Below are 272,173 nucleotides of genomic sequence, written 5' to 3' on the forward strand. Positions count from 1 at the left end.
ACTGTCTTTTCTGTATTCACACTGTGGGTCATAACTCAAGCAGCCCATGATGTGCTTCCCATTCTTGTGAAGGAGAGGCATTTGTGATGATGAACGGACACACAGGGGAGTGTTTGTTTTGTTTAAGAGGGGAAACTCTTAGCCGGGTGGAGCTGTACGAGCAGACGTAAGCACTTCTCGTCCAACCTGGCTGTGCTGACAAAACAATTTCGGCTGGTTTGGAGAACAAACCGACCGTTTCATAGGATTATACACCTTCAATACAAATGTAGCACATGAATTATTTAGTTTTATCTGTGTGTGTGGAGCTGCAAGGGGAAATGTGAGGCTCTGACGATGAAAGAAATACTTTATAAGTCCCCTCTTTGCAATGGAAAATGTGGTATTCATATAAACCTTTTAACAAACCTGTATGGAAGAACAGGTATAGAAACGTCCAGCCTACATGCTGCAAAAGACAAACAAGGGTGCTTTTAAACTTTGGTACTGACTGTGCTCACTAAACAATAACCGTTCTGTTCAATGATGCCATCCAAGCTACTGTGATTTGCAATAATAGTCCACAGCAGTAACATTCGAGCAGAATTGAACAATATTTATTCATTTAGACCCGAAAGTGCCTTGTAAATATGAAACACTCTGCTAAAAGCCTGGAAATCAAAGTAATATCATGGCCATTTGGCAAACAGACTCATACTCAGAGGAACATTTCTTGGCTTCTTATCATCAGGCTCGAGACATTAATTGTCTATACTGCATTTAGTAAGGGTCATAAAGAGACAGAGGAGAAAAAGGGACAAAGAAAAAAAAGGGAGTGGCACAGGGAGAATAAGTGACTCCACACAGTGTCCCTGGCAGCTTGTACCTTTCTACCATATTGCAAGAAACTGCAACTTTGCAGCTACTGTGCAAAATTAATTCTGGAGGAGTCAAAGAGGAGAGCAGCACTACACATGTTTCCTTGACCTTCCCTACGATGTAATGTAATGCACAGCTAATAGGGGACAAGATGACTCTGAGATTTCATTTCAGGAGCAGCAGCGGTAATGGCAGAGATGATCATCATGGCTGCATTATATGCAATTGGATTTCAAATTTTAGATATTTTGTTTACTTCACAGATGCAAATAAATAAAGCTTCCCTCCTCCAGGAAGCTTTATCTGTAAATTAAATCTATGCAGACGTGTTTGACACTGGCTTTTGGTCTTATACAGTCTTGTGTTACTTTTGAAAGTCTTCCAACTTAACATGACACTACAGCACTGCTTTCGATAGGATTATATTCATCTAGCACACTGGATTACGGGTCGACAGGGCTGGAGCTGCTCGTGGGGTGATGTGTGACCTTTGACTGAGGAATGTTTTTCATAGTCGGCTCATCCATCTTCATTTTCTCCTTGTGGTTATTCTGCTGTACAGCATTAATTCAGCTCGAGGTGTTTGGAGAGCTCGCTCCATTCAAACTAAACACACCCAAGTTGTCTGAAATGACATCCATCAGTCAAACTTTGTTTCAACAAGGGATCGGGTTAACTCATGCTATCACTTACTGAGTTTGAACTTTCAGGGACTGCATTCTTTAGTTTCCTGAAATATGTAGGCCTGCTTTTTAGAAGTGACTCCAGGAATACAAAGAAACTATGGAAAGCAATCAGGTTCTCCATGTTTTGTTTCATAAAGTCAGTCAGGCAAATACACTTCAGCAAAAACATAATTTCTTTCTTGATTTCTGTATTTTTCATCTTCAACTTTAGATTTATCTATTTTATTTTTGGACTTGTTGCCTTTCCACTTCCATTTTCATTTATGTCCAACTTTCCATTCAATTTAACTGTATACTATTTTATACAGAGGCTGGCAAACACCCGGTGTTTTCAAAGTCCTTTAATGAAACAGTAAGATTGCAAAGAAAAAAGGAGACAGAGACACACAGAAGGTCAGAATTATGTGATTTGCTGCCTCAAAGTTTAACATACTGGCCCCTTTTTCTCAGAGCAACACACTGTTTGGACAGTGGCACGTTTTTATTATTTGACTTTATGGATCAGAGTTGTAATCAGAGGTTAAATTGAATTCTCCAAGATTTTATTTGAATGGTTATGTCCACATCCAATGAAATTGATACAACTGGAGGAAAACATTCTGTCATCCATCCTTTACAGTGAACAAAGTTGTAGAAGAAGTCTACAACCATCATAGATGTTGGCATTTGTGTCTTCCCTGCTGGTGATGCTCTACCAGGCCTTCACATCCTTACTTTTGCCTTCAGTTTGATATTCAGCAGGTAAAAAAATGCAGGAATAAAGGTCATACGATGGACTTCAGCCTGTCAAGGATATTCTGTTTGAGGGAACATTAATAAAGAGAAAATACAATATATTGGCAAATGTATAAAAAGGAAATATTAGAAGAAGTAACTTAAATGATGATAGTTATTGTGCCTCTTGAGGAAGTTGTTCCAAATCTGTTTACTGAATGGAGTGAGCTCTAAAGCACCTGTAAGTCCTTCAGCCAAAACATTAGCAAGAATCTAAAGGTGACTTTGTCCTCCTCTGACTCTCCAATCAGATCGTGGGTATGACATCTATTCCCAGCCATGTTTTATTAATCCATCTGCATCCCCCAAAACTAGGCCAGTCACACAGAGCCCAGACTATCCACTTGTCCTTTGTACAGATGGCATTATGGCTCAGAACAGTACTTATTTCATTTTTGTAATGAGAACTGTCTATCTGGGGGACAAGTGGCAGCAAAGAATGAGCTGCAGATGGACAGAGAGTGCCACTGAATGTCTCTGCAGTATGAATACACATTCTATCAATGTGACGATGCAGTTTTGGACATAGAATTGCACAAATATCATTGCGGTGAGTTTGAGGCTCTTGTGTCCAAACAACAGTGAAAAGCTGCATTAATTCTTCTGACTCTTCGTTGCACTCTCCCCAGCCTTCCCCTTTCTAAATGCCACAGGGCACGCACTTCGTCTAGACCTGCGCCACTCAACCCGTGGCCCGTGGGCCACATGCGGCCCGCACGCTGTAATGGTGCGGCCCACGGCTTACTGTAAGCAGTAAATATATTTTTTTCTACTTTTAATAAGGACAAAAAGTTTCTGATATGCTGACACCAGAGGGCAATATGTTTGACCTACTGACAACACAGGTAAGTGTTGCAATTTTGGGACTGTACCAGTTGGTGGCGGTAATGCAGCAAAAGGTTGTTTGCTAACTGCCAAAAAAAGACTCAAAAGAAGACTAATCGAAGTGGAGTTCATGGTTGCCGCCTGTGTTGCAGTTTAACTGGTGATCAGGTTAACTGCCGAAATAAAAAACACGTATTTTTCAAGTAGGTGAGAGGATGCGAACCCACGTAATCCAGCGATATAATTACGAGACCACCGTTTTACTCATCGTGCTACCGATCAGCTCTACAAGCATTCTGCTTCATCTACATAGATCACTGCCATCCTGTCAGGTGTTTAACACCTGGTGATTGTTCAGGAAACACGTCCATGTCAACTGGGGATAATCACAACTTAACACAGGCTGCCTGGTTAAGAACGAGTCAGACAACTATTTATTGTCTCATCAAGAAAACCCACAACATGAAAGCACGTCCGCTGCTGTGTTGTGTGTTAGTTTGTGTGTTCAGTGGAACAGATCCAGAGCAGAACTTCGAGCTGAACTCGGGTTTGTTCTCAGAAACATTCAGACCCTCAGCAGCCTCCCATCAGAACAACACGCAGCAAATCATCAGCTGGATTTGCTAAAATGCATCGGAACAAACTGAGACCACGTTGTTTAAACTAGTCACTCAGAAAACAGTAAAAACTCGTTCAGTCATCCACGTCCTAACCGTCATTCAGAGCACTTTAACCGCTGACAATATTGTTTTTAAAAGGAAGTAAAGGGATTCGATCTGGTCAAAACAAACAATGGTTTACTCGCTCTACACAGTGAGCCATAGGCACCTATTGGAGGTATTGAAGTGACTACAGTCACATATGAACGTTACAGCTACAGATATTCCTGTTGGACACTGAAGATATTGTGCTGCCATAGTTGTATCTTTAGCCTACATGTACTCTAAGGTGAATTATGAACATGTCATTAAATCAGATACTGTCAATCACCACAATTCACTCTAGTCTTCCTCTGCGACATCTTTAAAAGTATCTTCTGCCATTTCTAAACCAGCCAGGGTGTTTGGGAAGACACAAATCACACAAATATGTTGTTTGTTTTGACCAGGTCGGATCCCTTTACTTCCTTTTTAAAAAACAATATTATCAGTGGTTAAAGTGCTCTGAATGACGGTTAGGACGTGAATGACTGAACGAGTTTTTATTGTTTTCTGAGTGACTAGTTTAAACAACGTGGTCTCAGTTTGTTCCGATGTATTTTAGCAAATAAAGCTGATGTGCTGCGTGTTGTTCTGATGGGAGGCTGCTGAGGGTCTGAATGTTTCTGAGAACAAACCCGAGTTAAGCTCGAAGTTCTGCTCTGGATCTGTTCCACTGAACACACAAACTAACACACAACACAGCAGTGGACGTGCTTTCATGTTGTGGGTTTTCTTGGTGAGACAATAAATAGTTGTCTGACTCGTTCTTAACCAGGAAGCCTGTGTTAAGTTGTGATTATCCCCAGCTGACATGGGCGTGTTTCCTGAACAATCACCAGGTGTTAAACACCTGGCAGGATGGCAGTGATCTATGTAGATGAAGCAGAATGCTTGTAGCGCTGATCGGTAGTACAATGAGTAAGACGGTGGTCTCGTAGTTTTATCGCTGGATTACGTGGTTTCGAATCCTCTCACCGTACTTGAAAAATACGTGTTTTTTATTTCGGCCCGCACATTTCTTTTTACTGTCTGTAGATGATATTTACATGGATATAGACTTTGTTAAGTAGTGATGCCGGCGTTTTTCGGCGAGGTCTTCTTTATCTGGTATCTTTATTTCACGTAAATCCAGGTCTGATCGTGACGAATCTGCGGACGGAACATCTGGTGACGAAAACTATCGCCAGTTAACCTGATCACCAGTTAAAGTGGAACACCGGCGCAACTTATGATATGGGCTCGGTTTTTTAATGGTGACACATTCGTGGAGGAAATGTTTGCTCTTTTGCCACTGACTGGCCAAACAAGAGGAGAGGACATTTGTTTGGCATTCACTGACTTTTCCCGGGGACCAGGGAGAGAGATTGATTTGGGGAAATTGGTGTCAGTTACCACCGATGGTGCACCGTCGATGGTTGGAAAAGAAAGAGGACTTGTTGCATTAATGAGAAAAGAAGACGCATTTCCAGACTTTTTTGCCTACCATTGTTTTCTTCACCAAGAACAGCTCTGCTGCAAACTCACAGGTGGTGAAGTGAAAACAAGGATGGGTAAGGTGGTGAAAGTTGTTAACTACATTAGAGGCCACAGACAGTTCCGCACCTTAGTAGAAGAATATGACACAATATGAAGACCTGACGCTGCACGCCGCAGTGCGATGGATGAGCAGAAGCATTGTACTGGAGAAGTTTGTGGATTTACTGCTGGTGATTGGAGCCTTCATTGTGCAGAGAAAGCATACCGATCTGTATTATGTCAACGATGAGAAGTTTGCACTGGAAGTGGCTTTTCTGGTTGACACAACCAAGCACCTGAACTCCCTAAATTTGAAGCTCCAGGGAAACAACAAATTGCTGCCTGCCTTGGTGAATGATGTTTCTGCTTTCATGGAGAAGCTCTCTCTTTATCAAGACCATGGTGACAATGACTTCACACACTTCCCAAACCTACGTTCACAGGTCAGTCAGTTGCACAGTGTCTCATTTAAACCTGCTATCTGTGTTCAGTATTTGGGTGAACTTGCCAGTGGCAACATCTACACTGCCACTATTTTGTTACTGAGACACTTCACAAAGTTTTTTTTTCTTATTTTAAATCCTGCGTGAATTTGACTTTGCTTCTCCATTCTAAGAAATGTGATACAATGTCCTGATTTCAACTGAGTGTAATTGTTTTAGCTTTGACCTCTTCTGTCAGGGCTGCCCATTGATGCACAGTTTCTGTGAATAATGCACACCTATATGTTTTTTTATTTCATTTGGTAATACCTCATTGCTCAAAAAAGTAGGTCACCTAAAGAGCTATGTTCGTATGTTTTACAATGGTTGGTTTTTGGCCACAGATGAACTTTTTTGTGATGTGCAAGACTTTATTTTTTGGAGTAGTAGGCCAATTAATTTTTATAAGCAATCTCTTAATTTATTTACTTTTTTGGAATAAAGCCTACTTAGTTTTTTGATGTAATTTAGTTAATTTCTCAAAAAAGCATTGCTTGAAAAATATTTTAAAAACTTTGAAACAGTACTTTTGTTTGTTACAAAAAAGTGCTAATATGCAGTAAGTATGTATTTTGTTCATATTTTGTGAATAAAGCCCCATTTTGTAATTTGATATATATGACAATTTTTTTATGTCATGACATTTGGCCTTCTTGCTTTTACTGGAAATGCAGAAAACAGCCACAAATAGATCTATAAGGCCAAGTATAATATATTTTCAACAAAATCTTATTTTACTTTTACAGAAGCCTAATGAAATTGTCTTTCTATTGTAGTGCATTTAAAATATTTTGTTATTGAATATTACCTTGATTATTTAAATGTCTTTTACATAATTCAGTCATATTAAATTAGTGCTTTTAGGTTGCGGCCCACACAAACAGAGATATTTTTCTATGTGGCCCATGAGCAGTGGTAAGTTGAGTAGCCCTGGTCTAGACGTTCGACCACACAAGGCGACGCCGGTTGCCCCCAGTCTTAGACACAACCATCTGCGTGTGTCTACACTGCCGAGGCTGTGTATACCGAGCGACTTACACAAAAGGAAAAAGAGATTCATGCGGCACACGTGCACCACGTGGCTGTGACAGAAAGAGAGTGAGTGTGAGACACCCCTCTCTCTCCCCCACCCCACCCATGGGTACAAGGAATCTGTGGCAGACGTGTCACCCACCCTGGCTACTGCTTTAATTAAAGCCCTAATGATAGGCTTTCAACTCAGAAGCAACTTATCATCACACATAATCGCTCGGCGCTAGTTAGCGCTGGCAGAATTGCAACCATCTGCTCTGCTAAGAACACATTCTGAACATTCCTTATATAACAGTAGAAGCGCATGTACAGTATTTATATTCAGAGATCCCCATTATGTTAAATAGCCAAAAATAGATGAATCTTTTTTTTTTTTTTTTTTTAAAAAGGAATCTATTGGGGTTTTCAGTACAACTGTCATTGAAGTTTTTAATGTGGCACCAGCTACTGGTTGTGTATTTCTTTTTTATGTGAAATTTTCACCACTTTTTAAAATTTACTTAGACTCATCCATCTGCACAGCATCATTCTGTCTAACAATAAGAGGGAAGTGAAATGATGAACTTTAAGGCGAAGGCAGCACAGATGTCTTGGCATATTGTGCGGAAAAGTCCTATTTATTTGAGTGGAGAGCAGAAGAGCGTACATACAGATGCTGGTTTGTGTGTATTGTGTTGTTCACCCTTTTGTGCTCCACTTGTGTCCTAAAACAGCCCTACTTCACCAGGGCATGGACACAGGACCTCTGGGCTTTTACTGAGGAGATAGTAGACATTTGGATACTCTGGTTTGGATTTGGCTTGTTCTGGCACATCCCAGAGATGTTTGATCGGTTTGAGATCTGGTGAATTTGGAGGCGCTTTGGACTCTTTGTTGTGTTCCTCGAGCTGTTTCTTGTGGTTTGGTGGGTTGCTGTTGGCACGTGCTGTTGCCATGCTTGTTCTGCAACATTATTTAGGTGGATATATGTGTGAAAGAAACATCCACATGAGGAGCTGAGGTTTCCCAGCAGAATATTACATTTGACATTTGAGGTACACATATTAAGTTATACACAATGTCTTTGTTTATGCACAATAACTATGAATCAATAAATGGACGTATAGCTGTTCAAGACTTACTTAGAAAAATCAATAAAAGATAAAACACTTTGGTCAAAGAGGGAAAGTATTTTTCCCAAGAAGAGAAACTGTCGTGTTTACAAAGATAGTTCACAAGTTCTGTAGAAAATATCTGCAAAACTGGATCTTTGATCCATTTTCAAAGCGAATAAGATCCTAAAATGGTAAAGAAATTAAAGAGACTTTAAATTACACCCACATAACATGTTGTACAAACAGAACGACAGCTTGATCAAGAGCATGAGAGAAATCTTCATACATCATACATCACAGGCAGATTGCATACATTTCCCTTAAAGCGCATTTACATAGCATGTTTTAGTAATTTATTGTTTTAATGTTTGATTTATGTTTATGATGTTTATTGTTGTTTTTGTGTTTGATTTGTTGGTATAAACTAGCTTACCAGGCTAGCAGAGACTGTTTTCACACTTTCATTATGGTGTTTCGCTCTTGGTGCACACAGCAATGAGATTTATTTCCAACGAATCAATCTGAGGTCAAATAAGGAGCACTTAGGGATTATTTACTAGCTCTGAGACACAGTCATAGTCTAGCTGACAGAAAAGCTGCACCCTAAGAGCTGATGTAATTCTCTTCCATGCTGGGTGCCTCAAATGCTCTGCTGATAGAAAAGCTTTGGCACAGCAAAGTGATGAGAGCAGCTTCCCGCCCCTGATGTAAATCCTGCTCCTGTTTACTAAGGTTTCCTGATCAAAGGACAGTTGAAGGGTTGCACAGGGAGACATGAAATAAAGGGGGAAGTTGCAGATTCGCAAAGTTGAGTCATTGTAGGTGTGTGTTTGAGGTGCTGTTAGGTTAATAGTGTAAGTGTGTGGGAGTTTAATGTGGGGGTCTAATGGCCTGCATTAGGCTGAGAAGATAATAATGTTTTGTTTTTTCATGCCGGTCTGAATTCATATTAGAACAGGTCACTTGCTAAGGCCATTTAAATAATCCGGTACAATTAATAAGGCCTTATTTGTTCTGCAAACCTCCTACTTCATAATTAGATAAACCTTTCCATTTCTGCTGCCTCTTAGTCTTTTTGTTTATCTTATTTTTGCATTTTTTGCTTGTCTCCTTCAAGTTCACTCTGTGACACAACACCTCCTCCTCTTTCTGTTTTTGTCTTTGTGGTTCTCCTGCCGCCAGCTGAAAGTGAACCGAGGATGACTTAAATAAAAAAAAGGTTTACTGTCTGCACTGTTTGACAGCCTCTCCCTGTGGGGCTCTTTAATCATTCATGCTTCATTAACTGGCTATCTGTTATCATTTTGCATCTCTCTTTTGAAGGGGATGAGAGAGGTGGAGGGCGACGTGGCAATAATCAATGTCCCTGTAACATAACAGTAGCATTTTTATCAAGCTGAGCAGAATAAGATTCAATAAAGCAAACTTCTGGATCTGAAAAGAGGTCAGCGGGTCCCAGTACTTTGAAAGGAGACTGTCAGCCACACATATACATTCTTTACCACAGCGCAATAAAATAAAATGTTTTACAACACATGGTGTAAAGACCCATTTCATAGGTTTTCTTTTTCTTCCCAAGTAGTGCCACTGAAGTTGTAACTATATGGTAAAGCTACAAGAAAACAATCAAAGTGCTAACTACCAAGTCTCACATTGACACACTTTCACAGTGACAGATGTCCACAAAATGCCCTACTGCTGTTCCAAGACATGGTACACTGACTGGATAACTAACAAAAAAAAAAAAGAGAGACAAGACAACTGGCCTATGACTGCATCAAACATTACAATATACATTTCACTGACATTGTTATTTACTGAGACAGGAATTTGAAACTGGCATCAGAATCACAAGTTGCAGTGGAATAAGAAATAATGTCTGATTAGAATCACAATCATGCAAAGTAACCTCCTCCATCCGTGTGCTTCCCTTCTACTTGTCCGGGTAAGAATAAACATATATTTTTTGTATTTAACAAAGCATGTGCATGTCTCGGCCCTTTCTGACAGTCCAGACTGCAGCCTACAGTTACTGTTTTTACTTTGGATTGCAGTGTCACCTTATACTGGCTCTGTGTCTACCTCACTATGGCTCTTCTGCAAGTGCTAGAGATAGTCACTACACTTTAAGACATACATCTTTATCTTTTTTGGGGCCGTCTCCGAGCATTGGGAAGCTGCGCTCTACATTTTTTGTTGACAATAAGCTTCTCAAATGTGAAATGCATGCCATATTAAAAGTGTTTCCAATCAATTTGTGTCAGCTTTACAAGAGAAAAAAATTCAAGGATGAGGGTTTGTTTAGACAAATGTAGTCATATTAAACTCATCCACCTGAAAAAAGAGCAGAACATAGCAGCTCTGTAAACTTTGTGTCATCCAGAGACAGTTCCAAACAGAGCTGAAGGTGTTTGTCAGACACTGAAGCTCAGCACAGTAGACAGTCGGTAGGTTCTGGTTTCATATATTTTTTAGCTTTAATCATTTTCTGATTGCTCTTTTTTAGCTCAGCTGTGGGAAAACAAGTTCTTTCTGTGCTGCAACAGCTTCTTCAAAACCTGTCCGATTATTGACTCACTTATCAAGTAGCTGGCTTTAATTTATTGACTGAATATGTTAAAACATTTGATCATATCAGTGAAACCTGGTCATCTACTCATGATACGCATCATAAACATGCACAGGCTGTTTCCATTTTGTTTTCATTCATGCTCTCAAGTGACTTTAAAGCATGTTTATGCCCCACTTGCTCACTGCTTTGATCTCCTCTGACCATTTACCACTGTGAGGCTCGCATTCAAATGTGTGCCGCTTATGAGCCATGACATACATTACAAGCATCCGTCTTCACGGCTGTTTCTTAACCAATGTATCATGACAGGCAATTGACTCTATGTGATCTCTCCTGTTCCTGCTGCTGAACTGTGAAGATATGATCAGAGCTGGGGTGCAGATGTGAGGCTGGGAAATGGTGGCACTTCACTGGAGTTGAATTGTGCCCTGGAGAGAAGGAAGTGTAGTTTTGCTATCAGATGGAAAGATCAGAGGAGACGGATAATTCAGTTATCACATCTGCAGTGATTAGGGGGACAGGACACAGCTAGTCGATAAGGATCTGCCGACTTCTTGTTCTGTTATTAAGAAACTGAAAAGAGTCCTTCTTAACAGTGTCTTCGTTTTGCTGCCTCTGCCTTTTTGTTTCACCTCAGTTTATCGCGTTTCATTTTTTCCTGTTATCTCACTTATTAATGTATCAGTGAACTTTCAGGTAGACTGTATCTACTCTTTTGCTGTTTCATCTGCTCTCATTTTATCTCCATCTGACTTTTCTTGAGTTGCCGCCTCTCATCTATTCTAATTTTGTCTTGGCTTCGCTGCTTTCTTTTGACTCCTCACCTCCTCACATGTGATTTGAGAGTTATCAGAGAACTTGTGGAAACACACCACCAGGGCTGCATCTTCCAAGTTTAATTGCATCTCATTTTTTTCTCGTCCAGCATTGATTTGAATGAGTTGTGTTCAGAGTCTGCACCTATAGAAAGCAAAAACTGTACCTGATCTAAATTTGGCTGCCATCTAGTCACCTTGTGCTTCTGCTCTCAGCACTCCTGGTACTTGGAATACTCCCCTGAAGTCCTGCTCTGTAAGCGCTCTAAGCACCGTTTATGACATGCTGGATCTACACGGTGTCAAAATGGCAACTATTTAATTTGAATTTTACTTTTAGGAGGAGGAAGAAATTTAAGGGAGCCAAATGTAGTGAGTAGGGTGGGTGAGGAGTGACTACTAGGGCTGGCCCAAATAATAATTTCTGGGCCGAATATTCGGATCGGTGCGTAACGCCTGGAGGGGGGTTGGAGGAAGGGATGAGTCGAATACCGAACGTGTGGCATCGTGTGGCATCGTCTGATGTGGGGAAGACGAAGGGACGAGTCGCTGATATATTCTTAATTTCTCATAAATTAATTAATTTCTCATAAGTAAAGGCTGTTAAATGCTTGTCGACAGGCAAGTAAAGATGTTGTGAAATTAACAATGACTCAATATGTCTCCTGTTTCTGTTTAACTCTCTGCCATATGTTATGATGAAAGACGTGTGCTTCATTGCATCGGTCGTGCTTTTCATTTATGTTGCATTGCTAAAGTTGTGCTAACCTAGTGTAAGTTACTTTCTGTCTGTCTATGTCAGCAATAACATCGCTGTAGTTATGCCAACCTAGCATAGCGTTAGCTAACAGCATACAAGCCGATAAGTAACTGCAGAAATAATGTTAAATGGCGTCAGAGGGCTGCACAAATGATATTTTGCCAGTAACTTCAATCATTATGTTGCTTATATACAGCATGTATATATATAACCTACCCCTAACTTGCAGCAACAAGAAGTACAAGACAAGATGTATGTCATAACTCATTTATAGATTGACTTTTTTAAGGATATATAATTTCCCAGAGGTTTAATTCTTTGTTGCATGTTTTTGTACTTGAAAATCCCTCTGTTGTAAAGTTAAACAATTACTAAAGGACAAAGAATTGTAAAACAGTAAAATGCTCTGCCTTTAATTCATATCATTGGTGTTATAAGCGTTAAGGGACCCAAAAAGAAGTTATTTTATCCAATATGTTTTTTAAATTAATTGACCTATTAATCGGTCATTGGTATTTTGTTCTGCCAAAAATCTGCATTGGCCTCAAAAAATCCATATCGGTCGGGCCATGGTCAGAACGGTACAGTAGAACTCTGTACACAACCTGACTTTGGCATGCACAACCCCATGACTGAGCCTGCTCTTGTACCGCTCCTGACCCAACATGCCTCCTCAGGTGTTGAAGATTGCAGCATCTTCCACTGTGAAGGTTGTTTGGTCTATGGGTTGTAGTTTTAGGCCCAACTCTCATCAAGAAGGTCCGAGAGCTGTTAATGGAGATGTTCACAGACCTCAACACAAAAGCTGCTTCTGCAAAAGGTCACAGAAATCCACACGTCCCAACATTCATTGCGTGATATCAAATGCAATCCAGACTCACAGGATGAGTACAGCTTGCACTTAGTACATGCGAATAACTGTGTTTTGATCGCACCTCATACATAGTAAGAGACAGAAGAGGTGCCAAAGAGAGAAATAAACATACACCTAGAACACCCAGTAGGCGCTTCAGCCGAACAAGTAAACTGGATTTTACATATAATTAAATCATTTTTAATTTAATCTCATTATTTATTTAAATCTTTGTGTGTCACATTTTAATTACATTTTCGTTCTCCCTATTACGTAAATCTTATTTTGCCCATTCATTTCTAATTTAATGTCTTATCTCAATTCCTGTTGCCTTATCTCATCGCGTCTCACACTTTTATCACTCTTATTTATTGTTTTCTTATCTTCATTTATGTTACCTCATCTTATCTCCTATAGTCCTGTCTCTCTGTGTCTCACACATTTTGTGTTTTGTCAAGTTTCATGTCTTCGTGTCTTGATTGTACCTTGAATCATATTCAAATTCTTAAACTTTCTTTTGTTTAAAATGAATCCCATCTCACACACTTTGCTCGTCTTGTTTTCTCGCTGTCTCGTCTCTTCTCAAGCTGTTGATCATGTCAACATGTCTCACGCATTTTTGTCTTGTCTCGAGCTTTGCCTCAGATTGCCTGATTTTAATTCTTGTTTCCTCATCTCAACTCGTGCCATCTCTTTTCAAACCTCACTTATTTCTTGTCCACGTTATTTTCTGTTACTCCTGTTCCTTCTCTGTATAATTGTTTCATGTTTTTTATTGATAAATGCAACCAGTTTTAGTCTGTTTTTCATAATGACAATGTTCACGGAAGCTGTGACACTGTGACAAAGACAGGTTAACATCACATTGAATAAGGAACACACACACACACTTTTCAAGGCATAATCACCTGATGAGTATTCAATATCCTGCCATCATATCCTTCATGCAAATCACTTTCTTTTGTCAGTGCCACCTTGGGGCTAATGTGAGAAGCTTTCTCGCTCTCCATCCAGTAATCAACAGCCTCCTTTGTCCATCTGAGCACGTGCGCGCACACACGCACGCACACACACACACACACAAACAGGATAAAAAGAAACAAAATTGTCCTTCTCTTGTTTTTTGATGTCTTTGTTCTTATTTTCCATCTCTGGGTTTTATTTTGCTCGTACTTGTCATTATCCTGTCATGTTGGTGCTGCCACATCTCATCACAGGCTGCTAAATTACTGCTGAGGGAAGATGACATAATGTGTGTGTCTATTCATACGTCCCTCCGTGTGCATGTGCTGTTATACACAGGGCTTAGATTATTATGGTAGGATATTGTGCAGTCGTCTGCTGTCAATACATTCACCGACTGAATTTGTAACTTGTTTTTTAACCTCAAGTCCTGTTGAGTCTAATAGCTGTATTATGTAAATGCTGATGAATCGTAATACATGCATATTAATCAGAGAAGATGTTTATCAAGTGTGTCCCATTAATATATATTCTTTTGTGTTCAGTTTGCAAATAAAGAAAATAGCTTTTAGAGCCACAGTATCACAGACAGGATCACAATCTTTATTTTCTCTCATTTTACATTTTAAATAGAAACACTACAAGAACACCAAGTCTTTTTTACATTGGATGGCTATGAAACAAGCACTCAGAAATTTCAGTCCCTTCAGTGATGTGTGAATGGATGTCTGTCTTCACTGAGGGATTGCTTGAAAGACTTGTCCTTAAACCATACAACCCAGTTGAAAGCCCACGTTTGTTTCCCAGCTTTTAGCCCACCACACTCTGCAATCCTCAAGTGGTTTGAAGCACGTAGCTTGACTTTGAAAGGCACAAGAGAGAAAGAGAGAGGTCCAGGGAGATATGTAAATTTATCATCATTGTTATATGCAACACAAACCTAATGATGTCACACCATGAGTCACTGAATGCATTCTCATCCTCACCATAACAAGCGTCTAAAAGCACCACAGCCGCATGCTCCAAAATGATTCCCACAAAACAATGAGCTCACATGGGTAGTGAATGGTAAAAATCTGGCACCCACAGACAATAGCTTATCTGAGATTTGGCATCTTTTACTGGCACAATATACCAGCAGACCATCAGTCAGTTATGTGACAGAGAGATGTTCTCAGTGGACACAGATGAGGAAAAAAGGGTCGGAGCAATGAAGGAACATATGGTTCTGGGTTAGCTGAGCACTACATGTGGGGCCAGTAGGCACAGATGGCACACCTACTGTCAGGCAGGCAAAGGTTGACAGTCAGGGTGTGTTTGAATACAATCATGGTGGCAAATGCCATGGAGACAAAAAATTGTGCTCACCATGACTATTTCATGGTCTCAAAGTAATATGCACACAAATAGAAGATAGAGTTAAAATTATTGCTGATATTTTACATGTTCAAGATGGCAAAGTCTGATCTCGATCAATGTATTTCTGTCCAAAATCAGAAAAACATTTTAATTGACATTGTAAAAAAAAAAAGTTATTTTTACGATAGAATTCCAGCAGCTGTGGCTGCCAGAAGGCTACTGTAAAATCATGGTAAAGCATTTTCTTCATTTACGGTAATGAAATTTATCGATTCTGTTGATTTTATGGTTAAAAATGTGCTCCAGTCCATATTTACTGTAAAAAAAAAAAAAAAAAGAAAAAAAAGTGTCAACCTTTTACAAAGTTTTAGTTTTACTTTAAAAGCCAAAAGCATTTCAAACACTGAATGTAGTGAGTCAATAGAAAATAAAATCCAAATTCCACTTAAATAGGTGGGTTAATATATAATTGAGGGACTTTTGAAGTCCATGGGATATATCTTGCATACATTTTTATTAAAAGCAAAAAAAAAATAAAAATTTTTTTATGTTCATTATGATCCTGTCTTTACAAATTCCATAATTATTTATGGAAACAATCACTTAATAATAAAAAATGACAGGATATCACTAAAATGTTAACTAAATAATTGAATTTAAAAACGACCACCTTCTAATTAGCTAAACAATAATAAAATGAGCTGTCAACTATGTTACAAAAAGTCCTGCAATTATATATTGACCCAGTGCAATTTTCTTGTTTTTTCACATTGTGCACATATGCCATACTTTGTATCTTTACTGCAAGTTAACGCTATGAAGTCTTGCTGTTTTGTGTCTGACATTTGCTGAACTCATTCACAGCTTCAATGTAACATCATATTTTTTGCATTAACCCAAGTGTAACTGTACACGATTTACTTTTGTACAGTTGCTGGTTTTGGATTATTGCACGTCAAACTTATTTTTTTTTCTCTCGGTTCAGCAGAATGTGTCAAAAAGCAAACTGGGAAACCATCTGAGCAAATCAAAGCAATGTTATTTACCAACTCCCTGCTTAGTTTTTAGTGTAGCGGTTAAATCTTCTCACCACAGAATCAACCAGTCCAGATCTGTGTTGAATTAAAAGCAAATGTATTTCTGAAAGTTGGTAATGTGTGATTATTTGCGCATTACACATTCTAAATGTCTAAATAAAGCTGTGTCATGAAAACTGCCTTCTCAATTATGCTTTAAGAGAAAAGTATTTCCTCCCTAGGTAGTAAGAAACGATTCCGCTTTGAAAGAACCATCAAGTCCAGGCAGGGTTTAATTTTCACGCTATTTACTTTTGTTTTGGCTTGCTGTTTGGTCAGGTTAAGGCACCAATTCTACTTAGATTTAGGAAAATATCACAGTTTGGGTTCGAATTTGAGTCTTTCACAACAAAGTTGCAGCTTCTTCCCCATTTCTGGGTTACTAGGGTAATAAGTTCTGCCCCATTTCATATATGATTGGTTGGCTTGAGAGGAGTGATAGTAAAACAGTAAAATAAATGGCAAAGATATGCTAATCAGAAGCAAATTTATCATACCTGAAAATATGTCTCCCTCAAAATGTATTTATGAATGCAGTTTGGTCGTATAGAAACATCATTTATAGAATACAGAGCTGTCTAATTCAGGGCAGAGTTCCAGAGCAGAGCGATGGCTGTTGCAGTTGGCACTAGACACTGGTTCTTATTAAGACACCTCGAGGCTGTACACAGCAACAACCTGACAACTCCTGCAATGACTGTGGAAACAAATGTATCAGCTTCTTTGTTTCTATTCTACCATTCCAGCAGTGTGGACACAGGGAAGCTGCTGTATAGGTAACAGCCTGTCCTCCACATTTACCTATTAAGACTCTCCACACACAGGAGAGGACACTGCAGCTTCTCTAATGAGTATCGACATAAAGTGGAAAGCACAAGTCTACTGGCAATTCCTCCTGATCAGACAAACCAGCTTCAGACTTCATCTGTGCTCAGTGTGGGAGGGACTGTCATTTCAGGATTGGTCTGTCCATCCACAGCCTATGCTGTACCAGAATCACCATCCAGAGCACAGTTCCACAGTTTCCGGATACTTGCACATGCCTAATAAGAGTCGTTGGTTTTTCTAGACTTGCAAAATTTGAAAGAAGTTGCTGTGATCAACCGGCAATTTTACACATTTACTTCCTTATTTAATTTACATCATTTGTTTGTGATGGTCAGTATGTTTGCAGAATTGGTAAAGTACAGTGAGGGTTATAAAGTATGTGAATTCACTGCATATCACAAAGCTATCCATTATATTTGTGGTTAATTATCTTGACCAAAAGACTGTTTGGTTTTTACAGACTTTTTTAGTATGTTGGGTAAGGTGGATGTAGGCCATGTAGACATCTGACAGCAACCACCTGTCAATCAATGCAGTCATACCCTTATTTATGTGTAACTTTAAACAGTTATACAGTTCAATTTGATGAATAATATAAAAATTCACTCCCCTGCAGTTGTCATTAGCTGTAGAGACCCAAACCTTTTTTAAAACAAATTTGTGCTGTAAAATTGGTCAGTTCAGTTGCTTTTGGAGGCAGCCTGAAGTTGACATTTGAAGAACTGGACTCCATTTTTGTGCCTCGAATGTTGCCTCTTGGTTTCACCTCCGACCCTGGAGCTTCACTGATAGTTTTGGTCAGAAGTTGAACGTGTCATCGAGTACATCATTATAGTGAGGTCAGAGGTCAGCTTTTTGTTGGGGAGTGTTGAGCTAGTTTTCTAAAAAATAGGTCACGATCCTGTCGATTGACCACCGTGTTCAAAACATAAAGCTTCATTAATCTCAAAGCTGTGTTGACTGCAGTTATCATGAAGGCAGTTTACCACACTGGACACAATCGGCAGGTCAGCCCCATGGTCATGAACCTTCATGGATGCTGTGGCCTTTTGACTGACCCTGTTACACTGTGCTTTGGTTTATACTAGTACAGAGCATATGCACGTTTACTGTCTCATAATTAGTTAAAAGTTAGAGAAATATCGGTGTGAAATGGTGGGTCAAGCGGTGTTCAAACTGTCCGCTCTCAGTACATGCTGGCAAGACAAGCCCCGTTCCATCTGAAGCATAGAAGAGTTGCCACAAACAATTAAGTATGAAAGAACTATTGAAAAACTTTGGCAGCGTAAATTTAGCAGTGTCTGATAGACAGATAAAGAGCGCGTTATATTTCCCCCCAAAATGCATTTTGCTCATGCAAATCAGCTGCACATGAGCGTAATTTAAAAGAGATAAAGGTTGGCCTGCAGCTCAGTCAGAGCTGCCAGTTCTCCTTGGCTGTTCCCGTCTCTCTCTCTCTCTCTCTCTCTTCCTGCTCTCCTCAGTCTCTCTCTCTCCTGTATGTTTGGGTGTTCTGGCGTTTCTGTGATTGCTACCAGTTCCCAGCAGCCAAAACATGAATTTGTCATTTCCCTCACTGCGCTCGTAAAAACTAATGGAAAGAAAGTAAAGTGTGCCCACTCAAGGGGCTGACTGTGACAGTTGGCGAGTTGGTGGGGCGTTGGTGAGGTGGGGTGTGGGGTGTCGGGGTGGCGACTGTAGGGTTGTTGGGCCTGTGGTGTAATTAGCTGGAGCTGCAGTGCCGCTAACCTGCACGTCGGCTGCGCAGATTTGGGCCGTGCTGGCTCGCTAAGTAAGTATTTGCACGCAAACTGGTGTTACTGGATCCACCTCAGTGTCAAGCGCTTCCATAACTTTAAAAATTGAAGAGGAGGAGGTTCTCTCGCGGCTCTCAGCTGGCAGTTTGATTCAGATTTTATTATCTGTGCTTGGTTCTATAATAAGCAGGAACTGTCCTGTCCGATTAGGCATGCTTGGCGGCGCTCTCCGCCACCCCCTGACTTGCTCCACCCCCACCGCCCCCATTCGACTCCTTACTTAGCGAGAGGAGGAGGATGGAGCTCCAACAATCTCCACTCTCTTTCTCCCTCGTTCTGTCTGCTCGGGTAGGGAGCAGGAGGGGAGTTGCCCCTCAGACTTAACCCATTATTTGCCATAGTCTCTTTCTCACCCTCCTCTTTTTTTCTGTCTTTGGCCTCTGCCTGGGCCTTCCTCATTCTGGAGAGTTAATATGGAAACCAATATATGGCTCAGGAATCTTTTCTACATATTAGTTATATTATTAGAGTGTATCATGATACTTAAAATGTTAAATGGTCACGAAGAGAAAAGAAAAAAAATAGTGATATAGAAGCACTAACTGGCACTTTTTAATACAAAAAACCCCAACTTAAATGATCTGAGCTCTATTTTTCCTCAGTTAGCCAGCCATGTGATTGGTTGTGTGTATCTACCGGCACATTTCATGCTAAATCATGTGTGAGCAATGTGGTGACAGAAAGACCAGAAACACTGGAGATGAAAATCAAGGCTTTACAATAACAATCACAGACATCTTTAGGAAGATTTCTTGGAAAGGATGCACAATTACGTATAAACATTTTGACAATACAGACAACTGAAACAACTGAAAATGAGAGAGTTTAATGCATTTGAGAGAGCAATACAAATGTTACTGTTGTCATGGTAAAACTCTTCTACTCACATTTCAGGTTTTTTTTTTACTTCTACTAAATGTATTATAGATTGGAAAACTACATATCCATGTTTTTTTTTTAAAAGAAATCAAAACGCTTTGATTGCACACAAATTGAACTGCATAATCTTCTGTCTTAAGACAAAAAATAAAAACAGCAGCTTTGCAAATCTCCTGCTGTTTTGCACTGAAATAGTAACAGATAATGTAAAAAATGGATTTTAGAATTGTTTCACATTTATCATTCTGTCTGTGACCCAGTGATGAGAGGAGTATTTGTTGTTTTTCAGCACAGCTGGACTGCTGATGTGTTTCCACAGCTAATACTCAGTCCAGTCAGCAGCTGAGCTGTTGGCCTCTGGGTTATGATCAAATCCTCAGGTCTCCACACCAGTATGAGTGTCTGTGTGATTGTGCACAAGGATAGAAAAGTATATTTGCAGTGTGTCACCTCTGGAGTCAATATCTTCTTCTGTCAAGTGGGAGGAGTGTAATTATGAAGCAAAAATACAGAGAAAAACTTCACAAAAACAAGGCCAACCTTGTAAACATCCATTTAAGACTAAATTATTGTTTGTTGACAAAAACTGTAAAATGAAAGTTTCATCTCATTGTTTTCAAAATACACATGCAGTATCCATCAACTGGTGTCCTTTTTGGGAATATCTCAGGTGACATTTTGTTGTGTTCAACTTTTCATTTAATTCAATACTTTTAATAATTGTGATTTGAAAGTATTGCGGAACTAATTAAACACTGATCGCTTTCTTTTTCAGACTGTAATCCTTCTTTTAAAAATGAAACTTAATTTTTATCTGGAGCATCAGATACTTTTCTTGCACACTTTCAAGGTTTTTCCACCATCAGATCCACCGTGTTCCTAGTTATTGCAGCCTACTCTCTCTCTGTTGCTACAGTTGTTCCCCTTTTCATCTCTGACAGACCAGTCATTACCGGTTAACGTAAAATGCATTACTACTGGTGCACTGGTGCAGGAATGTCACCACAAAAACCAGATTAAAAACTCTGGTGTACTGCAAAATACAGAGAGATTTACCCAGTAGGCTTAATCAGTATTGTGTGAACTTGTTTGTCAGGAACGTTCATTTATATAGAGAAGTTACACATATCTACCTTTAAACTCTTTTAGAAGGATTTCAGTTTTTTTGCAACAACTGGAAATTTTTAGGGAGCTCGTCTTTATTTCAAATGTGCTTGTTCAGTATTTATTTTGAGTATTCATAAATCTGATTTCTCTAAATGCTGCTTAAATAAAATGTTAGAGTTGCGCCTGTCAGTGTCTGCTAAAAAGTGGCGTATATAAAGCAGCCTGATGAAATATCTGTAAGCCTCTTCCGTCTGCAGTGTACGGCTGTATCGCCTGAGGCAGCAGGCAGGCTGTTGCTGATGTGAGGGATACACACCACGATCCACATCTTCATATCTGTAGGCTACACACAAACTCCTGGACCGTTGCTCACAGGACCAAACCTAATCTAACAGTATGCAAAATGTGTCTTATAAAAAATGAACAACAAGAAAGAGGAAGCTACCTTCTCCACAGTTTGTTTACGTAATTTTTTTTTCTTCTTCACGGCACCAGAAAATTGACCCAACACTCATTTCCAGTAAATAGGACAAGCGTTGCATATGCTGCCTGCACATTTTGTCGTTTTCGGAGAGGGTGTGTTATGCAAGCCCCCTTTCACTGCTAATTCCATCAAAGCTTTGGGAACAGTTCTAATTGGGCGTCTCTATTTTTGGTTGTCTTCCAGCCCTGTTTTGCTGCCTTTGAGAAAAGACAGCGCAGCGAATGTAAAGCTGTGTGATAACAGGGCCATTCGCCACAGTACTGAGTTTGACCCTGCAACCAGCCTCCATGACGGATGTGAGATGATTCCTAGCCCTCCAGCTCAGCACGACACACTCAGCACAACTCATATACACTCTCCCAATCTCTCATTTTCTTGTGTTCCCTGCCTTATATTCTCTCTCTCTCTCTCTCTGTCAGTCTCTGTTACTCTACTGATTGACTCTGTGCTGTATGCCGTCTATTTAAAGCTGCTGCCATAACCACCCACTGCTGCTTTAAGAAGTGGTGACTCACCTAAACAGATCAGCCCAGTAGACTGTGTGTGTGTGTGTGTGCGTGTGTGTGTGTGTGTGTGTGAGGGGATGTTATATCATCTCAGCTTTAGTTCTACTTTTCCAGGGCCCTTTCTGTCTGGTGAGAAGTACAGCTGTTTTCTAACGATAGCACTTGTCGTCAAACTGATATCTGCAGGATCCTCAGATGAATGCAAACACACACGTGCACGCACACACACTTAAATGCAGTCTGCGCACTTACTGCTACTGAGTTATGTGTTATTCCGGGTGCATCCAGGGGACGTCCAGTTTATGGGAAAAGCAAATGAGCAAATTTGCATTTTCTCTACTTTAGTCGGTAATGGGACGTATGTAAGAGACTATATAAGTGCAAAATGAAGTGTGGATGAAGGTTGTGTGTCTGGGAAGACTAGGTATGGCTGCCAATTAGAAACAAACAGGGCAATACTGTATCTGTGGCAAGGGCTTGCAGGCAGCCAGGCTGAGCAGTTTTCACTGCCATGGTTTTGAGTCTCCCCCTCACTTCTCTGCATTATTAAATAAACCTTGAATAATTCACCACCTTTCGTATCAAACAAATATTTTTGCAACTTGCACCTACAAATAGGTGAGGGGAGGACTGCTGAACAGTATTTAGTCCTATGGAAGATGAACTTGTTAGCAACTGTTTGTTTGTAATCTGAATACTGTGTCAGCATGGAAACTTTACTGTAAGTAAACTGATCAGTGATGAGCTGATGGGGAACTTCCATTCACTCCTCATATACATAGACTGTAACCTAAGTATAATTTGAGTATATACTGTGTACTGCATGTGTGTGAATGTGTGCGTATTCTCTATTATTGCAATAGTATGTAATGTCTATATAATATATTTATAACTTGACAGCACACAGACATTTCTTTGTGTTCTTAATGGAGGTTTGCACTACTTTCTTACACTCAATCTGTCACAGACTGTTATGAAAGAATGTTCATTATTTTGACATGAAACAAATAGAGTTGGACCTGAAATGAAAAATCTCATCACCCCTAGTAAAAACTGCCGTGCGTATTTCTCCGGTATGTTACCATGCAAAACTCTTTGTGCTGCAGATTTTCAGTCCCTGCCTGAGCGATGATAGGCGACATCTAAATCCCAGCGATGACGCCACACTGTCATGGCGGGCAAGGACTGACTCATGTGCTGACTTGTTAGTCATGCTTTGGTGCACAGTTTAAAGAGGACTCCAGGAAGCCGACCCAACGCGCATGCGCACGTCACGCACACATGGAAAACCCACCCACACTTTTTGCGCATTTGCACAAAAGCACACACCGGCCCCTGAGTGCATAAAAGGAAAGCGGCTGCATCATTTGGTAGTCTGACATGAAACAGTGGTGCTGTGTTTCTATAAGGTTACTTTAGAACAGTGTCCTTGTACTGTTACAGAAATCATAAACACGATCAAATTACAGCATTAAGGAAAAAGCACATCACACTCGAGGCAGCCTCGGCTAAAAATGAAAAGCGATCGACTCCGTATTAAAGTTAAATAGCACGTGTTGTATTTTATCATACTATATTCCACTGTTTTATTTATGAGATGGCTTTTAAAATGTGTGTCACACTGTAAGCTAAAACGTGATGGCTGACACAGTTGCTGTTTTGATCTTAAAAAGTTTATGGAAATTATTCACTTTTTAAGTTAAGTCCCATTTCAGCTTAACAGAAAATTAGTTTTATTTGTGATTTAAAAATGAGGCATTTGTAGTCTCTTCACGACTTCAGTATGACTGTGTTTTACGACTTTATGGCGTCATATACAAGTAGAAAGCCTTGTAAGAACACGTGTAACTTTTTCAGTGCATGTAGTACAAAAACTTTATAATAATACTGCTGCTGTAACAGTAACAGCAGTAAGCCAGTAACAGTGACTAACAGGCGAATGATTTTAGCCTCAAACCTTTAAAAGGGAGAAGAATAAATTCTTTTCATTGATTTAACAGCATTATAAATTGTATTTTGGTGAAAATATATATAAACCCATTTACTGGACAAACCTACCCCTCATCCCTCTTTTCAACCCCCAACCAATATTAAACAAAAAAAATCCTACATAATCAAATAGACAGCAAACATAGTAAACAGAGATCATTTTTCTTTTATTATTATTATTATTATTATTATTATTATTATTATTATTATTATTGTAATATTGTCAAATAGATATTATTATCTACTCCACTGTTCATTAGTAATGGTGGAAAAAATAACTGCATTGATTGCATAGTCTTAAATCATTTTTCAAGACCAAATTTTCTTTGTAATCACAGGCCTTTGTTCAGATATAACATGTTTTACTGATGCTGACGTTTCTTTGGAAAAGAAAATAGGTTTTAATTAAATGAATAGGGCAGTAAATTGCCATCAAAATAATTAGAAAAACTGGTACAGTTCATTAGAAATTTAAGCCTCTTCATTATGAGTACAACATAAAAATACAAATAAAAAATAATAAAAAATAAAATGAACCTTTTTTCCCCTTAAATAATGTCCCTCTATATATACTTACTACACTTTGATGTTGTGTGTGATATGTGTGTATCATGGTTTTATTTTGGGATTTTATTTTGCCTTTATGATTTAAATGCATTTGCATATTATTTTTTATCAGATTATTGGACTTTATGGTGCCGTATGACTTCCTGTCCCAAGCATAAAACAATGCATGAAAGATCATGAAGAAACATCTCTAAGCATGACTGACATAATATTTGAAAATCAATAAAGATGAAGTGAGAATATCTTTTATCTTTACAACTTTTTTTTTTTTTTTACAGGCCGCTGCGTATTTGAACCATATTGGCCTAATGCCAAAAATTTGCCAGCGGAGTTCTACACGGTCCATTTATTAGAAAGGTGCTGGCTCATTATTTAGCAAGACGGCGTGAAGGAACTCCAGCAAGCACTCAGCAGCTGCTGCTGCTCTGTCTGCACATGCAATAAAGTTTGTTGCCTCATGTGGGGGATCTCTCCCTCTTTTTGAAGCAGACTTTTTTGGTCCATAATTTATACATTTACCTTACTTGCTTCTGCGTGCGTTGGCCTCCTGCATTTTTTAAAGGCCGGGTATTGAGGGATTTTCTGTCATGCTCTCTTGCTTTGTTCTGATCACGCAAGCTGCTGCCATCCCACATACGGGAACACTGGCAAACGCAGAGGCCTAACTCCTGCCACCAAGCTGAAACAGAAACACACGTGCAAACACACACACACACACACAGGTGCAGTGTCATGCTAACGAACAGTTACATACACAGAGAGTAGGAGGCCCACTGCTTTCTGCAAACACTCCGGGACAAACCGTCCCATTCCATTGCGTGAGTGTTTTTCACACAAACGCACACCAAACCGAGCCGTCCATGTGTGTCTCGGCAAGTGAAGGGGTGTTGAATCTTCCTCTCACACCCATGCATGCAGAAGAAGTCTACCTCCTTTGCTCCCTGTGGAGAACACATGGCAGACAAAAATAGAGAAAGAGGGAGAGCCCGAGATGAACAGATTAAGCAGAGAGATAGTTCCTGGATAAAGTTCTACATCTGAATCACTCTATTTCTTTGTACAACAACAGTATGTCACACACAGTAGCTCACACTGAAGAAAACAGAAACAACAATGTACATATATTTATAATAACTCAAGCATAAACGTGTTAATATTAGGGACTTTATGTGGTAAATATGAGGAATGACTGAAAGTTATTTCAGGTATTGGTATAGTAGTCTGTAATATTTAATAAAATTGCATTAAGTTTATTAATTCATCTGTCAGTCAGAACTGAATTTATGTGCGCTATTATACACACAATAACGAATATGAATTAATTGCAAATATGTAAAGACTTTTTTATTGGATAAGTTTGCTAGAGGTTGTATATTTTTAATTACTCAAACTAATTCACAGAATGGCAATATGAGATTAAATCAACTAATATTTAATGGATTACTGACATATTATTCTAAATATCTAATAGTGCTTTCCATCTATAATCGGTTCAACACACGAAAAAAAATGCAATATTTTTACAGCATAAATTTCTCACAAATGTTTTGAAAACATTTAGTAAATCTTTTTATTTAATTTTTTCAAAGCTATTTTGATCGAGAATGGCATTGTTTCATAATACACTATCATAAAATTAATTGTTATATTGAAATGATATATTGTAGAGAAAGCATTTTTGTGTGTTACTGATACTGAACTCAAAATGTATAATAGTTCTTAGTTAACGGTGTTGATGTATGAAAACAGCTGATTCAATAATAAACTGAAAAAATACATTTCTTTGAGGGAAAAAAGTGTGTGTGTGTGTGTATATATATATATATATATATATATATATATATATATATATATATACATATATACATGGGGGTAAACAACAAGACAACAAAGAATATTAGAGTCAGGCGTAAACTGAAGGTAACATAAAATAAAATTAGCTAAAATTAAAGAAAATAGAATAAAATAAAAACAAGACAAGAATGTGGAAAATATAATATAGAAAGAAAAAATTAAGAGAATATACAAGTGATACAGAAATGTGCAAATGAGTGTGCTTAGATGTGCAAATGACATAAATAGGTGCAGATATGTTTATATATATATATATATATATATATATATATATATATATATATATATATATATATATATAAAGCATAGATAGATAGATATAAACACACGGTATTAGGCTGTGTATTTAAAAAAAGAATCACAATATCTTATCTGTTCTAATAGTGTTATATAGAGTTGATTGTCCTGCAAAACTCCTTCTCTTAAGTACCTTCCTCAGCCGTATATTGTAAAATATGCTTTTATATTTTTCAAATGTGTTTTTCTTACTTCAAAGTTCACTATATTCCTGTTAAAGATGAGTGGAAAAAATCTAACATACAATAAGATGCCACACAATTCTCCAGCTTCTCAAAACAGCTATTTCATGTAAACTGTTCAACCAATAAAATATGAGAATATATTTTAAATATATTTCTTTAATTTCTTGGTGTTTAGTTTACCTCCTTATTTATAATGATTCTTGTCTTCCTCAAACTTAATGAAATTGGTTTAATTTTTCTGTCCTTAGTACCAAATTAATTTCTCTGCACATTTAATTACAGTATTAAAAAGTCAATAATATGAATATGACTAATATCACAACATGATATTTGAAATTTAATATATCAGTATTTTCAAACAAAGCTAAATAATATTATTCTTTTTTCTTAATTAATCATTCTTTAATCATATTGTTTTCCATCTACATTGTCAGACTCAAATGAAATCTATGCAGTAGTTCAGTCTTTAGTCTTAAAATAAAACGAATTACACAAATTACTTCCAATCATGATTTTCACTGTTGAGGTTATCCATCTCATCAAAAACGTTAATTAAACTTTTCTTACTGTCCAGAGAAAATCCCTGATGGACAGACGCCCACTCCTCATCTCTCGCTTTTTCTCTCTCTCCCTCTTCCATGTGCTGTCATCTAGATTCCCTCCCTAACATGTAAATTTAGGTCAGGCCACAGTCTCCTCTCCGGGCTTCACAGGAAAATGTGGAAATGGATCGTTTCACACCAGTTAATCTTATTGGGAGAGAGGGAGGGAGAAGCGAAAACAACAGGGGCTAATGTGGAAAATGAGGAAGAGGAGAGGGGGGAAAGCACTGAGGAGTGGGTGTTAGTCAAAAAAACAAGATAAGGGAAGAGTATAAGATGAGAGTAAATGGAAGAAGAAGAGCTAAAAAGGGAGGGGGCAGACAAAAGACGCAAGAAAGTACTTTTGAGGTGATGAGACGAAAGGAGGAAAATAGACAAGATGAGGACAGAGGGATGGGCAGGAGACAACGGAGGGAGAGAGGAGGAGCAGAGTTGCAACGAAAACAAAGTAGAGAGGAGAAGAAGAAAGGAGGGGAGGGGTGAAGAAAGGAGAGAAAAGAGGAGAAGACAGGAGTATGCCACTCACGTCTCATCTCAGTGCTTTCTGCCAGCGTCAGAGCTCCCAGTGCTGGCAGCTCGCATACTAACAGACAGGCCATATGGCTTCATTATGAGGCGCACACATAAACACCACACACCATGCATGAGGCACACCGCTCTCAACACACTCGTAACCACACATACACTCCAACGCTCGTGCACGCACACAAACACGGCGTACACACAGGTGCAAACACTTGCAAGGAGGAGAGGAGGTGTGTGACGAATTGAATGAAGGGAGCGAGGAGGAGGATGTAATGGCACGTTGGGTTTTTCTACCTCCGGGGGTTCCCGGGGAGAGCAGAGCTGGCCCAATTACTGAGGCTTACATGGACACACACTCACACATACGCATGTTACACACTCAGTCACGCACACCTATTCTCAATCTGGGAAAAACTGGGAGAACATAATGATTATTATCAAATTCGGGGAGTGCAAATATTTGAGATAAAGAAGTGCAAATCACAGTCTTTATGCAGATGTAGCAACTCCTGCAGCTAACACACACACACACACCGAGAGCACACACACGCATATACAGACACACACGCTTCAAGGGGATACTGGGGAGGAAAAGCCTTACAGCTGTGGAGGTGTTTGGGAGCAGGGAACTCCCTGGATAGGTTGCAGTCTCCTCTGTGTCAGCCACTTGACACACATTACAGTCATAAGTATCATGATGCAGAGAATGGATGTTCCTGGTCATGACTCCCCCGAGGACAGGGCCTGGCACTTGGTTGGGCCCCCACCCCCGAGGGGCTCCTGGAGGTGTTCTCCAAGTGCTCTCTATGGACCGTATGTGATGGAGAAGGGATAACTGTACTTTCTGGAAAGAAATGTATTAATTTACACTTGACATGCTTGCATGCTGACAGGTAGTCACACAGTGCTTCAGAGTTGTTGCTGCACTGCTGAAATTTAATTTAAAGAAGAAAAAAAATGGGATGAGATCAATTCACATTAAAGCAAAGCAAAAAACTCCAAACAAACAAAAAAAATGGGGGGTGAATACACATTTCTGCCAAGTTTACAGCCAGCTTTGCTGTGGGCCTGTAGATGCTTGTTGCTATGGAGACCATAAGCACTACAAGTACAGTATCATATGTTTATATATTGTATCAATATGTGTCAATTATAATTATATGTAAACATTCAGCAGTGCAGCTGTCGCTGCTGGGCAATTATCCAACAATAAATGAAATGTTAATGATTCTTTTTTCCCAAAAAAATATTCTATGCTTTACTCTATGCATATACGGACGAAAAAGGTGAAATTATGTTTGTGGTTTTAAGAAATCCAGCATTTTGTGAAAAATGCTGTCCGTCTAGCTTGTAGTTAGTTAGTAGTTAATTTTGATCAAGCTGCAGTTGTTAATAAACTGGAACTTTTTAAAAAATGATGGTATTTCCTGATTTTGCAAAGGAAAGTACAGAATGAACAGTGTTGTAAAATTGAAATATGTCTCTAAAATATACTAAATATATATGTATATATGTATATGTATATATATATATATATATATATATATATATATATATATATATATATATATATATATATAAAATAACAGCAAAGGTGACTATATTAGGCCAATAAAAACTATATTTGCTTGTAGTAAAAGTGACAGTTTTGTGACATTCATTATAGACCAGTGGACTGTTCAAATAAAGAGCTTTTTTCACATTTTATCATTTGTTTTAAGCCAGAATATATACAAATAATCAAATCATTCACAAAAATAGCTAAGATTGGATGGGTGTCTTAAAAATAGAAATACAGTTTTGTGTTAATTATTGTCCCCTCTGGGGTTTTGCCATCCAGATTGAAAACTATTATATCTGTACATGCTTTACTTCTATTTTATTTACAGAATTAAAGCATACAATGCCTGGAATGACCATTACTTATTTTTACTTAATTATCCTGTAAAGCTAATTGTGACATAATTGCATTTATTATCATCAGTTTGATCATAGGTAGAGAGCACCACACAGCAGGATTTTTTTCTTTCCACAGCTCCCTTTTAAACCAGAGAACACTGACAAAGGTTTTATTCCAAATGTGTGACATTGTGAACATTTTTACTTGAAGCCTTGAGATGTTTCTCCCCCTCTGACTTTAACAGCCTTCTGTGAGGAAAGATCATCAAAACAAATGCATTTGCTCCTCAGTCTGTTCCTCATATTTTTGTCCCGACAGACACACACTGTTAATGATCTGTACTTAATGGTGTTTTTAATAACTATTTAATTAGTGCAAGATGATTTAGTACTGTTGTCTGCTTGTGCTGTTTTGCAATCAGCACATTATTTTGGAATTAGCAGGAAAACCAAGGTATTTAATAGATTTAACAGAGTCCTGTGGAGCAGCAAGCAGACATTTTTATCAGATGATGTGCTAAGTATGGATTTTTCTGTGGTTTCCTATTACAGTATACTCTGGCTTATTGAATTCAACTGAGCATGTAATCCTGGAATTGCTGACTCCTCTTCATTTCAAATCACTTTGTAATTCACTTGACATTATTAGATACCAAGACATATGTTATTCTAATATAATGACTTATTTGAGTAGCTTGAAAACACATCAGTGGGACATTTTGATGGCATTGCATTGGATTTGCTTAGTGATCCTGTCTGTGAATGCACTGGTCCATGAGGCACTGAGGTTGTATTAAGTTCACTGACAGTTGAGTTATAAATTACCGAGCAGATACACACGCGAAGACAAGAAGTTTATTCTAGGTCAGGTTATGGATATGAGATGGACAGATATGTAGCAAGAAAGAATTAATAACTTCAGACATTATTCTAGGTTTTTGGGTTTGGTTTGGTTGGGGTATTTGCTATGTTGTGTATTTTTTTCTCTTTTTTGCCTTTATGATACTGTGGTATGTCTGAAAGAAACAAAAAGAAAAAGGTTTGTATTATATTTGTCATAAAGAAAAGGTAATATGATTGTCCTTTACATATATATGATGTTTTAATTCTGTGCATGATTTAACTGAAAACGAATGACATATTTTGTTTTCTTGATCTGCACAGTACAGCTCCAAAAACAGTAGGCATTAAAGTTGTTTTCCCCCAAAAACAGTACAAACTGAACATTCAGTTTAATTGCTCCCTGTGACAATGGCCAGCGCTTTACTGACCCTCTGTTTCTATTGTTCGGGTTAATTCATCTGGGCCAAGTTATAGGAACAGATGAAGTGAAGCTGATGGAAAGAGAATGGAGCCCTGCAGTCTCAATCACCGCGGGACGGGTGCTCTCATGGTTCGGAGGGGTGGGGGTCTGTTGCCAGGATACTGGCCGGATCCAGTCTGGAGGTCCCGCTGTTATATTGGACAACACGCTTGACCCTCTGGCGACCCCAAATTGGCCCCTGACCTGAGTAGTCACACCTAATCAATGCAGCCATGCACACGCTGACTCAGGGAAAGGTTGGTGCTGCCTACCTGCTGCTAGAGACACAGAGCGCGGAACGGCGCTGTGGATCAATATCATAAAAAGTGACATCTGCAACCATTTAAAATCACATTTAGTATAATCGCTCTTTGATATGTTGTCATGAACATGACATGTGGCATCTCAAAAATTTTAAGTGGTTCCCCACTCAGTTCAGGTTTTTGGAACCAGCAAAATAAATCAAGAGAAAAAGTATCCTATGAGTTTAGTGTATAAATTCTAGTGCACCCTACTCTATTTACAGTCCTACTGAGATACTTTGAGTAGTTTGAAAGATCTAAATATTACTTAACTATATAAGGTGACAAAATAACAAGTAAAACTAGAAAGAAAAAGACAAAAAAAATCAAAATATTGTCCTTTTTCCCAGAGATGGTCTGCTGTCCCAATGGTTTAAAAGTATCCTAATAACTAGTTTGACTATCAAACTAGGCAGTAAAATAACATTTAAAAATTCTTGAGGAAAGGGCCAAAATAAATTAGTGGACAGAAGCAGATTATTTCTTGTTTTTGTCTTTGATGGATGATTTGCTAGTCGTAACAGTATTTACATGCACAACATGCAAGGCTTTCGACGCATCTGGTTGAATAACTGACAGTAACTGAGAGTTATTGAGGTTTTTGATCACTTTGGCCAAGTGTAGTCCTTGAATATGCAGCTGTTCATGCTTTGAAAGCCCAAATGTAGAGCAAGTAGGGTGTGGTGGACTGAATATGAGACGTGGCGTTTCGATCTGGCCCGTCACCATTCTGTCAGCAAATACAAACCATGCTCTAATCCCGCGGATTTCTTCATTCTGCGGCCTGACATGAAGAGAAATACAACGATATGCCCAATGATCTCTCAGATCGCTTTGGAGTGGCCAGCTGTCTCAGACTGTTCAGTCTAGTGGGACAAGCTGGGCTTTGCAACCAGACACGCATTTCAAGAAAAACAACCGAGAGACGGTTACACCTGCAAACAGAACTTTTGAGAGGAATTAAAATGTAGGTAAACTTCTTTTAAGAGATCATCACAGGCAAACCACCAGGAAAACCTAAAATCAAATCTGCTTACATGAAGGTGAATGAATGAGTCCAAACATTCCTACCTTTACAATGGAGTTAAATACCACATTTAAATAGAGGTTAAAAGGAGATTCACTAAAAATCAACTGGACTTCTTTTTTTGGTTCTTGAAGAAATTCCACCTCTAATCAAAGAGACTTTAGTGCAGTTCAGTTGAGTTTCTGTGGAGAATATTCAGTTTTCAAGATACAGAAAAATAATGTTCATTAGCAGTGTCCCTGTTCCTACCAAAATTTCCATACATACAAACATACATGTTAATTTCCACTCTTTTTTTATTTGAGTAAAGATGAACCCACATCACTCACATCAACGATCCATCCTTTATTTCTACGGTTTGGAAGTTGGTGTTTTTGCCTTCTATCTATGCAATGTTGGGCAACGTCAGCAATGCCAACATCATTTGGCTCTAATCAGTTCACTGTTAGATCCTGCACTGCACTGTCACCTATGTTCTGGTTTCTGCAAATTCACCTTTTATATATTTTATTTTAAATGTTTTTTAGAATCTTTACTTCCATTTTTAATTAATCAGAGGGTTGTTCAGTCATCGTTAATGCATATCACCACAACAACTGTAGAAGCATTAAAGCTTAAGAATTACAAATATAAGTATTGAAATGTAGTGGAAAATAGATGTAGCTTATAATGCAGTTAATAATCAAAAACGATCCAAACACGTGTCCACAGGGATTCACTCTTCACTTCTTATGGTGTGACTCTGCACCAATAGCAGAAACTTTCCTGGGTGGGGACTCTATAGTTTACTACAAAAAGTAATTTTCAACAAAAAAATGGAAAAAAGTAGAGAGAGGAGACGAACTGGCAGAGAACCTCTGGAAGAAATTAAATCTTTTTGGATAAAGGCAGCATGCATCCAGTATAGAAAACATCAAATGCTCCTCCATACTGACTTCAGACAAATCAACTGATTTCTAAGGGCCTGTTCATCATCCAGCTTGTTTGCACTCATCTTAAACATTCAGTAAGAGCTGAATACAAATTTAGGGTTATATTTTTCTTTTTACATCAAATAAGTAGCAAAAAGGACAAAGAAATGCTCAATTAATTTTTCAAAATGAGTAAGTCCTTCTGTTTGTTGTTTGAGCATTAAATATTTTTAAATATAAGAAACTTTTACACATATTTTCTTCCTACTTTTCAGGTGTTAATACTGTATATTGCGGTCCAGATTTAATATGTACCGGTACTAATGAACTAATTGTTTGTACCCACTGGTGCTTAAATGTAGTGGAAGAAAAGAAGACCACGCAGAAGAAGGGAGTTGCTATACTAGTAACTATACACTGCAGAAGAAAAGGAGAAATAGATCATATTTGGTTCTTGGAAGTACTGGGTGTCTATGGGAAAATTATTTGTAACAAAACTTTGAAAAAATGGTGTTAACAACGCTGTTCGTACTGTGTAATTCAAGAGTAAAAACTGGATAACAATCAGCTCTTGACTTGACGGCCTGTAAACCTGATACCCGATTATCTGCTCCTGCATGTGAGCCCAGTCTGATAGAGCCACACAAATTCAATGGAGAGCATAAGTGTACAATTCAGACATTCTTCCCTGTTTTTATCATTATCTCCTTGACATTAATATTTCATTTAGCACACACGTGAAGATAAAAATTGATCGGAGAACTAACTAAAGTCAACTGAGGCTGAGAAGACAGGTGCTTGTGATTTTTCTCTGACATCAAATCTTTTTGTGGCCTTCTCATTTGCCTTTTTACTGTAAGAAGATTTGAAATCTTACTGCACAAATTTCCTGGTTGGTCAGAACTGTTATTGTGGCTGGATTTTTTTCCTCAGGATATAATTTATCAGCATAAATCAGCCAGCCTATTGATGATTAGAAGGTTTGTCTTGGCCGCCGAGGCTACAGAACCCACCCACCTTGCCAGCTACCAAATCTATTCACCTGACCACAGCACCTCTCCTCACATAAATCTGTTGGACTGCTCTGCCTCTGCCTGCACGCTCTTTTTTACTACGTGTGCGTCTCTTTGTGTAGTTTTCTGCTCATGTATATTTGCATGCATGCAACTCTAAGTGTGTGTTGTGTGCCCGCCATGTCCGTATTTAAACATTTCCTCTTAGAGACGAATAGGAGGGTTCCTGATCCGGGGCGTGCCGTGAACATCCATCACAGTGGTGGTCTGGTTTTCCAGTGATTAAGGACTTACCGAAGCGGTCCTGCTGGCCGCTGCACTCTGGCCACGGCCGTTCCATCACCCACCTACTCCTGGTCCTAATATCACTTCACAGACAGCCGGGAGCTCAGCTCATTTCTCCGTATCTCTTGGTCGTTTCCTGTGTTATCAGTAATGCTGTTAAATGCTGATAAAGTCATAATACAGTGAGATATAGAATGAGAAAAATTCAAATGAGAATTGTATTGCATAACCAGTAGTTACCATTGTGCCCTCTGTATAACACACAAAGACAGGATAGGAAACATTTTTAATGTTCTAATTATTAAGTTTGACATGTACAATTATTGTATACACTAGTAAGAAATAATAGCTGTTTTAAACTTAATAAAATCTCTAATGACAGCAAGAAATTATATCAGCAAAAGTGTTGCAGGTTGTGATATAGTTCAGTATAGTTCCCAAGTTTTTGTTTTTTTTTTAAGTTCTCACACATCCTCTCTAGAAGTGTTTCTGTTTTAAGTAATATCAGCGCATTGAGAGTACAGTCGAATCGTCCTCGGCTCTGGGCTTGGATTTTTTTGGAGTGCCGGCTGTCCATTTGCACAAAGCGGATTTTGCATCAGCCAGCTTAGAAGTGAGCATTGCTTTGAAGTGCTCTAATCCTTCCTCTACCTTCAGACAACCTTTCCTGATCCACAGCAGAGTCACAGTGCCAGCTAACTGCTCCAGCAGGATGGTCCTTACCACTTAGCCTCAGATACACATGCAGCGCACAAAAGTAAGCATATACTTAAGCCATATATACACACGTATATCTACACTGTAATACTTAAAAGCACATGTAACACAGTCACTCAGAGACACAGCGCAGTCTGAACAAACGGGGTTTCACTGTGCACAGTATGACAGAATAGATCTTGGGCATTAATCAGTTGTGATGCTATGAACGATCTTTACACTTCATCTGGAAAAACAATTTCACATCTGACCCTTCAAATGAAGCCATGTAGGTATTCGTATATTTTCTAAATTGCTTGATTTTAATATTTTTGAGGCCTGAATTAAGATAAAACTACAACATTTTAGGATTAATATTTTTCCTTTCTGTTATAGATTTACATACACCTCCAGATTTATCTCGTGATGATTTGATGGGTGTTAATTTAGATTTTTGGGAGCGTTATTTTAAGGTGTGATGTTGAAATGGTTCTAGGTAGGGCTTCATGTGCTGCAGAAACAATGTATGGACTATTCTAAATGAGTCGTATCAGCTTACTAAGCATGACCCCAGTTAATCTGTGTTGATTCTGCTTTCATTTGAATTTATTTTACAAGCCTCTCTCCTAAACAGAGAACTACTGAAGGGGATGAACTTACATTAGCATATATTTTCATATGCATACGAATGTAAACAAACACATACAGTACATTTCCAACTTCCTCGCAAACACACACACGTGTATACACACTCAAACAGTCGGAAATCTTACATCAGATCCAGCCGAAGGCCCCAAACTCGGTCTCAGTGAAAGTCCTGCGCTCCACTGAAGAGGCAGAGCTGTCAGAGTGGGTGGCATAACCGAGCTGACAGCCTGCTGTAGACTGCTGCTCTTTATTTGCCAGACAGAGATCAGCAATTTTCAATTTCCTCCTTGCCGCACGCTTAAGCCCACACACACTACCAAGACACCCTTGAACAACAAAGGCCAACTTCTTTGACTGAGGAAGATGACTAACAATTGGACCGAGCGGTGGATTATCCAATTGGAACTGTTGTTGTTGGTGGGTGGTCTGTCTCGTTTCATACTCCTCTCTCTTTGGCCCAGAGTTTTAACCAATCCTCTGCCAGATGGGGTCACTAAAGTCTCACCAACAGCACCCCTATTGGCCGGGGTTGTCCACGAAGGAGCGGGGCTGAGGGGAAGGACGACAAATGACATCAATAATGCAGCAGGCCGACGCTGCATGTGTGCTTGTGTGAGTTCTGGTCAATATATGTCAGTCCAGCTGTTCAGTAATATTGCAGACTCGTGAATCACCCACATTCCTCTTTTGTTTTGCCTGTCTGACCGTTTTCATGTGTGTGGATTATACAGTGTGTGCGCTCATCGCCTTCCCGGTGCTGGAACCAGACGGTGTATGTTGGCCGCTTCCCTCTCCGTTCTCTGTGAGCCAGTTCTCCTTCTGAAAGGAATCTCAGGCTTTCAAGACTCTTTTTGTGAACCGCTCATCAAAGCCTCCTCAAATGCTATACTGCCAGTTTTGAAGTCAATATCCCATTTTACTTTGGATGCGATCTTCTGGTTCAGGTTCTGTGGTTCTGTCCTCATTTTTTAAAAATCATATGTACTGGCTTCAATGCAAATTAGGTCATTGTTCTTCTGAAGGATATGGACTTAATTTGACCATTATAACCGGACTTCATTTTCATACTTTTTTTTCTTTTTCCCATGCTTTTAAGTCCTCTGCATTGCCTTTGAGTTATACCGGAACCTTGAAGAAAAACCAGAGTGACATTCATGGAGACCCTTAAAGGATGGATGAAACATTTGCTGTAAGGAATTTGACTCACAAGATCCTAAATACTGCCAAAGTTGCTGCATTTTATTTTTCACTTTGAAAATACTTCAGAGTAAAATAAAATACAAAATAACGCAAAATTCTTCAGATATAATGAGACATAACTTTTGACTGTGCTGTACTTTGATTATTTAACAAGAGGCGTCATATCATTAGACCGTATAAAATTTAGGACAAATTATTTCTTGACATGATGCAATATATTTTTAATGGTTTTCTTGACAAATGCTCCCAATAATAATAATAAATCTGAAAGCTAAGCATTGCCTTGCTATTGTAAACAGAATTCCATGCCCACTCCCAGGCCTTTCTGCAGCCTCCTTTGGATCACAATCCCTGCATTCCTCTCCAGCAGAGGAATTGTCAATATGGTGGAGTTTTTCATTCCTTGCTGGGCTCTCTGAAGATTTGGCCAGACAGCCAGTGGGAAATTGGAAAGTGAAATTTTGGGAGGGGGTTGGGGTATAAAGGAAAACACTGGCAGAATGATAAGGAACAATGGGACTAGCTTCTCCCCATAAACACACAGGAGGTAAGATGACACTTCTCCTCCCGCTGAAATGATGAAGACCGCTTTGTCATTCCCCTAATTGGATGTGATTACATTATAACTGGGAGGGAATGATTCCACTCGCTGGCAGGGGTGAATCTGGGTGCTTGTTCTACCACAAATTACCTCTTATTGAATTAATTTTCTTTGAATAAAAATTGGCACAGACTTCATGTATCATCAAATAGCATCAAGGCATTGTTTGGACACAATCGTGACAGTGGGTGGGATAATTCTCGGCTCGTAAACAGAGAATACAACAAAGAACATAGCGGATGCTTACCTTAAATGAAGCACCGTCCCCAGGTACTCATTAATTGGGTGCCTGAGCTTATAGGCAGACCTGCTGTTTCTTAGTGTTGGCAAATGCACAAAACTTTGTTGTCCTGTCTGATCCAGAATGGAACATACTGTAGCTACAATGATTAACGGTCGAAAATGTAAAAATTCCAAAATGACTGAGAAGGTTGGCAAAATTACAAAGGCAGCTTTTGTTTATCTTTACACTATCTACTACTTTTCAAACCATTTATATATATACTGGCTTGTAAACCAACAAAAATGATCAAAAACCCCCCAAAAATATTGGAGGAAAATCTAACACGAATGCAAACATGGGCTTGTAATCCCTGATGATCCCTATGGCATGTAAAGATCGAATCAGTAAATCAGGTTGTAAGCTTTGGTGGAGGCTTACAACAGACTCTAGTTGTTGATTAAACCTCTATAAACTCATCTCTGTGCACTAAAGTTAGATATTAAAAGTGCTTTTTTTCACACAAAAAATAAAAAATTACTTAGATGTAACTCTGCACTGTTACTTCCTGCAAAATGTGTATATTTGGGCAGCCAGATAGTTCAACTGGTTGACCGGGTGACCCATAAACGAGCTATAGTCCCCGACGCAGAGGCTTGGGTTCAATTCCAGCTCAGCCCATTTTTGTCTCCTACTTTCCTGTCTACCTCTCAACTTAACCTGCCAAATAAAACCAGAAATGGCCAAAAAATTGCTTTAAAAATGTGTATAATTCAGAAATCTATGCCTCCCTCTTCCTTCACATCTACCTGCTGACTGCAGTTGGAGCACAACTCTGCTCAAACACTGTACAAGTACCATATGCTACACAATGAGAATGTGTAATTTTGGATTGATTCAGACATACGTGTTGAACCTGGAAGCCGATTGTGAAGAAGAAGAATGATACGGAAAGTGTTGGTTCCCTAAGTTAGTTATGGTCTAAGTTTTTGAGACCGTCATCAGGATGTTGCATTTTCCAGGTGGAAATGCACAGTAGCAGCACTAACTGCTTATTTCACTCATGGTGTGTGTATCAGCAACAACAACAATAATAATGAAAATAGGCTATATTAACACATAAACAATGTAATAACTTTCCACCAGGTCAAGACACTTTCATTTTCATTTTAAAATAAATTTGGCTGGTGTTGGCTTTGTTCACAACCCATATCGACTGGATCCTATTTGTTGCCCCAGTTTCCGAGTTTATGCTTTGTTCTGAGACTTCAGCTGTTACTTTGAAGGCTAAAGAATAAAATGAAATAAACAGCAGATTTCTTTAAACTTAGAGCTAGAATAATTTGAAAAAGTCCACAAAAAAGACGACAGAATTTGACTTTATGATTGTGCAGTTTTTCTCCAAAAACAACAATTTCTTCAAACACTGAACTGAGGATCCCATCCTCCTTAATTGTATTTTATATTTCCAGCTTCAGTGTGTGTGTCCTCCTCAAGATGCATTTCAAATACAGGAAAAATATATTTGTTTGTCAGTGGCAGATAATCTTCCACTGCCACGTAATTAACATCACAAACAGAGCCATGATATAACGCTGAGCCCCTCAGAACAGCGCAGAACAGTATATTCTGCTATCATGATGAAGCTTTGAGTAAACACTATGCTGGGCTCCTATGCTGACTTGAAAGGCTAAACGAAATTAATTTTACTTGTGACAATGTTATTGCAAGCTCATGTTCAAGGTATTAAATGTCAGTAAAACAAGCCGGCTCCATTAAGTCGATCCTACATCAGTACACAAAGCTCTTAAATGTCTAAATAGTGGAAGTAGGCACCGTCAGTTACCATCCCAGTTAAACTGTCATCGTAAACCTTCAACTCCATCCTGGGGAAGGGGGGGCGGGGGGGAAGTGTCGCCTGCATCTTGTAGAGGCAATTTTTGCATCTGTTGCAATAGATGAGAAGAGGATGATAAGGAGGAAGTGAAAGTATCAGGTAAGCAATTAAACTGAAGCGCCCTCTTGTCATCCTTTTCTCATCTTCTTCACTTCCTCCTCCTCCTCCTCCTCCTCCTCCTCCTTTGTGCTGCTCAGCATTCATTAGGCCCGACTTCCCCAAACACTGTTTTATCTGCAGGAAACTTTACTGTGTTGAACTCCTGATCACCCTGATAAACCGCCAGGCTAATTAAACAGACTCATACAATGTGTTCCTGCATGTGTATATGCATATTTATGTGTGTATGTGTGTGTAATCCATGGAGTGTGTCTCTTTATCTCCTTTCCGGTGCCCCCTCCCTCCTCTCTCTCCTTGTCTGTCGGGCTCAGGGAAATGATGCTGAATGCTGAATGCTGAAAATATGGCACACGCTGAAAGCAGCATTTAAATCTTGACAGTGGCTGGGATTAGCTAGGTAACGAGGAGGACAGCTTGGGAAAAACAAGCCAGCGAGGTGAACTCGAGGACAGGGAGGCGGAGGAGAAAGATTCTGGATCTCGGGCGCGTGGAAAAATGGGACAAATTTCAGCTCTAAGTTTCATAATTATCCCCAAAACTATCTGCAGCTTTTTTTTTAAACTTTCACTTTGAAGTTTTCACACTTTTAATGATTGTCAAGGTTTCTTTTTTTCCCAACGTCCTCCCACCATAAACTTCATCTCTCATGGCCTGAAGTTTTAAATTCCTCTCATGGCCTTTTTGTGTGCCATCATTATCTACGGAAAAGACCAAAGTGACTTACATAAAAACACTTGAAGGAAACTGTGCCTGCCTTTAATGTTCTACTTTTTTCCCCCCACATTTTTAATCAGCTCACATGTGCTGGGCTAAAAGCAAACATGATCCTGGATGCGTCTTCGCCCCCCTTTGCTATCGCCTTCGGACTGCAGCCTACTAAATCCTAATCCTCCTCCCTTATGAGTCCTCCACAAACCTCAGCTTGATGAACATGTGCTGAACTGACTCAATGGGCTTCCTCTTCAGTCTGGAGAGAGGATGAGGTGGAGGGAGAAAACGTGAGTGGGAGAAAGATTGAGAAAGAGAGTGTGGGGAGAGAGAAAACTTTCCAATTAAGCAGCTCTCCAAGAAGGGTGCATTGTCTGACATGAACATGTGCACATAAGGGCAAGAATACACATACAGTACATACACTCAGCTCCATGATGGACTTGTGGTTCCTTGGCTGGACAAAAAAAGGAAATAGGAGGTTACACCATATGCCCGCCTGCCTGTGTGTGCATTGCATATGCAAAGCTTCATGTTTTATGCATAGGGTGTTATGCAATCTCTATGTCAAGGCCTTACAGTTGGGCTACATTTCTATTCAGACAGCATAGGCATTTTTTTCCCATTTCATATTTCAGGCTTTGCATTGACATTCACCGATATATATTCCATCATGTCACTCACAGCAGAGACGTGAGCGTAAGTGGTGTGAAAGAAGGGCGATCCAACCTCAACTCAGCTGACACACACTCATCTTACAAAATTGTTTTCCATCCTCTCAGGCAGAAATAAATACTCCATACAGGCTATATTCATAGCATACCACTGTATATAAAGGTATTGTAAAAGCCATTCAGAGGCTTCATCATTCAGAGAAATGATGAATGCGTGATAGCACACATCTACTAATGCGGCCAAATTTCCATTTGTAAAAGAATACACCAGTGCTGATTGTTATTTTGCTGATTTTTCAAAGCCTTTTACATTCCACTATGTGATCCTATATACAACAGCTTGGACTGTATTCCTCTGGAACCTCTCTGCACATTTCTAACATAAATCCTCACTATTTCAGCTGCAGTTGTATGTCTCCAATCAGGCCATTTGATTTATCAGTGTTGCAAGTAGAGGTGAAGGCAACAGTTGGAGAACAAACTTCATGCTGGCATAAAAAGGAAAATAGGAGGCTGTTTATTCGCAGCTTTTAAGCAAACAGCAAATCTAAAAAATTAAGAAAAAGAAACACAAAACTTCCTCAAGATGCATTCAACAGTTAGCAGTGCTGCACTGTAATGTATTTTCTGATCTTTCACACATGTCCTGTCATATGCGGTCAACACCTCAGTATTCTGATTTACAAAATACTCTGTAAGCAATCAGTTTTGGCTAAATTTCTTGTCATATTTACTAATCACACATGTTTTCAGAATGTTTGGAATCCTGTATTTTTCCATGTGAAATTGTTCTATTTTTTCAGCTTTATTGTTGCATTGCTTTGCTGGTGCTTCATGAATTACTGTTACCAGTGCTGTAATCTGCAGTTGTAGAGTACAATTGTGTCCCATTTGGGTGCAAAAAACAGTACCTGCTCTAGCTACACACTGTAGCTTTAAATTCTATTTTCAAAAATATACTGTCACTCACACAGATGCAAAAAACTGAGATGCTTAACAGTAGATCAGATTATGCAAAAAAAAAAAAAAAACGGCTTCCTAAGACATTGTCAAGACTGATCCAAATGGGCACACTTGATGATCTGTTGAAAAACTATGGATTTGAAATATGTGATTGCTGATTAAACACCAAAGAACATCTGTGAGTGAGTTACACATTTTAAGGTTGTTTTTTTTTTCTTGACTGACTTCCTGCCTTAAAATGGCTTCAATTCAGTTGTAAGCCTGCCTACTTTATACACCAGCTCAAGACACCTGGCCAATAACTGCATGAAGTGGGTGTGAATGTCAATGCAGAGTTGGAATAGGAAGCTACTAAACTTGTCAGATATAGTCTTCCTAACTCTGACGTTGCAAAGGTGTGGGGACTGGCGATTTCTGAAGCTATTCACCCATCAATCAAGCAGTTCTGATATATTGGTGCCCTCAGATCAAGTGTTTGGTGGTATTAGATGTGGTTGGTGGAGCAACTACTGATCTCTCTTCTTTAGGACTCTATGGGGATGGACGGAAGGAAGATTTGATCCGTCTGTGATGCCCAGAGTTCAGCTCGCTCATTGATGTCCTGAAGCCTGGGGTTTAATACCAAGATTTCTGGACTGAAGTTGGTGATAGCTGACATTCTGAAATATAAAAATCGAACATTCTTTAAGCCAAAAATGCTTCCAAATATCCAGTGCTTACTATATAATCAAACATAGTTACCTATACTAATGACACATGCTAAAGGCTTCCCGAGACCTGGTGCCATATTGATAAAACCTCTAGCACAGTGTTAATTAATTAAACCACATAACATTTATCATATAATTGGCAGATGGCAGTGACAGGTAAATCCAATTTTCGCGCAAAAGACAGCTTTCGCTCCCATTTATCAGTCTAACCTTAAATGTCAGCGATGTGTCCGCGCTTTGCTGCTGTCACTTTCCTGTCTTGTCAGAGAGAAGCCCACGGAGAGAGGACAGACAAGCCCTCTGAACTCTACCACTCACTGGTTCAAACCCTGACACATCAAGCACACACACACACACACACACACACACACACACACACACACACAAGGACGGAAAAACACACTCTTGACTGACAGAGTTGGCTGCTAGAATACTGACCAGTAGATGACCATGGAAAATGATACACAAGGTCACTTACTTTTTTATTACTCTCAGTACACTCTGTGACATTGAAAACTACAATCACGCCTTTTGTTTTGCAGACCTTAATGGAACTATTTTGTTTTTTTTCCATTCCAGCTGCTGAATTTGCTTTGGTTCAACACATAATTATCAGCAATGTTCCCTCTAATTTTTCATGAGTCTGAGCAAACACACAAACTCCCTGAGCGTCCCTTGGACCACTGTGAGCAACATCAGACGTGTGCACTGTGGTCACACCAGCATCACATCCATTCAAGTTACATGGTTCATTAAAAGAATCAAATTACAGCATTTACATTTCTGTTAAAACACTTTGTCAACAGGAGCCAGTTGAAGGCTGCAGTGATTTTAGTGACACTACAATGTATAAGAGTGAAGTTATTGAATATTTGTCTCTCTTTACTGTTGCAGCGGTTTTGCAAATTGCAGACGGACCCTGTTCACTCCATAGACACCAATGTTATTCCTGTAGCTTGAAAGACAGCTACTTTTGATAAAACTGGGCTTGTAGCACATTGTCTGCCTTGCAACGATGGGAAAGAGGCACCGTTTATGTTTCGACAACCTATATCTAACGAGTTATTGATGCTGGAAGTGTGAATCTGTGAATATCTTTCCAACTTTACTGAACTTGGGGCCACTACCACCTAATGAGTGATATATTTAATTTTGAAAAAAGCATTGAGCCATACTTAAAGCTTTAAGTGCTTTATTAACACGGAACTAAAATTTTTGTATTGTTTTATTATCACAGGTTCTGTCTGAAAAGAGGTGGCATCATTTTAAACAGTGAAATCAAACTAACAAAATGTAATGACCAACCAGTGAGCAATACTGGATTCTGCAAAAACATAAACAACTTTTTAAAAAAAAAATCTAAATCTTATCTTAACACAGTTAATGTATTAACTTATTTTTGTGTGTATGCATGTATTTATTGATTTATTTAGTACTGTTAACATATCAGAGTTCTGAGTGAATTTTTCTTAAGATAGGCAAAGGCCACTTATTGATCACATATAGGCTATTAAATGTTTATCAAAAACTAAAAAGCATTTAAAAAAAAAACAACTTAGGCATTTATTGAGTCACTAAAATACTGTAGAGTACAGACCACATCAGCATGATTATAAGCATCCTCTGGTAAATTAACAACCAGATACTGATGTCTCTCACCATATGGACTTCAGGAGATGACTGGGGGATGATAAACTGTGACCTACTGGTTGGGTTCTCTCTGTTCTCATGTTTCTTACATGTTTGTCCCTGACAGCCGGGTCCTAATGTTTTTTGAGCAACACACCATACTATGACATTTTTACAATGATGGTTCTACTATGGAACCAGTTTGACATGTTCAGGTGTTCTTTGTGTGAAAACTCAGAGATTTCAGGGATCAGAAGGTGGTTTTCAACTTTCTTTGTTAACTTTCTGCTTCAACTTTAAATTTCCTTCACTAAGCCAGCCCTCTGGACTTCCAGTAAGCTGTGTTCCTATTGGCTGTCCAGGTGGCTGCTTGGTGTTATCAGGAACACCTGAGCAGCTCAGTGTCTTCCTGCTTTATTTAGCTGCAGACAAACATTTCCTTTGTTTCTCTTCACCACTGAACTGGGTTTGGCTCCATTGCTTTCGTTTGTTCTTTAGGTGTTGGCTTGCAGCTTCCAGCAGTAAAATAGACTTTAATGTATCTCTTGGTGTGTTTTAGGGCTTTGTACTGGATAGTTGTCTTGGTAAATGAGGTTCTTTAACCACAGTTAGTACATGGTGCTAATGTGTGCAGTGATTAGTGGATTTGGTACAGCTGAGTTGTGTCTTTATCTTGGCTGTAGTGAGTCTTTAGAGGTTTTTGGTCAGACACATTCTGTATTCTTGTTTCAGAACCAACGTTGGTTGTCCAGAAGGTAAGAGTTCCTGTCCTGATTCTCTGTTCTCAGAGGTTCTCTGGTAGGCTGCAGGAGACTTTAGCATTTGGGTTGTGCTAGTTTGGTTTTTGTACGGTTTCATTTGGACGACTATCTTGAGGCCCCTCCATGTGGTTTAGTGAGGTTTTCTGGAACAGTTCTACAAAGCAACCTGCAGCAGAAGACACTTTGAGAGTTTTTAGGAAGTTCTGGAGACCAGACTTTAGAGCAGCAGAAAGATTTGTCAGCAGTTTGAGCAGGAGAAGGTGAGCTTCAGAGTAGAAATGAGATGGAAACCTTCTTGACCCGTGTGGTGAGGTCCTGTACCAAGAGTTTGAGCAGGTTGTGAAGAGTCTGTAGTTCTTTGGTCTGAAAGCACAAGAAGAGTCGACTCATTAAAGGAGAAAACAAGAGATATTGTTGGTTCTTCTGTCACTCTGCAGTTTCCTTAGACTGAATATCGAGTTTATATTTTTAATGATTTCCCATGTGAGCCCAAGAAGACTTCAATAAACTCCCTCCATCCCCTGGACACATATTTTATTACCATGTTAAATCTTTTTTTATTTTTTTTTTATTTGTTTTAATCATAGTTTCAGCATAGTTTTTTCTCTTTGCTTGTTTAGTTTTGTAATGTGTGAAAGGTGCTAAACAAATAAAGTTGAATTGATAAACTGAATAATTGACTAACTCATGATTGTGAAAACAGAAGAATTTTCATTGTGATTTAAGGGTTTATTTCATTTGTAAGGTTGGGGTTAAAATCTTGACAGAAAAAGATGATTAAAGAAATAAACTACATAACAAAAAGCAATTAAATCAAATGAAATAAAAAACTTTTAAAAATAACTTTTAATATTTGTATTTTAAAAATTGTGTTTAATTTCATAATGACATGTATCTTGTTGAATTATCTAATTCAATATTTGGTCTGTTTAATATAATTTAATTGTATTTAATGTTTAACTCTATTAAACAGACCAAATATTGAATTAGATAATTCAACAAGATACAATACATGTCATTATGAAATTAAACACAATTTTTAAAATACAAATATTAAAAATTACAGATAAAATATTTTCCATAATTAAACATTTAAAAAAATACAATTCAACAAGAAGAATATTAAACATTTTAAAAAATGCAAAACATTTAATTAGATTATTAAACCTTCAAAAAGACAAAACATTTAATTAAAAAATTAAATGTTTAATTAGAAAATTACATCTTAAAGACAATAAAACATCAAATAGGAATTAAACAGAAAATACAATGAAGCATTTAAAAAGAAAATTAAACATTAAAAGGTGGTAAAACATTTAAAAAGAAAAACCTTAAAGATTTAATTGAAACATTAAATATTGGGAAAGGAAAAAAAACTCAAGCCGATAAAACATTTGAAAAAACAATTAAACATTAAAAAGACAAAACATTTGGAAATCAAATCAGACATTAGAAAAGAATAAAAGGTGAGAAAAGAGCAAAACTAAACGTTTAAGAAGAATCAAAGTAAAGACAAAACATTTGAAAAGACACCAGTTAGACTTTAGAAGATCAAATTAAAACAGAAGAGGCAATAAAAGATCAAAAAGAGCAAAAACAGATAAAGGGCTTAAAGTGTTTTCTAGTCTGAAACGAAAACATCAAGTTGTTTCTTCAAACATTTCCTCTTTCTATGTTCTTGGTTTGATTGTAGACAGATTTACTAAGTGCTCATTTCAGAAAACTGCTTTCCAGATAAAGTCTACCAGTAGTTGAAGGCATTTATCAAACTAATGTTACCTTCTGATATCCACAAACCTTACTGTTCAGTGAAGAGAATCAAAGTTTGTTGAGAATTTCTAAAAACCCACAGGTGAAGGTCTGAGAAGAACTCAGATGGATGGTCTAAATGTGAAATCAAGACTCATGGTCACAAGTTTTAAGGCTTCTGTTAACCAGAAAGTTCAAACTAACAGAGAAGTACTGAGAAACTTTTAAAATTTCAGTCCTCAGACTGTGTGAAGGTTCAAACTAACAGAGAACTACTCATGAACTTTTAAGATTTCAGTCCTCAGACTGTGGAAAGGTTCAAACTAACAGAGAACTACTCAGGAACTTAGAAGATATCAGTCCCTGGACTGTCTGAAAGTTAAATCTAACAGAGAACTACTGTGGGACTTAGAAAATTTCAGCCCTCAGACTGTCTGAAAGCTCAGGTCCTGAGGACTCGGGAGGTCTGGAGGCTTGGAAAGTCTTGGAACTGAAGGTTCAACCCACCAGCACAAAGGCTGAAGTCCAACCTCCTGAGAAAAACGGTCGAGTCGAGACTCAAGTTAAAAAAAAACTCGAAAACGACAAAAAATAGATGATAAATGCGCAAAAAAAAGAAGAATTAGTATCTGAGCGAATAGCTCAGGAGGATAAGAGACAGACTACCAACTGGAAGGTAGCCGGTTCAAGACCCGCCATGGGCCCTTTTCTTTCTTTGTCTTTGTCAGAATTTTGAGAAAATTTAAGAAGTGTCTGGTCTTGAACCAGCGACCTGCAGCTCCACAGGCAAATCCTTAACTCACTGAGCTACAGATCAGATGAAAATAAAATGATTTCGTCGTCCCTTTGTCATCGTAGTTTCCAAGTGACCACATGGGTGGAGCCAAGGCGGAGTCTGGGTGGAGTCAGGGCGGAGAGTAGGCGGGGAGGTGGGTGGCGGCCTCCCCCCTCTACTTCCCCCACCTCCCCCCACACCTTCCCCCGCCCGACGAGTTCTTCGAGTCTCCACGAGTTCTTCGAGTCTCCGTGGGTTTTCCCGAGTTTCTGGAGTTTCCACGAGGTCGGAGGCAGAACAAGTTGTCATGAAGAGGTGTTGAAGTCAGCCAGGATGGACTGACTTTTTACAGCGACTAGAAGGAAGATGACTAGAAGAGCAGGTCTTTAACCACCATCCATAAAATCCATGGAGTCGACTCCAGAGAAATGAAGGGAGGTCAACTTTTATCAACCGCCATCCAGATGTTCAACTTGATATCTTTACTTTGACATTTTTAGCACCGCAAACCTTTAGTATCACACTTTATTATCATTTATTAGGACTTTAATGGAATCCACCAGCAGATTTAGTTTTTGTTGACAAACTTTATTCTTGTCATCGTGGGACTGCAGTATTTAAAACTGTTCCTTCTATTTGACCTCATGTTTATTAGTTTTAGTGGAGAAAGTTATTTTAGTTTTCGATTAGTCTCTTAAAAACCAAGTAATATTCAAGAGGTTTAAATTTCTTACTTTGTCATATTTTAAATATGACAAAAAATATAAAAATAAAGTGTCTTGAGACAACTTGACCTGTAATTGGCGTTATATAAATAAAATTGAATTAAAATTGTATGTATCTTGTAATGTTGGAGTAATTCAGCCATATATGTTGGAAAACACATTTTCTTTGTCCATTAATCTGTCGTTTTCTCCAGTAATTCATTTCTTGTTTTGGTTTATAAAATGTCAAACCCAAATATATTCAGTTTACTGTCATAAAAACCAAAAAGATTTACATTCATGATGCAGAAATCAGGCAGTTTTTTTCACTTTTTATCTTAGTTTAGTCAGAAAGATAGTTGATAATGTGTCAATTGTTGCAGCTTGTGAGCCGTAGAAGGTTTTAATCTTTGGGGCCGAGTGTCAAAAAACATTTAGAAACCAACATCAACAAAGTACTCAACAAATATTTGAACATCATTAAAGGGAAATCCAACTTTTGCATGACAATCTCTAATTAAAGGACATTTATTTCCAACGTAAATGTGTGATATTCATCCTCTGGAGCTTTCTCTTCACATCGTCTTCCACCTGGACTGGTTTGGTCGGGAGCATGTGCAACAAATATTTGAAAAACTGCACTTTAACATCAATGAATGACACTGCAGTTTAATCTCTACATAAATGAGACTGAGTCTGGATGTGCTGCTCTGTCATTAACTCCTAAGTTTAGGGAAAGTTCAAACAAAAGAGTTCAGATAAGACTTGAGAATGAGCTTATTTTGAACAAACATCTCGGACTTTCTGAGCTTCAGCACCTCTAGCAAGATATTTTAACAACAAGCAACTCAAGAGATCCAGAAGTTGGAGAGAGTTAGCTTTAGCTGAGCCAAAGAACATGTGGGACGCTAACCTAGCAAACATTTCAGACTTTTCTCTGTGAATTCTGAGAAATAATTTCCTATTTAATGACAGAGCTACACATCTTAACTCAGTCTCATTAAAATAGACTCTAATTCAGTGTCATCCATCCATATTAAAGTGCAGTTACCCAAAATGTTTGTTGCATGAGCTCCAACTAAACCTGTCCAGGTAGAAGGCCACTTTGACAAACAGGAAGTGGAAGATTCCAAGCAGATTTATAGAAGGGGGAACCAGACTGTACTAAGTGTGGTCGAGTATAGAGGGGTGTTTTGTGGGTTTTTAAGGCTGATAATGATTATTAGTGAGACATTTGGAGTCGATATTCATTTGCAGTAAATGAAAGTATTTAAAATCTTGGGAGTTAAACTTTGAAGAACACAAACTCTAACAGAAAACTTTGTTGATATGTTTTTGTTTTGTTTACAGATGTTAAGTTAAAGGAGTTTTATTCGTTATGTATAACCAATCAAATCACTCCAGAAGACAGAGCGACCACAGGTAGATAAAGGTTCAGAGCCAAAGTAGCGCCATTTTTAAATGTATTTATTACCGTAAATCAGTAAAAAATAAAATACTGATAATCAGTAAATCAGTCAGCCCACAATTACTACAATTCTACAATGTATGTCTCTTTCCTTTGACTTGTTATTTGTACAATATACGATGTATATGATGGCGTTTTTTCATCCCAAAGGCTATACTATGATGTTTTCTAAGAGACATAATGTGCTACTCTGCACTCCTCCTCTGTTGTTTTCTGGATTGTACTCAGCTGCATGCCTTCGTCCACCCGGCCTCCGTTGACTCGTCCCGCCTGCCGTCTCTGGAGCTGAAGCTGGATTGGAACAGACCAAAGTACAGTCCAATCACGATGCCAGCTGCCTCTCAAAAGGCTCCTTCATCTGGTGGAACTTCTTCTGAAGGGAAGCTGAGCTGGTCCAGCAGAATTTTGGAGATGTGTTCCAGTGGTTGGTGGATGTGTGGGGAGATAGAGAGGGACCTTTGAATTGTTCAGAAAGGAAAACAGGAAACCCATTGGCAGTTTTAGTTTAGGGTGCTACTGTGGTGTGTTTTTGGGTTTTAAGAGGTGAACAGGAAGAGTTTTTTTTCGTATTGATTATCTTTTACTTTGTTCCTGGTTGGAATGTCCATCAAAGTCAACATGAAGTTCACTTTTAGTTCTGTTGATTTATTTTTATTTTACTAACACTCATTTGCTTTTAACCCCCTCACATGTTGTGTTGTTGTAAACTTACTCTTTCAAATAAATTCTCGTCTAACCCTCTGGAAACCAGCGTTTGGACTGTTTTTGTGTTGCTCCTCACCTACTGACAGCTGTGGACTAAAGGCTATACTGTGACGTTTTTAGAGCGACATGCTATACTATGATGTTTGTTGGGCGACACGCTATACTATAGGCTTTTTTAATTGACATATTACTGTGACTTTTTTTGTTTTAGTTTTTTTGTTTTTTTAGCAACATATAAGAATTCGAACAGTTTTAAAAGTTACTATGCTTTTACTTGTGCAATGACATTATTATTCTATGGCATTTTTTAGACAACATATTATACTCTGATGTTTTCTTGAATAACACACTATTTTGACAATATACTGCACTATGACATTTTTTGAACCACATATCATACATGACAATTTTAGGCAACATCCTATCATTTTGCGCTTTTTGAACCACATAATAATCTATGTTTTGTGCTTTTTTCTTGCCAACATGCTGTACTATGAACTACAGGCCATACTATGTTATTCTTGAGTAAAGCATACTATACTTTGACATTTTCTGAACTACATCCTATACTATGGCATTATACACAGAGTGCTTTGGTTACATCTTGATTTATAATCTAAATTTTTTTTGTTTTGTTTTTTGACGGGATTACCACAGACCTGACTGTGAACACCGTCAACATCCACCTCAGGGAGACGCTGCCTAAGATCTCAAGGCTGCTTGGTCGTGGTCTTTCTGGCACATACTCTTCAAAGATGAACCGGGAAGTTTAACACTGATGGAATGACACCAGGTCTAAGCCGACAAACTTCCAATTCCTCCTCAACCCATAGTCTCTGGGAAACCTACATGGAGTAAGAAAAGTAGACAGAGAAATAATTAAGTCTTTACACAACGTATTAAAAAAGAAATCATGCTAAATAATTAAGTACAAAGAACCGAATTCGCCAATATACTGGAGACCAGAGCTATTTAATTTGATAAGTATAACCTCGTTTAGTAACATTTCTATTATTTGAGAGCAGTCCTAAAGAACTGCCTGTAATCCCAATAGGGCTGGGCGATAAATCGATTTTATTTTATTAGTGATTATCAGTAAGTATAAGTAAAGAAAGTTTTGTAGTGCCTTATAAACTCAGTAGTTTACAGTGTTTTTCTTATTCACCCATTCACTCACACACCAATGCTGGTGGAGCTGCCACGTAAAGCACTCAGCTGCCATCAGCAACTTCATGTTCAGCATCTTGTTCAAGGACACTTTGGCATGTGGGGGTCGAACTGCACAGCCTGTAATTAGTGGACAACAGGCAATCTTAGTCACACCTGCCTCACATGAACATCATATGGTCAACAGTTAATATGTATCTTCAATACTGGATAGACATAAAACAACATTTTCTCTGACAATAAGTCCTACAATAGGTGGGTCAATATAAAATTGTGGGACTTTTTGTAACATAGTTGACAGATATCATAGTTGACATTTTTTGCTGTTTTCAGGCCTAAAATCAACATGGCCACCTATAACCAAACCCCACATGACATTTTTACAGAAAGATTCTTCTAAAATATTATATATACAATTGAGTAAAATTGAAAGTTATTTATAAAGGTATTGTAGTAAACCTGTTGACATGCGATAAATCCACACTTAACTCACACACTACTTTATATTAAATAAGAAAGCCTTGGAGTCTTGCCAGTCTTTTCTTCAGGAGGAAATGACATCATGTAGAGCAGATCATGTGATCTGGAACACACTTCCTTGAGAGGTGTTTTTGTAATGGGTAACTTAGTTGAAAATGATTTCTTGGACACAGATACAGTTTATTTTTCATATAAAATTTGATATGTTGCCAAAAAAGAAACATCTGTCACAACTATCTCAACTTAATAAAAAGAACACAATCAAAACTACTTTTGAAAAAGCTCATTTTATTATTGTTTACCTAATTAGAAAGTGATTGTAATTAAATTTGGACAGTTATCTAGTAATATCCATTTTTTATTAATAAGTGATTGTTTCCATAATAAATACTTATGGAATTTGTAAAGACATGATCATAATGAACAAAGAAAACAGTTTGTTTACTTTTAATAAAAAATATATGCAAGATATATCCCATGGACTTCAAAAGTCCCTCAATTATATATTGACCCAGCTGTAATTTCAAATAAATAAGTTTTTTCTTCAGTTCAGGAGCAGGTCTTGCAACATGATCATTGTTTATTGATTTTCTTTGCTCAGTTGTGCTTTTTTATATGTCCACATAAGACTTATGATGTATTGCCTTTCCTTTGGTAAACATCACTAAATAGACATTTAAACATTACAGTAAAAGCTGAAACTGACAAAACACCAATAGATAAAGATAAGCAGCAACATGAAGCTACCAGCTTGGAGGGCAAGGTGATCTCTGTATGCATCCTGATATGTTTTCTTTGGACTGACCCAAACCCTTTCACAAATTAAAAAAAAAAAAAAAAAAAAAAAGATTAACTTGATAATAAATCTCCCTGTTGGCATGAAAAAAAATATTATCTGAACTGAAGAATAAAACAGAGCAAGAGTCACACGTTTCCAACAACAGTGGCGGTGCTGCAGAAGGGAGCGGAAAATGCGATAATGACTGAGAAGACGTGAGAATGAGGAAAGTGTTGGCTTGCAAGAGGTACATTAGAGGACAGGACAGATGTAGGGAGGCGTTGCTGTGCGGTAACAACAACATAATCGACTCAGGAACACTGAACGCTCCCCTGTTACCGTGTCCTCTTATCCTTGTGGCTCAGCAGCAGCCTTTGTTATTTCTACAATAGTGGCGTTGCGCTGGCATGTCATCCTTTCACGGTCATTGTTTCTCACCTTAGCTCAGCGACGAGGGAGCATCTCTCTGCGGAACAAACTGTGACCTCTCGTCACATTCGTTTGTTACTGAATTGTTCTCTTTTCTTTCTTTGTGTTTGAACCGTTTTTTTCTGTACAAATTACAAAAGTGCTATTATGTAATTGAGTGCTTTGGACAGAGCAGTTTTTTGAAGTGGATGAAAAATATCTACCAGCAACAAACCACTTATTCAAACAACTAAAATGAGAATATGAAATGTAAAACAATCAACAGACACCCATGTTCCGGACTGTTGATCTTTCAATTATGTGTTGAGTTCCATATATATGTGTGTCGGTTTATTTTGTTTCTATTTTTCTCTGGCCAACCTTTAGCATCTCTTTCTTGCCCATTTCCTCTCAGCCACATCACCCATGTGGTATTAGTGATATCTCTGAGTCAGGGGACCAGACACATTCAGTCGCACACATACACACTCATGCTCACACTCATTACAGAGCAGCAGCTGGAGTCTGAGGCAGTATTAATCCTATTTCTGCTTGTTAATGGGATTATGTCTTTTAATTAAAGGCAAGTGGAGAGCAATTATGAGCAGTGAGAGGATGTGACACAGTTCACTGTCGTGTCATCATGTCAGTTTTCAAGGTGCTCTCAGGCAGGTGGACTTGGGTTTAACGCTGCTTCAGTGTTCTACATATCGCAAACAAAGATTTCCTTTTTGTTATCCAGAATTTATCTTTATTTTTTGTTTCTTTCCGTTTCCTATTGCCGTTAATTCAAAGTTTGCTATGTTAGCCTACTTCTGTATTGCTTTGATAGCTCAAGTGTATAAAACTGTAAGTGCAGGCATGAGAGTTTGCAGTCATATCCATTCCTGTGCCCCACATGAGGAATGCCAGTCACCAAATCGAGTGGGTGTGCGAGGAAATTCAGTTACCTCACAGGGGAAGCTCCATCACACGTTTTTATCATTTGCAGATTCGTGTTGCAAAACCCTGGTAGGGAGGTATTTAAACGGAGGCCTACTGGGGGCTGAGGAGCAGCTGCGAAGACAGGTGAGTGGCTCAGGTGATGGGCTGGGGTGAATACTCTGCGGATGCAAACTGTGAACAGGTCTGGGTGGGTGGGCACATCTGGAAGAACAGGAGAAGGATAAAGGATAACAGAAATTAAACAGCGTAGTTAGATGCAGCTGAGGAGGGATGAAAGGATGGAGCAGCTGTTGTCCTGTCTGCCTAAGTGTAGTTGTTTAGCCCTTGTTAGGTTTTGTTCTCTTAAAAGCTCAGATGCAGGGAAGAGATGGAGTCAGACAATACAGCAAGTGTCATTTATTCAAAAACAAGGGATACAAACTACAGTTCCCAGAGAAACTCAAAATACCGGAACAACAGGATAACGACTTTAACTAGAACTGATTATTGCCTCTAGTGGCTGGCAGACCCACAACAGGTAATTCCTGGGCAGGAGAACTACAGCTTACACTAGCTCAAATTACTTCATCAAGTTCAGAAAACAAAAGGCCGATTAAGGAAGCCACCCAAACTAAAGTGTCAAACTAGACACGCAAACTAGAAACTCGAATGTTTTAAGTGGAATAACCAACAACTAGGAAGCTAAGCTTTAAGGCTATTGGAACTCTAATTCAGAGCAGGGGTCCTGTAAACAAAAAAACTACTATAGCACTTTTATCCTTTAAGAACTATAAACACTAACGGAGTCTGCTCGGACGGGTACTCAGCTGGCAACTAGGAGGAATGGCTGGCTGTGGCTCGACGATAGAATGGAGGCATGGATGTGCAGCTGCAGCGGCGATGGCTGGTGAGGACAGGAGCTGGTAGTCGACGGAGGAATGGTTGGAGAATGAACCGGGTGACTAATCCAGACGGTGAGGGAAGGCCGGCACGCAGGTGGGTCCGAGGAGTCCAAATCTGGGAGCAGTCTAGGTTGAGAGTAGAATAGACACAAGTTACTAAGGTTCTTAAAAAATAAACAGCAAGACTAACTGTGTAAACACTAACTAGTTGCTTTTTACAATCTGACGAAGACTGAAGAGAAGAGTCAGGTTATAAAGTGATGTAGGGGTGAACTGATTGGCTCTGCACATCTGCTCCCACTTCTGCTGATTGCTCAGATGAGAACTGTCTACACCTGCCGCTGCTGTCTGCTGTCACTCCTTCCTAAAAAGGAAACACACACAAGGGGAAGGAGGGGCCTAACCAGGACCTGCAGAGGCAGACCTAACAGCCCTATTTCATTTTAACTGCTTTCTACCAAAAACATTGTAAACTATAAATTAATGTGACTATTCCCTTGGTTTTAGGATATTCACTTACTGAATATACACATCTAAGGAACTGTATCTTGATTCTGTATCTCTCATCTGTTTAGCACAGAGTGTGCTCCTTTGTCAAATTAATTACGAGACATGATCAATACATGTTATATTTTGCTCTTAAATTGTTACTCTGCAAATTATATTGTTAAGTAAACCTTTTTTTTTTTTTAACATGCTCCAGGATATTGGAGTTTCAATTATGGACAAGGCTGTACATCTTGCATGAATATATCTTGCAATGTGGGGTCAGTGGGATGCAAAAGTTGGATGTATTTTGATACCATCCTGCAAATAATCAGCAATTAGCATTTGGCAATACTTAAAAATACAAGACATCCTAACATCTAAAATGACAAACTATTTCGAACTCTGCAGTGTTTCTAGTTTAGGAAATTGATGGGAATTTGTGGCTTTGGAAATGTTAACTTCTCTGCACAAAAATGTAGATTTCCTTGAGCTGTGTCCTTCCATTGAAGCCATGTTCAAATCACCCTCAGCTGGATTTGACAGACTCATCATGTTTGTTCAACTAAACCACGCTGCAGCCATTATTCACCTGTTCTAAATACGGCTGTCTCAAGTTTCTAGCAGAACTGAGGTCACAGATGGCAGGACTGTGATAGTTGGAAACATGACGTCAGAACTAAGTGAAGGTGTCAGAAGTCAAATAGTTGTAAAGTAAAGGGAGGCTTTATCAGCATCAAATCAAGGTTAGATTGGTGGTTTCTAAGGGGACAATGCATAGCACTCTCATACACTTTACAGAAACTAGATCAGTTGCATCCAAACCACGATCATGCAGAACAAAAGTGAGCAAACCACCATAAGATCAATACTTACAGCTTTGCTGACTGAGAGACAGAAAAATAACTTCTTCACAGAGATAGAACTTATGAAATAAAAACCGCAAGACTTTTATCAGCAGAAGTCCTGCCGATAGAAGGCTGTGTAGTAGCGGCCTCAGAGAACGAGTAGTGTCTCTAGTCTTATCAGGAGGGGAAACAAGACCAAAATGCATGGGGTGGGCTAAAGCATATCAGTATTTCACAGTGGGATGACTGGAAAAAGAACACTTGTTATCAGGTTTTGCACAAACTTATAGAGTCCATGATAACTCAAGTGCATATTGTCATTAAAGAAAAAGGAAGGCAAACCAGACAGTAAAGATTAAACCTTTCATTCAAATTGTTTAAGATATTGTGGCATCGTGCTAACTTTGTACTCTGGTCCTCCATTGTGGAGATTTTGGGAAACAAGGAGCCATTGAAAACTGCAAAGGATATTCATTGGGCCGTTAACATGAGTTGCTTGCAGCTTTCTGTTTTTAAATCTGACAGAATGTGAAGACAGAATTTCCCTTCCTAAAACAAGCATTTTGTAATGTTAGGGATCCCCATCCGGGATATTAGCCAGCTGACCTAATCACTGACACATTCCTCATAACGTCCCGGCACGCTGGTTTATTCACGTGTGTGAGGCTGACATCTCAGCAGTTAAATGATGGATTACCTTATGGATCATTATGACGATGATAGTAGGTAATTTCAGTTTGATGGTCAGCCATAATTATTAGAACCAGAGTGAACAGATGAGGAGTTCAATCAAGCAGAAGACAAGACTCAGAGGATGGAGGCAGAGGTAGAAAGACAGCATACCTCAGGAAACAGGTGGTGATGCTGCACTCACTGCTCTGCTGCCGACTGGGGAGTGAAACCTTCGGTGCAACGACTGGGATCTGTTGATATCAGACATGTAAAGTCTTCATGTGTATGAGAGTAATTCCGTCTCTGGAGCTATAACTAAATAATTGTAGCTTTGATAAACATTTCTGGAAATGGTGTTTCACCTCCCTCAAAATCAACTGAAAGAACAGACCAATCCGACATGATGTTAGTAAAACTGCATCGTGCATAGCTTGACATTTTAGATGTGCAAGCCATATACTTACAGACACAAACCATTTCATCTGGTTTGCAACAACTATTCCAGTCTGAACATACAAAAAACAGAAAAGTAAACAAATCAGCATGCATGCAAGAATATGTTGGTGATTAGGTCAGCTAGCAATATTCTAGATGGAGGTCACTAATGCACTTACCAAAATGGACATTCTAGGTAGCATATTTCTGTGTGAGCAAAAGCAAGGGATAAAAATCATTCATCTAAAAGTAAAGTTGTTTTGGAAATGTCCAGGTAGCTCATGCTAGTTCCCCTAAAAAAATGCAATACATGCACTTGTGCAACTTCTCAGTTTCTCTCCAACAGAAGTGCAGAGTGCAGAGTTAGCATATCTTGTACCGCTACAATTGTCAAATTAATGGATTAGATTTATATAGCGCTTTTCTAGACACTCAAAGTGCATACAATTAATGGGAAATATGACAAATTTTTAAAGAATGGAATTCTACTTTACAGTGATATTATCATTTTTGTAAAACTTTGTATTAAATTAGCAACATATGCAAAAATAGAAGTATTTTTGATAGTGGTCTCAGAATATTCCTCCTCAGTGTCTAGTGTATATATAATATATTTCAAATGTGTTGAAATGAGTAGCTTTATTTCTAAACTCATGTCTCTGTGTCCTTGTACTTGTGTTCATTGAAACTCTCTTATTTATGTTTGTATTCAGAAGCATATTCTTGCCATATATTCATTCTGGCACCTTTCCACAGTTTGACCGACATCAGCCTCATCACACATGCAGTCTAAAGGTTTGGTTTTAATGCCTTTGATTGGGATCAATCTAAGGCATTAGGCTAATTTTTAATTAGATTTCTACATAGACCATGACCCTGACATAAGAGAGATGAGCAGTCATCACACAGCAACTTAATTAAATATCTCATTATGTGACTACAGCTCCTCAGTTGCTTTTCGTGACAGGATGAACTTAAAACGTTGCCATTAATATGTCTATGGGGCTGGGATGATTTGCCCTTCACTGTGTTCCACAACATACTGATTGCATTAGCAAGGTGAGAACTGGCCCCCATGTTCTGTTTCAATGCATCAAAATCCACTTAGAGGCATCTTAAAGGGGAAAGTGACACTGGAGTGGAATCGCAAGCTGCAGCTGTAACCGTGGGATGGACAGAGTTGGAGAGAGAGGAGAGAATTACTCTCCTTCAATCATATCTACTGGCTAAAAGCTCACAAATGTGTTAATGCAGGATGTGCATTGCTGCACTCAAAGCACATATACATGCAGATGGACACATAAAAACACACGTAATGCACATATAGAAAGACTCTTTTTAAAATCACATTCATATATGGTACACTAACATGCATGTATGTAAAATCACGCAGAGATTCACCCATAACTCTTTCAGGTCTCCTCTTAGCACGCTGCTCTAATTACCCATAGTTTCAGACATGATTCTGTCTTTATCCTCCTTCTCTCTTTTTCTTTGAGAACAAGGGAGGATTTTGTACCAATTAGTCCCAGCAGACAAGCAGCCAGCAGCCACCCAGCCAGCCCTCAGGATGATTAAAGCCAACACACCTTGCACTCCTCCTCCATCCGATTAACATACAACCATGCTGCAGGCAGCGAGAGACAGAAGATGCTAGGAAGAGAAAGGGTGTGCAAAATGAGGGGAGCAGGATGAGAAGGAAGGAAGGAGAGAAACAGAGAGCAGGTAGAACATTCACAGAGGTGAAGGTGGTGAGATGGAAAGTGATCTGTTGAGTCTTCAGCATGTAGTGATGTTTGTTTCTGCTTCATTTCTTGCAATCCTCCATCAGGAAAGAAGGATCTCGATTACTTACATAGGAAAATGAAAAAACTTGGAACATGTAGATATGTGTGGGACGGGGCCACATCTTGCTATAACTTTAATGTCAATATAGAAACTTTATCAGCCTTGAGGGCTCATGTGAAGGGAAGGTCTTGGAGTTTCTGTGTAGAAATAAGGTGGATTAAAACTGCTACTTCAGACAGTCTTTCCATGGCAACAGATCTTAATATAAAGTCAAAACATAATACATGAAAAACACCTTGTCCGTTGTTATTTTCATCCTTCAGCTTGACAAGGTGTCGCTTAACGTGACACACAATTCATTTAAACTTGGCACGACGCAATGCAGCTATTAAAGTATTGCGTTTTTACAGGGAGAGCTGTTTGTGTTGATCACGCTTCACTGTAAATGTTTTCATATAATACTCTATAAACTTTTCATTACCACCACAGGGTGGATGTTCTGTAGAAGACAAACTAAATTACATAGATGGAAGGTCTGCCTCATTTTCACAACGTCAATACCAAATAAAGGGCAAGCAGATATTACCTGGACAATTAGAGGATCACAGTCCTTGAGCCGGCTCCTGTTCCATTACTCTTCACCTGAACTAATTTCTCTTAGTGTTCCAGAAAAGGTTAAATGCTACTGGAGTTTCCAGTACATTGGTTAGGTTTTATTTAGCTTCTGTGAACCGTAATTTGCTTATCAGCACTGCATAAAGTAAGCAAACAAGTATTGAGTTTCTGCTATTTCATGTTACTTTAAAATTTGCATCCAAGTTTTTCACCCTCAAATTTAGCTTTTCTAAATAATATGACTTAATGCAATCAGGTTCCACAATGAATGTACCACAAAGACCACTGATGTTCCAACTGTGCTTTTCCTGCTAAAGCCAAGATGCCTGCAGAGCAATGATTTAAGTATGAAGAGAAAATTAAGCAGAATGAAGCTACAGGGAGCGACAGGAAGGATTTATCCAAAATATGACCTTTATTTCCCTGATCCTTTCAAAATCATCCTATATTATTTATCTCTGCATTTCAAGATTAACCTCCTAGTTGAGGCAAACTCATCCCCCTCCTCCAATTCGCTTTATCTTTCCCACCCGCTCCTCCACATCTGTCTTAATCTCATTACAAAAGTCAATGGCCAACCTGCTTGGTCTACCACGATAAACAACACTATTACCCCACACTGACCCCCAGCACTGTTTACCTTGTTAACAACATGGGGGACCCCAAACACGCTCTAATTTCCTATGCTATAGGCTCCATTTGTGTGTATGTTGTATGTGTGTGTGGTCACGCTGGGGCTGCCAATGACAGTGTTTATCCAGTTGTCCTGCATTACTGTCAGAAATGTCTGAGTTTGAAGTAAACAAGGTGAAAGTCGTTCTGCTGATCGACTGGATGTGGAGGTAGAGTGTGGGAACAAGAAAAAAAACAGTTCCTGTTTCAGGTCTTGTCCCTTAAGAAAGGTTGAAATGGATACGTTAAACACAATTAAAGTTTTAAAGAGATTATAATGTGTAAAACAATCATTATAACTCCTGAGGGAAATTTTGGTTCTTGAGCTGAGAAACACTGCACTATGTTCACCAGATAGTTACTAACTTTATTTGTCTGCATTTACACACTGGTTTGAAAAACGCTTTTGATCTCTATAACTAATTTCTTCTTTCAAGACAACTGTACAGAGGGTGAATTTTATATAACTCATCCTTTTGCGTGTTATTAATACTTAAAATTATGGCTACTGTGAGTGAAAGATGACTGCCATCATGGGAAAGTAAATGACCTGAAGATGCTTACCTGACCCTCCTAAGCTCCACTGCCACCCCACCTCTTCACTCAATTTTGAATTATCCGGGCATTAGGAGGAATCTGACACGGCCAAGATGGCTGGAGCTTCAAAACTGCTGCACAAAAACCTATGAGAGACTTCATGGAGATGTAACCCAGCTGGAAAAACAGGGTTGAAATAGATATTATTTGTTAATAATTAAATTATTGAGCTCTAAATTAATTATTTAACTTCACTTAATGTCATTGTTAAATACTAAAACAGTGTTATCCTGAGAATATTTGTTTTATTCATTTTTCCCTTACTAAATTTAACGGCATTTTTTACAGTGTTAAGAAAAAGACGCGTTTGACATTTTTTACAGTGTCGCCGCAAGTGCGGAGCGAGTTCTCGCGATGCTTCCCGTGAGCGGCAGACGCTGCTTATCCTCGTGGAGTTGAGCTGTCAAAGTTGCAGAAGGTAACAGTTTGACTGAAAACAGACGCAGTAGCCAAACTGTTAAGAAATAACAGCGATATGAGAGTCATGTAAAAGCTACCAAAATCGCCAGAAGTTCCGGTTTCGTTCGTCGTTAATGATGCTTCACGCGTATTGGTAAGCTAATTCACCAGCTTGTTTTCTTGTGTTAGCAGTGAAGGTGTTTAGCTGTATAGCATTTATGCCGTTTTTTAACTTTTGTTTATGGATGTTAAGTTTCAATGAGGTGATGTATTTGATGCTTATAGTGTTCATTTCATATTGATATTTACCATGTTACTCAGGTAAATAATTTTTTTAAAATGTGCATTAATCATAAAATTTTTAGTGGTTAATTGAGTAGTTGTTATGGTGTTCATGTTGAATTTATCTGTCTTCACATGGATAAATGTAGCAGCTTTCATAAAAGATAAGGTTTGCAGTTTAATATGTGAGATGGGGATATATATTAATTTTTACAAGCTGAAACGGTATTACTTTATTTTGTCTAATAATTGTTTACATATGCGGAGCATATTTGGTTAGAATGAATTAATTCTAACGTAATTTAATATTTTGATAGTTCAACTGAATAGTACCATATATTTTTCACTGTGCTAAGTATTTGTAAGCAGTAAGTACTTAAATGTTGATGCTGTGATTTATAATGTTGTACAACAAGGTGACAAATGATTAACTTAAGAGTAATGTGAAACAGAAATGAGATGAAGGAGGACAAAGACTCTAAGTCTGTTTGTTAATGCAGGTCAGGTGTTTCTGTCGAGTGAGAAGATCCATGAAGAACTTCCACTGATTCCAGTAGATGGCAAGCCTACCAGTGTGATCTCCAGAATCTGCAGAGCCTCTTAAACAGCCGATGATCTATCTGCCTGGTGGTAAGATTTTGCCATTCTCCTAGACCGGTTGCAACTTGAACAAACATACTTACAGAGTGTACTCGTGATAACTCTTGGCAATTCACTTGTGAATAACATTATCCTACTAACTCTGACATAATGAACAGATCATTTATACATCTTATCTACCTTAACTTACACTACAAGTAAAAAATTTAAACACACCTTCTCAATTAAATATTTTTCTTTATTTTCATGACTATTTACATTGTAGATTCTCACTGAAGGCATCAAAGCTATGAATGAACACATATGGAATTATTTATTCAATAAAATAGTGTGAAATAAATCAAAACATGTTTTATATTTTAGATTAGATTGAGGTCCATCTCATCCCAAACCATCTGGATTGAGTTTAGGCCAGGTCATCTGACGCAGCACTCCATCACTACTTCTTCATCAAATAGCCCAATGGGGTCATTGTCCTGTTAGAAAATAAATGATGGTCCGACTACATGCAAACCGGATGGGATGGCATGTCGCCGCAGGATGCTGTGGTAGCCATGCTGGTTCAGTGTGTCTTCAATTTTGAATAAATCCCCAACAGTGTCACCAGCAAAGCACCCCACACCTCCATGCTTCACGGTGGGAACCATGCATGTAGACACCATCCATTCACCTTTTCTGCGACGCACAAAGACACAACGGGTGGAATCAAAGATCTCAAATTTGGACTCATCAGACCAAAGCACAGATTTCCACTGGTCTAATGTCCATTCCTTGTGTTTCTTGGCCCAAACAAATCTCTTCAGCTTGTTGCTTTTCCTTAGTAGTGGTTTACTAGCAGCAATTTGACCATAAAGGCCTGATGAGCGCTGTCTCCACTGAACAGTTGATGTAGAGATGTGTTTTCTACTAGAACTCTGTGTGGTATTTATCTGGGCTCTAATCTGTTAACTGTCATCTGTGGTGCTGTTAGCTTATGATTTCTGAGGCTGGTGACTCAGATGAACTTATCCTCAGCAGCAGAGGTGACTCTTGGTCTTCCTTTCCGGGGTGGTTCTCATGAGAGCCAGTTTCATCGTAGCGCTTGATGGTTTTTGCAACTGCACTTGGGGATACATGCAAAGTTTTTGCAATTTTCCGGACTGACTGACCTTCAGTTCTTAAAGTAATGATAGACTGTTGTTTCTCGTTACTTCGCTGATTGGTTCTTGCCATAATATGGATTCTAACAGTTGTCAAATAGGGCTATCAACTGTGTACCACCCTGACTTCTGCACAACACAACTGATGGTCCCGACCCCATTAAGAAGGCAAAAAACTCCACAAATTAACCTTGGCAAGGCACACCTGTGAAGTGAAAACCATTTCAGTGTCACCATTTCATGAAGCTCATTGAGAGAAGGCCAACGGTTTTGCAAAGCTGTCATCAAAGCAGAGGTTAGCTATTTTGAAGAATCTAAAATCTAAACCATATTTAGAGTTATTTCACCATTGTTTGTTTGCTACATAATTCCATATATCTTGCTTCATAGTTTTGATGTCTTCAGTATGTATCTACAATGTACAAAGTAGTGAAAATAAAGAAAAAAATATCAAATGAGAAGGTGTGTCCAAACTTTTGCCTGGTAGTGTACTTGACACTTTGTACTTAACTCAAAACTGAGGCACAACTAGAGGAAAGGGTCAGTTGAAACAAATGCCTTTGAAAGGACAAATTCAGAAAAAGGACAGCTTTTCTTGTGGGCCCAGTTGTTGTGTTTTTGTATGTGAATGTTTAATGTTTTATGCAACTAAACTTGCAGCTATAACACAAACTTCCATTTGTTTTTTGTCATTAGCACTTTATTTATACTTAGCTCTTCCTGAACCTAGAGTGATGTGTACTTATCCAGGAGTGGGTTACAGAGAGTTCATTTATCTGTATATCCCATCAATCGTTTCTACACAACTTCATTGTTTTCTCTGTCACATTTAAGTGCAACAGAGGTCATTCTTTTACATTTACAGTAGAAACTCCATTGGAATCAATGTGAGGTTAGGGTGGATACAAAGTGCATGACTTTCACACTTCAGAGTCCTATCTGTGATTAGATTGTAACAACAAACACTTTGCTTAGCAATAGCAAAATATTGTTTGTAGTTAAATAACACATTATGTCTTAAACGCGGTACTTTTTTCTGTATCAATGTAAACATTCTTCAACAAGATCAAATATTTTAATTGAAAGAATACAAAAACATCACTGATACTTCATTCATCCATTGTCTATACACCGCTTAATCCTCATTAGAGTCATAGGGAGGCTGGAGTCTGTCCCAGCTGACTTAGAGTGAAGGCAGGGGACACCCTGGACAGGTCACCAGTCTATCACAGGGCTACACATAGAGACAAACAAGCATTCTCACATTCACACCCACAGACAATTTAAAATCACCAATTAACTTCAGCATGTTTTTGAACTATGGGAGGAAGCCGGAGTCACTGGAGAAAACCCACGCATGCACAGGGAGAACATGCAAACTCTATGCAAAAAGTTCACGGGAAAGCGGGGATGAGAACTGGGGCTCTTCTAGCTGCAAGGCAAAGGTGCTAACCATCAAGTCAGTGTGCACCCCTATCACTGATACTTTCAGTGTTAAAATGTTTTTCATGTTACCAAATTAATTCACAAGATCGTCATTTGTTTACTGCTGTAATTTATTTGAATAGAAACCTAATATCTACGAGGCAGTATTGGTTCAAAGATAAAAAATATTTAGAAATTGTATTCATTTTCGAAAATATCTTCAGCCGCATTTAGGATATTTCCAGCCTCACTGATGAGAAGTCGAAAGCAGTTCTGTCCTAAGTTGTAATATTACCCCGATGCTGGAGCTTTTCAGCATGACGACATATTGTCTTGCATTTTTTTGAGGTCAGCTATAGCTGTTATATGAATTTAAAACAATCTGAGCCAACTTTACAAGCATAGCCCATTTTTAAATTTAAAGGTAGACTGCTGGTGATGTATTTGATTAGTGCTCAATGTAAAAACAAACTTTGATGCTTTTAACCAAGGGAATATCACTAGTCAACACCAAAGTTGAAAGTATTTGATAGAACCACCATCTGTGAAGCCTTGGCATTATTCCTCTGTGCCCACACAAGTAGGACCAGTGAGGGTGAAGGGATACGAAATACATGAAAATAAAGTCCTCACTAGATTTATAAAACAAATTCTTTATGTGTGTTCACGTGTGATGACTCACTTTTCAGCTGCGAGGATTACATGTGCTACCCAGAGCTCTATAGGGATCTATAGGGATAAGAGCACCACATGCCATAATGGAAATATGAGCTAATTAACTCACTTCTTTCCCTTCTAACCCATCCACACATTCCATGATCTTTTACACAACCTGCTGACCTGCACCAGTACCGGCACCGGTCCTGAAAGCATGGGATCAATGTTAAAAGTGCCGGTCTGTGTTCATTTCTCTACCACTGTATCTACCTGGAGGCATAGCTGAAGGCAGCAGCCGCTAGGAGCACCAGTGAAATCATGTATTTCATGGAAAATCCCTTCACAGTCTCCCCTTAGACTTGTTTTCCCCCTAACCTTACTTTGGTTTCTGCTTTCACCTTACAACTATGGTTCTGTTAAATTCGTAACCTACATTTGGGCAGTTTTTAAACAAGGCCTCACCTCCACTACTTTAACAGGGGCCCTCTCGTTAAGCACATTTGAATAAAACATGACAAGAGCAAGATTATAACACTGTGTGAAAATCCTTTCTAGTACATAGTTGTGGCATTTAGCTAAAATGTTCCATTAGGCAATGATATAAACGGTTTCTCACCTTGCTGTGGGAGGAGTCAAGGGTCATGCAGGCAGTGAGGAGAGCATAGTACACTCTGTAAGTCTAAACAGTGGCAAGATTTATAATGATGACTGCTGCATTTGCTGTCTTCTCTGTGATGAGATGTTCAGGCTTGAAACACCTCGCTGATTTCATGAATAGCATTTTAGTGAATCTGGTGTGTGCATGTGTGTTTCAGTGTGTAACCATTTCAACTCCAATGAGTGATACATTTTATTGACAATATTGTGGCTTTCACTTTTTAAATTCCTCGTTTCCTGCTATCTTGAATTAATGTGATAGTACGGCCACCCAAGTGGGCATCGTATTGCCACACATACATATATAACCACACCTGTCCCACTTTAGAAAGACGGCTGATCAATGTGTGAAGTCACTGAGGAGTCATGCAAAGATTTTATTGCACAGATGTTCAGTTATGACTAAGGGCCATGTGGGTGTTGATATCCTCGCAAGAATGTATGACAAATATTCTTCAACGGAGAGGGCATTTTTGCTTGAAACAGCTGCTTTTTGATTTTAGTACAAGTTTTCAGGTGATACACTTGAATCGGAGTTAACAAAGAATGGAAATCTAATTGCAACACGTAAAAGAGAATGTTTTTATTATAGCCAGAGCAGTAGTTCCCAAACATTCCTCAGTATTTTGACTGGTGACTCCTTATGGCCAAGAAATGCATAGAAGTAAGACCATGTCACGGGACGGAAACTGTATGCCTGTGCGGTGTGTATGAATATGTGAACATTTTAATGTGAGACAAACATAGACACTCATACGTGCACAAAACCCTGAGGTTTATCTTTGACCCCTTGTGAAGAACCAACCCCTGCACTGACAGTACTGTGTCCCGAAAATGATGTTCCCATACAACTTAAATGCGTTCTTAATACTTGTCGGGGGGGACACATTTTCTGTCAGATTATATTTGTTTTTGTCATATCACAAATATATTTTCAAAAACATAAATATTCCATTGCTTCACTGTTACTTATTTTCAGCCAACCAATCATATGTTAGGTGGGAGCAGCATCAACGTGCTGGTAAAGATGCGAGCTGTCCAGGGTGTCTCCTTCCTTCACCCTAAGTCAGATAGGATAGACTCCAGCCCCCTGCGACCCTACAGAGGATCAAGCGGTGTATAGGTGATGATGGATTATAACAAATAGAACAGAGTTGTACAATAGGGACTGAAGAAAAGCAAATAATTCAGTACGACATTAAATAACAATATAAAGTTATGAACATATTCAAACTGACTTAGCTGGAAAACAACAAAGAGATTTACACTCTAAGGCCAGTGGTTGCCTTTTAGATCCCCATAATGACTTTTATCTCATGTTTAATCACTACAGAGACATCAATGACAGCAGCAGTTTAAACAGCAGTTTGAAGTTTAAACTGCTACATTTATGCAAAAAAAAAAAATCTTTAAACTACATTCCATGATACAATAGCAGTAGTGTATCAAAAATAGTTACTGCAGTGAGTTTTCTCCTCGGTCATTGCTGCTAGCTGACGTGAAAGTCATGATGACTCGGCTTCTACAAGTCCACACATGTCCTCCCCGATGCATCCTTAATAAACTAGGTGGAGCAAGAACACATCCGGCCATATCCTTTGTACTTGGCTAGATGTGGACAGAAAATTGGAACATTATATGGGCTGTGGCTGAAGATATTTCTAAAGTTCACAAGAACGCAAGTATGGACAAGTATGCACGTTGAGAAACAGCCAGTGAAAGGTTTCATTTTAGCACAAGTCAATATATTTTCCTGAACCTGATCAAGTCATTTTGTTGCCTAAAATTAACCAAATTTCTAATATGTTATTTTTATGACGGTGTCAACCAAACCGTGATATACTCCTAAAACTAAGCAGTTAGTTTTCAGAGTGCCTAAAACAAACTACAGAGTAAGTGAAAACGCAAAATATACAAGTAAAAACCAAACCTAAGTCTAAGAATAATAATCCCACATAATACATGACCCATAGTCTCCTGCTGCCTCCCCTCTGGCCTCCTTACATGGACTGGAATCCTTTCCTACAACGTCATAGGTGAGAAAATATGTTTGTTTAAAAAAATGCAATTGCATGTCTTTCAAAACCTAGATGAGAATGCAGGTTAGTTGTATAGGGACTTCATTTTGTGGAGGCAAGGCTGTACTGAGAACCACCAAGTATGGAAATCGGTGTGCATTTTAATGTTTGTATCTCTGGAAACAAATTTGTTGCCTAAAACAACATTCTTTAAGTAAGCATGGTATTAGTGGGTGGCACGAAGACCGTGAATATGTATGTGTGTGAATTATGCTATTCTTAGCTTCAAATCTTTGCAGACATTAAACATAAATCCAAACTTATATGCAGTGTTGCAATTAAATTCCCGGTGCTACGCCAGTTCTGTCAACTAATGTCACAGACTCCATAACAGACTATTAGTACAGTGATGCTCCTTTGCTTATCTTTGCTGTTACTACAGACGTGAGACATGCAAGTGCAGCTTCCTCCCTGACGTCTTCATTTGGGAGAAATCATCTTCCACGCAGCTCCCGACTAGGCTTTCATGTCTTTTCTTGCATTTTTGTATCAGCCCTCCTTGGTTGTCATGCGTGGTTTACTGTCAACTCGGGCACTTTTTTCATTGTGAAGAGTACACAAATGGCTGGTAGACGTCAAACACAGCCATACACACATGGTCTCAATTGTGAAGTGCACACCTTCCATAGGTATGTAGTTTAAAATGATGGTGGGACTCAGGACGTTAAGAGCACTCTGTCATATTAATGGATGTGTGTAGGCTTTGGGATTTAATAAATGTCTAAAATAAAAAATGTCTTCCTCGCGAAATTGGACAGTACACCAAGAGATGTATAATCCATAATTGTGCACTAATAAACAAAACACTGAATCGGCAGCAAGTTTAAATTCTGTCCATGTGTGACGATGATCAACTACTACTTTATCAATAACAAAATAAAGTCTTGACCGCTGTAGTGGACCTCAGGACCTCAGCTAATATGTCACTATCTAAAAGGTGATATAACTGTAGCTGATAAGCTGTCACTGTGTAACAGCACACCAGTCTGATGTGAAGAAAAGCACACAGTTTGAGTTACCATTAGAGCCTGACTCGGACTGATCCTGTCTCCATGTCAGGGGTGATTTGTTATTAGAATAATTTGATAAAGTTACCAGCGCCGTTATTTCATGTGCACAAATGCATACAACTCTCTCTGGCTTGTATAGGTTTTTCTGCTGTCTGATGATGCAGGTATTTAAAAACAAAATGAATCAGGAAAAACTCCTACAAACACCTGGAAGCAACAAACTTAACTTTGGCTTCTGTTGATGCCATGGGAAAAGTAACCTAAGCTGTAAGTCAGTTTTTAATTGCAGCCAAGTTTTATTTTTGTGGACGTTTCAGTTTAATAGATCGGTCTAATAGATTTGCAGTTGCAGAGAAAAGTGAATGAGACAGTGATGAGTGATGAGTGCTGTGATCGTGGAACATCAGCTGTGTCTTTCCTGTTATCTGTGATGTTGTTGTACTGATATTGGTACTGAAGTGTGGAAAAAGCCTTCCCTAAATCTCTTCACCAACTTCAAAGTGCTGTTACCCGAGCGTGCCTTGGTGCACTTCTGACTTTTGTAGTGTTAAAAAAAATAAATGCTACAAGTCTGAGCTAGTAAGACTGCTGTTGCAACTTTTATGGAAAAACGAAACACATTCAGTTGCCATCAGATTAACAGAAGGGAGTGCATGTCTGAAAGGGCTTTAGGAAACACTGCATCTGGATTGACGTCATGGTCTGATAAATATCTGGTTGTTAAGTGACTATAATTTCTCAAAGCTGCTGGCCTAAACTTTGGTAGAGATGAGGAAGTGTGACAAACATGGCAGTCACTTTGAGAACTCTCATGTATTTATGCAGGCAGGCAGACCCCAAACTCTTAACATATTTGCACTCCTTTACACATACAGGCATGCACACATTGTGAAACACATGCTGTGCTGCCTGGGAGGACCACTCTATCAACAACCACGAGAAGTCTGGGCTCTCGTTCTGCTTACTGCCCAATCTGGCAGCACACTCACCATCAGCCCTGCCATCTGCTGGGTTCTCAGCAGCTTGTTTAGAGGTTAATAGCTTCATGATCCCTCTATCAGTCCTGCCCATCGTCAAATGGCTAATTTTTCCTATCTGGCAATGACTAGCAAACGGCCTGTGGCGCAGCCTCCTCTGTCCCCTTACAGCATCATAGGAACAGCAATCACGGCTTGTTACCGGACATGCGATATCAGACCTGAATAGATTCTACAAAGTGCGCAGCCACAACAAAATGACACATCTGGAGCCGTTGGAGATGGATCGATATCCCATTCTCAGAGGTATCACATTTGTAAGGGCTGTATCTCTCTTAACAGCCTACAGATCACACTTGGAAAGCTGCTAAATAATGGCCTTTCTCTCAGCTGACAGCTTGATAATGAATGAAATGAGACAAGTATAAATGCATACATGTGAATTTCATTTAGTTGCATGGATGTGTGTTTTTATGAAACAGTGGTGTTGATGATGGCTGCATGTTGAGTTCTGTGGATGTCCTTGTGGATGCACAAACTAGCGGAGAGATATAAAGTCCCTAGATAACTTCAAATATATGGATACTGTAATCTGTCCTTGTACGAAGTGCCTGTGTGTTTCCTTTCCACAGGCCTCACAGGCTCCACAGTCTCATTTGTAGGACAAGCTGTCCACTGCTGTACTAGATTCCTATGTGGAAACTGATGGAGATGCTCGGTGTTAATGTGGTAGCTGTTGGGGGTTAAAAGAGTCCAGGCACTGTAAGTCTGAAGAGATCAACTTGTGTCAGGCAGCAGGGACCTCTCCGCTCCCTGGAGGAGTCTGTCAGTTTGACTTCTTCTGAACCCTATCCATAACTGACTGATTTTCTTAGAAAAATCTCCCTACTGCCTCTCAAATTAAGTTTAAGGGATTTTTTTTTTCAATTTGACTTCTGAATGACCCCCATGAATTTGCATATTACATAGCTGAGAACTGAATATTAAGCGCTTGAGCGAATTACTGTCTCTCAGTTGATATTCCCTATGCAGCTTGAGGTAGCGAGAAAACGGGCGGGCGGGCATTTAAAACCCCTTTTGAAGATAATGTGATTTTTTTCATTTGGCTGATAAGGACATGTCATGGAATGTTTCATTATTTTGGACACTAAGCATTTTTTTTCTTCTCCTTCGTAGCTTACCGAGAGGAACAAAAATTAATCCAGCATCATATTATTGCTGGTTCAGATGAGGAAAGAGGGTGGGGGAGTTATTCACTGTGATTGCTGTCGGATTGTCTTCGGGGATCTGCTCTGATTCTGACGATGCTGGCAGACGTCAAAGCTCTTAGGCTTGGGGCCGTGAGATGACATGCTTTCACACCACTGGTACAGTATTTGCTCGTCTTTTGGAAGATGAAGCACAGTTGTGTGAATTAGCCTTATCCCATAATGCATTCTGCCATGACTTGATTTCCTGTGATCTAGCTCTCAGTGTTTTGTGGGAAATCATTCATAAGATGCATTGTTCATGTTTTATAGATATCGCGTGTCTCAAACCTAAGATGCCGACCACATGTTTGTTTCAGACCTCAGCTTTTACCTTTCAGTGTAAAGTCTCAGGTCCAAAAATGTACTGCTCAGTGAAACGTTTTTCAGTTGCATGATGTGGAATTGGGTGTCTGGTTTCATATGATTGCTCCAGCCCATGCATATGCATTATATAAACATGAAAAGGCCCGATCGCTCTAAGGGAAACTATGATCTCTCAACACATTCTAATTAAAGATTCCTCTCTCCACTCTGGCCAAAACGACTGCATTCCACTTTCTGACAATCTTATTCTCAATTTGCTCTCTAGCCGCCTGTCTGTTTTGGTATTTTTCCATCCTGCCACATAAACACTGATGTCACAGTGTCTGTTGCAGGCGAAGATATTCCAGTTTTTTTCATGTGTTCGTTTGCGTGATGATTTTCTCTTTGGTAAAAATCAATGAACAGTTCAGGGTCTTTCTTCAGGCTGAGGATGGTGGATGCTGCTGGGCAGAGATGAATGGCTGAATAAGGACACTCGGAGGGTTCCCAATCCCCTTGCACACCCCCACTTTTTTGTCAGTGGATGGAAACACTGAAATAGATTCATGAGCTTTCCCTTCCAGTAGCTTGGCTGACACTGTGCCAGCACCTGGCACCAAGCGAGGGCTGTGATTGGACGAGAGGAAAGCAGACGATGAGCAATGTGAGAAACAGACGGTGCAAACTAGCTGCGAGCACAAGTGTTATGGTATAGTGGAGAGATTATTAGGGCCAGTGTTTGTCTGCAAGTTTGGCTGGAGAACTGTAGCCTCAAGCTCAGGAGTTCATGACCTCTGAAATGCTCTACATCTTCCCCTTAAGGTTACTGAAGGTTAATATATACTTAAAAATATCCCTAAAATTACACTGAAGCTAACGGCAAAACATTTTTACTTTGGAATTTTTTGAACCGAGAACCTAAGTAACTTCTCTTTCAAAAGGAATAATAGTCTGTGTTTCTTCCAGAATTTTCCATTTCACAGAAAAGAATATGCTTGAAATCTGCATAAAGTGTTTACAGTGGACTCAGTTTCGTGTAATGTAAATATAATAGCCATAAATTACAACAAATTGTTATAATTGTCCTCTAAATATTTAGTCAACATCTCACCAAATTGCAGTTATTAGAATGCTAATATTTGTATTACAATTTTATGTCAGGTCAAAGACTAATAGACTTGAATGAATAGCCAATTGAGGTCTTGCTTTTCATCTTGCTTTAAGCTTGAATAAGCCAGAAAAATAGCCATAAACCAGGGTCTTTCTTGTTAATTTTCCTCATCAGAGTGTAATAACGTCTGTCTGTCCGAGTCCTGAAGATTCCGTCAGCGTTAGCCTCTCCCTGATCTTGGGTCAATACTTTCTAAACAAAATACACACTCTCAAACTCATCCAATATGTTTCTTGAGATCACCAGTTGTCTTAAAGCTCTCGTAAATATTTAGACAGCATGGGGTCGGGAATCGCTGCATGGGATGTTAATACCTAACAAATGTGGGTTGTAGGTTTGCCATGCAGGGCACTTGTTTAAATGCCTCAGTGAGCTGAGATCAATGTGATTGTTAGAGTCCTGTCCAAACAGTGGGATAAGAGGCAAACAGTGACCTCTCACAGGCTGATCATTCCTACCACATGGAGCGTGTTTGTACAGACCTACCATGGCTTCAACCCAGGAATGCATGTCCGATTTCTTTGCATCTCCACATCCTTTTCCACATCTTTACAGCACCCAGTGATGTGAAACAGATCCTAAAGGAAGAATGAGATTCTGAGGATAACATCTGGTTTGTTAGGAGACCAAAACAAGGCCATTATGGCATACTGATAAATGATAGGGTATCACAACCAGTAAATGATGATGAATGTCCTCATTAAGATCAGGTGATCTGCATGCTGATTTTGTGGGGGGGTGCTGAACTATGAGACAAGGTCAAGATATCCCTCTAGTGGGTTAAAAAGACATCTCCAGGCTAAAACAAATGAGAGGGCGAGACCAAGTGGTAACAGCAGCTAATTTCATTGTTGGGCTTTACATTAGAACTACCTTTGTTCAGAAATACATATTTCTGATCTGCAAAGCAATGAGAGCCAGTGTAGGATGCCACAGTACCAGGATTTAGGATATAGTGCCTGCTCTTCATTGGATTTGGGTTTAACAATTTGCTATATTATTCTGTTGCCCTTATTCAAGGGTTTTCTTTGTTCCCATTGTTTTTCTCAGCCTGTCCTCCCTGGAAAAAAATGCAATGCTAGATGTCTAGGTATTCGATTTCTTGTGGTTGTCTGAATAAATGCATGCAAAATCTGAGCTGTCACTGTCTGGAGCAGGACTTCTTACCTTAGCAAACAAAAGACAAAAAAAAAAAAAAAGGAAATGCAGATGTGATGTATACTTTAACTCAGTAGTCTTTTCCTAAAACTAACCAAGTAGTTTAAGTGCCTAAACATAAGAAGACTACAGCTAACACAAATAATAAAACAACCACAAAAAAAAGAATAATATGTCATCTATAACAGGCCAACATGGGAGACAAATTCACAAGAGTGAAAATAATGTAATCCTGTAATTGACTTTTAGTACCACCACACCCACCTTCTCTAAGTGCAGACAGTAATTTTTTGCAGTACCTCATTTGCAAACAATTGTGTACTTTCCGCAAATACATATGTTTTTTTTGTTTGTTTTGGGAGTCAGTGGCAATGGATGTATTCTGTCCTTCAGGTGTTAGAATGTGTTGATTTTTTTCTAACATGTGCAGCCAAATTAGGTTATATTTTGAAGAAACAACTGACTCTTAGGTAATGCACAACTGACTTACATTACTCTGCTGTAATAGGACATGGACACACTCATTTATTTCCATGTCTTTCATATCAGTCACCATCAGATGACTGGTGGGTTTTGCCTTGGTTTATATCTTAAGGCTATTCTGTGTTGTTATGATGCTGAGTTAGCATGATACTCTGTATCTAATCTCCACATGAACTATTAGTACCCTTTTGAAAAGACAGCTAGAAAGATTAAAAAATCAGCTTGTGTTTCATATGATTAGTTATTAAGCTAAAGTTGAAAAAAAAAATTGCCACCAGCGGTTGATATTTCAGTCACACATGGATTACCCTGGTCTATTTTTGTCTCAGAGACACATAGGTCTGAAAATTAATACTAAATTATTTCTGTTATTCTAGTTCTTATACACTATACACAAGAAGAGAAAAGCACTCAGAGAGAGAGAGTACTCCACCAAGGCTCTGCATTCCCCCATGGCATTGTTAGAAATGCAGCATATTCTTTTTTTTTTTTTTTTAAAGAAATGCAGCATTTTTAAAAATTAGTTTCTTAACTTATTAGTCATAGGATCGCAATCATGTGATCATCAGCAGGCAGCTGACGTAGTGTTCACTTGTAGTCATAGTTACAGTGACATCTTGCAGCTATCTTGCAATGATACAGAGATCTTTAACAAATCCGTGGATCCAGACTTTAAGCTGCATCACTGCCAAAGTCTAATGAGGTGGTCCTTGTGTCATTTCTGACCTTCTCTGAAAATTTCATCCAAATCCCTTAATCCATTTTTGAATAATGTTGCGCACAGATGCAATAACAGACGGACAGACAAACGTACACCTATCATCACATAACTCCACCGTGTTCCTTGGCAGAGTAATGAAGGAAGGACATAAGGTCGTGGCAGTCAAGAAGCTGTTTGGCCCTTTCATGGGAAAGCAGCCAAGGTCAGAAGCACTAACTTACCTTGAAATGTCCAAATGGAGACCTCCTGTTTCTAGGGTATCTGCGTCTCACTGCTCACCTCTATCCTTGTGGAATGTCTCAGTTTATTATGAATAAGATGCACTCCAATGTGAATGCTAATGCTGGTGTCTGAAGGATTGAGAAGCACTAAGTACCCCTTTGTTTCTGTTTATGTTAATGCAGCACATTTTGCATGTGTATTATTTTTTCTTCTATTATGTTGCCGCAAAGACCAACTTTGCTCTCAAGTATAAGTGCAGTTTCATCTTGTGTTTCCCAGAACCTCGTTGAGTAATCTTTCTCAATTGGTTATGGATCACAGAGGTTAGTCTGCAGGTCTCAGCGGTAGCTGGTGGTGAAGAATCTGTGTCTGCTTCTGGTCTCTATGTTTGTGTACATGTGTGTTACATGATATGGCTGAACACTCCTCATAACCCGATAGCCTCAGGGCACACTATGCAGGAGGCATGGTTTCTTTAAGGTTGTATGTTACATTTCATCAGTATTAATACCCATTCTTTGATCAGAAGGTAGCTGCTTTAATATTACCAATAAATTATGAAAAAAAATAATATTCTGAACTATATAACTGAAACTAAAGTTGTGCAGATAAGCTTCAGAAAAAAAATATATTTGTGAAGTCACCATTATATATCGTATTTAAAGCAAAATACATTGACCTAAAATTCTAGATATTAATACGGATATTGCAATACAAAGAAATCACCCCCAAAATATTGTAGTTTACTTTTTTTTTTTTTTGGCTAAAAATCAAGTAATCAGTCAAAACTGGGATGTTTCAAAATGTTTGATGTGTTTTGTTTCAAGAATTCATTACATTAAAATGCTTGGTAATCTGGTTATCCATTCATTTAGGGATTAAGGGTTAGGAATATATTATTTTGCAAGTAGAAATAATTCGATAGTAAGATAATCCACTCATTTATTATGGATAGAAACTTGCAACTAAACCGGCAGAAAAATGTAGTTGGTTTAAAAAAAAGCAGACTTTCCTTCTAAAATATAGTGGAGTAGTGGTATAATATATTAGAAAATACAAATACTGAAATATACATTTTAAAAATGTATACTTTTCACAACAGTATGACATCAAGCTGTAAGTGTGTGTGAGTTCTGTGTTTTTTGTTTAACAGTCAATGAGGTGAGGGTTGATTTGATCATTCCTGAATTAAGGTCACCTATTGTTTTCCTGTTAGCAGTGACTATCACCAGACAAGTCCCTCTATAAAGAGACCTCTGCTGTCCTTTGAGATCCGTCTGTCTCAATGCAATCAATAATCCAATCTCGGTCTCCTTGTGGGGGGAAAGTGCCTAAGTGCTTGTGTGTGTGTGAGTGTGTGAGAGAGTGTGTAACTGTACACCCCTGATAGAGGCCACCAATAGGGGAAATGCTCCTGTCTGACCTCCAACAGGCATCATTTTCTCCCTCCTGCCTCCTCCCTGCACTGCTGGCTTTGTCAGTCCAACATACATGTCTCCATTTTGCTCCTCTGATCTTTTTTTTTTTGGTTCTTCCCCCAACTAGCCTTTCATCTCTTCACCTGTCTTCATGCATCAGTGTGTCTATCTGTCGATCACTCAGCCACAGTCACTAATAAATTGGTGTGCTCTCCAGAAAGTCTTTCTTCACATTCAGAGCTGATTACTGTCAGTGTATCTGTCATCTTCAGTGTATGTCACACTGATCGATGGAGTGTGTGTTTTTCTGTGTCTCTCTGTGTGTGTGTGACATTAGTGGAGCCACGTTGCTGATTTTTGGTTGCTGGATAGAAGAAGGTCAGGTCTGCTTGGCCCCAATCAATGACTATAGAGTCTAACCGTCTACCTCTTTATTACCACAAGACACGAGCACACATAAACACACACCTTCTAACAGTGGCAGAAAAATCAAAGCTCAATGAACAGAGACTAAACAAGGGGAGAAGAACTGGAGATGACAGGTCACCTCTGTCAAATCTGCAAACCCTAGGGACTAGATTGTGTGCAAGGGTGGATGGACCCTGGTTTTCACACAGAGATCAAAGATCTAATAAGGCTCATGGGCAGAGCAGCATTATAATATATTTGGGGGTGCTGCTGTTCAATTCCATTCCTCACTGGGATGGTGTGGACACCTGCCTCTATTGTGCATGTGTGTGCTACTTATCCTCACATAGAATATTACAGTTTAATTCATGCACCTCATCTGAACTTAAGGTCACCAGTCACATGCTAAATGGCAAGAGGAGGACAAGGATAGACTGGTCACCTTTGCTGCCTCTGCAAAACTTTGGACATTGTGTTTTTTATGTGTGGGCGCATGTGTGTGTGTGTGTGTGGCTGTGACTGCAGCTGGTTTTGAAAAACCTTTTAATTAATAGACTCATTACCTTCCAATCTCCCGGTGCCCTTTCCTCTCTGTTGTCGGAGCCTCCAGAGAGAAGCTTAGTGATTCTCATCTGTAGTGAAGAATCACATCCCTGGAAACAAGACCCTGCAATGACCCTGCCATTGCCAGCTGGGCTGCCGACATGCAGCAGAAAGCAGACGCATTGTGGATAAAACAAATGTTGGGTTTTGATAAAGAGGAGACAGTATATACTTAAATAAAAAGGTCGCTCAACTATTGCCTTAATCTAAAGCTAATGACCTGAGAAGGAAACGAAAGTAAACAAAAAACAAATAGAAATCATCATGCTTCATAAGATACTAATACATACATTTTAATTCACTCGCAACTTAATTTAAAAAAAATGTTCCAAATTTCAATAGTACATAAAGACTGAATGTTCAGTTGTCCAAAGCATGAACTTTAATCTATTACTACCCATGAATCACAAAGCTGAAGATAGAATTTTGCAGAAAGAGACAAAATGGATGGAAAGAAAACCAGAAGAAGCATGAGAAAATGAGAATTATGTAAATTCTGAGAAGTTCTACTAAGCTTTTTTCAGATACCTGAATACCTTGTCCACTGCTTAAGGGTATGCTTAGATACCCAACATTGTCAATTTGATTCTTCATTTTACTGTTGTCCATAGACAGTAGGGGATATTTCCACTAAACAGTAACGCAACATAGTGTTGCGTTTCTGACACTTGTCTCAACCTGTTCACAATGAGATAAACCTGCATCATCTGCAAAATTTAGTGAACTCTTTGGAATCGCCGGCGCTACGATTTACATATTCATTACTGATTGGCGATAGGTTTGAAACCAAATAAGATAGATCGATCATTCTTTTTGCATAAAAAAATCTGAGGAGTTACACTAACATTTTACACATTTACCATGTCTCAGAGCGCTTTTTCATTGCAATGATGAGTTTGTAATAATACACAATAAAGCACACATAACAAAAATCTTTAAAAACGAGACTACGGGTATTTGCAGCACTTCTTACATTGACATACACGTGATCATGTTGTGGGCATGACCTGTCACAGGATTCTTATGTGCCCTTAGCTAAGAGGCTCCCGCCCCCAACAACAGGAAGTGATATATTTTGCTGAGTGTTGTAGTTTTCCGCCGAATTCACCAGAGAACTTAGCCTGCACAGATACTCGCTCTTGTTTTACCCCTATTTTTTACAAAAACACTCAGACACACAACCCACACACTTCCATCACACACACCGTTGACACACTTCCACACATAGTTATGGAGCCCCAAAAACCTGGTTGCGCCAAACGAATTTACACCTTTCGCGAAGCTTTCAAGGAAATTAAAGCATCTGATGAAGAATCCAACCATTCATCTGGCCTGGATTCTACCACCAGCGGGGATGAAGCCAATCTTATGGAAGGAATTGATAATTCCAATGACATGTAAGTATATATTCATGAAAAATTGTTTGTTTTGAGTTGGAGAAAAGTAAAGAAAAGATCTATGCAACGCTACCGAAAGCATTCCGCACCCAAATACGCATCATTCTTTCAAGTCATGTGCTGCACACATCTAACATACCATGTAACTTTTTCTGTGTGCAGGGTTGACAATGTTGAGAAGGAGGAGGAGGAAGAGGAGAGAATGGAGGTCTCCTGCTCTCCTCGTACCCCAGAGAGAGGCAGAAGGAGAGGCAGAGACAGAGGGAGAGGAAGGGCCGGGATCCAGCCAGGAGAGGGTGCATCAGCCGCTCCACCAGCGAGCGCTCCAGGCCAGAGGCACTCCCAGCAGCTGGCTGCAAAACTGAGCAGGAGCCTGACAGCTTGCCTTCCCTGCCACATTTCCTGCCAGGTCAGGTGTCCAGCCACCTCTATCAGAATATTTGGACAGCCCTTCTCCATCAGACCTGTTCAAGATGTACTTGTACCAAGCGGCCATTAAAATTCTGTTTCTGATACAACTCAGTAAAAACAATTTTATTTTCAAATGCACTTTTTATGGTCGACCATGGTTTGTACAGAAAATATGTGTGTTCATAAGTATCTGGGACACTTAGAAATTTGATTGCACTGTTGGAAACAGTTTGTTTTGATGTTAATGTTGTCTGCAAGTTTTGCATTGTTATTTTTATTTATTTTTTTTTTACAGGCTACAAAATTGACAATATCTCAAAAAGCAAGTTATGTACAAACTCCAAATAAATTTCCTGTGGTTCCAAAGGACATTATGCAACTTTTTTACACTTATAAATATGAGGGATACAGCTGTGTAACTTCTGTATTTTGATTTATATGTGGAAAAAAAAACAAAATTATTTTAATTTTTTTAGGTTTATTGCACTTTTAAGCAATTTATTGTAGTAGTTAAGACATACGTCAATACATATAACTAAAACTAGGGATATAAAGGTTATTTTGATGTAAAGCAAATAGAAAATACTCCAAAAATGGCACAACAGCATGTAAAAATGTAAGAATATGTCCTGGCGGACTTGCACAATGATAGGTCTTAAAGGGTTAAACACTGTCGAATTTTAAAAAAAAAATTACCATGGAGGTTTTTTGTCTTGATTTATTATTACATCTGTGGAGTTTTCGACTAGGTAAGTAGACTGAGGAACACACACAAACAGGAGAGATGAACTGAACAAAACTCAACACTTACCAAACAAGGTAAATGACAGCAACCAAACAGCTCTACTGGAGAATGTGTACACATGTAGATTTGTGCAAATTTGTGCGGCAATTTTTAAATGCTAAATTATGCATTATGCATACATCCTGCAGTCCTCAGCCGTTCTTTATCCTAATGACCATGACCACAGAGAGTTTCATTAGCGCTTGGTTAGTTGACCATCTCTTGCTGTTTGTTTTGCTCACTCCATCACCCAGGGCCATTTAGCTTTCATCTTGTGCTTCTTCTTTATTGCCTGGTTTTAATCAGACTATTGTGACCTCAAGTACCGATTTCTCTTATCTCTCATATGAAAGGAGTGGAGTGGTTGGAATTAAGGTGGAGCGATATATCATCTCAGGCCAATAATGTCTATGTAAAAAAAAAAAACCAGATGACTCCCAGTCAATTGGATATCTGTATTGGCTGCCACAGGCTCATCTGTTTCCAGTGCATGCAAGACAGATTTTGGAAATCTTCATAAGCTTTCCAATAAATAAATTTTGGCAATTATGATTTGGATCTTATTTTCATAGAATATTCTTATCTGTCAAACTGTTAAATTACTGTGAACGTCCACTGTCCACACTTGGTCCAGCTTCTTTGCTCATTCATTCTTAAAATCCCTCTGTAGTCATTGATTGACCTCTAAAAACTCAACTGTATGTATCAAAGATACATATTTTGAAATTCTTTTTCTCTGAAAAAGTTGACTTAAAATAGCTTAGATATGACTCTGCACCGTTGTGTCTTCCAGCAAAGAAAAAAGCAACACCATATGGACATTTCCACAAGGTTGAAAAAGTTTTTACTATGGGTTTTTTTGCATGATGCAACCAAGCCTGTTTCGTCTTCTTGCACTCTTTTTTTTAATTTAAACATTTTTTTTGTTAAGCTTGGAGGTTGAGCACTCACAAGTGAAAAGTTTTACCAGGATTGTCAAACATTGTAATCTAAACATACTTAGAAATCACAGCAGGATGATCCTCAGTGAAAATGTCAACCAGACTCATTATGTACCTATTGATTGCAAACATCGCAGGTGCCATCAGTTTGAGTCACTGAGTGCTCTATGAGGGGTGCATTTAATGAGTGATGATTTAAAAAGCACACATTTACACAGGTAAAATAGTAAAAAATTAGTGCAGTGATCCATTTTATACCATTTCATTTTCTTTATGCTGTAGCACCTCAGCATTAGAGTGGGAACTTTTTACAGCTTATCATCATCAGCTCTAAATATATTGATCCATGATTTATCTTCTTTGTCTGCAGTATTTTATTGTATAATTGTAATATTTGCAAAAAATGAAAAATAAAAATCCTAGCTTTTCCTTTTATTATTTATCTCACATTTACAGTGTTTCTTTTATTACTTTAGTAATACTATAAACAAGCTAACTCATCATCCTGTGACCTAGGTTTTAGATCTATAATTTTACATACAATTTGAGCAGATGCTGGCACTTATGTAGTACCTTTACTGCTGGATTTGTGCATATTTGTAGTCCTTCCCACCAATGAGTGGGACTAATTGTGCTGGTTGTTTAGCCCACCCACACTTCAGCAGTGCTGTGAACTGGGTGGCTACAAATCCCACTAACCGGAGCCCTAATAGGGTGATGGATAGTTCCCACCTGTCAATGTGACATTTGTAATGGTCCCATCCTTTGTGAGAATTACGGAAGGGGAGGAATAAATGGAGGGTGAGAAATAGAGAAAGAGAAATGTTTTCTTTGGTTCTTTGTGTCTCCATCTCTATATATGGTGTAGGGAGCATGGCAAGGACACAGCAGACATGTTTCACTTTGAAGCATGAACAATAAATGCAAATTGCAACCAACATTTGCGTTCCCTGCATAAGTCTTTTTTTTCCTTTACTCTCTCTGTCTTCTTTAGATTCAACTAAATTCCATTCTCATTCCTGAACACAGGCAGCATTCAGTCAGACAGTCTCACACAAACGTTACCAAAACAGGCATAAACTTTGCTCTTAACAAAAATCTAATTTCACCAGCTTAAGTGAACAAGTGTATGCCTTGTACTGTTAAACAAGACTTTGTTGTGGCAGAGGTTTTCAATGTGACTTCTATAACTTTTTAAAATTTGTTTAAAGTCCAACGGCAACAAAATAGCTGGTTACAGTTTATTTACTTTGTATCTCCATGAAAGTACCATGGCTCAACTTGTCAGCTTCACGGTCAATCAAACACACTGACACACCCATGGAGAAGTTTGAGAGAAAAGAGCCTTTCCTTGTATATCCACAAAGTAGTCAAAGTAGCATTGTGGTTCTTTGGATGGCAATGTTGGCTTGTCATCCACTCAGCTGCTTTGTCCACCACTTTAAGGCTGAAATGTGTCAACAACCACTGAATGGATTGCCATGAAATTTGACACAAACATCCACAGTCCCCAGAGAATGACCCCTTCTGACTTTGGTGATCCCCTAACTTTTCACTCAACGCCATCATCAGGTTTTCACTTAACCAGTGAAATATGTCAACACCTACTACAAGTCCTGCAACAAAATTTTGACAAACGCACACACATGCAGACTTTGGTGATCCCTTGACTTTCCCTCTATGCACGGGTTTCCAGTGACTGGTAAATGGACAGAACACAGTCAAAAAATCTGTTTAAACACAGATGCAGTAGTAATCAGGAGTTATAGAATGAATCATAGTAACATTAATCAGAGACAACAGTAACTGTCTTTCTAAGATGACATCACAGACGGTGTGATTATTTCACATTGTGCCTCCAAAAAACAGACAAGGAAGTGCGTCAGACTTGGCACCGAAGTTATCAGTGGAGATGTGATTGCTCAGATAGTGTCAGGGACAATTCTTGATATTAACTGCTGTGAAAGTGTCAAACAAAATAAACTTTGCTAGCTCTTCAGGACAAAACTGCAAGAGTAAACCACAGTGAATGCATAGTCTTACCACTGGATCACAGAGGTGGTAGTGTGACAATATGGGGCTCCATAAGTACCCAAGGTGTTGAGGAGATGACATTTATGGATGCACCATAAAAGCTAGTGGATATACCAAAACACTGGCTGACATAGTAAGTCCTGGTCTCCAGGAGCTTGGCAGAAGAGGAAATATTTCATCTTAATGACCCAAAGCAGACTGCCAAAATCACACAAGAGTTTCTACAGAAGAAAAAAGTGAAAATATATGATCTGGCCAAGTGTACATGTCCAATAAAAACCTTTGGTGTGTTTTAAAAATAATGGAACACAAACACAGCCCCTCTAGCAAAGAGCAGCTGACAAAAACTAGTATCTGAAGAATGACCGAACATCTCTCCAGCAGTTTGTGCAATACATCTTTCATGCCAAGGAGGATTGAGTCTGACATCAAGAATAAATGAGGCCATAGAGAGTATTGGAAAAATAAAGGACCTGATTCTCAGTAATTATAGGTGTGCTATATATATATATATATATATATATATATATATATATATATATATATATATATATATATATATATATATATATATATACATATTATATTATATTTTTTACATTAAATTCCCACTACGGGGGCATTATTTTTTATATATTAATTATAAAGTGGGAGTTTTTAATTTTACATAAGGACAAAGACCCTACTGTTCAACTTGAAAGTAATGCAATTAATGTAACATTTGTAGGATACTATGTAAGTTCTAATGTCTGCAATAAGAAGCATTTCTGATCATTTCAGTTTTAGCTTCCCAATAGTTTCATTATGGCTAAATACTATTATTAAACTCAGCTTTTAATACCTGGTTCGCAAAAAAACTGTTGAACCTGTTAAGGTAAATACACTATATTGCCAAAAGTATTCGCTCACCCATCCAAATAATCAGAATCAGGTGTTCCAATCACTTCCATGGCCACAGGTGTATAAAATCAAGCACCGAGGCATGCAGACTGCTTTTACAATCATTTGTGAAAGAATGGGTCGCTCTCAGGAGATCAGTGAATTCCAGCATGGAACTGTGATAGGATGCCACCTGTGCAACAAATCCAGTCGTGACATTTCCTCGCTCCTAAATATTCCACAGTCAACTGTCAGCTGTATTATAAGAAAGTGGAAGTGTGTGGGAATGACAGCAACTCAGCCACCAAGTGGTAGGCCACGTAAACTGATGGAGCGGGGTCAGCGGATGCTGAGGCTCATAGTGCCAAGAGGTGGCCAACTTTCTGCAGAGTCAATCACTACAGACCTTCAAACTTCATGTGGCCTTCAGATTAGCTCAAGAACAGTGCTTCAGCAGAGAGCTTCATGGAATGGGTTTCCATGGCCGAGCAGCTGCATCCAAGCCATACATCACCAAGTGCAATGCAAAGCGTCGGATGCAGTGGTGTAAAGCACGCCACCACTGAACTCTGAATGCTTCAGCATAACAAGACATTTTGGACAATTCCATGCTCCCAACTTAGTGGGAACAGTTTGGAGCTGGCCCCTTCCTCTTCCAACATGACTGTGCACCAGTGCACAAAGCAAGGTCCATAAAGACATGGATGAACTTGACTGGCCTGCACAGAGTCCTGACCTCAACCCGATAGAACACCTTTGGGATGAATTAGAGAGGAGACTGAGAGCCAGGCCTTCTGGTCCAACATCAGTGTGTGACCTCACAAATGCGCTTCTGGAAGAATGGTCAAAAATTCCCATAAACACACTCCTAAACCTTGTGGACAGCCTTCCCAGAAGAGTTGAAGCTGTTATAGCTGCAAAGGGTGGACCAACGTCATATTGAACTCTATGGATTAGGAATGGGATGTCACTTATGTTCCTATGCGAGTCAAGGCAGGTGAGCGAATACTTTTGGCAATATAGTGTAGCTAGTAATTGTTTTTTAGGCAATTTAGTTGTACATATTCTTAGGTGTTACTTTAATTGCATGCCTGGATATATGCAAAGCAATAAGGATATTAGCAAGACTCAGAGATATTGTTACAGTTTGCAACATGGGAAGAAACTGTAGTGAATTGATGTAGGCAGCTGCACCAGAAGCAGCATCAGACAAGACAAAGGGAGCTGGCTGCCGGATAGTGACAGAGATCTGAAGGTGTTTACTTAAATAACAGAAGTTGTAAGAAGAGAACGACACAGCTTTGGATACATACATACTGTATTAAACATAACAGTGAAGAAAACAGTACTATGAAAATGTGAGTTAAAAAAATCCTCTATATGGGATGAAGTAGACTGTAGCAATTTATCATGGGCCAAAGACTTTTACTGTTAAATGACATCTAGTGTGTGAGACATTGGATTTCAACAAATGCACCAAAAATGATATATAATTACATTCAAAATCTAAACCAATCTGTCTTGCTTTTCAGATCACGTTGTGAGGTTTTGTTGTTCGTTGCCTCAAAAAACTGCAGTCAGTCACAATGAAGTAATCAGGTTATTGATACCATGAGGTCACTGATGTTTTTATCAGTAGTTCCAAAACATTTTTAAAGGAAGGTACCCACTGAAATGAAAATTCAGTCATACTACATGAGCCAGCCAACCTGCAATATAACAAGTAGATGGTATATATAAGCAGATGCTTTGGTTTTAATTATAATAAATTAGAGTCATATTAAGCTAAATATTGTAGACACATTTTCAGCCTCCCAGAATATAAAACAACAGATGTTCTGCAGGTTTAAAGGTATATATTTAACTTGAAATAATTAACGGTTGCATATAAATATGCTAATGTGTTAAATGTATTTCTTTCATTTCAACCTTTATTATAAACTTAGAGCCTGGTTATACTCCCTTGGACTGTAGGTTTGTGGCTTAGTATTCTGCGTATGTATACTATGAAACTTATAAAAATGGAAAAATTTGGTTGTCCAGCACAAGCACACTTCGTACCCTTATAGCATAGTGGCCCTTGACAATATTTATGTCACTTGGACCCTTGTGGGGCATCGAACTGGGCAACAAAGGGGTTAACAAACACCATTAGCCCTGGATAATCCTGGGAAAAGCACCATAACTTGACAGGACTGTCTTCATAACAAGCGCTCGGACTTCACAGGTGCAAGAAAAATAATCAGTATGATTCGTGTGACCTGCATATGTCATGTTTACACAACATTCCATGTCTTTGGTTTTACTCTTATTGAGTTAATGCACATGCTTTTCTCTTTGTCATGCTGCCCAGCCAAACAGAACACACAAACAGCTCTTCCTCTTGTTAGGAAGTCACCATCATGTTCTCTAGCAGGCATGTATGGACATATACCCCTGATTGCAGTATGTACAGAAGTGTATGCAAGTCCACTTTTTTTCCACATCGAGTCCACAGATGTGAAAACCATGAATCAGCTTTAAGGATTCTGGCATTACTACTGGGAACTTCAAAAACGTATCACCAGAATGAAGCCAGTTTATGATATTAAACATTCACACTGAATTATTTTAGCTTTCTTTCATAGGAACTTCAGTTTTGTGTGTGTGTGTGTGTATGTGTGTGTGCGTGTTCATTTAACTGTTAAAGATTTCCATTTTGTAGAGAAAGTGTTGCCTTTTTGTATTATAATACAGAAAGGAATCTCCAGGAACATTTTTTTCACTCAGACTGATAAAAGAAATGCTAAAATGGAACAGAGACTAGTCTGCATAGTATGAGTCTTTATGGAGCTTAAATTACAATGAATCCATGCCTATATGATTGCACTGAAGAGACATTAAAGCTTTCTGAAAACCTCTTTCAGTTTATTAGAGATTAACTGAATTGAGGTATATTGAACAGTTACAGAGGGAATATTTTTTACTGTCATCACCACACCAATTTACACCTTAAGAATTTTTAATTATTTTACAATACAGCAAGAAGAAAGTTCCCCACACTAATAGATGCTTGCAAACAGTCAGCCAATCAATCAGTTAATTATCATTTTTGCTAGATGGCTGGACAGACCATCTGACACAACACAACACCGGATGTAAAGACAGTGGTGGAGCTACTTGGAGCGTAGAGTACGAGGAGGGGGCTGAAAGAAAAGGTTGCATGTCAAAGCAGTCTCTATAAATATACCCCTCTCCTTTCATGTGTTCCTCAAATACGGCTTGACGTGAGAGAATATTAATTTTTTTGCTGCTGACTAGAGCAGGAAAGGGTGGAAAACAACTACTTTGTCCTTGTGGGGAGGTGTGTTTTGTGCTTGCGTTGGCCAAAACCCTAAGAGTGTGTGTGTGTGTGTGTGTGTGAGAGAGAGATAGAGAGATAGCTGACTGAAAGGCGAGACAGCAAGCTAAAAGAAAGGAAGACTCAAGTGGTAATTGATGACTGTTGGTTTGAGCTGCTCTTATAAATACGGCTTATATTTTGTAAAAGAAATAGAGGAGTAGAGACGGAGAGTGTTTCAATTCAAGTGTGTCAATTCAAGCAGGAAACTTTGAGTGGATTCTTGAATGGCTTTTGTGTGTTTCTGTCAGCTTCAGCATCTTAACTCATCCATTAAAACAAACATGAAATACCAATTAGGAACTTATTTATTGTGGGCACAGTGTTTATTACTTTCTAGCCAGATATTGGGCAATTTTATTAAAACTTCAAAAGACATTCAGCTTTTCTTCACTGTATTATGTCAGATAAGTGTTAAGTGATAAGTGAAACAGGAACAGTAAGTATTATCTAATGTGAAGTAATGTAAAGTAGGACTTTACATTAGATAATACTTAGTTTAACGTAGTTTATATGTGCATATGTGTGCAGGATGTGTCAATGACAGAACATGAAGGCCATGGCTTAGTGTTTTTAGCAGTGCATTTGTGTGGGTCTAGGATACCATGTCAAGGCACAAAGCAAATAGGATTTTCAAGCATCTTTCTTTCACTGTTTTTTTCCTTGTGTGTGTGTGTGTGTGTGTGTGTGTGTGTGTGTGTGTGTGTGTGTGTGTCTGTGTGTCTGTGTGTGTCTGTGTGTGTGTGTGTGTGTCTGTGTGTCTGTGTGTGTCTGTGTGTGTCTGTGTGTGTGCGTACAGAGGGAGCCTACTCGATATTGTGAGGTTTAGTTTCCCACTGTGGTCATCCAGATTGCCAGTTACCACAGCCTTTTGTGCGACATGCTAGATAAATCCTGTTTGCACGCACACACGCACTCCCACGTGCACGCACACACACATCCAAAGCAGCTCTCCGTGAGCCAAGAGATGTGGGCTAGCGGGTTCAGCTTAACCATGGTGAACTCCGGTTCGTCCAAAACAAATGAAGGCCGTGCAAGGATGAAGCTTTTTAACTGGCTTGATCAGACTTACATATTCCATTGGTGTAACAGCAAGGATTATCTTTTACCCCTCTTTAACTGCTAAAAGGTTCCATTTTTTTTCTTTTTTCTCAGCAGCAGAAGACTAAATAATATTACAACCTGAACACATTAACACCAGGCAGACCAAATAGAACACACTCGGCTTCTTTCTCGAGCTGAACATCAACAATCAATTTACTTCCCTACGTGGGTGCAAATTCACAGAGTGTCTTCAAAATCAGTGTCTCGCAGCTCCCTTGGCTTATTTAAAAAGTTGGATTGATTTATTTTGGAGTCCAAAGCTCCTCATATCAAAAAGGCAATTAGCAGGCTCCTCTGTTGTTGCAGCAAACAAAGATCCTCGTCATTTTAATTTAATGAGCTAGGTCTGGCTCCGAATGAGGATCTCTGTTGGAATTTAATAATGGTTTCCACTCTGTCTCGCTCTGTAGAAAAATCTAAGGCTCCACACTAGTGTTGTCATAGTGTTAGGTAGCATCCAAGGATATTATGGGAAAACAGGCCCAGACAGACTCATTAGGAGATGTCCACACAGGCTGAGATATTAGATTCATGACAATGCTAATACGCAAGCCGTGTGGGTAAAATTTCACTTGAATAATGGATGTTCTGTATTGAAGGGAGCAGATCATTGTTTCTTTTTTTCCTTTTTTTTTTAAGGAGCTCTAAGATACTGAAGTGTTTTGACTGATTCATTCGTTCCAGGAAAGAGTGAGAAACTATCCACTCTCCCCTGAAGCTACAATGAATAGACAGAGAGGCACGGTGCCCATAATGCAGAACAGATCACTCTATTCTCACCAGAATCACAGACCAATACACTCACACAATCAAACACACAAGTACATACACAAACAACAGACAGAGGTATTTTTACTGTTTTTTTAATGGTTTTCTGAACAAACACTTGTATCCCAAATCACATACAGAACTATGCAAATGTTTTAGATTGCCATTTGTTACAAGACTTAGTTTTCGTCTTTGTGTTGAAGAAAGTTCTTTATGTTGAGGTTGTTGTAATGCAACAGAATGAACTTGGGACTGATCACTTACCTCAGTGATAGTATTACATGCTAGAAAAGAAGAAATCTAAATATCTAATGCCCCTAAACAACTAGCACTGTGTGAGAAAAATAAAGCCCGCATTTAACGTCTCCATCCAGATTAGATTAGTATGTTTAGAGTGTCTTCATTTGCATAGAATATGAATGGTTACCGAACCATTGTTCATTCTGGTTGCATGGAAACCCATTCAAGCAAACACATGTTGGGACTTAAAGGGTGGATTACTAGCAGACTTCTGTGTGTACTCCTGGCCTGTCTTCACAAAAAAGCAGCTAGCTAGCATTCAAACTGAGAGGTATAGTATTGTGGCACTAATGGAGCATTAGATTGGGGTTAAGCGCCTGAATGGGGAGTGGTCCACTTGCTCTGGCCTGGGGCTGTGCATACTGGATCACCGCTTAGCATTAGCATAATTGCTGGACACCGGAGCACAGCAGAAGGTACTGAGCATTCCCCCTTCCAGCTCACCTAATTCACTCTGATTGAGCTGGGAGGACTGGTGCTGAACTCCATGAATGTCCCTGGGATGGGGGAAGAGGATGGATGGATATCTTGATAAAGTGATTAGAGAGGATGCAGAATTGCAAGGATGAAGTACGGCAGCCCTCGTTAGATTGTAATGCAGTGAATGAACACGGCTATGATTCAGTACTGGATAAAAATGAATTAAGAGAGCAAATTAATGGGGCAACTAGAGCATTGCTCCTCTGTTTACCCATAAAGAACTTTACAAAAAGTCTGATCTACCCAGTATCACCATGCTCAATACACATAGACAAAGAGATCTCAACTTTGGAAACAACTTTTCTCTTTTCGCTCCCTCTCTCAGCCCCCTCTTTTCCCCCTGGAATGGGTCCTATTTTGAATTTAATGAAAGAGGAGAGAACTCTACATTGCGTAGGTCTCAAATGTGACCCCAGACAATGGCGAAAACAAAACCAGAGAGTGTGTCCAGCAATGATTGAATGCAGACAGATGGAAGAATAAAAGTGTTTGTGGGAGACAGGGCTGGAAACCGAAAAACAAGCTATATCCAGGGGAAAGCTCCTTCACACTATACAATAGTTTGATTTGTTTTTAAAAAATAGTGGTGATGGTTTTTGGTTGGTTTTCTGTTATACTTGGTTTGCACCATTAACACAGGCAAGCCATATGACAGAAAAATGAAAGAGTGTAAAGGTGTTCGTATTCGATATGGAGGCTGTTCCTAACTTAGCAAAGTTAGCTCCGAGGCTTTTACGATCATGAGCCTGCTTTGATGATGAACAAATGGGAGGTTAGCTGTGAAGTGGGATTGGTTTAACACCTTGCCACAGAGCCCCGTTTTTGCAGAGCACCAGCCTCAATTATGCCTATAGTTAAGGCCAGTGCCCTCTACACAGCTCCTGTGAAGGTTCCCTGAACCCAGACAAGTGTTTCCCCTCCCACCTAGCGCTATTGCTCTGCTCCCCTTGCCTTGGATTCCTATTCAGCCTGTTTACCATGCCACCAGGCCTATTCAAACCCCAGTCGGCAGGTCTTCCAGAGCCTTACAGAGCCACTGAACTCTCCCTAACCTACTAATCAGACCTCTCCTCCCTTTCAGCCCTTAAACATAAAGCCCCATCTTGACCACCATTTTGTAGGTCAGCCACTGTGGGCTTTGTGCAGGCCTCAGCAGCACCAAAGAAAGATCCTCCTCCTATTGATGCGTCTTGAGCAGCTCCCCGAGCCGCCCAGACACCTCCCCCTACAGACGGAGGCATCCAAAGACATTCAGTTTATTAAGCTGTCACTGCACATCTAAATCTGTTCCCTATTGCAGTGGTACAGGCCTTTCTAGAGAGAGTGAGGGAGAAAGCCTTTGTGTGCCACCAAGGTATTCAGAGAGCTATAAAAAAAAGAGAAAAAATCACACACTAAAACTAATGCACACACACCGGTGAAATGAGATGCAAATCCGACGATTCACTTGGCAGTAAGAGTGCGCTTTTCTTTTTGTGTGTATATGTGCGCATCTCATGCGTGTGTGTGTGTGTGCGCGCATGCGGCACTTGTTGTTGTGTGTTTGTGTGCGCCTAATTCCTGTAGCATGGTCTCAATCTGTGCTGGCATAGTAGCGCCTGTACAGTTGAGCAGGCGTAACACAGTTGTTGGTAGGAGGGCATTGTGTGACGGTGGCAGGGAGAGAAATTACTTAAGGATCCAGGACAATGTGTTGGGATAAACCAGGCTATAGTGAGGGGTGACGTGCACAAAGACACCAGCAATGTAGGAGATGAGCGGTACAGGGTGACGGAGAGGTGGAGAGAAAAAAAAGAAGAGGGGTAAAGAAAGGGTAAAGGCTGAACTAGATCCTGGTTAAAACTTCCAGCTTCTTTCTCTCAATTAGACAATCAACACTCACAGATTGGATTTGCATGGCTAATGGGAGTTTAGGGCTGTTGTTGTGTGAAGGGGGTTCAGATGGACCTGACCCCTGGATTCCAGGACCCCAGCCTTAGTGCAGCATAGCAAGTATGGTACAGTATTCTAATCCCTCTGTCAGGAAGACTTTAAAGACAGAGAAGGCTCTTTTCTCCCAGGGTGCACATACTCTTCAGTATGTGTAGTGTTACCTGTGAATCCCTTGTGTATGTGCTTGTCATGTGAATCCACTGTGGGCATGGTAAAGTGCTACTGACAACACAAACTACCACACAGATAGGTAATATATGAATGTAAATACTTCCAATGGCTATGACAGAATAAATGCAAACCATGAATAATTATTTATTATTACAGGTTAGCTGTGATAATGAATATTAAGCTGAATAACTGCAATCTTAACTTTGCAATTTCCAGGTGGCACAGTGGCTCCCTGGTTAATAATTGCATGCCTGGTTGATTTGCTTACTTTCAATTACTCATGTTCTCACATCCACTAAACCCTTAATCAGCACCTTCCTTCTTAACAAGCCAGTGAACTGTATTTTAGCCATTGTGGAATTTTTAAAAGTGTGAGAAAAATCAGGAATTTATATTCTTCGTACTACTTACAGCATGCACTTTGTTGAATTTACTATATGAGTGCATTGGCCTTCTGTGTGCATGTGTGTCAGTGAGAGTATATTTGGCTAAGGAGTGGAAATTAAAGGCTCAAGTGGTGAACGCTGGTATTAGGAAGGGAAATGACCACTGAGCCGCTCTATAACGCCCTTCGTTGTTAATGATCACGACTCAGGTTCAGACCGAGTCGCAGTCTGACACACATTCACCTGAAAGAAACAGGAAGAGGAAATGAGCAAGTGATCCACTCCACCTTCTACTGTACATTCCCACAAAGATGTAAAGACTGCTCCAACATCTCCATGGTCTGGATTTAGGCTTGTGAAAAGCTTTAGCAGGTTGTTTTGGACCCAAGACAATCTTTTTTTACCCCCAAGCTTCTTTTTTCATGCACATGGGGAAGTTCCTATCTTGGCTAGGTATAAGAAAAACATTTCACTCTTGTGTGTTTTAGTGTCATTAATGGACGGGTTTGTGTAAGTGTTGAAACATGACCCAATTAACAAGTTCTGCACTTTTGTTATTATTTCTCCCTGAATTAATCTTATGGAAACCGGAGCTGAGAGTAAGGTATTTGTTTCCCATGGTGTGGCTCTGTCAAATGGGTTACACATGTACACCCTAAACCCACCGGTGCCCTCTCACGTCGGCAGCCTCTTTCTCCATCAGGTCCCACTCAGCTCTGCTGTCATGTGGCTGTTTGCTCGGTGCACATACAGTTGGCCACGGCTGGTCACCGGCTAAACAAACAGTATTGGTTTTCTTCCTTGAATTAGCCGATTTGGACCGGTAATAATTTAAGGTGAGAAGACTGAGACTAAACAGTGAGCCTATATGAGTGTTACACATGGTATTATCACATGAAAATAGGTATAATTGCAGCATGCTTATAGTGCTGGTTAAGTAAACCTACAGTAGAGATCAGGTTGCATTGTGCTGGTCTCCCTTGTGCATCATTAAGTAGTTAGATGCTGTTTTAATAGAAATATGGGACACTGTATAAATACCTGGGATGGAATTTGTCATACTTCAGTTTGACACAATCACTGAGTGCTTCACAATACGGGCAGTAATTAGCTATAAGGAGCTTGAGGTTAAAATGTAGCATTCTGTGAGTGGACAGTATGTTTTAATTGAAATAATGCTAACAGATTGAGTATGCAGTCACAGTACCTGCTCCTACTCGTTGAAGAAGAAGAATTAACTAAAAAGAAACTGTTAGGTCTCATGTAGGAAACAAGTATTTGCAATAAAAGCCATTAATCTGTCACTTCCAGACCACGCATGAGAGAAAAAGCAGTTTTTCCACTTTTTAGTCATTAAGTTTACATCGCATGCACACAGCATTCAGGGAAACAATAACTGTAATGGCCAATTGTTCGGCCTTTTGAAAGATCTATTGCTGCTATGAATCACAACATGATGGCTAATGTATTAGAAGTGCAAAAGAAATAGGCAAACAGCCTTGAGCTGCAACTTCCAGACACATTAAAGCCTGGAGGACTTCCAGGGAAATCTTTCAATTACACAGAGTGAATACCACTGCGCTTCAAGGGAGAGATGGATAACTTAGAGAATGGGCTGTCAAAGAAGTAAACTACACTATGGATTTAATTAGAGTAACACATCTGGGAGCTTATAGTTGCTTGAAGAAAGCTGCATTGTAACAGACAGTTGGACGGCAAATCAATGTTTTGTCCAGGAGATTCGTATAAAAGCTCTGAGAGACAAAGTAAGATGGAGGGACGAGGAAAAAGTCAGAGGCAGGGTTATCGCTTTATTTAAAGGGCAGGTCTTCAAAATAGTGGCATCACCTTTAAATGTCTACCTTTGTATCTGACAAACATTACATAGTAGGTTATGGAAGCTTCTTTAACATGATTACAAGAATTGACTTAGGTTAGAAATTACTTAGGTCAATATGGATAGAAACAAATGGTGAGAAGTTGGTTGGAAATTGGAAATCAGTTTTATTTTGGCTTTGTTAGTTGAACGTCAACTTTTATCTTTCTTGGGCATGTGCTGATGCCGTTGATGCTCTCATTTTCTATTTTTCTTTGGGTTGGCGGTCTGAAAACGAGGATGCCCACTGTTCAAACTTAAGGTCACGGTAACATTTTGCAAGGCGCAGCTCATTTACTTTACAACTACTGCCTTGGCTTGAACTTTAAGAGAATGCATCTCAGTGAGGCGGCCGCACTTATAAGAGTGACAGCAAGCAAGTCCATTCAATAGTTGACCTAAAGCTCATGACATCAAGGTGTAAGTGTGTAGCTGTGGATTCAATAAAATCCAATGAGGGAAAGTCGGAGGGAGAGACTGTGACTGAGTGTCTCTGACAGTGAGCAGGTACCAGGGAGAAAGAGGTAGCACTCTGTGAGTTCTCAGGTTTGTTATAATCTCTACATCGCTGGTGTCCCTCTTAATCAAGATTACCTGAAGTCAAGTTTATTAAATAACTTTATCTAATCTTTCACGATCTTGTAGGATCTTTTCAGGATTGTATCTCGCTGCCTTTCAGTCAGTTGGCTAGCGTCCCTGCCAGGTCCTTCAGCATCCACTCTGTGAAAGACCAGTCTGTCATTGCACTCTGAAACGCTTTCTGCCAGACATGTGGTTCTTATTTTACAGCGAGAGGAGCAGATTAACATAAAAGAGGGTGTGTAACAGTTCTCGCATTTAAAACCCTGCCTGGGGCAAGAGGAGGAGAGGCCGCAGCTGGATTACCTCATTTAGGGATCCTTTAGAACACTGTTTACCTTGCAAAGTGTGCATCTGAATGAGGTATTGCAGTGGCAGCAAGCATAACAGGGTCAGTGGTATTAACGAAATCTTCTTCTTGAGCAGATAATTTCACTTGGTGTAAGGAGACACATATTTAGGGCTATGAGTCATTGGGTAGCTCATGATATGATACTATGACAATATTTAGTCCACTGTACAGGTGCTTCTGAAGCATACCATATATTTCAAGACAATCATCACAAATCACAATATCTTTGACTGGCCAGATTTATTATTTAGCAAGATCAAGGAGGAAATCTAGAAAATGATATACTTGATATTGGCTAATTCTTAACCCTAAAATAGTAGCTGACAAAACACAGACCATTTATTAGCACTTTTAAAATTCTGATTATATCATAATATCTTCACCAGCAATAGAAATTTGTGTAATTGTAACAAGTATCTTTCTGTATTAGTGTAATGTGAAAGAGAGAACAATGAAATCCCCCCAAAACACATGTATCTGTGACGAAGAGCTTTAGCAGCTGTAGGAATTACTTTTCAAAGTTTTCTCCATCGAGACGGCAGGCGATGGAGCTACTCCAGACAAGATGTTGGAACTGAGGGATGGGATAATGAAACAAGGGATTTTTGAGGCCACAAATGATGTTCTCCTGTTGACAGCAGTGTAAGATTAAAAAAAATCATTCTTTGTGTTGTATAAAGTATGTGAAAAATTAACAAATTTTAAATCATCATTTCATTTGAAAGATTTCTGGTACTACTTGTCATTGACTAAGAGAAATAGAAGCTCTTACTGTTGACATTTTAATTATTAATTAGGAAAACAAGATGTCACTGAACATGAACACAGTGTCAGGCTGAATTATTAAACTAAGCAAAATGTCAATTTAGTGTAATTAATCATCCATTTCTGCTCGACTTCTTGTATATATCCACAAACTCCACTGCCAAATGTGAACTGCACTCACAGGTGAGATCCATTTTGCTGCTATTTCCCTTTGTGCGCCCCGCTGACCTGTGCAGGGAGCTACTGGCGAGCTGGGTTCATGTTCATGTCCATACATATCTAATGTACGTCTGTGTAAATGATTTAAAGCAAAGCAGACATTGCTCACACTGTGGTTCCTGAGAAACAGCAGATCTTTGACCAATACTGGATTTTGAATTCACTAGCAATTCCAGAAGATGGAATGATGTTTTTTTTTCTTCACATAGTTGCAGGGAATCAGATCAAAATGGAGGTAAAAGACTTTCTATACACCACCTATTTCTTTGGCAGTACGTGGTATGTGCCCCAACTGTTAGACCTCATTTACTCAATAATTAAATACTGTAGATTAAATTTTGTAAAGCTGCAAGTTAATGTATTAAATTATTGATGTTGGATTTCTAACAAAAATCTGACACAACTCGAGCAGCACTTTCCAAAAATCCAATCCTCTTTTTCTCACTGCTCCATCCATTAAACGATTCTTCTCACTGCAGACCTTTAGCCAAAGGCGCAAGATCTTCTCAGTAATGCCACCGACCTCATGCTTGCAAAAAGAGGAAAAGGCCACATATGAAGGAGCCCTTTGTCTGAGAAAAATTAATATAATTCCATGCAGTTTGATTAAATCATAATGCGGCAGGTAATGAATCTCCGACTTTGCTATTTCATTACTCAGTGCAGTCATGTTATCAAGCCCTAAATATAGCCTCATTATATATTCCATTTCTACCAGCTAGATTCAGAAAGAAAGAAATGCTCCTTTCTGAACGTCAGGTGTATATTTCACTTTACTGTTCATACAAGAGCCAGGCCCCCTCTCCTTTCCTCTTCTTCTCCCTCTCACTCCATCTCCTTGAGTTATAGCCACCACTCACATCTACCAACCAGATAAAGGAGGCCTTTGCAACTGGAATTGGAAATAGATGAGAGAACCAGGGTGAAGCACTTGGATGAAAGGTTCAATTATTTTGATGATTGGTCTCAGGAAATGTTTCACAATGACACTCATTTAGTCCCAGTAGTGCTTTGTGGAGACTTACTTATTGCGAGCTGTAATGTTAGCCTCACCCTCCCAGCACAATATCTCTCTGCAGAGCTATACTGGCCCGAGCTATCTTTTTCAGAAATGTACCATAATTTGGTAAGATTTGGTTGGTCTTTTTTTTTAGCTGTTAGTTCCTCCTCAGATGACCCTTTTTACCTCAACCAACCACATCCAATTAAGCAAGGTAAATGTGTAATTAGGGCGGTGCATAATGAACTTGACCCTTGAGGTGGGGCAGATGATGTCCTAATCAGAGTCGATGAGCTAATCTATCTCGACAGAAGAGTCAAAGGTCACAGATGAAGCTGCGATACCAGACAGGCCTAATGAATAACAATAGGTGGATTAACTGGAAGCCAATCCCTGATAGGGAAGAGATTTGGCCAATAATGTCCCACAGATTTGCACGGTGAATATGGAAGAAATTGTGCCAGACGGTCTGAAGGGAAGTCTTATTTTGGAGTTTTTGTCGCTAAATATTGTCAAACCTCGACGATCCACTTACAAACTGAATCTTGTAGTTAATCTTTATTTTGGAGGAAAATGACTGAAATCAGTGTTTAAGTTATATTATAAATAGTTATTCTACAAATATTGAAAGTACCAAAAAATCTATAATGCACTTATACTGCTGGGGCACTATGCTGCACAGTTGACGGCTATTAAACAGTGCTTTTATTTATTTTGTATATGAACATATGCACGCATCTGTGTGTGGCTATGGCCAAAATCACTTCCTTTTGCAAGCAAATGTCTATGGAATTTTCACAAATTTTTGTTTTAAGCAATGATGCACCTTTAGTAGATGAGTAAATCACATTTATGCAACACTGAAGCTGTCATAATGATGTCTCGCAATGAAATCTATTAATTATGTAGTCAGAAGTAAATAAGCCAGTTAGGGGGCTTTCCTGTGCAATGGTTATAGGCAGCCATTGAGACAGTGACACACTTGAGGTCTTCACTTCAAAACCAGTCTTACATAGTCATACTTTATTTGTTGTAGCTAGCATGGCAAAACCTAAGATCCCAATCAAGAGTAATGAGTATCACTATGGTGGTTCTATTAGTGCAACAGGTGCAAGAGAGGAATTGCTAATCGTGTATGTTGATATATTTATTTTACCACCCAGTGCCCTCTCAATACCCGATGCTTTCTTCTAACATAAAAAACTGGACAATAGAGCTCTGAAACTTCATGCATTTAAACATGATACTCAAGAATGGCAGCTAAGTCTCACATTGTCCCACATTTTTCTTTGTGGCCAAATCAAAGTGGCATTATTGTTATTGACTGAATATTCTCTGTGATAAGTACCAATAGATGAAGCAGTTTTCTAGTGTGTGCTCTATTAGTTGCAATACCAGCAGTCCAAGACAGAATTGGCAGCAAATTAGGAGCGAACATAAAAACATATTTTTGCATTTTCTGCATCACCAACTGACTGAATGCAGATTCCCATGACAATTTGACACATGCAATTTTATGCAACTGTAAACGCACAGCTTAATGTAGTAGTATTGCTGACATATGGCTGAACAGGTTTGCTGATATAACGTATTTCTAAGCATCAATATCAGCAGGTTAGCTGTGCAGCATAAGTCACCATTGTCATCTAGCAGGTTAAAAGATGTCTCAATTTCAGTGTCCTTTGTGACACTGATAGTATGTTGGCTTGAAGCTCAACATACCTCACTACCCCATTAATTGTGTTTCTCTCAAGACATAATCTGAGAACGAACATCTGTAGGGGAGTAATATGTTTTAATAATGTTTAGCTGTTAGGGGAGACAGGTAGAGGTACAGAGGAGTTAAGTATCTCGACATGACAAAAACTATTTGGCTTAATCTAGTCAGATAGTCCAATCCATTACAACAAATGACAGTAACATACACTACCATTCAAAAATTTTGGATCACTTAGAAATGTCCTTATTTTTGAAAGAAAAGCATTTTTTTTCAATGAAGATAACATTAAATTAATCAGAAATACAGTGTAGACATTGTTAATGTGGTAAAATACTATCCCAGCTGGAAACGACTGATTTTTAAAGGAATATCTACATGGTAGTGGAACATTTCCAGCAACCATCACTCCTGTGTTCTAATGCTACATTGTGTTAGCTAATCATGTTTAAAGGCTAACTAATGACTAGAAAACCCTTGTGCAGTTATGTTAGCACATGAATAAAAGTGTGAGTTTTAATTGAAAACATGAAATTGTCTGAGTGACCCCAATCTTTTGAATGGTAGTGTTGCTAAAAATTATAACCAGTCTGTTGTATGGCCCTTTATAATGATTGTTGTCTCTAAAAATCATCATAAACAGTTAGAAGTACAGGTTCTGTAGGTGTGTGTATGTGAGGAGTGAATATTTGTGTTTTTATGTCACTTATTTACAACAACGGTTAATGTATTTGCTGTGGACATGTATTTCAGATTTAATGGTAGTATATATTTGTGTGTCCGTGTGTCCTTGCTGGAGATCCTCCCTGGGGGTCTCCTCAAGAAACCTCAACGAAGGTCATTGTGGGGGAGGACACACAACCTGCTCTGACCCCTCAGGTCACAGGAGGCCTGTATGATGGAGATACCCAGAAAGGGTAGATAATAGAATACCAATATATGTGTTCTGTGTTATGTGGATGTGTGGCCAGCCTGCATACATGCATGAATCCCCCCATTCAACATATTTGCACACTTACTAGAAGAGCATGCATGAAAGCCATTTGTAAGTGTATGCTGGTGTGTTTACTTTGTCTGTTGGCCTGTATGTGCAGCATGGTCAGTCCAGCATTGACAGCTGAGCAGTTTGCCTGTGGCCTGCTGGATGTACAGCAGATAATTGTGTTTGCATCTCTGTCTCCCCACATACGATAGGAAATCCTTTTGTCCACAACACAAATATTACTTTATATTTATCCTATGGATTATATACTTCAGATAATTGGAGATAACTGGCTTGCTTATTTAGTCTGTCAGTGTTGCTTCCACCACCTGGCCACGGCACAATAATCTATTTCATTTCAAATGTCAACATTTGTTCTTTGTCTTACACACGCACACACATGCACACAAACACAAAGCACGCCACAAAAACTCAGCAAATTTGAAAATATCCAACAGAACTGTAATTATTTCATAGATTTTTCACATAAGTTGCAATGTTTGTACCGAGGTCTGTAATGTACTGTAAATATATTCGATTAAAGGAAACAGCTTCACTCATCTTCATATTCCTCGCTGGTTTGGCAGACTGCCTTATAATTATTTTATAGTAAATGTATCAGCAGTGTTTATTGTGGCAAACGGTCAAGACAGACACACACATACAACTTCTGCTAAAGAAGTGTATTCATAGGCATGAAATAACGGAAAAAAACAAATAACACAAAGAAAAAATCAGCACCAAGTTTAAGCAAATGCACCAAACTCCTATTACTGACATCAAGTCTGAGATAGAGTAATTTTTAATACTAATTTAGAGTAAACACTCAGAATCCTGTTTTATCTTGTCAGCTTGATAGGATTCATTATACTGTATTACACTCAGTCTTTGCTTTCTGTGTAAGCGCAGCAAAGAACATACTTTGCTGTTTTGTAGATAAAAAGTTTGGGATATTCCTGACGATGAAAGGCGGTTATTTTATTTCAGCTAAACGTTCTCCATCACAAATTGTTTAAATAAGCCCATTGTAAAGTTATTGTCACTTTTAAATGTCCTTTTTTATCCCTAGAATTAAGTTTGAGCCACCTCATTCTCTGTGTAGAGCATTTCATAAGATTGAAACTGTATAGATGTAAATTATTTTGCGATAGCCAGTCTATGGCACTGAATTCGTCAGTTCCCACCTAAAATGTACCATTATAATCCAGAATTTTCTTAAATGTCCAAACTGCATGTTTTCCTGTTCTGTTCAGATCAGCTCTGGATGACTGTTTGCTTCAGTAACTGCAGAAGTAGGCCAAACTCTAAGACTCTCATTGCCTGAGAATTCCTCAGGTTGATTATGAAACACAGAGGGAAGACCCAGGCTCATACTCAATCCTCTCAGGTCTGCAGAGTTCATTGTGGGCCTCATGACCTAAAACTTACTTTGTCTCTATTGTACTGTTGTCAGAGAGCAGTGAAGCCCATTGATTTGGCACATTAGTTGTCCATGTCTGCAGAACATAATACATCTAACTGTGTAATACAGTGCAGGATGTTTGCACACAACAATGTATAATGAAATCCTCAGCTACCATTTCCTTTAACCAAAATCCCTCTGGCAAGCATGTGTTATGGCTCAAGGACTGATTAAACTCAGGCAAACTAGTCCACATAAAATAGTATTTTGAACACGGTAAGCTCAAAAGTGAAAGAAAACCGCCGAAGCTAAATGTCTTCTATACACAAGGACGAATGCCTGTTGTACATGATGGTTTCGATGAGCATTTTGATGAGCATTTCTCACGATGTATCAATGGAGACATATCCTGGGTGTTTCATATGTTTGTTTATTATTTATATACATTCAACAGGACATTGAATCAATATTCTCTGAGACTATTTGTGAGACTGCTTGGATGCTATTTGATCTTTTGTTTATTCAAGTGACATCTTCAAGTCTCCTCATCCTTGGGACACAAAACCCAGAGCTGTTTGTACAACTGTCTTGAATTGTGTCGTTTTCTTCTTCACTGCGCAGTAATTTTCCATACTTCCTTATGCTTTCTCTATACTCGTGTCATAGTTATGGAGCAGGTAAACCTTGGACAAAGCTGCCAGTTTATACACATATAAAAAGACAGTTTATATTGTCCTTCATACATACATTCATACCTATAGAAGTGTATTGTTTCCTATTCCCCTTATATGCAAGGTTTTAGACTAGAGAGAAAATTGAAATACCTGAATAGAAACATTCACACTGGTTTTTCATAATATGGTGGGATATTAAGGGATGTATTTTTTCAAATCAAAACATAACTCATTTCTTTTCTCCATACATATATCTCACTGTGTGACAGTATTTGTCACAATCTTTAACTTGACAGTTCCACAATTATTCCTTTGTCTTGGAAATGGATGAAATACTGCTTTAGGGTTCAGCTGATTCAAAACAGGACACTGACAATTTTGAATTTCTCAGTCATGATCAATGAGTGCTTCAACCTCCAACTTCTTCTGAAAAAAAAATGTCACTCTGAATATGCCAGTGAAAGTAATGGATTTAACAGTATTTCTTCACTGTGAAGAGATCTTTAAAAGAGCTATAGGCAAATATTTTAGATGAAAACATACATAAATAGAAATGTTTTACAGAGGGGTGATAAATTAGGGAAAAACCAGAACAAACATGTCAACAAACAGAGAGGCATCTACTCAGGTGCTCTGCATTGTACAATTACAGAGTTAACATCCTGTGATGTTCTGTAGCTTATTTAAACATGCTGAGCAGACCCAGTTATGTGTGATTTTGTGTCAAGGTGGCATAAGGAAAATATCTTAAGTTTAAAGAGGTTTCATTGTTTGGGCACAGATGGCAGGAGCTTCAGTCACAAAGACAGCTCACCTGGCTGGTGGTTCAGCAAGAACAATGATTGATATAATATGTGCATTTAGATCTATGGGAAAGCAATGCAATCACATAGAGAGGGATATATAGAAAGGTCGCATTGCATGAAAAGCTCATTAGAAAGGTGAATGCACATTTGAGAATTAAGTGGTGCAAAAATAATAGGCACTTGTCTACAGAAATGTGAAAATGGGATTTGGTCAGATGAATCATCATTCACCATATTCTTCATAGGTGCATGTGTGGTGTTCACCAAGTGAACAGTGCAGACAACAATGCCAGTGAAGGGTCTGGTGGCTCTGTTATGTTGTGTTGGGCAATTTGCTGCATTGTTTGGGTCCAATTGTCACCTTAGAGGGAAGGATCACTACAAATCAATGCAGACTTGTTCTGAGTAATCCTTAAACCTATAATGGAACATTTCTATGGTGATAGGAGTGATCCATTCCAGGATGATAATAGCCCAATTCAAAGGGCATAAAGGATCACTGAATGATTTGATGAGTATGGCAATGATGCCCTTATATCCCATGGCCTTCACAGTCACCAGATCTCATTTTCAATTGTCCAAACAAGGTCAGTTTTTTTGCTACATTAAATTCCATTAGTTTGGTAGATGGCTAGATGACAAGTTCATTGAGCTTTTCACATACAGCTAGTCTAACTGGTGTGAACCATGTATCAACAAACAGCTCACTTGGCAAATATACTAACACTGTCAGTAACGCTGGTTACCTTCATAAGCTAATGCTACAAAGCCGACTTAGGTTCCAGTCTAGAAGAAAGTATGTTCAGCATCAAATTTTATTATTTTATTTTGAAAGCTTTCTGCAATAGTGTAAAGCAACACTAGTGTTGGCTCTTGTTTTGCTTGTGTACCATCTTTCCTTTCCTCTTTTGGGTAGCTGTTTCTTCTTCCTCTCATATTGGTCTTAGTACAAACTGAAATGCTGCAAAGACTCACTACCACCTCCTGAGGTACAAAATGGTACTGCAAGCTGGGACATGCTGGGGCTAGCTGGCTAGCATGCTAACTTCTGCAGATGTCTGTGCAACACAAGACATTAATGTCGAGGCTGTTATTTCTTTGTATTCTATTAATTATTTTAGTTCACGTTCAACTTTTCAACAAAAAAATTAACATTCTGCTCCTTTAACAAAAGCAGAAGGAGCTAAAAGATAAATTAGTGATAATTAATTGTAATAATTATGAATTCTTTGCTTCACCTTTGCTGCTGCGTCGGTCAGAAGACTTTTTTGTCCTTTAGTGTTTTTCTCTCGTTCTTCCCACTTGCCGCCCAGCCACAAATACACATTCAGGCACAAACGCTGGACTAATATTGGTCTAATTGCAGCACTGGAGTCCTGAATCATCTCTTAGAATGTTTTTCAGAAAACTTAATCGTGTGGACAGGCAGAGTGAACTAATTATCTGCATGCTGCTTTCTCAGCCAAAGCTGGTAATTTAGCAGCAATTGACCTCCCGCAGTTTGCCAGCAAATGAAAACATGCAGGCCAGCCTGCTAACGAAGGGCCTGAAAACCCCGGGGTTTGTCCAGGCCCTCCTCTGCACAGTGGACACAGAACCCCTCACTTCACTTCCAATTTACTTCTTTCCCACCTCCAGGGGAGACATCATTGTTGTCGCACTGTGTAATCACTTAACATGACTGCAGCAGAGGAAAGGCCTGTTGGGAGAACAACTCAATACTGTGATTGTCTGGAAAACAGGATGTGCTCCTTTCCAAGATGGTTCACCGATGGCATGTGGCCTTAATGACTTCAGCTGGACTGTTTCTTTGAAATTAAGGGCTAGCTGAATCACTCATTGTATTTATACAAGTTATTCAAATATAGATTATAAAAACATCTACTGCTGTCTTTGACAATTTTACTCTTTGCAGGCTGAAAAAGTCTCTGACAGCCTCTAATTTTCAACATCTTGGGACACAACCTTTCCAGAGAAACCCAGCCTGATGAGTTTCTTCTTCTGTATGTCAGCAAGTATTTGATTGCATGACACTGTTTACAGCCGTGAAACAGCCGGATTAGCCATCATACGATTTTCGTAGAAAAAAACACACATGCCTCAATCATCTCTTTTATATTCTTTGAATGCATTGCTTTAGTGCATATTTGCCCATGTGACATGTAATTGTTAATGGGAGATCCAGATCCTTCTTCTTGCTATAACTGCAAAAGTAGTAACCTCTAAAATAGAGCATTAATATCGCTGGGCAGTGATTGCTTCACAGAGAAATACAGTTACAAAGTGGAGCAACTTGTACCATCACATTGATATGGAAGTAGACAGTTTCTATTGTGTTGTCACATTGTTTCAGTCTTTTCACCATGTTTTTGCCATTTTGTTGCCTTCCCATCCCAATGTAAATTGTCTTGGCTAAGCGGGTGGGGTGAATGACATTCATGTTTGGGGCAAAACAACACTGAAGCAAACCTTTAAACTAGAAAACGTGTCTTGGCTTATACGAGCACCCTCAGTCATCTTTAATAGGAAATCAGTGGAAAGGTTAGAATTTAAAAAAGCGACAGGATATTTTTCTTTTATTAAATTACGAACATCCACATCAGGCTGTATACTGTAATTCTATGAGTTGTACAGTAGCTAACCTGAATCTGCCAATACAGTAATTGCAGCAACAAAATGAATTTCACTCCTCCACACAATTGGACTGAGATTGAGTGATTTATTCAACCTGGTTCCACCTTTTCAGTCTGAAAAGCTATTTGGTGACACCAGAGGAATGTTAAAGGATGTATGTTGCTGACTTTCTAAATAATAAAAGGCCGACCCATGAGTTTTTAAGCATTTGGCTGTGTTTGAGCACACAGAATGTCTCTGTGCATCTCTGCATTTATCCAGTTGCTTTTGTCAGCAAAGAAACCATCCGTAAATGCTAGTGTGCTAGCTCCATTGTCAGCCATAAATGCTGAGGCCGTAACAGAAGCGACACCATGTCCGACAAATGAGGGGATGTTTTGGCTCATGAGCTGTTTTTCCCTCCTTTTTCCTCCACACTCCATCTACCTCCATTATTTTAACAAAGGTTGATCTTTATTGTTCACTCCTTAGAGCTTTGTTCTGCAACATGGTTTCTTTTTGCATTTTTTTGTGAACTGCGACCTGGTCTTTCCTGGTTTTAAGGCTTTGCCAGAGGTTTGCATCTGGTAGTAAATCCTGTGTGGTTATGATTGTAAAATCTTCTCTTTACCACTGACAAGGGTTCTTATATGACTAGGTTCTGTTTAGCATTCTTGACTTGTTTTACAGTCAGAACATGTTTTTCTTCATGAATGGTTGATCTTGGCTATCAAACTACCTGATACCCTTGATATCTCGAAAATACGTTTGCTTTATTGAGCCTCATTATTATTTTGTTCACATGCGCAGTCATCTCTAACTTTATTTAAAGCTACACTGTTGTCACAAGTCAATGGAAACTCTCAACTTGGAGCCGTGAGTGAGCTTTTGTGTTTGTGATTTAACATTGACGTGGCACACAGCTTCCCAGGAAACATTTAGTAACCAAGTGTCCAGTTAGTTTTGAACCCTTGCAATTAGGGCAGCATATTTATTAACTATTACTATATGTATTTACTACTGACAGAAATAAATGAATCATAATTAAAGGTGAAGCTCTGAACTGTAATGTAAAATTCATTATTTTAAAATATATGTGCCACAGGACAGCCTGGGGACAAAACATGTCTAACTCCACAAACACTTATGGTCTCTAGACTATAAAATGCAGAATTAAAGTGACGCTCTGCTGGTAACTCAGCTATGTGAGTCAGTTGTTGGACTACTGCTCTTTTGAACCTGCTGACATTGATGATGTTGTCTTCCAAATCTTGTTTCATTGTGTGTTTCTTGTAACTTTCAAGAAACAAAATAAGAAACCTTTATAAAACATATGTTCATATTTTCACCCTGAAGTGTTGTTTGTGTTTGTATTTGTACACTGTCGGTGTGTATGTGTGTGAGAGGGAGACACAATGAATTTTTTAATTTTCTCCTTGCGGTTGCTTAAGTAAACATTGCTGCTTTATTAGGAGTGAGTAACTGCACCACCATGATGTGTTAATGCACTGTATTCCTGGGTGTGTGTGTATAAGTTCACCACAGAGGTATGGTTAATGGTACAGTTGCTGGGACTATTTTATTAGCAGCAGTTTGTGATGCCAGTAACTGGCTGAGACACAAGACATCTGTCGTCAATATGTTTGAAGCACACTGAAAATGAAACCGGCTTAACGAATAACCTTCAGATTGGAGAAAGTCATTCAAAGTCAAAGTCAATCATTCTGCTGCAATTCCTCGTTTCTGCATGCAATCATCTGTTTCCACTGTAATTCTGGCAACATTTAATTACTATATTGTGCTAATTTCTTTAAGCCATTAAATAGCTCCCATCCTGTATTATTTCTGATTTCTTTCTTCTCAATTCTTTCTTAGTTCATAACCATCTGAGCTTAGAAACCAATATACAGTCACTCAAAAGACCCTTTCATACAGTAGTAAAGTGGTTAAAACTCTTTTCTGAAAAGGAGGCTCAGTTGCCCATCATTTTTTAATTCTAAGAAATTAATCATTTCTGCTTTTTGCAAATGAGTACAGATAAATAAAGAATAAATTCAAATAGTATGTTAGCATACTCATATGCTCAATATTTTTTCATTTATTTCTATTAATCTGCACATCATAGATCGTGTGTAAATAATTTTTCTCAACCTTGTGTTAACTTTATACTGAATGTCCGTTATGTCACTGTTAGATTGAGGTTGCTGCTATTCAGCTTCCCCAGTTTTGTCTGCATTGCCATATTTTTGTCATTGTTTTGACACATGAAACAGTTTCACTTCCTCTTTAGAAGTAATTTGTAAAACCCATCTAAACATTTTATGAGTGTAAGGTGAGTCTTTCTGCAGGGAAATGCTTCTCGTCAATGCTCTCGCCTTTAGTGTTACTTTGTCAGCCCGGGTACATTTATAGCCAACAGCTCAATAAAACTACTGTTTTCTGGGAGGCCTGCTTTTGTAGTCTACTGCAACAGGGTCTGTGTATTTTGAAAGCCTTTGTGTTTTCTTGAGAAATGTTTTGCTAGCAACACATGAAGCTCAAAATCTACTGAGTAGAAAGGGACCAGGAAATCGTAGGATCAATAAATACACCCATGGTCTATGGTATATTATACCACCTATGGTTATATGTGCAAAATAAAGGCTTAGTAATACTTGTCGTAGTACTGTTTGTTTGTTTTTGCACATACATATAAGACAGTATCTCTGACCGGATCTTTATCCTCAAATATCCCCTAATGTGTGGCTTTATTATCAAGTCATTAAAGACTTTAAAATGCTACAGATTTTAATGTTCTTTCATTTTGTGACTCAATTACTAATCCATGCTTTCACAATATAGAGTACTTGAATACACTCTGTAAAGATATAATCTACTTTCATTTAGAAGACCTGTTTTGCTGACAAAGTGCATATAATGTTTCTAAACTGATTCCACACAGAATGTATGTCCATATGGGCTCCTTTGTGGCTCTTACTGAGCGATGTTTGCATAATTTATTTTCTTGTTTCCCTTTTTATTTTAATTTTCCATAGTCCAACACAATCTCGCATGCATCAAGAGTGATTACTCTAAAAGTGAGAACTGATGTTTTTTGGCCACTTGGGGGCAACAGGTGTAAGTTATGATGTTGATATACTGAAATTGTTTGCAAACATCTGTTTACACATCCAGCGGTTATGGAGCCACATTAGCATTCATTTGGAGCTGTGTTTTTCACCACCTGGCAATTTAAGTCAATACCCACTCGCTTTTAGTTATGTTTCTGGTCTCCACTGACTCCCGAGGGACATATCTGGCTGTGTAGTGGCTAAATGCTCCTGCAGCAGGTAGAGCACAGGGGGGTATTGAGCTTTTTTTCTTTTTTTTTGAACACATCCTTTCTGTGGCTAGAAATGCTATTATAAGAGCAATAAAAGTGAACCAAAAGAGTACAATAGGAGGCTAGAGAGCAAAACAATGAGGTGAAAGCTCTTTAAAGCTGAGATTCAGGTCGTAATTCTCTGCAGGTACATCACGATAAGCAGCTATTTTTCATTGTCGTGCTGTTTTTCATTCAGTACGTTAAATTATTATCGGGCTACTGATCATAGCGCTTTACAAAAGGACCTTTGAGGTAGTTATGAGTATATAAAGCTTAGTGTAAAAGCTTTAGCTCCCTTGAGAGTGCTTTAGCTCCACCACTAACACATAAACTCCTGATTAATTACTTCCTCTCAGACATTGCTAAATTATAACACATTCTTCTATTTTTTTTAAACAAATTTGAATGTCAAATACATGCTACTGTTGTATCCAAAAACATCAAATGTTAATATCTGCACTGTGCAGATTTAACATGGCTGGCCAGCTTTGTACTGTGAGGGCAAAATGAAGATCAGTCTGTGTGCTTCCAAGTGAATGTTTCCAAGTGAATGTTTTCAACATCAGTAAAACACTGTTCCATCCATTTCCCATGAAAGTCATTGTTCATCATCCGCTGCTCTAGGTAAACATTTGTACACTGAACTGAAACTAACAGTGAAGCAGATTGTATACAGTATGGCATGCTGCTATTGTAATCAGAGGATGTAGCCGCATCCTTGTCAACCCGCGGACATATTCCTTATGTTTGCTCAGCCTCCGTTGTATTGAGCTGCCATTCCTGATTAGTTTTGATTGGTTTCATTTGTTCCTCTGTGTTTAGACATCAATCATAGCACTTCCTGTACTGGATCTCTGCTGTCTCCCAGCTGGTTGTGTTTTGTGTGTGTGAATGTGTGTGTGTCTGTGTGTGCTCGGTTTGTGAGCCTCGCAGGTGGTCCACTGTAAATCTATAGGTGATCAAAGAGAAACAACGAGTGTGTGAATGGCCATGAAGTGTGAAGGTGGGAGTTCTTGTGGAAACATTTCCTAATGTTTGGCAGTCTTCCCAAATGTGTCTGCATCACTGGATTATGCCAGCAGAGCAGTTTTAATACCTTTTAATAAAAAAAAAAAAAAACATCAGCCAGGCACGTCTGAGTTTGTGACTCATCGACAATTGCCTGAATTGACTATAAACAAGTGCATACATAAAATCATCAGACAATCATTGCTGTCATTATTACAGATAGTCACAATATACAGAATGGTAATGCAAAGAGTTTCAAATGGAGTTTTACATTAATTTCTTTTCTAACATCATCAGGACCTCAGTATCACCCCAGAAAAGGACCCATGTTGATCAAACTGGCATGCAAAAGGATGTTTGTGCAGAGAACCACAAGAGAGGGTGTATTTATTTTGATTGACTGATCCAGTATCCGTGTGAGGCCAGTAGGGGATGTCAGAGTAATTCAGTGTATCCTTGGAAAGGCATCCTAGCTGTCCAACTGTCCTGATTGCTGTTATTTCGACGCAGGACCCAACTGTACTGTCTTTCCCTGGATAGTCCATGATATGATTTATTACTTTACTAAGAAGTAAAATAATCCATCTTGAAGACCTCGGCAACCTCCCTTTGTGAGAAAGAGGGATAGAGGAGTTGTTAGGATGCAACTTCTGGCACGACGGAAGAAGGCAACTTTCCGTGAAAGCCTACCGGATGATGAGGTGGAGGGTTGGCAGAGGAAAAAGAAAGGGAGGGATAATGTGTTAAAGTGAGATGCCTGACATGTGGCTGAGTTCTTCAACCTGGCAAGACTTGAAGGCCGAGGAATGGCCTTGGCTCTGAAGCATAGACAGCAGTGAGGGAGGGATGGAAAGGGAGACGGAGGAGATCATGTGTGGGAAAAAGGACAGTATTGCCCTTCTTCATTGAAGCAGACAGGTCAAATGAGGACTTTTTTTCTGTTGGTGCAATTACAATGCTGTTGTCTCTGGGATTGCCAGTGTGGTTCTACCCCTGGCACACGAACGACTGTCGATGGACGGGAGGGGAGACGAGATGGGAGGACAGCGGAAGTTTAAGCCTGGGTGGGTTGGCAAATTGAGCAGAATCTAAGTAGTGCCTGAGTACTCTGGCAGACAGCATGGCACCTCTAATCGCATTCAATCAATCCTTTGTAGAGGGCCCGAGCCAACTCCACCAGTCTCTCACCTGCTCGTGTGTATTTCCCCAGTCATTTTAAATATTCTGCTTTCTGAAATTAATTCATCTGCTCATTTACACACCAAGTCGGAGTAGTGACACACCACTAGTCTGTTCATAAATTCAAACTTTGCTTATTTATAACATACACTACACCGTTCAAAAGTTTGAGGTCACCCAGTCAAGTTCATGTGTTCCATGGCAACTCACTCTTTTATTCATTTGCTAACATAATTGAACAAGGTTTTCTAATCATCAGTTAGCCTTTCACCACAGTTAGCTAACATAATGTAGCATTAGAACACAGGAGTAATGGTTGCTGGAAATGTTCCTCTGTACCCATATGTAGATATTCCATTAAAAATCAGCCGTTTCCAGCTAGAATAGTCATTTACCACATTAACAATGTCTAAACTGTGTTTCTGATTAATTTAATGTTACCTTCTTTGAAAAATCTGCTTTTCTTTTAAAAAAAGAAAAGAAAAGGACATTTCCAAGTGGCCCCAAATTGTTCGAACAGTAGTCTAAGTGAACTTCTATATATAGTAGGGTTTTTTTTACAGTAAGTATTACACATTTATACCTATAAACTTTAATATGTAACTGTCATGTGATTACTATTTAAATGACTTCTACGGATAGCTTCCTAATATGTGACTCATTTCAAATAGAGGTTATTGTGAAAGTATGGTTGCCCTATAAAGGCATGATTGCATGAAATAGGCATCATCAAAATAAATAACTGATGAGAAAAATGTATTACTCACGACTGAAAAGGGATGGCATGTCCATCACAACCTCAGTCCTCACTCAAAACAGGCTTGAGATATTTTAATACTTTGACACGCTTTAAATCTCTTTACTTTGGTAGAAAATGCACATTTTACTATATGTGCAACTCTATTTTCAGGTGTCATAAACTCATAGTGTCCAACCAAAGCTTGTTCATATTAGTTTGCTCCTTGAGAACATGTAGTGAAGACTGCGTTGCTGAGCCTACTCTGTTGTTTTTCATTATGCATTAATATGAGTGGTAAACAAGTCTTGGTAAGCATGTCTCAGAAATGGCAGTTCCATGAAAGAATGTATTTCATGCACTGTTGGTCTGTCAAGGATCCTGTGAAAAAGAAGGGGGAAAAATCTATCTTAAATTAAAAAACTTCTTTTCGTACTTGCAACTTTGTCCCACAACTTCTTCTTCCGGAGTGTCAAATCTGCTGAAATGAGTAAAGCTGGAAGTGTTTTTAAGTGTGAATGCCATCACTGGTTAAAAACTCCACTGACCTGAAATAATCACTGAAGAAAGGCACCATCAGTTATGTGCATTGTTGTACAGATTGAGAGAGAGAGAGAGAAAAAAAGAGCATGTTTGGCTCAAGGCCAGCCTGAGTTGATGACAGCAGGACTTAGAATAAATGTCTTTTAAGCATTTCACTCGACTGAGCGATACGCGGTATCTCAACTGCATGGGGTAAATGAAGGTTTGCATTAAAGTTAAGGGAAATTTGGGATGTAAGGTGAGAGATGCTATGATGCTAAGCATGTGTGTCAGTGAATCTGTGCCACTGGGCCCGTGTCACAACGTTTTAGATTGTCGAACAAGCATGCGTGTGTACACTGGCTGGATTCTACACGCAAGCCAGGGACCCCCAGGCCACTTCAGTATATCGTGTGCTTGCACATGCATAATAATTAAACAGTATTGTGCGTTATTGTGTTTGTGCTCGCCCCTCGCTGTTGTTGCCCTCTGTGTCAACACGATGCAATAGTTGCACTTTGAGATTACAGTAGGTTTCATACTGTATGTTGAGTAATAGAAACCATGCACATTATATGCAAGGAAGAGTCTTAATCATCTCCCATTGTGGGTTTCCTATGCATGCTCATCTTTAAACAATAATGAGACAGCTGGACAAGAGAAAACATGGTATTAGCTACAAATAGGAAGGACCTATGTGGATAGGACAATGTACTAGTGCACATGCAAAGAGTGACTAGACAGTTGAATATAATCAATACTTAAAAGTTGCATGGTTATTGTGTTACAACTCACAAATTTCCAGTTAACACAGTATAATTTGGCGCTTCACCCCTGACTAGAAATCTGTGAACTTTAAATGTACTCAGTGTTGACTTCTTACCTGAACAGGCAACTAATCATCCATAGAACCATAGAAACCAATGCAAAAATATCCTCTAATTGGGCACAGTTGCTGTAATTTTCATGTTTGTTTGTGCCTTGCAATTAGGAGCATTTCAGCTGCCAGTTGGACTGTATAGGGTGTTTTTGAGGATGAGCACACGCTTCATAATTTGAATCACAGTGTATTGCAATCATCCATATATTAGAATGGATCAAACAACCTCTCCTCCCCAGTAGTTGAGATCTGCAAGGATAATTCATTTCTGCATTTATCCGAATGAAATGAAAAACTCAAAAATACCCCTCATGAGCAGCTAGCTCTCGAAGGCGCGGATGGGAAAGTTTTGTCATGATTCTTTTCATGGAAATATTCGTAGCACCATAGGAGGCTGGTGCCAGAATTATGCTTGTTGATAAATTCCTATGATGAGATTCGGAAACAGCTGGCTGCTCAGGGTAATTTTCTGGGCTGTTGTCTTCTTGATGCTCTCTGCACTCTCTTGCATACAGTGAGCACACACACAGATACGAGATGGAAGAGAGGAGCATGAGAGTCAAGGTGAAGTTCATCTCTGAAATCCCTCCATTACTGAAACAAGTGCACACATAGATTCCTTCGGTGGTTTAGTCTACAGCTATCTTAGCAATTACAGCAGTTTCCCACGGGCTCCGGAGAGAGGCCTGTTAGCTAATATGCTAATGAAGACAAATGGAGGTAATCTCTCTGTTCTCAAGATGTCTTTGTAGCAGAAAAAAAAAGTGAGCTGGAGAGATGTAGAAAGAGAGACGATGTCAGCTTAAGACTGTCAGAAGCTAATATAAGTTTATCCAAATGTCTGTACTTCGTAGCCCCACCTTAACCCCACCTTCTTATGGATTAAAATGTGACACAAAAGCGCAGGGACTTGGAGTCCTCATGCAGTGCCTGATTGTTGGTAAAAGCATGTAAAGCTCTCTCCAGAGTGCATTTAAAATGTCTTAAACAAGACAGGAAAAGCATCAGACACTGCTCAAATGAAAGACAGCCGCCGTGACGACTGAAGAGGGTTTTACCGCTCAGAGTTTCGGTTGGATGTGGTACAAACACACACTCGTCACTGCGCTGTTTGTGTGGACTGTGTGTATGTGTGCGTGTGTCATAAAGCGAAGCAGCATAATGACACAAGGCCCATTACACACGGTATTTAGAGATTAGACTAACACTGTGGTTTTGTGGTTGGAGTTGTGCTGATGGTAACCATGTGTTGCAGAGGATATACATACTTAGACTGCACTGACAAATAATGGGCTAATGAATGCCAACATACCTGCTCCATGATGAAGGGCCATGTGGGTTTTATGGGAATGGGAATGGTTGTGATGAGCAATGATAGGAGTCACGGCCTATTTTAGACCTGCACTGTTGCCTTCATTAATTCATAAGTGTGTTGAAATGTCAAGGCTTCGGACAGATTGTTTACTTTATGAAAACACCCAACTCACAAATTCCTAGACAGGAAAAAAGAAATCGCAATTAAGTGAGCTACAATGTACCATAGGCATTTTAACAGATTCTGCTTGCACATAGCTGTATATTTGCACGGCTAGAAAGTAGCGAGCTCACTCAAGAGACTTGCTGTGAGAAACTGATACAATATCTTGTTTTTCATACAGGGTGGTTTTCCTCTGCGAGCGAGCAATTTGAGCATCGTCAGCAATGTATAATCGCTAATGTGACAACCTCTTATTACGAGCTGATGTGATTATTTTCAACTGAACAAACATAATCACTCCCAGTCCAAGAAGCACACAATTGTTCATTTGCTCACATCAGCAGCTAAGCACCAATTCCTCAAAAACAAAGAATTTGGTTTGCTTGTCCATGAGCGACTACAGTTTCTGTAAAGTTTTTAATAATACTTAAGCTCCTTATAAATGCATGTTTATTACGGCACTCAAACCAGCACCCAATGTGTTAAAAAGTACCAATGATGTAGTTAAAGGCAATAACAAATCTAAAGTGACTTTGGTTGGAGTTGTTTAAATAACAGAAAAGTTTCTTTGCTTCCGTGGAACCATTTAAATCCATTACACATCAAGGAAAACACTGCTTGACACTATTTTATAGTTTAAAGTAGTTAATTGGCCTTGTGGTTGAAAGTTTTGTTTCTTGATGTGCCTAATGAATGAGTATATTGAAAGAAATGTTTAGCTGTGATTCCAGTAGCCTTGTAATTTGCATATTGTGCAGAGTATCACTCGAGAGTGTTGCAACAAACAAAACATTCCAGCGAAACTTCCAATATGGATTTAACCTAGACACTCAGGGTGTTTCAACACAAGGCCCTTCTAACGCAGTTGGGATTAAATTTGTAGCTGCACACCACACCCATGGCCTTGGTTTTCACCATGCTTGCCAGACTTTTCATAACTCCACAGGCGAGACTAGAAGCAGATGACAGAAACACAGAAATCCACATAAGGGTAGTTTACAATGTTAGACAAAGACATTATTATTAAGAATTTCGCATTACATCCTGTTCTGTTTCAGCTTTAGCTTAAAACCGGTCAGCCTCAAAGCAGTGTTTGTTATATGTCATCCACCTTAGAGCACATGAATCCACATGTTGGACTGTATCTACAGTGTCTGTGTCAAAGCGCTACACATTTTTCCTTCACAAATAAATCAACCATATACCCTTAATGAAAATGCTCTGTCTGAGAGAGTGTAATTTAATGAGTAGGTGTTGAAATAATCGTATTAATTAGTACGTATACTGGACTGTTCAGTGTCACTCAGTGCTCCGGCTGCTTTTTTTTCCTGCTCAGCAGCTTCACTGTCGCTCAGGTAACCTTAACATCTGCTGTGATTAATGACAGAGGAACACCTCATTTTGTAGCTTTGGCAGGGAGCAGGCAACAAGTGTGTGTGTGTCTGTGTGTGTCTCCGTGTGTGCGCTTGTCCTTCCTGCCTCCACGGTGTCTTCCATTTTGTCTCGTCTTCCTCTCCCGCGGCACGAGAAGTAAACACAAAAGTCTGTCACAATACACCATGCTTTGTTTTCATGTATGCGAATAGTGACTCAATGTTTGCGCTCACTGCCTATGTGTCTGTGTTGCGTATCTGTGCAGTATGTTTTGCAAACATACATGCATGCGTGTGTGCACATCTGTGCATAAGAATGTGTATCCGCAGGAAAGTGCAGCAACAGTCTAGACATCACAGATGCATCCAATGAGAGTGAGAGATCTGCAGAGCCATTGGCCAATTAGCTGCTATTATGGAAGCTGTGCGATGCAGACACACACTCACACAAGAACACACACAACTTCGGGGCCTGTACTCCATCATCTGTATAATTAAGGTGCTTTTCTCCTGAATATTTTAGTTAAATGTCTCTGCAACAGTGCAGCAACAGACCTGACTGTCGTCCCAATGAAGATTGCTGGTCTCACAGTGAAGCCATTAGAAAGCGTACAGACGTGTACACAGACAGGATGACAGTGGCTGATATCCCTTTAATGCCATTAGATTAATTAGTGCTTAGCAATACAACTTTTTAGACCAACTGACATACTATCATAATGTAATGAAAAAAAACCCAAACATATATTACCTCTATATTTCTTCACAGTTTTTTTTTTTAACTAAAGGGTTGATATGCCACGTGTTGCCTCATTCTCCTATGAAAGTTGATTTTATGAATAAAAACACAAAAACACTGCTTTGGTTTGGGAGTCAAGTGCATTGCAGCCAGGGTCGTATTTGGCAGTCATTGCTCTAAAATCTGTTTGTGCTCGTGTGTGTGTGTGGTGGTGGGGGGTTATGTGCCGACTTTAATCCTATAGCAGATGGAGGAGGAACAGCATCCAAGACAATACTGGCAGAAGGAGCAGAGGGAGTGAGAAGGGAGTTAAGACGCTGTCCTTCAAAGATTGATGAGAGCTGATTCTATGGCGGACATCTTCTTTTATTAACAGAACTCCCTCCTGGAAAACACAATGCTTCCATTGACTTTAACTAATTATCTCAGGCGGTACTTGGCCATGACTGTTACGTTTCAACACCGTGAAATGAGGTTATTATTACAGTAAAACTGGTGTTCAAGTTTTGGGCTTCCAACAGTAGTTTTTTTCTCGGTTAAAATGGCTCATTTTTCAGATTTCACCATCCAAAATTATTGCTGATTTCAGTTTTTGTTTAGTCTCAGCTAACACGCAGTTTTGATTATTAACAGTAAGGAATGCAGTATTAAATGGAAACAGATTAGCTGTGGATTCATATTCATAAAAGTTTAAGTGCATGGATCATCAGGGCGGTTTTAAAGATTTACAGGCAACAAACTAAATGTCTCCAAATTTACCCGCCAAAAATCGAGAAAGCTCGTGTGTGTGTGTGTGTGCGTGCGTGCGTGTGTGCGTGCGTGCGTGTGAAAGAGGAAAGAAAAGAAAGAGTGACCGTCATCTTGTTTGCATTTTTGTGCGTCTCCCTGTGACAAAACCTCAATGCCATCAAGGAGACCAAATGTTGTTTCCTCCCTCTCTAATTACCAGCTCTTATGGTTTAGCCTTGTTTAGTTGTCCTACAGTAAATGAGCCCTTATGTCAGAATGTTTTGTTTCAAGCAATTTTCAGTTTAGGGCTTTATTGTCTAAATGTGTTCCCAGGTAGGACACTGTTCTGTGCGCATTATTTCAGAGAACAAAAAAATCCCATAAATGTCTTTTCTGTTCCCCATCACTGACTTATACAGTAGTCATAAGGGAACAGTGGTGTGGTGGTGCTAATTCATGACCGGCCTGCTCTGTTGGTTAGTCTTTCCTGGGAAAGAATCCTTAGGGATGTGGGAATTAAAATGTTTGTCATTTTACTGGTTAATTAGTTTGAACTGGCATGTCTGAAAGAGCAACACAAGCCTGTCACCTATAAATTATGTTTATATTCAACTTAATTACAACAGCAAATACATATTGAAGAAATCACAACTGCAACCACATTACATTTTCAATCATTGTAGTAGGAAAAGACTGACGGAAATGTCCAACCTTACAGTTCAATATTCACTTTTACTGACTACAGATTTAGGGAACTTTTTGTCACTCACAATATTTCATTAGATTGAGAGAAAGATTGTGTTCTGCTTTATTATGAAAAGTTCCAGTGTTGGAAAAGCCTTGGGTAGTGAGCCAAGCTAGTAGTTCCTCTACTGTACATTAAATGAAGCTTTACTACACTGAAGCTATTTCCAGAGAAATGTAGCAAGTTAAGCTACACCAACATGGAAAACAACAGACTATATGTAGTACAGATGGATGTAGCCAATGTGACGTCACCCAGTAGTTAGTGTACGACTGTTTTGGAACCTAGAATTTGGAATTTTGACATCTTGTTTTTTGAAAGCAGACGGGATGAGCGAACAATAGGAAACCCGGGGACATTATGCACTCCCATACCGTAGTGGCTTGTCAATCACAAGGTTGCCACACACTAAAGCATACCCTGTTTTATTGTCTGTTTTACCTTAAATGAAAGAATATTTTTCAAAGTAAACAGTTTGTTGCATTAAAGAAAAAGTGGAACTGACAGGTGAATCCATAAAATAATTTAAAAGATATCTACTTAGCCAATAAATCAAGTTAAAAGTATGATCATTTTCTCATAGACTTCTAATAAATCTGACTTCTCTTTGCAACTACAGGGGTTGCCCCCTGCTGGCCATTACAAAGAAGGCATGTTTGAGGCACTTGCACATCGGCTTTTCAAACTCAGATGCGATGTCCATCTTTCATTTACAGTCTATGGACAAAAGCAGTTTACTACATCAGAAATAACCTTTTTACAAAATAAATAATTAAATAAAAAAGATTTATTTACCTGGGTCTGCTGAGGCCTTTGCAGTTTGAATGTTCACCCTGTGTCTGCATTGGTTTTCTGCCAGGTTAGCTGCTGACTCTGCAAATATGAGCATGAATTTGAAGAAACAAACAAAAAATAAAACCATAACCAGCTGGGAATTCTGTAATTGTGTTATGAAAACAATTTAATGAAAAATGAAAGTAATTTGTAGGAGACATAGCTGAACAACAATACCCACCCTGGCTGACCAGACACAGAAGACAGCATGCCAGAAATTTACTAAAAAGAAAAATGGAAAGAAATAAATCAATTCTTTCTTTCTTTCTTTTTTCTCTCTTCTGTTGTTTTTGGGCTTTCTAACCTATAAACAATCTGAAATCAGGAAAGTCCCTTAAATTGAATATATTTAACAAAGTATCAAATTGCCACAAATCTATGTTTTGCTATGGATATGGTCAGTATATGATGTGTTTTTTCTTAAGCAACATTTTCCTTAACACTTTCAAGACATTAATGACGTATTATCCCGCAGTACAGCTACTTTTACTGAAGTACTGTTTCCAACAGTGGGGTTTGTTCTGCCATTTTGTTGTTTTTCTCAGGGAATAACACAGTCAAGTGCTTATACTGCTGTCACTCACACAGACACGTGAGTGACCATAAATTTGACCAATGTTCATGCCATGGCAGAAACAAGCCAGTGAAAAATCAGTCAGGACCACAAATCATGGGAAACCAACGATTAACTAAATGGCGTAGTGATGGCTGCAGCAACTCACTGTGTTTACAGGTTTGTGCAATGGGAGAGTCCAGACTTTCAACAATAGGCAATTATCATATTTTCTATAATATCTTTTTCCTATTTATATAAAAACAAGCCCATAACAACCAACCTAAAAATGTACTCACGGCATGCTCTTTCGCTTTTATCCCTGCCAGCCCCTTCCCACTGAACTATAATAATATGATGGGACGTGATCATGGCTGGATGTGGAAAAGGAGAGAGTTTGTGGAGGGAGGCCCAGCTCTGTCTCACCCTGTTATGGCTGGTCAGTCAGCCCTATCAGAGCCATCTCTCTAAGGGTGAGAGGGAGGATTTGCCACATGAACCATAACCCAATTAATCATCGGTGCAAATATGGGAAATCCAGGGGCACTTGATCTTTTTTTGTGTAAACAGTTAGACACACTCAACTGGACACATTCTTCTCAAGATAAGAATGAAAGTGCATTGTGTGATGCTGAAATTAATATCCAGCATAAAGTAGTGGCTCTGCTTGATAATGAACCATAGACTTACACTGGATGTTGGTGGCATCTGTGTGAAGATACAGAAAATACAATCAGATGCAACAACTTTTACTGATTTTAATCAGTTTGACCATTAGTGGTTTCATCCTGTGTCTAATTTAAATAGACCCAAATACATGTTATATGTCTATTTGTTTTCTGTGGATAAGTGGTGCTGTTGCACAATTTTCTGTGTTTTCACAGTTTTGCCAATTATTATTACTCCTCTTAAGTGAACACATAAAATTTTACAGTTGTATTGTTCCAGTCCTCATGGGTATAATGGTGTTGAAAAACCTAAAATTGTGCTTTTATGAAAACAATGACCAGTCCAGTACAATTTTCCTCAGTTTTAGAATCCCCTGTAGCGCTGCAAGAAAATAAAAGGCTGAGGGAATCAGGGTGAAGAGTTGTGGTGCTGGCAATGGTAAGAAAGCGTCCATGGTATGATGTTTGGTGTGGGGGATAGGGTTACATGCCAGCAGCCTGCTGGCTTCTTCTCCTTCTGTACGCTGTGAGTATGGAGGAATGTGCCGCCTGAGAACCACAGGGAGGAAGAGGGTACTGACAGCAAGCAGTAAACACAGCCAGACTATCTGTTTGTTTGTTTGTGTGTTACTGTGTAAAGGGGCCAGGTTGTTGCGGCTTCAAAGCGGCCCCTAAACAACATCTGTTCTGTGAGTTCGGAGCGTTATACAGCCTTGTCAAGACACATGATGACTTACAATTGCAGCTCTAAATCAATATTTTCCTCCATCTCATACTGGATTGTTCCACTGGCAAGAGTTCAAGATGGACAAGCGCTCATTGAGAAGAGGGGGAAAAAAATGTTGGAGTGGGTTCATGGGAGGGACCCATCGCATTCTTCCAATTCACCACAATCAGAAACAGATTTAGAGCAATTAGTCCGAACTAACTTGTAGGTTTATTGACTAAAAACACAGTGACAGTGGCTCTCAGACACTGAAATGAGAACAATTTTTACTGATTATGCTTGACTGTCAGAAAGAAGTTCCTTCAAATACCATATTATGGTCATACTCACAATATTGTATTATTGAGAATGCTTGTAATCAATTTTTGTTTATTTACTGTCACTTTTTTTACTGGAGAGTTGAAAATACGTCATTTTTCCACATTCTTTTTCCATTCTAATGTCTAATTGTTCAATTTCTTTCCTTTGTAGTTGTAATTGAATACAATTACATGTAAAATATTTAATATTTCTAAAATTCTGATAAAGCAGATATTCCCGAATGCCTGCTTCCAGTATGTGCATACTTCTGATGGTTTCCTATGAATATGCACTATGTGAAAATAACAGAAAGTTCTCCACTGACAGTAAATCCTGTAAACTACGAGCCCAGAACGACCATCCTTTGAATTGATTGTTAGCCGTGGAGCCTCTCGTATGAATCTAATTCAGTGTGTAATAAGTGAATTAGTGGGATGTAGAAGATGATGTATGACAAAGGCTGGCATGTCTAAAACCTGCTGTAAATCCACATGCCACAGTCACTTAATAATGTAGCCAGAGACCGCCTGGCATCATTCTTCACTGGATCCATTGACAACCTGAAACTCATAAATTTCTCAGAGTTGGGGCTCTAAGCTGGCTGTTTGGTTATTTGCTTTTAAAATATTTATATTAAATGCACTGTAAAAAAAACTCCCCAATTAATTTTAAAGCACTTGTGAACATACCGCATGCTATATAATATACTAGTCATGACAAAAAGTTAATAAAATTTCCATAATGCTGTAATTTGCATACACCTCAAATATAGCAGTGTTTTCTACTGTATCACAGTTTGGTTTGTTCATTAATTTAATTCAGTGGAAGCATCACATTAGCATTAGTTAAAGAGTGTGTATGACCTTTTCCATCACCCACCAAACCAGTAAAATATGCTCGATAAATCAGATCCTCAGCCCAGAAAAATAATGAATCAATGCAAACTCTGTCTTATTTGATGCAGGATTGATGATTGATTTATGAAAACGCCCTACAAGTTGTCAGTCCAATCTACAACCTCCTTCTATAGATTACAGCCAGAAACAGGTAAAATCATTTACATTCAGGGGTAGCTTCTCCAAATCCAAGTGGGAGCACTATTGTTGGACTCGGTGTGTGCTGTGTCCTTTAACTTTTCCCATACATCACATGGCTGCCTAACCTCCAGCCTCCAACCCCCCACCACAACAGCTGGCGTCTCAGCGAGGGCCTGACGTTCCGCTGCCACCCGGCCTTTCAGTATACATCAAGTATTGTGGTGTCAGGGGCCTCTAATGGGCTCCACGGAAGAAAAAATGCACACAGTAGAAGTAAATACGTGCACATAGTATGTCCTTCAATGATAAATACAACTCTGTCCTTCAATGGGCGATCCTAATAACAGGGAGACTAGTATGAACAGAAATGTGTATTGTTTGCTCATAAGAAGACCGTTGGCTATATGTTTACTTCTCTATATAATAATGTAAACAATTCATTGTGTACAAACAACCTTTAAATGTAAAAAACATGTTCGAGTGTGATTGAAACTGGGAATTTCATGGCCACCACATAACAGCCATATGAATGGAAAATAATTGTTTTCATGCTTGCGTTCATTTTTCCTGTGTAGAAAAAAGAAGAAGAAAAAAAAATTCATTGGTCGTATAATCTTTACTTTGCCTGTGGGTTCTGTTCATTCAAAAAAAAAAAAATAAGATTAAAACCATCCCAGGATATTGCTGACTGTTCCAACTTCTAAATTTAAAGCAAGAAGGCTCTAATGGTTGGTCAGGAGTCAAAATTAAAACCCAAATTTTCTATGATCAGCACTTTTGGCACTTTTATTAAAAACATCAGTTTCTTATTGATGGTTCTGTGCTTTTGTTTAAACAAAGATTATTCTGACTTTTATAGACTGCATTTGATTTTCACTCACTTCAAATCCTAACAAATGGGTCAAATAAACACTTTGATTGGAGTCCAGATATTTTGTTCAAAAAAGTCAAACAACACAACGTTACTGTTTTATTTTGGGAGATGATTTAAATATTGTAAGCATAACAAAAGATTAGGCGGATGTGAGCTGAATTATTACTGCAGGACAGAAGAACACGTGGTGCCACACTTTTATTCCAGGACAAATTTCTTCTCCATTTGAGCACGTTACACTTTTGGATTGACGCAGACTGTATAAAACACTGAATGGCCTAATTTGTCATTCACGTCAGGAAATAAACGGCCTTGGTGCAGGTTTCCAAACTGACCTGTGATGAACTTGGACTCTGTGTTTTGCTGCCTGTCAGACTCTGTAGGACCCAGCGGAAAACTGCTCCAACCAGAGGGAGACGGAGCAAGGGAGAGGGAGAAAGCTGAGTGGAGAGAAGACGTTCCCAGATCAGTCAGTGGCTTCATGGAGTTATGTACCTCTGATCCGCTGCCATGGATTGCAATCCGCGATCACTCCTTTTCATTTTACTTCTTTTACTGTCCAGCGTTGTTCCTGCGTTCCCCATCATCTACCCCCCTAATGAAGGTAAGACAACTCTCCGGCTGCGGACATGTGTGTGCGTTTATGTGTGTGTATGCGCGCTAATGTATGTGTGTGTGTATGAATGGTGCGCTACGGCACACATCGCGGCCAGTGCTGCGCGCTCGCCGCGGACTTTAGTGTCCAAATGATCGTGATAACAATAACCGGATGATCCAAAAGCGCATGAAGGTGACACCGCGCATCACATGGAAACGGGATCAGATCACTCACAGGCAATAATCAGACAATAAACTTGAAGACTGATCCAAAACAAGGCAGACACGTTAGCCCAATTTCGGACAATTTCGCTAACGGGGGGTTAATAGCTCTTTAAACGGGGATGAATGAACTGAGCGATGTCGAGGCAGCTCCCAAAGCGCCCATGTGAAGCTGTACCGGGGCGAAGAGATGTCAAGAAAGTCCGGTGTCTGTGTTTCTGAGAGAGGTTCACGTCTGTCTGTTTTATCCAAGGATCCATTTGGGGTAGACGCCCCAGTTACTGGGTGACTGTAAGCCTAACTCGATTTAAAGGCAATAAATAGAAGAAGAGCACATTCGCATAGTGCGTAAAAACGCGTATGGCTGTTTTTATGGTTCTGATCTGAATAAAGACTTGCAGGCTGCTGAGGGGATCTCCGGCAATTCCGAGAAGTCATGAAATAAGCGCATAATAAATTCTAACTCTATTATATAAATGATATTAAAATGTAAGTTAAAGGAGTGACACTTCTTGCCTGTGACAGTTGGATTCACTTCTGAAGCGGTTTGGAGCTGCTGGGGATATTTCGGATCCCTGTCCACTCTGAGTCCCGACACTTCTGCAAACTGAGAAACTGCGCCGCAAACACGAAAGCTTCTCTATACCACAGTGACAAGTTTCATTAACTTTCCCCAATACTGGAACACGTTTCCATTGCAACACGTTTTAAACTTAATGAAAGTGTTTTGTAACTGGCACAAAGAGGATGAAAAGCAAAAGCGTGCTGAAAAATGCTGCGTCCTGTAACCCCTGACACTCCACTAGACAGAAAAATACATCTGAGGGCAGAATATTGTATTTTTCAGTGTAGATGGCACCACAATCTAAAGGGATCACAATCAAAGCTGTTTCTTGTGTAAAAATGAAAAATCAAAATTAAAAAAAGAAATAAAGTCAGTGGTGTATGAATATATTAGAAGTCGTACTTTCAGTGATTTCAGAGATTTTATTTGAAGGCAGCTTACAAATCATGATTTAAACCTAAATACCAATGAAGACTCCTCAGTAATTGACTGCTAAATTAAATGTTTTTTAAAAAAAATCTTTCTGTAAGAAAGTAATGTGAGAAACTGATCTTGCAGGGCGAGTTTGGAAAGTTCAGGACAATTAGTTTTTAAGGCCACTTCCTCAAACGATCAGTTCTGCTCCGAGACTCTCCAAGCAGAAAGTTTTGTAGCCCCACAGTTAATGAATAAAATGATTATTAACCAGACACACTGCAACCTGAAAGTTTTTCTTTTCTTCTTTTTTTTTTGTCTTTGAAGTTACACTGCCCCTGAACTTATAGATCAATTTTGCAAACAGATTTAAAAAAAATAAAAAAGTTTAAACCTTAATCCTATTTAGTTTCTTGGAATCCAAACTATTAATTTAACATTAAAAGTTCATATTTTCCTGGACAACTTTTGGAAACACACACGGATCTCTGTTTAGCTCTTAAAGTCGTGCAAAAGAGCAGTAGATTTAATTTATGGCAACCTCCATTAGAAGAAATACCAGAGTCAAAATTACGCACTCCAAATCCGCTTTTTCCCTGTAAAAACTTTGTTAAATTGGAGCAAAGATTTAAATAAAGCTGACAGATGTCTAAAATAAGGTGGCTCAGCAGTGAAAAAGAAGTAAGACCACTTAAAATACACATCAACCTAATGAAAATATACAAGTCTACTGCTGTGTTTCACACAGAGAAAAGGAGAAGCTGATTCTGTGCGTACAGGTTTGTATGAAGGAGAAATAACAGAAAGGGAGATAAATAGAAGTTGGAGCGTCAAAAGTTTCAATACAAAGAACAAATCAGACAATTAAATTCACCTTTCCAAGTCATAAATCAGCCAGAGAGTGTCAGTATCGAGCTGCTCCGTCTCAGTATCGTATAGAAATTCATACAGACTTCTGGAGCACAAATATGGAAGAACAAGAGTACAAATTTGGACCAGTTTGGCGGTTTATCTCCTCAGAGGCATCGTGCGTCTTTAAAGTCGGATTAGAATCACGGAATCGAAAGGAACCGATATTTCATAATTTTATTTATAGCTCTACACTGGATTTTGGTGAAGGAAAAAGGGAGAAAGGAGCATAATGTTGCAACAAATGTACAAATAAGGGGACCACAGACATCCCCGTATGAAAGTAAGTAAATTAAAGGGCAGCACTTAGAATTTAATTGCACTTTGAGTTGTCTGTGTGATTTTACAGTAAAAGTACTTTTTTCAACATGATTTCCGGCTGATAAACATGTTGCTGCGTAAAAGTCACTTCAAGTTTCACTACACACGTCAGGAAATCAATTTAAATGAGATTCACGTTGGTAATTACGCAGTGAAAAATCTGACAAACCATAACTCTTCTTCACTTTTTGTCTAACTCAGGGCGGTTTTCTCGTGCTCTACTGCAGGTCACTGTTCACAAAGGGATAAAGAAAGTTACACAGATTTTTATTTTTGTCTTTTGCTTTTCTGCCGACAAGCTGCTGGAGATCAAATCCTCTCCAGCGCGCAGCAGATGATGAAGGAACCGAGTTGGCCGTGGAAGCCTGTTTGTAAACTGGAATATAGATGGTGATAAAAGCATCTCCTGTAAATTACTTTACGGATTTCTGTAGTTTACATGAAAGCTATTAGTGGGTTAAATTGGAAAATTAAGAAAATTAATTAATCAAGGGCCTCATTTTGCCAAGTCGACTCCCTTAATGGAATAAATGTATTAATTACTGATCAAGCGAAGAATATGTTTTCATGGAAAACTAACCTCAACTTCAACAAGGGTGATGGCAAACTTGTGTTTTTATTTTCTTCCCCATTACTAAGGAGACCAGACGTGTAGTTAGATTTCGTTTAATCTTCCATCTCGGCACCATGCCTCGACTAACATTATGTTTTTTTCTTCATTTACCGTGTGGCTTTTATTAAGGCGTAATGATCCTGCTTAAAAGATTGGGGGAATGTTGGGAAAAAGTTGAGCGAAATACAGAGAAAAGCCCCAAGAATGTCATTATTATAGTGGCCGCGGATTCATTCTCTACTTTGAACACACATGAAATATCAGACATGGTTTCATTTTTGCCATATTTAAAGGAAAGAAATGAAGTTAGTTAGTGTGTTTGCTGCGGTGCGGAGTGGTGGTGGAACGTTGGCCCGCTGGCCCGCTGCGGGACGTCAGGAGGCCTCGGGTATTTTTAGCCGGCGGGAGGGAGGCTTGGCCTGGAGAGCCCGGAGCAGAAGTCCCGCTGGGCCCCAAGAACGTTTGTGAGCGATGGTACTTTTCAGAGGTGCTGGAAATGCGTGTGCACACAAAATAACTCCCCCCTTCTCCACATATACTGTACTGCACTATGTTTATATGTGTGTGGGTTGACTTAACACTGAGCTGAAGATGGAGACTGGCATCCTCATTTTGACAGCAGGGCTTCAGAGTTTGGAGAAGGGATTTCTGTGCATGTTTATGTCTGTGTGTGTGTGTGTGTAGGTTTATGTGTTGAAGTATATGATTATACAGCATGTGTGAAGAAGTCCTGTAAGCTTTTATGTGAGAGATTAATACAACATGTGTATGCAATACATGTAAATATAAGGTGTGAGAATAAAAATGAAGATTAAAGGAAGAAAGAAAGAAAGAAAAGAAAGAAAGAAGAATGGGGGCAGAGGGGTTGGGCAAGCAGCAGCAACATCAGACAGAGCGACTCTGCTCTTGAATAATTCATAATGGGAGGTGAACACTTCACCCTTTAACACAGACACAAGTCGCCTTGCTTTGCCTGCACTGCGGCCTGCCAACCTTCACATGCACAGAGCCAAGCTGCAAAGACAAAGCCCTTTCCACTTTGTTACATAGGCGGATATGTGCTTCATTCTGTTCCATCCTAAAGATGGGAGGGTCTCTGATTCTAGGACGTCACTGAGGGACAAGCAGCTTCTTCCACACCGAATCTGTCTGTGGCTGAAGATTGAATTTCCATCAGCTGTGAACTGCTTGGTGGACTATTAAATTAAAATTTACACCATTATTCCTCACTTAGCTGTTAAATTATGAGAGCGCAGACATCAGCATAAGTACCCCGCATAGGTACTCTGCTCCAACATAATGCTGTATCGAGTGATACTAGGTCACCAGCAAGTGCAAAAGTGATGTCCTCCATTCATCAGGGCCTGTTCATGTGTGCGGGTGTTTGATGGCGGCCTTGGTTTGCTTTATATATTGATTCACCTGTTTCTACCTCTGTGATGTTTTGCTCCCTCCCAGACAGGCTGGCTGAGTTTGCTATTAATACTCGTAGTTCCCGTTTAGAGGCACTCCCTGATGGGGCAGGGGCTATATGCTTGGCTGACGCTAGCTCGCTAACTGACTGTGTGTGTGTGTGTGAGAGAGAGAGAGAGTACGAAAGACTGTCGGCAAACGTTTGTGTATGCTCTTATTTTGTGCCCATTTCAGTGCGCATGTGCACGTTTTGGTGAGCATCTGAAACAGTGTATGCATTCCATAGATGTGTGCAAACACAATATCTGCATATACACAGGGTCTCTGTTTGGATGTGTGTTTACTCCACTTGTTTCTTGGATGAGGATGCATATTTTGGTGTGATTTGGTGTGTTTTTTTTTTTTTTATTTTGTTTTTGCGGTTATGCATTTGCGAATGTACGTGTGTTTGTGTGTGGGTGCTGATTTCTCCAGCCAAGTGCAGCTGGAGGGGGCTTTTTCCTCCTGCGATATGAGAGCTGTCTAATTTTCTGCTCTCAAATTCCCTCGCTCGGCTCAATTTGAGTGGTGGGCTCGGCTCGTTGAGAAATGTAAATTGGAAGCAATGGCCCTGGATGCTGAGCTGCTATTATCTGACATGAACAGATAGCTTCATTAGACTCTAATAGGAATGTGTCTACTGCCACTCAACTGGCTGAGTGGTTTAGCACGCGGCTACAGCTCAGGTAAGCCTCAATTTGGTAGCTTTTCTTGGCTAGAATTCGATAATAAGTCTCCACATGTGTGTCTTCTTTTCTCTGCTTATCTTTAAGGTTCTTTTCTTTCCCACACTGGCTGATATTCATCAGACTTCCCTGAAGAAAATGATGGTATCTCAGCCTTTACTCTGGTGTGAAACAACAATTAGCTCACAGAGTGGCAAATCACTTAGCTGTGCAAACTTAGTGCACTCCGATCACGAGGGGTGAATTTTGTTTGACTGGAGTAGGTTTCACTTTTCCACAGCCATCCTTCATGACCCCCAAATATTTTCTTTGACTTGAGATGTGTACACTCTTGCTTACTGAAGCTTTGAACAGGAGAACGCAGGGAGAATGTATTCCTCATATTTTCACAGTGAATACAGTTACAGCTGCAGGGCCTAACTGCACTGCTGTGGCCGCTTGGGTAAATGTCCGTGCCAGTGTACACTTGTTTGTGTGTGTGTGTGTGTATATAGTTGTGGTTGCTCTCAGGAGGACAGCGGAACTTTACCCGTCTTTATCCATATATATTAACAGATTATTGTTTTACTTTGCCATGCAGATGTGTTTTAATACACTGTGGAAATCATAGAAAGATTATTCAGCTTTTAGCTCAAAAACAAAAATATTAAAAAAGCTAAACATATGCATCAAAATATGCACAAATGGGCATGCTTGGTATTTATCACATTCATATTACAGTTGGGCATCATATTTTTTCAATTCTTTGTTGAGAAACATGATTAAATGATTCAAAACAGATTCCAAAATGTTAATAATTTAAATAATGAAAACTGTCAGCTTATTTTCATGCATTTTATTGTCGCTGTATAAATAGTTGCTTCAAGTGAAAGCGCTCCAGTCATCTGATATTTTTGTTACCAAACAGAATCTGGAGCCAAACTGCATGTGACAGTTTAGCTACTGAAGTGGGGCATCCATTGAGCAGAAAGCTGCCTCCACATTCCTCCCTCCGTGTGTCATGACCCATACTGACAGTCATATTCAATGGTAATCATTCATTCCACGGCCATGTGTATACACTAAGAATAGGAAATGTTGCAGCTCATTCTCTGTGCTTAGGGAAGATACTGTATGTCAGAGTCAATTTGGACAACATATGCATGTGAGTACAAGCCGCCTACACTTTGCACTGTCGTATTTTGGTCTGTGGGCAATAAAAGTGCTATCAGAAGCATCAAAACGTCACCACACCAAACATGTGCTGTATTTTCCAACTTGGCCGTTAATTTGGTACCAAAAAGTTCACTATATGAAACCGTTTTGCAAAGCCAAAGCCTCAGCTTACACCCTCACGCTCCTGGAGCTCCTTGTCTTATTTATCCTCTGTCATATTCCCTCTATTAGACATGGATTTCCCCTCGCTGCTGCTTGATGTCTGTTTGAAAAGAATGGATTCCTGGCAGGACACACACATAAAATTGTATTTCCTTTTATTATAAATGGATTTATATTTTGGTTTCGGTGTGGAAAATTGAATTTCTGACTGCCTCTGAAACTGGTGATTGCATTTGAATTCGGATTCGATGCAGTTTTGCTTTACCTTGTTACAGTCCAATCACAATGGATGAATGTGCGCCTTGGTAAAACAAGGCTCAGATGGGTCAAAATCATGCGTCTTCAAAACTGAATACGTCTTGTTGTGGTTTTTGAAATGCTGGCTGCACTTTAGTTCAATACCTTCTCAGGATTTGGGAATTTTATCAAGTCTACCTCAGCTTTGGTGCCGTATAAAGATAGAAAAGAAGACCTACTTTCACTGTTAACATTGGATATGTGGTGTGTGTGTGTGTGTGCGTGGTGTGTGCGTGGTGTGTGTGTGTGTGTGTGTGTGTGTGTGTGTGTGTGTGTGTTGGCAGCTGAGTAAATAGAGTCATGATCAGTGCCTGAGGTTGGCGATCCCTCCTGTGGGATTAGATAAAGGCTAATTGGGGCTAACAAGGACTAGACACTCATATGTTGTATTTGTTTTTCCTCTCTCTTCCTCACCACAGTCAACCTGTTAGACTCTAAAGCAAGTCAAGGGGAGTTGGGATGGATTTCCTACCCATCGCATGGGGTGAGTATCTTCTATCTTCATATTTATCCACATTGTGCTTGAGTATGCTTATATTTAAGAGGCAGATCAACTAACATGAACTGGATGTGGGCTTCAGCCATGAAATCAGGATTTTCAAACTCCAGGGGTTCTCACTATGTCATGTTGAACCAGTGAGCCAAGTGCAGATTAACCCACTTTTTTAGACGTTTTTTGTCCATTCTTCGTCTCGCAGGTTAAAGGTTAAGCATTCGGAGCGTGCCATATGGTCAAGATGCTTAAGGGAAAATGTACTGCGTGTATGTGTGGGTGTTTGTGTATTTGAGTCCATGTGTGTGTTTAAAGAAAAGATTAAGGCATTAAAGGATTTTAGGTTGTAGGCACAAAGCATCCACATAAGAAGGTCGATAAGCCTACGGCCTTTTTAGTAAATATCGCATCAACAACACAGATTGAATTTTAGTGCTGTTGCATGTGACCTATGGAATTCCCATGTTGACATTTCACTCGTTAATCCATTTGTTGCACGATATTCATTCTGTCTGTCACACATTTTAATACAGTCACTAGTGTAACCTTTTAGCACATATTTTCCAAGTCTGTGTTATTCATAAATGCATAAAAAAACAAGACATGATGAAATCCCGAAGAAAACATGTGACTGCAAAAATCTATAGTGAGCATTGTATATATGTGTCTCTTGCTGGGATATTTTTCTATTATGTTTTTAAAACCAAACAGCAAAGTTGCAGCAATGTCCCAGACATATCAAAAAATTGCTGCAACCTCATCTATCAGTCTCTCTCTGCTACTAAAACCCACCAGTGGGCTCGCACTCAGTGTTTATTTGTCTAACTAGTTAGGCTACTGTGCCTCGAGGCTGGCCCAGTGACACACACACACACACACACACACACACACACACACACACACACACACACACACACACACTTCCTCGTTTTTCCTTTATTAAGTGTTAGAATTACTCCTTGGCAGTGGCTTAAGGTAATCCAGTCATTTGTTCCATGAAGCTGCCAAACCTTGTTTCCTTCGGCCATATACATCGCTGGCACCGTCAGAACGCTCCGAGTTTCTTCATGAGGTTGAACCACAGTGAAGAAATGAACAAAAGGAACAAAACTGCAGGCTGTTTAAAATGCATGTAGTCCAAAGACAATTGCAGGCTACACAACAATTGCGTGACCAATTGCACGGCGAGATTGATGTTATGCTGATAGAAGTTATTCATGTGTGAGCAGCTTGGAAAATGTGCTCTGATACTGGGTACTGGATCCAGCACTGGACATTGGAATGTGTGACAGAGGTTATGCAGTTTTCGCAGAAGTGTCTGCTTTATTTCAAGTTATTTGTTTTGACTAAGTTCAGACCAAAGAGATTGTGGTTATATAGCTCATGAAAGTGCTGCAGGAATGGGAGTCAATGTCATTCTTAAATGAGAATGACTCAAGAGGGAAAGAGGAGGGAATGGGTAAGGATCAAAAAGAGGGTGAGAGATAGAGACTAAAGGGATGAGAAAGAGAGGGAGTGAAGAGGAGAGAGAGGGAAGGACAGGAAAGAATGAGGGGGAGACACACAGAGAGATATTGCTGATGATCAAGTCCTCAAGGTGAATCATCTGTAATTACTCACGTCATCCACTGACTGCGCTCCGATAAGCAGCGTGCCCTGGGAGACTGCTGCTCACAAATGATTTCTCATAATGTGGCAGTGGCACTGAGCCCTCTCTCTCTCACACACACACACATACACAGACAAACAGTCATTCACATTGATGGAGAGGCCGTGGCTATTGGCCTACCGAGACACAACGTGCTCCGGTCAGAACAAATTAAGAGCTTAGCCTCCCCAGGATGTTCACTCCGGAGCTGCCGACTGGACTGATGAGTGTGTGTCTGTGTGTGTGTGTGTGTGTGATCCAGATATACTGTTATCTGTCTGGGAGGCAGGCTGATTGCTTAGCAGTGTCCAGGGGGCTTAGCCCATCACTAAAGACTGTTAAAGATTACATTCTTGCATGCTTTGAAAGCATTCTTCAGAAACAAACCAACACCCCAGACACTGACTGTGCATACAAAATACAATTAATGGCCACATACAAAGTGAAGTCTGTTCTTCATCAGAACAGGGAACACGACAGCATTGCTGTTTGTGCCTGGCATTGATTGTTTAGAAAAGTGAAGTTGCTGCAGTATTTAAAATGCACGTTTGTATTTAGTAACAAAAATATGTTTATGTCAGATATTGTCTGCAAAGTATGATAAAAAAGTTCGATCTAAGTATCTGTGAGGTGAGCAGGCTTCAGGCTTCTGAAAAAGGCCAAATTTTGATTGTTTTTGCGATAAAATATTTAATTTGCAATTCTTGTTAAATGTTTAGGCCTAAATACTCTACTGTGTCAGTCTTTTATAAAAGCATACAATGGAACTTTTGTATTACAATAAAGAAGCTTGACATCTGTAGAAAAAAGCCAGCATGCAAACATTGCTTATACTGTCCAGAATAATACGAAAGATTTAACCAACACATATTCACACCTCACATTCCAATTCTCAGGTCTGGAAGGGGAGGGTGGGGGTGGCAGGGACATAATGGCATGGCTTTTTATATTTCGGGCTGGGCCCACCACTTCAGCCAGCCTACTTTCTTTCTATTTTTTTTCTTTGCCGTCAGAGTACAGACTGCTGTTTCAAGTTCTTTAGTCACCCACGGGCTTTTAAAGCCCCCCGTGCACTGCATCCACCCCATCTATGAAATCAGCCTGACCAGCATAAACTGCTCCCCTGCTCCCTAGGAAGAAAGAGAGAGAGTATGGGGGAAAGCCCTTCCATAAACAAGGATTAGAAGGGTAAAGCAAGGGACCAGAGATGAGGTGGAGGTATACGTGTTCTACGTAATTCCTTCTTGGTAAGATCAGTTAATGCACACCCTCGTGACTGACAACAAATATGGAGCCTGAAAACATATTCAAAATTGCATCAAGTACACTCATTAGTGGAAGAAGTCTACTAAAGGCCCCCAAAGTATACAAAAAAACCTCAAGATTATTAAAAAATACGTTATCAACAAACAGATGTCTTACCAGTGGATTAAATATCCAAGCACAGTATTACAAATGTTCTGTCGACATTTTCGAACATAAGCTGATGTTAAGAAATGTGAGAATCACAGAGCTCGCATCCTCCTCCAGTACTGTTTAAATATACAGACAATCAAGAGGCTCCTGTGTTTCCAGCATCCTTCAGCGATTTGCTGGTAGTCTGTCCTTGAGCACACATAAACAAGGATTAGCCAGGCAAAGCTCAGAGCTGTTCACAAACAGGAGGAAGGAGGTATGAAGTGGGTTCAGGTTTGTGCTTTGGTAAGACCGGCTGATGAAATGCCCTCTAACTGATATGCTGCAGTTGTCGTGCCTGTAACCCCGCTGACCTCTCTGGATCCCAGAACGTAAGCTGCCTCTGCATTTGTTGTGGGCGCTCCAGCTTTTAAATCCACCCCAGCTGTAGCAGTGTAATGGGTGGCTGTATATACACAGTATATCAACTTTGCTTTTGTTTATTTTCTCTTTTTTTCTTTGAGAAATTCATGTCAAAAAATTTAAAAAATGAGCTTTTTTGCATATAAAGAAAGAAATTTTCGTTAAAAAAAGCAAATGCAAAACAATCTAAACATATTTTTCACTACAATTTCAAATAATATTTTTATTTAATTAAAATTAGTAACTAACACAAAAACAATATTACATATGACTCCTGTATATTAAAATATTTTCATTTTATTTAATTCTATGCTGTATTTTTCAATTATATAAAATATAAACAAATAAAATAGGTGTTGTTTAGATCCAGAGAGGATGATCAATCTTGTTTCCTAAACCTCAACCAGTCTTGCTCTAAATGCATTGTTACCCTACACTGCTCCATATACTGGTCCATTAACTACCATTGACCTAATGCCTTTGAAGTGGGTGAACTGGTGTGCTGACTCGGTGACTCTAAGTCGTGCCTGTTGCCATAGTTATGTCTTGGGCGGATCAAGTTACCACACTTCATTTTACTGTCCCTTTAGCTGCTTCACCTACAGCACAGATCAGAGAAACCAGGGGCAGGATCACACCAAACTGTGCCCCAGCTGTGACCATCAGGGGTCGGGGTCAGAGGTCACAAGGGCCGATGTAGGGTCCTAGTGTTGTTATATATCAATTAGAGGGCAAGGGGAGGGGGGGATACGGCCCCCTGGAGAGAAACAAGGGGGTGGCTGCTCACTTCAGACCTTTATTTATCCTGGTTGACATACAGTTCCACACATTCACAGTGGGAGTCGCCTCTGCTGGTGGCGCTGCTTCTGTGTACTGCTTTAGAAATGCTGACACTCGATTTTAAAAAAGACAAGCATCGTCTCTATATGCAATCTTGAGCTTTGCACAATCGTCCCAACACTGTACTTCATTCTCGAACTCTGATGTCCTGTCTGTGGATGGCAGATTCTTCCTAGTTGCCATTTACACTCATTCAATATATCACTACTGGTTGACACAGAATGTCCCTCTCTTTTAAATAATGCACTTCTGGATCCAGAGATGGATAATGACGCTTAAACATTCTCTGTTTATTTCCTCACCCGGCCTTCTGTCTTGTCTGAAGGACAGAGAAAACAAGCCTTAGTTGACTAATGAGGGGAAGTGATTCAAGGTTGGAGGAGTTGATTCATGAAGTAATGTTTGGGGATAGTGATGGTTAGGGGGGTTTACCTCTCACTGACTTTGGCAGAAACATGCTCAAGTTGAGTCATCTTCTCTGGAATAGGATTTGGCTTAGTTAACACACACACTGTCAGATGCATACACATACCTGGACTTGATTTCAAAGTCTTTGTGTGCGTGTTTGGCAAACTACAAGTTTCTCCAAGAGATAGTTTACATAGAAAGCAGACAGCCATCAGTTAGATTCGCTTCAGATTCAGCCCAGTTTGCAGAGCATTGGCGGACATGAAAATACACACAAGAATAAACCTGCAGCTCACACAGAGATCTGAAAACAGAGACTAAATAGTAGGCACACCAACATTCACAAACACACATGCATCATCACACATCACTGGTCACTTACATTCACAGAGGCAATGATTACAGTTAGAAAAAAACAGATATAATCAACCAGTTGTTTTGCCAAAAAATAAAATGTAATAAAAGGATAGTAGTTTTAAACTGTAAACTGTAGTCAAGCCAGTTAATCACGGTCATACACAACAAAGCAACTGGAAATATACACATGCCTTCATTGCTGTCATATAGGCTGTAATGCAAACTTTTTTTTTTTTTTTTGCTTTAAGGCTTCAACACATTCACTGACACATGTTACCTATTATTATGCATTTTCAGACAAAATGTGACCCTGTGTATTTCAGTTACATTCTGAATATTCAGTTTTCATCAGGTAAGACTTCTGTAGCAATGCATCACTTCTGCACAAAAACTGTTTGTGGGAAAAAAAAACATGATCTAACTGTGTCAGACAAATACTGTATGTGTAAACCTGGAGCAGAATAGGAAGCGTTCTCATTATGTACAAGTAAGTAGATTGTCTTATCAAACATAATGTCAACAGTATCACAAATCATAGTGGCAGATCTTGTCTTCTCTTTGCTCTTTGTTTTGTCAGAGTCTGTCAGCACACCTTTTTTGCATGTCAACACATCATTTTTACACTTAGATTTCAAGTCAAGCTCCTGCACTTGTGAGCAAAAACGAGGTGAAAAGTTAAGTTTAACTTCACCCCTCTATATTTAACCCCACTTAATTCCACACTCGTTTCCCTGTTATTGTTAGACCTATAGAGAACTTGGACTACACTCTGATGAATGAGGTGATGCCAAAGAAAGCATGACGGGGGAGACTAAACACCAATGGAATCTCCCCTCTCAGTTTTCCTTTCACTTTATCTCTCCTCATTTCTTCCTTTTGCACTTTTGTTTTTTCCAGCTCTGTCTCTTTTATTTTCTCTCTCCCTCTTCTTCTTTCTCTCGCTCTCTCAGGGGTGTTTCATTAACTTTACTGTGAGATGAAAAGCAAGTGGCCATCCTTCAGCCTGAGAGCTCCTTGAACACCAGACACTCATAGATATGCTTTACACCCACACAGCGGCACACACACACAGGCGCACAAAAACATGTAATAGAGAACCCACACTTTTTGAGCTCGTCATTAATTCCGGTGTTCGAGGCTGAAGGCACCTGCTGCGTTCGCCTGCTATGAGACTTTAAACACTTCACATGAGCCTTATGTGGATGTATACATGTGGGTGGGTTTATGTTTCCATTAATGCACGTTTGAAAGGAGCGATAATTTAGTTTCCAGTTACCAAGAGAGTCTGTATATGTCTCTGTTTCTAACGGAAGCATTCAGGCACACATCCATTTTGAATTTCACAGAGGGAAAACATAGACAAAGCATTCATTTGCACATTTATGCCCATTCGTTCTCATGACTGTCATTTTAACCACTATACGAGCCCACTGTTTCAGGTGTTTGTCCATTCATCATCGCTCTATTTCAATGCTGATTTGCCAGGACAGCAAAGCCAAAGCGCATGATCAATGAGTCTTCCCGCTGTGTTGAATTCAAAAGGAATGACCCCACTTTCTTTTTCTCCTCTCCTCTCTCTTTGCTTTCTCCCAGTGGAGGGAAAATGTAAGATAGACACGAACGTTCCTGGTATACACTCACATCTGTCTATACGTCGTAGCTTCTTTTGTTTCATAGTGGATTCAGCACGTTTCCTTCAGTAGCAGTAGTACTGTGATGCAAATAACCAAGACTGCAGCTTGAAAGTCCTCACTTTTAGAGAAAAAACATGTTAGCGTAAGGGTGGGAAAAGAAACACTATGAGATTTTGTTAATATTTAACAACGATTAAGCAGCTTCACACAAATTTAGAAAGATTGAAATGGGAAATCACACTTCGTGGTTTTTCTCAGAGATATTTTCACAGCATTCTAATCTCGAAAATTTGGCTAAGGCAGCAAGTTTGCTTTTAATTAATTTGAGAAATTTACGAGAGATCTGGTAGTGTGATTTTTTTCACCCTTAAGTGTTTATTAGATGCTTAGTATTCAGCAAGAGTGAATCTGGATCTAAATAATTCATCTCTAAATGCTTACAGGCTGGAGATAACTTTGTTTTTTCTCTGCTATCTTTCCCTCCTTTCCTCTTATCCCTCCTTCCCTGACTCCAAATTCCCTACTTTCCTGTTTTTCCCTCTCCAACTTTCCCCCAATCCCTTTGCTCCCCTTTTTCTTCCTTTTGACCCCAAACCTTCCTATACTTCTGTCCTCTTACTTTTCTTTCTAATTTCATATCTTTTTACTTTATCTTTTCCATCAATTTCTTCATTTTCTCCCCCTTCTCTCCCTTCTCTCTTTTCTCTCGCATCTCACTTTTTCATTGAATCCGCCCCCTTTTTTCCTGTATTTGGTCCTATGTCTCTCTTGTCTCCCTCTGTTTCTCCTTTCGACCTCTCCTTGTCTCCATCTTTTCCAGTGGGAGGAGATCAGTGGGGTGGATGAGCATTACACTCCCATCAGGACCTTCCAGGTCTGCAATGTGATGGAGTACAGCCAGAACAACTGGCTTCGCACCAATTGGATCTCTCGCCAGTCAGCGCAGAAGATCTACGTGGAGCTGAAGTTCACCCTGAGGGACTGCAACTCCATTCCATTGGTCCTGGGCACCTGCAAGGAGACCTTCAACCTCCTCTACCTGGAGACAGATGATGACCAGGGCAGCCACTTCAGAGAACATCAGTTCTCCAAGATCGACACGATCGCAGCTGATGAGAGCTTTACCCAAACGGACTTGGGAGATCGCATCCTCAAGCTCAATACTGAGGTCCGTGAGGTGGGAGCCATGACCAAGAAGGGCTTCTATCTGGCGTTCCAGGACGTGGGTGCCTGTGTAGCTTTAGTGTCAGTGAGGGTTTACTTTAAAAAGTGCCCGTACACTGTGAGGAATCTGGCCTCCTTCCCTGACACGGTGCCCATGGACTCCCAGTCACTGGTGGAGGTCAAAGGCTCATGCGTCAATCACTCCAAAGAGGAGGAGCCTCCACGAATGTACTGCAGCACTGAAGGGGAGTGGCTTGTGCCTATTGGGAAGTGTCTTTGTAACCCAGGATACGAGGAAAGAAGCAACACCTGCCAAAGTAAGACACAACTTCTTTCAGTTATACATAATGTTTCTTAACAGTAACCTCAGCCTTCCTTTGAATTCCATTGATTCTGCATGTCCTTCACTTTTCTTTGTATGGATGTATTTCTCCTCTGCACCTATCCCATTTTGGAACCTATGGTCTGAATGAATCAAAAGTTTTCCAAGGCTGCAAAAGTAAACTCTTGATGTAAAGACTTGCACACTTCATATCTGTCAGCCCTGAACTATAATGTCAAATACCCAGCCTATGTGTGCATGTGTGTATGTTGGTGTGCATATGCATTCTGAATGTGAGACCTTCAAACGAACCCAAGCATCCCGGAGTGTTTTTGGATAGGTCGGTAGTTCTTCATGCGCATTTCCATGCATGTGTGTAATATGTTCTGCAGGTCCTTGAGATACAGCCCATAGTAGTTCAGTAGTAATCTTCTCTGTGACACATCATTAGCTATGGGAAGATCTTAACCAGAATATCAAGGATGGGGCTGATAACGCAGAAGAAAGGAGTGGGCTGGAGTGGATGGTGAATAATGGAATAGTTGCGGTGGTGGCTGTGGGTGTTAGTGAAGGCATGAGTGGGTAGTCATTTTGAGGTGGTTGCAAAAGTCAGAAAGTATCCGTATCTGCCCGCCTCGCTTTGCATTTCATTTTCTGACCGACACGACTGCTCTTTCTCTCTGCTACACTATCATCACACATGTTTTGCAGGTTGACTGTTTTCTGTTGTGGCTAGATGGTTACTGGACAGAAACAAAAATGTGAGAATTGACTAAATGATTTCTTTGGCTGCTGGTGCTACAAAACAATTCCAGATCAATGAACTGACATATAGCTTTGTGAAACATCCCACCAGCATCAGAGTTTTACCAGTTGATGCAGATGATTTGTTCATACTGAAAGCAGTTTTCTTTTGATTGTTCTTGGTCGTCCTCACATCATTTCACCTTTCTGAAAAACACAAGTAAATGAGATCCTTCTGACAAGTTTTGGAATCAAGGATCCAGTAGCTTTAAAGGGTAAATGCCATATCAAGTCTGTCATCTAAGGATATGAGACAGCTCCTAAGTCAATTTAAAATTCAAAGAGTATTGCATTAAACTGCCCTAAACCAGTCATATGTTGTTGTTCTTTTCCCCCATTTGGGCTTCAGAAAAGTATCTATGACATTTTTCAGTGTTTATCTTTATAATCTTCTATGCATGTACACAGACAAGATACAATTGCACCACTTATGCAAAATTAAATTTCCTGTGGTTTGCTTCTGTGGCTGCTGTAACAGCTTTCATCAATTACAGTTCTAGTACTTCATCAGTGTTTCCGTGCAACAAGAATTTTTGCATTTGTACAGCAGTGCAGCCTGTGCAGCAGCTTCATTAATGTGTTTTCATACTCTTGTATTTTTTTGTAGAAAGTGTTCAGTACATGACATATTTAAACACCACAATGGATATTAAATGACACGAGATGTAGTGTTTACATTAGCTTACTTCACGCTGCACTGGTTTGTGTATCAGTATGTTTTGTTTGACTGTACAAGAGGAAACTGGCAAATGAGACCAAAGTTCCAGCTGCATGTGCCATGAAAGCTCACACTCTCTTTGTGCTGAAGGTGGTTGCAGTTCATGCTGCTCTATATGTGTTCCTCTTTTTCTGGGTTTCACTGAGCTCCTCTCTGCTTAAGAAGCCAGACACAGCATCTATTTGAAAGCAGCCACCTCTGCACTGCGGCTGTCCCATACTGACTTTATAGTTAAAACGGTGTTGAAGTTTGAGAAAAAAAAAAAGGGAAAAAAGAAGTCGGTCTTTAGCATTCTCAGTTATTGTAGCTGTTCCCAAATGCTCCTGCATGTTCATCAGCTCTCTCCTCTCTATAGCTGTTCCCAGTGTTAATTAAAGATCAAAGGCAGTCTCCCAGGTCAAGCCCCTGCTGTCAGGGCCAGGGGAAGCTCTTTTTCTGGGGCTGTGGACTCCAGATGAGCCCGTCTCACTGTCCAGATGCGAGGAGAAACTTGGCCAGAGCTGTCAGATGAAAAACATTTCTGTGCAAAATGTAAACAACAACACGAAAGGATTAGAATGATATGTAGTTGTGAAGATTAAAAACAGATTTTGGGTTATGTCATCTGCTTCTGAACTTTTTTTTTTTCTGTAGGTGTTAAACATTTCAACAGTCAGAATTGCTTTTCCATGTCTACATGACATTTCCTATTCTTTATCCAGGTGTTAATAATGAATTCAATGGAAAAATAGATGTTTTAATTGGGTTATAGCATGCATTTTGATTGTGCTTGCCAGCCTTTCTGCCTTTGTCCCTAATTTGGACAAAAACAAAAGTTGTTGTTTCAAAGATGGGACATTATGCAGACAAATGGCAGAGCCCTGTCCCCCTCCCTCCCTCCACCCTCCCTTTACTTCCTGCTTCTTTGTGAATTGTGCGAATGTTTGGATGTATTTGACAATCTCTTATTAGTTTCAGAGTGGTCTAATGGACTCTAATAAGGTCTTATGTTACCCTGGAGTGGGACAGCTGCACCAACAGGCCCCCATAGCCCCCGCGTGCAGCCGTCGGGGCCCCATCGTGCAGCTCGCTCCCCAGGCCCTCTGTGTTAACAGATAGATGGCTGAACAGGGTTAGGTCACTGTGCGGACCGATAGCAAAAAAGATGAAAACATATTTACAGTGCTACAGCCAGCTAAAACAGACAGAAACAGATGTTTAAGGCACGGTTTCTCAAGTATTTACATGTCCCAGACCTTCAAACAGACACATATTGGGCCTTAAATCTTATTCGGGGAGACTTTCCCCCGTGAGTCCATACCCAAGGAGTTGGGTTGTTGTTGATTTATTGTGAGATGGGCTGTAGTTGAGAGAGAACTGTATATTGTGTCAACATGTTTTACTGAAGATCTCTTTAGGACTCCTTGATGACCAACTACTGATCCGTCCATATTGGTATTTCGCTTAAATAAACAAATATATTGTTACTGAATTAAGACCATAGATGACTAATCAAGTGATTAAACATAAACGTTGTCTGGCAGCAGCAGCAGCAGCAGCGGCGAGGCTGATTGTATTTAGTGTTGTTGGCTTCGGCTGTTAGCTCTCAGTCAGACGAGGATGGAGCACCTTTCCTGAATATTTCATGCTTTGTTTTCTTTGACAAGATGCCTCAATGCAGCTTCTTCCATTTAGCCAAGTCCAAGTTCTATGAGTGTTTGTGTGTTTGTGTGTGTCTGGAAGCAGGAGAGGAAGAGAGCGAGCTGCCTTTGTTTATATAGACTCCAAAGTGTGTTTAAGGGCTTTAATAGAGTACACTCTAGTATTAGACTGTCATTATCTTGCTGGGCTGTGTGTGTGTGTGTATGCTTGTGTGTGTTTGTGTGCATAGCCAGAGATGTTTGTGAAAGCGAGGATGTTTTTTCAGTGGCGCCTTCAAAAGAATCACATGAATTCTGTCTGGCTTTGGCAATGGGACGCCATGTCTGAGCTGCAGTTATGCGAGTGTGCGTGCATTTTTTCTGTGCGTGTGACTGATGTGCTGTCATGTATGTGTCATTGCAAATTTCGGTGTGCATTCATGTGAACATATTTCTCTGTTTTTTTAATTTATGTCAGAACAGAAGATGTCAGCTGATTTTTTTTTCATCAAGGAGACTGTACAAAGCGAATGGACGCGTCAATCATCGTGTGGATTACTGTATGTTTTGTGAGCAGCCTTCGGCCTTTACACAGAGAATGTGAGGCCAGATCTAATCTCGCTAAGTCAGTCTTTCATCTGTCATTAGAAACAGACTGGAGCAGGTGAACTAACTTCTATCTACCATCAGTGTGAAATTCCTGCAACCCTAATTTGATCCTAAAACAGCAAACGGATGTCTGTTTGTCGAATGTATGTGTGTGTGAGGTTAGCGCATGTGTGTGTTGCAAATTTGAGCAGCTGTTCTGTTATACGTTGAGGAGTGACCCAGGTTTACATTCTTGCTGGATTTATCAAGACACACAATCCTGAAACTTACCAGCACCGTAATGCTGATTACAATTACACATATACTACCGTAAATCTGTATACACAGACCCACTGTCACAGTTGTTAGACCTGACTGGATTAGTTTCCCGTTATGTATATTTTTTTATATAATTAAAGGTAGAAAGAAAAGCTTCTTTCTACCTTTAATACATATTCTAAAAATACTGAACGACTTTCAGCATTTCCAAAAAGAGATGCCTTTTCCCTTTAGTTTACTTCCTTTCCTTCCTCTCACCCTCACCGCTCACCCCAGTGGCTGATCGTCTTGGCTACTGGTTCAAAGCCCTTCGTCCATCTCACGTCGAATGTTTTATATCACTCTCCACTCTCTCGCTTAAGTGATTTAGCTGCTGCCCTCGTGCACAGAGTCGCTCGGCTTTCAAGCAGACATTCTGGACTCACATTATATATCTTTCATTAACATTGTCACGCAAGCCTACACCAACTTGACCAATGAACTACTGAGACATAGCCTGAAATGACTCAGCATTAAATCTATCTTTGTAGTGACATGGACTTGCTTATTTCCAGTCAGCTGAGACATACAGTTTAATCAGACCTCACTTGAATTAAATACCAGTAAATGTACATCTTAAATTGACTAGTTTTGGAGTTGAAATACAATACAAGCATTGCTGTATTTGTGTTAGTTGTGTTTTGTGAGTTTCTTGAGGAGTCTCCATGCCCCCTAGTGATCAGAAAGCCTTTCCAAAGCTTTCCAAGCAACTTGCTCATTAAATATGACACTGCTGTTATCAAAATTAAGTCTTGGATTTTAAATATTGAATTGTCATTGGTATTTTAGCACAGCTGCATGTATTTTCACCCCTATTCCAAATGCATTTTAAGAGGAGCATATACTGTGGTTAGGCCTCTTCACTGAAAGGAATTCAACTAGATACATATCACTGTAAACTGTAATTAACACTTTGTACCCCAAATCCTACCAGTGGATGTTAAAGGCACGTTGTCTTTAAGAAAATTACCAAAAATAATTATAACCAAATCTAACCTGTAAAAATTCTGTGCCCCGTTCACAAGCAGAAAACTGCCAGTGACTCAGCTGTGAAATTCAGGTCACTTTTCAGGTGAAGTGGACTGAACTGCAGGCTGTGCTCACACATAGCAGATTGGAAATAAGAATGAAAACAAAAAAATGCAAATAGTTAAATAGCTATAGTATGTAGAGTCATAATACATTTTTCAATAATGTTGTCCATGTTAAATCCAAGTTTTTACAGTTCAACTTTCATTTTTTTCTTTCTTTTTTCTTGATATGACTTTATAACTGAAGATATTTTTGAGTTCTCTCTACTTCTAGTCATGGTTATGTTGTTTCCATAGAGGTGCAGGACTTTACATTGCAGTGAAAAACAGTCAGAGTAAAAACTGTAACAGGAGCAAAAAAAAAGGCCCAAAACTGCTTGGGTTTAGAGGTTTCTATTCTGCCTCAATGTTAAATGTATTCGCCCTCCGTATTTACCGATCAATTGCTCATTCCTCTCGATTCATAAAAGGAGAAAAATTTCAGCATCACTGCAGAACTCCTACAGGTATGCTCACTATTTTGCTGCTATTCATCAGCCACACTGTTTTTTGTATTGTGTTTTTAAAAAATATGTTTTTGGGCCAGAATGTTGAGGTTGAGTGCTGTGAATTCATGGAGTTGTTGGCTCGCCGCTAGTCCCTTGCAAAATCTCTGTTTGTTTCTGTTGGCCATTATGTAACTGTCCGGCTCTCACAAGAGCGTGTCAGTTCTACACACTCACACAAACACTTTGAAATGCACACATCCACACACCACATGTCTCCTAAATGGAAATGATTGCAACGTCTATTTCTAATCCAGCAGAAGGCTAATATCACCCCCTGTTTTCTGTTGCTAGGCGTGTGTTTGCATACATATACATTGGAGTATTGTTGCCCTTAGGTATCCAGTTTGCTGAGTCCTCTGAGCCGCTGCTCCCTTTTCCAGCAGCACCCTGCTACACATCATGTACTGTAGCTGCACACATTCACAGCAAGAGCAGCACAGTGTAACAATAGCCTATTACTATTGGGTGTTCAGCTCCTCAGTGAAGGGCACCTCCACTCTTCATGGTTGAGAGTGGAGGTCACTCAAATACTTCCACCGCACACATTTTCAAATCCAATCCAGGCAATCCCATCAGTTAAATCTGTCCCGCATATATGTGTGTGTTTGATTGTGTGAACTGAGCATTATACTGTACGTGGCTCTGCTCTAACACTGGTGTTCCGTTGCATCAGTCTCCTCTCTCTCTTGTCAGTTTAGCTTAGTGTGGAGGCTTTTCCTGCTGCAGCCCTTTTGGCTGTGTGCTGGCTGGCACTTAGCCTTTTTGGAGCTGAAAAGGAGAGGAGGGGAGAGGTTGGAAGAAAGGACAAGGCCTGGATTGAGTGCTCCAGTGAGAAAGATCTTGAATCACGATGTTAACACTACACTATAAAAAAATTAAAAAATAAATAAATTGGTACATATAAAAATACACCCATCTCGTTTCCCCTTAAAGTCACATATGCCTGTGCAAATCAAAATGAATGAATACAAATCTGTTCCTAAAATCAATGGAAACGACTATGGAGAAAGACTGACAGGACTCTTACTCCTTTTATTTACGTCTAAGCAGTTGTGTTGTCTCAATCAAAGATAGATATATATATATATATATATATATATATATATATATATATATATATATATATATATATATATATATATATATATATATATATATATACACACACTTAAAATATTCTACCATCATATTATGAAGATCCCAGGATTGCACTTCACAAAACAGTTAGCAGCTTACCATGAGAACACCACTTGACTCCACACCACCATCTACTTAACCATGATAAGCCTGCTACATGTGCTGCAGACAAGGCTGATCGTCTCATTAACAATGTGGTCGAAGCTGCATTACTAGACTAGCTATACGATCACACCATTTCTAAATTACCCCAAGCATTTTCTGCATTGTGTGGAAAACAAAAGCTGTCATATCAACACATATCAGACAGCACACTTACCAATAATGGTATATCGATTCTAAGCCAATGTGTGTGGCCGATTTTATCCAGTTGTGCTGTTTCCATTGCTGCTTAAAGCGCTGTTTAAACTTCTCATGATCTCCATAACCTTCGTGTGCAAAAACAAAACTGAGTTAATTAAAAAGAATCCCTCAGCTATTATGTTGAATCTCACATCTCAACTCAGCAGCCAGGGGGGATATCTGTCTACTGGGATGTAAAGAGAGCAAATGAGAGGGACAAAAGAGAGATGACAAGTAGGGTGTTAATTTGAGGCTATATTCAGCTATAGTTCAAATATATTCACCAAACAAGGGAACTCAGCAATGATCTTGCATATGTTTATATATACTGTAGTGTGTGTACACATCTGTGTATGTGTGAGAGAGAGAGGAAGAGAGTAAGTAAACATTCACCTCTTCATCCGTTGCTATATATGCAGCCTGAAATATTGTGTGAACATATGCCTGTTTCTCAGTCCCTCTTAGATCACTGTCTACTTCTTCATCTCTGCGTGCACTCTTGTAGTATATTGATGCATTGTCTCAGTGTGTATGCATGCATGTGTGTGTGTTTCTGGCCTGCTGAGCCAAGGAAGCTGTAGCCAGGGATGCAGGGAAGGTTTGTTCATTCTGGGTATTATTGCCTGTTTGCTTTTCTCTTTATGGGCCTTTCAATGCAGACTGGGGGTGGCGGGTAAGCCCGTCACCCCGGGGCCCTGGTGCTGTTGGGACTTCAAAGCTGTTGGTAACCACAAGCCCAGGAATTCAACTTAACACACAGTCACAGCCAAATATACCCAAATGCACACATGCACGCACGCACACACACAACCATGCCTCCAACAGAAACACAGGGATAGATAGATGGGGTGTTTATTTGTCGGAGAGGCCCCTGCCAGTTGACCGAGCCTCTTCACAGTGGTCAGTCTTTGTGTGTTTGTGTGTGCATGTATGTGAGTGTGCATGTGTGGGTTTGTGCCTGTACTGTACATAAAAGCATAGACACCATGTGCATGCCGTATGAGCGCATGCACAAAAAAAATCTTTATGTATATATGGATGCACATGTGTGGTTTTCGTGTCCTTCTGTACATTTTCACAGGACAGACAAGGACAGAAGGGTGGGCACCGCAGGAAACATCCTGTTTGACAGGCGTAGTCAGCGTTTGGAGACACTTGTAAAAAACGAGGGAAATGGTGGAGTAGAACATGGGAGTCACTCCATCATTTCTGATAGATGACAGGGAGCAAGCTGGAGAAAGAGGTGGAGGCGGAGAGGAGGGAGGTGATGGCAAGGGAGAAAGAAAGCAGACTGTCACTGGGATACAGACCCCCGCTGAAAAGTTTTTGGCACAGAATGCCTGTTTTACGATTTGTGACTGTACCACACCTGTCTTCTTCTTCTTTTTTTTTCACCATTGCTCCACTAATTGTTTTCCCCCGTGCGTTACTTTCAAACGGTCCAGGAAATTGGCTGAAAAACTGATTTTCCACCACATCTTGAAGACACACAGATGTATCACAAGATCGAATAGCTATCAGTGACATTTACAAAGGTCAATGAATATTTTGCTTTTCTTTTGCACTGCTTAACTCGGCAGCAATTTAACTCATCACCTAATCAGGCGTATTCTGATCAGTGGTTTATTTATTTACCATGAAAAAGAAGGAAAGTCAAATAGAAACAACATTTGTAAGTAAACATGTTTTAGTCATTATTTCTTGGGAGTCTGGCTGCAGCATAATCAGCAGCTCATTTGTATTTTACTTAATTTCTGTACTTCCTGTTACCACTTTTACCACTTCAGTTTTTTACTATGTGCATTTCTATGGCACAGTAAAAATAGATGTAAACTTTTAACTGAGGATGATGCTAAATGGCTGCATAAAAGGCATTATAGATGACCATAAAATACACACCCTTCTAAGGAAAGAGCAGTCAAAGCAACAGGAATTTAATAAAATGAGACATCCTCGCCTCCGAGCTGTTGTTTTAAAACAACATCAGTTAAATATGACATGTCACACAGTTGCATCATCTGTCCATTGTTTTGTTACAACCCACTGCTGTATTTCATGATCTCTGTCAGATCGGAATAACAGAATTCACTACAACTTATAGCATTTGTTTGCTCTCTATCCAATTCACAATGGATAGAGGGACTGCAGATGGAAATTAGCTTAAAGGTAACTCTGGTGCAATACATCAAATGGAAACGTTTATGTTTAATATTGTACATGGTCCCTTTTTAAATAAACTAATAATAATAATAATAATAATAATAATAATAATAATAATGTGGCATAATGTGACGAAAGTAAACACACGCGCTGTGAAATGTAAAGGAGACATGACAGAGAAAAGAGTACAGTACAAATAAAGACTGACATATATTATGATTGAGCGATTTAATTTGTTAGTCCTGCCCCCAACAAGGTTTGTATATTCTGGCAGTGTGTTACGTCTCTTTTATGCCAAAATGCTTCCAGCAAGGATACACCTTTGCATTCTCACTCATAGCTCCTCTTCGATCCTTGAGCCCTCACTTCTCGAGACGCATTTGAGGAACTCCAACATCCCTCATGATGGCGAGCCAAGATTGATTTCCTGGTCACTGGAAGGAGTACGGAGGATGGAGGTGACAAGGAGGTTCAAAATAGTGAAAAGAGATATGCCTGCAGTCATAGCCAGTCAAAAAATCTCATCACAATACCTCTTTTAGTCACAATATGACTTTTATTCTAAGCAATACATATTCAGTGTAAGCTGATATCATGTTCTAAATCAAAGTCATGAATAACAGGCCTATTAGGATAAACCCATCCTGTGAGACGTGTGCTGTCCTTGGTGCTGAAGATGAGTTGCCGCCTTCAGCTGCAACCTCAGACACATCTAGGGGCTGCGGCTGTCAAGTGTCTCACTTATCTAAACACACATCGTAGGCATGTATGGTGACACAGCGAGCAGTTGTCAGAAGCATCATCTCATTGTACAGCTGAGATGCCTTCAGTAAAGAGAGGCCTCTCAGTGTCATTTCAGTCTGAAGAACCCGAGCGTCACCACATAAATGTCTGTTTTTGAGCAGCTGTCTGATCTCACTGTGCTGCTACATCACAGATGTCAGCGTAACAACCTTTCCGTTTTAACAAACACTGCACTCTTTAATGACAGCCAGGCGGAGACAGCAGTGTCTGTTTTAACACTTCTGAGAGTCAGGGCACAGCATGGAAGTCTAGTGGTAATTCTGCAGCGAGGTCTTAGCCAGTTAATGTGGAGACAGTTACCATTGATGTAGTGACACGTTAGAGTGGCTGCGCTTACTTGTCAAAGAACTCTGTCAGTACAGGAATTTCACAGTCACTCGCTGAGGTTGTGGAGATTTTTGATGTATTCGCTTAATACATTGACACATTGACACTTCTATTGCTGAATTATATGACACACGTCACTGTGGAATGATCATGTCCAAGAAGTCATTCACAAATTTAACATCATGTGATTTTCATTAACATACACTGTATTTGAAGGCCCTGCAGTGTAGCATGCTGTAGCAACCCAAAATGAAATGACTTTTAATAATGGTGATTATCAAAGGCAGCATGTACTTGCAAATTTAATAGTTTATGTGACATTTCTCATCTTTATCTATGGATTTGCTTGTTTATGTAACTGCTGGTTTTGTAGTTTCACAATACCATTACAACAAACACAGATCATCCCTTAAACCCAAACAAAATTCTCCCGCTTCTGTATTTCTCTCTCTCACACACATAAACACACTAATCACTTCCTAACTGATCCTTGGTTTACCCTTGCTTGTCTTGTATTTTTGCATCTGTTTATATCCTCGTACCTGTGTTTGCCTGCTATTGTTGACCTTGCAGTGGTAACCTTGCTGTTAATATTGTTTGTGTATTCCATCGTAATCAGGTCTGCGAGGAGTCAGGCGTCAGAGCTCCTCTGGGATCTACATGCGCTTATGTGTGTAAGAGAGAGGCAGAGGAATAAGTGCATGACATAGGTGTGAGAGGCAAGTCTGTCAATATATGCAGGTCATTAGTAAACCAGAAGTGAGCTAGAGAGGAAGAAAAGGTGCTTACTACAGCAGGAACCACTTCTGACTGGTGCACACACACATGCATGAACACACACACACATATTGTAAAACTGAATTTAAAATACAGTATGATTTTACTGGTGAAGCGCATTTATTTATTTATTTATTTTAATCCAATCTTTCATCTATATTTTTAAAAAGATGTTATTTTATTTAAATGACCTTCGGTCTGCAGTTATACAATAAGACATCAACTTTCAGAGTTTCACATATGGAAAGGCTACGTCTCAGCGACCTGTCAAGAGCATTTCCCTACTTTTTGCCAACTGCAGGCTGAAGTGGATCAAAGGAACATGCAGAGGTGACTTTTTTTTTAATTCCTGCATTTCCAGGATTGGAGTGAAAGGTTGTGAAAAGACTTTCCTTGAGTTTTCTGGTTCATTTTCCATTGCATTTCTGTTTACACTCTGATGGGACTAGTAAACGCAGCCTGTGGGAGACAGTATTACAGTATACAGCATTAGGGCTGTTATAAACTACCTTTATACAATCTGTATTACTTGTTGCATAGTACTTATGTAATAAGTAATATGTTGAACCTGGGAATGAGAGTAGATACATCTTCTGGTCATTGAATTCTGCCTTTAGTAAAGGATGTCATAAAGATATCTTCTTCCTGTCTGAGGCTGTGGCTCACTTCAGGAAAGAAATCTGACAAAGTTCTTGCTACTTGGAGTTCAGGTATATTTATTTATTTTCACAAGTGTGGGTGATATGGATAATGTATACATCCTTTTGGCTATATTGGGCATTCAGAGTAAAGAGAGAGTCACAAAAGATTCCTGAATTACCCTCAAATATGACCTCAAGCTTGAGTTGATGCCTGAGCACTTTGGAGACAAACAGCTGAAGTAACAGTTAAGAAAAGAACTTCTGAGTTGAAGTAAAGGGAGCCAGTGGAAGCAGTGGTAAAGTGGATCTAGTTGGGTAGGACTCTGGGGCAGATCCAAAACTTAGTGGGGCACTTTTGTCAGCTAAAAGCTAAAAAGTTTTAATTTCTCTCTACTGAATTGTAGGCCGTGGACATTCCTGAGAGGTAAATCGTGGATTTTCCATGAAGGCTGCAGAACTTTACCTTACTTTAACTGCAAAGAAAACAAGTGGACTCCACTGACTCGTTACTAAAACACACACACACACACACACACACACACACACACACTCCCTTTTCTGTGAATGCGCATGAAATAAAGTAACCTGTGGAAAATGTATTTCTCAGCTTGTGCCCCTGCTGAAGTCACTGATGTCCCAGAGACAGCCATGTCTTTCTGAAATGATCCATGGAGCCAGACTCCATGCATCCTTGATTCTTGCTCCTCTACCAGTTGATAGAGAGAAAGTAAAAGGTCTCTGCACTCATTTATTACATACTCTAGCCATCCCTAGCCACCCGCAAGAAGCTGAGTGGTGACATTTTACCTTCATCAGTGGCGGTTAACTTAGAAATGGTGTCAGATGTAACGACATGCCCTCTGGTTGTGTGCGAGTGTATGTGTGTGAATGCCTGCATCTGTGAGGGAGAAGTGGGTCATTTGCGTGCGAGAAGTGTCCTACTGTTGTCTATGCATATGAGTGTGTGTCAGTTTGTGCGTGCTGATTAAAGGCAGTCAGGCCTCAGTGATCAGGCCTTTAGCTGTCCCTGCGCTCCGAATGCCAAACACAACCGAGCATTCCCAGTGCAGTCGAGCGTGAAGACGGCAACGCTAGACCACACTGGACAACCTTAAAGGCCCACAGCTCTGTGCATGTGTGTGTCCTTTCCAATCTCTGCCTTTACGTTCCTCATTGATATTGTCAGGCAATCTAGATGAGAACCTTTCATATTGAATAGTCAATTTTCTATCTCCTACTAGCAATTTCCAGCATCGAAACAAAACACTACTGACTCTGTGTGGAGGGAACTTTATGTAGTACTTGAAGTGCTTTCACAATCAATTGTCAAACAAAGTCTTAAGCAATCTATGTTATTCAGTCACAGTTTCTACAACTGGAAGAATGCAACTTTTTTTGCATTAGAAAAAAGAAAAAAAGCTCAGTTTGGCCATGTGGGCAAGACACAGTATGAATGAATGCAACTTAAATATTCTGGATGGAAAGGAAGAAAACGTTGAGTGACCAGTGGATGATATTCAACCTTTATCTGATTGCACAATGGGGTATTTCATCCTTTGAGTTGTTTTTTGTTGTTGCTATTTTAAAGGATCTTTCAGAAGATGTTTTTTTTTCTCTATCTTTATATCTTTTCAAGTTCACTGTTTCCTTAGTTTACTGTTTAGTTAAAAAAAAATCATGTTCCATGTTAAATTTATTACAAATGAAAGAAGAAAAACGTCCTCATTGTTTGTACTTCATAGTTTTTTCTTATTTACTTCTGTGTTTTTGAGATGATGGAGCCAGTGATGCCTCTCACATTTCTGTCCAGGAGCTTCTTTTTTTTGAATTTTTTTTGGGGAGAGGGGGTATATTTTGCCTTTGTAGTGAATAAGCAAACAGTAAACTTGGGATGAAAGGGAAGAACATGAGTTGCAGTACAGGACTATGGCTGGAATCCAACCAGGAACATCAAAAATACAGTGGCCCATGCTATAAGTGTTTGCTTATCAGGGTGTTAGTCAAATGGCTACACTGGTTTCTCCTTTCATATGAATATTATTCTGTTACAGTATGTTGTTTGTAAGCTGAGATAAAAGTTCATGACCTGCACTATAGCTGATGCAGTCCAGTACTTTTAGTTACCACCATCTTCTTGGCCCATTAGCCTTGTCTCTGCTGATACCAGAGTTGTGTTCCAACAAGTGTTTGTCCTGCCAAAAATGTTTAATGCTGCTTCTCTGAAACTAGAGGCCTCTCTGTGTGTCTTTGTCTCAGTCTCTCCTCTTGTAGGCGCTTGAATAAAGTGTCACTTATACCAGGACAAAGGATCCAACCTTTAAAGATTGAGGGATGCTGTGGAGATGAGCGCTGACCTTTCTCACAAATTACACATTCACACACACACGCACGCACACACACACAAATATGCATGGAATGTTAGCAGCAGTGTGAAGATGAGGAGAATAAAATGGCAGACAGCAGTGTCCAACAAGATTACTGTACTCATCATCCACAGATTTCCCACCTCCACCGATTCATTTCCCTCCACCTCTGTCTGTTCAAATGGATGGCACCAGACATTTGTCAAGGTGAAGGTAGCGCGGCCCACGCCCAGCGATACAACCGACCAATTTTTCCATTTCTTCCGCTCTGCTAGTCTTTTGCTATTAAGTGTTCAATTTCAGCACCTGGAAGCGATGCCAAAGTGCAAAGCCTCAAGGAATGTTAGAGAAATCTCACTGATTAATGCAAGGCCCCCGCACTGACTCCTGCCTGTGTCTGCCTGCTTTCTCAGCTGGCTTTGTATGGCTGTTGATGCAAATGGCTATATTGATGTGTGTGGGCTGACACTGGCATCTCACTGAAATCTGAATATCAGGATCTGTCCTGCACATCTGATGTAATATTTTTTTATTTAACCATTACTCAGTACATAAACAGGCAAGAAGTTTTCTAGAAATTAAATCACCTGGTCAAAAGGAGCAAAAAAACAAGCGCTTACTTCAATGCCATTTCACAGACTCCCCAAACCTGCAAATCCCATGAAAGCATTGGATGATGCTGCTATGACCATATAATGAATACTGATTAGTGAATGAGTAATGGCATTCAGAATAATACAGTATTGACGTTTTGTCAGTTGTGGGTGTGTAAAATACAACTGGAGTGAAAAAACCACCAATTCCTGCTCAAGGGCCTCATGTACTGTGTGTCTGCAGGGATGACAGCTCAGTGCCAGGGGTAATTGAGGTGTACGGTATTGATGAGACCCCGACTCTAATGAGCTTTAACCAATTAATCCATCGATTTACATGTAAATGGCTCCTGAAAGGTTACTGGCTGTGGCTGCCATCTGCATGTACTTAGCATGCTAATGTTCTGCTGAGTGACACATACAGTTTCAACACATATGCAGAAATTTCGAGGTTGAGAGACGGAAAGTGCAGGAGAGAGAGACACGACCGCCTGATCGTTGATAGGTTACACTGCATCCCATTATCAGCAAAATAAGGTGTTAATTACAAAGCCATACATCAACCACAAGTGCACACACCTTTTAATTATGAAGCAAATATCTTTCATCTGTCAATCTCCCGCCACGCCTCTGCACAGAAGTGTGTATGGATTTGTTTGTTTCTCGGCTTTTTTGGTAATACTATAATTCTTCATTTTGAGGATGAATATTGGTGTCATGCACTTTTTATGAAATGAAAAACTCATTCCACCTTAACAATGATGCATTTTTGTGGGGTAACACTGGTGCAGATGGGAAACATGTGTAGTCATATTTGTCGGTGTGTTTGTTTATCAGCGTCATGTCTCAGGAAGTGAAACAATATGAGGAAATTGATGGCAATGATGAATGATTACACATTTCTGTCCAGTTTCACATGTAAAACAAACAAACTCTTTCAAAGTCAACAGAGTTGGTGACTTCATCTCAAACCTTAGGGAACAATTTGAAGCGTCAAGAAGTCAGTTTACATCAGGCTAACAGGCTATAATAAAGATGTGATCCAACATGGAACTAAAACGCATTGCACACTTTAAGTGTACTCTAGTTCGTATTTATAATAGTAATTTAGGTCTGTATGAATTTTAGTTTCTCCTTCTAGTCGGAGGATGTTGCAGTGAAGAATAGCTCATTCTGACTCACAGAAAATGAGCTCTGTGAAATCTTTCACCTAAAACAATGTGGTATTGCAGAGCTGTGCTATCAGCCAGCTAACTGACTGAGGTTCAGTGTTAATTACCAATGTGCTCAGCTTAACCGAGATACTCAGTAAATTGTCCCCAGGTGGGGAAAGAATAGGCTCTATCTTCATTTCTCATAACTGCAGTTGAGCTAATTATGATGATGGTGTGTGTGTGTGTGTCTGTGTGTGTGTGTAAGGGAGTTGTGCTTGGGGAGTTTTTTTGTCATCTGTGTATGTTTATGGCCACTTGAGAGTGTTTGCTTCTGTGTGTGTTTATGTGTGCATAACTTGATGTCTGTTCAGTAAACACTGAGTTACATTGACCATGCACTCACGTGTCTATCCTACTCTCCAGTGTGTTTGTGTACGTGTGTGTGTTCTTTCATACGTGACAGTGTGTGTGCGTGTGGATGTGATGTTTTAAAAAGCTTTGTTTTTTTTGTATGTGTCTGTCTGTTTGTACATTTAAGCATGGCGAGACTGCAATTGGCACATGCAAAAACATGCAACTTCCAAAGCCAACTGTTCTGTTAAGTGAGATGTGCTGTGTTATAATGATGCCATCTATCATTCCTTTCATCTCTTCATTCCTTTATCCCCCCACTCCTCCATCACTGTCTCTGTGGCCTCATTAATTTAGCCTGGACTATTTATGGGCCTATAAAAACAATAAGGAAAGAGAAGAAGGGTTTTACTGGCATGAACGATACCCCCAGTGCATGGGAAAGATGGGGAGGCCTGTTGATTTAGATGGAGCACACCACATCACTTTCAGTTAATTGCACTTGACCTTTAACATCTTGTTAACATTGTTGTCATTTTTTATTAAAGGTAAATTTTTTTTTCTGACATATTAGAACTAGTTTACCTGATAACGTACATATAACATAAATGAAAATTAAGCTTGTCTACACACACTGCTTTTTGGGAAGGCAAACTTTCTCTGTACACCACATACAATGCATTTTTTAAAAGTTATTATTATTAATTTGGTATAAAAAATGTGTTATGGGACAAATATTGCACAATGTGGAACTTTCACAGACTGCTTACACTATAAAGGGTTATATGAAATTTTAACCGATTGGATTATTGTGGTCATTTTCAAAAAATTAAGGAATTAAAATGCAAAATATTACTTTTTTTCAAATTAATATACATATTACACCTACACGACCTATAATCTATTAATAGGTACTCATATATGCCATTTTACCTATTCAATGGTTGGCATTGGAGAGTATCTGGAGAGATGGATGATAATGAAGGGTAAGAGGCCCTAAGATCCTATATTTGTAGTGTCACAGTTGCACTATATATGCCCTATATATCTAACTGTATCACAAGTATGATGGAAATATAATCAGTTATACTTAATCATGTCCTCAGATAAAGTTGATCTCTCAATCTGTGGCTGCTAATGTTTTATGAGACCTGCTCCTTAAATAAGATGTTATCCACCTCCTGTTTTATCTAATGAGTTTGTGTCACCTTTTTGTGTCTCAAGTTGGAAAAAAAATCTGCACTTAGCAGATAATATACTACATTATGACAGCTTTTTCTCTGTTGTCCTTTTAGAAAAGCAAATGGATTGATCTTTCCAAATCCATCGTCAACAACAAAACACAGAAAAAAAGGTTTAAGCGGCACAGTCTTGATGCTGTCTAGCTGAAATGATTTGACCTAACGGAGAGAAATTACTTTTATATAAACCTTAAAGAATGTTATTGAGACATTTTGAGTTCCAAATAGGTCTGTGCTTTTGATTACATGAACATAACTGGGGCAGCACGGTGGTGCAGTGGTTAACACAGCCAGAAGGTTCTGGGTGTGAACCTGCTGGTCGGCAGGTGTGTTGAGTTTGCATGTACTCTGTGTGCCTGCATGGTTTGGGTTTTCTCCAGCTGCACTGGCTTCTTGCCACAGACTTTGTAGGGCATGAGAGCGTGCAAGACTGTCTGTCTCTTTGTGTTAGTTCTGTGATGGACTGGTGGCCTGTCCAGGGTTTATCCGGTCTCTTGCTCAGTGTCGGCTCAGATAGGATCCAAACCCCTGCAGCCCTCTACAGGATAAAGCTGGTTATTGAATAGATGGATGGAAGAACATAACTATTGTTGATAGTTATCTGTAGTTCACTAGCATGCTGTTGACTGACAGCTGACTATCCATAAAGTACATTATTCCACTCATATCAGTGTCACTTTGGTGGTTTTGCCCTGTTAGCTAACCTTGCTGGATGTGACTATGCAGCTATTGGTCTCCATAACCTGTTGTCTATTGAACTGTTTTCCACCACTAGAGGTTCAAGAGTTTAAACTGCAGGAGTCTGTCAGTAGGTGAACCACAGCAACATGTGGTCACTGACAATGAAGTGTAACCTACACTACAGACTAGTCTATGTGGGGCTGTAACATCCTCCTTGAATCCTTTGAGGCTTAAAACGTGGGGCCATAAGAGGCTGCTGGAGTTCAAGGTCCCCTTGAATGGAGGCTTCTCATACATGGTGTTGTCAAATGCAATGGGAGGCTGAGTCCTCTACACACTACTGTGTGTTTGAGCAGTGGAGGATGAGTTAAACATAGATGTAGAGTGTGAGATAAGCAAGTTAATTTATATATTTACATGCAGGGTTTTTGCTATTTTAAAAATAGGAAAGGAGGCTTAAGAGCATCTTAGTGATCAAGAGAAGCTTCCTGAACTGTACATAGAATAAATCAGTTACTAAAACGAAATCAAGAAGATGCGAATGAGTGCTGAACTCCATGGAGCATTCATATGTTTGCATGCATGTAACCAGGCCTCGTTATGCATCTGCCTGCCATGACAGCACTTCACCAGGTTTCTTTTTAATGATGGACTACTCTGGGTAGCTGTTACTGGGGAGAATGGGGGTTATCACCCTGCTGTAGAGTGAAATACCATGTGTTCGCCCAGCAGGAGAACATTCCTGCTGGCCCCATGATTTCCTCAGGTCATTCATGCAGTCCTCATCCCCACTGTAATGGCATTGTCCTGGGGCTCAGCTGCCCCACCAGGCCCCCCACGCTTCAGCCTTTGGCCTCCCTGACAGCACTGCCCTTCAGCTGCCTGTCAGCCACACCAAGCCTGTGGTGCTTGATGGGAGAGCGGGAGGGTTTTGGGAGGATGAGGCCAGGGATGGGGCTAATGCTGCTTTCAGGTCATTTGAAAGTGATGGTGAAAATGATTAGAACAAAAAAATGCCATTTACCTGTGCTTCATTTTTCCATTTCTGATTGATTTGATTTCTTGTCCAACACTATATGCACCTTTTGAATTCCCTCAAATGAAGCGTGCAGTCTCGTATATAATCAGGAAGATGAGACAAATAATGAACATACAACCCAGTGGCAGAGAAAAGACCCATTCACTTTTATGAAACTGTGAAATACTTCAATATTTGTACTGTTTATGTTTGACATAAACTTGTCTCTTGATTGCCAGCATTCTTTTCACACCTGGAGAGCTGAGAGCAAGCTTTAGCATTCACAGCACCTGGCATGGAGAGCTGCAGTATAATTCTGTCTCAGCTTACCGTGGAATTTCTACAGTAAAGTGGCAGTCGCATAACAAACCAAAGCTATTTGCCAAGCATCTTCTGACATCTTCTGTGGCTAAGTTTATATTCTTTATACAATAAAGATACATGGATGAGACACCTTGAGTGCAGACAAAGGTAGTGGCCAGTGCATTTGCTGCATAGACAAAGTGAATGAATGGAATGAAAGCGGGAGGAGGAGGAACGGCATCTGCCACTACTTATGAATTCAACAAAGAGTATGCAACACACGTCTTTTCTCAAAGCTTCCCTTTCTCTCTGCATTCTCTGTGTGTAAAAAGGGCTGTTCATCATTATTCAAGGACGGAGCTGATTAAAGGTGATTAAGCCCTGCCCATCCATCACTCTCGCCTTTCAGCCTGTCACTGGCCCCAGTATTAAGGGGGACGCCACACTATGTATGTGTGCGTGTCGTTGTGTGTGGGAGACAGAGAAAGACTGACTGTCCATCCAGCTATGTGTTTTTTCCAAATATTCACCATTACACTAATTGCAAATAATTTCTAAAATAGAGAGAAACAACATACTTGATTCCTTAATAATGTTGCCTAATTCTAAAACAATACACAAAGGCATTCAAATTATGGTCGGAACTTAAATGGACCGTGGTAGCTCATTCTTTACAAGACTCTTTAGCAACCGTATGATGAATGTCCACTGGCTCCCTTGATGAATGACGACAGTGAGAGCCTTTCTTGCTCTTGCCAATCCTCATAACAACAACCTAAAGTAAGGCTAACCAATGTTTCTAAAAAGGAGAGAGATTTTTCCTGGACAAGAATTAATTAATTGATTTGTTTTGCTGGTGTTCGGTTCTTTTGGACTGTTGCTAACATCGGAAATTAGCCTTTTAACAAACTGTCTAGACTGTGGGAAAAGAGGAGCTTGACTAAAATGGTTAAAGCTTCCAGTGCCAGACAACTGCTCATTACATTCACTAGTTTTGCATAATGCAATTGTAAAAAAGAACTAAAAGCAGAAATTCTTTGTACACAATGTGACTCCTCCTGGGGCTAGTAAAGCTTCTGAAACTGTATTTTGACCACTGTGAGACCCACTAGCTTTTTAATACGGGGTGAGGGAGGTTTCATTGCAGGTTTTACAGAGTGTTGAGTTAGGTTTCACTAGCTGTGGTCAGAGAGGAAGCAGTGGATGACACAGTCTGGACAGGAACAGCTTTGTATTAAAAGACCAATATCATCTTGATGGTGTGAATCTGCTTTCTACTGCCCAAATACATGCTCCTTTGATTGATGTGTGTATATACTGGATATATATTAACATGTGCTCATATTGGTTGTCTGGAAGCTTCAGATTTGACTCATTTTATATTTCTTGTCTCAGTCTTCAGGAAATAAAAGCTCCATCGGACACCCACAGGTTCATATCCTCTTTTACAAGATCCAAGTGTGATAGGAATAAAACAATTCAGTGTGCTACTGACTAAATCTAAGCGTGTGTGCATCAGGTTTGCATGTGTGGAAGACAGAGAGCAGAGCCGACTGTATTTGCACAGAGCAGCAACTCTGGTGAAACCTGTAAGCACTGAATCTGGTTATTTAACTTTTGTGCCTCACTGCAACGAGCTGGGGCTTCACAGATTCCCACTAACATTAGCTCTGCAGGGTGCCACACTAGAAATACACTTCTGCTGAACCTGCAATTCCCCAAGTGTCTCCACCACACCACCACAAAACATCCTCTTCTCTGCACCCCTAGGGCATGAAGTCACAGAAATGAAAGTTTAGAAAGTCATGACTGAGTCACTCTTGAGCAGAGGTGATACGTGAAGGTGATACGGTTTTTATATTTGCTTTGTTCTATGTGGATTTATCGGGATTTCAAATGCTAAAACGGAAATCTTTTATTTTTTGTATCTGTCTTTGGGTAGTTCTTTTATTTTTCACACCTTTCCACTTTGTTACATATTTTCATTACATTATCCTTGTCTCTTCTCCCTGGAAGGCAACAAAATTCAAATTATTACATTGCTAATGTAAAGCTGAAATAAAACACCACTTCAGTAATCTATGGCTCTGAATTACTAAGTGGATCCACATTCCCCATGGTGCTTTAAACCTCACTTTTCGCAGCTATATTTCACCCATGACAGCCCAACTTTTCTTTTATCCTCATAAATTGCTTTAAAGCATTTCCTGCCTAAATAGCTTTCATACATTTAACATTCTTTGTTGTAGCATTTTTCAGTTATTTAATCTTAGCGCGTTGTTTCACAGAGCTCTAATCTCTGTACACACCACCAACATCTGTGTGTGTGTGTGCGCGATTTGTGCATGAGTGTGGCTCTAAGATTAGTTCAGGCAGTTTGTTTTGAATGGACCCATGTGAATACTATCTATGCGCGTCATCGGTAATGACTCATTACTCGGCACACACCATGCACACAACATGTCGTTTACACACTCAGCGGGATTCTGTGACGATGTCTGCAGTCGACGTGTGTGTGTGTCTGTGTGTGTGTGTGTGTGTGTGAGAGATTTTTCTGAGGCAGGTGAGCATTCGTCTTTAGAGATGTGCGCTCATGGAACATACAATACAAACTCAGTGTGAAACGTAAATGGTACCTGAGAGGCTAAAAACTGTACGAGTTAAGAAAATTAAACAACGCTCGTTAACAGTTAGTGTAATTAGTCGCGTGCACACCTTATGTGTGTGTGTGTGTGTGTGTGTGTGTCTGCTGCAGCTGCTGAGGCTGATGGAAGAATGAGAGCAGCAGCCAGAGGAGAATTGGGGAGCAGGGGGTAAGGCGAGAGTCTTGATGTGTATTTGGATCGTGCCAGGATGTCTGGGCCTGTCTGTGGCTCACCTGCGCTGGTCTGTCATTCACACGCACACACTCACATTTACACATACACTGGCAGGAATGGATACACGCATTCAAGTATATATGCATACGTCCTCTCTCTCTCTGTGTCAACAAAATCACAAGATGCTGATTTATAGAGAGATTTTAAAAAGGTTTATCTCTCTCTCCGTGACCCAGTAACTGTTACCCCTGGGTTCCTCGCTCTCCTTCTCTCTTTCTCTGTCTCAGCAGCAACACATGGCAGGACTCCCGTGGTGAGGTGTGTCATTTGAGGAGTGATTTAGTGCTGTTCTGCCCCAACCACTGCTGAGACACCTGACTCAGGAATCCTAGTGCACATGCAAACACACACACACACACACACATTTCTTTAGATACACACACATGCATGCACATAATGGACACATACTCACTAAGCAGTTTAGCACGACCATAATTTCCTAATGCACTGGTCCATGTAGCCTGAGGAGACCCTGTTTCTTTGCTTTTTCTGCAGAGTTTTGCAGCTCTCAGTGGATCACGAACTACGGCATTCAGTTATGATTTATTATTTTTCCCATGCTGCTTAAATCTTCACAGAGGACCCAGGAATAGACACTGTCCCAGCATACATTGTGTTATTGGGAGGGATAACCCCTTTGACAGAGTGAAACTTTTACTATACTTTTTTAACTACAATAGTGCCATGGCATTGAGCCACACCTACTAAAAGATAGTTAAACTTTAAATATTGTTCAAGGACAACAACTTAATCAATCTCCATTAAAGGTTTTCTAAAATATATACAACTACATTTGTTTTTCCATTACTTTTTTCCCAACAGATGAGCTCTTCTATGACAATACAATATAATAAGTGGCTGCTGCCCCAAATAACAGTCCAAAAAACTGAGCTGATTTGCATAAAAGTGTGATTGAAGCTCGAGGTCAGAGGTGTTTTATTCAGATTGAACCGTTAATTTTGGGAGGGAATTTAATTTTAATTCAATTTCAGTTTAATTTTTTCAATTCAGTACGCTTTATTGGCATGAATGCCAGGTTAATAATACTCCCGAAACATCAAGGATGGTGTAATTAAAAAAAAAAAAGTAGTATAAAGAAACTGAAGAAGGTGATTAAAAGAACAACAAAATAGCAAAAAGAAAGAAAGAGAGCTGTAAATGTGTGTGTGTATGTGTGTGTTTGTGTATGTGCCATATGTATAATAGGCTGTGTCAAGATAATTGTCACATGTTGTAGCCTGCAGTTAGCATCACATACACCAGTCAGCCAACTGTTTCACTTCTATTGCTGCTGATATTTTAATTATACCTTCCTGAACTTGTGCCATGCAATCATATACTGTGCCACCAGACATGCACAGCCTGTGTACATGTTTTTTCAGTTAAAATCATTATGAAAAACTAGAACATCAAATATGGACCAAAGTCACCCATTGACATCCACATCTATCTTTCTGTGCTGTTCGTGTATCTGATAGTTGTTCTTTTTTTCTTTTCCCTTACAACAGAATGTCAGTTTTGAAACACTAGGAAACAGAATAATAGATCAAATGTGACAGAGCTAATCTGAATGCACAGCGCTGCAAGTGAAAGGTGCTGCAACACTGGCATGAAGCTGTGAATGTGATTATTATTTTGTTATATGAAACCTTGATCAAATTGCCTCTCATTGTATCCCCAGCAGCATGCAGGAGAATCCTATTAGCTACCTTTGGCATGAGGTACACAAATACATTCTGACCTTCCCACGTCTGTCAGATATGTGTTGTGTTGTTCACTTCCAAGGCGAGAACTAATTAGATAAGTGTAAAACATTTAGTCTGGTGTGTGATTCAGCAGTACAGTATGCATTGTGTAGTGTGATATTTATGGATATAAAGAAAGTAGTCTTCGATGAATATTCTAAGAAAAGGTATATCTCCTTTGCACTTTCATTTCACCTGTAACCTTCTGAACTCTGCTCCCCAAAACAGTGTTTCCTATTGAAATTCTAATTTCGTATGCTTCAGCACACATGCAGGCCCATGCAGGATATGAGCTGAAACAGTCTTTTACTACAATAAAAGTATAAAAACTTTTGTAGCATCACACAGTGAAAACTAAAATATTGATAAATTTGCTTGGTTCATATCCCTGTTTTTACGACATCGTCTAGGTTGTTTCCCTTAGAAACAGATGCAGACCAGATGTTGGAATGTCATATTGCAGAAGACCAGTGTTTACGCTATTTGTTCTTGGAATGAAACCATCTATAATCCAGACAATATTCAAACAAGAACGACAAAATCAATATCAGCTATTGATCAGCTTTGAAACTTACATATAGCTTAAATTTCATCGTGCGATGGTGCCTCTGAGATGATTTTTAGTAAATGCTGGAAAGCAGCCACCATGATCTAGCAGTTTGAAATAAAAGTTTCTGTTTTCAATTCTTGCCAGCATCTATTTTTCAGTCTGGGTTGTTCAGATCCCAATGAGAGTTACACTGTGGGCAATATGAAAGGCTGCGTGTCATATTGTCTGAAGTGAGAGGAGCCTGGGGGCTCTTTAGGATATGGCAGCAGCTATGTTCAAAGACTTGCGTTTGAGGTGTCTGTCAGCGTATTCATATACATATACGTGCGTTTATGTGTGTGTGTGTCCTTCAGCTGTTCTCAGGTGCTCTAGCAGTGAAGTGGTCTTTACAGTAATCCCCCGCCCAGACCTCAGCAGGCAGAGGAGCTTCTCCCCGACTGGGGCTCAATGTCAGCAGTCATATGGAGACCTATTCATCTGAATTACGACACTGGAAGAACTTCAAAGTGGAGTTAGAACACAGAAGTTGTATTTATTAAAGAACGAATCAATGATTCATAGAGAGTCACGGTAGTCAAAGTAAAAGTTTTCTTATGCTTACATGTAATCTAATTTTAGAAATGCAGAAATATACTGATATCATAGAAAAGTCTTTGAAATAACATTTACATGAATATTCAAACTAAACAAAACAGAAAATAACTGTAATATTAATAAGCTTTTACTGTACTATACTTTCATTTTAGAAAGTATTGTCAGGTTGAGCTTTAAAGTCACATATTTGTTTGTGTGTAATTATTAAACTGCTTAACATCAATTTGTTTGTAAGTCTTGCCGACTGAGCACATTGAGTGAAGTGGGTCACCATCATTCTGTCTGGATGTGTGTGTGTGTTTGCGTGCTGTGCGTCCACTAGCATTGTAGATGACCTATTTTCTCTTAAAGTGAAGATCATGTCCTCCCTGGCACTGGTCAATAAAACTGTCATGGTGTTGCTTGCCTCTCAAGGAGGGAGGCAAAGAAATGGAATAACCCAAACCCGCAATAGGAACATGATCTTGAAAAATGTATGTGGAACTGATGTACCTACTTCTTCTAATTCTTTGACATGTCCTCAATTTTTTTAGTTTAATTTAATTTTAATGGCATTTATTTAATCCCCCGAGTCTTTTTCATCCTCTTTGACCTTTTCAATACAGTTTGACTATCAATCCAAACATTATAAAGTGATTCATCCATCCACACCGGTAATATCTGAAATATTATTTTTTCCAAATAACAAACCATAATACTCTTGTGTAGCTATGTTGTTATATCAAGAAATAGTTTCCGTCGCTGCTCGAAAGTGTGTTCTTGTATCTAGTCAGTGTGTTTCTCACACACAGAACAGCAGCCCTGAATGTTTGACTTAGCTTGGGTTTAGTTTCCAAAAGGGAGCATCCAAGCTTACACAGAAGTTACTGTTATACATAAGATGTTAAAATGTTACTGCGTTGGATTACTTATATTTATTAACATTACTTTGGAATGTCCTATTTAGCAAGAATGCTACTCTTGGCAAGTTGAAAGTAAGAAAAGGAAGGAAATCTCAGTTCCACATCAATTTTCCCATATATGTGGTTGCCACTAGCTACTATTGTCACACATGGGATTATAGTACAATGGTCTGCCCAGCTAAATCACCAAGATGATGACAGTTAGTGTCTTTATGTGGATTTATACTTGGCGTACATGGCTGGTTATCAGTCGTGTTAAGAGAGACACAATAGTCCTGTAAGGGATGAGTGGACGTAGATGGGTTTAAATACTGTTTGTGTCATACGCTGTGTTTCCAAGGATTGTGACAGTGGAATGTGCATGTGTGTGTGTCTGTGTTCGGGCCGGTGAGAGGGCAATAAGAGGTCAGCGTCCTCTTCAAACATGGCGACTGCACACACACTGATGTACAATTGAATGAGTGTTTAATTTGTGAAAATGTAGACAGTGGTGCTGGTGCTGTGTGGTGGATCAAGGCAAACAGGTTTATTGTTTGTATGTGTGAATAGTTGGTTTCTGTGCATGTGGGAATGTTAACTGTGGGAATATATTTACATCTTTTTGACTGTGATTCTGACTTTCTTTTTTATCTCTTTCTAGTGAAGTGATTTATATATATAACATGAAAAAATATGGAAGATAACCAGGTGAATTTGTTTGTGTAAAGGTTTGTCATTGAAAAAAGCATCATCTTAGTGTGTGTATGTGTTTGTGTGTGGAGAGTTTGTTCCGGCTGAGGCGCTGGTTGTCCTGGATTTTCTTACTGGCCTGGCTAATCTCTGGAGTGTGGAGTGTGTAGGAAACTGTTATTGCATCCTTGATGGATACAGCAGGGAGTTGATCCATACCTCTGTGTGTGTGGGGGGTTTGTATAGTACTTGCCCTGTTTTGTCCCACTTTATTGTCCTTTACAGTAGCTTAGCACACACACACACACACACACGCACACACACACATACGCACACACACAGACAAGCTATTTTAACAAATAGCTTCTTTTCTTTATTAATCTATGTGGACCAGCACCACAGGCAGTATTCTCTTAGACTCTCATGATCGAGTTCTCTATATTGTATTAATAATAGACACAGGTTTATTATTCAGAGTGACTTTCATTGTCTTTGCCCTTTCATTGTCGAGAAGCACTCATGCTTTATATCAACATTTTCTTGTTAAATATATAAGTATCTGCATGCTCCCCATGATCCTTAATGTTTCCATAAATTTGAATGTGATGCTGATCCCACAGAGCAGCATCTCAATAAAGTGTTAAAACCATTTCGTGGCCAAGACTAGAGTCTACCAGACTGACATAAGATCAAGACTTTGTGCTGTTGAGACCAAGACAAGACCAAGGCAGGGCAACACTGAGTCAAAGCCAGAGCCAGACCAGTGTCCATCATGACACACATGAGATAAATTGTAAAAGATGCAAACTGTTGCACTGCACCACAGAAACAACTGCTCCAAAACATAATGTATATGCATAGTTAGCTTATATGTCAAGGTCATTTTCACTAAATGTCTGGTTCCTTTTCTTTCTTTCTTTCTTTCTTTCTAAGGCTGATCAAGGTTTCATGTGGTCCCAGTCATCTCAGTGAGCGTTGACACTGCTGTTTGTTTTCTTTTGGATGATCTCTCGATAATCTTTCTGTGGTTTAGACATATTTTAATAAATCAGTTTGACATCTCCTTCTCCACAACCACAGCTTCTTCTTCTTCTTTCTTGGAGTGTGTGAAGGGGTACAGGGAGGTGTGACAGTCATTAACAGTGACAAAAACCTCAAGTTATATATGTGTCAAGTTAGTTGGTGGTTCTACATCCAATCACAATAATGATGTTAGGAAATAAACTCCAGTGTTGCACAGACAATTAAATGCCCTTGAGTAATTTTCAAATAAAATCCTAAGTCTCTTTGTCTGAAACTGAGGCAACACTGAGTAAAAATGCAGGCAAGGCAAGATCGAGGCCTTCAAAAAGTTGTCAAAGACTAGTTAGGTCTCAAGTGCCACAGAACAAGTAAACAAAATTTTCTACTAATCATCTGTTGTGTTGAGTCTGCTAATTTCTCCTTGAACCAAAGAAGGCTTTTGTGGATATAAAAGGACAAGAGTTTACCCTCCCTCTTTCTTAAAAATCTCCAAAGATTAGACTAATAAATGAAGGCCATTTTCTACTGCTATTAAAATATAATATAGAGCAGTTAGCACACTGGAACTGCCCTGCTTGTTTTATGAATCCTCAACAACAGTCACTAATGGAATCTTCATTTGCTGGAAATAATCAAGTTTAACTTCAAACAACACTTCTGTTGAATAGTTTGTTTTTGGAAAGCTTTTTGGAAAAACTGAGAAAGACGTATCAGTTCTCTAAACGCTATCCTCATAGGCTGCTATTGTTGTGTTGTAGGTTTCTGTGAAGCAAAAACACATGTGCACTATTTGATTTGTTACGATCATAATGGGCTCGTGTGGTTTGGAATGCTTAACTTCAAAAACACGTGTTTGTTCTTTACTTTCCTGTCTGTCACAAATATCACGTAGACCTTCCTACCTTCCTCCTCCCCCTCTTCCTCCCTTCATCTTCCTCTACCTCCTCTTGTCCTCGTCTTACTCTCCTCATCAGGCGGCTTTATTATGCAAATCGGTGTTGGATCAGATCACTTAATTAAGCTTTACTGTGCCAGTTTGCGTGCACGCTCACACACACGCGTGCACAATACACAGTCTAACACAACACACACTTGTGGTAACTTTCTTTCACACATGCAGAAAGAAGCTGCTGGTGGTTGTGTGGTGTAATGCTTGGTATTCTGGACTCTGAATCATGCACACACACACACACACGGACGCACACACACACGGACGCACACACACACGGACGCACACAAACAGCGCATCAAAGCAGCAGAAGCATCTCTTTGAGTGCGTATAGATAAACAGACTTGAATAGTGGGGTCTCTGTAGGTCATTAGCCTGCAGTTAGCATCACATACTCCAGGCAGCCAACTGCTTCGTTTCTATCGCAGCTGAAAAAGCAGCGCATGAGGTCAGGGTGATGATAAAACTGAACATCAGGGTCAGAAATTGATGTAGTGCGCCATTTTTAGGTGCTTTGTGGGAGCGAGATATGCACAGGTGCTAGTTTTTCTAAGACAGAACAGGCTTCTTGAACAGTTGCAGCAAGAAAATTGAACGAGCACTGCTTGAAATACTTGAAATCATTGCATCAGTAGTACCGTATTACAGTTTTAGCCATGCCACTTCAGATTTGGCTTCATTTAATGGACATTAAAAGCAAAAATCGCTATATACAAAGTATACAATGTAATTTTTGTAACAGCAAGTAAGAAAATCAATTGGCTAATAAATGTTCAGTTGTAATGAGGATGAGCTTGTTCTATGAAACCAAGTTTACAGACTCCTTTGTCCTTTATCTTTTAACTTTTAAATACAGATTAGCTAGATGGATTAAAGATAGAAGCATTTAATGTGAGACATTGTACTGACATTGAAATTCTGTAAAAAAGACATTTTTGATTAGCTTCTCATCCCATTTGCTGGAAGTGCATTACCGTAAACGTTTCGTTTGGACAATTAATGTGAGTTTAATACAGTGTCAACATCACATTGACCGACAGCACAAATCTTTTTAGTTGCACAAAAAAGGCTGGAAAAGTTTTTTTTGGACGTTTTTTTTCTATAAGCCAGCGTCTTGTGACTTGCAGGTTTCATGTGACATAATTTATCGTTTTCTGCACATATGGAACATTGGAGGTGGAGGTATTAACCACATGAGTTTATTCCAGGAGAGTGGAATTTAAGTGCCGTGTGGGACCACTTTTTTGTCGTGTTATTTTTGCCGTTTGTTGAGTTTTCAGATGCTGTTTACTCATTTACAAGCTGTTCACGCTACGAAACTACTTGGTTAAATTTAGGCACTTTGTTAGATTTAGTAAAAGGTCATTGTTTAGGTTAAAAGACTACCTACAAAGCTCCATCTGCTTTCAAGGTTGATAGCAATGGTGATGAGTCCTCAAAAATAGTGCATAAATATGCATTTATCTCACAATTTTACAGCCGTTTATTGTAATACAACCATGTGAACCAGTCCAGTATGACACATTTTGTTGTGAGTCTGGGCTGCTGTCCTCCAGCTGATGGATCTTGGCTCTTCAGGCTCTGGAGGGTTACAGATTTACAGCATAACTCCTCCACTCAGACTGGCAGGCACAAGCACATCGGTCCGTCATACTGACTGCTGACTCATGAATAGACTCCAATATGTCCCCAGTGTGATTATCATGGCAAATGACACAATAATTGAACATAACAGAGATAGAATGCATCGCAATTTGCCCCAAGACACAACCTATCAATTCTGATGATTGGTTTCATTTATATTTCTGACAAAAATGAATTCATGTTATTGGGTTACAGACATATTAGCATCAACAAATTGATTGTAATTCAGCTTAATGGATGTCTGTATTGCATTGTGTGGTAGGGTAATACTGGTGTGAGTTGGAGTCCTCGGTATCTCAGTGTGACTTTCTCTTTTTATGATGTGTGAGCTTGTTATTGTGATTATTTCTGGTTTGATCTTGTGGGTTTTTAAAGGGAAATACAAATGGCAATGTTTGTGTTTTGCAGCCGCTGATATGTAGTGCTTACTGCCAAAAATAACTGTTTCAGTACCCAAAAAATATAATTATTTACCATAAAAACTCTCCACTGATATTCACTTGGATAGAAATGTTATTGCTGAAAATGCTGCTATGCTTGCGTTTTTCGGTATTTTCTCAACAGTGTAGCTAAAATCTTTCTACAACATAATTGTCAGGCAGAGAGAAATTTCCCACCAAAATGTCCCCTAGTAAAAAACATGAATACAAAAGGAAGAAAGACGTTGACCTTTTCCAGATTCTGTGACTTGTTACTGGTTGGCCCAGAGGGGGATTTCATGGCAGGGGGGCAAGATGTTTACTGTTGCCATGTTTCCAGTAACATTACAAGTGGCTCCGGATAAGACTGGCAGCCAAATGCCTGCGCTGTCAAAGTAAATAACTTTTCCATTTCAAAGAGAGCTATTCCAATTAAGGAAAGAAGGATGGAGCAACAGAAAGGGAAGGGAAAGCCACAGAAAAGAACTGGGAGCGGGTGGGCAGGATGAAGGGGAGGTGGAGACGGAGAGAGATGGAAGAGGAGGAGAAAGGGAGTGAAAGTCGTTGCAATCTTGTCGGAATGAAAAAGAAAGGAGGCGGGGGTGGTATGGAAACAGGAAATCAATTGTTGGGTCAGCGTTTTGCTTTGGCTCTGTTCGCAACCAGACTGAACCTCCGAGCGTGCGAAGGAGGGAAAAACGCGAGAGAAATCGAGAGCAAGGCTGAAAAGCTTCGGATCAGACACAGAGATAGGGGTCAAGGGCAGAGGAACTTTCCCACTTTCCCTGTGTGACACTAATCAATTAACAAGTAATGACAGAGGTCAGGGGTCAAGAGGACATGAGCCATTTCAGGAGTAACATGCTGAGTGTAATCACATTTTCCTGATGATTGCAGGGTATTCTAATAAAGGCTTATCTATGCTTGTAATGAGATTATAATCCTATAATGGATTAGTGATTCAGAATTCAATTCTTTACATGATGAAGGCTATTGAATACATTGCTGAGATTTAGCCAGTGTTCACAAACAGATTCCAGGTTCCAAATGAAAACCATTCATATTAGATTTCCTACAACGAATGTGAGACACTGTAGCAGTAAAATGGTGTCCCGAATGTATTTTAGGTGTCTGTTATGGGGAGACAATAAAGGAATCGAGGGAATGTAATGGTACCTTCTATGAAAGTCATAGCAACATGTGCTCTTGGTGTAATATGAAACAAAAATAGAAGCTTGAGATGTAAAATGTCTTCAGGATTTAGATTAGGTCACTTTTAACGTGTATGAAAAAGAAAGACTTCATGTGACCACCAGACCATCCAGCAGTCAGGTTAATTATTGATGAGGGTTTCCTATGACCTAGACTATTGATTGAGCAAATTGCTGCCCCAGTTATTTTACAACCACCATATCATATAACTGTTGCAGCTGTGTGTGTGTGTGTGTGTAGCTGTGGTTTAAAGGTGAATGAGGAGATTGTGTTACAGCTGTCATTATATTGAAAGTAGCGAGCCATTGTGGTATATCCCTGTGAATGTGCGAGTATTTGGAGGAGCTTCAACTTAAGTGGCTGTTTATGTGTGCACAGAAAAAAAAAAGTAATCCCGTCCTCTCATGCTTGTTCCTGTTGCTGTTATTGATTTGAAAATAAATAAAGGATAATTCCTCTGGGGAAACCTTCATATTTTCTTCCTCCGCAAATATTTCATTTTCTTTTTTTTTTATGTGGAGACAGTAATACTTTTGTGAGCCTGTCTCTGTGTCTGTATGTATTACTATAACCTTAACCTAACCTTAAACCGTCCTCACCCCGGCATTCAATCATTCCATTTCATGAAGACTTGCTTTTGTGCCTATAAAGAATTAATTCCCCACAATGTGACTGTGTAAACAGATTTATGTTTCCTCAACATGAGTAATACAAATCCACACACGCACATCTTTTAATTAATCACACATTCTCTGACATGTGAAAAGGTGCTGTGTTTCCTTTCCTGGGGTGCACACACACACACACACACACACACACACACACGCCACTAGACATGGTATCATTCTATCCACTCGTGCCCCTGCACACCGCTGGTGAATGTCAACGTAACACATTTCGCTTCTCCTCTAGATGAGGAGTTAACCTCCTGTGCACCAAATCTGATTTTGCCATCAGTCTCTTCAGAGCTGCTTTTTGCTCTGGCAGACACATAGGGAAGAAACAGGACCTTTATTATCCTTTTCCAACAGTTATAAAAATATTTTTAGGGTTGTGGTCAAAAAATACAACGTATCACTGTACTGTCATATGAAAACCTCATGCCGTAAGTGAAGCTTTGGATATTAACTTTTACACTGAGAGTTTATGAGCTCCTCTCTGTGACTGATAAGTTTTGCGGCTTTGTTATGCACTGTTAAGTCTATAGAAGTTTATATTTTTGACTTTCAAGTGGAAATTAGGCTGTTTTCCTTACATTTGTGGAGTGATGGCATGCTAGAAGGTGACATCCAAGTAGAGTTAGATGGTAGGTTCTTCTAGCTTTTGCAGAAGGGAAAGCTTAAACCTGCAGGGTGGAACTTTTGTCTCCCGCTTTTGGTAGTGAGAGTAATTACACAAATACTGTCACTTTATTTTAAGAGAATTTAATGATTCCTTTGAACCCTGAGTTTCTTTTTTTATCTTGAACATCAGAAAATTTTCTTGGATGCCTCGTAAGTTTCTCCACTATACTCCAAGTTGCTGTTGCCTGTTTCTCCATCGCTATAGTTGCTCAGGTGCTGTACTTCTAATCTCTGGCATGGCTGGTTGAAACACACTGCTACCAAGGCACCGACAAAATCTGTTACACTGGTGCTCATCGACTTATCTTTGTGTGCTTGTTGCAAGGGCTCGAATGTAATAGACGTTCATCCCACTCTCTAGCTTTAAAGGATAAGTCTGGTGATCTGTATTTTTCTTAAAATCAAGACACTAATCCAACAAAAAAAAGTAATTTTTGTTTAGTTGAAGCCTTCTACAGCTCTTTCATTTAATTAAACATGGTTAATCTAGTTTAATTGTAGTAATTTCATAAATTTCTAACATTATAATAGACTTTAATGCAAAAAATATGTATTAATTCACATGTAAAAATAGTACCACCCAATGTGCATTGTCTGCAATGCCCAGGAGTGTATAAACATTTTATTTATTATCTATATTTTTACCAAAATGTATGAATACATACTTGATGTCCATTTATAAATCATCTTCAGTAGGAATCAGGGGCTTAACTGCAAAGCGTATGTGGAGAGTCCAGACTTATAAGGCTGCCAACTCAGATACCTTGACCTGCCTTGTCTGACAAATATGGACTGTCAGTGCTAATCTCTAAAAGTACATCCATGTGATATAAATGTGACTCTGGAAAAATATCTGCCACAACAGAAAATGGAAACTCCAACTTAAATATCTTCTTTGAGTATACATATCTTCACAGTTGATCCTTTTTTCTAATGCTCAGCGAGAACAATAGCACGAGTAAGGATACAGTAGCTAAATGGAAACAGATCTAGTTGGATTTGAGCCCAGTGGGTTAACTGTTCAGTGAATATGCAGCAGTGAAGGCATCTTTGCTTGGTGTTATCCAACTGTTAGGGGCACACATGCTCTGTCAAGGGCTGTTCATCGCTCGAGGGATCGGATGAAGTCTGCCTCTGGTATGAGGATTAATTCATTTTAACTTTTCTCGGCGTATCCACTATTCTCTTTTATGTTCCATGTGCGTTTCTGCTAACCTAGCAGTTACCTTGCTGCTGTTAGCTGATTGGCCAGGGATGGTGGCTGTCAGGTCTAATTTCCTGGTGTGTCCTCCAATCAGGGTGGTCTGTTTTGTTCATGTCAGCGAGTGTTGTGGTCGCCTTTCCATCAGTCGGATCATAGTGGGCTGTTTAAACCTGCCTCACATGCTGTTGCTCTCACGTACGCAAGCACCCCATCACACACACACACACACACACACACACACACACTGTGTAGGGAAGGTAGTGGAGTATTTAGTGCTGCAGAGGGACCTTGGTGTGGCAGTGTCAGTGATGGATATGGCAGTAGTATCAGCAGTGCTGGCTTTTGCAGAAGTGTGTTGTCCACCACTGGGATCTGACAGACCTGTTCTGCTGAGCCCACACATTCTGCTGGCTCGCTGCTGTTGCTGCTGGCCATTTCTTTAATCTTGTGTGTGTGTGTGCATGAATGTGTGTGTGTGTGTGTGTGTGAGAGAGAGAGAGAGAGAGAGAGAGAGCGAGAGAGACACAGACAGTGAGAAAGAAGGAACAAGCTTGTTTGTCTGAACATGTGTGCAACAGTGTCACATTACAGCGAAAGGTCCATGTTTGCATTTTAATAAAAATTTGTCAGGTCAAATCAGTGTCACCTGCCTCTTATGTAACAGATATGATTCACTTGTAAGAGTTTGGTTAATTAGTTGTTGGATAATTAATCAGCAAAAGTCAGTGAGTGTGTGTGAGAAGCTTTTTCATTTGATGCAGATTTTATATAGTGTTTCAAACAATGCTTTCCAAGCACAGGAATAAGCACACTTTAACAGAATTTTGCCCATATTTCTTAAATAAAAGAGGAATGCTTAAATCCTGTGTGTTATTTCAATTTCCAGTCGCTGTCTGCCAGCAGTAGAGATACTTCTAGTTTTTGGAAATTCAGTACTCTTGATGTTAAACCATAAATATGCTTGACCATCATGAAAAGAGGCATTTTGTTGGCTTCCCTGCCTTGTCTCCCATTATTGAATCTAAATAAGATGACAGAGGTTTCAACCTGTGGTGGAGGAGAAGAAAAGAGCAGCAAATAAAGCAAAGTGGAACTAAATAGGTAGAGAAAGGAAAGAATTAAAAAAAAAACACAAGGGATCTTTTTTTATTCTCATCCCCTCCCCTTGATCTTCCTTCCTGCACAGACACACATATACTTACACATGCAATATACTTTACACAGGTGGAGTGTCACCCTACTTGCACAGATTGCAACAGATTTGTGGTGAGTAGGAGTTAAAAGAGCTGCTGAGTGCAGATTTAGTACCACAGATATTTAAAGAGAACATTCCTTTTATCTGAGGGGACAATTTGCATTATTCATGTTGTGCCTTCTGAGCACTGAAAAGAGAAAGGAAATAGAGACAAAGACATTTCAGAGAATTATTGTTTTTACTTGCAGTCAGTGGATTCTTGTTACATTAATGGCAGATTTACAATCAATCTTATTCCCACAATTTGTTTGTGTGTATGCGTGTGTGTGTGTGTGAATGAGAGAGAGTGCATTAAATACTCCCCATCACTCATTTCTTATTTCTATTGTTGTAGGTGCTCTGAAGAAGAATGCAGCTATTATATAGCTGTCGATGTGCTGCTTCAGCACGATGCTCATGTGTCTGTCTGTGTTCTTTTGTTTCCAGTGTGCAGGGCAGGCTTCTACAAGTCTACCCTCGGGAACATGGAGTGTTCAAAGTGTCCGCCTCACAGTTTCTCTCACCATGAGGGGTCACTGCACTGTGGCTGTGAAAAAAACTACTTCCGTGCCGAGGGAGACCCTGCCTCCATGGCCTGTACCCGTAAGTGTTCGTTTATGTTACGATAAGCATTAACGTTGCATCATATGAGGTGTCAGTGGTTCCATGATGTGTCCATGATGCTCTAAATGCTTTCAGACCCTTTCAGCTGCTGTTCAGAATTCAGCGTTTTTGTAAGATACTTGCAATACAGTGTACAAAATCAAGGATCACAACATTCGTTTATCTGGAAATATCAGTTTTAATACTGGCTCTAATGTAAAAATGACCTCATTCTCACACGTGAAACAGTCAAAGATTGCTCTAATATCACACAGTTTCCCAAATCACCAGTGAAAACAGTGGACAATGAGGGTTAACATTCCTCATTTATTTAAAGGTCATTGAAGCCAAGACTACCTAGGAAGTTTTTACTACCTTTTCCACTCCCTATGTGATTCTCTTTTGTCTCCATCTGATGCAAATGGGTTGCAGATGCCTCCTGCAAGCATTCCAAAATGCATTCCTGCTAAAACTATAAATCACTGCATTCCCTGATGTCAGATTATGAATACATCCATTACTAAGGGGGATAAGGAGAAAGAAAACAGAGCGTGGAGAACAGTAGAAGAAAAAAAAAATCAACGCCCACAGCCATAGACAGAATCCTAATTAGAAAGACAGTCACGGCAGGTCCCTGTTGTGATTATCTCAACGTCATCTTGTCAACTACGCAAATTTCACCTCATTGGGACAGATTGAGTGATGCAAGCGCTGAAAATGAATAGATAAGTTGTTGGAAGATAATGATCATAATTAGGGATTTTACTGGTAACGGTTTGATAGAGGTTGTTTCAAGTTGACTCTGGAATTTTTCTAAATGTTGGCAGGGAAAAGTCAGGGCAAGGGGAAAATTAGAATCGTACAATAGGCTTTACTCTATTCAATACGAGCCATTTCTGTAGCAGCTGTATAAACACTACAACACTGTATAAACTATAGCTCACCCTCTCCCATGAATTGAGCTCCACTAATTAAAAATGCGTCAGTGCGTTCCCTCATATCCTGCTGCAGAGAATCAAAATTAGCACAAAAATGTAAAACACGTGCTGGTCCGCCTTGACGATTGAAAGAGGGTGAAATCACCTTCGCCAAATTGGTAAGCTATAGAGAATCATCCATACACATGCCCTTTTGTGAGGGACTGCAGAATGCATGTACAATACAGTCCAAAACACTTAAGTACTAAAACTAAAGTGCGAAGGCTTTTCAGTTAAATCCGTGCAAAGTGCAGTAATCAGAAAAAAACTTGTGACTCCACTTAGACTTTAAAACAGCACCAGTTGTCCTGGTTACACTTGCTTGCGTTATTTTAGATATTTGGCAGGTAGTTTGTTTCAGGCATCACGGAAAACCAATCAGATGCTCCCGTGACGGTACTGTGTGATTATGATTTTTACAGTAGTGTCTATCATTCCTATCACACAATATAATTCGTTTCAGATGATAATCTTGATGTCTATGTATTATTCTGACATTTTGAATTAGTTTTTGATTGCCTGCATGTGCACAGCTGTGCAGATAATAGCCAATGTGACTCAGAGGTCCCAAACTTTAATGTGGGCGGTGGAATTAGTAATTGGTTATCTTCGTTGGTTTTAGCTGTTTGAACTGGTTTCCAAGGCCTTTTTTTCCCAACATGCTTCGAGGGCTGTGTTCACTTTAAGAAACTTCTATAACTTTTCTGGAGTTAGAAAATCGTTCTTAGATTTCCGACCCATCTTGGATTTGCTTGCAGATACCCAGATGCCACTATCTGATGTTCTTTACAGCTAAAGTTTTCCTTTGTTCTCCCTGGCACAAACACATAAAAGACTGTAATGCAGATTACTGAGACAGGAGCTATGCAAAGCTTGGAAGTAAAGTAAATTCTTCAAACAAACTAAACAAAGCATTTTATCTCAAGACACAATCGAGTGAGCCCATTTCAATCTCTCTCCTTCCTCCGCCTGCTCAATTTCCCAGCTGACTTATTTGGCAGTTTTGTTTTGTCCTCCGTGTAATTAGTCATGGCTTTGATATAAGAATCTGGAAATCTGTTTGTAATAAGACATTTTTACTTTTATATGTCAGTCAGAGTTTGATGGAGAGTCATTTTTTTTAGAGAAAGGATGTGTCATGCTCTTTTCATCTTGTAGTGATTTGGAAATAGAGACAGACTCGAGTATATTCACAGAATTGTATTAACTCAACCCTGGTATTAGTCTAATTAAAGTAAAATAACAGCTGTTCTTGTGTATACATTGCACAGCACTCCCGCCGACAGCTTCCTTAAATGCATACGTCAAATTAAGTACTCTATACTGCTACACTTTTGCAGATAACAGACCCGAATAAAGTGACAAATTACCCCTGGAAAATGTCACTTACATGAAATTAGATTTAAAAAAGAAGATAAAACCTTTTAATGGAAGCACAAATAAACACATGTCCCTGCTTTGAACAGGTGCAGCCGAAAATTCTTGATCCTCTTTTATTCTTCTCTTTTATAAAAAAGTCAGCCCGTGTGTTGCTACAACATTTTGTCTCAAAAAGAAATAACTGGCAGTAAGAAAGTAAAATTACCATTTAAGAGGACCTTTAATTTTTAAAGTTTGTCTTACTTGCTCTGTGTACTGTACTCAGCAGATGGTTCTATCTTTTGTCAGTCTGCTGATGAATGTTGATACTGCTTTTCTTCTCTCGTGCTGCTCTACTTTTCCTTACTTTGCGCTCTTTCCTTTCATCTATCATCTTTCTACTAATCACCTTTTCCTACCCTAAAACTCTCTCTGCTTCTGTAAATCAAACGACCTTCTCCTCCCTCTCCATATCGTATCATCTCCTTCTCTTCTCCATCTTTCAGGACCTCCTTCAGCTCCCCGGAATGTGATCTCTTCCATCAACGAGACTTCGGTCATCCTGGACTGGAGCTGGCCGGAGGACGCAGGAGGACGCAGGGACATCACCTTCACCGTCCTCTGCAAACGCTGCCGAGGTGTCGCTGCTAACGGCAGCAACAGCGGCACTCAGCGCTGTGAGCCTTGCCGGAGCAATGTTCGCTTCCTGCCAAGAGCCGTTGGCCTCCACAACACCACGGTGACGGTGGGAGACCTGCTGGCCCACACTAACTACACGTTTGAGATCGAAGCACTGAACGGTGTGTCGTCGCTGGCACCCAAGATGAGGCAGTACGCCGCCGTCACCATCACCACCAACCAAGCTGGTGAGATGCCACAGCACATCGTTAGATAAAGACAGATAATCAGGGAGACGTCAAAAAAAGTAGCAATTTTTGAACCATCTTTTCTGTATCTTTTAAACGACCACTACAACAGGTAATTTCACTGAGTAAAAAGTTGAGGGTTTATCACTGAAAAGGGCTGACTCATTGAGGTAAAAATGTCAAGTGTTCCTCACTTTAGGCAGTGATTCCCAGCTCTTAGAAATTACATTAATGAGTACCTCCTACCTACTCATAAGCAGCTAAGTGCATCTTAAAGGAGAATTTCTGTTTATTTCAACCTGGCATGTTTCCCATTAATGTGGCATGAGCTCCTTGAAGCTTTCCAAGAGACGCTCAATTTTACATGAATCACTTTAGGTAGGAGGTACTCTAAAACAAACACAATTAACTGAATTGCAAAACGGATGTGCCAGTGTCTACCTTTTCCCTCTTTTCATTTGCACACATACGCCCCCAAACACAAACACAATTTGCAGTCAGTCAGTCAGCCTACTGATACATATACTATCAATCAGTCTTTAAGGCTCACTGATTATGTCGCATCTCATCACTTAATGTAAGGTAGAGTTTTCTGGAATGTTAAATATGCCTGGGATTGTATCTTACAGGTGTTAGTATGTAGGATGCAAGTGTACACTACAGACATGCTAATTCTCACACTTGAAGTCAAAGTTATTACGGTCAAATAGAAGTCAACTTCAGAATGATTAAAAATATATAGGCCTGTGTTTATAAAAGTCCAATCCACTTCATCTGGAATGTACATTTTTTTCTGTCTCTACCATTTTGTCAAATTTCCAAATTGAGGAAATTCTTCATTGTGTACCAAAAGAACCAGAGCTGCCACCATGCAGAAACACATTATTTGCCTCTAGCAGCAACTAAAACAAAGTTTATTTCTTAAACTAACTTCCACTCAGTAACATTAATCATTAAGGGTAGCAAGCTGAAAACTGTAGACTGCTTTAAGCAGCAATTTATGAATGTTTAATAAGTATTCAAGCATTTCTCTCTGTTTGTTACCAGACTTTGCTGTCTATGTGTTTCTAACATATAGCATGCCTTACAGGGAGTTAAAAATGGGTTCTTCATTTAAAATATATGCATCTCTCTCTTCAGCACCTCTGAGACCAACCCTACCCCTTTACTACATATCAGGAAAGAACAAGTGCAGTATGCATCTAAAATTCATGTCAAAGGTGTGGCAACCCAGCTTTGAGTCTGTCCCAGGACTTCATTTCTCACAGTTTTTGCAATCTGATATAGGCATAAAAGGTCTTACAACAGCATCAAATGCTTTAGAAAAAAAAAAGTCAGAACCTCTTGACTGTGTAGTCTATTGAGAGGTAAAACTCAGTTTTAGGTAGATACTATATGTGTGGTGCACATGGTACACGAGAAGAAAGGTGTATTTCAATCGTACATAATGCCACAGGTGTGTGAAGAAAAAACTACAACAACTACCCAACACATTGATAATATGCATGCACTTCTCACCCTTTTGCTCCCTCTCCATCTAAATATCCTTATAATATAACACACCGGTCTGATGGTTTATATGCCCCAAACATATGCACTCCAGCCATCACCCTGGACATTTACAAGACGATCCCAGGCCGCTATTCTCTTGTTTAACGACCAGGATCAAATGTCTCCCCCTTTTGGAAAAAAAAATATCCCCTCCTTTTAACGGACTCTTAACGTGAAGATGGTCTCCTAAAACTCCCATCAATCTTTTTATACAAATATCTCTCCACGCATCCAGCCCTTAGCAGAAGAAGGAGGCAAAGGGAAGTAGTGCTGTGAAATTCCAAGGGTAAAATAAATCTAGCTGCAGTAGAAAGTGCCAAACCTCAGAAATCCCTGACTCTAGTCAGGAATGTGCAAAGGTCTCACTCTAGTTCATCAACTTATTTTTCCTTTTTCCCTTCTCTCGGCACTCTACTCCTACACAGTTCGCCTTTGCATTTGCCGATGGTTGTCTGTCAGCTGGTCTTCTTTTGCCTGTGTCTCTTTGGATGGACACTAAGGGTTTTTCCTTCTACCTGTCCCTTTCCAAACCGAAACCGCACCCTGCCATTCTCCTCATATTTATGTGTTTCTCTGTTTCTCTGTATGACTTTTTTCTTCCAAACCATGAAGGGTGATTTAGCACTTGGAAGGTTGTTTTCGACCAAACTGAACAGATGGGAGTTTCACTCATAAGTCGTCATACAGCAAGGTCAGACTCCATCACATCAATGATGATAGGCAGATGGCAAGAGCAATGAATTTAAACTGAGTGGTCAAAGTGGGTTTACCTTGACGCTTAATGTAGTGAGACTCTGTACTTCAAGCCTTTTGCTTGTTTCAACCTCTCTATCCTCGTTTTATTTCAGGAATGGAACCGTTGCACACTTGATGTGGAGAATTGATTCTTCTTAAGTAGCGTCTACAAGCAATGTAATGTAGCCACTCAGGGATTTAATCTTTTGTAAATTCAGGAAAGAGATAATTGAGACAGCTGAAGAATAACACCAAAAAATAGAAGAATAAAATAAAACATTGACTTAAAATGTTACAATAGCACCAAAGTAGTTTTGTCAGGTCATAAAACTTACTTCACACCTGGGTGTGCTCAGCAACAAATGGTGCAAGGAGTAGAAAGATGGAGGGAGTTAAAGTTGCACATTTTTCGACTTGATTTCGCAGGGTTTTTTTTTTCTTTTTGCTGTGTGCAGATTATAAAATTTCAGGCCTTACACTGTGAAAACCAGCCGCCTCTGCACCAGCTGATGATTGTTTATCCTGCTTCTCTTTGTTACATACAAAGAAATACTGTATATGACTGTAGTGGTTCCAAAGTACTTTTATTGTAGCACCTGTTGGTTCATAGTCATGTCGCTACATAACAACAAATGTGGCATTTACTGTGTGAAACAATTTCCTTGTGATAGACCAGTTTTTATACAGTTTTTCAAATGTGGTAATGACATACAGCTTTAACTTTATAGTTTTCTTGGAGACAGACTCCAAGGCAAACAGACAGAGACAGTACACACACAGTGTAAAGATGAATACATTCAGTCATACTTGAGCAAACTTCCTGAAGAAGAGCCTTGTCAGACTCTAAATGTGCAAATGCGACAGGCTGTTTGTATAAACATCACAGACACAGACAGATGTCAGCTGTGTTTGCGCTGTGTTGTCACCACTGGTTTGAACTATAAGTGACAGGGGACAGACCTGACCTCTTTTAAGTGACAAAATGAGGATGAGCAGTAAATATAGATTGTGTGTGTGTGTTCACATGCGTGCACATGCGTTTTCACCGAAGATAAGTGAGGACTCAAGTAATTTATTGCTTCAATGAGAAAGGTCAGAGGGGATTAAAAACCACAATTAATAAAAAAAAGACAATTCAAATGAAAAGACAAGCCACTTTAGTAAAGCTTTGGAATCTGCTGTTAGTAAGCATTATAATCTGTGTGTGGTTAGTCGGGGGAATTCTCACTGCGATCTGAATATATATTAGATTTGAAGAGGGCTTATCAACACGAAGAAGCCTGTGTGTGCTCAGAATCTTGAAAACCATCTTAATGTTTGAGTGATCATCAGAAGTGGTGGATCTTACCATATCGTGGATCAGCACACGCACATGCAGATTTACACACACATGTAAAATACCTCAACTCAATATCCGCCGTCCTCGTCGTACACACTCACAGTCCGCCCTCTCTCTCTCCCTCTAACAAATATCTCAGCCTGCAGCTGCACACTCTCTATCAGCCCTCAGAGTTTACAAGGATTAGGTATGTCAGTGCACTAGCCCCACCCGTCTGTACACTTTCTCTCAAATACGCACACACACACATATAGATGCCAAAGCTGTTAAAAGCTGGATTAAGTGTTTCCCTGGGAAGGAGCAGTGTGTCCGGGCTGCGCTGTCAAGGTGCTGTCAGATAGCACTCCTCCTCTCGCCTCCTTTGCCCTCCAATTGTTGTCATAACTATGCAAACAACCGAGTAACTGTGATCCACATGTAGAGCAGTCAAATATGCAAACTTGGCATGTAGAGGTACATGCATGGGCACATCACTTTTTACCAACTTATTTGAATGTTGATGTGGATGTCGGTGACAGAATTTAAACTGAGAGAAGGTGTGGGTAAAGTCTCACATCCTCACGTAACATTTGAGCAATGTTTAAGCCACTGAATTCCTCAGCACTACTACCAATAGTCTACTATCTCTTCCAGTAGTCTGTCATTGTTGCATCGGATACTTAAATGTGTTCCAACAGCTGCAATCATGTCCCTCAAATCACAATTGAATGACAGAAGGCCAGTTTCTAAGGATGTTACAGGCCTGGTACGCTCTATCAGTGTTACAGTTTTGCATCATACAGAAACAGAGAGTGACAGCAAATTAAGTGCTTGGCAACAGACATGCAGAGAAAGATAGAAAGGGAAGCGTGGAGAAGGAAACGGAGGAGGAGAGGAACTTGAAGCTGCCTCCAAGCGACCCAGACGCAGTAAATCATTACCACCATAAACCACAGAGCCAATAAAAAACACAGCCTCACCCCACTATCAGAACCAGAGGGAGAGGAGGAGAGGAGGAGCAGGGGGTCTAGAAACAGATTCTCCCCATCTGGATTCATTACAGGAGAAAAAATAACTTCCCGCGGAAACACACACGAGTGTATGTACGCACACTCTCGACGCATTCTGCAGCCATATAATCACAATCAAGAAAGGCTTGAACATTTCAAAGACAAACATGTTTTTCCTGTGGTCTAATAAAATTAAAAGTCGATGCCTCAGATGCCGAGCTGGCCCCGGAGCTGCCTGGCAATTAGAGAGCAGTAAAAAAGGGAAATGAGAAAGGGAGTGAAGAGAGAGGGAGAGAGAGACGCCGAACTGGAGGGTTGATAGAGGGAGAGATGTGCTGAATTTCTAGATTGGGACCATGTGAACTCCCCGAGGCAAGACGATGCATGGGTGAAGGATTGGCAAGGAAGGTTGGCGAGGGAGAAAGAAACAGACCAAAAGAGATGGGGACAGCACAGAGGGAGAAGAAGGATTGGTTTCAAATATGAAATAAAACAAGTTTCTCAAAAATGCAGTGGAACAATAGGCATGGCAATAAATGTGGAGGATGAATTATTATACTCTGGTGAGAGTTTGTTTCCTGCGATATAAGCAGGAGCTACAAAATGTTTTTGTGTAAAACCTAATCTAAAAGTGAAAGGAAGTATTCTTACCAGACAGTTCACGTAGTGACCAAGCATAGACTTGTGTATCTTTATTTTAAAATGAGCCAGTTATTTCTCCAGGAGGTTTCTTCTCCAATTTAAAGGGGCATTTTTTCCCCCCTTGTGTCTGTTCAGCTGTGGCCATTATTGCGTTTTTCAGCATTCTAGCTGGAAACTTAGATCGTTATGTTTGCCTCAAAACTACTTTGCCTTGAAACGACTGAAAGCCGTTTTAGGATCATATATATTCAATCTTTTATCTTACTTGATGCTTGATTTTATCTACAATAACATGAGCAATCTACAGATACACAATACAGTAGCAAAATATATACTTGTTCTCATAAAAAAAGAACACGTTATTACTTTGGGGTTAGGTTTAATCCATACAGGTTCTTAAAGGAGCAAAGGTGTGGATATTCAAGTTCATTCATATGCCTGTTTTAAAATAGAAGGCAGTTTTCAGTTTACAGGGAGACTTTTTTTTGTGACGCATTTTAATGCTGGTAAATATTAAAGAACCATGAAATTCTGATATGTCAGTTCAGGCCAGCTTTTGATTTGTTTGTTTTAGTGGGTTAAGGTGAAGTCATCTGTCCTCGTCGCTGTTTACAATATTGCTTACACAGAGGTTAAATGTAATGATATATGCCTTTGAGATTGTGTGAGTATTGTGTGTGTTTGTGTATGTACACAAGTCAGTTGTATTAGTGTACATTGTCCTGTTCCAGTCACAACCCCGGGCTATAGCCTGTAATGTGGCCCCACCAGGCAACAAACTGAATTAGACTGGCAGGAACTACAGACAATTGCCAGGATTCAACACCGGGGACTGAACTTCCACTGAACCTTACTATAAAGGAACTCACTCTCTGTCTGTCTGTCTGTCTGTCTGTCTGTCTGTCTGTCTGTCTGTCTGTCTGTCTGTCTGTCTGTCTGTCTGTCTGTCTGTCTGTCTGTCTGTCTGTCTGTGTCTCCTGCACAGCTCCCTCTCCAGTAACAGTGATCAGAAAGGAGAAGACGTCTCGTAACAGTGTCTCCCTGTCCTGGCAGGAGCCAGAAAGACCCAACGGTATCATCCTCGACTATGAGATCAAATACTACGAAAAGGTGGGTGCAGAATTTGACTTAACCTCATTTTCCTTTGAGCAAGGCACCATCATGAACTGCACCTGCATTTTGTGGAAAAAGCAGATTTTTTTGTTCTTCCGGTGAGTTAGATGAGAAGGTTGTTGCTGCTCTCTGCATATAAAGGTGAGGAGATGTATTATTTTCAGACATATCTAGCCTAGCTGTGCCTGCCATGGGTGTTTTAAAGAGAACTGGTTACTGCCTTCAAAGATGGCACCACATTAATTCCTTTGAACTTCTCTCACTGTGTGTACACACTGAAAAAGCCTCCGCATTCCTCCTCACACTTGCACCTTTTGAGGCCCATAAAAGCACATCCATTAGAGTCCCTCTCTAACAGATACAATTAAGTGCATGCACACCCAAGACTTCCTCTTTCCAAGCTGATTGAATTTCTTTTGGCTGCATGCGCACACAAATGGAATAAAATAATTTGATTACACAGCCTCACCCTAACCTTTCTGTGCTTTCCAAAGGTTATTGGAATTAATGAATACAATTCTGATAATTCTGTTGTTTTTGGGTGATTTTGGCATTTGGAAAAACTTATTCACTGTTTCACAGCCACTCATTTTCTAATGACTGTGTTTGGAAAAAATGCTTTTTGGGCCAGTGAGAGTTGCATGCTGCCAGAAGTTGCAATACCACGTGCAGCCACTATGCCGATATGGAGTCAAAGCCCAGCGCTCTTACTGGAGGTTTAGTTTAAGCCTTTTTCAAGTCTTTATGCTGACCTATGCTAGTAGTTGCTCTATTTATAAGTAAGACAAAGGTGGTATAAAAAATGCAAATAAGAAAATTACCAGAATTACATACTAAGTGATTTTTTGTTTTCCATGTGTTACAAGTAACATTACACTTTAGAAAATCATTCTGTCACCACATATACAAAGTGAAAGATTGTTCTTTGTTTAAATCTTTGTCTAAGAATGTTGTGTTTCTCACTTTTAAATGCTATGTAGATGTGACTGAATCCCACTTTTACTGTTTGTTAACACTCAATAACTCTTAACACGTAATATTTGAGGCTTGCTTATATAAATTCATTCTTGAAGTGACTGCAATGATTGCAACTGTAGCTATTCTAATTTCTTTTTCACAAAAGCCTTGCGCAATATGAAAACTTTTTTTGTTGTCGTGCTTTGTGTGTTTTGTGTTAGTGATACAGAAACACTAAAAAGACTTTTTGTACTTTCCGTAATATCTTATTTCATTTTTTCCCTCTTGACCATCCTCCACCCTTTTCTTCTTATTTTTCTTCTCCTTGTTGTTTGTCTTTCTGTCTCCATTCATCTGTTCCTTACTCCTCCTGTCGTCCTTTATTTTTACCTCTCATCTCGTGTTTCCATCTTCCCTCTCTGTCTCTCTTGCTGTCCTCCTCTCCAGTCCGCTCCTTAATGGAGACAAGTTTTATGGCAGACAGTAAATGCATCTGTGGGGTCCCTCATTCCTCTGTGAGGGAAATTAGTGCAGAACGAATTGCACTGGCTTTCAGCACCAACGCAGTGCTATGGCTGACATTTGATGGTGAAATTAGCCGTGGATGCAAGTTTAATCACTCTGGCAGATTCAGTGTGTACATGTGTGTGTCTGTGTGGATATGTGTGTGTCCCAGATCAGTTTGCTTGAATGCCAACAGTGGCCCCTAATCTCTTGATTAGTAGGCTGACAGAAGCTGTTTCCTCTCTAAACTCTGGTCTCTGCTCAGCCATCCTTACCTAAGACATTAAAACAAGGCCAGAAAACAGTGAGAGGAAAAGTTAATGAGTGATACCGGGTCAGAGCTCACTGCAGGTCTAATTCTCAGCCGTGGTTTCCCAGTTGCACACAAATGCTCACTCATCACAAATGCACGTTAATTCACATAAAAAAAAAAAACGGAGGAAATTGAAGGGTGGAGTTAAAAGAAGATTCTTTTATTAGGAGAAACCTCTAGGGATTTTCACTGGTCCTTGGTAATCACATCGTCTTTCAGGAAGTTTTAGAGACACACAAACACACATAAAGCTCCCAGAGGATCCTCTACAGCGGCCATACATACCCAGGGATTTTAAACCTCTCACAAAAGGCTCCTCCATGCAGAAGAGCAAACTTGGACAAACATCGGAGACCCCTATAACCTTCCAGGATAGAGGCCTCTTCATGTGGCAGGCTGAGGCACCTAGCATGCCAAGGATCAGGGCCGTGAGAGGACAAACGTTGGGGCACAAATTCCCCACACCAAGACCACACCATGACTCACTTATGAGACAGAAAGAGACTTTTAGAGACACATACACAGACACGCACAGGCATAATTGCATGTACACATAAACAGGATGGTGAAACGGAACACAAAAACAGACCGACAAAGATTAAAAGAGAGAGCTTTTAGGAAGAAAGGGATGTTCAGATTTGCAGCATCAGCCAGACTTTCTGCTTCTCTGTGGTTTTCTGTCTGTATTTACACAAGTTTAAAACAGACATGCACAATGTAGACAATCATGTAATCCAATAGCGAGCTGCAGATGACTCCAGCTTAGCTTCTGTCACTGTAGAAAACTCAACATTTTGCCAACAACCACATAACATTACTCAAACCAAAATACTTACACAGTCGGCAAAATCCTCAGTGGAGCAGCATATTCTAGGGGTCAAGCTATTGGGCTAAAAGGAAAGTTATACGGTTTCAGCAATGCTTTCATTGTGATGTTTAAAAGTCAAACACCATTTTGTCTAAGAAGCAGGACAAGGGAAAGATTTAAAGCGACATTGTTAAGGGTGAGATATTTGATTATTAACATTAAATAAACTTGGATGTTCCTACTGGGAGTTTACTGCAAGACGGAACTAAATTGTTATTTGACACAAGTCATTTCATCTCATAATGTGCTACTGTAAATTCTGGACTTCTTATGTTTAAGTAATGCAACAGTTTTGTGCTACATTTCCTGCCAACTGAAAATAACATGGACCTCAAAGCACCTATACAATTAAACATTATAGCTACATGCAACCACCTAAACTATGTTAGTGGAAGTAAGTTTTTCAATACAGGACAAGCAAACCAGTAGTAAAAACAATCTTCAGTTCTTTTTGTTCAGAAAACAGGACATGGTTGCTATAAAACTCTAACAAATGTCATGGAATTCATTTTCAAAGGGACTTAACTTAAGCTTGTGTATTATATTATATATAGTGTATGTCACAGTTGTGAGGCTTCAACCGAACTTCTTTCATGAATTAAAACTACTGTAAGCTAAAGTTGATGTTGGCAATAATGCAAAATAAGCTTTCTGCAAAGTAAGTATTACCAGATATGTTTAAATGGCATAAAGTGATTCAGTATTCCAGTATTCACAGGACTAGTGGTTTTGCTGAACAATGTGTATCTATTGTATAAAAATAATAAATAACTATAATTCATTAAAGCTGTTATACATTACGCTACTTCAGAAATACTAAACTGACCATCCTCATTATGTCATTCTCTTTTAGGAGCTGTAAGTACATTTAATTTGTTTCTCTGATAGCTAAAATTTTAGGGATGATTAAAGTTATGTTTCTGCTAACTGAGAAAAGGGTCATTAAAATTAGTTGTTGACAAGGCTGAGACAACCCAGCCAGCTCATTATTTTTAATTAACCACACCTAGCCAGTGCTTTGCCTCTGGCTTTGCCTACATTGCCCTCACCAGTGCCGTCACGAAGCCAGAGGCTCGAATGTCTAAAGCACTTGGGTTATTCATTTCCTACCCTATATATGGGAATGGTTAGTGGAGGTTTGGTGATATTCTTGGGAATTCCCAACCAGAATGCTTCCCAGAAGAAGAGAGGTGTTTCATCTTTTGGAAATCCCATGCTAACTGTATGATCTTCCTGTCGCTTTAACCGGCTAAGGGACGCTCTGCAGCCGATAAGGCACTTCCAAGTGCACTTTGTGAAAATAGAATTTGTGGGAATACACTTTACTGATTGTTTTTGCATGTTTTATCACCATAATCTAAAGAGCTGAGAGAGAGAGCTTCAAATCCACTTTAATTTAGGCTGTTTATTTAGCCTTAGACAAAAGGAATGCGGGCTGAAACACTGTATTTACAAGACTTCTGCTGTACATCTCCTGTTTTGGGGTCGGTATGAATTTGCATCGATGACTGTGAGTGCGTGTGTGTGTATTTGTGTGTTATACAAGCTATAATTTGCTACAGCTTTGTTTACATTATCAAAGAAGAGCACAGAACAGAGGCCAGATTAAATTCGAACAGTGTTCTGGTGAGACACACACAAATACACACACACATAAATGAACAGTCAACAATCACAAGCTTGTTTGGCTGCAGTATGCATTGAAGAGAAGTGTGTGACCTGAGTTTCTTCCTTCATGGACACAAAGGTGCCCGTGCCACACCTGCGTGTGATTTTTGTGGATCACATGCTGTCCTGAGCGCTGAACGGTGACAAGCTGAGAGAGATTTATAGCTGTGATGAAGAGCCGTTGGAGTGCAGGTCTGCTGTATCAGTTACCTCCTCACACACATACCACTTTAAAAAGCTTTGTGCACCATAAAACTCTGATCCACTCCATTAATAGGCGTGAAGTTTCTTTTGGACACTAATTATGTGCATGTGTGTGTGTGTGTCTATGTCTATGAGTATTTATGCCGTTGCCTGTTCAAATGAGCGCTTCTTAATAACTGGGACTATAAAATGAGGAACTGACAATGTCTGAACATGGTTTGGCCTTGAATGAGTTTTATGAGCTTGGCTAAGTTGCAAAACATGTAGCTCATTTTCAGGATTGTTGAAGTCATCCCTAATAGGTTGTCATTACTGTTCAAGATCGTCCTTCTTCTCTTTTCTCACTATGTTTGTTTCATAGCATAAATTCAGATCAGTAACAGTGTGACTGCAGTCCTGTGTGAGGCATTTGGTGCAAAATACATTTTTTGCTCAAGTGATAGTATCCTTTGTACTCTAACTGCATACATTCTAAAGTGAAAATCATGTACTCTGTTGTTTCCCGTTTTTATTGTCTTACAGTTGCATTAGTTCTCATTGTGTTCCACAGAAAAATACATATAATTTAAATTAGTCACATATAGGCCTACTTTCTACCATTTCTCTCCTTCATCCACCCCCTGCCTTCTCTTCTTTTCTCTGCCATTTTTCTACCCTCCACATCTGGAAACAATGTGCTGAATGCAGACCTGGTGTGTAAATCCTCTAAATCCTCCTGTTGTTTTATCAGTGGAGATCAGTAGGAGAGAAGTCATAAAACATAAAAGGCATAATTCATCAGATTGGAAAGAAAGCTGTCAAACTGTCTGGGATGTTTTCGTGTATGCATGTGTAAAAAATGGACACGCACATAGTCCATACGGCGTTGGACTGTGCATACTGTATATGCAAATGAACTGTGGAGTCAAAAGAAGTATTTAAAAAATTTTGTAAAATATCTCACAAATATTTCTTTCTCTCCTCTGTCTTCTTGTTCCTTTGTCCTCTGTGTCCTACAGGAGGAGCAGGAGACCAGCTACACCATCCTTCGGGCTCGAGGGTGTAACGTGACCCTGAGTGGCCTGAAGTCCAACACTGCCTACCTGCTTCAGATCAGAGCGCGCACCGCTGCTGGATATGGAGCCAGCAGCCCCAGTTTCCAGTTTGAGACCAGTCCTGACTGTAAGCTCAGCAGAGAGTCCAAGCTTGTTGTTCTTTGACTGAAAATATACTGCTGTTGTTAAAAATACAACTACATTGATTAGACGGTTTCTGCTGATTAATTGTAGTACAGCTAATAACCTTTTAAATACAATAACTGATAATAAATGGTAAGGCGGTGAAGCCATTCTGATTGTAAACCACAGAAATATGCGTGTTATTTTTGTCCTGCTTTTAGTGCTCTGAACCCTCAGCAGTATCTGGGCACCTTTTGCTCTCAGTGTCGGGTCATTTTTCACTGCAATTTCAAGTCCTGCACCTCAGTGGAAACAGCACAACCATGGCTAGAAGCAGAGAGACCTCAATAATGTATTTTGTGCACAATTACAATGACATAAATCATAAAAATACAGTCTTTAGTTATTTGTTGAAAATAATGAGAAAATGGTTTGGGCATTAAAAAAAAGTTACTCTACATACTGTAGATGTCATATTACTTACATTTTTAATTTGTTCCTATACTTATCCCTTATCTGCTCTGTGTAAATATGACCTGCAGTTCAGTCAGAAAAGACCCTCGCTCATTTTGTAGAGAATCTAGTCAGGGCAAAGTATTTATTTTTTGTCAAAATTTTAAATGGATGATTTTAATGAAATATCTGGACATTGGGCTCGGATTCGATTGAATTTCCGGACAGAATGCACATCACATATTAGTAGTTCAAGGACCATCAAAAAGTTAAAAATCCAGCAATTCTTTCTGTTTTTATAGCTTTCAGGCTCTGACAAATACAGAATTTTTGGCAGTCTTTAAAGACAGCATGTATTTCAAACCTGCAGGCGGATTTTGGGTTTCAGAGGGTTAAAAGTGGAATCTTTGTGTTCGGTGGTAACAGCTATTTTAGAAGCTTTCCTACTTTGACAAGAACAATAGGCTTTCTGGTGGGGGCGACTTTTTATTGGTGTCGGTCAGATTTAGATATCCAGGTATTTACTAAGACAATATGTCAGCTGTGATGAATTCAACAGCAACCTTTATCTGTTCTCGTGGGAACTAACTATACTGCAGTAAATCAAAGGAATATTTAATCTTGGCATACACACATTTTTGAATCGTACTCTGGGGTAATTGATATTTGTGTTGTCTTAACGGGTGTGTCGTCACCACAAGTTCACCACTGCTCATTAGCTGTTGATCTGTGTCTTTCAGCGGCCTTCTCCATCTCCAGTGAGAGCAGCCAGGTTGTTCTGATTGCCATTTCCTCTGCCGTGGCCATCATCCTGCTCACTGTGCTGCTCTACATCCTGATTGGCAGGTTGGTCCACCGCTCACTTGCCTTGATTGTCCATTTTAAGTGTTGTCTCCTCCAATCACAATAATCCAATAACTTTCTCCCCTCAGTGGTAACTGATGATTATCTGTGTATTTTTGAAAATTACCCCGTAATGACACTCACTGTGAACTTTCATTCAAAAAGTTTCACTTTTATTTAATCTCTGTAACTTCTATAAAATGTTCTGTAAAGGCTGTATATAGGTATGTGTGCGTGTATGGAATGTGTGTGTGGTGATTGCATGCCTGTGTGTGTGGTTAAAGTTGGCAGTCTGTAGTGTTCAGAGAGAGTATAAATCCATGGCACATTATAAGACTTACTGATCCTCTCTTGGCTTATAAGAACTGGGATTACACACACACATACACACACACACTACATACACACCGCTCTTGCTAGCCTTCAGGCTGGGCTTGTGGGTGAAGTTTTACTGGGAGATGTGGCACCACTTTTGATCTTGCTCTGTTTGGATTGGCAGGTTTTGTTGCCGCAGCAAATCCAAACATCCTGATGAGAAAAGGCTGCACTTTGGCAACGGCCACTGTAAGTAGTGGACTCTGGTTTCTCAGACCTGCTCCGATCTGTCCTCTTTGCACGTTACTATTTACTGAGTAGAAACAAACCTGGTTTCATTTGAACAGACATGTCTTTCTCTGAACATTTTAACACATCTTGACCAGCAGCTGCCGTTAAAGAGCAGAGATTTCCATTCTTGATGTGGTTTCCCCTTTATTTTGGTTTGTTTGGTTATACGAGAAGACAATAATCAAAAGGAGACCATGTTGAGATGGAGGTTTCTCGGTCCATTTGCAAACCAATCCTGGAGACTTCATTCATAAAGGGAACAAGTTCAAATCATTCTTTGAGCCAAAACTACTTTTGTAATTCCCTTTTCCCCAGAGAAAAGCTCCATTATTGATTTTTATTTTTAACCAGGTGATTAAAAAGTTGGCAATATCGACCAACAGAACAGCTTTTTAAAAGCACTCTACACTTAATTTTCATTTTCTTTATATCCACCTTGCACACACTTTGTTCTCTGTTTTCTTGGTCTTTTATACAACTTCTTATCTGACCCAGGCGTTAAACCCAGAACTCCCCAGCATCTGCCCACTGCTTCATGAATAGTTAGGATGGGTCAGATGCTGAGCATAAATTTTTAGCACACGGGCTACTAAAACCACTTAAAGGATAGGTTTACATAGGTTTGCAACATTATCTTTATTTGTGTAATAGGTCCCCAATAAATGTATCATTTAACTCAACTTATGGTGTGTGTGAATCGTGAATTTTTAGTTTTTGTTTAAGAATTATTTAAACACATTAAAATGTTTTTTCTTGGAGGTAATGTTTAACCAGCAGCAAGTGTAAAAAGATGTTATTCCAACACAAGATTAACGGTATCAGCTGGCTACTGCTGAAAGCCCATCCTGACCTGTTTCTGTAAGGAAATTCTTCACCCAAATGTAATTAATGAGACACTTAAGACTATATCATCTTCAAAGCGCTGCTTTTATTGTGCAGCGTTCAGTGGACATTTATCATCCACACATACTTAGACGGTTTAGAATCACTCATACAGAGGATGTAAGGCCGCTGGGACAAAGACAGGGAGGCACGCGACTTCAAATAGTCATTAATTGATGTAACTTTCTTCTGCTGCTGCAGTGCGTCTGCCGGGTATCAGGACCTATGTGGACCCCCACACGTATGAAGACCCGAGCCAGGCTGTGCATGAGTTTGCCAAGGAGCTGGATGCCTCCTGCATCGCCATTGATAAAGTTGTGGGAGCAGGTGAGAATGGGCAAAGGAACATGCTTTAGCAGACTTTGGTGCATACACAGATGTTGTTTAGGTTATTTCAGGCAAGCAAACTAAAAAACAAGACTGTAAAACATTGCAAGATGCTAAATTCAGTTCACTTCCTTTCTAGCATGAACAGAATGATTATATATAATTACAAATAATCAAAACTGCCATTTTGGTGGGATAATCAAAAACTCATGAAACGGTAATTCCAGAAAAAAACACCAAGTAGACAAACCTTTTTTTCCAACTCTCATATCAGTTACCTTCTTTTACTTTCCCGCTCTTTCATGCTCTATTTAAATTACAAAGATACACCAAGTGCACAACCAACTGAAGAAAAAAACTCAAATGCACGTAGAGCTCCTATATATCCACATTTTTCTAGCAGCAGGCTAGTTATCTGTGCTCCATACACTGCACAGCTGGGAATGAGAAAGCATTTAATGCCGCAGCTTGACACGCCTTCTTTCCAGTCCTCACCTATGATGGAGGGAAAGATGGTGAAATGAGGAAACCTTCAGCTCGTTCTTGTCCACCCCTTTCCTCTTTTCCCTCCTTTATTTTGTTGCCCTCATACTGTTTTTTTGCTTTCCTTTTCCCATAGGCAATTGCCTTATGCGCTGATTCTGAAAACCTGATGTTTAATGATTGCAGTTGTACAACAAACCTCCTCTCCTCTCCTCTCCTCCTCCTCTCCTCTCCTCTCCTCTCCTCTCCTCTCCTCTCCTCTCCTCTCCTCTCCTCTCCTCTCCTTTCCTCTCCTCCTCCTCTCCTCTCCTCTCCTCCTCTCCTCTCCTCTCCTCTCCTCTCCTCTCCTCTCCTCTCCTCTCCTCTCCTCTCCTCCTCCTCTCCTCTCCTCTCCTCTCCTCTCCTCCCCTCCCCTCCTCTCCTCTCCTCTCCTCTCCTCTCCTCTCCTCTCCTCTCCTCTCCTCTCCTCTCCTCCTCCTCTCCTCTCCTCTCCTCTCCTCTCCTCTTGTACTCCCTGATAACTTCAGCAGGAGTGCAGACGGGAGGGTAATGCATTATGATTCATGTCGAGTGCAGTCAGAATAGATGGAGACTAAAGCACACAGCACATAACAGCAGACGGGTCTCCAGAGCCCCAGCAGCCCTTCACACTGTAAAACTGTCAGGACGGCCTGAGAGTCTAACCTGAGTCCACACTGGACTATGCTATGCTCTACCATGCATTTTTCATAGTGCATAGCAGGTATGAAACATGTTAAACTTTACACAGTTAGTGACACGTCAGCAGATATTTGCTTTTCTATTTAAGTTATATATAGAATTGTTGTTGTAATTGTTAATTGTTCTTTATGATAAGAAAAATTAGTGTTAGATTCATGATAGAATTAACACAATTGGGAATTCATTTTTTATTCACTTCAGGAATCATTTTGATTTCACACTAAGAACTAACCTCTTCAGATCTGCCCATTTGCAGGAAATGTGCTCAAAATTATGCACATCTTAAAGCAATGTTGTATGCATAAAAAAGTAAAAAAAAAAAAGATTGACCAATATGCCGTGGAAAATCTTGCATTAGTAGTCTAATATGTAATTATACCTCCTTCCTTATTATCATTGTTCTAAACCAATATCAGTTGAACCTTAATGCCCTCACACTCAGCTGAGCTCACACTGAAGAACACTACACAACAGTGTACTATACATTTTTAATGCGTACAGTGCACAGCTGAGACAAAGTATATTTATTTTAGTGCTTCTCCACACTGAAACGAAGTTCAGCATCACATTGCGCAATAAGTCTATTTTTATGTGGGAAAGCAACTAAAACCATGCTCTGGACATTGTAAACGAAATGACAGTGTGGCAGGATAATCACATTTAGTAACCGTAACAATACTTTAGATTTTTTTTCAGAAAATCCCAGAAACATTATGAGACCAAGAAACCCTGTATGAGAAACTATAGCTTTGCAGATGCAAGTGTGACAAAGAGGCAAAGAGAAGGGAGTGTGGTTCGCTCTTGTTAATCCACTTTAGCTCATGAAAATCTGAACTCATCAACAGAGGTGAACATTAAAGCCTGAGCTACGATGTAAACATTTTTGTCCGTCAGCTTCGCTGCAACATACCACCCATCTGTGTGATTTTTATGAAGCCACATAAGCACTGTGAACAATATACAACATACCTCCTCTTTCTCCATCCCTGCCTCAACTCCCATCTGTCTTCATTAAACATGTTAACGGGACTTTGATCTGCTGGCCAATCGGTGATTGTGTGTTAAAAGACATGAAACACATGCTCCACTCTGCTTACATGCTTCAGACTTTAACTTCAAAGTGGGATACCTAGCTTGGCTCATAGCAGGAAAGGAGCGAGTGTCCCTAATCAAGCCTTATTGGACAAAGATCTTCTTTCTTAGAGTGACCACATAAAAAGGTGCCTTGGCCTGGCTCGTCTGTCCACTGCTGAGGGCTACAAGAATGCAGGAGAGCTCGAAAGACCAGGCATGCTTTTGGTATTTAGACAGGTTGTAATTATTCTGGCTTAAGTTCTTCCAGACCCTCATAGCTTCAAGTCCAGGGTTTGACCCATGATCTCTGAACCAGAGCTGCTGGGGGATATGACTGTACTGCATGCAGAGAGAGATCTGCATGTCTCAGCTCTGACATCACCCCACATGAGCACACACTCAATATGCATATACATTATGGTGTAACACACTCACATACATCGTGTACGTGCAGATGTACACACTCCACTTATCTTCTCCAGTCCAGCCAAAACCCTGTCACCAGGGCTGCCTTTGAAGTGGCCAGTCTACCTACAAAGCTTACAGTACCTTATGAACACATACACACACACACACACAAGTAGGGGCTGAGGTACACACAGACACAAATCCCCTCAGCAGCAAAGAATGCTAATTGTGCTCTCCCAGAGTGGATGTTGAGTCATGGTGTGTTTAAATTTGACATAGAAATAAAGCTGAAATATCACACTGCTGTCTGTTCACTTTGGAGTTTTTCAGATTGTGGATTCAGGCTACGATTCTCCAAAATCAACAAATGCAATTCCTGATTAATGCGAGTTAAATAATGACAGAGGTAATCAGCAAGATCCGTTTTGATCTCCAGCTTCATCTGGCTGATTCACTGACAGGCATCTGTAGAAATCATACATCATGATACCTTGAGCAATAGTTGAAGCCCTGTTCTAAATCAGTGCAAGAACCTCTTGGGCAGTAGTTTGGCCTCATGCTACGCTTGTTAGCAAGCTCTTAATCGTGAAACTGAGCTAGCCAGGGGTTAAGTGACTACAAAAAATCCTGTAATAGATGACAACTGGAACGTGGCCTCTCTTTTTGTCTGTTGTAAGTGAGCTTAGTATGCACTCAGAGGTTTCTGGACGAGGCAGCTAGTTTAGTTAGCCGGTGAGCTTCTCTGAAGTGCATCCATGTGCAATTTGCTACAATAGCGAATTCAGAGTATTGAGTTACTTTTGGAGGGATTTAAAACACAAACTTTTGTAATTACAATATGAAACTCAAGTTTTTTGAAAAGGTTAAGAAAGTTTGCACACCTTGCATTCTGGCCTTATTTTTTGATCGTACATCTTCACACAACATGCACACAATAAGCACATGCAGCCTAATTACTCTTGCATGAATGATCAAGTACAACCTCTTTCATTAATTTATCCTTAGGTGAGTTTGGGGAGGTGTGCAGTGGTCGCCTGAAGCTGCCCAGCAAGAAGGAGATCTGTGTGGCCATCAAAACCCTTAAAGGAGGATACACCGACAAACAGAGGCGGGACTTCCTGGCTGAGGCGTCAATCATGGGACAGTTTGACCACCCCAACATCATCAGGCTGGAGGGGGTGGTAACACGCAGTGAGTGCAAGCATGACTCAAAGGCACACTGACGGGAACTGACTTTGCGAAATTCACTTTCATGACTTACTGCTGCACAAACACTTCTTCCAAGAACATCTGCCTGATCCATTTTTCCCAGGGTATGATATTGGGTGTTGGTCTGCACACTGGAGTTGTTCTGCTGATTCTTTCTACATGAATTTAAAGTAAAATTAAAATTTCAGGAGACATGATGTTAAATAGAACAGAACAGAACATTTGCATTCACATTCCATCAGAGATTCGTCCTCTCCGGAGAGTCTTTTTACCGATTCCGGATTTGCAATTGTCTTTGACAAATGGCTCTAAAGTGGCCGACACGTCTGTGAAAGAGCGAAGGAGTTTTATTGAGTTGCTGTGGTGTAAATCTCTGCAGATCAATGTGCTCTGATCAAAGCCTGTGTCCAAAGTGGGCATAAATCCATAAATCCATATCTCTGACTTGCTCCCCTCTGGGCCTCTTTATAAGACTATCATTAGCACACAGAAGGCCTCTTTAAAAGGGGAATGACTGCAGAAAAAGGGAAATAATGAGTCTGAACTTTGTCGCTGAGAAACGGGTCCGGCCTCTATCTCTCCCTGCGGCACTTAGCTTGTTAAGTAGTTCTGCCAGTATGGTTATTCTGAAGAGTAGAATAAAATACCTGGAGAACTTCTCTTCATTGTCCTTGATTTTTATTTTCTCTTTCTTTTGGTCTTTTATTCATCTCCCTTTTTCTTGCACAAACCCAGTGCACTAATTGCTCCCTTTAATTTATGGCCTTTGAATTTAGTGACTTAATAGCCTGACTTCTTCTACTCAGAAACAGCACTGTGAAGTAAAGAACTGAAAATGCATTTACATCACATTGTGTTAATTAACAGAAATTTGGGGCCTTTTACTTTTATTTTTTTCTTGAGTTCCTTTAAATGAAATTTTTTGTGGACAAGAAAAAAAGAAAGAAAGAGAGAAAGAAAGAAAGAAAGAAAGAGGGTAAAAACTACAAACTGATAGTTTGGACTCCAAATTGTTCATATATTATACCCATATAATAATCAATACATATTAATATTGAATTACCACTAATGGAAATAATGTCACAAACGCAACATTTAATCTGTCTTGTCGAGAATAAAAGTGAGACTTTGCTTGAATATTTTTTTCTTTTTTTGGTTTTATTTTCTTTTGTATTTATTGAAAATACCTCTTGAACGTATATAAAATGCAAAAATATAAAAGATAATTGTGGACAAAATAGGCTTTTAGCTCTTAATTCCAGCCATTTAGATGTGTTTTTTGTCTCCTTTGGCAAAATGTTTCCACTGGAAAATTCATTTTAATTCACTAGAAATACCAGAATAAATGTTTTGTGAAGGACACAAAGTAAAAATAACCATGAAAACTTTTGTAAGGGAAGCACATACAGTCACAGCTTTGTTCCTCGATTCTTTTCATTCAGCCTTGAAATCAGTACGTCCTCAAAGTGAAAGTTTGTGTGTGTGTGTGAGATCTCTCATCACTGAGACTGTTTCCCTAATACATCTTAAACCGGCCTACCTATTAATGTTCAGTCGGTGAGAAATGCTGCAATAACACGACTGTGGTTTCATTTGCTGCTTTGAGACTGAGAGGGGAAGCCCAATATTCAGAACAGTGGGTGCATGTGTGTGTCTACATGACATTTGGAGGGATGCCCTGAACACATGTGCACAAGTTGGAGCAGCGTGAGTGCAGGGCATAGTTTTAGGAGGTCCATTTGATATGCTCTCTCTCTCTCACACACACACACACACACACACACACACACACACACACACACACACACACTGCTGTAGGGTGATTTATTAAGCTGCTCCTGTTAATTCTTAATAATCCTGAGACTTTCACACCCCATTTACCTTGCTGCTGCTTTTGGCTGATCCACAGGCTGCATATTTGTAGGAGCACACACACACTCTCTCTCACACACACACACATGCATGCACTCGTCTCTTTCAGGCCTACACATACACATCCACAGCTACACACATACACTTGCACTCGGGTTCACAGAACAAAGGGGCTTGGGGGCCTTTATCTTCGCTGCCAATGTTGAGAATAGAGAGAAAGAGGGAAGGGAAGAGGGCGGAGGACAGGAGGGAGGACCGGGTGTGTGTGTTCCCGTCTGCGACTATAAAAGCCGTCCGCTGGTAAACGGAACAATCCATCAAAGCCTTTTAGGGACTGGGTGTGGGCGGAGGGGGTGTTTAACTGGATCTGTGACTGGGTTTCAATGATGAGAGATTTTTTTTTTTCTTTTTTTACTGTAATTGGTAATGAAAGTGTTGCAACTTTCTGAGACAATTCATGCTGTTCAGGGAGTTAAATCTCTTTTTTCTCCAGTGACAAAAAAAGCACAAAAGGACATGTCATATTCAAAAAAACATTTATTAGAAAGTGTTTTTAGGGGAAAAAATTAAAAGCAAAAATCATTTGTATAAGTTAAAGTTGTATGCTTCATTAAAGTCATACCTTTTTTTATCTCCACATTTCTGATTAACTCAAGTGCACCTTTTCTCTGAACTTTAAGGGTTTTTCTGTACATATATTAACGAATAGATTCTAATCAAATAAACCAGACTGACTCATAGGAAAAGTAGAAATTCACACCAGATTTGTTTGGTTCAGACCAGCTTTGATTTAATTAAATGGATCGAGTTAGCCAAATTCCATCATTATTAATGGATTTTTTTTCCCCGACGAGACTAATAGATTTGTTTCTTTTAACAACCAATTCCGTCACCCTCTCCACTCAGCTTGTGTCATTCTTAAAAAAACAGCGTCCCCATCTTACCAGATGTGGAGAGGGTTCACATTAATACATACAAGAAGGAGAGGAGAGGAAGGGATAGGGCGATAGGGAAAAAGAGTCACGGATGATAGGAAAGAGGTAGGTCAGGAAGGAAAGAGGGCAGGAGGAGGAGGGCACATTAATCAGAATAAAAAAGGAAAAGAAGCATACGACTGGTGGCAAGTCAAGAGTGAAGCAGAGAGAACAAAGCCATCTGGGGCACAAACAAATCCTGACACTGACGCTGCTCATTTAACAACGGGTGATTTAAAGTTTTCTTAGAGATTTTTTTTTCTTTCTTTCCTTCCCTGTAATAAACCTTGTGTTGGCTGGAGTCTGATCAGGTACAGATGATAGCAGGCAGCAGAGATTTACAGCCAGATCTTCCACAGAAATAAAGATGTCACACTTTGACAGCTGACCTGCTGGGACCCTAAAACTATGACTAGGAACATTTCATTGTTCTTAGTGTGTGTATGTGTGTAACAGACAGAACAGAGAGTGAATTCAACCTGGTCCCCATCAGGACCTGTGAATATCTGCTTTAAGTCAAGTCACAGTTCTCCCTGTTGACTCCTCTGTGTCTTAATAAATCTGAAATGAATATGATTTTGGGGAGATTTTTTGTTTGTTGTTTCAGTTGTGCAGCAAACAGATATCACTGTCCTCATTTTTTAGAATATGACTAATATTGTGTGACCTGTGTTGCAGGTAAACCTGTCATGATCGTCACAGAATACATGGAGAACGGATCCCTCGACAGCTTCTTACGAGTACGTAATAAAACATTCACAAACACACTTTTGAAGTACAGAGTGCACATATATACATTTTAGGGAGCACGTACTTAATGACAAGCAAACTGTGCTTGTATATGTTCAAATACTCCGTAGCTACAGGTGTTAAAAATAAAAAGTTAATTTTTTTCTAAAATTGTATTATCAGTGGGAGTGGGAAAAATATCTGCTGATTATTCCAGATTTAAATGATGTGCTCTGCTTTCAGAATGTCTTTTAGCATGGATTAAATCTTCATTTTGGCATAAAAAAGTAATAAAATAACAATTATAATAGAGCTGTCCTGCTTGCAGAAAAAAAAAAATCTTTTTCAGGATTCTTTTTTTTCATTAAACACGTCCAATTATGTAAAATGCAATTTACTAGAAATGTGTCAGTGCTTACACACATTAAATAGATCTGTCCAGTTATAGAAAACAATGTTTTTTCTGTGTTTTTTTTTTTTACTGTTACTAGACGTATCAGTGTTATTGATGACAGGAATATAAGAAACCACTTAGGACCACTTGAAAATGTGGTCACTTGTTTAAAAAATGAGGTTTTAACACTACCTTATGGTTTCCAATAAATGCTGTACCTGAGACTGGTTGAATTTCAGCCGTACTCTCCAAACAACTTATCAAATGACAAGCGTTTTTATAATTGCACACCTACTCCTCTTCCAGCCAGGAGTGAATTTAATTCCAGCCAACCTCTCATTCCTCTCTTAAAGAGCAATTGACCTGCCTCACTGAAATTAGCCAAAGCACAACCACCAAACCCCAACACTGGCATGAAAGCAGGCGTGCTGATGCCGTTTTAGTCCTTTTCCACATGTCTCTGCTCTGCATCCAGACGTATCCAAGCTAGTTAGCTGTTGTTTCCTGACGTTTCCTCGGGCCTGCACTTCCTCACTGAAAACGCATCATATGTATAAATACAGACACAGACACACACTCAACACATGCGAGCTCATACCTTTACATTGTAGCTTATGTGCGTGTTGTGAGTCTGCAAAGCTTTGAAGTGACTAAACAGGTGGTCTGGCCACTAATTGCTCCAGACGAGATGGGAGGTGAGGTGGGCCTTGTCGGTTTTCAAAGGAAAACACGCTCATCTCAGAAATGACGTGGTCTTTTGACAAACAGAGGAAGCCACTGCGTGTGAGTAGCAGTGGATATAAAAGCAAACAGACAGACTTACTCACGCTAAATGGAGCCTAGTATGAAGCCAGAGCAAACACTGCCACTGACACAATAGATAAATAGATACACTTGGGCATGTTTTGCCTAACATTGTCAGCTTTCTGCTGATATTTTATCATCTCAGGCTTTTTGCTCCCCTCGTGCTTCCACTGTTTATACGTCTTCCCTATTCAGATATCAGCGACAGATCACAGAATATATAGACTTATTCATAAACACTTGCCAGTGTAAATCAGTGTAAACACTCTGGCATGCCAGTGCAAACAGAAAAAAAAAGTGCTTTGTGTTTATATTTCTTCCACTGTGTGTTTAAATACTGCCTCTCACCACTTTGCAAACATTTTGCTATAAAAATCTATCAGATAATCCAATTGAGATCTTCAGGATTTGCAATATAAACAGAGTTCTCAACAGTTTGACACGGTGCCATTGAGATGCAGTATATCAAGTTTTTGACCTGACATGGCTTTCTAATGAGCAGCACCTGTATGCTTTTAAATTATGCTGTATCAGTATCTTACACCTTTGAATTTAACAGTTTTAATGAATGCATTCTATGCTGTAGGTGTTTTTTAAGTCTTTAAACATTTTGCGTTACCCTAGATGTTTTCCTCCCAGAAGAGAAATAGCATTGAAAAACTGTGTTTAGACTCTGACACTAAAACTGTGATTTAAAATACCAGATATTTTTATGGAGGTGGTTTTTGTGAAGAATGCAGCCAAAGTACTATAGAAATCAGGTCAGTCAACTCACACTAAATGACTCTCTCATATTATTTCACTGGTCATCAGATTTGATCATTATGCAATAAATAAATAAAATAGCATCATAAACATTATATACGAAGGGGTGACAATTACTGCAGGGAAATTCAGTTTCATGCTGGTCTGATAGTAATTTCCATACATTACTGCGTCTCTGGCTTTGGGATTTTGCAGTTGAGATGAAGATGAGGTACATAATGTCAAAGGTGGTTTTTAAAGGTTAATGAAAATGCTGTGGATACTAACATGGAAAGGTTTCATTTTATGCAAATAGCCACAAAGGTCAGACTCCCTTTTTGTTTTATATAACGTACATTAAAAGTGTGGCGTTATCAGAGCGTGCCTTCATTGCTTTCATCTGTTCTGTCTCTGTCCTTCTTTTAGAAACATGATGCCCAGTTCACAGGAATCCAGCTGGTTGGAATGCTGCGTGGCATCGCCTCGGGCATGAAGTATCTGTCAGACATGGGCTACGTTCACAGAGACCTGGCGGCTCGAAACATCCTGGTCAACAGCAATCTGGTGTGTAAAGTGTCAGACTTCGGCTTGTCCCGAGTGCTGGAGGACGACCCGGAGGCAGCTTACACGACCAGGGTGAGCTGGGACATAAACACAAATTTAGGACATCAACGACAACATGAATAAATGTGTCGGGCAGAGTCCTGGGGTACACCATTCTTTTTCTGAAACCTATTAGAATACAGTTTCATATAAAACTCCCTGACCACAACAGTGAAATGGTACTAAAGACATTATTTTTCCCTTTACAGTAGCCCTAAAGCTGATTACAGTTTCCTATGCTTTTTTTTTTTTTTTAAGTGTTGATGTTGAGGGTTTTTTTGCCTCATACATACCTTCAATAATGTGGATATAAATGGATGACACACCTCCACCTCCTTACTCTGCTGCTCTCTCTCTCTCACACATGTACATACTGTAAGGGTGAAGAACACATAAATAATGTCAGAGATGTGATAAGGTAGATGTACATCCACAAACATCAGCTGGAAAGTCATAAAGAAGACCATTCCAACAATATGTGTTTTGACGAGATGCTCTGTTGACCTCTCCACCGTACCAATATCCACACTGATACTTTGATTAAGGTGTTATCCCAAATGTGCAGTTGGAGGTGTGCCAGAATGTGCCATCATATAGCACAAATGTTCTAAGCATAAGCAAAACGCAGAGGTGTTTTGTAAGTGAAAAATGGTAATTGCCAGTGAGACAGTTTGAGATATTGCGATTGCATCAACTTTCTCAACTTTTTAGGACTTTTCTGGACTGTGGAAAACCTCTCAGTGTCTTATGTTATAAAGTTGCTGAGAATATTTCTCACAACAACTTAAGTGTAGCACTCAGGCAAAGAAAAATGAATAATATAAGAGAAACCTTAAAAGCAAAAACCTCAAAGCTCGTCCACCTACAGGGTGAGATTTTTTATTTTTTTTTTAGTTTTTGAGAAGCAAGTGTTCGCAATACTTGGAAGTAAACAGGTGAAAGTTTGAGGAGATTCATGCTGAAAATATAAGTTAAAAAAATCAGCCTATTAGCAGTTTTGTATGTTTTTATTTGTTTTATTTTTACAGTGTATTCTCATGGCTCAAAATGAAAGAGAACTAGCAGTCATGCCATGCTCCAGGCACTCATCTGTACTTTTTGTGTGTGTGTGTGTGTGTGGGTGTGTGTGTGTGTGTGTGTGTGGTCATTTTCAACATAGGATCCTGTGGTCTAAACCATGCGTGCAGCCCCTTTAAACAGAGTATAATTTTCTTGCTCAGAATTGCTTGTCAAATAAACAGTCAGTGTGCCGTTTGCCTTTCTCCCAGAAATACATAATCTAAAATAATAAGGCAGAATAATAAACTGTGCCGTAATTGACAATGCATCACACATGCTAGTAGAGTCACATCAAGCTCTCACTGGAACTTTCTTTTTTTAACCTCTCTCATTGCTACTTTTTAGGAAAAATGTTAAGTTTTGGATCAAATGTGGGTCTTTTAGATCTGTGTTTATATTGTGTTTCTATGTACACGTCTGTTCATTTGTGCAACCATTTATTTGTGTTGATGTAGTGCTGCCTAATACGTTCCCCAGTGCTCCCTTTGGCATCGCTCAGTACAAGAATGTGTTTTTTAAAGGGCAGAGTGTGTGACTGCACAGCACCAGACAAGAGCTCAGTGACTTGGCCAGTGTCTCTGTTAGCGTTGGCTATCTTCAGTCTCCTTTTCTCAGCTCCATTTTCTTCATCTGTCTGATTGTTACCAATATTTATGTATCAGTTATTATCAGAATGCGTGTATTTGCCAGTTTGGAAAAGCAAATTAATCAAAGTCAGTCAAAAATAATCAAAGCCAAGAAATGCTTCTGCATGACTCACAATGTGAAGCAAATTTCACTTTAGGTCATTCACACCAACACTGGAAATAATAATAGGAACCATCATCATCAGCAGCAGCTTTATCATCATCATTATCCATTAGTTGTGGCAGGTTTGTATCTATGGCTGGGATCCCTATGCGTTGGCCCAAGCCCATTTAGACTTAGAATTTCGGAACAGCTCATAAAATTGTCTTGCATGGGATATAAACCTGTGACTCAGATCCAGACAGCTTATATATATATAACTTTGCTGGAGTACACACCCAGTGTTAGATATATATATATATCCACTCTGCAGTGTGAATCATTTTGCCTCACATCTCTGGCTTTATCCACAAAGCTTAGCTCAGCCAAGGTAAACTGTAATGTCAGATAGCAAGGTAGTTCCTGATTTATTGAATATCAGATTGACTAAATGACTGAGAGACTAACTACAGAATGAATTACTGATTAATCTTTTACTTTCTGTGTCTCAGGGAGGTAAAATCCCCATCAGGTGGACAGCTCCAGAGGCTATAGCCTACAGGAAGTTTACATCAGCCAGTGATGCTTGGAGTTACGGGATTGTGCTCTGGGAAGTGATGTCCTACGGAGAGCGGCCGTACTGGGAGATGTCCAATCAGGACGTAAGTGCTGCCAATCTGCCGAGTTTGGTTTTTTTGATGGGGTTGTCAGTGTGACACACCTATGATTACAGTACTGCCAGCTTTGTGTATTTACAAGTTTTACTGGTAGTAAGAGGGTGAAAGCATCAGCAACTGTCACTGGTTTAGAAAAGATATTTGGTTTGTGTTCAGAGGGTAACCCAGTATTCACAAAACTGCATTTCTATACATCTAAACTGCATTCTCAATCATGTTTTAAGGGATACCTATTTTTTGCTGAAATACATCTGTCTCTGATGTAACACAGATGTGTTTTAATGCAGCATATCTTTGCCAAATAATTAATTACTTCACATTGCTGCCAACAAATCATATATGCGGTAGATGGAAGTGTACTCGTCACCCAGAAAATGGAAGCGAAAGCATCTAACCTTGGGTTTAACCCAAACAATCATCCTTTCCTAAACCTAGGTAAGGGTTGATGGTGCTTAAACTTAACTAGTCTTCTCACATGTACTTATTGTGAACTTCATGTGCTCTTTCAGACCGGAAGCCTTACCAACGATGCCAAAGTCAGAAAATATATTTCTCTCATAATGTAAATGAGAATCCCCTTTAGTTGTATGAAAAAATGATTTTGTGGCAACAGAGCTGAGGAGGGATGTTGTAGAAAATATAGTCCCACAAATTCAAACATTAGACTGAAAGAACAATTTATAAGAAAACTGTTAATTACATCATTTCATTTCGTTGATCGTTAACACTTTACGAGTTTCACTGAAGATTCTGGACAAACCTCATCTTTGTCATTTTTCAAATCTTGTCTGTTCCTACATACAGGTAATAAAAGCTGTAGATGAGGGTTACCGTTTACCCCCGCCCATGGACTGCCCTGCCACCCTCTACCAGTTGATGCTGGACTGCTGGCAGAAAGAGAGGAACAACCGGCCTAAGTTTGAACAGATAGTCAGCATCCTGGATAAACTCATCCGCAACCCTGGTAGCCTCAAAATCACGGCCAACACCACATCCAGGTATCAGATTCTGCATCCCTGATTTGTTTTCATTTTTGATGGTTGTTGTGTGCATACCTGAAACAGCATACACAAGGAAACACAAAGTGGTATGTGTTCATGTGTTGTTCTAGATTCTGGAATGAATTTAAAAGAATTCATCTAAATGTGATCGAGTGTGCATGAATGACTTCTGAAAATGGTGGAGGGGGTGTAAGGAAGGAAGAAGAGATGGAAATACTGTTTCTGAGCTGCTTTTGTTTTCTTCTTTGGCTCCCATCTAAATGATTAACAGATACCTAGTAGTAGTAGCAGCTTGGGTTATTTTAGGTCATAGCAAGTTCTGTGCTGTCATCACAAGATGTTGAGGTATTAATGCAGTTGCAGTTTAATGATTCTTGAATGTAGCACTGTTCAATATAATTTGTTTAATTGTCAATAAAAAGAGGGAGGTTTTGTTGCAGATTTATTTTTTTTTCACCCTTGGGGCATCCCTGTTTCATTTTGGGGCCACAAGGCTCATGAGTTCAACATTAACACTTCTGTAACACTCCCTGTGTTTGTATGGTGTTACGTGAAATTTTGCGGCCTTTATATTTTTCATCTTTCCCTTTCTTGTGCAGTCGAGTATCATATTTCTCCCAAGCTTTTGTCTCTGCTGTTGTCATGTTCCCCTTTTCTTTTTACCCTGCCTAATGCTTCTGCCCTTTGTTGGGACCACCGTTGTCTCCTGGGCGGCTGTGGGGAAGCAGGGCAGCCCATGTAGAGTTGTCAATTCTGGGTAGGAGGAATTTCAGGCGTTGGGTCTGCAGCAGACTGCCACGGTATTATGGAGACGTCAAAGCTCATAACATTGACTAATGATTTCTTAAGAAAGTGAAAATAGGTCCCTTGGAGTTTGCATGTAATTTTCCTGATTGGCTTTTAACACTGGGTGAGCACAGGCTGGCCGACGGAGGCTGGTGTGGTGATTTATGAGAACTGTGTGTGTGTGTGTGTGTGTGTGTGTGTGTGCGGTGGCAGCAGCAGTTGCACAGCGGGAGCAGCTGCACACTGCTCCACACACCTCGTTTGTCTCAGGGTTGTCCTGACTGGCTAATGCAGCGCCCCCTCCTCCTCCACAAAGCCCCGACCAGAGTAGAGCATCTGGAGACTTCAGGGGTGGGACCTGGTCAGAGTTTACCGTCCCTGCATGTGGATGGAGAGAGACAGGGGTCAGTGGGCCAAGGTTGGCTGTCAGAGACTAATTATAGGCCAACATGAGTCCAGGCAGGGTTAGAGGCCACTGTCTATCAGATTGGCTTTTTTTTAGGGTATCTTGAATATATAGGATTGCAGGTTATCTTCTTTTCCAAATAAACTCTACCTCATTGCATTCAAAAAAGCATAGCAAAGACTGCGAGGAAAGTACTGGACTACAATCAGTAGTCCCTCTAAATACATGACAATCAGCATTAATGTGCAGCGGTCAGTAATGCACCACCACAATTGTAGCTCTTTTGAGCATTTTTCATTTGGATCTTTTTCCCCCTAAGCCACACAAGCCAACATGAATAATGACAAGCCTCTCTGAACCTGTAAGAACAAATCAAGTCTGTAATGTTACTCCTATTTATGGGTCAAACAACCTCTATCTAGATCCAGTACTTAGGCCTGGGACGGAAATGGGATTTGAGTTGAAACAAGTGCCAAGCCATTTCCTGGTAAAGTCTCTGGAGGAAGTAACAGTGATTGGGGCTGAGGTCATGGCTGAGAATGGAAAAGGACAGAGAAGGTTTCTATTGGGGAAAGAAAATCAGTCTAAGGTATGAAATGAAAATCAGAATCAATTTTTGTTGCCAAGTAGGTTTTCACATAGGCAGGAGCTACTTGACGTGTTTTGGTGCAAGTCAGACAGTGTTACAGCTCAAATCAACAACAAGTGTATCAAATCCAAGGAATTACTAAAGTAATAGAAAGGAATAGAAATATTTACAGTGTGCAGAAATGTGCAAGTTAATCATCCAAGAATGTTCAAGGTTACATAGTATGTATTTGAAACAATCGGTAGGAACATGTATATTCACAAAAAGGTATAAGCTTTAGAGGAACTGAGAAAACCAAAACAATATAAATATTTAAAATGCTGAGTAAGGAAATCTATAAAACTAGATGAAAGATAAGTAAGCACTGAAGACCAACACTTTTGAATTCCATCATGGCATTCAAATGTTTTGTGTATTTTTTATTTAATATTTAAAGGTTAACTTATTTAAAAAAAGATCAAACATCACTTTACACTGAAACTCTGGCTGGTATTAGAAAATGAGAATTCGGAGCAAGAATCACACATGCTGACTGAAATCAAATCAAAATGTTAATGCAGCTTTCCTCAGACCACCTGAGTAGCACCGATTAAAACTATATCATATCCATCACATCCCACAGAGGCTGCAGACACCAAATGGCCACATGTGGAAATTGAAAGAGCCAATAATGGCCCTATATATTGTATCAGGATATATGTATGAATCAGTCTAACCTCTCCTAGATACATCCTGGGAATTGTCCCAGTAACACAGTGAGAGGTCATTTCTTCCCACTCTGTCCCGGCCTCATGTACTTTATCAGCTCCTCTCCTCATCCTCATCTTCCCTAGTGAGCTCTAAAAACAAGAGACTACACAGCCATGGTTATCTGGAGGTCAAAAGAATGAAAGATAGAGTGAAGGAGTGGAAGGGAAATGACAATGAGAAAGGGGGTAGACTTTATTCTTTCTCCAGTGTATTAATACTTCCTTCTGTTCAAGTGGGTGTTTTCTGCATTGCTATATGGTGCTAAGACCACGAGGGGTTTTTAAATCCCTCTCTGCCGTCACACAGATGCTTTTTTTTTCTTTATTTTCCCCTTCATTACACCTCTGTTTCCTCTCCAATCATCTTGTCTCTTGAGTTGCTGTGAGATGTTGCTGAAAATGTAACAACAAAGGAAACAAAGAAAATGATAAGGGAGGCGAAACAAGGTCATTTGCAGTTTACCTCTCAGTGGAGACAGCAGAGGGGGAAAGAAAGCAGAATGAGGAGGAAGAGGAGATCAGAGAAGAGAAAGAAGGAAAGAAGTACAGGAGAGGAGAAGAGAAGATCAATAATCCTGCACAAAAAAGCAGAGAATTCTCATCCTGACAGGAATCCTACGATTTTCTGGGTATATCTAAATTTTTCTTGTCAGCATAAAGTCAGTCATAACCGCCACAATGCTTCCTTTCCTTTTAAAAAAAGAAAATCGTAACAAGTGTTTCACATCCTTTTATAAAGATTTCTGCTGTCATCTCAGGAAGATTCGCAGGCTTCCTTCTGTTCCTCTCATGCAAACCAGCCTCTCCATTCAGCCCTCAATTCCCTGCACCTCCGAAAAAACAGTTTTTCCAGGGGGTCCTGGGGGGCCCTCAGCATTTTGACAGGCCTCTGATCTGGCAGGAAAAGACTCAATCATTGTAACAACACCCACTCCACCACCTCAAGCGCATCTTATTTCTCCTCCGTTTTCTTCTTTTCTCCCGTCTCTGTTTGAGATGTCGCCTCACTTTTCTTCGCTTTATATACCACTTTGTTGGCTTTTTGTGGTGTTTTGGACATTGTTGCTCAGTGGCAGTTGGAGGATTTTTTTTTGCAAAGAATGTCACTAGTATACCAGCATATAAAGACACCCCAGTGAAACAAGTTATTCTTGTACAAATAGCCAGACTTATAATATACTGTTCTTCAAGATGAGAGTGCATACAAGAGCGTTTGTCAGCATACTTTAATATTTCTATAATGAGATGAGAGTAAAGAAAAAAAGGAAGAAAAAAACTTTCTTTGCTTTGCTCACAAAAATAGCACAATATCTGCAATAGGAAGCTGCTGGCTACATTAACCAAACATGCTTTTTACCAAGGAGACTGGAGTTCGATTCATTTCTTATAGGAACTTTTTAAATATTATTTTCAGTTTTGTTGTGCATTGTGGACCAACGTTGCTATAATGCAGTTGGTATGTGCCAAGACTGTCAAGAGGGTGCTAATGTGGTATAAAATGTGTAATTGTACATAGATTTCTTTGAAATCCATTGCCCCTTTCAAACATTTTTTCATACATATAAAATGTTGTTTTGTTTTTCTTTTCAATTGCCCTGTAGAACTACACCTTCCTTTGTTGTAGCTTCCCTATACCTGAGTAATACTTCCCAAAGTCACACACACAAAGATTCACAGTGGCTCCAACCCTCCCTGCCAATCCAAGTCAGCCAGGCGGAGGTGGACTTCCTGGTATTCTAATGAGTTTATTTACAATGCTATGAATAGTATTCCCCAAGTGAGAACTACCCTTTTTTCCTGTTCTGTCCTTTCCTGCCTTGTTCTATTCCCATGTGGGCATGTCTTGGCACAGCAGGTGCCTTTGTCTAATCTGCAAGACAGGTGCAGTGTGTCCTTATAAAAACATGTTCCCTTGCAACCCAGTTTTTAATGCCACTCACAAACGCAGCAATAAACACACAAAATGCCCTACTGTTTGATTATCATTGTGTCCCAGTTTGACCTAATTTGTTTTGACCTGGTTCAGTGTTCTCTGCTTTAATGTGTTCAGATTTCACAACAGCTCAGGGAACCGTGTTAGTATAAACCAGCGTACGCGGTGACATCCATCAATCGACACTGATTAAGAACATGTCTTTCTTTCTCTCATCTTCTGTTTTCCTTCCACTCTGCATCTCTAATATTTCTTTCTTGCTCTCTAGCTTGTCCTTCCACAACCTCCTGTTGGCAAACATCAATCAGAGCTAGTCAAAACAGTGCCTGCAGCCTTTCCTTCACCCTCTACTGTTGACTGAGCATTTTAAAGCCCAACGCAGTGCGTTTAATTTGATTTGATCCAATTGAAACCATCAGGTCTAATCAAATCTAATGTTGCATTCTGCTGCATGGTACGTGTACTGCACGAAACGATAATTAAATTAGACAGAAACCGATGCTGCTTTTGTTGGTAATCTTGTTCCTGCATATGTTGAATATACTATGGAAATATTTTGTGTGAAGGTTTGAGCTGCACGTCTTCAAAGCTCAAAGGTATTGTGCACATTGGCTTTATACAACAGACACACAACAGCAGTTTGTGTGTGTGTATCTGTGTGCTGCATATGGCTCTAGTAGATAAAGAGGTTTTGTGTTTTGCATAGATACACATCCAAAGTACTTACATTAGAATCATCAATTTATAAAATTATAAAATCAAATCAAGGAAACGTAACATTAATCACAAATTATTTGTAAAACAGTTTATACATGCTATAAGATTCATTTTTTACTCCTACTTTCTCTACTAATTTAGATTTCATTCAATTTCAATTTCACTATGTCTCAAAAAATGTAATCTCCTACCAACAGACCCTGTTCAAGTCTGTATCTATATAAATAGTATGGATGTAAATAACATTTATTGTGAATGGGTTAATTGTAGTTACGCTAATATATAGCCATAGCTGTATCAAGCAGAAAATATAAAGTCAGTGAAGGTATCAGTAAAGAGTTGAACATATTTCTCATTAGCGTCTACCTTAATCAGTGCACAAATGACAACAAATAGATGATGAAAAATTAGTTCATGCAAATTAGAATGAAGCCCTGGCTGCTGAGCAGTTAATAGCAATAGTTGATAGCAGCAACAATCAGCAATTAACAGTGTCAATTGTGTAATCTGAAAAACATTAATAAAGGTTGACGGATGGATGGTGTGACAATGCAGAGTTGCCCATCTGTCACTGAAAATGCCTGCTAGCCATTTTGCACTGCTGCACACACACATGACATGCTCTTTATTTTGACACACGCACCAAGAAATGTCAATTGGAAATAATCATGCAACACTGCTGCAAACATTACTGATCCTTACAGTACACTTCTGCTCACATAGCATGTCAGGAGCCCTGCCTCCACAGTGTCCACCTGTAGGCTATGAGTCCCCTTGGGGGAAGTATATTTTAATCACTCCATATTCTCTTCTTTGCTGGCTTGCTGCATGCTTGAGGGGACAAGATCAGAGTCTGAACACCAATTCTCAACCGTGCACATTTCCTATATTCATGTAGTTGTGGCAATATTTCCCTTCCATAGGTGGTGACTGACCGCAGGGCAGGCAGCAGCTATGATAGCAATTAGAACAGATTTTCTGCTGATGGCGCTGCTTGTTCGTTGGAGTTTCTGAAACTATGATATGAACTCTCATGTTGTTTATTACATGCAAATATTACAGGTCATTTGTCATGATTTACCATAGAGTTGTTTGTCCCTTGACCTCTCATGTGTTATTCCTTCCTGTCAGGCCGGCCAACTTGTTGTTGGACAGGAGCAGTTCAGAAGTTCCCTCAATGGGGACGATGGGTGACTGGATGGACGGAATGAGGACCTTACCCTGCAAGGAGGCCTTCTCCGGGGTCAGCTACAGCTCCTGTGACACCCTGGCCAAGACTTCCACAGAGTAAGACAACAACACACACGGACACACACATTAGGCTTCTCTGTCTATTCATGCCAGTAGCGTTTACAGGGCCCCAGTACCAGAGGCAAAGCCCAGGAATTTGAAGAGGCTCTTGGTGAAGAACAGACACACACATACTCTTGTTCTCAGTGAGTAAAGAAAGCTATAGAGCCATTACTAAAGGTGTCCAGATGAGACTCATGGTAACTCATAATGACAGGTCTTTAGCTACGCTTTCAATGTTGCAAGTATGACCGTACGGGTAAGGTGAGAGCATTAAAAGAAAAAGGAGCGAGAGAGAGGGAGAGAGCAGAAAAGTTAAAGTTCCATGAGGGAAAGGGAATAAGAGAGAAGCTATTGAGGGAGAGAATGACAGCATAGATTTGACAAGATAAAAGAGTAGAGAGAGGGGTTTTTGAAAGAGAAAATGGAGGCATAGCTGTCAAGCAGGAGTGCAGATATATGGCACTTTATGCTGTGAAGCATTAAAATGTAAAGACCGAGCAAAGATTGACAGAAAATTATTAGAATCTAGAAAGTCTAGAAAAACACAGTTGGACCGCACATACTGCAGGACTCAGACTATGCTGTTTTTAAACTGAGTACATCAAGCACCACTGACTACATGACGACTTCTGGTCAGATGTGTGGCAATTTAAGAATATCGTCTAAAATATATGTGCATAAACAACATATCTGCAAAAACCAAAACAGGAAATGTGCTCATTGAAAAGGAATTGTGTTAAATACCCTAAATGCAATATACATGCAAAGTGTCCTTTAGTGTCATTGTATTTAATTTGTTTTTCAAACAGTTTCTGTTTCTTACAGCTTATGTATGATAAGTATTTTCATGGTTCAGTTGAGGAAACTCTGTTTTACCATATCTAAGCATAACGTGAAAATATATTACACGAGAAATGCAGAGATCATGTCAAAGACAGAGACTGTAAATCTAACTCTACTGACTAAAGGTTCAGAGTCCTGCACCAGCAGATTAAAAGAAATTATAAATTCCATGCACAGTGATAACAGACTCAGAGGTTACACTGATGAAAAAATCTCCTGTAGACTTGGAGTTCAGATCGCGGCTACTTGGGAAAATTAAGGGCATCTCATTTTACCACTTCTTTATCTTGTTCTTGTTTCCTTTTTTTCAGAAATGTTCTCGCTGTCGCTCTCGGGTACTTCTCTCCACCCCTTTTTTTTCCTTGCTCTGTTGGCCTGCTGGTGGTTTAATTGATGTGGAATGTGACAGTGTAAATAATTGGACATTTCTAATCATTGTGATCAAAGCAGCCATTCACTGTGGTGATGGCAGCAGTGGGGGCAGTTGGGGAGTGGTGGTCAGTGGTACAAGCAGCTGTAGGTCAGTGATTTAACACACCAGGCAATCATTAACAGTGTTGGGCTCAGCATGTTCGAAAGAAGAACTTTGTGATTTACATCCACTTAAATAATAATATGTCAAATGTGGTGGAGTTGATATCACTGTTGTTCCAGCAGTGGCCCTAAGAAGAGTTTAAATTTTGACTAAAGGAAATTTGCCTTATTGGCAGCTTTGAATTGCAATGAAAAACATCAGAACTTCTTTTCTTTAAAATACTGTAAGTAATGTTTAATATCAAAGATGTAAGATGGACCACACTATTGCACCATAAGTACATTTTTCCCTGATTATTTTTCATCCTATTTTCTCTGTTTTCTCTCTTAGGGTTACGACAGAAAACCTATTTTTTCTCTTCTCCACACAATTGCGATGCCATTTAATCAGTGCATGTGTTTAATCAGTGAAACATTCTCTTCAGTTAATATGTTACAAAATAAAAGAGCCTCCACTGCATGGTGTAAATCTGCACTGGCTATTGACAGAATACATCACAGATGAACTACACTACAGGAACCTTGTGCAAAAATAATGATATCGGTCTACAATACCTTTTCTCTGGCTAGATGCTAAATTGGATCACTGCAGTATTAATCCACTGAAGGCTCCATCTAAAGCACCCCAGCTCAGCTACAAGGCTAGCAGCCTTGGCTCCGACTATGCGTTGCTCAATATAGATTGCTCTATTGATTTGTACAGTCTTAATCTAGTCCTTGATATTCAGCACAAGGCTTGGCAATGCACTGACCTCCGAGGAACAGTTATCATACTTTGCTGCAGTGTGCTGACTCACCTGCTGGAATAATTGATTAATCCTTTTTTGAGGATAGGATGGAGTGAGGGGCAAATGCCGCATCATTTGGACTATTTGACTATATACTGCACCTAAACTGAGTGCAGGCAGATTCATGTCGGGCATTTTATAGAGTAAGTGATGAACTTGACATAAACCGCTGGACAAATTCACTTATTTTGTAAGAGTTTCTTGCACAATGAATTAAACTACACAAGAACACCTGATATATCCAGAATCTGTTCACTGGCTTTGCAAATCAGGGCAGATCTGTCAACTCTTCCTGTTAAAAAAAACATTGTTCCTAACATGACCAGCTTTCTTTCAGCAACTCAGACGCTTTTTAGGAGTTCAGTTTACCTAAATTGCAGAAAAAAATACCCAGCAGAGGTTTTGTTCTCGGATGACAGCAGTTGTTGAGTCAACAGTGCTGTGATATACTACTGAAAGAAACTTTCAGCTGTTAATCTGTCTCATGTGATGGAGTGTGTGTGTGTGTGTGTCACTGTACCTCATATGTTACCTGATATGTTGTACTTGTTTGTTGTGTTCTGATTTTATCACTGTCTGTTCTTGAAATGGTCCATGTGCTTTCCAGAAATTACAAAAAGAAAAGGGCGGTATGAAAAACAACCACAGAGAAGAATCCATAGCTTCTCAGTGGGAATCGCACAAATGTAATTTCAAAAGTGCATCATATCTGAGGGAATCTGGAAGTTCAAATCAACTAGCAATAGGAAGAGGAAAGGCGACTTAAACAGAAAAGCAAGATAACATTAGCCATGGCGAATCTGGCAGCCTGAGTCTGAGGGCAGCTGCAGGGGAAAGGAGAGAAGAGCGGAGAGGAAATGTGACCGGCGGTGTAGAGATAAATAAAGAGATGTGGAGATGTCGCAGGTAAGAGCAAGAGAGAGAGAGAGGCAGTCAGTCTGTCACAGAGGGGGGGGAGAGGCAGCATGTGTATGGTGAAGAAGGAAGGCTAAGTTACAGGGACAATAACAGGTTGGGAGATCAGGGACATTTCTTTTTTCCAGGTTCAAAACTTGTCAGGAGTATAGAGCTCCTCTCCAAGACTTGAAAATCCCATCTTGACTAGCAATATGCATACATCAAAATGCATTAATATTCATGTATGTATTTAAATTTTTTAATTATCTGCCATATTTGGTTTGATGAATTAGCTGAGCAGTAGCTGAGATTTCTTTTTTTTTGCAAAATGATTCTTCTCTAGGATTTTTTGTATATACACTTCAAAGAAAGGATCTGCCTTTTGAGACGGTAACATGGATGTTCAATTTACATTCTAATGATGAATCCAAATGATTTATTCAGATTTATTTCAGCAGAATGTGTGATAAATACCATCAGATAACAATTAAACAATTATTGATGACATACTGTGTTAACGTTGCTGGGCCCGGCTGTGTCTCAGTAGAGTGGTTCTGACGGAGGTCCACGTCACACCAGCTTCTTGCCCAGAATGGGAGCCGTCCATGGGGATCACCACTCTCTAACGCCCAGCTCCTCTCCACCTTCCTCAGGCTCTGGATGGTGGGTGGAGGACCGAGACCTAGGCCCTGCCTGACACCAGAAACCTACTTCTAGAAACACTGATCAGCTTCACTTGTCTGACTTTCAAAGGGATAGTTCATTTATGTTTAGTTATAACTCAAAGTCTATGTTTCCATCCCACTTTAAGCTGTAATTAGGAACAACAGTAAAATGCACCAGTGGAAGAATTGTGCTTTGGTGCTCACAAACATTGTTACAACATCTGTTAATGTTGACTGATATTACCGGTATGGTAAGAGTCTACAATAAGCAACACAGAATGTGTGAGAAACAAATCAGGAATGGGCCGATAATTGCTGCATCATTCATGTATTTCCTAAATAGCTTATAATCCAGGATTATATAATAAATAATGATTATTTACAGAAGAACCAGCAGAGAAGTATTATATGATGTTTTATATTAGCAATCAGCCTCTAAGAGATAGGAGCAAGAGCAAAGTGTTTCAGTAAAAGGAAAAGAAGTGGTGCTTCATCAATGTGCAGTATGAGAAAAGTAATGTGATTTTTGAGCAATAAAGCACCCTGCTAGATGCAAAAAATAATAAACTTATACATCTGTACATTTGCATAATCTGGCGTCTTTAAACTAAAAAAAGGTTGACTGGTGCTGTGTGGAAAGGGAAGAAACTGCAAACTCGCTAGTTTTATAAAGTATGTTGATTATTTACATATTTCTGAAATGTCTAGCAACATACTATATGTATATATCATATACTGTCATGTACTACATTACAATTTACCTTCACCAATCTAATCATAGAATAATAGATTAGTCATTTCACATTCTGAGCTTTATCAAAAACACACCGTAGAGTCATAGACAGTCAATTTGACATAATTTGCATTAAAATATATGGATGGAAACAGAAATATAACCTCTCTATGGCATACTTGTACTGTTCTTTAACAAGAGAGAGAGAAAAAATTCCTTTGGTTTTCTTTACGGGGAGCTTTAATAAAATATAAAATAAACTCTTCATTACAATTGGCAGTGTGAAGTGAACTATCCTTTTATACTGTCTCACAGAGTGAAGCAGAGTGTCTAATTTCAGTCACCGTCAGTTTCTGGTTGGGCAAAACGGTTCTAAATATCTGCTGTTTTGGCTGCTTTGTCAACTACATGTTCTGCTTGCTTCTGAAAAATAAAAACTTAGCTGTGTGTATTAAAAAACAAATAGCACTAAAACTAATTGCTGAAAGTGTTTGTAGTAGTAATGCCACTATTCCGCCTGCACCTCCACTGCTTCTACTAATACAGTGCCTTATGTAGGAGGAAAGGATGATTCCTAACACGTGCTGTGACTTCTTGTATACTGTAATAGTCAACACTGCTCTGTGTGTTTTGCTCTGTATAAATGTTTAAGCTGTGGGATATGTTGGTTTCACAAATGGTCCAATACTTGATCCAAGCTGACTAACCACTTTGTGTATTTCAGGTTGACACAGCTAACAGTTGTATCCTGAATAACTTAAAACTGTCTTTTCTTGAATGCATGTACAGTATCTAGTCCTCTAAGAGCTTCTGAGAGTATTAACATTTTAACGGATACGTGTGGATCAATGTTACTGTATGTTCTACACATCTCCCTCTGCTGCTCCTCTTCACGTACTTACAGCTATCAAAGGAATCCAGTTCAATGTAATGCAGGAAACTAGGTCTTTTCTGGCACTGTGGCCCATACACGCCATTGTTTCCTCCACTGACAGGGTCATAATAGCAGCTGTCAGTGGAGCCTTCTGGGAAATGCAGTCCTTTGTGAATGACAGCTGCACAGGAAGGGGGCAGCACTGGGAGCATGTCATTAAATGTCACATGGGTGTCACATTCACTAACGCACACTTTCCATTTTTTCTTTTCCCTATCTCTCCCTCTGTCTAAATTGTTTGTCATTTTCTCAACCTCTCACCCCATTCCCTCTGCTTCTCTCTACCTCCCTCTCCTTCACAAACCAGGGATCTGAAAAAGGTTGGAGTGACTATTGTAGGACCGCAGAAGAAGATAGTAAGCAGCCTGAAAGCCCTAGATTCCCACACCAAGAACGGTCCCGTACCTGTTTAAAAAAAGAAAAAAATGAACCCAACAAATGAAAGCCACCAGAGACCTGTCTGTTGGTCTGTGTTGACAGACTTCGGTTGCTAATCGCACTCTAACACGGCGGCTGCGTATCCAAACTGGAAACGGAGGAAAAAATATATGATTCAAATGATGTCGTTCATTGTGTTGCTGAAAGACGTCCTGGCAGAAAGAGGGAAAGAGTTCAGTGCAGACCTGCCAGCTAGTTAACTGGCTGACTCAACCCTCCGTCCCTCCATGCCCAAGTTGAGATGCCTTACAGACTTATAGAGGGGTAGACAGCCGGGGAAAGACAAGGAGGTCAGAAAGACGTGATCAGGATGCGAACTAGGACTGTACTGGGATACCGGGCAGTGACTGGATTAACATGAAGCTGGAGCTCTCCCTGATTGTGGCTCAGCCTCACCAAGCCTGACTAGCAGCCTGTGGAATGAGGCAGGTAAACGGCTGAGATGCCTTGCATAGAGGAGCATGGTGGACAGCAGCGACTGACCCGGATGGAGACGACTGCCGAGCTGACGAAGTCTGAAGCGTGAGATTTTGTTGCAACTACCTACATTTACTGTCTCCGAGAGAGAGCCGAGCTGGTATGGACACACCTAGACGCTAACCGAGCCATTTTACTCTGTAGCTCTAACCTATAGCATTTGCATTCAGTAGACATGTCACATAAAAGCAATAATACTATAATCAGTCAAATGGTCTCATTGTATGGAAGCTGTGAGTCTGTCACATGTATAATGCATTGAATGCTGTGCTTTGAGGGTACAGGGGCCATAACACACTTCACACACAGACTTTTCTTTACGGCGACAACCTTGTTCTATGTGCTTATGAACAGATATTGTACAGTTGTAGTGCTGTCCCCTCTGTTACCCAACGCCCTTTGTGTGAAATCTCAGGATGTATGCTTTGTTCTGTTTTCTCTAACAAAAGGGAAACTGAGAGAATGGAGCACAGTTCGGAACTGAGAGTGCCGTTTAAGAAAGACGTGCAGAAAAAAAGGGAAAAAGTGAGAGCGAAATTGATAAGGGCAAAGAAAACTTCAAGTGAAGCAGTGTGCCAGTGTTACGGAGAACTAGGAGTTTGTACTTGAGTTTCTTCTTGATGGAAGACAAGTTAGCGTCATCAACCCCTCGCAACACCAGGTATCATTTTCTTACTGAAGAATGGGATTTTTTTGCCTTTGTAAAATCAGTTCAGTAGGTTGAGATCAACATTGCTGATCTGAGGTTGCTGTAGTCCCTTTGCTTAGGTTTAAATCCATAACTTATTAACAAAAGCCATGTCGGATCAGTCATTTTGTACTTTGATTGGAAATTTGGTGTAAAAACGAGTTTGTTATAGTATAAAACTAGTTTTTAATCCATAAATCCTGGTGTATTTAATGCAAAAAGCAGAGTGCCTCTTGTAGTTGGGCTGGATCAATGGTCAGATCACCAAACAAAAAGCTCCAGTTTTGGTTTGATATCCAGGACGTCTTGGTCTTTTTTTTCCCTTATTCTCTTTGGGGTATGGGGTTGATCAACAATTGCCCTAAAATAACTAGGTACAAAAATGCCCTGAGAGAGATGCAACAGTTTTAATAGATGATTGCTTTCTGAGATAGTATCCTACATATTCCCAGGATGGGATTTCCTAAAGGCACCTTTGAAGATCTTTTTACAATGAAGGACATACTTAAAGATGCTAGACCCCTGCTTTGAAGCCCCTCAGCCAATCCCTCCGGGCAACAGATACCCAGTATTTTTGAACTGACACTTTGGTAGTCAGTGCTATTGGATGGGTAGTATATAACCACGAGGACGCTATCTTTAAGCTTCTTCAAGCACATAGTACACAGTTTTGGAGCACTTTGAATGGAAATGTTGTTGCCTTGGCTATAGACAAAGCTTACATCATGGACAGGCGGGTGATTCTGGTGCTTTTGGGAAATCCAGCCCTGTTCAGCCTGTGAGTCCTGTCTTCTGTTACTAAGTCTACCTGTGGATGCTGCTGTTGCTGCTACGTGTTCTAATTAGTATGTACATAATGTAAACCATCTTGAAGATAGCAACTAGCACTACAGATCCCACTATATGTACATGGCCATCCCTTTTTTTGTACAGATGTTTGTATGTATAAAAGACTGAATAAAAATTGTGCAACATTTTTAATTAAAAAAAGAGACAAAAATCACATGTATTATATTATTTTGAATTATATTTGTCAGCTTTGTTTTTTTTCTACAATAAAAAGGCAATTATGATTACATTATTTATTTGTTAACATTATACAGCGCATTGTTGATTTTTTGTGGGGGAGCATAGAGTAAATTATGTGTCAGTGCTGTCTGTGTTTTGGTTTTTCGATTTACTTTATAAACCTGAGACATCTGAGAGAGCAATACTGTTATGAACCCTATATCCAGATCCCTAATTTTATGTCTCAAGACTGATCCGTGTGTCTGTGTGAGAGTTTATGTGTGCAAATGTAGATGGCCTTGTCTACTAATGTAAAATGATTTGTAGTGGAAACATTTATATTTTTATAATAAATATTCGCAAAATATTTTCCAAAAAATGGATGTTGATAGACCTGCTCCTGTGTTTTTTTATTTTATCATGTGCTGATGTTGTAGGCTGGGAAATAATGTTGGCTTTTCTTTTAACTGTGAACAAATTTCCTAATGTTAAATACATCACAAGTGGAAGTTGGACATCTAAAACCATCTAAAAGTCAGATGTCACCTTTTCTTTCTTTTTTCTTTTTTTTATTTTACATTCCATTGATGCTCTTACCCTCTTCAGAATAAAAGCCAGCCGAGGAGGAAACTTGTACATGTTTGCAGTATTAACAAAGGTTATTATATTTAGCTCTTTAGTTTAAGTGGCAGTGGCAGTGTGCTTGGATTCTTAAAGCCATGTAGGCTACACATACTGTGCCTTTAGTTTAACATGTCTTTGTAGAACTGGAACATTTCAGTCAACTGGATGTCATAACAGGCAGATTTCATAGAAAGCATCCTGGCTTCAATTAAAAGACACAACTAAAGTCCAACTCTTAAACAATTTACTTTCTCATATAAATAAATATATTTTGCACACATACATGGAAAATTGCATCACAACTTTATGAACTAATTATTTATTTTTAATATTGGCTGACCAGGGCTTTTGAGCTGCTTTTCCCTTTGTTCTTCGATGTCTTCCCAGAGAGCTCAAGAATAGATGTGTGTGCTTGTGTGTATACTAAACCTAGTGTTTGGGTTCCTGATTTATCCTATTAAATTATTTAGTTAAAAATTTCCCATAACAATGATCTTTTTTTCTGTCCTTAACATTACATGTGCATAATTGTAGTGCACAGACTTAGTGTTGGACATTTAAAAACATTGCCATTGCATAGAATCCTCAGTTTTTGTAGAATTGTCCAGTTCTATAGTTCTGTTTGTTATCAGACTGTAACAAACTCATTCTACACCACCTATTCCTCTACCTGTCTACACTGTACCTGCCTCTCTTTGTCCACAAACCTCTCACATCTGTCAACCAGCTTCCAGCTCAACCACCTCTGCCTCTGTTTCTAATCCTTCCCACCCTGCTCCTTGTTTCCGCGGCCACATCAAATAAAGCATTTTGTTTCCGATCATCCATAGTTAAAGTTGATTTGTTGTATGACTTTAATATGGAAGATCTGCGTTTTCTCTTCTTTTTCTTTTTCTTCCCGCTGACTGGGAGGAGATGAGATGTGTCAGAGAGGGGAAAGAGTGATGGTCGCTCTGCACAATCTTGAAAGGCTGACACTATCCAGATGTTCCCAAGCAGATGTGCACCGAGACAAAACAGGACATTGCCCTCCTAAAGTCAGGAAACAATGAACACAGTATGCTTGACAACGCCACCAATTTTGCCTTGTTTTTATCTATAAAACCTCTGTGGTACTGAAAGTGCTGGGGTGATGGGAAAAGCAGAGAGAGGGCGGAAGAGCGGGAGGTAGAGAGAGTGAAAGTTGAGGGATGGTGAAGCCATATGAAGCCTCAGAGAGGAGCACAGGAGGCAGGTGGACGTGTGATGCTTGTGGCGGTTCTGTCCAAGTAGATAAGAACTTTTGGAACAGTGGCATGCTATAATGCAGTAATGCAGGAGATTAGACAGCACCATTCATCATCCTGCTTGGCAGCACGCCGCTGAAATGCACTGCAGATACAGAAAGCATGATTCCACTTGGAGAGTAATGATAATGAGAAAACAAAGTCATGGTGTGTAAAATTTAATTCCCGTTTTGAACAGGGGAAACATCCATCCATCCATCCGTCCATTATCAATACACCGCTTAATCCTCATTAGGGTCGTAGGGGAGGTGGAGCCTATCCCAGCTGACTTAGGGCCAGTTTATCACAGGGCTACACAGAGAAGCAAGCGCACTCACATTCACATCTACAGACTATTTACTCACCAGTTAACCTCAGCACATCTTTGAACTGTGGAAGGAAGCCAGACTACCTGGAGAAAACCCACACAAGCACAGGGAGAACATGCAAACTCCACACGGGAAGATCCCGGGAAAGCCGGGACGCGAACCAGTTATCTTCAAGCTATGAGGCGACAGTGCTCAGGGTAAACATGCAACCATCAAATATACAGATCTGCATTGGTCTTTTTTCTAGATTTTCGCCTAACATCACTGTTTCTAAATGGACTCAGACATCACAGAACCATCACTGACTGTGTTGCCAGTATGGTCTCCAATTTGATCTTTATTGAGACGGATAATGCACCCTCTTCATGGGCCAAACCATCTCCTTAAGCCCTTGTTTCCATGCATCTATACATCCTCAGGCATGGAAAAATAGTCAAAAAGACACAATCACATCTTAACTTAATCTGCGAACAATTTCCGCAGAATTGAAGCCAGTGTGTTTAATTGGCTGTCAACCAATTTTCCATCATGGCTGGGTGTCCATATTGTGCATTTCAATTTTCTAAGTCTGGTCAGTTCATTTTGCTGTATGTATCCTGTGGAGTCTGTGTTGTCACTTATATGCAGCTGCTGGAAATTAAGCTGTTTCTTGTGGAGAAAGTGCAGGACAGTGGCCAGCATCTCATCCTCCCTTTGAAGCCAATTCTGTGGCCCCACCCCTCTATCTCCCCTCTCTTCTCTTTTGGTTCCTGCTAAAACTGGCCTCCAGCTGTGTGCAGCTGCTTTACAGGGCCCAACGCCATGTTGCAAACTCCTACTGCTCTATACAGCTACCCCTGCTGCGAAGATGACATCCTCATAAGCTCACTTCCTGGGTTCAAAGTTTGCAGATAACGGACCGGGATGTCATGTGTTAATTATCGTCGTTGCACTCTGTGTTTATCCGTCTGCAGCAGCAGATTGTGGAAAGCTTTGCTCCTCTAGTGTTGCGCAGAATGTGCAAGACCACACACAAAGCGAGGCAGCGCTGACAAAAAGAAGATCTTCTATGTACACATGTACACTGCAGGGAGCACTGAGCTGTCACAATACTGTTCCCGCCACACACGTACCAGTGCACGCATTCAAAGATAGATGGATGTTGGGTTTTGGCTTTGTAATGCCTGTGTTCTCTACGGAACCTAAACACATCCAGACTCTTCAATCATTTTATTACCAAAGTAACATACAGTGTTATCATCACAGCACACACTCACACACAGGTCCCAGGACTGCAGCGCTCAGACTGCTTCTGTCACTTTAACAAATGGCGCCATCACAAAGGGAAGTGAAGTTATCATCGCAGCCTCCTCACCAGTGCTGGCACAGTGGAGAAACTGCTACAGAATATTTGTCTTTTTAAGTGGAAAATAAAGGTAGGCGAGTATTTAGATGAACAAAATCACTGCCACAGAGGAGGAAGAGGAAGTGTGATGAACTTGTGGTTGTTGTAAGTCCATCAGCAGTTTAAAATCTCTCTCTGGGTTATTTCTTGTTCACAGCTGATTAACAAATTGTTTTACTTTGTCCCTATCAATTTCAAATGTTAGACCGATTTCCATCAGTTTGATCCATCTGAGCAAATGGACAAATCCCACATAGGTACACTAGCTGCTTTGAGTCTCAACAACACAAGCATGACCTGTGGTCACAATGAAAATGTTTTCATGTCACTGAATGATTTCACAGCCTGTCAGCCTTGGATTCTTTGTCTCGTTTAGTGATGAACTAGACTTTTTTGCAACATATTTCCGCATTCTTTGTACTCATGATTCATAAAGGAGAGTTTATGCATTGCCAATCAAAGCGTTGGACATGTAGGAACAGTTGGTCATCGAACATTTACTATTAAGTATAATTTTACCTACAAAACTTCAATGACTACTGTAATCCCGACTACTTCCCTTGTTTATTAAAAATTCAACACATTAGGCAGTACTGGTTACTGATGTGTTATGCTTAGGAAGTTTCAGGAATAACTGGCAAAACAAGAAGGAGAATAGGTTTACTTTTGTACTGAAACGCCTAATGGCACTTAGTGGTAATATTCTTGACTATTATATTTGATTGCATTTTTTTGCTGCTCAACAGAACGACCTCTGGAAAACTTCAATTTTTTTTAGTTGCCACACTCTAAAAAAAAAACTACACTGGATCACAGGCCAGCTCCCTACAGATGAAGATTAGAGTGAGTGTAATAATGAACCTGAAGAGGAGGTGTTATTACCCCTCTTAGCGTTAATGGCGGAAGCGAGGCAATAGAGAGGCTGGTCCAGGCTGCTGTTGACGCTGTTGTCCGTACCAGGGAGAATTGATTTTCCATGAAGGCTGAGTGATGTGGAGGGACTGCTGGACCTCTGATGTCAGCACTCTGTCATCGCTCTCTTTCTCTCTCTCTACATCATCTCTGTCACTCTCCATTCTCCTTTCTCGTCTTTTTTTCCCTCTTTTTCTTCCCCACTTTCTCTACAGTTCACCATCCTTTCCTCACTCGTCACCTCGCTGCTCTCGGTCTTCGCTTTGCAGTTTCTCCTCTGCTGCTCCTTCTCTCTCTCGTCGTCTCGCCTCCCTCTTTCTTCTGCTTTATTGGCATCACATACAATTGGACGCAGTGTCCGTTAAAATCAATTTCTAGACATTCATGTCTTGTTAGTATTAATTAAAAAGATGTAATAACATTTCTCACTCGCCTTCTCCTTCCCAATCTTTCATTTTATAGCAGTAGACAGGATTATTACGTGATAAGATCATGATGCTAAACAAGAGTCTGATTTCCACTGCTGTCACACTCTTTGCATCATTCACATAATTTCACACAGTTGAGTGTGACAGGCTTTATTTGGAACAACACGGCTTTTGTTTGGTTCTTATTCTGCTCTTACAGATTTATGCCTGTAAGGGTGACTGGATTTGGAAGCAAATTTGTGATTTAATAAGGGAATACACAGACCTTATCCTTGACTGTCTGGGCTAAATAAATAAACAGAAACGGGGGAAAAAAAGATTTCTATACGCGTAGTGCTCCTCATATGCTGATTTAACAGAAAACACTTGATGCACTTTTGTTAGACTGAGATGTCTCTCTCTGGGATACGGAAATGACTGTGTGAAATTTATAATATTGATCTTGTTTTATGTACAGTGAGTTCAATGACCAAAGAAAAGTATATATGTTCAAAATATGTAGTACACTTTAAACTTTTATTTCTTTAGGATGTGTTCATGTTTTATCATTTTCAACTTGTTTTTTTATTTAATGGAGCTTTAGTCATCAGCTCGATGTAACTTCTGCTCTTTGGTAGGTAATACTGGATTTTACACACTTCTCATCTAGTAAAACTGCACAGTCTACAAGATCTAGAGTTGCGGAGTCATGCTTTTAGGTTGAGCCTGGCTGCAATGTGGATTTCTTGACAACTAATTCAATTTAATAGCAAATATATTAAGAAACACACCTATAAAAGTAACACTTTTGTGCAATTTCAACACCCTGTGTTTGTGTTTCATTCTTGGTAGTTTAGGTTCCCCTTTGTTAAGTTAAGATTTCCCCTGATGCACACACACACACACTTTCACCCAAACTCCAAAAGTTACTCTCAACTCTCTCTGTCTCTGTCTGTCTCTCATCCTCTCTGCTCCCCGATCTTTCCATCAACATATTAAAGCCATATATCACCAGGATCAAACCTAGCGCGTGAAAGGCAGCGACGGGCTGATTTAGTGCTGGGCTTCCTCTGCGTCTGTGAGTTTTATGGCTGGGGTCGAGGGCCATGGACACAGGGATACATTTCTGACAAGGTCTGTCTTTGACTACTGGTATTTCTAGCACTTTTTATGCCATCTTGCTCATGTCAGCTTGACCTCAGTGAATTGTGAGACCACATGTTAATGCCACTATTGACTTAGACAGCTGAGCTCCAGAAGATGTCGCAGCCAACGCTCGCCAGCTGCTACAGTGGTTGACGAATGGCCGTGTTTATTCTGAAGTGGGTTCCCATATTGTTGCAACATTGTTTTCAAAAACAGCAGAACAACATCCAAAGTGCACAGGCTTTCCTTATGCAATAAACGGTCACATACTGAACAAATGTCCGTAATAATTCATAGGAATAATGTATTTAAGCTCTTAAATGTTTTTCAAGAGATTTAATGGTACTGATGTAGATCTGTATATTACATTTTTATTTCTTATTTACAGTACAGTGCATCTCTTCTGAGCTAATTTCATTACTGAAATTGAATCTAAAACAAGATCACATCTTGAGTTTCATCATTTTGTTCTTCTGCAAAGTCTTACAAATGATCAATTTAGAAAATAATCTTGTAATTACTTTGCCCTGCAGCTGAAAACTTAAATACAAATTGAATGTGAGCATGCATCGCACAGTGTGTGGTGAAAATAGCTGCATTAAATGCTACAAATGGAGCTGTTATGTGCATTACTCTTCCCAGAACAATCATAGTTTAATCCATGCCCAGTCTAGAAGACCTTATGTCAGGAACTGTGATCTAACCGATAAACACAACACCAGCGCTTTGCTTGCACACATAAATACAGAGCATCGGGCAACTGGGACATAACATATGAAAACAACAAATGGCACAATGCAATGCACTGCTGAGACCATAAGGCACACATGCATGGGTGCTTCCACATAGTGCATAAACTGAGATTTCTATCTGTGTCACACTCACTGTCTCTCTCTTTTTCTCTCTCGCCTTTATTCTTTTTTTTTCTCCTGTGTGTTTCCATGTCGGTGGAGGAGACATGACAAGTTCTTTCCGGCCTTTCCCCAAAGTAAGCCAGTTTACCGCAGTCCGTCTGTCAGCCAGCCAACCAGTCAGTCAGTCATACCACACTAGTCCTGAAGGAATGCAGAGGAAGAGTCCAGCCCTGGGTCCCTCCTTTCATCGTCAGTCATTTCATCTGCAACGTGATCATAGTGAGGACGAAAATGTGGAAAACTACATACAAGTGTAATGGCATGGTAAATGTATTTCGTTGAAAAGCCATAAATGTTACATGGTTCACATGTGTGTAATCTGTTTATTCAGCCAAACTGTATAATTTGATGCTTTTGACCACGGATCCGATTCCATTTACAATCCAAATTATACAGACTTGCTATGAAACTAGCTGATGACTGACTTGCAGAAGGCTGCGTCTTATGGCTCTGCTGTAATGTTTCTCCCTCGTTCCTCCTCGCATATACACGTAAGAAAAGTTAAACTATTTATTTCTGAGTTAATTCCGCCTGACATTTACAATTACCACTGTGTTTGGTTGCAGCCGGGCCTGCTTTAATAGGCCTGTTGACTGTCAAACTTGGTTAGGTCTCCTTAGATCTCAGCCCTCCTTTCATGGGGACCTTATTGTTTGTGTGTGTCCCTGTGAGTGTGTGTGGAGGAGGGAAGTCTGTGTGCGGAAATCCTTGCTCACACGTGAGCTTTTATTGTACCATTCTAAATGCATCAGAGCAAGTGCAATGGTAGCTGGCGAAGTCTGAACTATATGCGTGAGACATTTTTTGTGGGACTTTTTCTCTGTTTGTGTGCACCTGCGTATATGCAGAAAGACGTTTGCAGGCCCAGGGAGGACAAGCAAAAGACCGGATGGAGCGCGATGCTTCAATGAGAAATGATAAAACCTTTCCACTTCCGATGATTGTCATAAGAGGGAAAAAGACATTAACAAGCCAGGCAGTATCAGCTGCGTTTTCATGCTCTCTGGTTCTGACTTCCTCTCCAGTTACAGCCGTCCAAACAGTTCAGGGAAGTGGCTGCCGTAATGCACTAATGACATGAACAGTTAACAGGGGACAGATAGACAGACAGACAGACTCGTGGGGACTGTCAGACATGTTGGTATTGATTTGGTAAGATGACACTTTCTCCTAATGGAGGCATTATGTTGTTAATACGTCATTATAGTGGGCCACTGGAGGAACAATCCTAACATTTAGGGGCAATAAAAGCCTTTTTGCTGTATTGATCACATGTCTGTCTACATGTATACTTACAGTTTACTGCACATGTAGCTCACAATACATCTTACTGATATCTTTTATCAGTGATTTATGTTCTTACTTGGAGGTGAAATTGAACCATAAGAATATCCAAAGCAAAGATGGGACATTCTAAAAACATACTAGATATAATATTAGCTCACAAGTTGCAGACAATGTGTGCTGGATTATTTCTAAGTATCAATGAGCAAGAGACAGAAAAACTGTTTAGTGAAGAGTGTATGGAGTAAAGAAGAGTAAATGCAACACAAATATTAGATGTTGAGAAAATCTCAGTTTGGAGCGCACCTTAGTAAACTGAAATGAGCCAAACTGGTAGATGAGACACAGTCACACACACACACACACACACACACACACACACACACACACACACACACACACACACACACACACACACACACACACACACACACACACACACACACACACACACACACACACACACACACACACACACACACACACACACACACACACACACACACAGACTCACACACACACTCGGGGCACCTTGCCTAGTTTCCCTTATAACAGAGGTTTGGTTATCAAAGCCCTTGTAATGATGTGATGGTCCACTAGCGCCTCAACCCCTTTTTGGATGGAAAATGTGAGGAGACATCCTAGCAAAGGTCCAGTCTGATCAAATGCGATCCACACTAACTCCTCCTCACCCTCCTCCCAACGCCTCCCATGGGGAGAGGAAGGTGGCAAGACAGGAGGAATATTTTCAATGTATTAAGAAGCTCTATTTGGACGCCCTGGTCCTCATCAAACTCATAAGCTCTGGGAGTAAAAATACCTAAAGGGATGATCGCTCCATCCCACTTGGAAAGTATTTCTTCCTTCCTGATTTCTGGACTGAATATGCACTGTTCCCAAAGTGACATCATAAGATGGAAGGATATTGTCAGTGTGTGGGGAATGTGAGGGAAGGTGGACAGTGTGAGTAAAGGTCAAGGACATTTGGTTGTTATTAAAGCTGGGCCCTGCACTGTGTGACAGCACAAAGAGGATGCATTTGGTTTTTTGTCTTTGTGTTTGGATCTGAGGGGTTGCAAGGCTGTGAATGTGATAGGAAAGAAGTAAAATCTGCTACAGTTTAGGCATTAAATATTGGATAGTTTAATTTCTTTGAGCCTTGAAAAGTAACAAAGTCATAACATGATATATTTGGAAGGAAAATTCACTCTTAGTTGAACTCTTCACGCATATTGCACATCTGTAACCAGATGATGACAGGTTGCAGAAGAACTGTTTCCTTTAAGGAGGTTATAAAGCCAAAAAAAAATTGGTAACTATTGGTTTCCACTACATTTAGAAACCAGTGTTTTTAGATGGGATTTTGTGAAATGATATATATTTTTCTTTTAACAAAAAACTTAGTTAAATGCTTTTGTAACACTGTTTATTTGCACATTCACATTTGTAAAATTTAATTTTAGGAGTTATTAACAATATTGTTTCTCCCAGATATAGAGGTTTGTTTTAGTAATGAACTGTAGAGAGATTAAGAAGAAAACATTTTAATGATTTTAATTCAGAAATGTCTGATTTTACCAAGGCAGTTCTCTGAACAAATACTTCTCTTAAGAGGTTTTCTTTTTCCTGGATGAATAGATTGTTGTAATCTGAAGGTAGATGGGTAAATAAAAGCAAGACACATATTACGCTACACATGCACACAACTATGAGGTCCAACATTGCAGCTCGTCACTCTTCACACTACGATTGTGATTATCTAAATAGCACTTCAACCAGGAAACTGGACCGGGGCCTTTATTTAAACTTCACATATTTCTGGCCGTTTCCATCAACTCACCTCTGCAGAGCTTGGAAATCTCATCTGGCAGCCTGGATCCCTATCTGGGTGAGATCAGAAACTAGTCATCACAGCCGAGACCATGTGTTTACACGGAGACAAGCCGCAGAGCTCTGACTCAGGGTTACCCTACACCACCAGACCACGCAGCTGACTCGCAGTGAAAACGCAGGCCTTGTGGGGTGGCAGCCATCGCTCTATAGACTTCTGATTGGAGATAGTCTAAACAATACAAATGAAGTGGATTGCTGTGGAAACAATAGTTGTGAATAAGGTTTTAAGCTGGCTAAGCTCATCCACTGAGCTGCTTTACTAAGTCAACATTTTCCTTGCCTTATATGGTGCAGTTTTCTCAGATGTGTGTCTATGTTAATGTTATTAATTTTACAACAAGAATCCATTCAATTCACAATTTTTCTATGGAATTAATGTAATTATTATTATTGTACTATATTTCAGCACCTGGAAATATTTATTTGAAGTACAATTGTGGCTCCTATTAATAGTAGTAACAATAATAAATTATGTTTAATTAACCTACAAGGCACTTTTCTAAAGAAAGGTATAATTCACTTTAAAGGCAGCAGTATTCTGCACTAGCTGGATCAGCTGAAGGGAGCCTGACTGATATCTGAAGTGCATTATTGCAATAATCCAGAGTGGAGAAAGCAAGTGCCAAAAATGCAAGTGTCTTAAACAGTAGAAGATCTACAAAGTAGAAACCTTCTTAATATTTTTACTCTGGGACCCGCATTTGCTGTCCAATAGGCTATGGCATCAGATTTATCTTCATAAACTTTGAGGCATCCAACATTTAATAACACTGTGACAAGTAGTTTGGCTTGGAAGTGTCGTTTGAGGAGTATTTCCTGTCTGCATCTTTGTATCTGCAGTGATATTGCACAGGGGTGTACTGAGTGTTGTTGTATGCTGTAGATGTTGTTGTAGGAGGGTGTGTAAAACACCCACAAGGAAAAACTCTGATAGCTCTGATATTGTTTACTGTGTTCAGCTCAGCAGGAAATATTGTCACAGTCATACATTTATGTCTGGTAGAAAGAGTTATTGTTCTCTTTGTTGTTGAGTCTCACCCAAAGGTGCTGCAGAAAATTCTGGAAATTGAGTTAAGTCACAAAGAAAGATCTTCTTGGAAGACATTGTCCAAACAGAGCAGAGTTTTTGTTTCTGTTCATTTATTTCTTCATACTTTGTTCCACTACAGCATACCTCTTTGCAACCGGCAGTGCCCCAGAGAAACGTCTGTAGCAACATGTTTATTGTTTTTTTAATAAAAAAAAAAACCTGTATTACACCTAAATTAATAACTAACTAAAGAAACAAACCAACTAATTAGGAAATAAACTTGTAAATGTTGTCAAAGTAGTAATTTAAAATTCTATGTTATTGACATTTGTGTAAATTAATTAGAGATTGTATTTAATGGATTTGTGTTTTTCAAAAATCACTTCAAAACAATGCAGAACAGCTGAAAGTAGTGAGTTTAAAAACATATTTTTGGGTGTTGGTTTTTTTTACCCCCATGCACTGAGATTGACAGTAGAGGCAGTATCACACTTTACTGACTGTGCATCCTCCAAGTACATCTTTCCAATAAACATCATGCTTTCACAACAATTCTGACAGGAGTGAGTTCACATCAAATTTTCACTTCCATATTAACTTCCTGTATTACATCTACTTAGTTACCTCTGTAAATTGGATGTACGTCTACATCTATATGTCACGGTTCAGTCAGTGCAGCACATATCTGTCATCTCTATTCTCACTGTCCAGAAACACTTAATACCTTCCATGTCACTAATTGAATGAAAAGACGTAACATTTTTCATGAATATCTATGACATGATTTACTGCAGACGTAGGCCGTCTGAATATAAAACCTTATAATAAACAAATTTCCAGTGGGTCAGCCAACAACAGCAGACATTAGCAAGCAATTGTCTCATTCTCCAGCTACATTATTCCCATACGCTGGGTAATTCCCCCATTGGCGTAATTGCATGTAAAAGCCATTATCATCTGGGTCCATGCTAATCATATTTTGAGGCTGGGCTCTGGGGTAATTGTTGAACTTTCTGTCAATGTGTGGAGATAGAAATGCAATCCTGGCACTGGCATAACTGCAGCTGCTTCCCTTTTCTGGTCTGCACCCCTAAACCACTACAGATTGCTTTTCATTCTTCCCCATAGCGGACACTGAAGCAGAGTTAAGTTCTTCTAGATGACTGGGAGTTTTATTCTTGTTAGTGTACCTTAAGAGTTGGCACCTCACGCCTCGGGATGAAAGATTGACTCCAGCGGAGAGAAAGAGGGGGAAGAAACAGCAGCAACAGTGGGATGAAGAGAAGACAGAAAGAACAAAGGGAGTGGAGAGTGGGATGGAGAGTTTCATGTTAACCGTGTCTGTAGAGACAGCTGTCTCAGAGCAACTCGCTCTTTGGAAACACTTACAGACTCATCAGTCAAAAGAGCTGCACCTGCACCAGCGTTTGTGTCGGATGGTGTGAGAGAGACGTACGCATGCAAGCATGTGTCACCGCTGAAGTGTGTGTGGGCACATTTGTGTGTAGGATAAATTACATTTTTGGAAACACTGAGCTGTCTGTATTTACATTTCTTTATGCACAGTTTACATCCTTTGCATGAGGATTATTGTACTTTAAATTTCCTCTCACTTTGCCTAAACCTACTGTTTCCACTGATCCAGTGACTGATAGAACCCGATATACTGAAGGTCAGCATAAACAGTGGAATGTTTAAATAAACTTGCCAACAGCTGACATTTGTGCCAATATTATTTAGACTAGAAAGTTAGCCAAGAATTCATTGTTTCCTTCAGAACTTCACTCTTGCGAGATTAGAAAAAAAAAAATCCTATAAATCACATCACTAAAAAATCTAAACATTGTTGTGAAACTGTTTGTTTTGGTAGCAATACGGTTAAAGCCTTTTCGACCGGACAGCAACTCCAGTGTAAATGTTCTCAAACACCCTCAGTGGAACTTTCCAAAATTTGAATATGTACATACAAAATGTGAACAAATATATTCATAACTGCTGAGTCTCATGAAACATTCATCACAGCGAAGGGCAGTAATGATTCTGGCGTCACATTGCTTGGGAAAATATATGACTCCTAATTACTATGCCATCAAGCATATTTGGCCTCGCAATATTTCATACATAATGTGGGCTGGAATCGCAGTCAGAGGAAGGTTTGTGCTTTGTCACTTTCTCTGCTGCTGCCAGATAAATGTTCCAACCAGACACTTCAAATAATCAAAAAATTAAAAAAAATCCTTGGCTATTCTTATGTCAACACTATATTCAAATTTACAAGCTTAATACAGTTTAATGGTTTATTGGTGCACTTACTGTCACATAATGTATATTTGGTGGTATTTATGTGGTTGCATTTGAAGATTTTGTGTCTTTCTGTCCTTTACCTCAGTTAAAGTCCACAGTAGAAGAGTTTTTTATCCATTTCAGTTACAAATAAAATAGCGAGTATGCCACTATTCAGGTTGAATTTTAAGACAGATATTTTTTATCAAAACTTTAACTGTGATTTTGTGGGGAATTAATCAGGGTTGAATTATGCATTTACACAACTTTATTTCACAATTCATCTGATAAGAAAATGCAGATATCAGACAAAATCAGAGTTATCTTGTTACATTTTTTTTGCCAATATTTGGTAAAATTGTGCCATTTACACAAATTGTCTGTTTTACTTCTACTTGCAGCAGAACTATTAACTGCCACGTGGTCCAGCATAAGCTAAATCGTGCTATAATTTTCTTCCTCTGGTGCATTTATTTGTTTTCAATTCATCCTTATACTCTGACTGTCAGTAACAAAAATGAAATTAACTCCCATTCCTGTCCTCCAGGTATTTTCATTTTTATTTGTTTCATTTTCCCCACAAACCTGATGTTTAACAAATGTGTTTTTTATTGTGGATTGTTTATATCCAACCCTGCTGACTAAAAAATGTAACTGATATTCCTGTGACTTAATGACATCCTGCTGCTGTTTTAAACTGCAGTTATTTCAACTCCGTTAACAATTTTAATTGTACTTTAGCTTGTCGTTTTGGTTTTGCACTTCTGCATATTTTAAACACACGCCATTTCTTATGCTCTCAAGTGGAATTTTTTTCTCTGCAATCCCGCTTGTGATTGCAATATACTGTATGATTTCTGTACTAAACTACCTTGCAGCCATCCTTCTTGAACCCCAAGAACTGCTAACCAGCTGCTGTGGCATGTCTGCTTCTCTTCACAGTGGATGTCTCAAGTTTGACACTGACCTGAGGGAGTAAGAGTGCAGGTACTTGCAGTGGTGTTGATATACAAGTGCATTAAATGAAAAGCAGAATTCAGGCTACGCAAGTTAAATGTTGCACTATTGAATTTGATGTTACATGAATTTATATTACTGCCTACACATTCGTACAAATTGCCAGGAAACTGTACGGAGAAGCAGAGATGAGCAGAGGGAGGAGGATGTACTAAAACATAATTGTCATACATAGCAGTATGGTTTATGTATGGCATATTAGGCAACGAATAATGCAATCTAACCTTATATTATAGTAAAAACCCAAAGGTTTGCAATACAGTAAACTACTCACACAGCTCCAAAGTCAGAATAAGTGAAAATGTACTGTTTCTGTGGTAGCAGACACACAAATCATAACAACATCCAATACTCCTTTTACTGAGTCATAGAAAGGCCAATTTGGAGGAATATAAAAGAAAGTTTTCATCATGCGAACTCTGCAATCTGCTCCTGATAAAGCGGATTATCCATCTTTCAATTAATACCAGAGCTGAATTGTAAACCACGGAGCAGTGAAGCCTAATTCCTCACTTTAAACAGGACCAGGCTTTGTGTGTGTGTGTGTGTGTGTGTGCATGCATGTGAGTTTTGGTGGAAGGGTTCACTGAAAGTCTTTCTTTTTTCTGCCCTGTTCAGATTCAGTCACCAGGGTGAAAGAGTCATGAATGTCTTGAATCTGGACACTCATGGTCAGCGACTCATTGGGACTCACACAGATCCACAGACACAGACACAGACACACACACACACACGCACACACACACACACACACACACACACACACACACACACACACACACACACACACACACACACACACACACACACAGGCTCACAATCACACACTTAAACCATTAGCTGATCATCGCCCATCCACAGAAGCAGAAGTTAGATAGCAATCATTGTCTGCTGAAAAGCGACGGGAAGTGCGGTTAACAGATGAATCCCATGATCTCAGGAGCATTCATCACCACGAGTTGTGTCACAGCATCTTGCCAGCCAGTCATTTCCAAATACATCACTGAAAGACGCTGAATTTGAAATGGAAATGGTATGATTAACGACTTTAAAATGAACACATCATCTGTTACACCCCTTTTACAAAATCTAACCACTTCAGATGAATGTAAATGAGGATGGGAGTGATTGGAGGTGGAAAAAGAAAAAATTCATATGCATATAAAGCGTGAACTTGAAGTGTTGGAGGTACCATATGTGTAATGCTGCCTATGTATGCTGTTGTACATACAATACTATTCAAAAGTTTGGGGTCACCCAGGTCACACTTTTCTTCATGTGCTAACATAACTGCACAAGGGTTTTCTAATCATCAATTAGTCTTTCAACACCATTAGCTAACACAATGTAGCATTAGAACACAGGAGTGATGGTTGCTGGAAATGTTCCTCTGTACCCCTATGGAGATATTCCATTAAAAATCAGCTGTTTCCAGCTAGAAGAGTCATTCACCACATTAGCAATGTCTGATTAATTCAATGCTATCTTCATTTAAAAAACTGTTTTCTTTCAAAAATAAGGACATTTGTAGGTGACCCCAAACTTGTGAATGGTACTTTATACTTTCATTTTACCTTTAGATTTCAGTTTGTCAAACAGACCTATTTGTGCCGAACACTTCTTGATCACATTTGGTGCGTAATCCACACCTCCAAAAGTCTATTCATATGCTTAGTATGTTGTTCACCAAAATAGAGCTACTTTAACTAACTTCACACAATAACACAGCAGCCAAGTAACAGACTCCTTGTAAATTCTTACCTTCTGCTGCCACAGAAGGGGGAGTCATTTTTAACACATATTCATTGTCAACCGACATGAAACCATATTGCTAAAGTAGTAGACAAAAAAGTTCAACATTCTGTGGCTGCTGTACTTTCTTTGTAAGTAAGTGGGAGCAAGTGTGCTGCTGAACTTTCTGTCTGGACAGGCTGAATTGTCCTCTTGGCTCACATGAAGGAATAGAGGGCTGGATTACAGGCCTGTATAGACTCAGTGTTAATGTTTAATGCGTGCCTTTGGCCTGAGTATGCTTATTACAGATTGGTCAAAGCAACTGTTGCCTTTCAGAGGGTCTGGTATACGGACGGAGCTGTTTATGCTGTACTTCTTAATGTAAACTGTATAACTATTACAGAGCGTGGTGGCTGATGTGGCTGGCATGATGTCTGCCGCTCTAATGTGTGAAGATTTGGCCAGCTTGAGTTTCTGCGGGTATTTGATGATTCATTATTGATGTTGTCAGGCCGCAGTTGCGTGTTGGATGTTGCAGTTGTCGAGCGCATGAGGAGCCTGGTGGCAAATGTGTGGGGACATTGCAGAGGGTAACTTTGCACCGTGCATTTGAGTGTGTAATCTTTTGCTCAGACATACACACAAACATCGAGATGACACGGATTTTTGAAAACTTTAACTACACAAAACTTGGAAAACACTTTGCAGGAAAAAATCAAGTGTTAATGAATATGTTTTGGAACACATTCACACACATGGGCTGGAAAAGGCTGCAGAATTATGGAGAGAAAATTAGCAATATCAATAATCAGTGCATTGATTTTCCCGCACTCCTCAACACTCATGAGCGGGCAAATACATAGAGAACAGATGGTAGTTTTCACGTACTCTGTGTTTCCGTTGTAATCTTGTCATCAGTTTCAGAGTGTGATACAAAATCGTCCTCTTGCCAGTCACATGAAGCACAATGAAAACAGCATCCAGGATCTGCTTAAGACTGCCAGCAGTTCCCCTGGCATGCAAGAGAATAATTTTCACTGGGAACGGGTCTGGGGGGCATATCTCCAGAGCCATTTCTTCCTACGCAGGGACGACGCATGTGCGAGTCTTGTGACTGCCAAAGGGACCCCATTGCACGAGCATATTTTTTTCTCTTTGAATATAAACTGACACTTTTGGTAATTGCAGGCCTCAGGACTGTCACAGTGAATAGCAATTGTCTCTCTGCCCTCCAAACATAAGTTTGTCCGGTTTGCACTTCTGCAGAAATAAGCATTTGGTTCATTTGATCCAACTTGATGCTACTTGCATCAAGATTGTGGGTTTGGTCCCTGTTATGATCAGAGATTGTTTTCTTGAATACTATCCATACAACTTCTCCATGACATCAACAAGAGTGCTTCTTTTCCGGCCTCACCCAGCCCTCTTTTCACAGCATCAGGCATGTTGTTGTGTCCAAGGGTGTTAATTCCCTGAATATTCAGACAGGGCTTCGTGCAGGGAGAGCAATGGGTTCATTTGTGTTGCTTATAATTGTATACCAGATATAGAATGCTATTGGTCCATGTTGTATAATTTGCATGGTTGTTTTAACAGCGCAGATAAATTTGTTAATTTGAAATACAACAATTAGCCAGACTGATAAAAGACCCGAAGTCCCACATGTGCTGCCAAAAGAGCTCTGACCCATCAGGACATGGACCTCTGGAGTCCTGTGGTGTCTGGCACTGAGACGATGGCAATGATTGCTGTGGTTTATGGGTTGGAGCCTCTGTAGATTAGGCTCCTACGGATACTCAAATTGATTGGTATCCAGAGAACTTGGCGGCCAGGTCAACAGCTTTCCAGAGTTGCTGGGAAAGGCTGTTGGGAGTGCTGGTGCCACGGTGGTGGGGTTGCTTGATATACAACAATCTTTAGGTGTATGGCACATGTCAAAATAACCACATGAATGTCAGGACCCCATGTTTCCCAGCGTATCATTGTATTTTAACAAGATGATTAATGTTATTTACTCGACCTGTCAGTGGTTTTAATTTTGCAACTGATAGATGGAAGGTTTATATGTAAATAGTTGCATTTGATGCTCATTTATATGCATATGGAGTGTGATGCAGATTGGGTGTTTATTCATGAGTGCCTAAAATAAGAGCGCAGCCCCAAAACAACATTTTTGACAGGTCCCTTCAGCAGTAGAAATGGTTTATTCCTGTCAGTTTACTAAATCATATCATCTTCTAAAGTGTTTTCATTTTCCCACTCAACTGCATAATATGTATGAATGAAGATCCAAGTCAATAAAATGTTGAAATTCTTGTCTGAGTCACCATCAGTTACTATTATGAACTTCAGAACAGACTGGCATATTTTATTAGTGGAGACTGTAGGAGCTTTATACAGCCTGAAGGAAAGGTCTACAGGCACTAAAAGCAACAGAAAACACACCTGAGGTTCTGCACATTTTCATTTCCCAGTTTTGTGTGAAATGTGATACCTTTTTAGTAAAAGTGCTCATTTAGGCTTGTTAGGGCTGATAAAAGTTACAAATTTATGGAAAAAAAACAACAGAAAACCTTAGTTGGGAAATTAAGCTTTCACAATTAGGCTTGCGAACCTTCTCTGAAATTTTAGCATAGCTTGGATTTGAACCTGATATAATGGATTCCAACATTCCAACTAGCATTCCTTTTGTTGGGGGGAGGATAAGTAAACATACCTGTAAAAAGTATTACCAAAAAGGGATATGATTGGACTTTGTTGTCAGTGTACAACCGTGGCCAAAAGTTTTGAGAATCACACAAATATTAATTTTCATAAAGTCTACTGCCTCATTTTTTATGATGGCAATTTGCATGTACTCCAGAATGTTTTGAAGAGTGATCAGATGAATTGCAATTATTTGCAAAGTCCCTCTTTGCCATGAAAATGAACTTAATCCCCCCCAAAATATTTCCAATGCATTTCAGTCCTGCCACAGAAGGACCAGCTGACATCATGTCAGTGATTCTCTTGTTAACACAGGTGACAGTGCTGATGAGGACAAGGTGGAGATCACTTTGTCATGCTGACTGAGTTAGAATAACAGACTGGAAGCTTTAAAAGAGGGTGGTGCTTGAAATCATTGTTCTCCCTCTGTTAGCCATGGTTACCTGCATGGAAACACATGTAGCCATCATTGCTTTGTACAAAAAGGGCTTTACAGGCAAGAATATTGCTGATACTAAGACTGCACCTAAACCAACCATTTATCGGATCATCAAGAACTTCAAGGAGAGAGGTTCAGTTGTTATGAAGAAGGCTTCAGGGCGCCCAAGAAGGTCCAGCAAACAACAGGACCGTCTCCTAAAGTTGATTCAGCTGCGGGATCGAGGCACCACCAGTGCAGAGCTTGCTCAGGAATGGCAGCAGGTAGGTGTGAGTGGATCTGCATGCACAGTGAGGCAAAGACTTTTGGAGGATGGCCTGGTGTCAAGAAGGGCAGCAAAGAAGCCACTTCTCTCCAGGAAAAACATCAGGGACAAACTGATATTCTGCAAAAAGTACAGGGATTGGACTGCTGAGGACTGGGGTAAAGTCATTTTCTCTGATGAATCCCCTTTCTGATTGTTTGGGGCTTCTGGAAAAAAGCTTGTCTGGAGAAGAAAAGGTGAGTGCTAGCATCAGTCCTGTGTCATGCCAACAGTAAAGCATCCTGAGACCATCCATGTGTGGGGTTGCTTTTCAGTCAAGGGACTGGGCTCACTCACAATTTTGCCTAGGAACACAGCCATGAATAAAGAATGGTACCAAAACATCCTCCGAGAGCAACTTCTCCCAACCATCCAAGAACAGTTTGGTGATGAACAATGTCTTTTCCAGCATGATGGAGCGCCTTGCCATAAGGCCAAAGTGGTAACTATGTAGCTCGGGGAACAAAACATCGAAATTTTGAGTCCATGCCCAGGAAACTCCCCAGACCTTAATCCCATTGAGAACTTGTGGTCAATCCTCAAGAGGTGGGTGGACAAACAAAAACCCACAAATTCTGACAAACTCCAAGCATTGATTATGCAAGAATGGGCTTCCATCAGTCAGGATGTGGCCCAGAAGTTAATTGACAGCATGCCAGGGCGAATTGCAGAGGTCTTGAAAAAGAAGGGTCAACATTGCAAATATTGACTCTTTGCATAAACTTACTGTAATTGTCAATAAAAGCCTTTGACCCTTATGAAATGCTTGTAATTATACTTCAGTATATCATAGTAACATCTGACAAAAAGATCTAAAAACACTGAATCAGCAAACTTTGTAAAAACCAATACAAGTGTAATTCTCAAAACTTTTGGCCATGGCTGTAGAGCTGTGAATGAGTGAATAGTTCGTCTTAATGTAGTATAATATTTCATTTAGTGTGTATAAATAGTGTAGATTACATTTTGAAAGGAACCTCACAGTAGAGCATTTATGTGGTGTGTGAGGTTTTCCCTTCATATGGAAATGGAAAAGCATAAGAGGAATAAAACTGATGATGTTTGTTTGAGTAAGACCCTAAACATGCGCAGAACTGAAAAACATGTCATGCACTCGGCTGTCTGTTTAGCGTGAGCTGTCATTAGGTGATTTGACAATGTTTCTAAACATGTCAAAAATGTCTCGTGTTTGTTATGAGGTAAATCCATGCGCTTTTTAGCCCGGCTGAATTAATGACTGCCATATGATTAATAGAGGCAATAAATGAAGGACCACCGAGATGGAAACACAAAAGCCAGGGATGAAACTACAGTATATTAGACACTTTTTTATGCATATTTCTTAGTCATTTTTGTTGACAGTAAAATTAAACAGTGAAGTTAAGTATTATACCAGAAGTAGGTGGGAAGATTCACTCCTTTTAAATTCACTGTAAGTTATGTGTTTCCAGTCTATATGGATTAAGTGAACTTGAGCTTGATACTTTCCTATATACTTATGACTAAATTGTTTAAATATGCTGACAGTATCTATATAAACTAAACAACTTTTCAGGATGTTTCATGGCTGTAAATGTACAGTATGTTTACCTAAAGTGTATTTGTCTATGTATTATGCTGTACATGTTGGTATACAATGAGGACATATACTGTCACAGATGCCAAGTGCAACTTTTTCAAAGACCTTCAAGCATGACCAATAGCTGCATAAGAGTGTTCTGGGTTAAGTAGTAAAAGAGTTCAGTGGAAATTCAGTTCAATCAAGCCATCAGTCAATCAGTCAGTCAGAGCTAACTATTGCATTTTGTTAAATGTGCAATCTGTGTTTTTAAGTTTCAAAAAGAAACCATATGGTCTGAGTTTTTATCTTCTAGTTGTGCCATGGGGCAGTTTTAGTCAAATCCTTCATCCATGATCATTATAATTCCAACACAAATATTTTCCCCGTTTAATATCGTGACTACACCCAGTTTGTAACCCCCCACTTCCCCAAGCCAGTTAAACATAGCCTAAGTGAGTGAGTGAGATGGCACGTTGATGTGTAACTGGGCTTAGCATCTAAAAATATAATGGCAGATGGATGATGCTAATTGGCTCTTTGAAAATCTAAGAGGAAAGAAGTGATGGAGAGGACACATGGTTCTGTCGGCACACAATGTGTTTAATCCCCCCTGCCAGATAAACAAACATGCACCCACGGTTAAAACCGCACTCTGATAATGTACAGGATGAATGCAGGATGTCAGGCTAATCCACGAAGATTGGGTTTTATCTAAATCCACAACTCCCTCTATCTGTTCTTTGGTATATTAATGTCTGCAGGGATTCTCAGTAAAAGTCCAACCTGACATAAAATTCTGTTGTCGATACAACTGTGACATATTTCATACATCCATGTAGTTTATATTTCTGGCATAGCTACCTTTAAACCAAGGAAAATGCTTTTCACTTCATGTTTACCATTTTGACAGTTTACATTTACATTTGAGCTTGCATAATTTACCTTTTTTGTATTTTTTTGTATTCTGTCATTATTTGCTTTTGCTGATTGAGAACAAATATAATTATTTTAATGTTTTTTAATTAAAAAGAAGGAAAAACACTTTATTGTTTCTGGCAGCATATGTCAACGACTTTAAAACAAATGAAAATGCTTTTCAGTTCATATATTCTTCGTAGTTTACATAGATATTTAACCTTCTATGTAAGTTGTAGTTTTTTTCTGTATTCTGTCCAAATTTGCTTTTGTTGACTGAGAACAAACCAAAAAGTGGCCAAAGGATAGCAGTGTAAATGCACATAAAGATGTAACATGTACATATGCAAATAAAAGTTATGGGACGTCCGTTTCTGGATATTCTATTTCATTTTCTTCAGTATTTAACATGCTATATACCTTTTATATTTCTCACAGTCACAGTTTTCATCCCCCTCCCCCCCAAAAAACAGCTGTGCAATGCAAAAATTCTCCAACTTGACCACATATATTATACAACACTTAGTTGTACCTGTGCATTTTTCCCTTCCAGTCGTGTTGCTTTGTAGTTGACCCTGATCTCTGACCTGATCTTTAAAAGGGGCGTTAAGGGGTTAAAAAAAAAAGTTCTCTGCAGGGACCAGTAAAGTATCATGTTAAAATTATAGTCTCCATCCTTATCTGTAAAGCTTAGCCTCTTAAGATATTTTTTTTAAATTGCTGGCTGTAGCTGGAGTTCATAAAAAGCATAGACCTAATGGTAAAGTATAGTAGGCATTAGGAGGCTCTGCATAATCTAGATTTGCACGCAGCAAGGAACATAAATTGTTTTCAAAAATGGAGAAAATTGGTATTAATTTTGCAAAAATATAACTTACAATCGCTAAGCTCTAGTATAACTAGAAGGAGCCACTGGCTTTCTTTAAAGTTGAAATCTATTTAACACACTGTTCACACTGCATTCGTGTTGCATCAACCAAAAAAACACTTTCTTTTCTGATAAACAAAAACAGTAAACCTTCTCGAACCACCACTCTGAATATCTAAAATATTTGAAACCCCATACAAAATAACTAGAAAGCGTTTTAATACCATGAAACTGGGAAATACGATCCTCACTGCACAGAAACCTTCGACGAACTGAACCAGAAGCCGCCTCCCTCCCTTCCTCTGCTTGTCTAAGATGATGGAGCTGCAAACAGACACATAACTCTGTTGCAACACACTTCTCAGATTTCTACATGTTTCCCACATGTCCTTTGACATGGCTCTTCAGATCCAGAACACCCCGTCAGTAAATCACAGCTAACCTAGGGTACAGGCCCGGTTCGTGGGATAGTGAAGCAATGCGAGGCCCTGCTGACCTCCCTGATGCTCTACCGCCCTGTGTTTCGGTAAATCAGTCCACTGATGCTTTCCCAAGGCTGCTCTGACTCTGGAGGTCAGGGACAGGGAGGATGTGACCTGAGAGGTAGTGGAGGCTGTAGAGAAAGTAGCTTTAGGGCCCGGAATCCCGCTGAGAGAGAGAGAGTAAGAGGCAGCAGGGAGAACGAGTGATGGAGGTCTGATATATAGGAGAAAAAACAGAAAGGCAAGGAGGGTTGCGTGTTGGAAAGAGGACTGAACTTGTGAAAACAACATCCTACTGTGGGTCGGTATAAAGAGAGGGAAACATGCACTTACTTACATACTGGGTGAAATGTATTATTCAAAATGTGTGCTTTTAAAAAACAAACTTGCACATGCTAACAGCTGAAAGTTAAGCAAAAGTGAATGGTATTATATAAGATTATGATTTATTCGGATTCTCCAACTGACAACAAAATGAATTAAATAAAATGCTGCATTGACAGTTAGTGTAATACTAATCTATTTAAAATCGGTTTTACACATGCACATTTTATTCCTCAGAAGCCATCCCAACTTGCCCACTGAAAACATTTATGTGTTCAAGTTAAATGGATTTTGCACAAATTTGGTGTTATTCCAGTTGAGTTGTTTAACAAACCTCTTCACACCTTGTGATTGAATCTTGCTGGTCCTGTGAATGAACCATTTATGAGAATATGTCTACCATCTCCTCGAAATGGCACAAGCACTGCAGTAACACTGACTTCTAATACGAGGTAAGAAATAAAGATCCTCACAGTTAAAAACAGTTTAAAATATTGTCTGCCACATTATTTACACCAAAATACACTTTAACTATATAGGGAAAGATGACCATGTTTTCTAAATCCGCTTAATTTGGAGTAAATCTCAGTTGTGTGTCTAGTTTTTCTAAGGCAGTTGGCTGGTGAAGAGAACCCTTAATACAAAGCAGTGTTGTTTTCAGCCATATGTTAGCGGTGCGGCTCTTGGGATAGAGGAGCACTGCTGATGTTTTGAGTGAACAACTATTTGATGAATTGCCAAAATGTTAATTTGTCCAACACTAATCAGCCACAGCCGTACTTCATTTTTCTGTGCCAGTTTTTTCTCCTCCCCAATGTTAGCAAGTTAACACAATAAGCTAAAATAGTGAAACATCCCATTCTACCTGTTTATCATGAACATGTTTGCACTGGCATTGTGAGAAGGTTTTGACTGTCACATTCAGCTGAAAAAATCCCTGCCTCAGTACAGCTACACAGAGCTGCAGGCTTTGTCTTGTTTCTAGTTTCCTGCTTCATATAACCTAAGAACTTACCATTTCATTAGGCTTGTCTGTACAATCTAAGAAAAACTATGGTATTCTAAAAGCCCTGCCATAAGTACTATTTTGTAAAGTGTAATTGATATGGCAATTTTTTTGTTCTGTTGTTACATTTTGTGTTATATTATTAAGAGAGGCGACTTTGTCCTTCATCTATATGCGTTTTTAGTGATCATGACTATAGATATACCCTTAAATAATGATGGCACTGCAAGCATTTGATGGTACAGGTGAAGTAATAAACCAGTAACTTAGTGATTAGATTGTCTTGGAATTGTAAAAGCAATTTCTAACTGAACATAGAACAAAGACATGGACGCTCACATACACACATACTCAGAGGGGAATAAAAAAAAGCATAGCCCATAGCGAGCCACTTCTGGCCTAGGAGTGAGGTGAAAATAGTATTTTCTTCTCATCTGAGGCTTCATTCAAGGTTAGCCAAGTGAGAAAGGGCTTACCAGACGATGTGTTATAACTCAGCCTCAGTTATGTGTCTCAGAGAAAGGTGAAATATTGACTCTCTCCCTCCCTCTCCCCCTCTTTGTTTTGCTGGGGAGTTTTTGATGGTGTGCAGTGGGGGATCCCTGTTGTTTGAGCTACTATGTATTCAGCCTCTGCGAGCGGTGTTGGTGTGGTGCGATAATTAAATAAATTTCACTGGGATGTACACAGCCACGAGGTTGGCAGTTTTTGGAAGACTTCAGAGGGGGGTGGATCACTTTGTTTCAAAAAATGTATTTTCTCGTAACTATATATACTGTGTTTATGAAAAATTATGCAGTAAGACTCAGAGATTGTCCTCATCGTACTGCAAAGGGGCTCAAACACGATTCTTTGTTTGAACCTGCGATAATTGTTGCCCTGCATGCGTTGTTGAATGCATTATTTGAAAAGATCAGCACTGTGAAATCACACAGCTGAATGTAATCAATAACATACTGAAGCTGTGGTTTAGCAGGTAGGTAATAGGAACATACCTGAGTCAATGTCATCAACATTACTCTGTTTTCCTCATATAAAAGCACTATATCCTAGCATGTGTATTTCCACAGTGGGTATGATGTTTGAATGACTGCACTGTGTAAGAGATACTGATAATAATATGAGGTCTAAACAAACTGTGATTCAGCATTATTTCCCAGTTAGTTATGCATCTTTTTTTTCCAACAGTAAGTATTACTCTTGATGGTAAAAAAAAAAAAAAAATTGAGCGTTTAGGAGAATAAATTTTGTCCTTTGTTACTGTCAGTTCTGCAGTCAATGGAGCAGTATTTCCAAACAGACAGCTCAAATGAGTGATCCCATCAATATCTATGTTCCCTCATCAGCACTTTTATAGCACGTTTCCATGGCAGTGTGTAGGTGAAGTTGGTGTGTATGTTTGAGTGTCTGCACCACAGATGGCCTCTGTAGGGAGCAGGGTGTGTATGTGCCCATCTCCTGTCATCCCCCCGGACCCATAAAGCATGTAGAACAAACAGGCTAATTAGTCCTCTACCGACACACACACACATGCACATGCACACGTGAACAAATGCACACATGCAAGCACACACATACAGACACACACACACAAACAAAATCATGTCCTGCTCTGTCTCAGATTTATAGCAATCAGTGTCATATGGAACTCTCACAACTATAAGCTAAAAACATTTCTGCTCTATGATACCTTTAAAAGTCAGTGTATGAACTCAGTGATACATGGCGGTCAAACCTAATGTAAGCTGGTTGTTTATATCAAATATCAATATCTGCATATGTATGTTTTATGATAATACATCACATATTCTACTTAAATTCTCTGTATCTAAAGACACTGAAAATGTTTGTGTCTTTAGTGATTGACTTAAGAAAATAAAACCTTCCTTTAATAGAGTTTTTAGATGATTAAAATAATTTGTAGCAGAGTAGCATTAGCAGAACAGCTAATTTAACTCAATCCAAATCTGCTTTTTTTAAAAGAGCACCACACTCACACTAAAATATTGCATATTCCCAGTATATTCACTATAAATAACAATAATTGGTGATGTATTAGCAGTAATGCAAGTTACTACAGCCATTGTGTCTGTTTCCCTCTTTTGTTGTGACAAACGCTTGGCCAACAGATATGATCCATCAGATCTATGGGAGGCTGATAGGAGTTCTGCTTATTCAAGCACAGCCTGGATTATTCAAACATGTCAGGCTGAGACACCAAGGCCAGGCAGCTGACAAATAAGAGAAGCTGACCAACGCTTCTTTTTTTTTTTTATCATCATATGTCACTAAAGCTGAATTTTGTGTCCCTGAATCAGTGTTCCATATCATATACTGCACTGCTACATATTTCAGTCTTTGTGTGGATGGATTAAATTAAATCCTATTCATATCAACAAAGGAAACAAACACGTTGTAGATTCAACTTTGGTGCAGGAAAAAGTAAACACAAGGATTTAAACAGTTTTCAATGTGTAAACTGCTACATGGAAAACTAAAATCTCTGATTTGTCAGGTCAAATGAGGAGATTGTGTGTCTGCGTTTAGCTCTCACTCAGGGGATACTGTCATGAGCCTCCAATCATCAGGCAGAAACTAAACAGTGTCGAGCTGGTGGCTTCGTCTGCCTCTGTTGGACATTTCTGCCATGTATGTAGTGTCCGTGTGTTTGTGCACAAGAACACGCCTGTGAGTGTGTGTGTTTTCCACAGGGTAAGGTTTAGATGAATATGTGTTTGTCAGTGATGGATTTCCTAAATCTGTGAAACACTGGTGTCCTTGAACTTCAAGGTCTGCCATATGCTGCCCAGGACAGAGCCAGGGGAAAAGTGTGTCTAAATGTGTGCGCGCGTGTGCGTGTGTGCGCGTGTGTGTGTGTGTGTGTGTGTGTGTGTGTGTGGTGGATAGGGTAATACCTTCAGGCAGTATTCTCAGACCAGCATGATGTCCGCTGGATGCTGTCTGTTTCACAGAGGTCATCAAGTCACTCAGGGAGCCCTGTAATATTGTGTCAACTAGCTTGATTGGTGGAGCTGATTCATCACACTATTCTGCACATTTTTCACAATTAGATGTTCACAGGCATAACGTGGATAATGCCACTAATGTTTTGTGAAAATAACAAAAAATAGACCTTATGGTTTAATGCAACTGAGAATCTCCCACCTGAATGTGTCAGAAATCTGTGAATGACTTCAGACTGATCAATGTCTCAAGTTTGTGATGCTTATTATGTTCAAAGCTGATCTAAAAAGATCTGTGATTGGCCAAAGCCTGCCGTCACATGTTACATTTCAAATGTGAAAACAGAGCCAAGACGAGACACTAAAACGTAGTTTCCTTTCAGACCACTTGAATTACAATACCTTGAAAGGTTTTAAACAGGGATGCTCACAAGAATCCAGATCGAGGCCAATCGAGGCATTTTTTTTTAACTGATCAGTATGAGCCAAAGTCCGATCCTTTGTAGCACAGGTGTTGTAAGTCAGAGCACAGTTTGTGGCAGGATGTTAGGGATGCACCTTTAGAACAGATTTCTAAATCAGTAATTCCCAGCGTCATCAGTCAACGATTGATTCATCAATGACACAAATTGATCCTTCATGTGCTGATGCTACTGCTTTGCTGCTTTGTTTCACATAAGAGACTACATATGACATCAGGACTGAGGAATGCTGACTCTGAAAATTCTGGCTTGTCTTGAACACATGAGCTGTGGCTGGACATCATTAAGCAGCACAGAAGTCTTTGTCATGTCGGCCCTTTGCTAGCTAAACCCCAACAATGCTCTCTGTTTGCCAATTTAGTGCCCATAGTCTGCCTGCTCTGCTCACTACAGAATGAAACAGTTAGAGGCTCCCCCTGGTGGTGCAACCAGGTACTACAGTTAATGTACGATACATTTTCTGACATTCATGTAGAGAATACAATTTTTTTTCTGTCTTTTGGGGCTTATTGAGTGGCAGTACATTCTACCCTTTGACTCTACATTCCAGACAGTGGCCTGCTGGTGCTTTGAAGCAAGGTTTTTAACCACCTGCATAACATTAGGGAACAGTTTAGATGAAGAGAAGCATTTTCCCCCTAATGCATTGCAGAGCTATTCAGTTGTCAAGCACATATGCTGGATTGATTTTAATAGCTGTAATATACTTGAAGTGTATATTATGTGGAAAATGGTATCAGAAAATGATTTTGATCTGACTGGCAACAAAAAAATGACATCTCTGGTTATTGTGGAATTTTTACCAAATATCATACCGGCTTTTATTAGAGAATATGGCTATGGTTGATCACTTTTGAGTTGGGTGCCTATTTAGTTTCTTAAAGCTATTTATATGTAAAAACGTGTATATGTTTTGTCTCTGCCAGGAATCTTTATGGCAACATTTTTCTTTAATCAGTTAAAACCTCATCGTTTCTCTTGATGTGTCACAGTTACAAATACAAAATTAAGGGGTTTAACATAATCAGAACTGTGTGAGATATGTGCTGAGACTGAATAGATGCAAAATGAGACACAACTGAGTCATAAATATCTTTCGCACTTGTGGATCATGTAAATAGCAATGTCTCTACAATAACAAACCAAGAGGACCTTTTGCTGAAGAGGAAATTTGAGTGTGGGTGGAAGAAACAGCATCACTGACCCAAGTGTTTATCTTACAGTTGAATTCTTACTCTACACCTCCAGTGTGGAGAATGAATGTAAAATGATTTGTATACCACACACTACACCGTTCATTTTTATTCTAAACTGTATATATGTGGTGAGATTTCCAAAGAGACATTCCGCTACTAATTGAAAGCTATCATTAAATGTCAGCCACCATCCAATGACTACTTTACAGAGAGGAGATGAAAGTAAGCAGAGAAGCTGTAATGTGTAACACTAAATCTTGACATTGCACTTGCTGTTTTTGTTTTGTTTTTTCAAGTATATAATGAAGTAAGACTCTGAAGACTTCACTTATGCAGCAGATGAAAAGAGCAGTCTCTAGATGCAATGCTTTGGTGACCTGCAAAAGTTATCTTACTTTAGGCAGTTTTTGTAGCTTGGTGAATCAGACAGCATCGCTATGACTTTGTGTGTGTGTGTGTGTGTGTGTGTGTGTGTGTACGGGTGTGTGTGCGTTACATAGAGGCTACTTGCCAAAAGGCAAAAGGTATGAAACGGCAGGTTTATTTCTCCTAAGTTTATTGTTTATAGGGAACATAATTCAATTACATGTCCTCTCCTGTTTCGAGTCATGAATAATTGCTCTGTGCATGTGAGCGAGTGTTTCTTTGTGTGTGTGAGTGTATATCTACCGACATGAATAACTAACAGACTGTATGAGCAAATGGACTGCAGCCAGTAAACACAGAGTTTAAGATGTCCACAAGCTGCAGCAATGTGCTAAATAAGATGATGCAACCTTTACCTCTCCTATGTCTGTCTCTATGTTACGTGGGAAAAGAAAATACTGAGCTTTTCTGCAAGTATTTATTATGCTCGCTTGATGATTATTAGTTTCAAAATATAAAGTCAGACTTTTGGATCAAGTGTGTCAAAAATGCTCAAATATTTCTGTTCATGCACGTCATCAGATGTGAATATAATGCATCTTGTGCCTCTTGTTTGATTGAACAGTTTTACAAAGAGCTGTGAACTTGAGTTGCCTCTGAATTAATTTGTAAAATAATGTATTTTCACGTTACCTACTCGTTCACAATTGCTATTTTAATCTACATGTTCAACCTGGCCAGAGAGTGCTTTGAGCTGTAGGTCAAAGTAGAGGAATGCATGTTTTATAATTTGGAACATATTCCTCTTTTCTTTAAGGATCATAATATTATCCGAATTTCAAACTTATTGTAAGCATTTCTCATTCGCCCTGAAATAATTGCCCAAAGAGGAGTTACGATTACAGTGATTTCAAAGCGCATTTGAATGTAAATGGCAGCTATGAATTTAAAATCACTGTATGTGCAGAGATGCATTAGAAAATACGACAGAAATCTCTATCTCATTAATGGTGATAGGAGCTGAGAATCACTGATGGAGGAGACGAAGTTCAATGGGGTTTTGCTAATTAAATAGCGGCATTATAATTTCCTCTCTGTGGCTTTCGCTCTCTTTCTCTCTCTTTCTCTCTCTCTCCTCCTATCTCTCACTTTCTCACACTCTCACACACACAGACACACACATGCACACACACAATGGCGGAAAACTGTGTGTGCAGCAGAGCAGGAGGTCTCAGAGGCCTAATCTTGGAGCTAGCAAGGTACAGCCATAAAACTGACAGGCCAACTAATTATCCCAAAAATTACAACATCTTAATGTTTGCGCTCACAGCAATGTTCAATAGGATGTGTGAGCGCGTGAGTGTGCACATTCGCAGGCTTGAACATTTCCTTGTTTTCGGTGTGTGCGTTGGAGAGTGTTTATTATGCAGGCAGCTGGAGGTGGTCTCCTGCATGCAGAGCAGAGAGGACAGATGTGTGCTGCAACTCTTTGTTCTGGTTCTGCAGTGCTTACCCAACTCACACTATAAAAAAAAAAAAAGAAAAGCACACAAACAAAGGAGTTCAGAACTTAGCAAAGTTAAGAATGCATACTTTTTAATAAAACATTTAAAACATACTTTAGCTGCCAAAATTGTTATTATTGTTAAGAAATGCATTTGATATGATTTGTATATTTTATTTTGTCAAGTAATTATTTTTATTTTGTGTCCTGCTCAAGGGAAGCACTTTCTGTTCATGTTGCAAGGGGGACACTTTTACGTGTAACACACATGATTTTGTTTGTCGATGTATTATAAAGTTGTTCAAGACGCATATCCAGCCATAAGAAAGGCATAACGTCATACAAGGACTGAAGGGTGACGTTTGCAACGGTAAACTATTTTTGTTTGAAGGAACATTCTTCTTTTTGATCATTTTTGTGTTTGTGACGAAGCGGATTCATTCCCTCTTTGCGTAAATGCGGCCAGCGAGGTATGTGTCAAATGTTTACCTTGTTTACTTACCTTAAGTTTGGTCTCACCGCTAATATGCATTTATGTATGTTTTGTATAAATTTGTGTATGTTTGACAGTTCGACGGTGGGTTTGTATGAAGTTAACGGAAGTCAATAAATCCGTCAGTGCCACAAGAACCATGGTCTCGTCTAATTCCTGGAGGGAGTGATACATACAGTATTTTTCTCTAAAGTTTTGAATCATTCACTTGCTTTGTATCCTTCACAGTTGGCCTTCTACTGTTTTCTTTTTATCTTGGTCTTTGTTGCGTGTTGTGATTCCTGCGTAATCCTTTGACACTGTTATTGTCTGATGTCTTATAATGTCCACATTGCTACCTAATCTTGCTGTTCCGTCATCAGCTGACTGAAATGAAACTTTCATCCACTAACTCTGTTTGGATGCACTTCTGATGAGACAATGAATAAATCCTCATACATATGTTTCCCTAATATGGCATATAGCATATGTTGTTTATTCAAGAAATGAAAGAAAGAAACAAGCAAAGAAATGAGAAAAAGAAAGAAATTAAAAACAAATAATAGAAGTCGCCTGCTGCTTCCATCACTGTCAGCAGTAAGCCGGAGGTGAATGTAATCCTTAGGTTTATTTGACAGTAGATATCCAACGTGATAAGAACTGTGCAAATACCATCATCGATTCACATGTCCGCTACGGTTCCCATAGCCTGTCAACGAGCAGACACAGGATTACAAAAGGAACAAGCAGGGATTTAGCCTGATCTCATTCTGCTCCTGACAAAATACCACAATGACATGTCAAGCGGCCGTATTACCGGAGGTATGGTTATAATAATTACAGCGCTGACATATTGCAGGTGTAAAAGTCACCATTGTTACTGAGGACAGACGTACTGAGAGGCTTATTTAGGATCAGACATGGCCTTTAAAAAAAACAACAAATCTAACACCATCTTGTTACTCTTGTCCAGCTGCAAAACAGAAGTTCCTTCCTTACTATGTGCAATATAAAGTACATCAGTGATGATGAGTTTGAGCCTAATATCTGCCTAACTTAAGCTTCGACAGGTTTTTTAAAGGCTTTGGGAAGAAGATCTAAAAGAGAAGTAACTACACTTCTGTGCACACATCACACACTCAACAAAGAAGCAGCTGGTTTGAGTCACACTGTTTTGCTAATGCCTTAAGGTCATTAACTCTGTGCCTGATGAGTTAGTTTGAAACAAAAAAAAAAACGAAAGCAAAGTCAGGGATAGTTCATCCAGATGCATGAATACTGCATGAGAGCAATAGAACAAAAGGTTTCAGGGCAAACTTATTTTGAAAGTCCAATTCATTCTCAAGTATTCCTTTCTTCTCTAAAGTACTGTGCACAGAGACAAACTTTTTTACGCTGTCAAGACAATCTGACTCAAGTAATTTTGGAAGAGAAGATGAGAGGAGAGAATGGAGATAGACACTGATGAATGGAGATTGGCAAGAGATAGGGGAGGAAGATAGAGAGGGGGAAGAAGGATGGACATCTGGGTCACGGTGATGGAATGGTAGATTGATTTGGAACGAGTTTGAGGAGCTAGTACAGGTCAAAGCCACCATCTATATTACTGTCCCCGACTATTCATCTCATCTGCTGTTAAACTACCATGTCTGTTCATTGGAGACAAGAGGAGAACAGAGGAGAAGCCAAGATGAAAGAAAAGATTTACAATTACAAGTAGAGTGTACAGAAGATAGGCAATAAAGGTGAAGGGTGGGGAATATTATAGACAGCTGATGGTTCATTCAAACAAGAGTTATTTTGTATATACTTTTTAGCAATGGACAATAATCAAACTAAAATTGATATGTTTTGCGTAAAAATGGACACTACTTCAGCTATTGTGGATGCATACATGGAGGTATTTTTTTTAATTTCTTTTCATTTTGTTGAATAAGGTAAAACTGATTTCGGACATTGCTGTAGAAATAGTGTCTAAACTTCCATGTAGCAATCATAGAGGATGCCAGCAGACGAACTGTCATGTTCCTTGGGGATGCACAACTGCAGAAATCAGAACTTTGTTGCACTTGGTTATACTTAAAGCACATCATGGACCGGTTTAAATAAAGACTGTGACTTAAGACAGTGTATTTGACTGGGACTCACTGTTCCCTGTAAGCTGCGCGTGTGCGCAATTGCGCACTGGTGACACGGTCTCCGCGCACAGAAAATCTGCGCTGCGCACACACAAAAAATCCAACCTAAATTGAAAATAAAATAAACACGTAACAATTCATTCTGTGCTATTTTTCAGTGTGAGTCAGTGAGTGACCGGTGACTGGCTGCTGCAGCCAATGATGCGATTCACATACGTATTTACCATAGACTGTATATAATGGTATTTACGCAGCTAATCAACGTCAGGCGTCCTTATGTGCAGCCACCGTTGTTCTCATAGATATGAATCAGTAGATAGGACACGCCCCTTTGAGCTGTATGCTATGGCGAGGCTAAGCTAGTGGGAGCAAAGTTTCAGTGCATTCCGTTGATGTAGACAGCGTGAAAATGGAAACAAGTATGCCGTCTCACTGTGCTGCATACAATTACACACTATGTCGTACGATTGAGACAAGGAAACTTGGAATGACTTTTCATAGGTAAGAATAGTTTTTGGCTCTTTTTTCATTATGAAATCTTGTTGAGAGCTTCCAGTCTATGAGAGCTAACTAGTTAGCCACTAGCAAAACGCTAAGGCGAGCTAGCAGCTTGACAACCAAATACCAGACGATTAATAGTAGCTGTAGTATAGTTGTACAAGCAGTAGTAGTAATACTAAAAGTACAAGCAGCAGTAGTAGTATAAACAGCTGTTAGAGTCATAGAAGTAGTATCAGCATTTGTAATAATATTACAATTTGTAGTAGCAGTGCCAGTATCACCACCACCACTACTACTAGTAGTAGTCACATTACTATTACTACCACCAATACTACCAATAGTAGTTATAAAGCCTAGCTCATGTATATCCAGATTACCATCTATGTTCTTCCTCCAAACCCATTTTATGATTGGGATTACAGGCAATTCTTTAGGACTGCTCTCAAATAATTGAAATGTTACTAAACAAGGTTATACTTATCAAATTAAATAGCTCTGGTCTCCAGTATATTGGCGAATTCGGTTATTTGTACTTAATTTATTAGCATGATTTCTTTTTTAATATGTTGTGTACAGACTTACTTACTTCTCTGTCTACTTTTCTTACTCCATGTAGGTTTCCCAGACACTATGGGTTGAGGAGGAATTGGAAGTTTGTCGGCTTAGACCTGGTGTCATTCCATCTGTGTTTAACTTCCCGGCTCATCTTGGAAGAGTACGTGCCAGAAAGACCACAGCCAAGCAGCCTTGAGATCTTAGGCAGAGTCTCCCTCAGGTGGGTGTCGACGGTGTTCACGGTCAGGTCTGTGGTAATCCCATCAAAAAACAAAACAGAAAAAAATCTATAAATCAACATGTAACCAAAGCACTCTGTGCATAACGTCATAGTATAGGATGTAGTTCAGAAAATGTCAAAGTATAATATACTTTACTCAAGAATAACATAGTATGGCCTGTAGTTCATAGTATAGCATGTCGGCAAGAAAAACCCATAGATTATTATGTGGTTCAAAAAGCGCAAAATGATAGGATGTTGCCTAAAATTGTCATGTATGATATGTGGTTCAAAAAATGTCATAGTGCAGTATATTGTCAAAATAGTATGTTATTCAAGAAAACATCAGAATATAATATGTTGTCTAAAAAATGCCATAGAATAATATTTCATTGCACAAGTAAAAGTATAGTAAGTTTTAAAACTGTTCAAATTCTTATATGTTGCTAAAAAACAACAAAAAAAACTTCAAAAAAAAAAAAAAGGTCAGTAATATGTCAATTAAAAAAGCCTATAGTATAGCGTGTCGCCCAACAAACATCATAGTATAGCATGTCGCTCTAAAAACGTCACAGTATAGCCTTTAGTCCACAGCTGTCAGTAGGTGAGGAGCAACACAAAAACAGTCCAAACGCTGGTTTCCAGAGGGTTAGACGAGAATTTATTTGAAAGAGTAAGTTTACAACAACACAACATGTGAGGGGGTTAAAAACAGATGGGTGTTAGTAAAATAAAAATAAACAGAACTAAAAGTGAACTTCATGTTGACATTGATGGGCATTCCAACCAGGAACAAAGTAAAAGATAATCAATATGAAAAAATAACTCTTCCTGTTCACCTCTTAAAACCCAAAAACACACCGCAGTAGCATCCTAAACTAAAACTGCCAATGGGTTTCCTGTTTTCCTTTCTGAACAATTCAAAGGTCCCTCTCTATCTCCCCACACATCCACCAACCACTGGAACACATCTCCAAAGTTCTGCCGGGCCAGCTCAGCTTCCCCTCAGAAGAAGTTCCACCAGATGAAGGAGCCTTTTGAGAGGCAGCTGGCATCGTGATTGGACTGTACTTTGGTCTGTTCCAATCCAGCTTCAGCTCCAGAGACGGCAGGCGGGACGAGTCAACGGAGGCCGGGTGGACGAAGGCATGCAGCTGAGTACAATCCAGAAAACAACAGAGGAGGAGTGCAGAGTAGCACATTATGTCTCTTAGAAAACATCATAGTATAGCCTTTGGGATGAAAAAACGCCATCATATACATTGTATATTGTACAAATAACAAGTCAAAGCAAAGAGACATACATTGTAGAATTGTAGTAATTGTGGGCTGACTGATTTACTGATTATCAGTATTTTATTTTTTACTGATTTATGGTAATAAATACATTTAAAAATGGTGCTACTTTGGCTCTGAACCTTTATCTACCGGTGGTCGCTCTGTCTTCTGGAGAGATTTGATTGGCTATACGTCACGAATAAAACTCCTTTAACATGTGTAAACAAAACAAAAGCGTATCAACAAAGTTTTCTGTTAGAGTTTGTGTTCTTCTAAGTTTAACTCCAAGATTTTAAATACTTTCATTTACTGCATATGGATATCTACTCCAAATGTCTCACTGATAATCATTATCAGCCTTAAAAACCCACAAAACACCCCTCTATACTTGACCACACTTAGTACAGTCCGGTTCCCCCTTCTATAAATCTGCTTGGAATCTTCCACTTCCTGTTTGTCAAAGTGGCCTTCTACCTGGACAGGTTTTGTTGGAGCTCAAGCAACAAACATTTTGGGTAACTGCACTTTAATATGGATGGATGACACTGAATTAGAGTCTGTTTTAATGAGACTGAGTTAAGATGTGTAGCTCTGTCATTAAATAGTAAATTATTACTCAGAATTCACAGAGAAAAGTCTGAAATGTTTGCTAGGTTAGCGTCCCACATGTTCTTTGGCTCAGCTAAAGCTAACTCTCGCCAACTTCTGGATCTCTTGAGTTGCTTGTTGTTAAATTATCTTGCTAGAGGTGCTGAAGCTCAGAAAGCCTGAGATGTTTGTTCAAAATAAGCTCATTCTCAAGTCTTCTCTGAACTGTCCTCTTTTGTTTGAACTTTCCCTAAACTTAGAAGTTAATAACAGAGCAGCACATCCAGACTCAGTCTCATTTATGTAGAGATTAAACTTCAGTGTCATTCATTGATGTTAAAGTGCAGCTTTTCAAATGTTTGTTGCACATGCTCCCGACCAAACCAGTCCAGGTGGAAGACGATGTGAAGAGAAAGCTCCAGAGGATGAATATCACACATTTACATTGGAAATTAATGTCCTTTAATTAGACATTGTCATGCAAAAGTTGGATTTCCCTTTAATGATGTTCAAATCTTTGTTGAGTGTTTTATTGATGTTTGTTTCTAAATGTTTTTTGACACTCGGCCCCAAAGATTAAAACCTTCTACGGCTCACAAGCTGCAACAATTGACACTATCAACTATCTTTCTGACTAAACTAAGATAAAAAGTGAAAAAACTGCCTGATTCCTGCATCATGAATGTAAATCTTTTTGGTTTTTATGACAGTAAACTGAATATATTTGGGTTTGACATTTTACCAAAAGAAGAAATGAATTACTGGAGAAAACAATCAACAGATTAATGGACAAAGAAAATGTGTTTTCCAACATATATGGCTGAATTACTCCAACATTACAAGAAACATACAATTTGAATTCTATTTTATTTATATAACGCCAAATACAGGTCAAATTGTCTCAAGACACTTTATTTTTATATTTTTTGTCATAATTAAAATATGACTAAGAAATTTAAACCTCTTGACTAATCCAATTTATTACTTGGTTTTTAAGAGACTAATCGACAACTAAAATAACTTTCTCCACTTAAACTAATAAACATGAGGTCAAATAATAATAAAGTGTGATACTAAAGGTTTGTGGTGCTAAAAATGTCAAAGTAAAGATATCAAGTTGAACATCTGGATGGAGGTTGATAAAAGTTGACCTTCTTTCATTTCTCTGGAGCCGACTCCATGGATTTTATGGATGGTGGTTAAAGATCTGCTCTTCTAGTCGTCTTCCTTCTAGTCGCTGTATAAAGTCAGTCCATCCTGACCGACTTCAGCACCTCTTCATGACAGCTTGTTCTGCCTCCGACCTCGTGGAAACTCCAGAAACTCGGGAAAACCCATGGAGACTTGAAGAACTCGTCAGGCGGGGGAAGGTGTGGTGGGTGGTGGTGGGAGGTGGGGGAGTAGAGGGGGGAGGCCGCCACCCACATCCCCGCCTACTCTCCGCCCTGACTCCACCCAGACTCCGCCTTGGCCCCACCCATGTGGTCACTTGGAAACTACGATGACAAAGGGACGACGAAATCATTTTATTTTCATCTGATCTGTAGCTCAGTGAGTTAAGGATTTGCCTGTGGAGCTGCAGGTCGCTGGTTCAAGACCAGACCCTTCTTAAATTTTCTCAAAATTCTGACAAAGACAAAGAAAGAAAAAGGCTGGTGTCGGGTCTTGAACCGGCTACCTTCCAGTTGGTAGTCTGTCTCTTATCCTCCTGAGCTATTCGCTCAGATACTAATTCTTCTTTTTTTTGCGCATTTATCATCTATTTTTTGTCATTTTCGAGTTTTTTTTTGACTTGTGTCTCGACTCGACCGTTTTTCTCAGGAGGCTGGACTTCGGCCTTTGTGCTGGAGGGTTTAACCCTCAGTTCCAAGACTTTCCAAGCCTCCAGACCTCCCCAGTCCTCGGGACCTGAGCTTTCACACAGTCTGAGGGCTGAAATTTTCTAAGTCCCACAGTAGTTCTCTGTTAGATTTAACTTTCAGACAGTCCAAGGACTGATATCTTTGAAGTTCCTGAGTAGTTCTCTGTTAGTTTGAACCTTCAGACAGTCTGAGGACTGAAGTTTTAAAAGTTTCTCAGTACTTCTCTGTTAGTTTGAACTTTCTGGTTAACAGAAGCCTTAAAACTTGTGACCATGAGTCTTGATTTCACATTTAGACCATGCATCTGAGTTCTTCTTAGACCTTCACCTGTGGGTTTTTTAGAAATCCTCAACAAACTTTGATTCTCTTCACTGAACAGTAAAGTTTGTGGAGATCAGAAGGTAACATTAGTTTGATCAATGCCTTCAACTACTGGTAGACTTTATCTGGAAAGCAGTTTTCTGAAATGAGCACTTAGTAAATCTGTCTACAATCAAAACAAGAACATAGAAAGAGGAAATGTTTGAAGAAACAACTTGATGTTTTCATTTCAGACTAGAAAATGCTTTAATACCTTTATGTGTTTTTGCACTTTTTGATTGTTTTATTGTCTCTTCTGTTTAATTTGATCTTCTAAAGTCTAACTGGTGTCTTTTCAAATGTTTTGTCTTTAGTTTGATTCTTCTTAAATGTTTAGTTTTGCTCTTTTCTCACCTTTTATTCTTTTCTAATGTCTGATTTGATTTCAAAATGTTTTGTCTTTTTAATGTTTAATTGTTTTTTCAAATGTTTTATCGGCTTGTTTGAATTTTTTTTCTTTCCCAATATTTAATTTTTGGATTAAATCTTTAAGGTTTTTCTTTTTAAATGTTTTACCACCTTTTAATGTTTAATTTTCTTTTTAAATGCTTCATTGTATTGTCTGTTTAATTCCTATTTGATGTTTTATTGTCTTTAAGATGTATTTTTCTAATTAAACATTTAATTTTTTAATTAAATGTTTTGTCTTTTTAAAGGTTAATGATCTAATTAAATGTTTTGTATTTTTTAATGTTTAATATTCTTCTTGTTTAATTGTATTTTTTAAATGTTTAATATCCTTCTTGTTTAACTGTATTTTTTAAATGTGTAATTATCGAAAATATTTTATCTGTAATTTTTAATATTCGTATTTTTAAAATTTTGTTTAATTTCATACTTACATGTATTGTATCTTGTTTAATTATCTAATTCAATATTTGGTCTGTTTAATATCATTTAATTGTATTTAATGTTTAACTATATTCAATATTTGGTCTGTTTAATATCATTTAATTGTATTTAATGTTTAACTATATTAAACAATATTAAAAATTACAGATAAAATATTTTCAATAATTGCACATTTAAAAAATACAATTAAACAAGAAGAATATTAAACATTTAAAAAATACAATTAAACAAGAACATTAAATATTTAAAAAATATTTTTAATAATAAAAGTTTTATTGTATTAAAGGCTTTTTTCCTTTGATTTAATTGCTTTTTGTTATTTAGTTTATTTCTTTAATCTTCTTTTTCTGTCAAGATTTTAACCCCAACCTTAAAAATGAAACAAACCCTTAAATCACAATGAAAATACTTCTGTTGTCACAATCATGAGTTAGTCAATTATTCAGTTTATCAATTCAGCTTTATTTGTTTAGCACCTTTTACACAGATGACAAAACTAAACAAGCAAAGAGAAAAATGCTAAAACTATGATTAAAACTCAAAAACATTAAAAAAAAAAAAAAGATTTAACATGGTAATAAAATATGTTGTGTCCAGGGGATGGAGGGAGTTTATTGAAGTCTTCTTGGGCTCACATGGGAAATCATTTAAAATATAAACTTGATATTCAGTCTAAGGAAACTGCAGAGCGACAGAAGAACCAACAATATCTCCTGTTTTCTCCTTTAATGAGTCGACGCTTCTTGTGCTTTCAGACCAAAGAACTACAGACTCTTCACAACCTGCTCAAACTCTTGGTACAGGACCTCACCACACGGGTCAAGAAGGTTTCTGTCTCATTTCTACTCTGAAGATCACCTTCTCCTGCTCAAACTGCTGACAAATGTTTCTGCTGCTCTAAAGTCTGGTCTCCAGAACTTCCTAAAAACTCTCAAAGTCTCTTCTGCTGCAGGTTGCTTTGTAGAACTGTTCCAGAAAACCTCACTAAACCACATGGAGGGACCTCAAGATAGTCGTCCAAATGAAACCATACAAAAACCAAACTAGCACAACCCAAACGCTAAAGTCTCCTGCAGCCTACCAGAGAACCTCTGAGAACAGAGAATCAGGACAGGAACTCTTACCTTCTGGACAACCAACGTTGGTTCACAAACAAGAATATAGAATGTGTCTGACCAAAAACCTCTGAAGACTCACTACAGCCAAGATAAAGACACAACTCAGCTGTACCAAATCCACTAATCACTGCACACATTATCACCATGTGCTAACTGTGGTTAAAGAACCTCATTTACCAAGACAACTATCCAGTACAAAGCTCTAAAACACCAAGAAACACATTAAAGTCTATTTTACTGCTGGAAGCTGCAAGCCAACGCCTAAAGAACAAACTAAAGCAATGGAGCCAAACCCGATTCAGTGGTGAAGAGAAGCAGAGGAAATGTTTGTCTGCAGCTAAATAAAGCAGGAAGACACTGAGCTGCTCAGGTGTTCCTGATAACACCAAGCAGCCACCTGGACAGCCAATAGGAACACAGCTTCCTGGAAGTCCAGAGGGCGGGGTTAGTGAAGGAAATTTAAAGTTGAAGCAGAAAGTTAACAAAGAAAGTTGAAAACCACCTTCTGATACCTGAAATCTCTGAGTTTTCACACAAAGAACACCTGAACATGTCAAACTGGCTTCATAGTAGAACCATCATTGTAAAAACGTCATAGTATGGTGTGTTGCTCAAAAAACATTAGGACCCGGCTGTCAGGGACAAACATGTAAGAAACATGAGAACAGAGAGAACCCAACCAGTAGGTCACAGTTTATCATCCCCCAGTCATCTCCTGAAGTCCATATGGTGAGAGACATCAGTATCTGGTTGTTAATTTACCAGAGGATGCTTATAATCATGCTGATGTGGTCTGTACTCTACAGTATTTTAGTGACTCAATAAATGCCCAAGTTGTTTTTTTTTAAATGCTTTTTAGTTTTTAATAAACATTTAAGAGCCTATATGTAATCAATAAATGGCCTTTGCCTATCTTAAGAAAAATTCACTCAGAACTCTATGTTAACAGTACTAAATAAATCAATAAATACATGCATACACACAAAAATAAGTTAATACATTAACTGTGTTAAGATAAGATTTAGATTTTTAAAAAAAAAAAAAGTTGTTTATGTTTTTGCAGAATCCAGCATTACTCACTGGTTGGTCATTACATTTTATTAGTTTGATTTCACTTTTTAAAATGATGCCACCTCTTTTCAGACAGAACCTGTGATAATAAAACAATACAAAATTTTTAGTTCTGTGTTCATAAAGCACTTAAAGCTTTAAGTATGGCTCAGGGCTTTTTTCAAAATTAAATATATCACTCCTTAGGTGGTAGTGGCCCCAAGTTCAGTAAAGTTGGAAAGATATTCACAGATTCGGACTTCCAGCATCAATAACTCGTTAGATATAGGTTGTCAAAACATAAACGGTGCCTCTTTCCCATTGTTGCAAGGCAGACAATCTGCTACAAGCCCAGTTTTATCAAAAGTAGCTGTCTTTCAAGCTACAGGAATAACATTGGTGTCTATGGAGTGAACAGGGTCCGTCTGCAATTTGCAAAACCGCTGCAACAGTAAAGAGAGACAAATATTCAATAACTTCACTCTTATACATTGTAGTGTCACTAAAATCACTGCAGCCTTCAACTGGCTCCTGTTGACAAAGTGTTTTAACAGAAATGTAAATGCTGTAATTTGATTCTTTTAATGAACCATGTAACTTGAATGGATGTGATGCTGGTGTGACCACAGTGCACACGTCTGATGTTGCTCACAGTGGTCCAAGGGACGCTCAGGGAGTTTGTGTGTTTGCTCTGACTCATGAAAAATTAGAGGGAACATTGCTGGGACCACAGTCTTTTCACATCCTTAATATCTTTAAAGGGGATGTTAAATAGTAGTTCTCTATACTTTATTCTGGAACACAGTTGAAAAGAATCTATTGTGTTATACTTAGAATTTATCTAGCCCTCAGTGCATCCACTGTTCCACACAAGTTGTTTTAGCTCTGGACTTTTTGAGGGCCCCCTTCCGTAATACCTGCTTCCTTCTGATTGGCAGAATTTGCAGAAGCTTCTTCATGTGAGCAACACCTCACCCTATTTCTAGAATGGAAGTCCTGAAAGCAAATAATAAATGTATAGTGATACAATTTCTCATTAGGCGATTGAATAGGGCTAGTTCTAAAATCCATCGGTACCCTCGTGCCATCCACAACATGACAATGAACAGCACAAATATCTGCAGCAACAAAGATTACAGCAAAAAGTTATGTGTAGCTGATGTTAAATTTTTTTTAATTCTTTACATGCATCTGTTAAAATGTGCTAAAATGTCAGCTGAGGTGCTGTCAGGAAATACCACAGGTGACGAGTAAACTATTATTCTGCTGTCACTAAACTACTGCATAGTGTCTCTGCACCACTGGGTTATTTGCATGCTGGAATCCATAAAATGCAGGGAACACTACCCATAGATTGTTTTGAGAGAACATCTATTCTGGAAGAACGCCATAGTTTGACTTAGTGGGTGAGCTGCTCCTTGGTCAGATGACTGCATAAAGTAATCCATGATGAGCTGACGTCAAACTGTTGGAAACTCTGTGTTCAGAGCAATCTGAAGCCCGAGATTGATTCTCCCAGGGATTACTTTTGCATGCTATTGCCTCATTATTTAAAACGTTGGCAACATTTCGTATGAACGTCAGAAAATAAAGAAAAGCAAAAATGGCCTCCTTTAACCAAAGTGCTTTTGTTGCCTTAAACCAACCACAAAGGAGACTCTGACTGTGAACCACAATCTCTGAGAGCTCAATTGAAACATTCTAGAAATAAGGGTTGCACTGACAGCTGCTGTCACACTAAGGTAGTTTTTACATCTGTAAAATGTGACACACTGCATTGTGGGATTTTTTTGCAGAAAATAACATGGTCTTGGCTTTTCTAAGACTGAATTGTTAAATTGGATTCCGGATCATTTAGGAAAAGCTTATAGTGGCAATACTTAGCTCATTGCTGACTGCAATTTAATGGTAACTTTAAAAGAAAATTTGAGTAATATAGGGCTTTAGGAAGTGTCACAAATGATTACATCATACCTGTGTCTGCCCTAATGCACCTTGTTTTCAGTTCCCTTTTTAACTGTGGACAGAAACAACCCTCCATTTTGATACTTTACCTGGGTACTATCATCAAAACACATTTTATCATAATTCAGATGTAGTAGCAATAAGATGCTATATCCCCAACGCCTGTTTGCATTTAGTTATGGATGTTTTTTTCCCCATTTTCTATGGGGTTGGATCATTTGTTTTGCTAGTCCTGAAATCCTACATTTAATACCCAGGGAAAAAGAGTTAGTTTTGCTGCTTATACTGACTTGTCTTTCTTCCCTGCACAGCGAGGTCAAAGATTAGAATAATATACAAAACAGCACCATTTCAAAGACTGGGATTTAGTGGCTTACACAAGACCACTTACTGTGTTTGTCTGTCTACATCTACACAGAACTGTGGTTATCCATCTATTCATGCCAACTGACAGAAGCAAAAATCCAGCATGGGAAAGAGAAGATGACACACAGGGGCTTTTGTAAGTAACTGCCGAGCAGTAAGTCACTGCATGGCAACAAAAATAAACATAAACAAACCGAAGAAGAAAATGCCAGTATTATGTGTATCACCCTGCATAGGTGGACTCACAGATGGAATATACAGATGGAAAGATCTGCATCATCAGAGACAGCAGCAAAGAGACTGAGATGTAAGATCTGGGGATCTAAGGTCAACATCAAATGGATGCACCGTCTGTACTGAAAGGTACATAAAGCGACAGCAGGTGTATCTAAAGTGTTGCTCCAGTAGTCCTCAGATGCAGAGTACACATGAAAAGACAAGGCCATCGCACAGAGAACAAAGACCACCGAGAGGAAGAGTTCAGGTGGTACAATACGACATGTGAAATGTGACAGTGACTGGCTGAGAAAAGTACTCGAAGACAAACCCTCTTTTTTATTGATTCAATATTATGTTTCAAACACTCAATATCATTATTATTTACTAATTTCCCACTCAAATTCCTTTTGGTTACCTTTGCTCAACAGCTGACAGAGGTTTGCACGTGTTGGTCTGGATCGTAGGTGGGTGGAGAAAGATAGTTTGGGAGCAGATGGTCAGACAGAAAGCTGAGAATGATGTGTTACAGGTGTGGGACAGCATGATTTCCAGTCATCCTCATCACATTTATGAGTTGACATGGCACCATCACATGTTGAAATGTCTTATGTCTGTGAGAAAGGCCAAGGGGAGGGTAAATAATAACGAGTGTGAAAAGGAGAATTACATTTTCCTTCCCAATGATATCAGAGCAGGGTTCGGTGTTGTTTCCACTTTTGATTCCAGTTCTGCTCATCGACTATAGTTCTTAACAATTCTAGATTCCATTTCTTGGAGGAGCAGGTGGTTACGGTTGTGACAAGAGGAAAATCTGACATTTGTATGCATGAGGAATAATATACTGCATTACATTATAAAATCCACAGGTAATATTTTTAGCATTGAGTACTTTTGCTTTTAATATCATCTATTTTCTGATGATATTACATAGTTGACAGTATGCAAGTATAATCAAAAAATATCCCCTTAGGGAAGATTATGACATAGACTAGTGGGTTTACTGTGGGAAGTGAATCTCTGTTGATATATGAGAGAAGTGCCAGCACATCACCAGGCTAGTAAAGTTACTTTACACAGAAGAGAAATAAATCCCCTGTTACTGTAGTGTCCCCCTGCCTTCTTCACATGTGAAACACTATTTAAGCATGGATAAATGCAATAGCAGTGGCCTCTTTTCTCTTTGAATATTTCGTGGTTTACTTCAGATTCTTTGCTGTAATGAAAATTAGTCCCGTTCTTGTCAAGTATTTCATGGCATCGCCTTTGCTACAATGATTGATACAAAACAATCACACAATTTGTGTCGTTCACCTGCTAATCAAACAACCCAGCAACATCTGAGCAGGTACATTGAGAATAATGATCGACTCACGATTTATGAAGACTAATGCGTAGGAGACAGGAAAACAGAGAGACAGCGGGAGATGTATGGTGGGAGTTTGAGGTGCACTGTGTCTAGTTGAAACTAACAAAATTAAAATCTGTTTTGGAGCTGATAAGAAGAATATAAATTTAATGTTATTAAGGATGCCTTTGGAATGTGAATTTTGGAACCAATCCTTGATGCCAAACCCTATAACAGAGAGTGAATAAACATGAGAAATGAAGGCATCATCTACAGGACTCAGTGTCAAAGTGGTATGTGCTTTCTGTTCTTTCATGAACTTAACCTTCCTACATTAAGCTGCTTCATGTCTGAATGTGTTGCTTCGTCCATATTCAAACTTCCAGCTTCTCAGACTTTGTGCATTTCTGTCAAACTGAGCTTGCCAGGTTTTCAACTAAAATCCTACAAAACTGAAGGCACTTGCTTTATTCCACTCTATGTTAGGCATAATTTGCAGTGATAATTTTTGGCAGTGTACAAACCTGTAACCCTGTTTACCTCTTACTTTCTGACTGGGCCTGGCTGAATATTTGTAAAAACGTGATTTCAATCACAGGAATAACCACACTGACAGTGTTGTATGAAGTCATTTAAAGTCTCTCTGCTCCAAATGTAAGTGTTTCCCTCATGATTAATGAAGTTCTACTTTGTTTTATCATGGATGAAAAAATGAAAAAAAGACGAATATCAGGTATGTCAGGTCTCTCCTGTCAGTTTGACTGTGGCGCTGCATTCTGAATTTGGAGGCCTTTCAACTTTTCTCAACTGATGATTTTGGTTTTACATCTGAGAACATTTAGTTTTGGTTTGGTTTTGCTTTGCTGGTCTAATCAAACTTACATGCAGCAGCACTCGGCAACTGTTTTCAGTGAAAACCATCTCTTGTAAGTCTACTCTACACTACACCTTTTTAGCACCAACCAGCCGGCAGACACAGTTTGTGACTGGCTGGTGGTCACAGTGGCACATTTAGTAGGTAAAGAGCCAGGTATTTTGCTCAGAAGTTGCGGGAAACTAAAAACAGATAAAAGGAGAATGAATATTGGATTTTTAGCTGCCAGGTTGACAGAACACAATGCTCAAATAAATCGGAATGAATCGAAATTCTAATGAATACCTTTTGACTACTGAATGTCTAAATTGTTTGCCAACATTGGCTGGACAATTTGTTGCATTTTTTGTTTATTTTTTGTCGTCATGAAAGAGGTTTGAAAGAGGGAACGTGTGTAATTGTAGTAGTACTATACATAAATCAAAATTCAAACCAACTGCCTAATAGTGTGGTTTCCACTTATGCCAAAACGGCTCTGATCTGCTGAGGCATCAACTCCACAAGATCTGTAAAGTTGTCCTGTAGTATCAGGAACCAAGACATTAGAAGCAGATCATTTAAGTCCTTGATGTTGCTAGGTGGGGCCTTTGTTGATCAGATATGATTTTAGAGGACATCCTGCAGAAGTTTGATTGTATGGAAATCTGAGGAATTTGGGAGCCAAGTTAACACTTTGAACTCTCTGTTGTGTTCTTGAATCCAGTCCTAAAAAAATGCAGTGGGTCAGCAGTATTCTGCTGAAAAAAGGCCACTGCAATCAAGGAATACCGTTACCATGGAGGTAACAAAAACAATGTTTAGGTGGCTGGTAAGTGTTGAAGTAACCACATGAATGGCAGGATCCAAGGTTTCCCACCAGAATATTATCCCGGGCTTCACATGCCTCCATTGCCTTGTTTTCTTCCCACAGTGCATCCTGCTGCCATGTCATAGCAAGGTAAATGATGCCCACACTACTGACTGTCCACATGATGTAAAAGAAAACATAACACATCAGACCTTCTTTGCTTGCTAAATACTCCAGTTCTGGTCAGCATAGCAACTCTGACTTGCGTTTTTTTTGTGTGCTAAAATTCATGATGATTTTTTTTTTTTTAAAAGAAAACCTTTCTGGAGTGTTTTTCACGGCCTACTTTATATTATTTCATCATATGGCACGTTTTTACAACATGTTGAAAAATCGCATTTTTTTTCGACATAGTATACTATGGTGTTTTTTTGCGCCAAAATTCATGATGATTTTTTTTTTTCAAAGAAAACCTTTCTGGAGTGTTTTTCACGGCCTACTTTACATTATTTCATCATATGGCACATTTTTACAACATGTTGAAAAATCGCTTTTTTTTTTCGACACACTATACTATGGCGTATTTTGCGACAAAATTCATGATGATTTTTTTTTCAAAGAAAACCTTACCATAGTGTTTTTCGCGGCCTCCTTTACATTATTTCATCATATGGCACGTTTTTACAACATGTTGAAAAATCACATTTTTTTTCGACATAGTATACTATGGCGTTTTTTTGCGCCAAAATTCATGATGAATTTTTTTTTCAAAGAAAACCTTTCTGGAGTGTTTTTCACGGCCTACTTTACATTATTTGATCATATGGCACGTTTTTACAACATGTTGAAAAATCGCATGTTTTTTTCGACATACTATACTATGGCGTTTTTTGCGACAAAATTCATGATGATTTTTTTTTCAAAGAAAACCTTACCATAGTGTTTTTCACGGCCTCCTTTACATTATTTCATCATATGGCAGGTTTTTACAACATGTTGAAAAATCACAT

The 272,173-nt window shown here is 39.4% G+C and overlaps 1 protein-coding gene across 3 annotated transcripts; it reads left to right on the forward strand.

The window, feature by feature from the left end:
- The first annotated feature begins 62,171 nt into the window (after positions 1–62,171).
- Positions 62,172–223,658, forward strand: epha3 (eph receptor A3). 3 transcript variants are annotated; one of them, XM_055015325.1, is made up of 20 exons: positions 62,172–62,298; positions 62,927–63,056; positions 124,777–125,006; positions 132,215–132,279; positions 139,814–140,474; positions 176,812–176,967; positions 179,810–180,169; positions 186,411–186,535; positions 192,051–192,213; positions 193,403–193,508; positions 194,005–194,069; positions 195,195–195,320; positions 199,011–199,196; positions 202,739–202,800; positions 205,158–205,367; positions 207,632–207,781; positions 208,601–208,794; positions 215,109–215,264; positions 218,880–218,995; positions 220,972–223,658. In XM_055015325.1, the coding sequence occupies exons 3-19, from the start codon at positions 124,913–124,915 to the stop codon at positions 218,956–218,958; spliced, it is 2,958 nt and encodes a 985-aa protein (XP_054871300.1). In that variant the 5' UTR covers positions 62,172–62,298; positions 62,927–63,056; positions 124,777–124,912; the 3' UTR covers positions 218,959–218,995; positions 220,972–223,658. The 3 variants fall into 3 exon arrangements, with proteins under 3 accessions (XP_054871300.1, XP_054871299.1, XP_023120329.2); XM_055015324.1 differs by having other exon boundaries at positions 62,173–62,298; positions 218,877–218,995; XM_023264561.3 differs by lacking the exon at positions 218,880–218,995 and having other exon boundaries at positions 62,173–62,298.
- Positions 223,659–272,173: the final 48,515 nt, after the last annotated feature.

The sequence above is a fragment of the Amphiprion ocellaris genome, chromosome 11, assembly GCF_022539595.1.
Source record: "Amphiprion ocellaris isolate individual 3 ecotype Okinawa chromosome 11, ASM2253959v1, whole genome shotgun sequence".
In the NCBI taxonomy this organism is placed as follows: domain Eukaryota; kingdom Metazoa; phylum Chordata; class Actinopteri; family Pomacentridae; genus Amphiprion; species Amphiprion ocellaris.

Bases quoted from the DNA above. Each gene is read 5' to 3' on its own strand.
- epha3 (XM_023264561.3), top strand. From the start codon at position 124,913: ATGGATTGCAATCCGCGATCACTCCTTTTCATTTTACTTCTTTTACTG. The intron at 140,475-176,811 runs GTAAGACACAAC...TTTTGTTTCCAG, and splicing joins AAGAAGCAACACCTGCCAAA to TGTGCAGGGCAGGCTTCTAC. The intron at 215,265-220,971 runs GTAAGACAACAA...TTCACAAACCAG, and splicing joins CTGGCCAAGACTTCCACAGA to GGATCTGAAAAAGGTTGGAG.